This window comes from Salvelinus fontinalis, chromosome 20 (assembly GCF_029448725.1).
Source record: "Salvelinus fontinalis isolate EN_2023a chromosome 20, ASM2944872v1, whole genome shotgun sequence".
Classification (NCBI taxonomy): Eukaryota; Metazoa; Chordata; class Actinopteri; order Salmoniformes; family Salmonidae; genus Salvelinus; species Salvelinus fontinalis.
In genome coordinates, this window is record NC_074684.1 from 31986668 (window position 1) to 32188686 (window position 202019).

Below are 202019 nucleotides of genomic sequence, written 5' to 3' on the forward strand. Positions count from 1 at the left end.
ATGTTTACATATTTTGCATTACTCATCTCATCATATGTATATACTGTATTCTATACTATCTACTGTATTCTATACTATGCCACTCTGACATTACTCGCCCAAATATTTATATATTCTTAATTCCATTCCTTTACTTAACATTTGTGTGTATTGTTGTGAAATTGTTAGATGTTACTTATTAGGTATTGCTGCACTGTTGGAACTAGAAACACAAGCATTTTGCTACACTTGCCATACACGTGTATTTGTGACAAATACAATTTGATTTGATTTTGATTTGAGGTGGACCCGAAGATCCCAGGGACCGGTGAAAGTAAAACCATAATTTATTGGTCAGCGCAAAGCAAATGAAAGGGCTACTTGTCTGTCCAAAATCCATAGGTTATTCATTTAAAGGCCCAGTGTAGTCAGAAATGTGATTTTCCTGAGTTTTGTCTATATTTTTTGGACTAATACTGTTAAATGTGAAAATTATGATAGTGCCCTTTAAGTGTAAGAGCTGTGTGAAAATGCCTGAAATGTCAGCCTGTTGTAGTAGGATGGAGTTTTGGCCTTCAATGGTGACATCACAATGCAGAAAATTCATTAATAGACCAATAAGAAAGAGAGTTCCAAACCTCTCTGCCAATAACAGCTACTTTCAGTTTCCCCTCCCCACTCAGACCACTCCCAGACAGTCCTAGCAACATTCTTGCTTGATAAATTGCTCTTTGCTAAGAAGCTATTTTTGTTTATTTTTGACCATGAAAACAATAACATTAAGGTATTTAATTGTTACCCAGAAATAATTCGAAATTGAGATAAAAGCAGCTGCATTGTACCTTTAACCATTGTTACAATTAAAAATATGTTTCAGATTTGAATTAAAATGATGCAGATTTGATTGACAAAGGCAGTGGCTTCCAGGTCCAGGTTGTAAAGAGAATGAATTTGTTTGGCTAACAAGTCAAACGCTGTAGCCACATTGCTATTGTACCATATGGTCTGGTGCACCAGGCTAAGACTAAATAACTCCTATTTAAAACTGGAACACCAGGCAAAGAAAAGGCTAAATACATCTGTAATCTCAATGAGACTAACCTGGTCATTTTTTAAATAAATATATAAATTAATAACTGCTTATGGATGGCTAGAAATAACCTCAAAAGCAAACTTACTTGCAATGTATTTCTGACATAATAGCTTAGTCACTTGTAACCTCCTCTCATGTCCAGGCCAGTACATGAGCACCTTCACTGAATTTGGCTGCCTACCCCTCACCATGATGGTCCACAAAGTGGAAGGATGTACTGTAGTCAGGTCAGTGAAAACAATTCACACCTACATGTATTTAATATTTAGCAGATTGAATTTGGTCTTATAAGCACTGATCTAGTATCAGCTTACCCTCCCCATATCCTTACCTAACCATTTGAGGGGAAAACCCCAAAACTGATCTTAGATCAGTCTCTAGGTCAACTTCATCCCACTTCTCTTGGCCGTGAAGATACTTTCTCTATCAATGTGTGTAACCCTATACAGTATGTGGTGACTTTCATATAATGCACACAGTACATTGTTGTACTGTTTGATTGTGTAATGGATTATTGTGAATTTGTCTATACGTGCCACATGGCAAATAAACTCAGCCTGTATAAAATCCTCCTGGGCATCCAGTACCCTATGGACTTTGTCCCTCCTTCTGTAAAGGAGTCCTGCAGGAGGAGACTGGAGAGGCAGGTGACTTCTTCAGTGCACTAGTCACCGGCCAAGGATCTTCCATAACAAACACCAAGAGAGTGCCTCAAATCACTGATCACATCAATGTCCGCCTTGTCTACAATCTGGCAGTGACACTTAAGTTTTCTCTAAATTAACCTAAATAAAATAGGGCATAGAGATGATTTGAAACTAAAGCGTTAGTGGAGCAATGTGGGTTGTCGTGAGTTAACGCTTCTATCCTAGCCTGGGCCCCGTTTACACAAAGCGTTTCAGAGTAGGAGTGCTAGGATCAGTTTTGCCTGTTAAATCATAATGAATAAGAGGGGGGAAACTTGATCGTAGATCAGCACTCCTACCCAGGGACGCTTTGTGAACAAGGGCCCTCGTGTGCGTGTCCTTCGGTTGTTGTGGTCATCACATGCAGATCTGGAATAAGCTAATATACCGAACAAAAATATAAAACACAACAGGCAACAATTTAGAAGATTTTACTGAGTTACAGTTCATATAAGGAAATCAGTCAATTGAAATCAATTCATTAGGGCCTAATCTATGGATTTCAGATGGCAGGGCCTAGCCATGGTTGGGCCTGGGAGGGCATAGGCCCACCCACTGGGGAGCCAGGCCCACCCACTGGGGAGCCCACCTACTGGGGAGCCAGACCCACCCACTGGGGAGCCCACCTACTGGGGAGCCAGGCCCACCCACTGGGGAGCCCACCCACTGGGGAGCCAGGCCCACCCACTGGGGAGCCAGGCCCACCCACTGAGGAGCCAGTCCCAGCCAATCAGATATAATGTATCCCCACAAAGGGGCTTTATTACAGACAGAAATACTCCTCAGTTTCATCAGCTGTCCGGGTGGCTGGTCTCAGACAATCCCGCAGATAAAGACGCCGGATGTGGCGGTCTTGGGTGTGGTTACACGTGGTCTGAGGTTGTGAGGCCGGTTGGACATACTGCCAAATTCTCTAAAATTACGTTGTAGGCGGTATATGGTAGAGAATTGAACATAACATTTCCTGGCAGCAGCTCTGGTGGACATTCCGGCAGTCAGCATACCAATTGCACACTCCCTCAAAACATGAGACATCTGTGGCATTTTGTTGTGTGCCCAAACTGCACATTTTAAAGTGGCCTTTTATTGCCCCCTGCACAAGGTGCACCTGTGTAATGATCATGCTGTTTAATCAGCTTCTTGATATGCCACACCTGCCAGGTGGATGGATTAGCTTGACAAAGGATAAAATGCTACTAACAGGGATGTAAACAAATTTGTGCACAACATTTGAGAGAAATACACTTTTTTGTGCTTATGGAACATTTCTGGGTTCTTTTATTTCAGCTGATGAAACATGGGACCAACGATTTACATGTTGTGTTTATATTTTTGTTCAGTATAGTATTCATGTATGATTGGAAATGGAGAGACAGAGGAGCGTAAAGGAGCATTCAAAGAGAATCTTATAACAAATAATATTACATTAGAATTAATTCTCTCACTATTTACTGTCACCCTTGTTTCCATGCTCTTACACTGCCAATAAAATAAAACTAGAAAGGATGAAATATAACTTGTCTTTTCACTTATTTCTTGCTCTTATAGAGCGTTCACATACTGTCGGAGATATCGGACGTTTTGGGGAAACTGATCATTTCATTACGAGTTTCACCACTGACCTTTCACCTTTTCAACCAAATGATAACATATTCATTTTTTTACAATCACAAATGTATCAATTTATGTTGATAACGTAGATAGTTTGACCATAATGTCAATGTTAAACAAGCTAGCTAACTTTATTATTAGCAACGTAAGCCATCTTATCAAGCTAGCTAAAACCTTATTGGTTGAAGAATTGGTCTGCCTTCAAAAGCACTTGAACACAATAATGTCAGACTTACCACATATGCCCCATTACTCACAATATCATTTTTCTCCCAGTCACCAAAGGGCTATTATAAACCCCGTTGGGTTCCCATTCGAACTATGATTTTGCCCGCGAGAAATGTTTAACCACTTCTGTCGCGCTTTCAAAACTTTACTAATCCTTGCTTGCGATACAGTTTTGCAAACTTTTGGAATTTTACATATACTAAAAGATACACTTCTTTTAAACAGTTTCAACACAGATTTCCCTGCAGGCAAAGTCATAGTTGAAATATGCTGTTCCTGGTATGTTCACAAACTCAACACGCCATTGGGCTTCAACAAATATGCAAATGATTTTTGAGAAGAAAACAAATCCATATAAAACAGTCGATTCATTGATGGGCACCAAATGGTAAACAGTAACAGCATGCAGTCACAGCAGGTCAACACTTTCTATTTGGACGTTTGCCAGCGACCCTTTATATTTGTTAGGCCTATTTACTTAGGGCGACATTTTCGTAGTTCAAAATAATTGTGGAAAGTGCAGAATTTACCATAAACCTCATTATAATCCGGCAGTGTGATTTAATTTGAAACTTTTCTCTGATAATGTGGTTTCATTTTGTAAACACAATTGTATTTAACTGGTGCAGGAGACAGTAGGGTTCCTATGATTAAGCGCAGTGGGCTTCTCTTGAACCTCATAGGCTGCGTCTTAACCACATACTCACACCTCGCAAGGGTTCCGTTTACACAGGCAGCCCAATTCTGATATTTTTCCCACTAATTGAGCTTTTGACCAATCACATCAGCTCTTTTAGCATCAGATCTTATCTGATTGGTCAAAAGACAAATTAGTAAAAAAAAATTATAATCTGAATTGAGCTGCTTGTGTAAACGCAGCCTTAATCTTTCTACTACCACTCAGGTTACACCAATCATGTGTATAAACCCAAACCCTAGATGACTGACGGGATGCCGTTTTGAAGCCACTGCAGACATTTTTGTACTCCTCCACCATTGTAAAAAGATTGGTCTACATTCATACATTTTCGCAAGTATATTCCATTACAGACACCTTAATGTATACTTTTAAATTATATAATGTGAGCTAAACATTAAAATACAAAATATATTAAAACATTTTCCTTAAAGTTGAATTTTTAGAGCACTAATGTTACAGTCCCCACTCTATAACAAATAAATAAATGTAACATTGTCCTTTTAATTGAAACACTAGAATTCCATTCATTCCTGTTGAGGGCTGCTCATTCTGAGGAGTACCAATATGGCAGCAGGTGGCTTCAAAGCCTCTCACTGGCCAATACATAGCATCAGCAATCCCGGGATTATATAGATCATTGGTTGGCACTCAGGTCGGCGAGATGCATCAAAGTTAATTATTATATTTCTCTGTGACAAAGGCTATTCATACACATCCTTTTTAAAACATGACAGATTTATTTACATATCATAATCATAAAGCACTACTTGTTTAGAAGTGAACGCAGTCTTGACACTAGCATCAGTTTCTCAGAAATGACATTGTTGTTTACTAATGCTACGAGGGAAAATCTTACACCTGAAAATCTCACATATAAACAGAATAGACAATGCAACATAACAAATGATAGAGGATCCACTTCTGCTGGATTTTCTGTTCTATAATAGCTAGAAATCCATTATAGAGAATAGCTAAGGCTTATGTGAAACGCATATACGACACTCGTAATGATCTTCCCACATTCACCGTCGAGTTAATTGGTGTTCAACAACCGCGAACAACTGCATTGGTCCCATTGTCACGGCACGCTCTCCCTCCTCCCTACCCATTCTGAAAGGGTTTCCAATCACGTTGCTGACAAGTAGGAGAGCCATTTAGCAGACTGTAGTGCATTTCAAATCTACCTTAAGTGGTCCTGTGTGGATCAGTTGGTAGAGCATGGCGCTTGCAGGGTTGTGGGTTCGATTCCCGGGGCCACCCATATGTCAAATGTATGCACGGATGACAATAAGTCAAATTGGCATATGCTAAATGGCATATATTATTATATAAAAAGCATGTCTGTTTAGAATCCATTGAACCATAACCACCTCATAGCAGTCTCTTGTTACCACAAACAGCAGCTTTCCTAATTCAGGTAATGTCAGTTGTCGTTATGACATGTAGTGGTCATATCCTTTTTATGGACTGAATCATTCTAAATGTCATTATTATTTTCTAAGGAGTACGGCGAGCCTGTCCTAATATGGACACCAACAGGCTGATTACCCCGCTTGCATCGCAAAATAAATTTAGAAATCTATATTATTAAATTATTGCACCCACACTGCTCGCATGCGTCAACGGGTATCTGCGTTGCCAAGGGCTAAAATAGAAGTCAGTTCTATTTGTGACACAGATCGCGCTGCAATTCCTGCCTCTCCCATCTCCTCATTGGTTTGTAGAAGCAGGTACCCACCACGTGTCACGTCCTCATTGGTTATACCCACGTGGGTGACTGAAAGACGAACGAGGTCAGTGTAATGCACCTAATTTATGAAAGTTGCCAATCGCAATATAAAGTCAAGAGAAGAAAAGGCCTAGGAGGAGAGATGACTAGAAACGATTCGCTTGACCGTTTGTGTGGATTAATTGTCGGAGGACCTTGTGCATTTCAGGTAAAATAACAACTCAATGTTTATATCCCAGGACATATTAGCTAGCAACAGCAATCTAGCTAAATAGGACAAATTAGCTAGCAAGTGCAAGCTAGCTAGCTAAATTGCCATAAATGTTTAATGCTTTTCGACCTGTCCCCAAATTAATGTAATTGGTTCAGAGTTTGTTTTGATATTTTAACCTGCGTGTCATGATCGCGTTTGGTGTGGGGGAACAAAATACATTTATGCACGATGGCGCACGCGTGCAGCCGGTTTGGGTTCCGTGTTAAGGAGATTCAACTAAACCTTATTTGTCCAGCCATGCAGCCCCAATTCTAATATGGACACCGTAAAGGAGATTCAACTAAACCTTATTTGTCCAGCCATGCAGCCCCAATTATTTAAAAGAGACAGAAAGACGTGATCTCCCTGACTCGAACGCACGCATGCGCACACAATAAACATTTTTTCTGGACATGTGAGCATTATGTGCTGTTTTAATATGGAATGTATGCCATCTCTAGGCAACACAAACATTTCTGTACAACCGTCAACATATAAGACAACATACACATACATATATACACATGTATATATATTTGTGAGTGTGTGTATGTATATATATACATACACTCAAAAATATATAAAGACAAGACAAGTAATGTTCATAAAATTGACGTTGGCTTAATAAATAAGAGGTAAATGTAGAAAGTGAAGAGAAGGAATGACCCTTGGAGTAGTGAGCAGTGACAGTAACACTTTTTAGCAGTAGAAGACCTAGACCCCTTTGACTAGGGTCCCCTGGATCTATACGTGTACACTAGTTCTCACTCTTTCAAGTTTTACGTCGACTCATTTCAATGACCTGTTGCTGTGAATGAAGTTCCTTTGGGCAGCCGAAGCAGAGAACACATACAAAGTGCACATCATTAGCCAATTAACTGAACAATAATATATATATAATCAAGGTAAGAAGTTGACTGACTAGAAAAGAGCAACACTTCATACAGGGTCTTTGATTCTCAATCCATTTGACAATTCAATGATTATATAAAATTACAAGACAATCCTTGAGCTAACACCACTTCAGGTGGGATTTACAAAGTGGTCACAGGGCAATCAATGAACCATTATATCCCAGTATGGCCATGACTCTCTCATGTGCATTTTAGTGGTCAGGCCATGTGCAGTGAAGGTTAAGTCTAGTGCAGGGTGAGAGTTCAAGGAAGGATCGTAAAGACAGCAAATTATGTAATGCTCTCAAGTTTCAGACTCAATCGCTTAATTTTCTAGTCAGCATTTCCCCCAAAAATTATTGTCATCAGACAATATCATATATTTCTGTGTTTTCCAGTAAACAGTAGTGCTGCTATGATGCTGAGGGGCTCTCATTTAATATCAGAGACACAGTAGCCACTGGGCCCAAACTGGTTGAATCAATGTTGTTTCCATGTCATTTCAACAAAACAATTCAATATAAAGACATTGAATCAACATGGTCATTGACATAAAGGAATTTAGGTAATTTGTCTTTTTTTCACCCAACTTTTAACCTAAACCCAATAATGGTCAAAACGTTTGTTGGTTTTACTATGAATTTACGTTAGTTGACAAGTCAATCAAATGTAAATCAAAACTAGACGTTGAAGTGACATCTGTGCCCAGTGGGTAGCCACCCTAGAAAGAAAAGTACATTTCGCTCCCTCCAAAGAATTGATTTCTTCAATTATGCAATACAATTGCCTTATGATGGAACAACACAAGCTATACAAAAGGTGCTTTAGACAGACATAATTTCAGGATCAAGAGAGGGTTCTCTTGAGTATTGTACATAGATATTTAAACATTTCTATGCAACATTTGAGACAAAACAACTACATTTTCCCTGGGCTGTCACTATAACCGCTTCTATGTACACAGAAAGTTTGACAGCAAAGCTTAAGTCATTACATTGCAGTACAGGACTGACCAACATGCACACCGAATCCTAACTTGAGATCAGCATACCAGGCTCTTAAACCCTTTAGTTGATGAAAAATATGAACAGAATAAAAAGTTACTTAAAGTTTACTGGTGCTATTCACCTCAAGTTAAGGAATTTTTGTCTCAAGTTTTTCACCACGTTCTGTTGACTAGCATCTGTCTTTTTGACCAAGTTCATGGCAGTTTTCTGGGCATCGTCAAGCATTTCATTTGAGGGTGGACCCTTGTCAAGTTCCTTGCCCCTCCCACTCAAGGGCACTGACTCTGCCTTAGCCCCGCCCTCCTCCCGTTGCCTATACTCATCTGACTCCTGATAGGCCCGGCAGCGGTCGATCACAGCCATGATGGAGATTTTCTCTCTAGTGGTCGGTGAACGGATCTGGACATAGCTATCTATGTCCTCTACCACCTCTCCTCTCCTTGCCCTGAGTACCATCTCCAGTGGTTCTGCAGAGCTGGATTCTGTCTCAGGCTCCGGAACCTTCTCCACAACAACGACCCTGTGGTCATTGGGCATGGTGGCCTGTGCTGAGATGTAGTAACTGTCATTAGGGACTTCATCCTGGAGGTTCTGCAGCTCACTCAGATGCAGCCCACTCAGCCTCTGGTCCAGTGACCCGGCCCTGTGGAGCCTAGCCAACCCCTCTCCAGGCCCAGGGTCCCTGCTGAGGTGGGGTCTGTATGCCGGAGCCTCGACCGTACCAGAAGCAGTGACTAAGCTGGAGCAGAAGCTTGAGCGCCTTTTGGGGCCGCTGTCCATTCTCTCAGGAACTGAACGGCTTCGGTTAACTGGTGGCAGCTGGGACTGATCTTTGTCCGAGCTGGCATACTTGCAGCGAAGTGTCCGCACGTCGGGCCAGTTAAAAGCCTCGGTAGGCGTAGGATTGAGTGGGCTCTTGGCGGACATGCGGCCGGGTGAAAGGACCCGGGGACTGCCCAAAGAGCTAGGCATGTGAGCAGGGTTGGGAGATATGGCTATAGGACTCAACTCCTGGAGAGTGCTCATACGATCAAACGAGAGCAGGGGCAGCGTCAAGTTGGGTTTACCTGTAAAACACAAAGCACACCACATAAACAAGACTTAACAGGAAGTATCTGAGCGTCAGAGAATCAGAATAAGTTGAAAGTTCTGTTTTTATTTTGGGCATTCTCGTGTGGTATACTGTAATTCTCCGAAGGGACACTGTGGTCTATATTGCTTAGTAGTAGTTTTGGTATCTACAGGTATGTTTACATGCACACAATATTCACGATTATTGTGAATACTCTGAGTAAAACAATATTCTGAGTAATGACAAATCTACAATGCACTACAAAACATCACATTCGCGTTCTGTCAGCATAGTTTTTTGACTGCTACTCAGGCAGCATATTACGAAGGCAGCGCAAGACATTTCTTCCAGTTTCCAGAAGCTTCAGTGACTTGTGTCGGGTTCAGGAAAATAGAGTCAAAATGCGTGCTTTAAGTGCTGCTGTACTGCTCATGCTGCCAATGTAGTAGGCTGCATTGACAACAGTGGGAGCTTATCGTGAGCTCCGTCTCATGTCCGTCACGACCGCTAATATACCCACGACAACGACATACCAATGACACAATTTAGCAAACAAGCTAAATTGGCTGGAGAATACTAATTAGCATTGCTAAAACCAGCTACTCATCATCCTACCTTGACTCACCCAATGCCTTCTCTTCTGGAGTAAGTTGCTTTCCTGTGCGCTTGTTTGCCGAAAAGTATTCAGAGAAAGAGCAATACTCCGATTAAGGCTTTTACTTGTCCTAATAATCCTATAATAAATGTGGAAAATAGCTCGATATTCAACCTATTTAACACGGAGTATGCTTACTCTAATTAAGACCTTACTCTGCCTTACTCAGAGTATTGCCATAGTCGAAGTAATACTGGTTTAGTGTGCATGTAAACTACATAGGCCGCATAAATAAAAACTGTATGATTTGCTAAGCAATCTATTAGTAAACTTTTCCATCAAATCTTCCCCCCAATGTGGGCAGCCCTATCAGTCACTGGAAACCGATATTTGCCAGGCTAATAGGAGAGCACCTCCTAGCGAGGCTAAGACTAGTTCAAACCCTACTTGGTAAAAAGAATTACACAGCACTTCTTGAGGCACAACACTTAGGGACAAACAAAGCTCTTTCCTACCTGAGTGCACATCATTTAGAAAAACACAACACTCTTCCATATCTTCCGTACCTGAGCTCTCTGGCTTCTCTTCGATCACACAGGGCAGATTCTTCTTTCCAAACAGGACATCTCGCTGCCTAGGAGCTGGTGTGGTGCACTTGATACGCTGGCTGTACTGCCGGGCCAACTGGAAAACTTTGTTCTTAGCCATCTCCGCATCGTCCAGTGACTGAGGCTCCTTGCTGGCCTCCTCCCCTTCCTCAGCCCTCAACTGGATGACCCTGGGCAAAGGAGCTCTGGAAAGCCTACCCTCGTCAACCCTGGATCTGCGGGGATCCCTCACACTCGCTGTACGGCCAAGCCCAAACACCTTGCTCTTGATGGGCGAAGGGCTCATGGACTCTTCAGTGATGGTGCTCAGGTCAGCTTCCTCCAGTATCATAAAGGAATCGTCAGGCTCCAATTCAGAGTTCTTCTTTGGAGTCTGGCTCCTTCTGCACAGGATTGGACCAGCGACTCTAGAGGTCTTCTGTTGAGCCTTGCTGTCTTTCACAGGGCCTCTGGCCTCTCCCTGGGATCTGCTCCCTTTTTTCTCCATGTCCTGCCAAACCTTGATCATCTCAGACGAAGGTCGGAACTCCTCGTCCTGGATGTGCCTCTCCTGTAAACCCTGAGACCGGTCCTTTCTCTCTGCCTCTGAACCCACCACCTCAGGCTTCTTACTTCTCTCCAGCTCCAGTGAGTCAAATGATGCACTGGAGGTCATGCAGTCCCAGACATTTGGAGCCTTGGATGAATCAGGTTCAGAAGTGGAAGGGTGAGGTGCAGAGGAAGTGGCCAAGGCTGATGTATCACTTTTCTCTGCGCCAGGGCTCTCGTCCGAACTGTTGAACCAGCTGACAGAGTTCTTGACAAGGCCAGTAGGGATGTAGGTCAGGCTCTCCCTGCGCCTGAGGCTGAAGTTGGCATCCTGGTGCTCGGCAGTCTCGTAGTAGCTTTTGATTTTGTCAATGAGCAACTGGTCCTGCTTGGATAGGGTAGAGTCTCTCCTCCTGTGGATCTCAAAGAGGCTGTCATCCCTCGGAGAAAGCATAGTCAGATCCGTTCCGCCAAAGTTGTCCTGGGTTGGTTCGAAGCAGGCGCTGTTCAGCCAGTGGGGGCGTTCATTGGCTTCGCCGCCAAGGCTGAGGGTGCTGCCAGTCCGGCTGGGAAGGCGTGGCGAGGGGCAGCCAAGGGAGCGGGCATCATCCGTGCTGCCTCGCCTGGCGGTATTGGTGAAGTGCTCCGCGATGGCACTGGCTTGATTCAGTACGGAGGGAGGTAGAATGCTGCTGGGCCCGCTCTCCTGTGCTGCTGCTACTTCCTCTTCCTCCTCTTCTTCTGAAGATTCTGCACTGCTCAATGTTTTTATGTCATCTGACTGAGATGCTGATGACGCCCCGGTCTGTTCCTCCATCACATCCTCCTTGTCACTCTGGGTCTCTGGTACCTCCATCCTGGGGGGAGTGGTGCAGACCTTGGTGGGAGTGGTGCAGACCTTGGGGGGAGTGGTGCAGACCTTGGGGGGAGTGGTGCAGACCTTGGGGGGAGTGGTGCAGACCTTGGGGGGAGTGGTGCAGACCTTGGGGGGAGTGGCAGAAGCATTCTCTGGGTCCGAGGGAGCTGGCTTAAGCCTTTCAGTGGACTCAGGGGCAGAGGTCTTGGTCTGGAGCAGCGGCTTGTCCTGAGGAGCCTTGGAGAAAAAGTGTAATTCTGAGTAAGAGCACAAAAGCAACCTCCATCCTTAAATCTGCAATTTATAACTTTTTGGGGTGACCCAAATTCACATAGAAATCGGAGTTATAGATCTGTAATTTCCATTGAAAGCAAGAGTAAGAAGGGGTAGAAGTGTTCTATGTGCGCTGTTTCTATACTTTCCTTTCTTACGTTTCGCTTTTGCGTCTTTTACTTTAGGTTTTGTACAACAGATTCAAACAGATGAAAGTACTATATTTTTGGTTACTGAAAAAATATTTCACAGCGGTTTAGATGGTACAATGATTCTCTACACTATGCATTGCTTAGTTAGTCACAAACTGAAATTAGGCAAACTATTCACATTTTTGCCACCAGGAACTGGCAGAGGGATTTCTGCATATTGCACATTTAACATTCATCAATTCTCTAAACAAGTGAAGTCTTTTTCAAAATACACTGAAAACAAACAATGCAAAATGTGCATCTTTAAAAATGTGTCAGTACCTGGGTAGTTCCATGAAATTAGTGCTTGTGCAACTTTGATGGGGGTAGGGCTGGGTGACATGGCCTAAAAATTATATCTAGATTTTTTCAGATTTATGAGCGATTCACGATAAACAGCCGTGGCCAAAAATTGAGAATGACACAAATATTAATTTCCACAAAGTCTGCTGCTTCAGTGTCTTTAGATATTTTTGTCAGATGTTACTATGGAATAGTGAAGTATAATTACAAGCATTTCATAAGTGTCAAGGGCTTTTATTGACAATTACATGAAGTTGATGCAAAGAATCAATATTTGCAGTGTTGACCCTTCTTTTTCAAGACCTCTGCAATCCGCACTGGCATGCTGTCAATTAACTTCTGGGCCACATCCTGACTGATGGCAACCCATTCTTGCAAAATCAATGCTTGGAGTTTGTCAAAATTTGTGGGTTTTTGTTTGTCCACGCGCCTCTTGAGGATTGACCACAAGTTCTCAATGGGATTAAGGTCTGGGGAGTTTCCTGGCCATGGACCCAAAATATCGATCTTTTGTTCCCCGAGCCACTTAGTTATCACTTTTGCCTTATGGCAAGGTGCTCCATCATGCTGGAAAAGGCATTGTTTGTCACCAAACTATTCCTGGATGGTTGGGAGAAGTAGCTTTCGGAGGATGTGTTGGTACCATTCTTTATTCATGGCTGTGTTCTTAGGCAAAATTGTGAGTGAGCCCACTCCCTTGGCTGAGAAGAAACCCCACACATGAATGGTCTCAGGATGCTTTACTGTTGGCATGACACAGGACTGATGGTAGCGCTCACCTTGTCTTCTCCGAACAAGTTTTTTTTCCGGATGCCCCAAACAATCGGAAAGGGGATTCATCAGAGAAAATTACTTTACCCCAGTCCTCAGCAGTCCAATCCCTGTACCTTTTGCAGAATATCAGTCTGTTCCTGATGTTTTTTCTGGAGAGAAGTGGCTTCTTTGCTGCCCTTCTTGACACCAGGCCATCCTCCAAAAGCCTTTGCCTCACTGTGCATGCAGATGCACTCACACCTGCCTGCTGCCATTCCTGAGCAAGCTCTGTACTGGTGGTGCCCCGATCCCACAGCTGAATCAACTTTAGGAGATGGTCCTGGCACTTGGACTTTCTTGGGCGCCCTGAATGCAAATTGCCATCATGCAGATGGCGAAAATTAATATGTGTCATTCAAAACTTTTGGCCACTGCATTACGAACAGTCAGCAATAATCTAATGAATTCAGGGCTTGTGTAATTATACCTAGGCTAAATATAAGCCTTCCACAACCATAAGACCCATTCATTATTTTATTATTTTATCAAAATAGTTTAACCTGCTTTTTTTGCAATAAATCACTGATCTGGCTTTCAAGTCTGTCTATGAAAATGCCCTTTTTGTTACAAATTTTACTAGAACCATGCATAATTCGCTCTGGATAAGAGCGTCTGCTAAATGACTTAAATGTAAATGTAAATAATGCACATTCACTAATAACATTTTGTAGCAGGCATTAGGCTGTAGAAAACTAACAGAGGTTTCATCAACAATCTCTCAAACCCACGTGCTAGTGAATAGCCAGATCATATTTAAAGTTTAACCAACTTAAATCTATTTGTCAGCTAACAAGGTGGAACAGTTGAATTGTTATGAACACACCCTTATGCTTGAGAACAAGCGGACGTAAACTCTCCTAAAAAATGCGATACAGGCATTTGGAATATAGCGCTAAAACATTTATTTCTGAGCATTTTTTCATGGGAGTAGAGAAAATGTTTGCTGCAATTCTACACATTTTGATATTCATCACATTCCCAGTGGGTCAGAATTTTACATACACTCAATTAGTATTTGGTAGCATTGCCTTTAAATTGTTTAACTTGGGTCAAACGTTTCAGGTAGCCTTCCACAATAAGTTGGGTGAAATTTGGCCCACTCCTCGTGACAGAGCTGGTGGAACTGAGTCAGGTTTGTAGGTCTCCTTGCTCTCGCACACCCTTTTTCAGTTCTGCCCACAAATGTTCTATAGGATTGAGGTCAGGGCTTTGTGATGGCCACTCCAATACTTCGACTTTGTTGTTCTTAAGCCATTTTGCCATAACTTTGGAAGTATGCTTGGGCTCATTGTCCATTTGGAAGACCCATTTGTGACCAAGCTTTAACTTCCTGACTAATGTCTTGAGATGTTGCTTCAATATATCCACATAATTTTCCTCCCTCATGATTTCATCTATTTTGTGTGGTGCACCAGTCCCTTCTGCAGCAAAGCACCCCCACAGCATGATGCTGCCACCCCTGTGCTTCACGGTTGGAATGGTGTTCTTCGCCTTGCAAGTCTCCCCCTTCTCCCTCCAAACATAACAGGTCATTATGGCCAAACAGTTCTATTTTTGTTTCATCAGACCAGAGGACATTTCTCCAAAAAGTACGATCTTTGTCCCCATGTGCAGTTGCAAACCGTAGTCTGGCTTTTTTATGGCAGTTTTGGAGCAGTGGCTTCTTCCTTGCTGAGAGGCCTTTCAGGTTATGTCGATATAGGACTCGTTTTTATTGTGGATATAGATACTTTTGTGCCTGTTTCCTCCAGCATCTTCACAAGGTCCTTTGCTGTTGTTCTGGGATTGATTTGCACTTTTCACACAAGTACGTTCATCTCTAGGAGACAGAACGCGTCTCCTTCCTGAGCGGTATGACATCTGCGTCGTCCAATGGTGTTCATGCTTGCGTACTATTGCTTGTACAGATGAACGTGGTACCTTCAGGCATTTTGAAATTGCTCCCAAGGACGAACAAGACTTGTGGAGGTCTACATTTTTTTTTCTGAGGTCTTGGCTGATTTCTTTGGATTTTCCCATGATGTCAAGCAAAGAGGCACTGAGTTTGAAGGTAGGCCTTGAAATACATCCACAGGTACACCTACTATTTGCTCAAATGATGTCAATTAGCCTATCAGAAGCTTCTAAAGCCATTACATACTTTTCTGGAATTTTCCAAGCTGTTTAAAGGCACAGTCAACTTAGTGTATGTAAACATCTGACCCACTGGAATTGTGTTACAGTGAATTTTAAGTGAAATAATCTGTCTGTAAACAATTGTTGGAAAAATTACTTGTGTCATGCACGAAGTAGATGTCCTAACCTACAGTTTGTTAACAAGAAATGTGGAGTGGTTGAAAAACTAGTTTTAATGACTCCAACATAAATGTATGCAAACTTCCAACTTCAACTGTATACAGGGTATTTGGGAAGTTTTCAGACCCATTGACTTTTCCCAGATTTTGTTACGTTACAGCCAATTTTCTAAAATGAATAAAATATTTTTCTCCTCAATCTACACACAATACCCCATAATGACAAAGCAAAACTGAAAAGAAAAAAAAAGTAATATCACATTTTCTTTAGTATTCAGACACTTTACTCAGTACTTTGTTGAAGCACCTTGGCAGCGATTACAGCCTCGAGTCTTCTTGGGTATGACGCTACAAGCTTGGCACAGCTGTATTTGGGGAGTTTCTCCCATTCTTCTCTGCAGATCCTCTCAACCTTTGTCAGGTTGGTCGGGGAGCGTCGCTGCACAGCTATTTTCAGGTTTCTCCAGAGATGTTCGATCGGGTTCAAGTCCGGGCTCTGCATGGGCCACTCAAGGACATTGAGACTTTTCCAAAGTCACTCCTGTGTTGTCTTGGCTGTGTGCTTAGGGTCATTGTCCTGTTGGAAGGTGAACCTTCGCCCCAGTCTGAGGTCCTGAGAGCTCTGGAGCAGGTTTATCAAGTATCTCTGTACTTCGCTCTGTTCATATTTCCCTCGATCCTGACTAGTTGCTCAGTCCCTGCCGCTGAAAAACATCTCCACAGCATGTTGCCACCATCATGCTTCACCGTAGGGATGTTGCCAGGTTTCCTCCAGACATGCATGGTTTCATCAGACCAGAGAATCTTGCTTTAAGGTGCCTTTTGGCATACTCCAAGCGGACTGTCATGTGCCTTTTACTGAGGAGTGGCTTTCGTCTGGCCACTCTACCATAAAGGCTTAATTGATGGAGTGCTGCAGAGATGGTTGTCCTTCTTGAAGGTTCTCCCATCTCCACAGAGGAACTCTAGAGCTCTGTCAGAGTGACCATCGGGTTCCTGGTCACCTCCCTGACCAAGGCCCTTCTCCCCCGATTACTCTTTTTTTGCGGGGCGGCCAGCTCTAGGAAGAGTCTTGGTGGTTCCAAACTTTTTCCATTTAAGAATGATGGAGGCCACTGTGTTCTTGGGGACCTTTTAAAGCTACAGAAATATTTTGGTACCCTTCCCCAGATCTGTGCCTCGACACAATCCAGTCTCGGAGCTCTACGGACAATTCCTTCGACCTCATGGCTTGGTTTTTGATCTTACATGCACGGTCAACAGTGGGACCTTACAAAGACAGGTGTGTGTCTTTCCAAATCATGTCCAATCAATTGAATTTACCGCAGGTGGACTCCAATCAAGTTGTAGAAACATCTCAAGGATGATCAATGGAAACAGGATGCACCTGAGCTTAATTTCAAGTCTCATAACAAAGGGTCTGAATACTTATGTAAATAAGGTATTTCTGTTTTAAATGTGTCATTATGGGGTTACGTGTGTACACTGATGAAGAAAAACATTAATTTAATCAATTTTAGAATAAGCCTGTGATGTAATAAAATGTGGAATTAGTCAAGGGGTCTGAATGCTTTCCGAATACACTGTATGTGTGTGTGTATATATATATTTAGTGGAGCTTGCATTCAATTGCCCCTACCCGTTGCACACAAAAAGCTTCCATTCCCTGTCACAAAGAGATTGAAAGCTGATTTAAGATGACGTTGTCAACCATGTTACTTTATTCGGCATAGAGTATTTTTTATACATAACCTCAAGATGGGAGGGAATATATGTTTTTTTTTAGGTTGAAAATGTGCTCTTTATGACAGAATGTTAAAATGAAGTGAATCCCCCCCCTAGCCAAGTTAGGCTACTCAAAAGGCACCTATTTGTTGGAGAGACCCACCTATAAACCTCACATGATCTACAGTACCATTTTATCTTCCAGATTCTGACACGTTATGTTGCTGTGACAGAATGAATCTGAAGCAGAACGTTAGGTTGGACAGAGCTTCTAATCTGAGAGGCAAGGTGAAGTATTTTGGAAGAGACACATTGACCCAGACAGGCCACTTCTACTGCCATCATTCGATGGAAGACATCAGTCAAGACAGATGGGCACAACGTGTCACTGAATAATGTCAGCGGCACTGGCTGAAGCAGGGAAAGTGGTGAAGACAAAAGCCAGAAATTTGAGACCGATGAAAGTGGAGTGGACAGCAGATGAGTAATGTTTTCCCTCCATCCCCAAGATGATGTTTGATTTTTCACAGTTTCAGACAGTACAGTGAGGAGGCACAAACACCAACCAGCTCCGTCACTCCTTTACCTTTTCCACGATGCAGGTGCTTTGCTCTGTCCCTGACTGTACCACAGGACCAGATGAAATCCCATTCTCTTTGTAAGACCCATTCTCCTCAATTACATCGTCTCCCTCTTCATCCTTCAGGAAGAAAAATATATTTTTAGAACCAGGTTTAAAATATTTAGAATTAGCTTCCTAACCTCAGCCAAGACAGGGCTAATGCATCTTGATAAGCAATAATACAATATTTGTCTTCAAGATTGTTTTCATACAATTGTATAAATTGCCAATAAATCTGTTATTTTTGACCCTATAGTCTTATAGTCTCAAATTACTTTAATTACAAGAGTGAAAAATGATACCGGTCTGTTTGAGATGTACATAGTAAGAATGGGACTCATTATTTGAGTCTGAAAATACAGACGGCAACACATTTGGAAGGGGATTAAAGCCAGGTAAAGCCTGTGTTGTGAATCAGCAAACTTCATTATCAACAGCCCACTCTATGCGCACAAGATTAGTTGATCAATCCCAGCAGACATGCAAATCAGTGTTGTGTTAACAGACGACGCTAATGTCAGACTTACACTCAAGTAGAAGCAAACGCTTATTTTAGTTCAGCATAAATAAACAGACAAATAAGAAAATACCGGGGGGATGTTTTTAGAGACATAGCTGGTTTAAACAGGACACTATGCATGCAGAACTTCTTCAGGACTGGTCAGTAGTTTAGAGCACAAACAGAAAGGGTGACACCTATTTTCTTAGTATGCACCTGTCCTGGGAGCAGTGTCAGAGTGAGACGTTGGAGCCAAGGTTTGTGCTAAACTGAGAGATGAGGGCAGTTACCTACTCTTTTTAATTCCCTTTTTAATTCCTTTTAATTGAGAGATTCACAAGAGGCAATGACAACGACATTGTAAATGGCAGCAAAACAACAAAGGTCCTTTTGTCAGTTAAATAGAAATTAATAAGGTTCCATTCGTCCCCTTGCTTTTGCAGCACCGGCAGTCACTCAAACATGCACAAAGCACAGTCAATCAACATAAGCAGCGTTAGAGGTGCTCCGGGAGTATGACGATCATGCATCTATTAGTCTAACGCAGTCGAATGTAGAAAGCATTGAGACAAAGAGCATCCATGCTTAGACGGAGCATCATTCATAAAAGTCAGTCGCCGTTTGCAGGATATGAATAGCATTGACATGGGGTTATCCAAGACATTAGTAGGTTATGACTGACAAGACTCTGGGCTAGACTAGGGTGGACCAACGTGGCCAAGCTGGGGACTGGAGGGGGGTAGCTACAAAGCTTAAAAGAAGAAGGAAACCCGATGGTGGCAGCTAGAGCCTCACCGTTGTGACCCCCATGGAAAGCAAAGCCCTGGCTCTATAGTGCCAGCAGGAGATGGCGGCCAGCATGGAACTGGCAAAGTCCTCTACCTGGTCTTCCTCCATCAGAATATCATCCGAGTCACATTCCTCCCCCAGAGTCGCCCTGCCCTTGTGGGATGCTGACCCTGTCCTCGGCTCCTCAATGTCACTGGGGCTTAGCCTCTCAAGAGAGTTCTTCCTAAGGCCCATATCCTCCTCCTCTTCTTCCTCCTCCACACTAGGCCTCTCAGCCTCGGACTCACCTAGGCTCGAGCCCAGGGTGCTGACACTAGCGGCTGCCTGAATGGAGCGCGGGTCGTCTGGTAGGGCCCCTTCGCTGTCTGCGTGCTGTAGCGTGAAGTCACACAGATCACACAATGCATTTTGTCTGACGAACCACCTCAAGACCTATTCAGTAAAGCCTGTTGGGTATCTCCACACACTCAGCAAATACCATGGATTGTGTGAAAACATGAGTCCTATTACAAAAATCGTCTCATACCCACGTGGTGACATTATAGAGCTACAATAAATCCCAGACAGAGCAACAGGATGGTTCCTATTAAGACCCCTAGGGTGCCTGGGAATAAGACACTGATTGCCAATTGACAAGACACATGCATTCCACATTGAGTCCAGAGTTCCCCCCACCTTTGGATAAGACACTGCATGGAGTGAAAATTTAATAGAATTCTGTTAATTTGTTCTGAAATAATCATGAGAAAGCAACCATTGAGGGCAGTTCCAAAATATAACATTTAATTTCCTGAATTGAAGCCCACTAAATGAAATATGTCAATCTCCAGATGTACGTTTCCTCTCACTTAAGAAAAAGCCTTCCTTTCTATGTTAGCCATCGTTGAACGGCATGTTAACCGACATTATTAACCGTAAATTCCCCTCGGCTTTGAGAGCAGAGATAAGTGCAGCATAATAGGGCACGTGTTTGTTATCAAGGACAATTTAAAATGGATCACTCTGGGCTTACCTTGAGGACGGCTGTAGGATCCCCACCGATAACAGGACAGGTGAACAAGGGAAGATAAATATTTAAAAATGTTTAAGAAAAAGGGACAAAGAGCAAAGTATTCAGTCAATTGTAATTAAACAAGTCTATGATAAGCCAAATCAAAATGCACGCAATGACTATGATACCTCCCTGATAATGAAATTGAGTTCTCTTCTCCAATGAATTAGTCTAATCTTCTTAGACGAAATCTTGCCAAATATTCATATGACTGACAGTTCCATATTGAGTTCGGAAAATTAATTAGTCAGTCTGCAATCTGACATCATTGTTTGCTTGGACTAAACCTAGCTCACTGTCACACCACACAAGGTGCATGAGAAAATAACATGGATAATGCTAATGTCACATTTTTCACTAAAAAGTCTGAATCAATCGAATGGGCAAGAGACACTGATCGGCTCTCCAAACCACATTTGACTACTAGAAAAGAGCTGGAGACACTCGATGGAGCAACCAAGCGGCTTTTATGCTCTCATTTCAGAGGGAGAAGTAAAAGACCTTAGCTTTTGTTCTCCCCAAAACGAGGACAAAAGGGCTTTCCTTTTACTGCTACCCACAGTTCCTTTGAAGCACCTGCTGTGTGATGGTCCCTCATCACAGACTGGTGGAGCAGCGTCAATTTGTATAGTGCACAATGTCTTTGTGACGTATTGTTTTATTAATGATGTAGACTATTGTTTTTTTGTGATGTTTTGTTTCAGTTTGGACCCCAGGAAGAGTAGTGGCTGCCTTGGCAGGAGGTAATGGGGATCCTAATAAAATACAAAATACTAGACATAGAATCCACCATTTGCACCAGCATCATAGGAGATGCACATTTTCTCAAGCCAACCCTTTTATATTTGGTTACCAACTGTGACTATTACACAGAGGAAGTAGGTTCTGAACAGTCACAAAAAGGTTCTCAGAGGTGTTTGTCATAATGGCTGATGATGACATATGAAATTGGCTGGGATGAAAGCCTTGTGTCCTTACCTTTGGTGTTCTTCAGGATCTGTTTGGTCGGTTCTGAGAGAAATAGACAATGAGCAAATCTCAAAAGCGAGCCACTTCAGACAGTCCCCGCCTCATCACGATTCAAAACTGCATGGATGGTCATTGTCAAATCCTTTTCAGTGAGATACAATATTTAAGTTATGTAAATGTGACACGTAAAGCCAAATCTGAATCCAGGCTAACAAAGCATGTAGAGTAACCGTTAGCTACGTGACTGACACACAATTTGAGCATTGGCCAAATCGGATCTAAATTTGAAAACACTAGAGTCATAATATGTCTCCCCATATAATTTCCCTGTACTTTCACATACACAATAGTGAATGGGTTTGCACATCAAATAATAGATATTTGAGTTTCAGGACTAAAGTTGGGTGCTTACCTGACTGCCGTCGCCCCTGACGACCTTCTCTGGGAAACTCGTCTGATATGCAGGACATGGCCTTTTTCATTCTCTCTGGACTGTACCGGAACTTTGATGGGTCTTTTAGGCACAGATACAAACAACATGGGTTAACAGACTTACAAATCATGAATCACACCTGATGAACTTATAGTATAATGAATGACATCATGATCCAAGAAAAATAAATACAAAAATCTTTTTTTTTTTTTCAACTGACGCATGATGCTCAATCCACTCACTTTCCAATATTATTACAGTATGTGGCTTTTGTATATAATTAATACATATATTCATGTCCATTTATTCTGGTCAAGTACTAATGAAGAGGCCTTTTTAGAGGAAGCAGTCTGAAATAATAAATACACAGCGACTGCCATTCCATTATTTCTATAACATTTATTAATAAATAACTTATCTATACTGAAAAAAAAACATAAAACGCAACATGTGAAGTGTTGGTCCCATGTTTCATGAGCTGAAATAAAAGATCCCAGAAATGTTCCATATGTACAAAAAATGTATTTCTCTCAAATTGTTTACATCCCTGTTAGAGAGCATTTCTCCTTTGCCAAGATAATCCATCCACCTGACAGGTGTGGCATATGAAAAATCGGATTATTACCTTATACCTTGTGCTGGGGACAATAAAGACAGCTCTAAAATATGCAGTTTTGTCACACAACACAATGCCACAGACTGCAGCAATGCAATGTCCACCAGAACTGTTGCCAGATAGTTTTATGTTCATGTCTTTACCATAAAACTGCCTCCAACATTGTTTTAGAGAATTTGCCAGTCTATGAGCTCCATATCCGGCTTCTTCACCAGCGGGATCGTCTGAGACCAGCCACCCGGAGCGTTGATGAAACTGAGGAGTATTTCTGTTTGTAATAAAGCCCTTTTTTGGAGAAAAACTAATTCTGATTGGCTGGGCCTGGCCAACCCACTTGGGAGCCAGAACCACCCATGGCTGCGCCCCTGCCCAGTCATGTGAAATCCATAGATCAGGGCCTAATGAATTGATTTCAATTGACTGATTTCTTTATATGAATTGTAACTCATAAAAAACGTTGAAGTTGTTGCATGTTGCGTTAATATTTTTGGTCAATATATTAAAAGCATCCCTCTCCGCCACTCCTAAAAATAAATCAACTTCATTCCGATGTTGCTTGGATGTAAAAATATGCTGGATAGGATGGGGTGGCTGGGCAGTAAAGTGCATTAATAATCACTGCGAATACTCACAAATCGAGTCCATTTCTAAGATGGCCTCCTTTGCCTGATAAAAAGAAACACAAAAACAACCGTCAGCTATCCTCCCTTAGATTACCCCCTTCCCTCTTTAATCTTAGCAATAGCACCTCATGTGTACCTTCTGAGGGATGATGGCTTGATGGTTTTCTAGAATGATTCTTTTGATGTGATGGGCCCATAGTTTTCTCTCTTCCACAGTCTTGGCCTGAGGGTAAGAGAGTTGGAGAGGAGGGGTGAGAGAGGGGGCAGGTAAATTCCTATGCATTCCCACAGAGAATTCACTGCAGTAAGAAAAACACCAAAAACAAAGACAGTATTATGGCTATGATAATGATGGCGATTATTTGTTTTGGCAAAAACCAGGCCAGTACAGCAGTACACCTAAATTCTACAGGTGCAGGTTCTTAAGAACAGCAGGGCTGTATTTCAATCTAGTCTACATTATCACACAACAGGAACATCGCCTGCAAGGTGGGAGTTGACCTACTTTAAATATTCATACAGTTGTATTATCAGAATCAGCCATGAACACACACACACACACACACACACATTACTATCCTTGTGGGGACGAAACAAATTTTTCCCATTCAAATTCCTATTTTCCCTAACCTAACCCAAAAGCTAACTCATAACCCTGACCCTTAAGTCTAAAATGGCCTTTGTCCTTGTGGGGACCAGAGAAATGTCCCCACTTGTTAGTTTTCCCCCTTATTTTACTATCTTTGTGAGGACGTCTGGTCCCTTCAAGGATATAAAAACCAACCCCCCCCCCCCCCCCCCCCCACACACAATACTGTAATCTGATTCACATGCTACACAGGGTTATCTATGGCATCCATGATTCAAAAAGTCCACTACTAATGTGTCTTAATGTTCTCCTGCCATGTCTGAATTCCCATTAATTAGCCACTGTGGTACTGTGCGGTTGGTTGAGAGGTCTCCCTCACTCACCTGCACTGTGTGGGGCTGCTTGGGGTGCTTGTAGTGAGTGACGCTGAAGCTTAGAGAGTCCTTGGCACTCTCGATTAGCATGAGGGTGGAACACTGTAGCCAAATGAAAAACGAGTGAAATATAGTTAAGAGAAAAGATTGGTCTGCACTCAAATAGGGAAAATTAGATGTAATACTAAAGTATATTAATGAATTCAGTGTGTAGGGGACACTGATGAACACTTTGGCGTATCAAACCCAGTGTCACCAGAAAGATAGGAAAAACAAACGTGACATATCAGGAAGTTGGAAGAAAGTTAGAACGAGAGGATTTTTTTTTTTTTCATAGAGCACAGAAAGGAAAGGAGTAGATCAGCTCCAGTCCTACTACCTAATCTGTCATTCATCATCAGGAAAGAAAGGAAACGACGACAGGAAGCTAGTTTAGACCAATGGGACAAACCACAGATAAGACAAAACACACTCAGCTCTGTTTTTCAATTGAATTAAAATTAAATTCATCTTCATTAATCCCCTTATCCCCATTGATAAGACATTATCAGAGCACAAGTGCTAATTTACATAAATCTCCAAATAATGAATACAATAAATGCAACACAGAATACAATACATTACTTTTTCCCATTCAAACTGTAAGTGAAAGGAATATAATGGAGACCTTTTAACAAGGAAAAAAATTGGATTTGAAAGAGAAGAAAAACACAGGACAACAGGGTTGACAAACCCTGACCCCTAACCCTTGACCCTTGACCCCAGCAAGCAGCGCTCACCGAGATGAGGGTCTTGAAGACGTAGTGCTCTCCTCGACGCCTGGTGATGAGGAGCATGCGGTCGAAGAGGAAGAGTGTGCGCTCGTTCTTGGCCCGGTGGACCTTGAAGGTGCCCTCCAGGACCAGTTCCCCGTACGTGGTCAGGTCCGGTCCTTTCCAGTTGATCAGCAACGACTGGACCTCCTGGACAAGCCAACAGAGATGAGGTGATATTTATTAAACACCCAACAGCAATAGACATCATAGGGTGAAAAAGGTATCATTGTGGCACAAGCCATGTTAAGCAATTCATTTCCCCAAAATGCTCAAGTGTGTTTCTTGAAGGTGTGCAATTAAAGGGGTATTGAGTTTAGCCAGGTTGATGGGGGGTATTTTGGGGTTGTTGGGGGGTGTTTTTGTATTGTTGGGGGTATTTTGGGGTTCGTTGGGGGGTATTTGAGCAGTGAAGGCTCGTCAGAGGTGGAAGGGAATGACCATCACAGGAAGGCCAAAAAGATCATCAAGGACAACAACCACATGAGCCACTGCTTGTTCACACTACTATCATCCAGAGGTCAGTACAGGTGCATCAAAGCTGGGACAGAGACTAAAAAACAGGCCATCAGACTTAAATAGCCATCACTAGCTGGCTTCCGCCTGGTTACGCAACCCTGCACATTAGAGCTTCTAAGGTGAAAAAAAACTGCTTCTATGTCAAGACCATCAGACTGTTAAACAGTCATCACTAACATAGAGCGGCTGCTGCCAACATACAGACTCAAATCTCTGGCCACTTTAATAAACTGACTTAATAAAGGTATCACTAGTCACTTTAAATAACGCCACTTTAATAATGTTTACATATCTTACATTACTCAACTCATATGTTTATACTGTATTCTATACCATCTACTGCATCTTGCTTATGCCGCACGGCCATCGCTCATCCATATATTTATATGTACAAATTCTTATTCATCCCTTTACATGTGTGTGTATCAGGTAGTTGTTGTGAATTTGTTAGATTACTTGTTAGATATTACTGCATGGTCGGAACTAGAAGCACAAGCATTTCGCTACACTCGCATTAACATCTGCTAACGATGTGTATGTGACCAATAACATTTGATTTGATAGAGGCTTCCCCCCTATATACATAGAATTGGGATCGTTGGCCACTTTAATAATGTTTACATAATGCTTTACTCATCTCATACGTATATACTGTATTCCATTCTACTGCATTGGGGCGGCAGGTAGCCTAGTGGTTAGAGCGTTGAGTCAGTAACCGAATGGTTGCTGGATCAAATCCCCAAGCTAAAAATCTGTCGTTCTGCCCCTGAACACTGTTCCCCGGTAGGCCGTCATTGTAAATGAGAATTTGTTCTTAAACTGACTTGCCTTGTTAAATAAAGGTTAAAAAAACTACCAAAAAATATATTTTTTATCAATGCCACTCCGACATTGCTCAATCTAATATTTATATATTTCTTAATTCCATTCTTTTACTTTTAGATGTGTGTATTGTTGTGAATTACTACAGCACTGTAGGAGCTAGGAACTCAAGCATTTCACTGTACCCGCAATAACATCTGCTAAATATGTGTATGTGACCAATAACATTTGATTTTAAGCCACTCCTGCGTTGTCTTGGCTGTGTGCTTAGGTCATTGTCCTGTTGGAAAGTGAACTTTCATCCTAGTCTGAGGTCCTGTGTGATCTGGAGGAGGTTTTCATCAAGGATCTCTTTGTATTTTGCTCTGTTCATCTTTTGCTTGATCCTGACTTGTCTCCCAGTCCCTGTCACGGAAAAACATCCCCACAGCATGATTTTGCCACCACCATGCTTCACCATAGGGATGGTGTCAGGTTTCCTCAAAACGTGACGCTTGGCATTCAGGCCAAAGAGTTCAATCTTGGTTTCATCAGACCAGAGAATCTTGTTTCTCATGGTCTGAGAGTCCTTTAGGTGCCTTTGGCAATCTCCAAGCGGGCTATCATGTGCTTTTTATTAACGTCTGGCCACTCTACCATAAAGGCCTGATTGGTGGAGTGCTGCAGAGATGGGTTAGGGTTAGCCTTCCAAAAGGACAACCATCTGCACAGAGGAACTCTAGAGCTCTGGCAGAGTGACCATTGAGTTTTTGGTCACCTCCCAGTCCAAGGCCCTTCTCCCCCAATTGCTCAGTTTGGCAGCTCTAGGAAGAGTCTTGGTGGTTCCAAACTACTTCCATTTAATAATGATGGAGGCCACTGTGTTCTTGGGGTCCTTCAATGCTGCAGAATTGTTTTGGTACCCTTCCACAGATCTGTGCTTTGACATAATCCTGTCTCGGAGCTCTACGGACAATTCCTTCGACCTCATTGCATGGTTTTTGCTCTGACATGCACTGTCAACTGTGGGACCTTATATAGACAGGTGTGTGCCTTTCCAAATCATGTCCAATCAATTGAATTTACCACAGGTGGACTCCAATCAAGTTGTAGATACAGCTCAAGGATGATCAATGGAAACAGGATGCACTGAGCTAAAAGTCGAGTCTCATAGCAAAGGGTCTGAATACTTATGTAAATAAGGTATGTTTTTTACATTTTTAATACATTTGCAAAAATGTCTAAACCTGTTTTTGCTTTGTCATTATGGGTTATTGTGTGTAGATTGTTGAAGACCTTTATTTATGGAATCCATTTTAGAATAAGGCTGTGACGTAACAAAATGTGGAAAAAGTCCAGGTGTCTGAATAGTTTATGAAGGCACTGTAGTTTGGGGGTAATAGATCCTCCAAACAGAGTTTAATACATAATCAAGCCTAACTGCACATGATAAACCAATATATTCCAACAAGCTCTGACCAGTAAATAGCTGGCCCCATGAGAAATTAGCCTAAGAACCCATTGTAGTCGCTGTTTATTTTTACACGGCCTTTGACGACAAGCTCCCATGTATTGCCCTGCGAGGGCTACTCTGTGAGGGTCTCCCGGGGTTGGCTGTGCCATGTTGTCTCTGGTCAGAAATGTTGTACACTCAATCTAATTTAACAAGAGAGGAGAACCATGGAGGGTTTGTAATTGATGTTCAGAACATTGGGATGTGTTCCAAATGGCACCCTATTCCCTTTATAGTGCACTACACCACCCCTAGGGGCCTCTGGTGAAAAAGTAATGCACTATAGGATATGAAGTGCCATTTGGGACAGAGCCTCTTTACATGCACAGAGCTGACCTGTCTAAATGAAATGTAATAACAGCACAACATGACACAGGATAGCGGCAGGTAGCCTAGTGGTTAGAGGGTTGGACTAGTAACCGAAAGGTTGCAAGATCGAATCCCCGAGCTGACAAGGTAAAAATCTGTCATTCTGCCCCTGAACAAGGCAGTTAACCCACTGTTCCTAGGCCGTCATTGTAAATAAGAATTTGTTCTTAACTGACTTGCTTAGTTAAATAAAGATAAAATAAAAAAATGTAAATAAGGATCAGACGGCCAGTGGGTTTAAATGTTTATTAATGTGGGAGGGGCTTATTCACATTGATTACACAGGGTGTGAAAGATGGTGTGTGTGTTCCGCTCTGTGTGGCAATCGTTTCGTAATTGTCTCAGAATATGTTTATATGGTTGTTTGCGTGTGTGTACACGTTTGCATGAAGGAGGCGTCTGCTAACCTGCAGTCGAACGGCATGCTCGTGTTTCCTCTTCATGTCGTTGATGTACCAGGCCACGCCTGTCATGGTGTAGATGGCTTCCTCCACTACCTCATAGCCCTCCTCTTCTGGGTCAAAGTGCTTGGCTATCTCCTGCAGAAGGAACACAATAGTTATTTAAACTAGTGCACTTCCCACAGACATGGCTCTTAAGTGAGTTGTTCTGTTTGTTCTAGTAAGAAGTTGAACCTACGGTGTCAATATATCTGAATCATTTCAAGCTGCTTTGAAGAACACGAGTTGGTTCCTTCAAAAATGCATCCTTTCTTCCTCCCATTCTCAAGAGTAATTACTGATCTGACATGGCTGGATAGGGGAAATCTATGGAGTGGAAACCCATCCTTACACCTATCAATTTGTGTCAGATCAGTGATAACTTCAAGGGAGGGTAGGAAGGAAAGATGCATTTATGCATTTTAAAAGTATTTGAACCAGGATGCTATGGCAGGGCATTCCTTGGGTGGTTAGTTGGATCAACTGCCTGGAGCAACTGCCTGGAGCAACTACCTGGAGCAACTGCCTGGAGCAACTGCCTGGAGCAACTGCCTGGAGCAACTGCCTGGAGCAACTGCCTGGAGCAACTGCCTGGAGCAACTGCCTGGAGCAACTGCCTGGAGCAACTACCTGGAGCAACTGTGGTACTTGATGATCCTCTCAACAGACTGTATTCCAATGGTATTAGTGCTGATCAAGGACCTGTCCAAATAATTGTATTATTTGTGATCTAAAAAAGGCAAAACTGATCCTAGATCAACACTTCTCTGAGACGCTTTGTGGATATTGGCCCTGATCTAGGATCAGGTCGCCCCCCTGTCCATATACATCTTATTCATTATGATCTAAAAAGACAAAACTTATCCCATCTCTGTACCTGAAGCAGTAGGTGGTACTTGAGGATCCTCTGTACAGGCTTGAGCAGGTAGGAGCCCAGGGGAAGGGAGCGTTTCAGAGAGGCCTGCCGCTCCCGGAACAACTTGGCCAAGGATTTGTTCCTCATGCAGTCTGTCAGAGCAGCCACAGAACTAGGTGGAAAGAGGACCGGGTCAGTACTACAGAACTAGGTGGAGAGAGGACCGGGTCAGTACTACAGAAACAGAACTAGATGGAAAGAGGACCGGGTCAGTACTACAGAACTAGGTGGAGAGAGGACCGGGTCAGTACTACAGAACTAGGTGGAGAGAGGACCGGGTCAGTACTACAGAAACAGAACTAGATGGAGAGAGGACCGGGTCAGTAATACAGAAACAGAACTATGTGGAGAGAGGACCGGGTCAGTAATACAGAAACAGAACTATGTGGAGAGAGGACCGGGTCAGTACTACAGAAACAGAACTAGGTGGAGAGAGGACCGGGTCAGTACTACAGAAACAGAACTATGTGGAGAGAGGACCGGGTCAGTACTACAGAAACAGAACTAGATGGAGAGAGGACCGGGTCAGTACTACAGAAACAGAACTAGATGGAGAGAGGACCGGGTCAGTACTACAGAAACAGAACTAGGTGGAGAGAGGACCGGGTCAGTACTACAGAAACAGAACTAGATGGAGAGAGGACCGGGTCAGTACTACAGAAACAGAACTAGATGGAGAGAGGACCGGGTCAGTACTACAGAAACAGAACTAGATGGAGAGAGGACCGGGTCAGTACTACAGAAACAGAACTAGATGGAGAGAGGACCGGGTCAGTACTACAGAAACAGAACTAGATGGAGAGAGGACCGGGTCAGTACTACAGAAACAGAACTAGATGGAGAGAGGACCGGGTCAGTAATACAGAAACAGAACTAGATGGAGAGAGGACCGGGTCAGTACTACAGAAACAGAACTAGATGGAGAGAGGACCGGGTCAGTACTACAGAAACAGAACTAGATGGAGAGAGGACCGGGTCAGTAATACAGAAACAGAACTAGATGGAGAGAGGACCGGGTCAGTACTACAGAAACAGAACTAGATGGAGAGAGGACCGGGTCAGTAATACAGAAACAGAACTAGATGGAGAGAGGACCGGGTCAGTACTACAGAAACAGAACTAGGTGGAGAGAGGACCGGGTCAGTACTACAGAAACAGAACTAGATGGAGAGAGGACCGGGTCAGTACTACAGAAACAGAACTAGATGGAGAGAGGACCGGGTCAGTAATACAGAAACAGAACTAGATGGAGAGAGGACCGGGTCAGTACTAAAGAAACAGAACTAGATGGAGAGAGGACCGGGTCAGTACTACAGAAACAGAACTAGATGGAGAGAGGACCGGGTCAGTAATACAGAAACAGAACTAGATGGAGAGAGGACCGGGTCAGTACTACAGAAACAGAACTAGGTGGAGAGAGGACCGGGTCAGTACTACAGAAACAGAACTATGTGCAGAGGACCGGGTCAGTAATACAGAAACAGAACTAGATGGAGAGAGGACCGGGTCAGTACTACAGAAACAGAACTAGATGGAGAGAGGACCGGGTCAGTACTACAGAAACAGAACTAGATGGAGAGAGGACCGGGTCAGTACTACAGAAACAGAACTAGATGGAGAGAGGACCGGGTCAGTACTACAGAAACAGAACTAGGTGGAGAGAGGACCGGGTCAGTACTACAGAAACAGAACTATGTGCAGAGGACCGGGTCAGTAATACAGAATGAGAGTCTAGAGGAAAGTATTGGACAATGGTTGAATAATTACACACAACACTTAGTTATGTGAATGGATAAAGCTGGTGCACATCTCCACACTTCTCTCTAGTACAATTCAATGTTTGTGTCATATTCCCCCAATTACCCATTTCAGTATGATCCTTTTCATCGGTTTTGTTTCTCACCCATTGAATTTGAGAAAATTGACTACAATTTGTACATATCTCTGGAGTGGGTTGAAAACACAACTTGTAGGTGTATAGGATGCACAGGAGGTTGGTGGCACCTTAATTGAGGAGGACAGGCTCGTGGGAATGACTGGAGCGGAATGGTATCAAACACATGGTTTCCAGGTGTTTGATGTCATTCCATTTGCTCTGTTCTTGTAGTTTTGAGCCGGTCAACCCAATTTTTCCATATAACTCCTTTTTTGTGTAACAGCACAGCAAACAGAGTATACTTTCCACCACTAGGTGTCAGTAGTAGAACAGTTGAGCCAGTAAAAGCTGCACATGCCAGGTACACTGGCCAGCTAAGAGAGTTCACTTACTTTGGATAGTTGGTACAGTACTGTGTATAGATCTCAAAATACTCTCTCTGAAAGAAAAAAATAATACGTTACATAGTCTCAATATTGTTCAAAAGGGAGTGTTAATTACACCAAAATTGATGACGAGTTATTGGTTTCGAGCACTGGACGAAACTCTTCAGCAGGGCAGAGAATCATGCACAGCATAATAGGACTGGAATTGCACTAACCTTCATGACGAAGCACCTAGCGATGGCAACAGGGTCGTTGTCACACATATCTAAGGACTGCAACAGTTCACTGCAACACAGAGGTCAGAGTTCAAAGGTGAGGCCTGGTTAGATCAAATGGCAAATTATACAGGTATGACTTTTGCAAATATATCGCAGATATCGTAGTGCTGTACATTTCAAATCACACTTGTAACATACAAACCAAAGCAGCATTTACTTCAGGCTTTGGTCGACAATTCCCTGAAATGCTACATTTCATAATCAATACTAGAAAAAGAGATGTGGTTAAATATTGTTCTGTGTCCATCTTGTCTTCAGGCCCAAAGTTGTTTGCTTTGGAGCGTCGGGAGCCATGATCACAGGGAAATGGGCAGAAAGACAATCTTCCAGCGTTGGGAGTCGGAATCACACTGGATGTCCTACCACACGAGAAACACAGCAAACCCAGACCGCAAGCCACATCACGCCACGCCCTACCACACGAGAGACACAGCAAACCCAGACCGCACGCCACATCACGCCACGCCCTACCACACAAGAGCCACAGCAAACCCAGACCGCACGCCACATCACGGCACGCCCTACCACACGAGAAACACAGCAAACCCAAACCGCACGCCACATCACGCCACGCCCTACCACACGAGAGACACAGCAAACCCAGACCGCACGCCACATCACACCACACCACACGAGAGACACAGCAAACCCAGACCGCACGCCACATCATGACACGCCCTACCACACGAGAGACACAGCAAACCCAGATCGCACGCCACATCACGCCCTACCACACGAGAGACACAGCAAACCCAGACCGCAAGCCACATCACGCCCTACCACACGAGAGACACAGCAAACCCAGACCGCACGCCACATCACGCCACGCCCTACCACACGAGAAACACAGCAAACCCAGACCGTACGCCACATCACGCCACGGCCTACCACACGAGAGACACAGCAAACCCAGGCCGCACGCCACATCACGCCACGCCCTACCACACGAGAGACACAGCAAACCCAGACCGCACGCCACAGCACGCCACACCACACGAGAGACACAGCAAACCCAGACCGCACGCCACATCATGATACGCCCTACCACACGAGAGACACAGCAAACCCAGACCGCACGCCACATCACGCCACGCCCTACCACACGAGAGACACAGCAAACCCAGACCGCACGCCACATCACGCCCTACCACATGAGAGACACAGCAAACCCAGACCGCACGCCACATCACGCCCTACCACACGAGAGACACAGCAAACCCAGACCGCACGCCACATCACGCCACGCCCTACCACACGAGAGACACAGCAAACCCAGACCGCACGCCACATCACACCACGCCCTACCACACGAGAGACACAGCAAACCCAGACCGCACGCCACAGCACGCCACGCCCTACCACACGAAAGACACAGCAAACCCAGATCGCACGCCACATCACGCCATGCCCTACTACACAAGAGACACAACAAACCCAGACCGCACGCCACATCACGCCACGCCCTAGCACACGACACAGCAAACCCAGATCGCACGCCACATCACGCCATGCCCTACCACACAAGAGACACAACAAACCCAGACCGCACGCCATGCCTTACCACAGAGAGACACAGCAAACCCAGACCGCACACCACACCACAGCATGCCATGCCCTCAGTGCTAGCGTGCACTTTGTCAGCCACTTCAAATGGGCAAACCAAAACTTACCATCCACAACCACTGGAGTAGCAAAAACAGTCCCCCGGTAAGACTAAACAATCAAGGGACGACAACAGACAGACGTGTCAGTTTGGTAAACAGCTTCCGAGGCCTCTGTCTTCAATGTCTTTGGTCTCACGGAGTTTTGCCATATAGCAGCCGGGAACACATGAGTTATTTAGGACAGGGTTTTAATTACAGGGCAGACTGGTAGAGGCAGTATAAGGAAATGGAAAGACTGATAAAAGGACAAGAGTTGGGGAGAAAATGGAAGGAGACGAGGTGAAGAGAGGGAGAGCGAGAGAGAAGTGTGGATGAAGAGAGGGGGAGAGAAGTGTGGCTGAAGAGAGGGAGAGAGAGAAGTGTGGCTGAAGAGAGAAGTGTGGATGAAGAGAGGGAGGAGGAAGAGGAATGAAGATCATGGCTACCTAGGAAGCATGATCTCCCTTTAACATGAGAAGCATGATCTCCCTTTAACATGAGAAGCATGATCTCCCTTTAACATGAGAAGCATGATCTCCCTTTAACATGAGAAGCATGATCTCCCTTTAAAATGAGAAGCATGATCTCCCTTTAAAATGAGAAGCATGATCTCCCTTTAAAATGAGAAGCATGATCTCCCTTTAAAATGAGAAGCATGATCTCCCTTTAAAATGAGAAGCATGATCTCCCTTTAAAATGAGAAGCATGATCTCCCTTTAAAATGAGAAGCATGATCTCCCTTTAAAATGAGAAGCATGATCTCCCTTTAAAATGAGAAGCATGATCTCCCTTTAAAATGAGAAGCATGATCTCCCTTTAAAATGAGAAGCATGATCTCCCTTTAAAATGAGAAGCATGATCTCCCTTTAAAATGAGAAGCATGATCTCCCTTTAAAATGAGAAGCATGATCTCCCTTTAAAATGAGAAGCATGATCTCCCTTTAAAATGAGAAGCATGATCTCCCTTTAAAATGAGAAGCATGATCTCCCTTTAAAATGAGAAGCATGATCTCCCTTTAAAATGAGAAGCATGATCTCCCTTTAAAATGAGAAGCATGATCTCCCTTTAAAATGAGAAGCATGATCTCCCTTTAAAATGAGAAGCATGATCTCCCTTTAAAATGAGAAGCATGATCTCCCTTTAAAATGAGAAGCATGATCTCCCTTTAAAATGAGAAGCATGATCTCCCTTTAAAATGAGAAGCATGATCTCCCTTTAAAATGGGAAGCATGATCTCCCTTTAAAATGGGAAGCATGATCTCCCTTTAAAATGGGAAGCATGATCTCCCTTTAAAATGGGAAGCATGATCTCCCTTTAAAATGGGAAGCATGATCTCCCTTTAAAATGGGAAGCATGATCTCCCTTTAAAATGGGAAGCATGAACCTTAAATGTTACAGGGACAATTTGGGTAAAAGATTCCTCATGAACACCAGCTGCACTCTGAAGTACAGCTATTGGGCATCGATGGTGAAGAAACAGGTAAAGAGCTTCAGGGCAATCACAGGTTAGGTTGACAACACCTCAGAACAGTTTGCTCATATCTCTTTTCTCCCTGAGGTGGAAAACACACCATCAGCACATAACTGAACAAACCAACCGTTGTGGTTGAAGCTTTTCACCCAGTAACCACACCAACAGGAATAATGGCTTTTCTATCTCTAACCAGGAGTTAGAAACACACAGGAATCAAATGAGTTAGAAACACACAGGAATCAAATGAGTTAGAAACACACAGGAATCAAATGAGTTAGAAACACACAGGAATCAATTGAGTTAGAAATACACAGGAATCAATTGAGTTAGAAATACACAGGAATCAATTGAGTTAGAAACACACAGGAATCAAATGAGTTAGAAACACACAGGAATCAAATGAGTTAGAAAAACACAGGAATCAAATGAGTTAGAAACACACAGGAATCAAATGAGTTAGAAACACACAGGAATCAAATGAGTTAGAAACACACAGGAATCAAATGAGTTAGAAACACACAGGAATCAAATGAGTTAGAAATACACAGGAATCAATTGAGTTAGAAATACACAGGAATCAATTGAGTTAGAAATACACAGGAATCAATTGAGTTAGAAATACACAGGAATCAAATGAGTTAGAAATACACAGGAATCAAGTGAGTTACTTTATTCCAGACCGGATGCCCTTTGGTTGTAGGGCGAGATCCTCAAAATAACATGACACTTCATGCCAAGTCATCAACCATCCCTTGATTGTCAGTTTGGAGAAGATATGTCGGGTCTACTTATATAACATAACTGTAGGGCCGGGACGATACCAGTATCGGGATTCTCATCAGCAATAAGGCAAGGAAACAAAACACAAAGCGGATTGAACTTGTTCAGGAAAACAGCCCTAATGTTGGAAACAAACATGATTATGTCGTCATCCAGAGTCACATGGATTTATTTCCCAAACTACAGCTCAACATGTTACATACAGCAGGTTTTTAAAGGACCAAAGAGTTCTGTCTGCTTCGTGTTCTCATTTTTGCCCTGGAAAAATTATTGCGATACTGGTATCGTCACAGCCCTACATACCTCTAGCAGGCACAACTTTACACATTCAAACAGTATATTGCACATCCACAGGCGTCTACAATCAAGCACCACTGCGGAGTTTACTGCCTCTTTGAAGATATCACGGAAAACAATAACCAGATGATATTACAGTTTAAATCAATTCATCTTAAATGGCACTTGCTTTTTTATTGACTGAATATATATGGGGCACTTTAGCAATGAGGATTTGTTATCTGTAATGGTGATGATAAATTAGGCATTGTTGCGATCTGTTGGCATATAGATAAATGCACATATATTTTTTTTCATTGCAGGCCTTATGTTCTAAACAAAAAGTACAAATAAATAATGTGAGTAGTCGAAGAGTCAAAACATGACAAATACTGATCACTAATACAGCACACCACATGTACTAGATTCTTGTGAAAGGAAGACATGCAGGGTAATAGTATCACATAAACACCACGGATAAAGGGGAGGTTGATATATAGGTACATCCTGAAAACCAGTACTGGGCAAAAACTATTACACTGAGAGGAAGGATTGAGAGGCCTGTAACACAGAACCCTTTTCCTAATCGACCCCCCCGACCGCTGCGTTCTTGTTTAGTTTCACATATCCGTGGAGAGAAACAGAACGTAAGCTCGCCAGATCAGGATGGTGGTACGAGGCTAGTGAGCAGCAATATTCCGTGTGCGAGCCTCTCAATCCCTTGTCACACAAATTCCAGACACACTTTATTTCAGGTGCTTTCTTATGAGCCAGCCGCCACACACACACACAAAATAATTACTAGGTAGGAAGTGCCACTGTGCAATGATATTCATAGAGTTAATCATCTATACCAGTCTGCCTAAAACGGAACAAATATTCATTCATCTTGATTTGCTGGCTCGTTGCAATACTTCTATACACTACCAGAGTTGTTAGAGGATGTACTCTGCTGTGTACCAAGGCCTCTGGACAGTGACCCTGACTAAAGTGCCACCGAATGATCCTACTTCTTCTCAATAGGCAGGGCTAGAAAATGCTTATTTTGGTGCTACACCTCATTCAAATACTCCAGTGTGGGTTTTGTATTTTATTCCAGTGACCCTGGGGAAAGCAATGATGCCTTTCGTTAGAGGACATTGGGGAAAAAACCATGCCGTTTGGCCAATGAATATAAAGCACAAGGCCATTTTCATTGTGCTTACTTAATGACAGACGTCTTACGTGCTACTGCAGTAGTAGGGGGAAAGGGGAGGCTATCGGTGTACCATCTCTGACTTCAGGGAGTATTGCATGTCATCGTAAATCAAAGTTAAAAGGGACAGGAGCCACCACTAACAAACATTGTTGTGGATGCTGGAGCATAGATGGGACTCTCTAATCTCAGGCACTGTAGGATAGCATTGGGTAGTGAGGTGGGTGGCCTGGACACGACCCACCACTAACAAACAGTAGGAGTGTGGTGACGTTACTGGTCATGAGGCCAGCTATCTTTAGCACACCGCTTTTGGTGTTCAGATGCTTCAGTGAATAAGAGGACGAGAGAGTAGCTATTTGTATGTGTACGTGCCCACAGACATTGTTCTGGGAGGCAGTGTGGCTAAATTATTTATTTTTCCTAAACACAGGACTTGGCGCCTGTTCACTTGCGACCCAAATCTCTCTCTCTCTGATAGGCCTCTGTGGGTCTCTGGCTCTAGATCTGACGCACTAATACAATTGGGCCTTTCACAGCACAAAGGACCACTGTCAACACAGGCGGGCCTTCTGTAAACTGCTCCCCGGCACCATGAACCAACTGTGGTGTACAAACCATGGATGACAAATGATGAGAGTGGTAGCCTGTCACAAAAGTGTAACCGAGTAAATATGCTGTTTCATTGTATACTGGAGCAAGACGTGCAATGAACGTGTGTCTGTGTGTGTCTGTTGTGCGCACATGTAGGCATGCCTGTTAACGTGTGTCTGTGTGTGTCTGTTACGTGCACATGTAGGCATGCCTGTTAACGTGTGTCTGTCTGTTGCGTGCACATGTAGGCATGCCTGTTAACGTGTGTCTGTTGCGAGCACATGTAGGCATGCCTGTTAACGTGTGTCTGTCTGTTGCGTGCACATGTAGGCATGCCTGTTAACGTGTGTCTGTCTGTTGCGTGCACATGTAGGCATGCCTGTTAACGTGTGTCTGTTGCGAGCACATGTAGGCATGCCTGTTAACGTGTGTCTGTCTGTTACGTGCACATGTAGGCATGCCTGTTAACGTGTGTGTGTTGCGCGCACATGTAGGCATGCCTGTTAACGTGTGTCTGTCTGTTACGTGCACATGTAGGCATGCCTGTTAACGTGTGTCTGTCTGTTGCGAGCACATGTAGGCATGCCTGTTAACGTGTGTCTGTCTGTTGCGTGCACATGTAGGCATGCCTGTTAACGTGTGTCTGTCTGTTACGTGCACATGTAGGCATGCCTGTTAACGTGTGTCTGTCTGTTGCGCGCACATGTAGGCATGCCTGTTAACGTGTGTGTGTTGCGCGCACATGTAGGCATGCCTGTTAACGTGTGTCTGTCTGTTACGTGCACATGTAGGCATGCCTGTTAACGTGTGTGTGTTGCGCGCACATGTAGGCATGCCTGTTAACGTGTGTCTGTCTGTTACGTGCACATGTAGGCATGCCTGTTAACGTGTGTCTGTCTGTTGCGTGCACATGTAGGCATGCCTGTTAACGTGTGTCTGTCTGTTGCGCGCACATGTAGGCATGCCTGTTAACGTGTGTGTGTTGCGCGCACATGTAGGCATGCCTGTTAACGTGTGTCTGTCTGTTACGTGCACATGTAGGCATGCCTGTTAACGTGTGTCTGTCTGTTGCGCGCACATGTAGGCATGCCTGTTAACGTGTGTGTGTTGCGCGCACATGTAGGCATGCCTGTTAACGTGTGTGTGTTGCGCGCACATGTAGGCATGCCTGTTAACGTGTGTGTGTTGCGCGCACATGTAGGCATGCCTGTTAACGTGTGTGTGTTGCGCGCACATGTAGGCATGCCTGTTAACGTGTGTGTGTTGAGCGCACATGTAGGCATGCCTGTTAACGTGTGTCTGTCTGTTGCGAGCACATGTAGGCATGCCTGTTAACGTGTGTCTGTCTGTTGCGCGCACATGTAGGCATGCCTGTTAACGTGTGTGTGTTGCGCGCACATGTAGGCATGCCTGTTAACGTGTGTGTTGCGCGCACATGTAGGCATGCCTGTTAACGTGTGTGTGTTGCGCGCACATGTAGGCATGCCTGTTAACGTGTGTGTTGCGCGCACATGTAGGCATGCCTGTTAACGTGTGTCTGTTGCGCGCACATGTAGGCATGCCTGTTAACGTGTGTCTGTGTGTGTCTGTTGTGCGCACATGTAGGCATGCCTGTTAACGTGTCGCCAACATCAAATCCATAATCGTTAAGGTGGTCTTCCAAGCTCAGCAATCAACATTTCCATAAGAGCAATTTCACCCATCAAATCAGGCACCTCAATTCTGAAATTCTCCTCTTGTAAATATGTAATGAACGTGACTTTGACCCTGAGAATCCTTACTTGTGTTGTGTTAAGGACACAATAGTTTCATCAATAGAATTGCCTTGACAATGGAAATAGTGTTAATCCTTGTGTAACTTGGGTACTGGGAAAAACAGTGTCACTCACTCTTTCATTCAGTCGTTCACTCCTTCGTACAGTAATTGACTACATCCTTACAAGGATAAGAGAAATGAGTAAGTCAGCGGCTCACCTGTTGAACTCGTAGATGTCCTCGATGTTTCCAAACAGAGCACACACCTGTTCTGGTCTAATGGGTAGGTCTGCCTGGTCGATGATGTGGGCCAGGTAGTCCTGCAAGGCAGATATAGTTACACCTCAGTCACAATTCACCTGACTACATCATGATGCAAAAGTCCCAAACCCCCAAAAAAGAGTGGATTCATTGACTTTTATTCATACATTTTAGTACGGATTTTCCACTTTTCATCACTGAGCATTTTAGGTCCACACACTATCTACTAAATAAAGTCTAACTAACTTGCGCCTTGTTCATGAAACATGCTCACACCTAGTCTTGAAAACACACATATGCTACTTTTCCCCCTTTTTTCAAAGAGCTATGGACACCTATCAAATCATAACGCTGTGTTTTAAAGTCCTATTACCACAGGGATTTAATTGGTATAAATGACTTGGTAAGAACGGGTACTTTCTGGACATTTTGGGGAAAATCGGAGCCACATATAGATAGTACCGCAAGCATATGGGGTGGCAGGGTAGCCTAGTGTTTAGAGCGTTCGGCTAGTAACCGAAAGGTTGCAAGTTCGAATCCCCGAGCTGACACGGTACAAATCTGTCGTTCTGCCTCTGAACAAAGGCAGTTAACCCACTGTTCCTAGGCCGTCACTGTAAATAAGAATTTGTTCTTAACTAACTTGCCTAGTTAAATAAAATACATGATTTTGGATTTTGTTTTGTACTTTTCTTCACGTATCTCTGTGGTGTTTGCATTCTGTTTCTATGAGAAACAAAGGATGGGAATGTATCAGGGACATCTAACTGTCTTTGACATGTATGTGCAGTCTGATATAACTAACACAAGTAGGGAGGACAGAAATACAGGAAAACTATTGTTGCAAAAATCGAGACATTTGTGTAGGAGTATGGCTAACTCTGGAATGTGCGTGTCACTGTAAGCATGACATCATAGACATAGGCATGACATCACAATGCAGGAAAGGGTATAAAAGCCCAAATCCACCAGTACTGATTCAGTTGAGTGACAGAGGGCTGTTGGTACATAGAATTAGGAATTCGAATACTTAAGAGTAATACAATATGATCTCTATGCGTTGGTAAGTACCTTCACCTGACTTCAGTAATACCTTAACGTTGTGTCTCAAATGGCACCCTCTCTCCTAAATAGTGCACTACCTTTTATCGGGACGGCCCACAGGGCTCTGGTCAAAGGTAAAGCACTATATAATCTGGTAGTGCACAACTGAAGTCTGTTTTTGATGAGTATTTTTATTAGGTCTTTATTGGAAATGTTCAGATAACTGCGTATCATTTTCACCCGTGACTAAAATAAGAAAAGGGTAGCTAGTGATTTAAAAACTACAAATTTAAAAAAACATAATATTCTACACTGGTCATTGGGAAATACCAGGATAAAGTAAACTAGCATTCATGCAACCCATGAAAGCCCATTTCAAATATAACCAAAACTAAAAGTGGTGCACTTGCCTCAGCTGTATATGTGTATACAGTACAGCAGGCAAATATTTGTCTCTGATTAGGCCTAACTGTTAAGGTGGCAGTGCATACAAATCCTATTCAATTGTTTTCTATGTAATTCAATGGGGCAGTTTACAGGACTCTATTGTGATGCTCAGCGTAGGCATGGTCAGCGTTGGCATGGTCAGCGTAGGCATGGTCAGCGTAGGCATGACATTAGAATGACATCACAATGCGGTGTCATGAGGTCAAACACACAAAATCCCAAATCCATTACTGATTCAGTCAGACAGTTAGTTGGAGTGACTGGATGATGGTGAGTAGAAATGTATTCAATGTCTTATTAAAACTCGGCTACTGGATAAATAGGAAACGGATAGCATTGTCGTTACATTACGTGTTTTAATAATTCAACTACTTGTAAAGAAAGATAGTTGGTTTAGAGAACAATGGCTATTGTAAAGAAACTGTCTCTCCAAGCAAATGATTCATATGAGGAAAGAACCAATCAGAATATGTGGGTGTGGTCACAGAGGTCAAAGTTTAGGCTAGTGGTGGGGCTCATTATTCATTCATGTATACTGTAGTACTGCTCATAGGCTCTTGGTGGTGATTGTTCCACCAGTCTAATGTCCATTGCTTGTGTTTCTTGGCCCAAGCAAGTCTCTTATTATTGGTGTCCTTTAGTAGTGGTTTCTTTGCAGCAATTCGACCATGAAGGCCTGATTTATGCAGTCTCCTCTGAACAATTGCTGTTGAGATGTGTGTTACTTGAACTCTGTGAAGAATTTATTTGGGCTGCAATCTGAGGCTGGTAACTCTAATGAACTTATCCTCTGCAGCAGAGGTTACTCTGGGTCTTACTTTCCTGTGATGTTCCTCATGAGAGCCAGTTCCATCATAGCGCTTGATGGTTTTTGCGACTGCACTTTCAAAATGATTTAAATTCCAGATTGACTGACCATGTCTTTTGGGCCAGCAGCATACCACCCTGCATCCCACTGCTGGCTTGCTTCTGAAGCTAAGCAGGGTTGGTCCTGGTTGGTCCCTGGATGGGAGATAAGATGCTGCTGGAAGTGGTGTTGAAGGGTCAGTAGGAGGCACCCTTTCCTCTGGTCTAAATTAATATATTCTAATGCCCTAGGGCAGTGATTGGGGACATTGCCCTGTGTAGGGTGTCGTCTTTTGGATGGAATGTTAAACGGGTGTCACTAACAATCCCATGGCAGTAAGGGTATGGGTGTTAACCCTGGTGTCCTGGCTAAATTCCCAATCTGGCCCTCATACCATCACGGTCACCTAATCATCCCTAGTTTACAATTAGCTGATTCATCCTCCTCCTCTCCCCTGTATCTATTACCCAGGTTGTTGCTGTAAATGAGAATGTGTTCTCAGTCAACTTACCTGGTAAAATAAGGGATAAATAAATCAAATTTTAGTAATGAAGGACTGTTTTTCTTTGCTTATTTTAGCTGTTCTTGCCATAATATGGACTTGGTATTTTACCAAATAGGGCTATCTTCTGTATACCACCCCTACCTTGTCACAACACAACTGATTGGCTCAAACGCACTAAGAAGGAAATAAATTCCACAAATTACTTTTAACAAGGCACACCTATTAATTGAAATGCATTCCAGGTGACTACCTCATGAAGCTGGTTGAGAGAATGCCAAGAGTGTGCAAAGCTGTCATCAAGGCAAAGGGTGGCTACTTTGAAGAATCTCAAATCTAAAATATATTTTGATTTGTTTAACACTTTTTTGGGTACTACCTGATTCCATGTGTTATATTTCATAGTTTGTGTCTTCACCATTACTCTACAATGTAGAAAATAACAAAAATAAAGAAAAACCCTTGAATGAGTAGGTGTGTCCAAACTTTTGACTGGTACTGTATATGTTCTGTTACTCCTGTTAGAAGAATGGCAAATGAATCGAGCAGTCATGACCTAAGGATCAAAGGTCAGAGAGTACTCACAGATAAAAGAGAGGATGAGTCAAAGAGAGCAGAGAGCACCAAGGAGAGGTGCAATATTGTACTCCATAAAGAAATGGAGAGGAGGTGGGAGGAGAGAGAGACCGAGAATCAGCTTCTAAAAGATAAGCTCCGCCGGATGGAGGAGGAAGAAGCAGAGCAGGCTCAGGAGGCCACGCAAAGCCTTCTGGAGAGGTGCAAAAATAAGGTCAAGAAAGAGAGAGAGAAAAGGACTCAGCTGGTTGAGAGGGCCAGGACCATGATCCAGGAGGAGACCAACAGAAGAACAGAGTTGGAGGAAGAGCTAGGGAAGATGAAAGAAGGACAGCTGGAGAAACTCCAACAAATCAAAAGGAAGATAGAGATGTGCCTTAGAAAGAATATGGAAGAGGAGTTTGAAGGACGACTACAGGAAGCTATTCAAGAGATTGAGAGGAAGAAAAATGCTGAAATTGAGTGGTTCAAGGCCATATGCAGGGAGGAGCAAAACCTGAAAGACTGTGATCTCCAGCTGAGACAGACGGGGATCATGAAAGCTGGTAGAGAGCATCGACAACAGTTTGAGATGCTAAAATGGCAGGCAAGGCAGACATGACCAAGATTATGATGATGATATATGACATTATATGATGACAATAATAATAATGATAATGACATTACATGAGTATTATGATGATTATTATTGAATAGCAGAATAGTGTTCGTAATTGCAATTGTTGTTAATTTAGTATTAACATTTTGAATTACAGAAAGCAAACGAGAGAATGAGAACCCAGAGCCTGACAGAGCTACAGGTGCAGGGTGATCAGGCTACACCGGAGCCCTGGGGACTCATCGTGTGCAAGCCCAGGCCCCAGGCCGACCTCACACCACAGTCCTGGCTCCAGACCCAGACTGACCAAGCTCCGGAGCCCAACCAGGATTCAGAGCCTGAGATGGCTGCCAAGGCTCAATGTATAGTGATGGACATCGAGTTTGATGACAACGAATGGATCGATGTTGATGTTGTCTACAAGGGGAGGATCGTCCCTTCATTGGAGATTGAAGCGGCCAAGCAGAGGCTCCTCAAGGAGGCAGAGGAAGCCGAGCAGAAGGCTCAAGCCGAGGAAGCTGAGCAGAAGGCTCAGGCCGAGGAAGCTGAGCAGAAGGCTCAGGCCGAGGCCTTTGAGATTGAACGTCAGAAGATCATTGCGGAACTGAAGAAGAACCACAAACAGTTCCTGGTGGATGAAGATGAAGCGAGAAAGGAAGAAGAGGAAGAAGAGGAGGAGCAAGAGGGCTCAGATTGCTCCAGCCTCCAGACCGAGACGAGTGACGAAGAGGAGAAGGACTTCCAAGATGAGGCAGAAAAAAAAGCGTTCATCAAAAACAGCAAGTGCAGAAGGGCGGTGTACTGGCTGAACAAAATAATAAGACAAAACCACGAGACAAAGATCAAGAAGACCTTCGTAAACGAGGAAAAGAAAGGGGACCAGTTGGTCATCAAAGGCAATTTAGACACAGGCATGACCTGTGCTATGTTTGAGCAGATAAAAAGGTCCAAGCTGCTGAGGGCAATGGAGGAACGAAAGAAGGTAGAGGAGGAATGGTTGAGGAGCCAAAGGGAAAAGTCCCAGAAGAAGCAGGCCAAGAGGCAACAGAAGAAGGAGAAGTCCAACGCCCAACCCTATCCAAAACAGGTACAATTCTCAGGGTTTGACCTCCTGTTGAATAAGTGTGCGTCATTTGAGCATTTCACATATTATTACAAAGTAGATTCTCTTGAAGGGTGCAAATTAACTGCCAGAATCAGACAACATGAAGGTAAATGTAGCGCTGAAACTTCTGAGGTACTGAAATTGGTTAAGGTTTATTTGAAACCAATGTAAAATAGTTTTTTTGTGCATTAGGGAACCTCAAAACAGTTATGGGTTTTCTAGCTCAGAATTAGTCCGTGAAGTTAGCACTAATGACATTAATATCCTGAAAGAGCTAATCATACAGACAGCAAAGTTCCATCCTGATTAAACTAATGTCCATTTTCTCTTCTCCTGTTGTCCTCTATTGGGGGTGAAAGTCTGCCAGACAGAAACTTTTCCCCTAACTGCAGATGCCAGATCACTTCTCCCCTCCTGCCGCTCCTTCAAGCCGTCCTTTTTTCCACCTCTCCTCCTTTCTCACGTCACTAAACATTTAAACAACCCGAGTGAGCGCCACACACACACACACACACACACACACACACACACACACACACACACACACACACACACACACACAACCCCTAATTTCTTAACTTTTTCTACTTTGACGAATAAAGTCTATTTACCTAAATACTTTCTTTGATTCAATGCCTCTATTATTATTTATTTTTACATCTGCCCTGATTGTCTCTATATTATTTTGGGTTGTATCTAACCAATACATGTAAAAGTTCAAACATAACTAACACAAATGATTCTGAGATACTCCGTGTTACACTGATAACATGCCATTTAAGTATGTTTTGAAAATTCATACTTTAGTTACTGTACCATTCTCTGGATGATGATTGACAGGACTGCTATGTTATGGTCAGGACTGCTATGTTATGGTCAGGACTGCTATGTTATGGTCAGGACTGCTATGTTATGGTCAGGACTGCTATGTTATGGTCAGGACTGCTATGTTATGGTCAGGACTGCTATGTTATGGTCAGGACTGCTATGTTATGGTCAGGCTTTTACATACGTCCGTAGACTGAAATCTGTATATAAAAAAAAAGAGGGAGCAATCCGACCCTTTTGCAAACTGCTTGACAAGTCAGCATTATTGTAGGGTCTGGGCTGATCTCATAACTGTAAACCCTCAACGATTATTTTGGCATCTAAACTTGGTCATGAGACAATATAACATATGCAAGTGACAGCATGAGTGTGTGTGTTTGTGTGTTGAATATTGATATGCCACTTTGTGCTAAAATAAATACTGAGACCCTCCAGCTTTCAGTTCCAGTCATTCAGGTTGGGTGGAGTCGTGTGTGTGTGTGTAACAGTTAGTCATCCATCCACTAGAGGGCGTAGGTGAACAGCATGTTGAAATCTTACATTTCTCATTTTTGTCTAGCAGTTCAAAATGCACTGAACAAAAGACAGTAATCATCGTGCTGGTTGACCAAAATAACACTGTTAGCGCCCACGTAACAGTCAGCTTCCAATTTGGCGCAAGCGAACGCAAAGCGGTATCCGCTTTACTCAGTGTAAGCAAGCGTCGGAGAGGGGCTTTGTACTAGATCTGTGATGTTAGGCTTAACATGCTGCATTTTGTTAATCCTCCTGGGAATGGGATGCAGTCCAACATCTGCAGACATTATAGCACATTCAACGTGGATAAATAACAGATAGGAACTATGTGTGGGCTATGTGCTTTAACCGAAGTGGTCAACTCAGGTCAAGGGATCATACGAGGTGAACAGAGAACACCAGCGAGAACAGAGATGCCACAACGACTGCGTACATCATGGCGGTTGTCTAAACATTGGAGTTTCGTTGTACCATAACCAAGGCCCAACAGAGGTTTTTGAAGGACACAACATTGTGCAGTCTGGTGAATTGAGGTTAGATAAAACTAAACAAAAGCTTATTCTTTACAAGTACACACACAGGTGGGCGGGTGCACGTACATCAGTCTCTGTGTTCATCTTCCAATGCAAATCTTTCTTTGGAATAGTTCATTACACAATGACGTGTGCAAATTTCCCCTTATCCAACAACACATTTACCTATTCCTTCTTAAATACACAAAACGTGTTATTTAACAGATGCACATCATCTCAAGGCTTATCGTAGAGTATGTACTGTACCAATTTACTTACACAAACACACACACATACGGGCACAAACACACTCCCCAAAAGGGCACACACACACACATTCTGGAACGTACGCACAACAAGTGTAAACTAGGCTGTGGTGGAGGCATGTTAGATTACAGTTGATCTGAAAAGCAGTCAAGGTATAATCAGCAAAGCAGATCAGACCTCAGATGTAGGATTAGCTCAGAATGTTCAGCCGTCTATTTACACTTTCATTACTAAATCCAACACACACCACTCCACACTGTTAGTATCTAAACAGTTACTTCCCCCCACGAAATAAAGCAAGATACTAATATCAATATGTTTTAGTTGGATTTCCTTCTCGGTTGGGATGTGGAATTGGAGACAAGTGGGAGGGGAGTTGCTGTGTGGGAGATAGAATGATGGTCAAAGATAAAAGTTTACTTTTTTTTGTTTAATAAAGTCTAAATAAAACATAGTGTCATTCAAATGTATGTCACTAAGTGGCAGTGTTTTTACAACTAATGCCAGTTTGCCTGAGGCTGATGCCGTGCAGGTGTTTGTACACATGCATATACACACACTCTCATTCAAATAAACACATACAAGAACACACACATACATGTAATAGCGCCAGACATGCACACAAACATATAAAGTTGGCATTGCTGTTACAGTTTTAGTTCTTCTTGATGTCTTTTGTTTGAAATGTATTTTAATTTTATATTTATTTTTTGCATTGTTGTTTACTGTTTTCTTCTGTCTTTTCTTTATGTCTCTTTAGTTCATTCTCTTGGTTGTTGGTGCATTGGGTGGGTTCTTGGGGGTGGGGAATGGAATTCATTTAATATTTTTTTCCTTGGGGGGGTGCGCTATGGGAGGGGTCTCGAATGGTTGAGGGACAGCTATTGAGGAACTGTGGGGGGGGGGGGATCTTGGAGGGTTCTGGTTCACGTTTTTTGGCCTGGTGGTAGATTGGTCAACATGCCCTTGAGCAGGGCATTGACCCTGGATGCTTCTGTGTGACGCTCTGAATGGGAATCTGTTGGATGACTGGTATGATGTAGTTGTTGAGCGGCTTCACTGCAAGTATATAGTTTGTTTTGAATATTCAATAAATAAAATTTAAAAAACACATTTACCTATTCCCTCTTAAATACACAAAACGTGTTATTCAACAGATGCACATTATCTCAAGGTTTATCTTATAGTATGTACTGCACCAATTTACTTACTAACACATAGGCACCTACACACATGGGAACACACACAGGTACCTACACACATAGGTCTGACACACACACATACGGGCACAAACACACTCCCCAAAAGGGCACACATACATACACACACACACACACATTCTGGAACGTACGCACAACAAGTGTAAACTAGGCTGTGGTGGAGGCATGTTAGATTACAGTTGATCTGAAAAGCAGTCAAGGTATAATCAGAAAAGCAGATCAGACCTCAGATGTAGGATTAGCTCAGAATGTTCAGCCGTCTATTTACACTTTCATTACTAAATCCAACACACACCACTCCACACTGTTAGTATCTAAACAGTTACTTCCCCCCACGAAATAAAGCAAGATACTAATATCAACATGTTTTAGTTGGATTTCCTGCTTGATCACGGGTTATCGTTTAGCGCCCCCCCTTCTGTTCAATGTCTGCAACTCTTCCCTGGTGGCTCACTGAGGGAGGTCTCCTTTTCCCTTACTCCCTGTAAATCAAGGCTTTCCTCAGTCTGAAATCAGACAACCTGCTCCTTGGGGACTACTTTCTCTCATCTATTCAACACATGCTGGTGATGTAGACAGACACACACACACACACATATATAAGAAAGAAAGGAGAGCGAGAGAGAGAGCAAGCGAGCAAGAGCAAGAGAGCGAGAGAAAGAGAAAAATAGAGAAAGAGAGCGAGAGAAAGTGAAGAGAGAAAGTGAGAGAAAGAGCGCGAGAGCGAGAGAGAGCAAGAGTGAAAGAGAGAGAGAGAGCGAGAGAGTGAAAGAGAGAGAGCGAGAGAGTGAAAGAGAGAGAGAGAGAAAGAAAGAGAAAGAAAGAGAAAGCGAGAGAGTGAAAGAGAGAGAGAAAAATAGAGAAAGAAAGAAAGAAAGAAAGGACTTGTTTTCCTCCTCATAGGAGGAAGCAAACTTATGTTAGTGTTTCCTTCTCTGTCATATTAATGCTCATGGGACAAGAGCATGCAGGCCAACAATGGAAAGGATACATATTGGGCTAAGTTAGCGTCGCTCACTGATGCCACCTTCCCAGAGACCTAAAATACTGGACGACCCCAGGCTAGCGCTAATGTCGGTGGCTTCATGGGTATGCTGTATGGTTGGGAACACTGGTTTGAATCTCGAGTCGACCGTGGCAGAGAAGGATCCTGTTACATATGGTTGAATGGATAATGAGGTAGGGTGGGGTAGTGGTTGGAGTCGTGCCTGAATACACTGACCTATTTGGTGCAAACGTATACGAGTCAGCATACTTCAACAAAAACGTACATCACGAATTTTAACGAATGAATACACAGGCAATCCACACCCCAATGGGGTTATGGTATCCGCTCATCAAATACAGTGGAGAAATGGTGTCAGTGGAGATGTCATTTACAGCACACATCAAAACTATTATGTGGACTAAAGCCCACGGTGAAATCAGTTCTTTCTGCTTCGACGGAAAAGTCAACATTCTCCCGAATGTGGAACACCGCTTCGGATTTTGTGTTACACCGCTCATTTTCCAATCTTACGGATTTACCTCACCGAGGCATACTTTTGCTAAAACATTTCCAAGTTCACAGGGAAATTCCAGCTCATGCGAAACCCGCGCACGTACAATGTATCGTTTTACATCTCTGAGCCGGTTAAAGAGGCTCGAATGAAAATCAAACCAGGCACCATGGCCAGCACCCAAAACCCACAAACGTCAAAGAGGGAATTGTGAGAGAAAATACTGAGTAGTAAGTATGGGTTTTCTCTATGGTTGAATGAATGGTCAGGTAAGATCCTGGACGATTGTGAAGTCATATTTTGGGGGGGGAGGGGTGGCTAGTATAGGAGTGCCCAGGGTTGGCGCTGTGTGGTTAGTTAAATAGATTTAGCGACCATGCCTCTGTTTGATATCTATAGAGAGGCCCTCCCTTGCATCCTCCAACAACTCAAGCTTGAAGATAATTTTTTTTGTCATTTCAGTGAGAAAGTAAAAAAGGTGTCTTGTGCCTTTCACACATAAATCAACCCATGCACGTTACCACTGATAGCAGGTTCTTCAATTAAGTCAAACAAATGTTAAGTCAGAGATACTATAACAGTCTGCAGCACCCGGCCTCACCCTACTAGAATCTGAAGTCAAATGTCTACTGATGATCTGGTGCTTCTGTCACCAACCAAGGAGGGCCTACAGCAGCACCTAGATCTTCTGCACAGATTCTGTCAGACCTAAATCTCAGTAAGACAAAAATAATTGTGTTCCAAAAAAGGTCCAGTTGCCAGGACCACAAATACAAATACCATCAAGACACCATTGCCCTAGAGCAAACAAAAAACTAAACATACCTCGGCCTAAACATCAGCGCCACAGGTAACTTCCACAAAGCTGTGAACGAGCTGAGAGACAAGGCAAGAAGGGACTTCTATGCCATCAAAAGGAACATACAATTCGACATACCAATTAGAATCTGGCTAAAAATACTTCAAATCGGTTATAGAACCCATTGCCCTTTATGGTTGTGAGGTCTGGGGTCCGCTCACCAACCAAAAATGCACAAAATGGGACAAACACCAAATTAAAGACTCTGCAAGAATATCCTCTGTGTACAAGGGTAAAACACCAAATAACGCATGCAGAGCAGAATTAGGCCGATACCCGCTAATTATCAAAATCCAGAAAAGAGCCGCTAAATTCCCTATAGAGCGATGAACTTGGAGAAGAGTCCCCTAAGCAAGCTGGCCTTGGGGCCCTGTTCACAAACAGACTCCACAGAGCCCCAGGACAGCAACACAATTAGACTCAACCAACTCATGAGAAAACAAAAAGAAACATAATTACGTCACACACGAAAGAATTTACAAAAACAACAGAGAGTACACTATGGCAGAATACCTGACCACTGTAACTTACCCAAACTTAAGGAAAGCTTTTACTATGTACAGACTCAGTAAGCACAGCCTAGCTATTGAGAAAGGCTGCCGTAGGCAGACCTGGCTCTCAAAATGAGGTGTAAACTGAGCTGCACTTCCTAACCTCCTGCCAAATGTATGACCATATTAGAGACACATATTTCCCTCAGATTACACAGATCCAAAGTATTTGAAAACACAATTTTTATGAAGTCCCCTACCTACTGGGTAAAATACCACAGTGTGCCATCACAGCAGCAAGATTTGTGACCTGTTGCCACAAGAAAAGAGCAACCAGTGACCAATGCCATTGTAAATACAACACATATTTGTGTTTATTTATTTTCCCTTTTGTACTTTAACTATTTGCACATCGTTACAACACTGTATATTGACATAATGACATTTGAAATGTCTTTATTCTTTTGGAACTTCTGTGAGTGTAATGTTTACTGTTCATTTGTATTGAACTGCTTTGGCAATGTTCACATATGTTTCCCATGCCAATAAAGCTGTTCAATTGAATTGATACACTACAGTGATATAATGACAAGTCTGAGCAGATGCTTCTGATCCTCTACTTGTGAGGTAGTCAAGTACCAACTCCAGCCTAACATGCTAACAAAGACTTTCAGCCAGACGGGCAAATACTGAGCTAGAGCATTGATGTATAGTGTGGGGTCAAGGTCATGAAGTAGGAGGAACTTTCCCCCAGAGACACTAATAAAAGGTCAGTTTAGCATTTTCCCACATAATGGATTGAGGGATGGTGCTCACCCTAGACTTGTGCCTACAGGCAACTTTTACCCAGCGCAGGAACGACAGTATGGGACTACTTCTGAGGCAGACTTGGGTCATTGATACTTTGCATCAATGAGAATGTGTTCAGTGAATTTACGTGGTAAATATACATTTTTTAAGAATAAAAAACAACCATATGACCTCTGTTGAGACAGAGAGGGATATTTCTGTGCCCCGATTGGCTAATCTGAGGTTCTGAGCTTAATTTCATAGGTTTACTATGTTGATGGATCAGTTAACACGCAAATGACATGTGAGATTGTATACAGAGTTCCTGAAGGTCGCTAATACTATGTCAAGTTAGCCGAGAGCTCTTCTACAGACAGAAATCAGTTACTTGAGTGGGATCTTGCTCTTTTTTTAAATGTCTAATTCTGGATAGCCGCCTTTTGGGCACTCATGACTTTGTCAAGCATCAAGTACCCCAACCCTAACCCTAGCCCAATCAAGTACTCCAACCCTAGCCCAATCAAGTACTCCAACCCTAACCCAATCAAGTACTCCAACCCTAGCCCAATCAAGTACTCCAACCCTAGCCCAATCAAGTACTCCAACCCTAGCCCAATCAAGTACTCCAACCCTAGCCCAATCAAGTACTCCAACCCTAGCCCAATCAAGTACTCCAACCCTAACCCAATCAAGTACTCCAACCCTAGCCCAATCAAGTACTCCAACCCTAGCCCAATCAAGTACTCCAACCCTAGCCCAATCAAGTACTCCAACCCTAACCCAATCAAGTACTCCAACCCTAACCCAATCAAGTACTCCAACCCTAACCCAATCAAGTACTCCAACCCTAACCCAATCAAGTACTCCAACCCTAACCCAATCAAGTACTCCAACCCTAACCCAATCAAGTACTCCAACCCTAACCCAATCAAGTACTTCAACCCTAACCCTAGCCCAATTAAGTACTTCAACCCTAACCCTAACCCAATCAAGTAACCAATGGATTTCAGGACAAAAAAGGCGAAGAAATGCAAAGCACTGACTCTACTACTTCAAATAAATGTGATGGTAACAATGGTATGTTGTAGAGCTGGGCCATATGGACAAAAACCCATATCAAGATAAGTGTAATATTTAAAAAAAAAAAAAAAAAAATCTATTGTAAGACAACTACCACTATTTTAAATGTTGTGGTTATCATTGTCCCCTTATTTTATTTGAAACATCACTTTCCTCTAGTAAAGGATACTATTTGTTATTATGCATATCGGTAAAATGTCCTTGATAATGGTTGGTCCGGTCAGTATCGATCATTTTCGGTCAGCTACATAAGTCATTCCAGAGTATCATCTTGGTCCTTTAAAATGAAACAGTGCTACAGTTAAGATGTCATTGATCATAGGATGATGAGAAAACATTCACTCATTTAGGTATTCATGGAATACATTTTCATATGATTGCAATTTCTAAGAGTACGGTGGCTAGCTAAAAAAAATATATATACAATTATCGAGAGGATGAAATGCATGAGAGAATGAGTGTGTGAGCGGCCATTGTACAATCGTTTTCTCAGCAGGATTTGCTTGACTGAGCTCTCGACTGATGGGTGTGTGAGTGTGTGTTAAAAGCATAGTATGTGTGTACAGTATGTAAGTGTTCTGCTTGAGCGTGGTGTGTGTGTCTAAACCACAGCTGGTCTGGAATAACAGAGCACACTCCTTTGTAACACTATACCAGCATGGTGTGTGTACGCGTACATGAAATCTAATTTTATTGGCCACATACTCATATGTATATACTGTATTTTATACCATCTATTGCATCTTGTCTATGCTACTCGGTCAACGCTCATCCATATATTTATATGTATATATTCTTATTCCATCCCTTTACTTAGATTTGTTAGATATTAGGTTGTTGTGGAATTTGTTAGATATTACCTGTTAGATACTGCTGCAATGTAGGATCTAGAAACATAAGCATTTCACTACACTCACAATAACATCTGCTAACCGTGTGCATGTGACCAATAACATCTGCTAACCGTGTGCATGTGACCAATAACATCTGCTAACCGTGTGCATGTGACCAATAACATCTGCTAACCGTGTGCATGTGACCAATAACATCTGCTAACCGTGTGCATGTGACCAATAACATCTGCTAACCGTGTGCATGTGACCAATAACATCTGCTAACCGTGTGCATGTGACCAATAACATCTGCTAACCGTGTGTGTGACCAATAACATCTGCTAACCGTGTGCATGTGACCAATACAATTTGATACGGCAGATGTTATTGTGGGTGTAGCAAAATGCTTGTGTTCCTAGCTCCAACAGTGCAGTGGTATCTAACTAAATGCTTGTGTTCCTAGCTCCAACAGTGCAGTAGTATCTAACTAAATGCTTGTGTTCCTAGCTCCAACAGTGCAGCAGTATCTAACTAAATGCTTGTGTTCCTAGCTCCAACAGTGCAGCAGTATCTAACTAAATGCTTGTGTTCCTAGCTCCAACAGTGCAGTAGTATCTAACTAAATGCTTGTGTTCCTAGCTCCAACAGTGCAGCAGTATCTAACTAAATGCTTGTGTTCCTAGCTCCAACAGTGCAGCAGTATCTAACTAAATGCTTGTGTTCCTAGCTCCAACAGTGCAGTAGTATCTAACTAAATGCTTGTGTTCCTAGCTCCAACAGTGCAGTAGTATCTAACTAAATGCTTGTGTTCCTAGCTCCAACAGTGCAGTAGTATCTAACTAAATGCTTGTGTTCCTAGCGGCAACAGTGCAGTAGTATCTAACTAAATGCTTGTGTTCCTAGCTCCAACAGTGCAGTAGTATCTAACTAAATGCTTGTGTTCCTAGCTGCAACAGTGCAGTAGTATCTAAGTAAATGCTTGTGTTCCTAGCTGCAACAATGCAGTAGTATCTAACTAAATGCTTGTGTTCCTAGCTGCAACAGTCCAGTAGTATCTAACTAAATGCTTGTGTTCCTAGCTCCAACAGTGCAGCAGTATCTAACTAAATGCTTGTGTTCCTAGCTCCAACAGTGCAGTAGTATCTAACTAAATGCTTGTGTTCCTAGCTCCAACAGTGCAGTAGTATCTAACTAAATGCTTGTGTTCCTAGCTCCAACAGTGCAGTAGTATCTAACTAAATGCTTGTGTTCCTAGCTCCAACAGTGCAGTAGTATCTAACTAAATGCTTGTGTTCCTAGCTCCAACAGTGCAGCAGTATCTAACTAAATGCTTGTGTTCCTAGCTCCAACAGTGCAGCAGTATCTAACTAAATGCTTGTGTTCCTAGCTCCAACAGTGCAGCAGTATCTAACTAAATGCTTGTGTTCCTAGCTCCAACAGTGCAGTAGTATCTAACTAAATGCTTGTGTTCCTAGCTCCAACAGTGCAGCAGTATCTAACTAAATGCTTGTGTTCCTAGCTCCAACAGTGCAGCAGTATCTAACTAAATGCTTGTGTTCCTAGCTCCAACAGTGCAGCAGTATCTAACTAAATGCTTGTGTTCCTAGCTCCAACAGTGCAGTAGTATCTAACTAAATGCTTGTGTTCCTAGCTGCAACAGTGCAGTAGTATCTAACTAAATGCTTGTGTTCCTAGCTCCAACAAGCATTTAGTTAGATACTACTGCACTGTGTTCCTAGCTGCAACAGTGCAGTAGTATCTAACTAAATGCTTGTGTTCCTAGCTCCAACAAGCATTTAGTTAGATACTACTGCACTGTGTTCCTAGCTGCAACAGTCCAGTAGTATCTAACTAAATGCTTGTGTTCCTAGCTCCAACAGTGCAGCAGTATCTAACTAAATGCTTGTGTTCCTAGCTCCAACAGTGCAGTAGTAGCTAACTAAATGCTTGTGTTCCTAGCTCCAACAGTGCAGTAGTATCTAACTAAATGCTTGTGTTCCTAGCTCCAACAGTGCAGCAGTATCTAACTAAATGCTTGTGTTCCTAGCTCCAACAGTGCAGCAGTATCTAACTAAATGCTTGTGTTCCTAGCTCCAACAGTGCAGTAGTATCTAACTAAATGCTTGTGTTCCTAGCTCCAACAGTGCAGCAGTATCTAACTAAATGCTTGTGTTCCTAGCTCCAACAGTGCAGCAGTATCTAACTAAATGCTTGTGTTCCTAGCTCCAACAGTGCAGTAGTATCTAACTAAATGCTTGTGTTCCTAGCTCCAACAGTGCAGTAGTATCTAACTAAATGCTTGTGTTCCTAGCTCCAACAGTGCAGTAGTATCTAACTAAATGCTTGTGTTCCTAGCTCCAACAGTGCAGTAGTATCTAACTAAATGCTTGTGTTCCTAGCTGCAACAGTGCAGTAGTATCTAAGTAAATGCTTGTGTTCCTAGCTGCAAAAATGCAGTAGTATCTAACTAAATGCTTGTGTTCCTAGCTGCAACAGTCCAGTAGTATCTAACTAAATGCTTGTGTTCCTAGCTCCAACAGTGCAGTAGTATCTAACTAAATGCTTGTGTTCCTAGCGGCAACAGTGCAGTAGTATCTAACTAAATGCTTGTGTTCCTAGCTCCAACAGTGCAGTAGTATCTAACTAAATGCTTGTGTTCCTAGCTCCAACAGTGCAGCAGTATCTAACTAAATGCTTGTGTTCCTAGCTCCAACAGTGCAGTAGTATCTAACTAAATGCTTGTGTTCCTAGCTGCAACAGTGCAGTAGTATCTAACTAAATGCTTGTGTTCCTAGCTCCAACAGTGCAGCAGTATCTAACTAAATGCTTGTGTTCCTAGCTCCAACAGTGCAGCAGTATCTAACTAAATGCTTGTGTTCCTAGCTCCAACAGTGCAGTAGTATCTAACTAAATGCTTGTGTTCCTAGCTCCAACAGTGCAGTAGTATCTAACTAAATGCTTGTGTTCCTAGCGGCAACAGTGCAGTAGTATCTAACTAAATGCTTGTGTTCCTAGCTCCAACAGTGCAGTAGTATCTAACTAAATGCTTGTGTTCCTAGCTCCAACAGTGCAGTAGTATCTAACTAAATGCTTGTGTTCCTAGCTGCAACAGTGCAGTAGTATCTAAGTAAATGCTTGTGTTCCTAGCTGCAACAATGCAGTAGTATCTAACTAAATGCTTGTGTTCCTAGCTGCAACAGTCCAGTAGTATCTAACTAAATGCTTGTGTTCCTAGCTCCAACAGTGCAGCAGTTTCTAACTAAATGCTTGTGTTCCTAGCTCCAACAGTGCAGTAGTATCTAACTAAATGCTTGTGTTCCTAGCTCCAACAGTGCAGTAGTATCTAACTAAATGCTTGTGTTCCTAGCTCCAACAGTGCAGCAGTATCTAACTAAATGCTTGTGTTCCTAGCTCCAACAGTGCAGTAGTATCTAACTAAATGCTTGTGTTCCTAGCTCCAACAGTGCAGCAGTATCTAACTAAATGCTTGTGTTCCTAGCTCCAACAGTGCAGCAGTATCTAACTAAATGCTTGTGTTCCTAGCTCCAACAGTGCAGCAGTATCTAACTAAATGCTTGTGTTCCTAGCTCCAACAGTGCAGTAGTATCTAACTAAATGCTTGTGTTCCTAGCTCCAACAGTGCAGCAGTATCTAACTAAATGCTTGTGTTCCTAGCTCCAACAGTGCAGCAGTATCTAACTAAATGCTTGTGTTCCTAGCTCCAACAGTGCAGCAGTATCTAACTAAATGCTTGTGTTCCTAGCTCCAACAGTGCAGTAGTATCTAACTAAATGCTTGTGTTCCTAGCTGCAACAGTGCAGTAGTATCTAACTAAATGCTTGTGTTCCTAGCTGCAACAGTGCAGTAGTATCTAACTAAATGCTTGTGTTCCTAGCTCCAACAAGCATTTAGTTAGATACTACTGCACTGTGTTCCTAGCTGCAACAGTGCAGTAGTATCTAACTAAATGCTTGTGTTCCTAGCTCCAACAAGCATTTAGTTAGATACTACTGCACTGTGTTCCTAGCTGCAACAGTGCAGTAGTATCTAACTAAATGCTTGTGTTCCTAGCTCCAACAGTGCAGTAGTATCTAACTAAATGCTTGTGTTCCTAGCTGCAACAGTGCAGTAGTATCTAAGTAAATGCTTGTGTTCCTAGCTGCAACAATGCAGTAGTATCTAACTAAATGCTTGTGTTCCTAGCTCCAACAGTGCAGTAGTATCTAACTAAATGCTTGTGTTCCTAGCTGCAACAGTGCAGTAGTATCTAACTAAATGCTTGTGTTCCTAGCTTCAACAGTGCAGTATCATCTATCAATTCACAACAATACACACAAATCTAAAAGTAAAAGAATGGAATTAAGAAATCTATAACTTTTAGGTTGAGCAATGTCGGAGTGGCATTGACTAAAACACAGTAGAACAGAAAACAGTATTTACATATGAGATGAGTAAAGCAGTATGTAAACACTATTGCGTCTGTGTGTGTTCACCCACTAGTTAATGGCGTTTGCAAAGTTGTCATATTTGGATTATGTTTGATGAATCATTCTGTGCAGTGCATAATGTACACATAATCTCCACATAATCTCCACATGCAGCATCCTGTATGGAAGAAGAAAGACATTGACTTGTCTGCTTAAGGACCGGCATGATCCTCCAGTCAAGACCCATTGTTATGTAAGGAGATGATCCCGCAGCATTAGTCTTAAAGGGTTAATAATAGTAAACCCAGTGACGTCACACCTGGTATCCATGGATTCCTATCCCCACCCACTGATAATAAGTCATTGATAAAAGTCAAAATGTTCAAGTCAGTTCCATACAGTCGAGAGAACTGGCTGAAATGGAGTGGCATGTGGCTAAATGTGGTCACAAGCCTTGACACGCGAAGAAGAAACACATGCTCGCGCTGCAGTCTCTTTCGCACACAAACAAACCTGCTAAGCCCCCTATGCTGCACTGATCTGACCACGCTAACTGGATTTGCCATTTAAGTGAATGACAGCTCTCCAGCGACGCTCTTTTGGAGTTACTCAAATTGCTTGAGATTGAAGGATTCAACTCAGCATGAGGCCTTCCTACTGCCGACAACCAAATCCTCATAGCTATCTATGAATAGCCCAGCCAATCACCCGACTTGAGACCAGATGAAAGACCCTTGTTTACATTGTCAATCTCTTTGGTCCACACAATGCAATGGTTTACAAACATGCCTTAAAATGTGATTTTATGAGCATTGTCATACCAGACACAACACAGTAAATCTGAGACTGTCCTTCAGACTGACCTCTCTTTGTTTGTGCCTAGCCTTAAGTTTAGGCCAATCATGGGACTGGCTTGACAGATGGGGCGTGCTAATGGGACTTGGACCCTCGTGTGACACGTCTAAGCGGTTGTGAAGAGAAAGCCCACCTGTCACAGGCAAACATCCCAGGCCTGCGACACAGTCTGCCCGCCAGTGTCCCTCACGCTAGGGGTGCCTTTTCTACACCCGCAAGTGCATTACCGTAATTTCCGGACTATAAGCCGCTACTTTTCCCCCACGCTATGAACCTCACGGTTTATACAATGACGTGGCTAATTTATGAATTTTTTTTTCTTCCCACAAGATTCACGCCGCCCAAAAAATGAGCACCGTCACATAATGTGACGTAAATCGAGCGCGCTCAAACTTCCCATCGATTACGGTAGTCATTTTGTCACCCTCATCATGGCAAAGACACGAAGAAATGCATATGATGCAGCTTTCAAGTTGAAGGCGATCAATCTGGCTGTTGGAAAAGGAAATAGAGCTGCTGCACGGGAGCTTGGCCTTAATGAGTCGATGATAAGACGTTGGAAACAGCAGCGTGAGGAACTGACTCAGTGCAAAAAGACAACAACAGCTTTCAGAGAAGAAAAGCAGATGGCCCGAACTAGAAAATGATCTTGAAGACTGGGTCAAGACACAGAGAGCAGACAGCCGAGGTGTTTCAACTGATCCGACTGAAAGCCAAAACAATCGCCACCGCAATGAAGTTTGACTTTCTTGGTAGGCTACTGTTTACTGCTATTTTTTAAATTTTTGTTACAAGCCGTGTTTCGTTAAAGCCTATTTATTTTTGTTACAAGCCGTGTTTCGTTTAAAGGCTGTGTAAAGTTCATTTGTTTCAATGTACCGGTAGGCACTTGCGGCTTATAGACATGTGCGGTTTATGTACAAAATACATTTTTTTTTTTTTATTCAGTGGATACGGCTTATATTCAGGTGCGCTTAATAGTCCAGCAATTACGGTAATCAGTTTTCATTGCGATATTTCACATAAACAGCCTACTCACTATACACAGAACTGTTATGATTTGACCACCAAAGTGTATAGAGGGATAATGGAACATTCTGTATAGGAAAAACTTTGACTGAGCTCTTTTGCAATAAAGACATTTCACTGCAACTGTACAGGCAAACCAACAAATACCAAGGTCAATTTGACTGTGTAATGTATGGAAGCGCTTTAAAAGCAAAGAGGATACTTTGTCACGTACCTCCACGATGCTGCGCAGATCCCTCACGTACATGCGCTCTGTCTCGATGATCTCCATGACCACCCGGTCCAAGTAGGTGATCTTGGGGTTGGGCGCCATAGTTATGGCTGCGAAGGGCGATAACGGGGGCGTGTGGCGGGTGCTGGCAGCCCGCGAGGGCGTGGCAGTGTTGTTGTTGTTAAGCTGGTCGAACTTCCCGCCACGAGAGACCAGTCCTTCCCCAGAAGGGTCCGCCGTATCGGGGTGCTGGCGGTCCTGATCGCCGACGTCAACCGGAGGATTCAGCTCCAAGTCGATGTCGTCTCCGGTAGGGGGCACGGTGCTGCCAGGTGGAGGCTGAGCGGGGCTGTCGTCCCGGGACGAACCGGACCCCGAGGACAAGGTGGAGACCAGGCTCACGGGGCGCTGGCCAGCGGAGGGGAAGTCGGAGCAGTCGGAGGGCGTGGCGGAGGGTGCCCGCTCATTACTACTGATGGAGGCGGTGGACAAACGGGGGGATTCTGGAAGGAGAAGAGGACAGGGAGTTAGGGAAAACGTATGTACATTCTGACTGACATTGGTGGAATTCATTGTGATTGGTCATCCAACGGTGGGAAACGCTCATCCACAAAATCACATATTCAACTCGCCTGAGTTTTCTGAAGCAAAATCAAAGATGACTAAAGAGCAAGGCATCACTTGACCAATCAACTGGACAAGCCCCTCACTGAGAAATAGCAGAGCAAAGATGCCTTGTGATTGCTGCACCAGAAATGTACCATTAATGGACCCCTATTGACAACGTACAGCAACTGAAGTTTCCTATCAAGAAGAGAGATTTGGAGAGGTGTAAATCAGTGCAGTATCCCACTATTTATAAGATGGCTACTTGTCCAGGCATATTCTGCTAAATAAAATGTATCCACCTGATTAAATACCACGTGTAAACAAGTTGGCTTCACTCCATTTGTTTTGAGAGCTGCAGTTATGATTCACTGGTCAGGAGAAGAACATCTTCTGCTTCAATGCAGTGCAGAATCCATTGATATAGTGCTTATCATAACTATTTAAAGTGGGATTAAAATGGATTTGTCATTTTTTGTCAACAATCTACACAAAAAAGTGGAAGAAACATCACTTTATTTTTTAAAGATGAAAAAATAACACATTAATTTACCCTGACTAAAAAAGTATTCACCCCCTGAGTCAATACATGTTAGAAACCCTTTTAGCAGCGATGACAGCTGACTCTTATTAGGTAAATCTCCAAGAGTTTTGCACACCTGGATTGTGCAATATTTGCCAATTTTTCTTTTTAACATTTTTCAAGCTCTGTTAAGGTGTTGGGGATCATGGCTAGACAGCAATTATCAATTATCAAGTCTTGCCATAGATTTAAGCAGATTTAAGTCAAAACTGTTCACTCTCTTCTTGGTAAGACACACCACTGTAGATTTGGCCTTGTGTTGTAGGTTTTTGTCCTGCTGAAAGGTTCCTCTCAGTGCCTGGTGTAAAGCAGACTGAAGCAGGTTCTCCTCTAGGATTTTGTCAGTGCTTAGCTCCATACCGTTTCTTTTTATCCTGAAAAACTCCCGTTTTGCCGATGAAAAGCATACCCCTACCATGATGCAGCCACCCCAATGTTTGAAAACAAGGACACTTCGTGATATGTGGTGTTGGATTTGACCCAATCATAAGGCTTTGCATTTAGGCAAAAAAAGTGTATTCCTTTGGTGAATGTTTTTTTTGCAAGATTACTTTAATGCCTTACAGGATTAATGTTTTGGAAAAGTTTTACTCTGTGTATTTGTATTCTTCTTTTCACTGTAATTTAGGTCATTATTGTTGAGTCACCACGATGTTGTTGATCCATCCTCAGTTTTCGACCATCACAGCCCTTGAAGTCTGTAGCTGTTTTAGAATCACCAATGCCTGATGGTAACATCCCTAAGCAGTTTCTATCCGGTCCTGCAGCTCAGATCAGAAGCAAGACCATCTTTGATGTGCCTGGGTGGTTTAATACATAATCCAAAGAGCATCATTATTAACTTGACCATGCTTAAAGAGATATTCAATTTCTGATTTGTTACCCATCCCTGCCCTTCTTTGAGGCTTTCAAAAAGCTCTCTGGTTTTTGTAGTTTAATCTGTGCTTGAAATTCAATACTTTACTGAGGAACCTTACATATGTTGTATGTATGGGGCACAGAGGAAGGGCAAGTCATTAAAAAAATAATGTCAACGCCTATTATTTACAGTCCATGTAACTTATTTGACATTTTTCTCCTGAACTGATTTAGGCAGGGCCTATACAAAAAGGGGGTGAATAGTTATGCAGACAATATTTTAGTAATATAATTTGTAAAAATGTATTTTTTTAAGTGTTAGATCAATGAAAAAAAAAAAAACACTATTGAATCTATTTTAATCCCACTTTGTAACGCAACAAAATGTGAATACTTATGGATGGGGGATGAATACGGATATCTACTGTGTATATGTATATACACACACACATATATATGTCTGAATACTTTCAGAATGCACATTATTTAGTGTAGTGTGTGTGTGTGTATATATATATATATACACACACACACACTAAATAATGTGCATTCTGAAAGTATTCAGACCCCTTGACCTTTTCCATATTTTGTTACCTTACAGCCTTATTATAAAATTGATTAAATCGTTTTCCCCCCCTCAATCTACACACAATACCCCATAATAACAAAGCAAAAACTATTTAGAACATTTTCTAAAATGTACTACAAATAAAAAACTGAAATATGGCATTTACATAAGTATTCAGACCCTTTACTCAGTACTTTGTACTGAGAGCTTGAGGATCTACAGAGAAGAATGAGAGAAACTCTCCAAATACAGGTGTGCCAAGCTTGTAGTGTAATACCCAAGAAGACTCGAGGCTGTAATCGCTGCCAAAGGTGCTTCAACAAAGTACTGAGTAAAGGGTCTGAATACTTACGTAAATATGATTTCAGTTTTTATAGATTTGCAAAAATGTCTAAAAAACTGTTTTTGCTTTGTTATTATGGGGTATTGTGTGTAGATTGATGAGGAAAAAAAACTTTAATCCATTTAGAATAAGGCTGTAACGTAACAAAACGTGGAAAAAGTCAAGGGGTCTGAATACACTGTACATTACATTATATATACCACACTAAATAAACTATGAGTATTAATACTTATGATAAACTGTATATACTACATACAATACAAGTACTGAGATACAGCAGAATACCAAAACTGTTCACAAAATGAAGACAGCGGAATGTGACACCATGTTCTGGTTTTGATGTACTGTTGCTCATGAGGAAATGACTGACTAGGCAATTTACGATAGATTAACTTTACAATAGCGGTTTCCTTTTTCTGGCTTCTCCCTGAAGCCTGACCCATTCAACATAAATTCAGATGATCTTATTCATGTTGATTTTTCTCATTTCCAAAACGTAACCAATGGATTAGCTAAACATGCTTTTGGAATAACGGATAGATTTTCTTTCAGCATTAAAGCCTGTCTATTCCATCAGAGAATTTTTTTTAAAGGGAGAAGGGACATGGGAACTCCTGGGAACTGGAGAAGGGACATGTTTTAGGTGTGTACCAGAACAAAGGAGCGACCCCACATTTGAATAGCCTGGTCATGCTGAGGATGGCCTTAAAAAGGTAAGCTGAACCTAAAACTGTGGTGAAGGGCATCTCAGCTTCAAGTATTACAAAGGACCTCTGTTAGGTCATCCTAAAATGTGCCTGAATTAAAACACCACATCCTCTGGAAAATCCAGAAATCCAGTAATTTCCTTCTGGATCAGTGGGAGCTTTTCCATTCTAAACTAAGGAATTTTGTGTTAACATTGGGACAGAAACGGTTGGTGGAAAAGTCATGGTGGACTTGGGAGACCTCCGAGCTGCCCACTTCACTTGATGAGCTGAGAGTTTGAGCAGTGGTCATTTTACAGAATGGCCACGCTCTGAGGTCGATCTTAAGGCATCGGGGTCCTCAGCACCCCATAAAGTCTTCAGATACTAACAAGGCCATAGTGGTAAAGACAGCGCTGCTATGATAATACAGTATACAACTTCAGCTTCCATTAAAGGTTGAAGGAAACATTTAACAGATGATCTCTCAACAACCATATTGGGCCTATTCATGTATGCACTGTATATCATATTTTGATTATATCGTATAGTTCCAGTAGACAAGCACATAAATATACATATGCCAAAGCAAATAACGAAACATACAGGTAAGGACTGCTTTGTTATTTTACAAAGCAAATGACATTGCATGAGTTCCTCTCTTTGAACGCCGCATCAGCTGGAAAGCACCCTCGGGCTTTGTTTGTGTGACTAGTTGCTTGGTAACTATCATTTCATAACTGAACGGAGGGAAATGTATGCCACAGTTTTATAATATAAGCAAATCACTTACCATGACATGACCCATTTTGTTCACTCCACAGGATTTGAGCCCATGTCATCAAATAGTTACATAATTGATGTATGATTATGTCATTGCAAAAACAAGAGTGCTTCCCGAGAAAAAGATTAAGAGAAATTACAGAATTAATACACACCCTGTGAGGTGTCATACATTCCCAAACAACATAAGCAACCTAAAATATCAACATTTGCAATCACATGCCAGAACCTCACACCATGAAAGCATTAGTGACCTCTACTTAATTGCATCATCTTTCCAAATCCCATTCAAAGTGCTGCCATTCCAAAGAGCCCAAAACATCTGCCACAAACTAAAACATTAGAACAACATACTGTAAATCGTGTCAGTTTGAACCGCTGGAAAATTCATTGAAGACAGCAGACCAAAAACAAAGACACTGTAGCTTCCTCAAAACACCAGCAGGCAAACACACAAGACATTCCACAGCTGTTAACAAGGGTCAGACATAAATTGGTTTCTGGTGGAAGACTGTTCTTGAACCATAACATGTTTCTGCATGTTGACTCCCTGATGAGCGAAGAGGAAACAGGATATGACTAAGGGGAAGATCATTTATTGACATAGTAAGCTTATCAATAAAGCTATGAGAGTAATACGATCCTTTAGTCACAAAACACAAACAATATATTTATTTTATTTAGCCTTTATTTAACTAGGCATGTCAGATAAGAACAAATTCTTATTTATAAGAATTAATAGCAATGCATTGTGGGTATGTATTCCAAGTTGTGTGTCAATATGGACATTGGAACAGAGAATCATAAAATCAGCCTATAAGGAACATGACTGAGCCAATTATACTTCGTATTTGATCTGAAATGACCTACCTACTTGGAGAACTGGCTATGAACAAATCAATCGCGGTCAGGAACATGGTCAAACAGTCACATATGATACCAAGTAGGGATGCGCGATATATCGGTGAACATGTTAATGTTCCGATGTTAAAAACCGATGTCAATGCTACCGTGCATACCTATATAACGTAGGTACATGACGTAATTTATTTATTTTTTATTTTATTTTACCGTTATTTTACCAGGTAAGTTGACTGAGAACACGTTCTCATTTGCAGCAACGACCTGGGGAATAGTTACAGGGGAGAGGAGGGGGATGAATGAGCCAATTGTAAACTGGGGATTATTAGGTGACCATGATGGTTTGAGGGCCAGATTGGGAATTTAGCCAGGACACCGGGGTTAACACCCCTACTCTTACGATAAGTGCCATGGGATCTTTAATGACCTCAGAGAGTCAGGACACCCGTTTAACGTCCCATCCGAAAGACGGCACCCTACACACAGGGCAGCGTCCCCAATCACTGCCCTGGGGCATTGGGATATTTTATTAGACCAGAGGAAAGAGTGCCTCCTACTGGCCCTCCAACACCACTTCCAGCAGCATCTGGTCTCCCATCCCATCCAGGGACTGACCAGGACCAACCCTGCTTAGTAATGACGTCAAGTAAATTGTCGCGCTACACGTGCAACACAGCATTCCTAACCTAGCCCAAGATGGCCACCGTTTTATGGTCTCCTAACCAATTGTGCTATTGTTGTTTTTTTCGCGATATTTGTAAATTATTTTGTACGTGTTTCTGCAACCGTATCTTATGGCAGAAAATAGCTTCTGGATATCAGGACAGCGATCACTCACCTCGGATTAGACAAAGATTTTTTCAACAACAAGCAGGACTCACACAATATTCTCCAAACACCCCACAGGGCAGACATCCCAATTATTCGCAAAAGGAAGCGATGCAGAGGACGAAGAGCCGGATGCCTCGTCCGGACCCGCAAAAGACGAGTAGGAAAGCTGCCATTACCGTCAATACTACTCGCCAACGTGCAATCATTGGACAATAAACTAGACGAGATACGATCACAAATATCCTACCAACGCAACATCAAAAACTGTAATATCCTATGTTTCACGGAATCGTGGCTGAATGACGACATGGATATTCAGCTAGCAGTATATACGCTGCACCGGCAGGATAGAACTGCACACTCCGGTAAGACGAGGGGGGGCGGTCTGTGCATATTTGTAAACAACAGCTGGTGCACGAAATCTAAGGAAGTCTCTAGATTTTGCTCGCCTGAAGTAGAGTATATTGTGATAAACTGCAGGCCACACTACTTGCCTAGAGAGTTCTCAGCTATACTTTTCGTGCCTGTTAATTTACCACCACAATCAGATGCACTAAGACCGCACTCAGTCAGCTGTATAAGGAAACAAGCAAACAGGAAACCACTCACCCAGAGGCGGCGCTCCTAGTGGCCGGAGACTTTAATGCAGGGAAACTTAAATCAGTTCTACCAAATCTCTATCAACATGTCACATGTGCAACCAGAGGGAAAATTATTCTAGATCACCTGTACTCCACACAGAGATGCATACAAAGCTCTTCCTCGCGCTCCACTTGGTAAATCCAACCACAACTCTATCCTCCTGATTCCTGCTTACAAGCAAAAATTAAGGGAGGAAGCACCAGTGACACGGTCTATAAAAAAGTGGTCAGATGAAGCAGATGCTAAACTACAGGACTGTTTTGCTATCACAGAGTGGAACATGTTCCGGGATTCTTCCGATGACATTGAGGAATACACCACATCAGTCACATCAGGCTTAATCAATAAGTGCATTGAGGACGTCATCCCCACAGTGACTGTAGGTACATACCCCAACCAGAAGCCATGGATTACAGGCAACATTCGCACTGAGCTAAAGGGTAGGGCTGCCACTTTCAAGGTGCGGGACTCTAACCCGGAAGCTTACAAGAAATCCCGCTATGCCCTGCGACGAACCATCAAACAGGCAAAGCATCAATACAGGGCTAAGATTGAATCATACTGCACCGGCTCCGACACACGTCGGATGTGGCAGGGCTTGCAAACTATTACAGACTACAAAGGGAAGCACAGCCGCGAGCTGCCCAGTGACACAAGCCTACCAGACAAGCTAAATCACTTCTATTTTCGCTTTGAGGCAAGCAACACTGAGGCATGCATGTGAGCATCAGCTGTTCCGGATGACTGTGTGATCACGCTCTCCGTAGGCGACGTGAGTAAGACTTTTTAACAGGTCAACATACGCGGGGCCAGACAGATTACCAGGACGTGTGCTCCGGGCATGTGCTCACCAACTGGCAAGTGTCTTCACTGACATTTTCAACATGCCCCTGATTGAGTCTGTAATACCAACATGTTTCAAGCAGACCACCATAGTCCCTGTGCCCAAGAACACAAAGGCAACCTGTTTAAATGACTACAGACCTGTAGCAATCACATCTGTAGCCATGACGTGCTTTGAAAAGGCTGGTAATGGCTCACATCAACACCATTATCCGAGAAACCCTAGACCGACTCCAATGGGTCCTGAGATCCTCAAAAGGTTCTACAGCTGCAACATCGAGAGCATCCTGACCGGTACGGCAATTGCTCGGCCTCTGACCGCAAGGCACTTCAGAGGGTAGTGCGTACGGCCCAGTACATCACTGGGGCAAAGCTGCCTGCCATCCAGGACCTCTACACCAGGCGGTGTCAGAGGAAGGCCCTAAAAATTGTGAAAGACCCCAGTCACCCCAGTCATAGACTGTTCTCTCTACTACCGCATGGCAAGCGGTACCGGAGTGCCAAGTCTAGGACAAAAAGGCTTCCCAATAGTTTTTACCCCCAAGCCATAAGACTCCTGAACAGGTAACCAAAAGGTTACCCGGACTATTTGCATTGTGTGCCCCCCCAACCCGCCTTTTTTACGCTGCCGCTACTCTCTGTTCATCATATATGCAGTCACTTTAACCATACCTACATGTACATATTACCTCAATTGGCCCGACCAACCAGTGCTCCCGCACATTGGCTAACCGGGCTATCTGCATTGTGTCCCACCACCCGCCAGCCCCTCTTTTTACACTACTGCTACTCTCTGTTCATCATATATGCATAGGCACTTTAACCATACCTACATGTACATACTACCTCAATAAGCCTGACTAACCGGTGTCTGTATATAGCCTTGCTACTGTTATTTTCAAATGTCTTTTTACTGTTGTTTAATTTCTTTACTTACCTACACACACACACACCTTTTTTTCACACTATTGGTTAGAGCCTGTAAGTAAGCATTTCACTGTAAGGTCTACCTGTTGTATTCGGCGCACGTGACAAATAAACTTTGATTTGATTGTCTGCTGTGTCGATCGAACAGTCATTTGAAAGAGTAAGAACTTTTCAGAGAGACAACTCAAAGGTGAAGTCCATTAAAGCCAACAGAAAGGAATTCATTGCCCTTGACAACCAACCGTTCTCTGTCGTGGGTGATGTTGGCTTTCGTCGACCGGTTGAGCACCGGTACACACTATCAAGTGCGCTATTTTGCAGATGTTGCCCTACCGGAGTTACACAGGAATAGCGTCACTGCTATTAGCTTCACAACATACATACTATGGAACGCCGTTCGGGTCTTTGCGTGTCAAAAAAGACAAAGTAGCACTGTCAAAGCTGTACAAAAAAGAAGTCTGCAAACAAGCAAACACTGGCCACGAACAACATATTTACAATACCGCGTTGGTAATAAAGCATAATTTGTTCGACCGCAACTTCTGGGGTAGCTAGCTTTAGCTTGGTACCTAGCTAGCACCAAAACAACCAGCCTGAAAACAATGACTAGTAGAAACTGCAGTCATTTTCATTATTCTTAGCAATGATTTTGGAATCCTTGTGAGTAAGTATTAGCTAGGTTGCCAGTTGTTGTGCGCCTCTTGAAATTGAACTTCAGTTCATGAAAATAAATAGCTAGCCAGCTACTTAACCCTGTTGCCCAAAGCTAACATCTTAAGCAGCCAGCTAGCTTCATCAGGTTAGTGATGCTCGACCGGACCGGGTTGTGAAGCTAGCCACAATAAGGATTAGGCACAAGTGGAATTTACGGTTTGCCTTGAAAGTAAAAGTATGTCATTGACAGTGATGCAAAGGAAAACAAATAGTAGAATTATGCCATACTTATTTTTGAAAAGTCCACTATTGTGGCTAATCCTTATTGTGGCTAGCTTAACAAAGATGGGTCCGACCACCATTAATCAAATAAGAACTGTCTTATGAATGAGGGTTATTTTAGATGACACCGAGCTATATAGTTAACTAGCTAACTATAGCTAGCTATGTTTTTGGGGAAGAACATTGTTTGCATCCATGAGCAAGCTAGCTTTTTTTATGACCAGCACTGTAGGTGCGCAAGACAACTTTACCAGCATCATAGCATACGTATCGATGAATCGTTGTGATGGTGTAATCAATGTGTAATAACTACATAAATTCATAAACACATTAAATTATTATTTGACGTGCAGTCATATTCAAGTCCTGATTGGTCAACAAGCTTATTTGACGTGTATCTTTTTTGACACCCAAACGGCGTTCCATAGAAATCCTGGTTGACAATGAAACTGAACGAAACAGCACAGCAAGTAAGTGAAAGAAATAGGTTTTCATTATGTTTTACTGGTAATGGGGACATACGTAAATGACAACCAAATAACTTTTGGTCAGTGTGGTGTGTGTGTATGTAACCTTTATTTAACTAGGCAAGTCAGTTAAGAACAAATTCTTATTTACAGTGACGGCCCGGACGATGCTGGGCAAATTGTGCGCCACCCTATGGAACTCCCAATCACGTCTGGATTCAAACCAGGGACTGTAGTGACGCCTCATGCACTGAGATGCAGTGCCTTAGAACGCTGCGTCCATGTGTGTGTTAACTATTTAACTGTACTAGAACGCTTAAAAATGTTAAATATCGGTATCGTTTTGTTTTGGCAAGGAAAATAAGATATCGGTATCGGCCAAAAATGTCATGTCAGTGCATCACTAATACCAAGACTTACTAAAAACATCTAGGGCCAGTTACCCAGACTCTGCCCAACTCCACCTAGTCCTGAACTAAAAAGCATGAAAGTGCTTCTTAATCCAAGACTAGTCTAAGTTTTCTTCCACTCGAACACAGAGCAAGAAATTGAGTAACGGGAAATCATATCTGTGATGAAGATGAGCCGACAGGGAGATCACAGGACAAACTCGAAAGAGACTGACTTTTCTGTTTTTATGAAGGACAACTTTCCCACGGGAGTGTCAAGCATCAGGATCCGTTCTCCTCATGGGTGTCAACCATTAACGCTCAATTAAATCATTGTTAAATCATCCATTCGTGACAAGAGTGCATGATTAGCATGTTTTCCCCTATTAGACTGCTCTGCAATGCAGTAGATCAGCCTTTGTAGCTTTTACATCAAGTTTCCACAATAGAATATTACGATATGATCCATTCCTGTCTTGGGAGTCAATGTTAGCGTCATCGCACGATAACCTCATTGTCAGATCATCATTGCACAATAATCATCCATCTACATTATAAGCGGGTATGTTATGACATTAGCACATCTTCTGCATGCCAAATCATTGAGTCAGATGAATTGATTGTAATACATGGAGACGGATCATACAGAAAACCAAATATTGATTTGTTGGTATTTTTTTTTTAAATTAAGTTTGATTGAGCTTTGCTTTCTAGCACGCAAAAAATATATATACATGGACATACCCACTAACCAGTCCGGAGACAGTTCTGTAATACATTTGTACAGGACTGAGCCTGAGTTCCTACCTGGGGGGGAGAGAATAGACAGAGACATTCAAACATGGAGTCATGCCAAAATATATAACTGTAGAGTTAATCAGCACTTAGCAAATCAGTAAGCCTAATGTACAAAAAGGGATATAGCATTACATTGGTACACATACCCCTATCAAACATGGAGCAACTTGTGACTATCGGTTAGCAGTGCAACACTTAATAAACTCTGACAGCAGCAGCAATAGCAGAGTGAAGAGATGGGTGTATAGAGAGGAAACAGTGGGCCTCCCTCTCCCCCTACGCTTAACCCTCCCATTGACTCGTTAAACCCCCTGGTCAAGGTCAGGCCTTGTTGTAGGAGCGAAGTCCAGCACCGATACAATTCCCTTTTTCCGGTGCATTCTCCTAGTCCCAGGGCGCACACTTTGAAAGAAAACATTTTCAAACCGGTAACGTCCGTCTCCAGCCAGCCAGTCAGCCTTAAGAGGCAGTGGCTGGACTTTCACCTACACACAAACAGCCGTTGGTTTAAGTACTACCAGTACGGAGCCACGGGCATTCACACACATTTAGGACTTGTCCCCACTACGAGAGGAAGGAGAGTGTGAGGAGCGGATTGGCAAAAGAGATTTCATATTACATCCTTACCTTACGTTTTGGCTGGCAAAGCCTTATTTTTGTGGTCCGCAGCTCAAATTGACCGTAAATATCACAGTAGTCACTAGCCAATCAGCACAAACTATTCAACAACAACATTTATTCTTAAACATATCACTCTATTAAATAATGCAACAAAACAATATTACACGATTGAATAATGCAACAATCCACAAGCATGTGCAGACAATTAAAGGGTTTCTTTCATCGTCCATACACATTCAATTAGCAAGCAAACTAACAACATGCTTCGCGATCAAGTAACGTTAGCATATGAATTAATGTTTCCACCTCCCATACGAATATAAAAGTACAAAAAAGTTATCATACAGCATCATTCAATACAGTATTATAATATAGGCTACACAGCTAGGTAACGTTAGCTAGCTAAACAAAATCATTTCTGCATCCTCACAAACATGCTTGCTATAGCTGAATGCTGACGTTTAGCCCGAACCATAGCTATATAGGAGCTCCTATAGGCTTACACTAGCTACCATATTAAAAGTGAGCCTGGAACAAACCAAGCATCATTTGATCAATATCATGGATGTCATTATATGAGGTAAAATCAAATTGGGAGGGGTTGCTTCTTGCCCAGACCTCAGTGGCTTAGTGCTATGGACGCTCATTCCCGCCACCGCAAACAACTAAAATGTTGATAATATCAACAAAACAAAAAACAAAAAAAGAGATAGTTACTCAAAATTTAGATAGAACATACATAGGATATGCTTCTTAATTTGTAACATTATGTGGAGATTTTGATCTATTTATCCACGTTGCAAAGATTAGCACATTAGGGCCGCCAGCAAACGTGTGGCGAGCTCGCATTTGCCCCCAAAAATATTGACACAAAAGCGAGGGATAAAGTACTGTTGATTAGACTGATTTACCTCATGACTCGTTAACTCGTGCACAATGAATCTGTCCTTCAGTCTGATCAACGGTAGCCTTCTGATAACCACAGCTGCAGGCAGCCTAGAGAAGCCTATGCCCTACTGTATATTCCCCTCTGGCCAGAGGAAACGAAGCGGTAACGTCATGTATTTATGTCTAAGCTATGTATATATATATATATATATATATATATATATATATATAGCCTAAAATACATCTATTTATTTGTGTTAAGAGAAAATGTGAATATGATCAAATTTGGTTTATATTCAAACTTTGGGTCGCTAGGCTACCTAGACCTTAAATCAATCAAAAATGACCCAATCGTGATGACATAGTGTGTAACGTTTTAACTACAGATGCAAAGACCTACACAACGCAACCCTGCATAAAGCAAGCTCAACCCGGTTAGTTCTATTGATTCATCGCAGTAGTTGTTTTAGTGTATTCTTTTTTAAACCACATGATCTGATTACAAAGAAAAACGGGTCAAATCATAGCCCATATAAAACTGTTTTACAGCTGATTTTTTACTATGTCATACCCTACAACTAGGGTCCAGAGTTTTACCTGGTTAGGTTAGCCTATCTAGGTAACACTGTGCCCCAGAAAAACACTCCTGTGGAGACACCTTTGAAAATCACCACACAATGCTACAAATGAAGAAACACATCCAATAAGTACTACAATTTCAGAATGTAACAGTCTGTTACTACAATTTCAGAATGGAACAGTCTGTTACTACAATTTCAGAATGGAACAGTCTGTTACTACAATTTCAGAATGGAACAGTCTGTTACTACAATTTCAGAATGGAACAGTCTGTTACTACAATTTCAGAATGGAACAGTCTGTTACTACAATTTCAGAATGGAACAGTCTGTTACTACAATTTCAGAATGGAACAGTCTGTTACTACAATTTCAGAATGGAACAGTCTGTTACTACAATTTCAGAATGGAACAGTCTGTTACTACAATTTCAGAATGTAACAGTCTGTTACTACAATTTCAGAATGGAACAGTCTGTTACTACAATTTCAGAATGGAACAGTCTGTTACTACAATTTCAGAATGGAACAGTCTGTTACTACAATTTCAGAATGGAACAGTCTGTTACTACAATTTCAGAATGGAACAGTCTGTTACTACAATTTCAGAATGGAACAGTCTGTTACTACAATTTCAGAATGGAACAGTCTGTTACTACAATTTCAGAATGGAACAGTCTGTTACTACAATTTCAGAATGGAACAGTCTGTTACTACAATTTCAGAATGGAACAGTCTGTTACTACAATTTCAGAATGGAACAGTCTGTTACTACAATTTCAGAATGGAACAGTCTTACTACAATTTCAGAATGGAACAGTCTGTTACTACAATTTCAGAATGGAACAGTCTTACTACAATTTCAGAATGGAACAGTCTGTTACTACAATTTCAGAATGGAACAGTCTTACTACAATTTCAGAATGGAACAGTCTGTTACTACAATTTCAGAATGGAACAGTCTGTTACTACAATTTCAGAATGTAACAGTCTTACTACAAATCAGGTAAAAACTCAAGATAGTAGAGTTTTAAGAGGAAAATATCTACATTTCAGCTGCTTCAAAAACATCGCTATGCAATTACAATTTTTACTGTAAGAGTGTTGTCTCAATGAGAACTTTCTGTTTACACTGACCTGCTTACAGGGGGGCAACTATCGTGCTCCACCTCCGGAGGTAGCGATCGAGACAAGTTTACACTGACCTGCTTACAGGGGGGCAACTATCGTGCTCCACCTCCGGAGGTAGCGATCGAGACAAGTTTACACTGACCTGCTTACAGGGGGGCAACTATCGTGCTCCACCTCCGGAGGTAGCGATCGAGACAAGTTTACACTGACCTGCTTACAGGGGGGCAACTGTCTTGCTCCACCTCCGGAGGTAGCGATCGAGACAAGTTTACACTGACCTGCTTACAGGGGGGCAACTGTCATGCTCCACCTCCGGAGGTAGCGATCGAGACAAGTTTACACTGACCTGCTTACAGGGGGGCAACTGTCATGCTCCACCTCCGGAGGTAGCGATCGAGACAAGTTTACACTGCAGTATACAGTATGAGTAGCCGACGGTATTTTTGCAAAAAGTCTAGTAAGTGTGAAGACCCTCTTAAACAAAATACTGTATTAAGGTGAACATCCAAACAGTGACTTTCAATGATTAATAAGGAGTCAATGTGTGCATACACGCAAAGGAGACATACTGTACGTATAGTGTAGAATGAAACCGTAGAATGAAATACGAACGTGTACGCAAGCAGTCAAACCTATCCAAACACTATAAATCAAAATTAAGTCATTTCTCCATGCACACAGACATAAATCTCCACGCAGACACAGTCTCAGGCATGTGGTGACATCTTTGAACTAGCGTTTACATATATAAATCACAGGCTAGTGTAAATACAAATCTTACTCCTGTAAACCCCATTCATGTAGACGGGCACCAACCCATGTTCAGCATTTTCACAGTGAATAATTATTTCACCTGGAGGGGGGGTCCAGGCTTTCTAAGAGATCCAGCTACGACTCCCCCAATACCAGTTTGGTTACGACTGTAAACAATCATTAGGATTCATATAAATTCTAAAATCAAATAACCTCTGCACCCTTTAAAATATAATTGCCTTCTTTGCGAAGTGGAGCACATCTGGAAAAGGTTCCCCGACCACCGCTGTGCCGTGAACACACAAATCAACCAGCAGGCGCTTATAAAGCCGCGGGACTTAACCACCACTCCGGAGACTGAGACTGCCATGGATACCGGCTTTGGTCCTATGGATACCGGCTTCGGTCCCATAGATACAGACGTTGGTCTCTGAAAACAGCCCACTGGCTTTCGCCAAAGCATCCCAGAGGTCCTGTCTCTTGGGCTTCCTATAAGTAGGGCGAAGCTGCAATATCATGCTGACAAGAAATAATGCAGACTCCATTGATTGCAGCAATCTTAGTGTTGGTGCTGATTCTTTAAAAAAAATCCCATTATAGTGGAAGTGAATGGCGATCAGAACCAGTGGTATGTGAAGAAAGATGAAGGAAGAACAAAGGTTCACAGATTTTACAATATGTCAACAAGCAGTATCAGGTTTTAAAATCTTGACCTCATTGCTCCTCCCCTAAAACAAAGTAATCCTTGGGAGCGTTGTAAGGGAACTAAGACAGAATGTGAACATCGTAAATATGAACAGAGAATACTACCATCCAACAATTTCCAGAGGTCGAGGACTCACCGAACCAACGGGTTAACTTGCGGTTGAATCCGTTCAGGAGCCTTCTCTCCTCCCAGGCGCTCCGGAGGGTGGTCACCTCCATGCCCGGTCTGAGGGCGACCCCCCAGGTTTTGTCCTTGGACCGACCCAGAGTGCTCATGGCTCTCTTTCGCTTCCCACACACCGAGTGCACTGACCTGCTGGACTGACCCACTCCAGGCCACTTCATGGGGTACTAAACTTGAGTGCCAGGTTGTCTCGAAAACACTTCTTAACAAGGTGCAGTCTTACACAAACCCATGGAGGTAAAAGTACTGAGCAGTGTTCCCGGTGGGAGCTTCAGACATACTCCTCTACAGCTCCACAAGTGGAAGGCAACTGAGGAAGCCACCTGGACTTGCCGCTCCCACAACACTCACACACGCCCATTTGAACCAGGGAGGGTGTAAGGTGTCAAACGCAAAGTATGACCGTAAGAGAAAGAGAGGAAGGGAGGTTGGAGGAAAGGGAGGGAGGTTGAAGAAAAGGAGGTTAGATTGTGATTGCAAGAATGCACAGCATGTAACGTTATCTCCCTTCCCAGCCTTGGCTTCCACAAGAGACTTGTCCCTCGCCCCCTCCTCCCTCTCTCGTTCCACCTCTCCGCGGAGAGGAGTGGTTGCCTAGGGAGGCAATGCCTCGGCTCTCAGAACAATAACACCCAGTGTCTGAGGAATATTGGTGCACACAGAGAAACAGCATCGAATGAGAAATATATTTATTTATAAATAATAATAATAATAAAAATTTAAAAAAGGTGTAGAAGTAGCTACATAGAATGAAATGAATTATATTTCTATCCTAATCAACCAAACGGTGAGAAGAATTTGGCATCATAATACTATTCTCAAACCAGGAGTAGACAAGACCAGTGGTTGGTCTGAGCTCAGTGGAAAAGAGCCAAGGGCAGTACCAGGTGAAATGATAGTGAACCATGCCATATCTAAACATAGTGCATAACAACAATAAGACGAATGGAATGTAGGACATGAGAACAGTCCTTTTACATTCTATACAGTGACAACTGCAACTTTCATACAGGCCCATTGATAGGCCACTGAAGGTGGTATTATGATGCCTAATGGCTGCCGTGGTATCACCTAGGTCGGTGTGTTAGCGGAGTTTTCACCATACAGTGTAACGTAAAGCTCTGGAAAAGCGCTGGGTATCCTAGTCCAGTGCCTAGTCAGTTGTACAACTGAACGCATTCAACCGGAATTTGTCTTCCGCTTTTAAATATCGTTCTGCCCTTGAGCAAGGCAGTTACACCGGAGAGTTGCTGTTGTTGTGGGTTGGTACTGTGCTGACTCATAACCTCACCTACACCGTGGCATGTCATGTCACGGCAGAGATGTGGGCGCTGCGGTGGTGCCCACCTCTGTTACTCATAACACATCCTTTCCAACCCCTGGTCTTTTTCAACACTAAGTTTTAGAAGACCATTCCCTTTTCTGTGTGTAGGGTCAGAGGAAGCCGTGGACCGAGTGCTCTTTCCCTGCTGAACCTGTCGGTTTGAAGTCCGTCCTTATTTCTCTCTGACCTATGAGCGGCTTTGAAGTGGCAGGGAATCCTTGGGAATGTGAAATGGCACAGGCTGAGCGTGGGCATAGGGGGGGTCACTGCTTGATGTGTGTGAGTTGTGTGTGTTTGACTCATTTGGTAAACACCCACCCTCCTACACACACACACACACACACCTCAAATACTGTCCTTCACTATCCACTCAGGCAGTGAATACCCAGTGTTTCCCCTATACGACTAAAACTAGCCACCTAACACGCTCCCTGGTTCAAATGGTGTGTATATGACTGTTGTGGGAGTCCATGTGGCTTGTGCCGCTGCTAAATTTATAATTTTCGGGACGGTAAAATGTTTTCAGTGTAAACTTAAACGACTAAAACTAGACTTAAAGTATGTAGAAAACATTATGGACCTATACTCCGCATTCAACAACCCGGTCGCATTCCGCTTCGCTCCACAGGTAGTATCACATTTCATTTCATTTCATTACAGTACAACGGTTTGATTTGTTTGATCTTAGCTAGCTACATAGCCGTCTTTGTATCAAAGATAATTGTGTAGTTTAGAGCGATTTTCTAGGTTAGCTAGCCAGCTATTTTCATCCTTTTAACGTAACGTAATCAACACTGCTAGCTAGCCAGCTAGCCACCGAATAGCAGCACTGTAGAATCTATTACATTCAACGGAACAACGGAACGACTTGATTAGTGTAGTGTTAGCTAGCTACATAGTTGTCTTTGCTGTCCTTGTATCTAAGATAACTGTGGAGTCTAGAGTAATTTTTGGTTAGCTAGCCAGCTATTTTCGTCCGCCGCGCTGCCGTTCTCCTACCTAGTCAATACTGCAAGTCAACACTGCTAACACTGCTAACATTGCTAGCTAGCCAACTTCTACCGAATAGCAGCACTGTAGAAACTATTACATTACAACGGAACGATTTGATTAGTGTAGTGTTAGCTAGCTAGTGTTAGCTAGCTACATAGTTGTCTTTGCTGTCCTTGTATCTAAGACAATTGTGTAGTTTAGACTAATTATCTGGCCAGTTATCGAGGTTACCTAGCCAGCTATCGAGGTTACCTAGCCAGCTACACTTTCAAACAAAGTCAACAACGCAGCCACTGCTAGCCAGCCTACTTCAGCAGTACTGTATCATTTTAATCATTTTAGTCAATAAGATTTTTGCAACGTAAGCTTAACTTTCTGAACATTCGAGACGTGTAGTCCACTTGTCATTCCAATCGCTTTTGCATTAGCGTAGCCTCTTCTGTAGCCTGTCAACTATGAGTCTGTCTATCCCTGTTCTCTCCTCTCTGCACAGACCATACAATCGCTTCACACCGCGTGGCCGCGGCCACCCTAACCTGGTGGTCCCAGCGCGCACGACCCACGTGAAGTTCCAGGTCTCCGGTAGCCTCTGGAACTGCCGATCTGCGGCCAACAAGGCAGAGTTCATCTCAGCCTATGCTTCCCTCCAGTCCCTCGACTTCTTGGCACTGACGGAAACATGGATCACCACAGATAACACTGCTACTCCTACTGCTCTCTCTTCGTCTGCCCACGTGTTCTCGCACACCCCGAGAGCTTCTGGTCAGCGGGGTGGTGGCCCCGGGATCCTCATCTCTCCCAAGTGGTCATTCTCTCTTTCTCCCCTTACCCATCTGTCTATCGCCTCCTTTGAATTCCATGCTCTCACAGTTACCAGCGCTTTCAAGCTTAACATCCTTATCATTTATCGCCCTCCAGGTTCCCTCGGAGAGTTCATCAATGAGCTTGATGCCTTGATAAGCTCCTTTCCTGAGGACGGCTCACCTCTCACAGTTCTGGGTGACTTTAACCTCCCCATGTCTACCTTTGACTCATTCCTCTCTGCCTCCTTCTTTCCACTCCTCTCCTCTTTTGACCTCACCCTCTCACCTTCCCCCCCTACTCACAAGGCAGGCAATACGCTTGACCTCATCTTTACTAGATGCTGTTCTTCCACTAACCTCATTGCAACTCCCCTCCAAGTCTCCGACCACTACCTTGTATCCTTTTCCCTCTCGCTCTCATCCAACACTTCCCACACTGCCCCTACTCGGATGGTATCGCGCCGTCCCAACCTTCGCTCTCTCTCCACCGCTACTCTCTCCTCTTCCATCCTATCATCTCTTCCCTCTGCTCAAACCTTCTCCAACCTATCTCCTGATTCTGCCTCCTCAAACCTCCTCTCCTCCCTTTCTGCATCCTTTGACTCTCTATGTCCCCTATCCTCCAGGCCGGCTCGGTCCTCCCCTCCCGCTCCGTGGCTCGACGACTCATTGCGAGCTCACAGAACAGGGCTCCGGGCAGCCGAGTGGAAAAGGAGGAAAACTCGCCTCCCTGCGGACCTGGCATCCTTTCACTCCCTCCTCTCTACATTTTCCTCTTCTGTCTATGCTGCTAAAGCCACTTTCTACCACTCTAAATTCCAAGCATCTGCCTCTAACCCTAGGAAGCTCTTTGCCACCTTCTCCTCTCTCCTGAATCCTCCCCCCCCCCCCCTCCTCCCTCTCTGCAGATGACTTCGTCAACCATTTTGAAAAGAAGGTCGACGACATCCGATCCTCGTTTGCTAAGTCAAACGACACCGCTGGTTCTGCTCACACTGCCCTACCCTGTGCTCTGACCTCTTTCTCCCCTCTCTCTCCAGATGAAATCTCGCGTCTTGTGATGGCCGGCCGCCCAACAACCTGCCCGCTTGACCCTATCCCCTCCTCTCTTCTCCAGACCATTTCCGGAGACCTTCTCCCTTACCTCACCTCGCTCATCAACTCATCCTTGACCGCTGGCTACGTCCCTTCCGTCTTCAAGAGAGCGAAAGTTGCACCCCTTCTGAAAAAACCTACACTCGATCCCTCCGATGTCAACAACTACAGACCAGTATCCCTTCTTTCTTTTCTCTCCAAAACTCTTGAACGTGCCGTCCTTGGCCAGCTCTCCTGCCATCTCTCTCAGAATGACCTTCTTGATCCAAATCAGTCAGGTTTCAAGACTAGTCATTCAACTGAGACTGCTCTTCTCTGTATCACGGAGGCGCTCCGCACTGCTAAAGCTAACTCTCTCTCCTCTGCTCTCATCCTTCTAGACCTATCGGCTGCCTTCGATACTGTGAACCATCAGATCCTCCTCTCCACCCTCTCCGAGTTGGGCATCTCCGGCGCGGCCCACGCTTGGATTGCGTCCTACCTGACAGGTCGCTCCTACCAGGTGGCGTGGCGAGAATCTGTCTCCTCACCACGTGCTCTCACCACTGGTGTCCCCCAGGGCTCTGTTCTAGGCCCTCTCCTATTCTCGCTATACACCAAGTCACTTGGCTCTGTCATAACCTCACATGGTCTCTCCTATCATTGCTATGCAGACACACAATTAATCTTCTCCTTTCCCCCTTCTGATGACCAGGTGGCGAATCGCATCTCTGCATGTCTGGCAGACATCAGTGTGGATGACGGATCACCACCTCAAGCTGAACCTCGGCAAGACGGAGCTGCTCTTCCTCCCGGGGAAGGACTGCCCGTTCCATGATCTCGCCATCACGGTTGACAACTCCATTGTGTCCTCCTCCCAGAGCGCTAAGAACCTTGGCGTGATCCTGGACAACACCCTGTCGTTCTCAACTAACATCAAGGCGGTGGCCCGTTCCTGTAGGTTCATGCTCTACAACATCCGCAGAGTACGACCCTGCCTCACACAGGAAGCGGCGCAGGTCCTTATCCAGGCACTTGTCATCTCCCGTCTGGATTACTGCAACTCGCTGTTGGCTGGGCTCCCTGCCTGTGCCATTAAACCCCTACAACTCATCCAGAACGCCGCAGCCCGTCTGGTGTTCAACCTTCCCAAGTTCTCTCACGTCACCCCGCTCCTCCGCTCTCTCCACTGGCTTCCAGTTGAAGCTCGCATCCGCTACAAGACCATGGTGCTTGCCTACGGAGCTGTGAGGGGAACGGCACCTCAGTACCTTCAGGCTCTGATCAGGCCCTACACCCAAACAAGGGCACTGCGTTCATCCACCTCTGGCCTGCTCGCCTCCCTACCACTGAGGAAGTACAGTTCCCGCTCAGCCCAGTCAAAACTGTTCACTGCTCTGGCACCCCAATGGTGGAACAAACTCCCTCACGACGCCAGGACAGCGGAGTCAATCATCACCTTCCGGAGACACCCGAAACCCCACCTCTTTAAGGAATACCTAGGATAGGATAAAGCAATCCTTCTGACCCCCCCCCCCCTTAAAAGATGTAGATGCACTATTGTAAAGTGGCTGTTCCACTGGATGTCATAAGGTGAATGCACCAATTTGTAAGTCGCTCTGGATAAGAGCGTCTGCTAAATGACTTAAATGTAATGTAATGTCTATATGTTTTTAAATAAGATCATCTTTGAGAACTAACAAGCTCCTAAATAAAAACGTGCCTGTCAGGGAGAATTTAAAACACCAAAATGACATGGCATGGTCCCCCATTGATTTTGGTATAACGTTTGAGTCACTCCGATAGCATAAGAACGCCGCAAAAGCCATGGCAAAAAGTGTATTACTGCAGGAAATAAGCTTTAAAACTGTCAAATTGTTCTCTCCACCCCATGGCAAAATATGTCAAATTTGCAGGAAATGTGCTTTACCCCTTTACACTCGTTGAAAATGGGCACTGATAAACGGCTAAATTGGAATGGCGTGGCTGTTCAGTAACATGCTATACATGTCAGAGCTCGGGCTCTGCGATTCACAGCGCTGTGTGGGTTTTGACTGACAGCCGTTCTGAACTTGAGCTCCTCCCACAACAAAAAGTTCCCCCATCCCTCCAACTAAATTGGGCAACTTTTGGAAATGTTTTGTTGTCCGAGCGAGGGGAAATGTTGTTAATTAAGAGGACTATGTATTTTGAAAGATGAGACGTTGAGGGTTATAACAAATACCACTTTGATGTCATACAAGCAAGCCAAACAGTCCAAATGTGCACGTCACTTTTCCATATCATAAAACTCATATACAATGTGTCAACATTTATGATCACTATGTTGATGTACAGTTAGTTACCTGATGACAAGGTGTCATAACCCTGGACAGAAGTTTGCCTCACTCAAACCCTCGTCATTTTTTGTTTGTCTAAGGTTGCACCTACCCCACATTTCCAATGAATATTCTTATCATGCTCCTGAATGTATCCAAAGTATGTTCTGATTTTGGTATCAACAAATGGAGAGAAAAGTTCAGTAAATCTAAAAAGGCATATAAAATCAACAGCGTAATGTTTGGATTCAGTCTTGTCAACTGTCCTTACCTTTGGTTTAATCATTTTGCCATGGTTATGCATTTCATATTTATTCTGTAAGAAACATTCAAAATGTAGCTCTATCCATATAAGCCAATTCCCACAAGTATAAAGGGTTAACACAGTCAAATGTCTCTGGGCATGCCTTGCCAGTAATACTTAACGAGTGGGGGCATTTAGGATTATTCTTAGATGGCATTGCTGAGAAGGGTAGATGACGTAAGTGCCCGTTGAAAGCCTAATTCATTTAAAGTGAGCTTTGTAAATCAGATAAGTGACTCTAAAGAGAGCCCAAATGGTTCATCTTTAAAGGGCAATTCCGCCAATTTTCAACATTATATTCATTATCTCCCGCACCATACCAGTGTCCACACAGGTGAAAACTAGGCGATTCTATGATCTGTGGTTAAAAAGAGAAGAAGAAAAGGCCCAAAAAATGCTTCTCTGTGACATGACAGGGTAGGATTAAAAGTAAGAAAAACAATGATTTTCAAAACCTGCAACTAGTTTCTAGCTCGAGGGAGGGCATTTTCTTGCTCCCCACGTCCTCGCGACTCTCGTAGTGTTTGAAAATCACTTTTTTAAATGTTTAAATTTGATGTCATCGGGTAGAACATTTTTTACTTCATTTATTTTTCTACAAGATGTAGAACTGCACCGTTTTCACATATGTAGAAACTGGTATTGTGCTGGAGATGGCTGCTATTTAGCAAGCTCCAACCCAAGTTTGCTATTATGTGATTATTTTGTTGTTTATTTTTACTCTATTTTCACGAAATGTATCCGTTATTATTTCTTACAACTGACAAGAACTCTTGAACATCAGATAGGCAGTAATATACCCCAATTCCAGCTTCTACTTCGACTCCTCTGCCCTGGGCTCTCTCTGTAATTCCAAAACAATTTTGGGCTACCCAAGAAGAAAAACGCAGGCGTTAGAGGCAAGAGAGGGGGGATCCTGTTGAGATTTAGGCGAAGGGAAAACCAGCCACTTCTTCCTTATATTCTACTGGCTAATAAACATCACTTGAAAAGATGGATGACCTCTGATCGTGGATTTGCTACCAACGGGACTCTCGGAACTTCAATATTCTTTGCTTTTCAGAAACATGGTTCTCGGACAAGATACCTCCCATGACCTAGATAGTTTGTGTGTATGCATTGATATGTAGGCAATGTGTGCCTTTAAAAAAAAACTTATGTAGTTCTGTCCTTGAGCTGTTCTTATCTATTAATGTTCTGTATTATGTCATGTTAGATGTTTTGTGTGGACCCAATAAAGAGCTAATGGGGATCCTAATAAAATACCTAAACCAAAAAAATACCAATGGCTATCCAAATCGCTGGACTTTCCATTCACCAGACGGACAGGACAGTGGAGTCGGGGAAATGAGTGGGGGGGTTGCCTCTTCATCAACGCCAACAGGTGTGCTAATGCCCGTGTGGCGGAAGTGATGATCCCCCGTCTTGGAATACCTGATGGTCAACTGTCGACCCTTCTACCTCCCAAGGGAGTTTTCAGTTGTTATCGTGACTGCTGTATACATTCCACATTAGGCCAAGAAACAATAACAAGCTGGTGCTTAACGAATTGTATAAGGCTATAAACAAAGCAGGAAAACCTACACCCAGAGGCTGCCTTTCTGGTTGCCGGTTATTTTAATTCGCCGTCATTAAGACACGTGACACCCAACTTCCATCAACACAGCACTAGGGGCGATAAAGTCCTAGACCACTGTTATTCTACCCACAAGCATTCATACAAGACCCTCCCTCGTCCGCCATTTGGCAAATCAGATCATGACTCCGTATTCTTGCGTCCTGTTCACAAGCAGAAGCTGAAACAGAAAGTACCACAATTTGCTCTGTTGAGAAATGGTCACCAGAAATCAGAGGTTATGCTACAGGACTGCTTTGCTAGCTCTGATTGGAATATGTTTAGAGACTCCACCAATAACATTGACGAGCTAACCACTTCCATCACCGGCTTCATTAGAAACAGTGAGGGTTCGCTGCTTCCACAATCAAAAGCCCTGGATCAACACAGAAGTTGGCGCTAAAGAGCAGGTCTACGGCACACAGAGCTATCGTAGACAACCCTGATGCTGCAGTCCATTACAGATTACAAAGGAAGACCCAACCGTCATCTGCCCAACGAAGTGTCTCTACCAGACGAACTCAATGCATTTTATGCACGCTTTGACAACATCGAGCCGGATGTGAGGGCCGTCACCGACCCTGAGGATTGGCTGAACTCGCTCTCCGAGGCCGACGTGAGAAGGGTCTTTAAAATCAGGTCAACACCCGCAAGGCCATGGGGCCCGACTGTATTCCAGGGTGGGTTCTCAGAGCATGCTCAAAACAGCTGGCACTGTTCATCTTATATCCTGTTGCCTAGTCCCCACAGTGGCCCTGTACATGTAAATATGCTATTGGATCCGACTTAAATATTTCCTGTATGCTTATTTACTTAATTGTGTATATTTCACATATTTCATATTCTTATTTCTCGTGTGTGTTTTTTTCTAGTAATACATTGTTATTAATTATTGTATTGATGGGGTTAGCAAGAAAGGCATTTCACTGTACTTGTGCATGTGATATTAAAACTTGATGATGAAAATGAAGTTGAAAAGTAATGGAACTGGACTGTGGAGGTAGCAGCGTTCGTCAGTATGTTTTTGGAACACGAGCAATGAATAGACCTACAAAATAGATGCACTCGCAAATGAAAATAGACAAAAATGGTAACAGCAATGCTCGTGTTGCAAAAAGAGGGTCTTGTATGACCCACAAAATAGATGCACTCGCAAATGAAAATAGACAAAAATAGACAAACAGCATAAGCTTGTGCGCATACACATCAGGAATTTCTCATCATAGTGACTGACACATAGGTATTCTGAGTAGAGGAGGAATCGGCTTTAAAAAACCGCACCTGTATTTCTTCTCTCAACACCTATAGCTATAATTAAAACCTGTATTTCCTGTCAACACCTATAGCTATAATTAAAACCAATATTTCCTGTCAACACATATAGATATAATTAAAATCTGTATTTCCTGTCAACACATATAGCTATAAATAAAACCTGACATGAAAAACATGAAAGGAAGCTAGGGTCACAACATTCCTGGAAACTCTGACCAACTTCCCAGCTTCACTACCAATCCCATTTGGAGAACTCCCGGAATCAGGAGGGAATAAGCAGGGAGGGAATCCTCCAACTGGGGGATTTGGTGAAAGTCTCCAGAATTTGGCAACCCTAAAAAAGGTAGCCATTATAAGCCTGGAATAAAATGTTCTGGGAATGGAGTGTTCGCTACAGGTGTTGTGACAGACAAGACCAGAGGGGTGATGGGAGCTGGTTGATACACAGCTGCTTTGGAAGCAGGGAAAACATGGATTCTGACAACTGTATGCGTCTATTGAGAAACAGTACAACAGTGCTGGTCCATACTGTACAGCAGTGGTTCCCAACCACTTTCAGTTACTGTACCACCAACTGAATTTTACCCAGAGCTCCCCTGGGCTCCTGAGTGGCGCAGCGATCAGTGGGAACCACTGCTGTACAGTATGGGTTAAGGCCACACAATGGCATAATCACAATATATACAAGCTCTTGGACAATAACAATATACATTGTGGTATTTTTGCTGTTTAGTGAAGAGTACATAGACAAAGATGGTAACAGTTATGTCATCACATTTTTTATATTGTCGTACCGCCTGCCCCCATACTAAAGAATAAGCAGTGCTGCCCTTTTGTGAGGGCGCTTGTTTATCCCATGGCTGGGTTTTCTGTCTTGGGCAGAAGCATAATGCCGGTCTGTTTGTAAAACACAAGGGTTCTCTTGAGAGGGTTTGCCTGGTGCGCCACAACCAGAACAAAAGATCACCAAATCAGAGAATAGAACAACACAGTCTGTTCCACACAGTCCTTCATCCACCGCTTCCTCCCTAGCCTGGTCCCTGGTTATTCTGTAGAGCCAACTCTTATGACAATAATCACTGGCGTTGGTCAGACTGGGTAAACAGATCTTGGACCAGGCTACTTCTTATTCCGCCCACCCTCTAATATGGCTTTTGTTAACAAGCAAATTATATGCAAAGTGGATTTGGATTAACGTGCAGGGGATCAGACTCACGTGGTGTGTGGTTGGTTTTGTATCACCGTCAACACCTTTAATTGTGTTCTTTCCTTTCTGAGAAAGGAGTCATTCAGTTTGAGCTTAATATCAGAAGCTGTATCTTAAATTGGCATGTTTCACCCATTCCTCTCAGCTGATGTGTAGTGAAGTTTCTGGTGCAGACTAGCTGCCATGACATCACCAAGGTGGGTGCTAGCTAAACATCGGTGGGGGATGAGGTGAGTTACAGCGTAAAGCACTGTATAAATTAAATCCGGTCTTGTTATTATCACCATACAAAAGAACACCTGCAAGACAGTTTTCACATTTCGGTATTCTAACATGCTGAGAGGGATTATGCAAGATTAACTCCTCGTGTCCTCCTCGTGTCCAAATATTTGATTAATTTGTGGGCTGCGGACATGGCAGAATAACTGAGATTCCAGTCAGGAGTCATTCCAAACACCTTATTGTAATTCTGCAAATTCCTGGTGAGTGTCTGTCTCTAGGGCTGTTAAGTAAAGTGGATGTCTGATGTGAAATAAGCAGTGGTGTAAAGTACTTAAGTAAAAATATTTTAAAGTACTATAAGTAGTTTCTTTGGTATGTGTACTTTACTATTTATTTTTTGACAACTTTTACTTCACTACATTCCTAAATAAAATTTACTTTCTACATTTTCCCTGACACCCAAAAGTACTCTTTACATTGTGACTGCTTAGCAGGACAGGAAAATGGTCCAAATCGCACACTTATCAACAGAACATCCCTGGTCATCCCTACTGCCTCTGATCTGGAGGACTAACTAAACAGAGAACATCCCTGGTCATCCCTACTGCCTCTGATCTGAGGACTCACTAAACAGAGAACATCCCTGGTCATCCCTACTGCCTCTGATCTAGATGACTCACTAAACACAAATGCTTTGTTTGTAAATTATGTCTCTGTGTGCCCCTGGCTATATGTAAATTTAAACAAAAAAATAACAAAAAAAGATTTATGCGGTTTGCGTAATATAAGCAAAGCGACATGTATTTTTTAATACTTAAGTATATTTAAAACCAAATAGTACTTTACTGGGTGACTTTCACTTGAGTCATTTTCTAAGGTATCTCTACTTTTACTCAAGACAATTGGGTACTTTTTCCACCACTGGAAAAAAGCCAGTTAGCTGGCCCCGCCCTCTGCCTCTCTTCGCGACTCCCTCCAGAAAACATGCCCTCACCAGGGAGGTAAGGCACAGCAACTGGGGCGAAGCTTTACCCCAGCCTCTCTGGGGCTTGTGATGGCAACTAGAGATGTGCGTCGCTGGATTGTTGTGTTACACACTTAAAACAATAAATGATTTGTGCAGTGTTTCATGGCAGAATGGTGTGTGTGTGTATAAACCAAGTTCAGTGATAAAGTTGATGAGGTATGTGCCTCAGTCCAACATCTCTTATAAAAGAACCATCACGAGGACGTTAAATCCTCACAATTTGCATTTATAGTTTGTTTTGGAGGCAACCAAACATGGGAAGTAAATTACCCAAATGAGGATGAACACTGGGAATTAGGAATGCCATTGCCATCTCGGAATTTACCAGGTTCTTACCCCCAGGTACAAATTACGGCAAAAGGCGCAGTGCAGTACTCAGCCGATGCAACAAGTTCTTGATCATTGCCAGTAAAAAGAGGGCAGTCTTTCTTTTCACTCAGTGGTAAGGAACACTGCCTGCACTGCCCTGTGAGTGGACTTTATTTCATGTGTAAAAAACCCAAGAATCTCCACCTCTAAATCCATAATTATGACAATGACGTGTTTGGGAGTATTGTAGTCCAGATGCACTAAAATGGCCTGCTGGGTAATTTGACTACTTGGGGATTATAACTGAGTCATCCTTCTTTGCGTTCTTAATACCAATCCGCCCTCCCGCTACAACAGATAAAACACTTGAGTGGCCTTTCATTTGTTAAAGGTCACATGCAGCCGTTTTTATCTCAACTTCAAATCATTTCTGGGTAACAATTAAGTACCTTAATGTGATACTTTTCAATGGAAATGGTCAAAAAGTAACAAAAATAGCTTCTTAGCCAAGAGCAATTTCTAAAGCTAGAATTTAGCTAGGACTGTCTGGTAGTGGTCTAATTGGAGAGGTGAAACCTGAAAACTAGCTATTATTGGCAGAGAGTTTAACTATTTCTTATTGGTCTATTAACCAATTTACTGCTTGGTGATGTCACTAGGCAGACCAAAACGCCATCCCACCAAAACAGCCTGAAATATCTGGTAGTCTTTTTAAACTGCTCTTACACTAAAAGGACATTACCATAATTTTCACAATTTCACAGAATTATTCTAACCTCATAGTATGGAAGTATATATAAAAGACAGGAAAATCACATTTTTGACTGCACTGGGCCTTTAAGGGGAATCTCCTGACCATCTGTGGTAATGGGCTTACAACTCTACCGTTCACACAACAAGAGTGCAGCATCAACGCAGGTTTGTCCTCACAGCCCAGCTAGATTATAAAGATATACTGTAGAACGAGGTTAATGCAACGTAGTAGACAAGAGTCTACTACGTTGTTAAGACCTTAACTGTTACCTCATTGAAAAATAATGGTTCTGATAAAGTCATTAACAGTCTTCGGAACAGACCTTCCAAATTAATAGTAAACCAGGGAGTCCTTTTTACCACACAAATATAGAAAACCAAAAGAGAATGTTTCCATTTTTCCTGCATCAGATGGATACAGGATTAGACAACCTATTATATAATGTACGGTTTTCAACTTTGAATGTATGTGTGTCAGACCACCGTGTGACCCAAAACAACTACTGATGACACACACAAAATACGTAGCCTGCTCCCAGATCTGTTTGTGCCATCATGCCAACTTCGCATCACTTATTGTCATGCCAAACCGGTTTGTCTCGACAATGAGCATGAGTTGTCAAGAGCACAAACAGACCTGGGATCAGGCTACAAAATAGGTGTTTTAAGTATGACCTCAGCACTAATGTTGCTCTACCTGCATCCAGGATGGACGTAATGGGATGAACTATGTTGAAATAGTTTTTGGCACTTGCAGAACAGTGTGGGTCAGTGACGGTAGGGTGAGGACAACTGACCCTCGTAGGACTGTCTCTCAGAAAGGGACATGTTCATCTCTTGGAGTCATTCCCAGTCTACTGGCCCTATTCTTGCTCAGACCAATGGGGCCAGATTAACCTAATCCTTGCTGCTAGGTGAGGTCAAGAGACCGGCTCTTGATCCTGATGCAGTGGTGTCCCCTGGGCAAGGGCCCACTAGTAGCTACTGAAAAAGCCATAAGCTTTCAAATAAACTGTAACCTTGGCACACTCCTAGGATCACAGCATTCCCTCACTTGGTTCACTTCACCGTGAGTGGTAGCATATGAGACACAGTAAGTATAGGACAGACAGAACTATAAAACGTCAATGAATGCAGACATCAAAGCCAAAGTATAGCATTTCAAAGAGAGAAGGAATGTGTAGGAGCTCTTTTTTGGGGTCCCCACAAACCAAGACACATTTCTCGAGGAAGAGACAGATGATTGTGACTCGTAACTCTTGGCAAAAGGAAGGATCTCCAACTAGGGCTTCCTAATAGAGTCAAAAGTGGCCCTGAAACGCATACCGTGGCCCTGAAACGCATACCGTGGCCCTGAAACGCATACCGTGGCCCTGAAACGCATACCGTGGCCCTGAAACGCATACCGTGGCCCTGAAACGCATACCGTGGCCCTGAAACGCCTACCGTGGCCCTGAAACGCCTACCGTGGCCCTGAAACGCCTACCGTGGCCCTGAAACGCCTACCGTGGCTCTGAAAAGCCTACCGTGGCTCTGAAACGCCTACCGTGGCTCTGAAACGCCTACCGTGGCTCTGAAACGCCTACCGTGGCTCTGAAACGCCTACCGTGGCTCTGAAACGCCTACCGTGGCTCTGAAACGCCTACCGTGGCTCTGAAACGCCTACCGTGGCTCTGAAACGCATACCGTGGCCCTGAAACGCATACCGTGGCCCTGAAACGCCTACCGTGGATCTAAATTTCAGCTGGGAAGACCATTACTGCTCAGATGCTTGTGGATCCCTGTGGCAAACACGCATTGGTTATATTACTTAATAGTTATGAAGTGTGTGATTATTTATTTTCTTCACCCGGCCTGCACCTCGCTAACTCAGGTGTGGGTTTTCCTATTCCTGGAAAACCCCTCAAAGGAACAGCCCTATTATGAGCGACCTCTGCCCTGAGGGCTGGCCTAGGAGCTGTAGAACATAGGTGAACTCTCACACTGCACTGTGTGTCCTGCGACTGCTACCAGCTGACAGGAAAACAAAAACAGATTACCACTAAATCTTATTTCCTCTCACAATGATCTAATGCGAGTAAAAAATCCTGGCTTGGTCCTATAAATAAAAAAAAGCCTCCCTAAAAATGGAACTGGGCTCATACATGAGTTATTCATGAACATTTCTGATCATCTGTTGATACGGTTCATACATTGCAAATGATAAGCGCATCAATGTTCCAGGGCCAGTGCATACGGACACTAAAAAACAGACACTAAAAAACCTTATAGTCTTTACAGCCTAGAACCAATGCTGCTTTCATCACAGTGTGCTACAGAGGCTGACCTTAGTGGTAACCATCGACTTGCTTTTTTGCGCTCTCTAATTCAATTCTCAAACTGCGGTCCCATTTTGTTCCAAATTCCACAAATATTATTTTTGGGCAGTTAGGCAGTGACTCCATTTTCACATTCACCTTTACATTTGAACTAATAACTGATCATGCATTAGAATGATAGGATGATCTATAGATGGATCGGTCAAGGTAATACCGAATGAGGTGTGGCACTGTTACTTAACACTGTTACTAAGAGGGTCTCGGACCCTGAACATGTGACCCGAGATTAGCGACTTCGAGTAAATTTACAACTGGAATCCACAGACAAAAGGCTGGTGTGTGACAGACTCCAGACAGCAGATACTCCATGACCTTGACTATCTTGTTATAAATTGCTCCTTGTCCTCTACACAGGTAGTTTAGAAGTACAATATGCTGCTGGATGGTGGGATAATTTATCACCATCTGCATTATTTACCAGACAGTAGGCTGGCCCTCTGAAGTCACATAGATGGCCTCATCGCTCTCTTTTTTACATGATTTTATATTAAGCGCTCTTACAAAAACTCACGCCGTACCAAACGTCCGTTAACGACCTTCAGACATACACTGCAGGTCAAAAGTTTGATAACACCTACAGTACTCATTCAAGGGTTTTTCTTCATTTTTACTCTGTTCTACATTGTAGAATAACAAATAAATAAATAACACATATGGAATCATGTAGTAAGCAAAAAAAGTGTTAAAACAAATCTAAATATATTTTTATTTGAGATTCTTCTTTTGCCTTGAGAGATTTACACACTATTGGCATTCTCTCAACTAGCTTCATGAGGTCATCACCTCTCTCAACTAGCTTCATGAGGTCATCACCTCTCTCAACCATCAAGCGCTATGACGAAACTGGCTCTCATGAGGACCACCATAGGAATGGAAGACCCAGAGTTACCTCTGCTGCAGAGGATACGTTCATTAGAGTTACCAGCTTCAGAAATTGCAGCCCAAATAAATGCTTCAGAGTTCAAGTAACAGACACATTTCAACATCAACTGCTCAGAGGAGACTGTGTGATCCAGGTCTTCATTGTCAAACTGCTGCAAAGAAACCACTACTAAAGGACACCAATAAGAAAATTGAGACTTGCTTGGGCCAAGAAACACGAGCAATGGACATTGTCCTTTAGTCTGGATTCCAAATTGGAGATTTTTGGTTCGAACCACTGTGTCTTTGTGAGACGCGGTGTGGGTGAACGGCGGCTCTCCGCATGTGTATTTCCACTGTAAATCATGGAGGGGGTGTTATGGTGTGGGGGTGCTGTGCTGGTGACACGGTCTGTGATTTATTTAGAATTCAAGGCACACTTAACCAGCATGGCTACCACAGCATTCTGCAGCGATACACCATCCCATCTGGGTTGGGCTTAGTGGGACTATCATTTGTGTTTCAACAGGACAAATGACCCAACACACCTCCAGGCTGTGTAAGGGATATTTTAACCAAGAAGGAGAGTGATGGAGTGGTGAATCAGATTACCTGGCCTCCACAATCCCGACTTCAACCAAATTGAGCTGGTTTTGGATGAGTCGGACCGCAGAGTGAAGGAAAAGCAGCCAATGAGTGCTCAGCATATGTGTGAACTCCTTCAAGACTTTTGGAAAAGCATTCCAGGTGAAGCTGTTTGAGAGAATGCCAAGAGTGTGCAAAACTGTCATCAAGGCAAAGGGTGGCTAGTTGAAGAATCTCAAATATATTTTGATTTGTTTAACACTTTTTTGGTTACTACATGATTCCATGTGTTATTTCATAGTTTTGTTGTTTTTACTATTAGTATACAATGTAAAAAAAACAAATTGTAAAAATAAAGAATAACCCTTGAATGAGCAGGTGTTCTAAAAAATGTTGACTGGTAGTGTACGAGATACCATAGCCGGTCTCAGGGATGGCCAACTCTGGAAATCCCTCTGGTCTCCTCAGAGTTAGGTAAAACTGCTTTTAAATTTATTTGCACCCCATGTATAGAACAGAGTTCCTTACAACAGGATCTTATGGTGCCTCTTAGACAGTCCTACATGTTGATTGGGGACCTCCTTGCTTATGAATGTGATTGTTTTTCTTTAATGTATTTGTATTCTATTGTATTTTGTAAATCGTGTGTATGCAGGGCTCCCTTGAGAAAGAGACCCTGGCCTCAATGGGACTCCCTGTTAAACAAAGCAAAACAATTATAATACAAAGATAAATCCTCTGTAAGGGACACGTAACTGTCTGACAGGGTTTTCTTTTTGCAAATATATTTTTTTGTGAGACAAGGGCATCAATGAACTAAACATGTGATATTTTCACATACAAATTGACACTTTTTAGGGGTTTTCTTGCAGTATTAGTTGTAGTCTTGTAAACCAAATAGGTAGCATAATCACAATTCATTAAAGCATGCTGAATACGACTAATGAATAATGGAAAGTTGATAAAACCCCACATGAATTTAGTAATTTGCTCACTATGAGGCTTACCATAACAAACAAATACATTTTTAAAAGGATAACAAGTTGCATATACATAACAGAAGCTTCCCATTAGTGGAATCAAATATTTAAAAAGGGTACATTCAATGTCCTTAAAAATGACAACAAACCTTAATATCCTTCCTCTGGAAAAACTCCAAGAAAAATCCTTCAGAAATCCTGATTGATGTCTTTAAAACATAATCAAATCCCTCTTATCAAAAATGTTCAACCCTCACAGCATTCCCATTCATCAAATCAGATTGTCTGTATCCTCAGCCAAAACACACCTGCCTCCCTTCGCTGGTGGAAAAACTTCTATCCAATTAGTGTTAGTTCAGAGGGAAGTGACAGCACAAAGCCTGCGGTCTGCACTGATCTGCAGGCAGGCTAGAGGTTCCACTCACACTGACTGCAGTCGTAGACAGCTCAGTACAGCGGCAGCCAGCCTATCCCTACTCTGCTGAAAATGTCTGGAGGTTAGGGCTTGTAAAAAAAACAACAGTGCATTATGTATCTTAAAGTGTGATGTGGAGGATATATGTCTAAGTGTTTACAAGGTCACAAACTAGAAGGAATGGTGGTGGGGGGAAAAAATCGAATTTGACTCAATTATTTAGTCAAATTCTTAGTCTAACAATATACTGTAGTGTAGTTTGGCATTAAGAGACAGGGTTGTTAGCAGAGGCACTTACAGTAGCCTGCTGTAATCAGATAAGCAGGACACCAGTGAAGTGCAGCCAGCAAACTCCCCCTGGCGCATTCCTTTAACAGTACAGTGGAGCTTCTAAGTAACTTGGTATTCGTCCATAACACACATCAGACACAATATTACATTATTTATGTACAATTACCTAAATAGTACATCTGAGTGAGGTATCACATGAGTGTACTGCAGAAGAAATATCCTATTTCATGGCCAAATATTATCCACTTGACTCACCCAATCAGAGAATGCAATATTAATATATTAATGCAATATATTCTATATAAAATCACATCAGAACAATTCATCCATGTTAGAGTGTAGAAGAATGAGGAAAACATTTGCCATGAACAAAATGTATGTCCCTGTACATCCTACCTAACTTTCCATTGGGTCTGTTAATGGCTCCTGTTTACACTAACAACATACTAGAAGTACTAGAAGGCTTGTATAGTACAGCCTGCCCACCAAAGCCACTTAAACCATTTACCTACTTTAAGTCTCTCGCTCTCTCTCTCTCTCAGCAACATAAGTTCACTGCCACAGACACCATTGATTGGTCAAAACATTGAGTCTCCAAACGGTTCAAGCACCCAGAGGGGGGCAAAAACTCCCTTCACCTTGTGTACCAACAGTACACAATTCACAGCGCTGTATGTTGCAAGTTGCTGTCAACTGCAGCTTCTCCCAAAAACCACAGCAATCCTTGCTGACTTGATAAGTAGCAGTGTAAGCAACATAAACAGTGTGAACATGATATACTATAACATACCATGCTAACAGTTCTCTGGGCATTCAAATCCAACAGTTCTCTCAGACATTCAAATGTGTGAGCTGAACAGTTTGGGGTTGAAAAACTGCTTTCCAACCATGTATCATGTCATGTATGCTTTGCAACCTAATAGTCTGGGCAGCAGTACACACTTTATTTCTGACTGGAACTGAATATACAGAATATCTGCAAAAGGGGCTTTAAATATGAGGTGCCATGAACTTTGGATTCTCAGAGCTGGTGAGCCTGTTTGGACAAGAAGCCTGGTTTCATTTATACGTCTGATTTATTAAAAACGATATCAGAGTTAATTCTCCCTGAAAGCACGTGTTCCACCGCAGTTGAGACTAAGACTTACAATAGATATGAACCTATGAATATTTGAGCTAGTGGGCTCTCAGACCTACTCCGCAGCCAAACCGAATTTGGTCTATGTTCTTTCCATGTCTGGATGTAAGTGTGGAGCATTCTCCTGCCAGGGAGAACACTGGATGGGCTCTAGAGACTGTAAAAACAAGTCATGGTACATACTGTACAGTATAGTGGTCAGATGTGTATCGAATTTCATGTCAGTCTTTGCCGCCGTGAGGACGTAGGAACATCGTCAGGGCGTCTAATTTTACTTTTTTTTCTTGATCTCTTACATTCTTCCTCGATACTATCCTGACCACCCACCCACTCTTTGGAAACCTTGGCGATGAGTTGATGATTGCTTGGAAGACGCTTGCTGGGTTTGTGTAATGAAACAAAGCAGTCTGACAGGCATCGTGCTGGACTACCGCTCAAACAAATCATCCCTCGGCCTGAGGAGGTATCTGCGGAATGCCCTCCTCCCTGCGTCTCATGGGCCAGGTGATGCTATGAGAGGAGGTATCTGCGGAATGCCCTCCTCCCTGCGTCTCATGGGCCAGGTGATGCTATGAGAGGAGGTATCTGCGGAATGCCCTCCTCCCTGCGTCTCATGGGCCAGGTGATGCTATGAGAGGAGGTATCTGCGGAATGCCCTCCTCCCTGCGTCTCATGGGCCAGGTGATGCTATGAGATGGATGGAGAACCAGAATTCAGTCTTCACTCCATGTTATCAGAGGCAACCCACTGCAACACACTGGGACTATCATACAAAGCAGGTTAACACAGTAACCAAGACTGCCAAATTGATCAAAAGAGTGAAACACAGTGTAGGGAAATTGGTCTAGTTTTAAGGGTATTTTGTCATAATTCAGGCCAACATTCAGTGTCAGTGAGGGGAAGACTTATCTCCGTCTCTTCTGTGGCATTTTCACACATTCTGCTTTACCCTGCATTGGTTAAGCTGTCTGAATTCTGTAGAGTGGTTATAGTGGGCTAGCTAATCAGCTCCATTTCAGATGAAAATGCAACGTCTGGCATAATGTCACCAAAACACTCTAGGTAAAAGGAGCTGATCTTTAAGCTCCTTTCAAATGTGCTGAGAAAACATTCCCGGAGCAGGCATTTAACCAGCCAACAAAATGTTCTCAAACATACTGTGCATTAATAATTCTGTTAATGCCATTTATCTAACCAAATTCCAATGTCAAGAGGAGACCTTGGACTGAGCTTATGTCATTTTCGCACCTTCACTGCTGACAGACAATTCGACAGTTGGAGCCTTAAGTCTTAACTGAGGGAAACTCAACCTGGGGGCCTAGTCATCAACCTGGGGGCCTAGTCATGAACCTGGGTGCCTAGTCATGAACCTGGGTGCCTAGTCATGAACCTGGGTGCCTAGTCATGAACCTGGGTGCCTAGTCATCAACCTAGGCCTACTTTCAGGGTATTGAAAATGTCTACTGGCAACAATTCATGCACCTCTTTAATGAAGTGAAGCAAATTTAAAATAAGCAAATCAGTATTTTTAACTTCCCATCAATGCTGTTCTATGTTCCTGCAAGGCATTTTATTCAGACATTTATTTACTGAAGAAGCCCATTGAAACCAAATCAAAGCTTATTGGTCGTGTACACAGATTTGTCGGTGTTATCGCAGGTGCAGTGAAAAGCTTGTGTTTCTAGCTCCAACAGTGCAGCAATAATACCTAGCAATACGCCTATAATCCAAAAAGTAAAAAAATAAAGAAATTAAGAAATATCAGAATGAGCAAAGTCATAGTCCGGAATATAAATACATACACTGAGTGTACAAAACATTAAGAACACCTTCCTAATATTGAGTCGCACAACAACCTCTTGCCTTCAGAACAGCCTCAATTCGTCAGGGAATGGACTCTACAAGGTGTTGAAAGCGTTCCACAGGGATGCTGGCCCAAGTTGACTCTAATTCTATCCCACAGTTGTGTCAAGTTGGCAGGACGTCCTTTGGGCGATGGACCATTCTTGATACACACGGGAAACTGTGGGGAAACCCAGCAGCGTTGCAGTTCTTGACACAAACCAGTGCGCCTGGCACCTACTACCATACCCCGTTCAAAGGCAATTAAATATTTGTCTTGCCCATTTACCCTCAATGGCAAACATACACAATCCATGTCTCAAGGCTTAAAAATCCTTGAACCTGTCCCCTCCCCTTAATCTACACTGATTGAAGTGGATCTAACAAGTGACATCAATAAGGGATCATAGCTTTCACCTGGTTTCACCTGGTCAGTCCGTATTGGAAAGGGCAGGTGTTCTTAATGTTTTGTATACTCCGTGTGCATGAGTGCACGCACGCACCGCACACATACCCGAAAGTATGTGGACATCTTCTCGTCGAACATTAATATGGAGTTGATCCCCCCACTTTGCGGCCATAACAGCCTCCACTCCTCTGGGAAAGCTTTCCACTAGATTTTGGATCATTGCTTCTGGGACTTGCTTACATTCAGCCATAAGAGTATTAGTGAGGTAGGGCACTGATGTTGAGCGATTAGGTCTGGCTCGCAGTCGGCGGTCCAATACATCCCAAAGGTTTTCGATGGGGTTGAGGTCAGGGCTCTGTGCAGGCCAGTCAAGTACTTCCACACCGAGCTCGACAAACCATTTCTGTATGGATCTTGCTTTGTACACACGGGCAATGTCATACTGAACAGGAAAGGGCCTTCCCCAAACTGTTGCCGCAAAGTTGGAAGCACAGAATTGTCTAGAATATCATTTTATGCTGTAGCATTAAGATGTCCCTTCACTGGAACTAAGGAGCCTAGCCAGAACCATGAAAAACAGCCCCAGACCATTATTCCTTCTCCACCAAACTTTACAGTTGAAAATATGCATTCGGGCATGTAGTGTTCTTCTGGCATCAGCTAAACCCAGATTCGACCATTGAACTTCCAGATGGTTAAGCATGATACATCACTCCAGAGAACGTGTTTCCACTGCTCCAGAGTCCAAGGGCGGCGAGCTTTACACCACTCCAGCCGATGCTTGGCATTGAGCATTATGATCTTAGGCTTGTGTGCGACTGCTCGGCCATGGAAACCCATTTCATGAAGCTTCCGACGAACAGTTCTTGTGCTGACATTACTTCCAGAGAGAGTTTGGAACTCGGTAGTGAGTTTTGCAGAGGACAGCCGTTTTTTTATGCGCTACGCATTTCATCACTCAGCGGTCCCATTCCGCGAGCTTGTGTGGCCTACCACTTCGCAGCTGAGACATTGTTGCTCCTAGATGTTTACACTTCACATTAGCGCTTACAGTTGACCTGGGCAGCTCTAGCAGGGCAGACATTTTATGAACTGACTTGTTGGAAAGATGGCATCCTGACGGTGCCACGTTGAAAGTCACTGAGCTCTTCGGTAAGGCCATTCTACTGCCAATTGTCACGACGTTGGCTTGATGGGGAAGTTATGACCCCCAAAAATACCTTTCCCCTTTTTCCTCTCTCTACTCTACCGATGTGACTATTGAAAATCCCTTTGTTAACATGGAGAGTCTGGTGACATCAAAAGATGGGGAATCGGAACCATATTTCGGTAATCCAACAAGTTGAAAATATGCGTTGGTACTTAATGAGTATGATCTCAGATCAGTTGTTGTCTGAGACATTATTACTAATGACAGGAGGACAAACTCTAATCTTGGAAAGTCGACACATTCTAGTTATCAGATTCACATGGAATTGTTGTGCAATTTAAAATGTTTAAATATAAAACTATTTGTGAAAATATTAAATGTAATTTTAGCTTCTTAATGAGAACGGTTTGTCAGAAGAACACCACTCTGCTCACTCAGAGGCCCCGCCCATGTGAACAGACACTGGGTGTAAACTATGAAACACAGCCCTCTCTCCCAATCCAATATAAGCCCCTTGACGAAAATGTAACTTTCTGTTCCGAGGACTTTAGGGCGACAGTCCTACGTTAAAAGGGCTCAGATAATAACCTGTTCCAAGGACGTGCGGACTGGCAGTCCCCACGTTGAAAGGACAAAGACCACCTACAGTACTAAAACAACGTCAGCAAGAACCTAATGCAATTGGCATCGAATTTCAATGTGGAGGTGACAACCTACAAGCCGGAAGGATGAATTTCAACTACACCAGCCAGAATATAGCATGAGCTTAAAGTATGGCAACTTGGTATGAACATTGAACTCTTATTCACTAAAGAAGTGCTACCCCCTCCGCCCGCTAAACGTGGGCTAGGAGAGGACGGACAGAGTATCAATTCTACCACGCTCCAGTTCACCACTAGACAGTCTTCAGAGGACCAGAGATCCATGCTGGACAACCCAGCCTATGATCTACGATAATTTACCGAAGCGCAGCTCAGAGTAAATATTTATTGCATTTTCCTTTTTCAAATGGGCGGTAATTTAGAATAAGCATAAGATACTGTATTTATGATAGCATAGCTTCTCCCTTTGTTCCTCAGTCTTCCCGCTCTTTCACTCAAACCCAACCCCCTTTCCTTTGTGTAACCAGCCATCATGTCGGCTCCGTCCACCAGGGACGTTTTCTTTATGACATAATTTGTAATCAATGTATGATCCATTCTGTGTGATTTTTTAGGTATTTAGTAAATAAATAATTGAACCAACTTTTTGTATTGCTGATTCAACTTGTTAGCCAGGGTTCGTGAAGATAACCAAGAATTTACAACTTTCAGATGAGACTAAATAAAATGACGATTAAATATTGACTGCTACTGATGTAAAAGATTACTAGGTCTTTAAGAGTTTATTCGGAAGATAACAGCTCTATAAACATTATTTCGTGGTGCCCCGACTTTCTAGTTAATTACATTTACCTGATTAGCTTAAATCAGGTAATATTAATTACAGAGAAATTATTTTATAGAATAGCCTGTCATATCACTTAATCCGGCATAGCTGAAGCACAACACAATGTTTGTCTATGGAGATTGCATGGCTGCATGCCCAATTTTATACGCCTGTCAGCAATGGGTGTGGCTGAAATAGCCGAATCCACTAATTTGAAGGTATCCACATACACTATATATACAAATGTAAGGCAGCAAGTCACACAAAGAGAGGGGAACAGCATGCACTCAGGATGTACAGACTCCTGGGGGATTCACAGGCTGCAGAGTCACTACCAGTGGCAAATGTCTTTATAGTGTACAACATTATGCAGCCAAAGAGTTAACCTAGTTATTAAACACACTGAGTGCTGAGCAGACAATCACAGACTTATAATAAAACAGATTTTACAGGAGAAATACTAGAATACAAATGACATTCATACTGGCCCTCTGCATTAGGTCTCTCTCTGCAATTACCAACACTAAGAGGTAGAGATTAAGAGTGTAAACCAGCCTCAAGGCACCAACTATCATTCATGCAGACGTTCCACCGACATGAATAATAACACACAACCTTAAATGGATGTCATAAATTCACTTCCAGACAATAATCTCATCAGAACATGCTCTTCAGGCCTGGAGGTGAGCCAATGAGAATATTCTGTAGTTGGAGCACTGTTCTGTACAATCTCCCTACAAAGATGTTATTGTATTTCACTTTTTTTTTTAATCTAAAAGTATGAGCTCACCTCTCTTCACCTTTCAGCTAAGTGTATGTGGTGACAGAACTAGAAGCATTCCAGTGTTCCAGACTCCCTGTCCGTCTGTCTTCAGCTAGGAACCATTACAATGCCCATACCTCTGCATTAAAAACAGGACAGGTCACTAGGCTCTCTGTAAAGCAGACAATAGGACAGATCACTAGGCTCTCTCTGTAAAGCAGACAACAGCACAGGTCACTAGGCTCTCTCTGTAAAGCAGACAACAGGACAGATCACTAGGCTCTCTCTGTAAAGCAGACAACAGGACAGATCACTAGGCTCTCTCTGTAAAGCAGACAACAGGACAGATCACTAGGCTCTCTCTGTAAAGCAGACAACAGGACAGATCACTAGGCTCTCTCTGTAAAGCAGACAACAGGACAGATCACTAGGCTCTCTCTGTAAAGCAGACAACAGGACAGATCACTAGGCTCTCTCTGTAAAGCAGACAACAGGACAGATCACTAGGCTCTCTCTGTAAAGCAGACAACAGGACAGGTCACTAGGCTCTCTCTGTAAAGCAGACAATAGGACAGATCACTAGGCTCTCTCTGTAAAGCAGACAACAGGACAGGTCACTAGGCTCTCTCTGTAAAGCAGACAACAGGACAGGTCACTAGGCTCTCTCTGTAAAGCAGACAACAGGACAGGTCACTAGGCTCTCTCTGTAAAGCAGACAACAGGACAGGTCACTAGGCTCTCTCTGTAAAGCAGACAACAGGACAGGTCACTAGGCTCTCTCTGTAAAGCAGACAACAGGACAGGTCACTAGGCTCTCTCTGTAAAGCAGACAACAGGACAGGTCACTAGGCTCTCTCTGTAAAGCAGACAACAGGACAGATCACTAGGCTCTCTGTAAAGCAGACAACAGGACAGGTCACTAGGCTCTCTGTAAAGCAGACAACAGGACAGGTCACTAGGCTCTCTCTGTAAAGCAGACAACCGGTCACTAGGCTGTGTTAGGAAAGGAAAAGTGAAAGGGGGATACCTAGTCAGTTGTACAACTGAATGCATTCAACTGAAATGTGTCTTCTACATTTAACCCAACCCCTCTGAATCAGAGAGATGCGGAGGATTCCCTTCAAATCGACATCCACGTCTTCAGCGCCCGGGGAACAGTGGGTTAACTGCCTTGCTCAGGGGCAAAAATGACAGATTTTTACCTTGTCAGCTCAGGGATTCGATCCAGCAACCTTTCGGGTTACTGGCCCAGCAACAGTTCAGAGTGCTGCACTTTTCACAAATATTCTAAGCTACAAAAAACAGAAGTACGGAAGACAAGCTTCACTGATGGCAATCATTTTAGAACTTGTAAAGATCAGCAAACTACATGTAGTCCCACCGGTCGGGAAAAATAACATTAGGCCTCATGCTGACAAATAACATGTTCTCAATGAAGGAGGAGAAAGACACCAGCTGGTGTCTAAAAATTAGGCTTGGGAGGTATACCGAATATTCAGTATACTGGGTATTTGGAAAATAGCCACAGGATGCTCTTCCAATACTGTTGAAACTATTTCTTTGAAGTTTTTCAATACATTTTACTATTTGTAGCTACTTTTTAAACAAATCCCTGCAGCCAACTTGTGAAATGAGTTAGGAGATAAAGCAGATTGCGTTCTTAATTTCACCTGTCACATTATAAAGCTCACCGTAGTTCCCAGGAACAGTTGAGCTAGTCACGTGTTTGTTTGTAAATAATAGCAGGAGAAAACAGGAGAAATCGGGAGCAGGTGAGTCCAGCTGTGTATTGACAGAGGTTGTGTTTTATTTTGAAAGTCAGTGTTTTTTTGCCTCAATAGAGTGATCAGGGACGTGCAACTATAGTTTTCCTTCACAGAAAATACATTAGTGCAACACATTTGTCAGAAAATAGCTACATTTTCATCAGATCACAACAGAAGTGCAACGCTATTTGCGAGCCGTTTCAGGAAGCTAGGCGTATGTCACACGTCACCACCACAGATAGAACAATGACCGATATTTCAGCGGATGTATAAAATGTCAAGCCACCGCTTGGCGTTTCCACTCACTACCAAATATGGTAATGAGAGGAAGCCCAGTGTCCGGAGAAGACGGAATGAGATGGATTTTGGCCGACATCCCTAACAGAAATACGCAAATGTATGCTTGAACGCTCCAATAGAATCTCACTAGCTCGTGCTTGGCTCTGCCCACCTTGCTTGTTCTGCCCACTAGGACTAATTTGGTCCCATTGAAAATGACAGCCTGAGGTCTATCTTGGGTTAGTTATAAAACATTGTCCTCTGGTATTGTGCCTGGCAGACCATGCACAAGCTCCATCAGTCTGGACCGTCCCTTCATGATCACAGGCCACACCAAGTTTGCCCCCGACTGGTGCTACGGCCTCATCAAGCAGCGCTTCAGACAGACCAGAGTGAACACTGTCAGAGATTCCAGGTGTGGTGAAGGACAACACTGACAGGGGTCAACATCCCGCAGCTGGTTGGATTGGAGGATGGCACGGTGCTGGTGGAAAGATATGGCTGGCAACAACACCTGACTCCGTATTTCAGGCCGCTGCCACATATCAAGCAGTACCAGCACTTCAGGTGAATATCATTTTAATTGTATAAAGTTATCATTATCTAACCTTGGGAGGTGAATTGATGTTATGCAAGGTTGTAAATGTCTTACATTTTTTGGGGACTATTTTCGTGTTTTACAGCGTCGATGCTCTGGAGCCTGGTGTTGTTGTCGCCAAGAAGCGTTGGGACTCAATCAAGACCAGGTTTCAGCTGCTGCACACTGCTGACATCCTTCCTCCCATAGATGGTCAGCCTGTACAAGCACCACCTGGACTGGACACAGCTAGACAAACGTATCATCTTTGAGAAGATCAGGGAGTTTTGCGACAGAGTCCATGGACATCACATGCCCCTCACCAAAGTCAAGGGCAGGACCGAGACAGGCTCTCTGCATATAGATTCCGTTGTTCAAGGGTGGGGCAAACGGACCAGTTCATTACATCATCCGATCTATCTGCAGTGACTCTGTGCACATTCACATGACTTTTTCCTAACACACACACACACAGGTTGATGCTACTATTTTCCCCGTGCTGTTCAGCCACTTTATCCCTGATTGTACGCGTATAACTACCTCATCTATCACCAGGATCTCTGATATGGTTATTGATATGGTTCTTGTATATTATTTTGTTCTTTCTCTACTGACACTGTTTTTTGATCTGGACACTTTCTAGTTTTGATATCGGAATTATAGGACTATTTCTCTCTAAACTATTTGTATTTCATATACCTTTGACTATTGGATGTTCTTTTGGCACTTTAGTATTTCCAGTGAAACAGTATAGCTTTCCGTCCCTCTCCTCACTCCTACCTGGGCTCGAACCAGGTACACATCGACAACAGCCACCCTTGAAGCAACGTTACCCATCGCTCCACAAAAGCCGCGGCCTTTGCAGAGCAAGGGGAACAACTACGCCAAGTCTCAGAGCGTGTCACGCCCTGGCCTTAGTTACCTTTGTTCTCTTTATTATTTTGGTTAGGTCAGGGTGTGACGAGGGTGGTTTGTGTGTTTTTGTCTCGTCTAGGGTGTTTGTACTGTCTAGGTTTTTTTTGTAGATTTATGGGGTTGTGTTTATTCTAGGTGTTTATGTAAGTCTATGGTTGCCTAGATTGATTCTCAATTAGAGGCAGGTGTTTATCGTTGTCTCTGATTGGGAACCATATTTAGGCAGCCATGTTCTTTGGGTATTTTGTGGGTGATTGTTTCCTGTGTCAGTGTTTGTGCCACACGGGACTGTTTCGGTTTGTTCACGTTAATTGTTTTTGTATTTGTGTTCATGTTCAGTTTTCCCTGTTAAAACATGGACACCTACCACGCTGCGTATTGGTCCGATCCTTGCTACACCTCTTCAGATGAAGAAGAGGAAGACAGCCATGACAGAGCGAGTGACGTTTGAAACGCTATTAGCGCGCACCCCGCTAACTAGCTAGCCATTTCACATCGGTTACACCAGCCTAATCTCGGGAGTTGATAGGCTTGAACTCATAAACAGCGCAGTGCTGTTTGAATGAATGCTTAAAAGCATGCGGGTGCCTACCATCGCTCAGTCAGACTGCTCTATCAAATCAAAGAGTTAATTATAACATAATAACACACAGAAATGCGAGCCATAGGTCATTAATATGGTCGAATCCGGAAACTATCATCTCGAAAACAAAACGCTTATTCTTTCAGTGAAAAACCGTTCCGTATTTTATCTAACGGGTGGCATCCACAAGTCTAAATATTCCTGTTACATTGCACAACCTTCAATGTTATGTCATAATTACGTAAAATTCTGGCAAATTAGTTCGCAACGAGTCAGGCGGCCCAAACTGTTTAATATACCCTGACTCTACGTGCAATGAACGCAAGAGAAGTGACACAATTTCACCTGGTTAATATTGCCTGCTAACCTGGATTTCTTTTAGCTAAATATGCAGGTTTAAAAATATATACTTCTGTGTATTGATTTTAAGAAAGGCATTGATGTTTATGGTTAGGTACATTCGTGCAAAGCTTGTGCTTTTTTCTCAAATGCGCTTTTGTTAAATCGTCCCCCGTTTGGCGAAGTTGACTGTCTTTGTTAAGAAATACTCTTCACACAGTTCGCAATGAGCCAGGCGGCCCAAACTGCTGCATATACCCTGACTCTGTTGCAAGCGAAGTGACACAATTTCCCTAGTTAAAAGAAATTCATGTTAGCAGGCAATATTAACTAAATATGCAGGTTAAAAATATATACTTCTGTATTGATTTTAAGAAAGGCATTGATGTTTATGGTTAGGTACACGTTGGAGCAACGAGTCCTTTTCCGCGAATGCGCACCGCATCGATTATATGCAACGCAGGACACGCTAGATAAACTAGTAATATCATCAACCATGTGTAGTTAACTAGTGATTATGATTGATTGTTTTTTATAAGATAAGTTTAAATGCTAGCTAGCAACTTACCTTGGCTTCTTACTGCATTTGGGTAACAGGCAGGCTCCTCGTGGAGTGCAATGAGAGGCAGGTGGTTAGAGCGTTGGACAAGTTAACCGTAAGAGTGCAAGCTTGAATCCCCGAGCTAACAAGGTAAAAATCTGTCGTTCTGCCCCTGAACAAGGCAGTTAACCCACCGTTCCTAGGCCGACATTGAAAATAAGAATGTGTTCTTAACTGACTTGCCTAGTTAAATAAAGGTGTAAAAATAAATAGAAATTAATTTTTAAAAACGGCCAAATCGGTGTCCAAAAATACCGATTTCCGATTGTTATGAAAACTTGAAATCAGCCCTAATTAATCGGCCATTCTGATTAATCGGTCGACCTCTAGTCTGGAAGAAACCTGGCACTATCCCTACAGTGAAGCATGGTGGTGGCAGCACGGGGCGACTAGTCAGGATCGAGGTAAAGATGAACAGATCAAAGTACAGAGAGATCCTTGATAAAAACCTGCTCCAGAGCGCTCAGGACCTCAGACTGGGATGAATGTTAACCTTCCAAACAGGACTACGACCCTAAGCACACAGCCAAGACAACACAGGAGTGACTTCGGGACAAGTCTCTGAATGTCCTTGAGTGGCCCAGCCAGAGCCCGGACTTGAACCCGATCGAACATCTCTGGAGAGACCTGAAAATAGCTGTGCAGCAACGCTCCCCATCCAACCTGACAGAGCTTGAGAGGATCTGCAGAGAATAATGGGATTAACTCACGAAATACGGGTGTGCCAAGCTTGTAACGTCATGCCCAAGAAGACTCAATGCTGTAATCGCTGCCAAAGGTGTTTCAACAAAGTACTGAGTAAAGGGTCTGAATACTTGTGTAAATGTGATAGTTTTTTTTTTTAAATAAATAAGCAAATATTTAAAAAACTGTTTTTGCTTCATCATTATAGGTATTGTTTGTAGATTGATGAGGGGGGAAAACTATTTAATCAATTTTAGAATAAGGCTGTAACGTAACAAAATGTGGTTAAAGTTATTGGGGTCTGAATACATTCCCAAAACACTGTATATGTTTAACTTTATGAGCTGGATTGCCTGTCTTTGCAATTAGCTTATTTTGGTTTTGGTTTAGTTAGCAGCCTCCATTGAAATTCACTATTACTCTGGTAATACATGCCCAATGGGCTTTTTTGCATTTGTTGGCAGCCCCTTGTGTACTAAACTGGTAATACCGTATATCCCGGTATGAGAGAAGGACGGTATGACGATATGTAAATCTGGATACAACCCAACTATGATAAATTATCTCTGGGAATGTACCATGTGTGTGTGTGTGTGGGGGGGGGGGGGGGGGGGGGGGGGGGTAGAATACAGGTGTGACTGTATAGTGGTTTGTCCGACTGAGTTAAGATGAACTCCACTAAGACTTACAACTTTGAGGAGTGCCGTAGTAAAGTCAGATGATAAACAGACACGAGACCCTAACGCCAATCCTTCACATCTGTTAAAACAGGCAACCCCCCCCCCCCTTTTTTTTTTACCGAACATGTAAAAATACAAGAACTGCAGCCACAAAAGTTCCCCACTTTGTTCATGGCCTCATCCAATCCAGGGAACACAAAATCTGTGTTGTCTAAAGCCAATGATGTTGTAATAACAGTTGTAATAACAAAAATATATAATATTCTGTGCTTTAAAATGTTTAAATCTAACCAGATTCCTTTATAGTGCATGGGACCAGGGCACAGAAAGAACACCATTGTGAGAAACTCAGACCCTGGAAAAGGATTTATGTGACTAATGATTGAGCCGGTTCCCTCCACTGCCACACAGCACCAGAGAGAGAGAGAGAAGAATGGAAGTAGACAGTGCAGACACCACACAATCACCACTGTTGTACTGGACACTTCATAAGGATTCAGATTCCCTACCCTTCTCCTTGAAGTTTCCTATTCAACCTGCCACAACTCTGGTTGTATCCCAAAGGGCACCCTATTCCCTATGGGTCCTGGTCAAAGGTAGTGCACAATATTCAAAATAGGGTGCCATTTAATTACTTAGATAGATGGGAAAAGTGCTTATTGTTGCAGGTGCGTGGGAATAATGCAATAGCGTCATAGAAAAGACAAAAGCAGCACACTGGTCTAGCTTGTTTCATTTTGAATTAAAACAAGTGGTATGAGCAAGAGCAGAGTGCGGGTTTCTCTATTCTTTGAAGGACACGGCCTGCATGAACAGAACAGATTAACTTCAAAAAGAACATTCAAGAAGAAAGTGTGGGAGAGAAAATAGTCTCCCTAGCTTCCTGGTAAATGGCCGGCATCTATTTGGAGGCCAGGAACCAAAATGTCAGGAGGCAGACGAAGAAGAAGACACTCAGAATGCACAGTTCAGCGGAAGATTCTAAGCTCTTCAATATTCCATCATTGCTTTAAACCGGACAGTAAACTTGGGCTTTCACATTTGCAAGCAAATGTGCTTGGTTGAACAAGAGTATTGTAATAGTATAATTCATACACTAACCTCTCTGGGAGATTTGTGATTCAATGAAGGTCCCCTCAATAAACGGCCTATATTTTTAGCAGGACGAGACAAGTAGACGCAGTATGAAAAAGAAACTGCTGGCTAGGGCCTCTACAGCAAATATATTTCCCTGTCGACAACTCATTTTAGAAATTCTCACTTGATGCGTCTCCCAGAAAATGTGGTAACCAGTTTTGAGGAATCACAAACATCCCAGTATAGTCTTCGTATATCTGTAAAATTATTATATCTTTAAGAAGCAGAACAGTGAGCTGTCTTACCTTCACCCATTGGGACTTCATAGGTGGCGTTGAGAGATCCCTCTGGCATGGCACTGCGGCCTCGGGAACTGCAAGAACACATGATGATGCAGGATTAGGACAGAGAATGGAAGCCCTCGTCAGATCCCCCTGTCAAGAGACTAGAGGACCACAGTTAAAAATCACCCATCTTGTGACATACTACTGCTGTGCACAGCTGCTGACCACAGTCTTGACAGCTCATCAATCCCACAACGCACCATTACAGGAAATGCCATAATCCTCCTTTCCTCCAAAAGAGGAAGTACAGCTCTGCTCACTAAGGTAATTATGTGTGGGAAAGTCGTCAGTTGTCATTTGAAACAAAATGTGCTTTTTTGCGGTGTAGGTGTTATCTTAGCTGCTGTGGCCTGGAAAAGCACTAGAAACTGAGATATCATGTTTTTCCAGCTGGACATTTTTAACAGACAAAGAAAAATCGTACCTAGACTGATTTATGGAGAACTCTAGACAGAACTTGGATATATCATCGCCACTCAACATTGCAAATCATGCAGGTGTTTCAGTGAGCCGGTTTAACAGCTCCCCTAACTCCTAACCCTGCTGAACACAGCAGGACAAATTCAACTTAACCTCAGCATGTATTAGAAAGAAAATAAGTTCAAACTCCTGTTAATAATTGCCTCAAGCTGCCGCAAAGTTATTTTTATTGCACAAACTTTTAAAAGTTTATAAAATAGCTCTAATGATTTGTAACTTGGCAAAGAATGCCCGCTCAGCAATATAATATATAAATTGACTCCCATTTAAAACAAATCCTAAAATAAACCAAAAATGTGGATCCCACGGGCCACGGCAGGCCAAACTTTCCTTGGACACAAAAGGTGTTTGCCAACCTAATTAGTACATATTAAATAGTCAGTATATAATTACTGTGGTCCAATGTGCCTCTTCAAGTGGTCTGAGAAAACAGATTCCACCAATGTCTTTATGGTTCTTCCTACGTCTTGACTGTCCACCAGACTACTTACAACTTTAGGGAGCATTCAATAGAATCCAAGAAGTGAATCCATCTCACATCTTCAAGGGTCTTTAAGCTGTTACTTCATGCCACTAATAACCAGGCTTTCCAACCACAAACTAAAGTTTATTTTTCTAACAGTCCCATCTTCCGTGGTGTGACAGACCACACAGTAGAAAGAAGCTTCTTGTAAGGTATTGTCCATGACTTCTGGCTTTGTCTGTCTGGGTGGTTGTCTCAGTCCACAGCTCTATTCACACTGTGCAAGTTTGGCAAACCACTACATTTTCCACACACAGGACTAACTTAGGACTAACTCCACAGGGCAAGAAAGCAATAAATTAGGGGCACTGACACAGCTACTTCTCTAATCCAAATGTCCTCACTCCTCCCTTCACAGTCATTTAAAAGGTTGAGGGCACAGTGGATTGACGCAGTCAGGCCCTCAGTGAGCTCAAAGCACCGTTGCCCTTGTGTAAGGTGGGTCTGCAGGCAGCCTATTCATCTGTTATGCTTGCGGTGCAGCCAAGGCAATTATAGTGGGCAGATATATTTACTTATCACACCTTTAAAACACGTTCTGCTTGCTCTCGCCTCAGACAACTCTGAACAGCACTAAACCATTAAAGTAAATTGTTACAGAAAGCAGTGCTTGACTTGGACTGAAATAGGTGCCAGTACTCATGTTGGGTGCCAGGGCTGTTTATATTTAGGTTCAGGAGCTCCACTAAACTGGAGCTAATATTCCATAAGAGGAACAGGAGCTGAAGCAGAACATTTGAGGTGCCGGTACTCCGCGCCGGTGAGCTCCTGCACAAGTCAAGCATTGACAAAAAGTATATTGCTCAGGAAGTCTGAACAATATTTCAACATTGAAAAAGGACAGGGAAATTGTATTTTGTTTATAAGAATTGTGGACTAACAATTTCAGACAATATGAGTATTTACAACAACAAAAAAGTATTGTGCTAAAAATCTGTTTGAATTCATGAAGTAAAAAACAAAAGAAAAGTCATATGTGAAACAAAATGGAACTCAAATGCCTATTCATTCAAACATAACATAACATTTTCAATGCACATCCTGGGATCTTGGTTAGTGGTTTTGGTTGAATGAGGGCTTGTAAAGCTCTATTGGTTTTGGTTGAATGAGGTCTTGTAAAGCTCTATTGGTTTTGGTTGAATGAGGTCTTGTAAAGCTCTATTGGTTTTGGTTGAATGAGGGCTTGTAAAGCTCTATTGGTTTTGGTTGAATGAGGGCTTGTAAAGCTCTATTGGTTTTGGTTGAATGAGGGCTTGTAAAGCTCTATTGGTTTTGGTTGAATGAGGGCTTGTAAAGCTCTATTGGTTTTGGTTGAATAAGGGCTTCTGTGAAGCTGTAATGTTGTGGTTGAATAAAGGCATTTAAATAGTCAGAAAACATGAACGCAACATAATTGAGCAACTAAATAATTGGGTATGATATTGTAAATGTGTGTGAATACAAATGAGTAAAAAACTAATTAGAAACTGGGTGGTTCGAGCCCTGGATGCTGATTGGCTGACAGCTGTGGTATATCAGACCGTACACCACAGGTATGACAAAAAATATATATATATTCTGCTCTAATTACATTGGTAACCAGTTTATATAATCGCAATAAGGCACCTCGGGATTTGTGGTATATGGCTAATATACCACGGCTAAGGGCTGTGTCCACGCACTCCGCATTGCGTCGTGGATATGAACAGCCCTTAGCTGTGGTATATTGGACATATACACCACACCCCCCCAGGCCTTATTACTTAATTATACCATAGCTGCAACAGTCAAATGTCTCAAAAACATTGCTTTTGTCATTATGGGTTAGTGTGTGTAGATTAATGGGGGGGATGAATTAAGCCATTTAAAAACCTGTACGAGTGTGAGGTGTGAAATGGAAATGTGTTTTTTGCACATCCTCAAAGAGTGGTGTCACAGCCAGGGATCAGCCATTATTGACGGCGACCATGGAGCAATTACCTTTAAGGCGACAGATGTTTCACCTTGTAACCTCTTAGTTACTAGCGCAGCGTTCTAACCGCTAGGCTTCCTGCCGTCGACATACTTAGGGCTTCAAATGATCCGAAATATTTGTATGTGTTAGATGGTTATTTAAAAAATATTAATAAATACGCTAAAACGTCAATTATATATTTTTTTACTATCCTTTAAACACATGGTTATGTGGATGGTGCCTGAGAAAACATGATGAAGCAGCTCTGTAACAGCAGTGTGCCCACTCCGAACAAACAGCTGAAGGAATACAACAACTAGACGTACAATTATCCCATAATCCTCAGGGTTCTCAACCATCCCCACTCAAGTAAGGCATATCATGCCATTCCACAATCATGAGTTCTGCTGGCACGAGAAACACATTGGCTGAGCTCAACCCCGGAGGGGAAACCTGGCTGTTCTTCTGCTTAGAATGATTCCTGATAAAAAAAACTGTTTGTTGCTTGTTTCAACATTTGGACAATTTGAGAGTCAATGTGATGTCATTGATGCGTAATGAAAACAAACTGAGAAGATGGCATGATGGTGGCAAGAAAGATTCCACACCTTACGTGAGCCCAACTGACTCAGCAGCGTTTGCTAGAAGAATGTGAAGTTTGAAATGAAACAATAGTAGCCGCAATATTCAAAGTAGTAGTTTTAAGTGTAATATAAAAAGTAACTGGTGCACATTAATGTTATAAACGTATCGTTCATTTTATCGTTATGATAATTCAGTCAATTTATAGTGATATGGATTTGTTCATGTCGCCCAGTTCTAGTAAATTATTCCAAAAAGTACATTACTCCTGAACAGTCTCAACGTTGATTTTTTTTTTTTTTAAACGGACTGAAAACTAAATGACCTGTATTTTGTTTATAAGAATTTATTTATTTATTGTGGATTGGAATTATTTCTGACAATATGAGTAGTTAAAAAGTAACTTTTTCTTGTGTTGAAAAAAAATCAATGTTTGGATTCATTCACTCAAAAACAAAAACGGAACTCAATTGCCTAGTAATGAAAAGTACTAGAACATTTTCAATACACGGAAGTGTATTGGGATCTTGGTTAGTGGGTTTGGTTGAATAAGGGTTGTGTGAAACTGTAATTTCAGTTACAGCCGGTAGATGTCCTTACTCAGTCACTGCCCTCAATAATGAATTGCAGTAGTGAGTGATTGTCTCCACAGAAAGTATTTAAATAATCAGAAAACATGAACAACACATCAACATAATTGAGCAACTAAATAATTGAGTATGATATTGTAAACGTGTGTGATTACAAATGAGTCAGACTAAAAAAGACCCTGGCTGCAACAGTCAAATGTCTCAAAAACATTACGATGGATGAACGATGGAATATGTCTAGTCAGATTAACTCATTATTTTCTTCCCATTTATAGCAACAGTGTTTTGCTAGAAGTAATCAGAAATCACGAGGTCAAACCTGAGCATCTACCGCTAACTTTAGACACACTTATGACTAGTATAGTCAGGTGACTAGATTCTGTATCCCAGTAGAACAAATGCCCTCTAACGTTCTTGAACTGGGTCAAGTCTCAAGCTCAAGCCATGCCTCTTTCACACACAGGAGGCTACAGAGGGGAGAAAGGCTCATAATAGATGGGATTCCGCTCCAGTCATTACCACAAGCCCGTTCTCCCCAATTAAGATGCCACCAACCTCCTGTGCTTTCACACCATGTCTGGAGGCCAATGTTATTCGTGTATATTTTGACTGGGAAAATATACCAAAAACCCATCTCCCCTATAGCGATACCACATTGGTTTATGCACCTGTTGATTTCCTGAGGGGCCTCACTGACCAAAAGCAACATCCAGCCAGAAAAGAGATCTCACAACTTTGGTAAACAGAATTATTTATTTGGAGCTTGGTATTGAAGCCTATTAAAATCAACCATTTCAAATAGGGGGTGCTTATATGTGTCCTGTTTTACTGCATGTACAAGTTGGTAACCTTTACGGGAGTGAAATGGAAATGTGTTTTCTGCATAACCCAATTCCCCCTGGGATCACGGCCAGGGATCAGCCATTATTGACAGTGACCTTGGAGCAATCGACAGATGTTTCACCTTGTCAGCTCATGAATTCAAACAAGCAACCTTTCGGTTACTGGCCCAACGCTCTAACCGCTAGGCTACCTGTCATCGACAAACCTAATGTTCATCCCAATTTTTTAAGACTTTTTTTTGTTACTATACCTTTAACACATGGTTATGTGGAGTGTGCCTGAGAAAACACAATGAAGCAGCTCTGTAACAGCAGTGTGTTCCACTCAGAACAAACAGCTGAAGGAATACAACTAGACGTGCAATTTTCCCATAAGCCTCAGGGCTTTCAACCATCACTCTGTAAATTCAATACTCTGTAAATTCAATTTCACTGTGAGTGAGTATCGAAGCTCAAGCACACAGGTAACTGCCAAAATAAAGCAAACTTGTGAGTAAATGAGGGAAACAAAGAATATTGAAAGCAGGTGCTTCCACACAGGTGTGGTTCCTGAGTTAAACTATTAACATCCCATCATGCTTAGGGTCATGTATACAAATGCTGGGAATGTCATTATTCTGGCCATTGTTTTGTCTACCATGGCTAAAAGTAGAGATCAGTGACTTTGAAAGAGGAGATACAAAAAAGCATAGGGGGTTTAAAGTGTGTGTGTGTGTGTGTGTGTCAGTCACCAGATCTCAACCCAAATTAACACTTCTGGGAGATTCTGGAGCAGCGCATGAGTGTTTTCCACCACGATCAACAAAAACATTTGTGGAAGAATGGTGTCGCATCCCTCCAATAAATTTCCAGTGACTTGTAGAATCTATGCCAAGGTGCATTGCAGCTGTTCTGGCGGCTCGTGGTGGCCCAACGCACTATTAAAAATACACTATGCTGGTGTTTCCTTTATTTTGGTAGTTACCTGTAGAACACAAGGTTCAAAAGTTGAGGAACATCCTGGGATAGTAGCCTGGGTTCCCGGCAACGCATCGTTAGATGTCCACTGGGGACTGATTTGTGGGGTGCAATAAAAGGGCCGGGGTGTGATAGCTTCACCCAATCAAGTCCACTAACCTGTTGACATATCTACAACCGTCCATCCCTAATCAAAACTATGGGCCAGGCTTTAGGTCAAGTCCTGCATTAATCCCCTGACAATCTCTCATTTCTTCTCTGGCGAGAACAACAAAGTGGGGGCACTTGGGGGGGGGAGAATCAAGATCTGCTTTGTTCCGAGTGCACATCCTTGGCCTGCGCCTCAGGGCCTGAGCCTGTTATAGAAGCTAGTATGACCAGTGAGGGAGAAGGCTTAACAAATGGTATTCAAAAAAGGGGGTTTGCATGGATTCCTAGATACATGTTAGAGGAGTCAAACTCCTTCTATTAACACCTCAATGTCAGCAGTAGATATACAGGTAACTGCCCAAATAAAGGAAACACTTGAGTAAATAAGGGATACAACGTATATTGAAAGCAGGTGCTTCCACACAGGTGAGGTTCCTCAGTTAATTAAACATTTAAAATCCAATCATGCTTAGGATCATGTATAAAAATGTTGGGCATGTCATTATCCTGGCCATTATTTTGGCTGCTATGGCTATGCCCCAATAGCATGACAATGCCCCCATCCACAGGGCATGAGTGGCCACTGAATGGTTTGATGAGCATGAAAAACTATGTAAACCATATACCATGGCTCAACACAATTGAATACTTAAGGGAGATTCTGGAGCGGCGGCCGACAAGGGGTTTCCACTACCATCAACAAAACAGCAAATTATGGAATTTCTCATGGAAATAGAGTTTCAGACACCAGAAGAATCTATGCCAATTAATGTTGGTGTTTCCTTTATTTTGGCAGTTACGTGTATGTACGACCAAGAGGTTGGAATTAAGGCTGGGCGATATATCGAATGAATTTGATTAATTAAATGAATGTTTTAGCGCGATATTCCAAATTCCATATTTTGTCATTTTTAGTAGCGTTTATGTCCGCTCGTTTTCATGTTGTCTTTTTGGTCTAGTCTCCTTCTGAGACGTGTGCACCTTCCCATTCACACACACACACACACACACACACACACACACACACAAGCCCCTGCTACTCACAACAAAGATGAGAGATCACTTCTTCCCCTCTGTCAAGCGGCTTCAACTCGCTATTTGCAGTTTGGTCCAACAGAATCGGTCATATGGACACCAAAACACGTGGAGACATTATTTTACTGTAATAGAGAAGTTAACTTTTATAATGATACCCTGTTTTATGGCTCAGCTTCTCAAATTGCATGCAGATCCGACACTACTAAAACAGTAGTATCAATGAACATTCATTCTGGCACTAGCAGCATTTCAGCCAGCTGTCTAGTCTGTGTTTTATAAATGTGCAATAAGCACAAAACAATTATACTGAACAAATATATAAATGCAACAATTTCAACGATTTTTCTGAGTTACAGTTCAAACAAGACAATAAATTAATTAAGCCCAAAGCTATGGATTTCACTTGCCCACCCACTGGGGAGCCAGGCCCTGCCAATCAGAATGAGTTTTTCCCCCCACAAAAAGGGCTTTATTACAGACAGAAATACTCCTCAGTTTCATCAGCTGTCCAGGTGGCTGGTTCCAGAATATCCCGCTGGTGAAGAAGCTGGATGTGGAGGTCCTGGGCTGGCGTAGTTAAAAGTGGTCTGCGGTTTTAAGGCCGGTTGCAGTACTGCCAAATTCTCTAAAACGACGTGAGGCGGTTTATGGTAGAGAAATTAACATGAAATTATCTGGCAACAGCTCTAGTGGACATTCCTGCAGTCAGCATGCCAATTGCACGCTCCCTCAAAACTTGAGACATTTTTGGCATTGTGTTGTATGACAACTGCACATTTTAGTGTGGCCTTTTATTGTCCCCAGCGCAAGGTGCACCTGTGTAATGATCATGTTTCATAAGCTTCTTGATATGCCACACCTGTCAGATGGATGGGTTACCTTGGCAAAGGGGAAATGCTCACTAACAGGGATGTAAACAGATTTGTGAACAAAATTTGAGAGAAATAAGCTTTTTGTGCATATGAAACATTTCTGGGATACTTTATTTCCGCTCATGAAATATGGGACCAACACTACATGTTGGGTTTATATTTTTCAGTTTACAGTACATTCGGAAAGTATTCAGACCGCTTGACTTTACACATTTTGTTACGTTACAGCCTTACTCTAAAATGGATTCAATTGTTTCTTTTCCTCATCAACCTAGACACAATACCCCATAACGACATCACTATACCCCATAATGACAACGCAAAAACAGGTATAGAAATGTTTGCAAATTAAATTTACGTAAGTATTCAAACCCTTTAACTTCTTTGGGCTAGGGGGCGGTATTTTCACATTCGGATGAAAAGTAAATTGCCGGCTACTCAGGCCCAGAAGCTAGGATATGCATATTATTAGTAGATTTGGATAGAAAACACTCTGAAGTTTCTAAAACTGTTTGAATAATGTCTGAGTATAACAGAACTGATTTGGCAGGCGAAACCCCGAGCCCAATCCATCCAGGGATTTTTTTTTTTTTTTTTTAGGGCAATCTGTTTTCTATGGCAAGCCCGTTTTAATAGAAATATGCTTGCAGTTTCTATCGCTTCCACTTGGTGGCAACAGTCTTTAGAAATTGGTTGATGTTTTTCCTTTGAGAAATAAAGTAGCCATTTCCTATCTGAGTGGATAGCCAAGTGTACTGTTGTGGTTGAGGCGTGCGACCTGAAGCTCGCTCCACTTTCATTTTGTCCGCTATTGAACGCAGTTTATCCCGTCTTAAATTGTATCGATTATTTACGTAAAAAAATACCTCAAGTTGGATGAGGAAAGTTGTTTGAAATGTTTGAACAAAGTTTACAGGTAACTCATTAGATGATGTGTAGTCATGTCGGGCGAGTTGGAACCAGTGTTTTTCTGAATCAAACGCGCCAAATAAATGGACATTTGAGATATAACGACAGAACTTATCGAACAAAAGGACCATTTGTGATGTTTATGGGACATATTGGAGTGCCAACAGAAGAAGCTCTTCAAAAGGTAAGGCATGAATTATATCGTTATTTGTGAGTGTCACGTCTGGCGGGTTGAAACATGATTGTCATGTGTTTGTTTGATGGGGTGCTGTCCTCAGATAATAGCATGGTTTGCTTTCGCCGTAAAGCCTTTTTGAAATCTGACACGGTGTCTGGATTAACAAGAAGTTAAGCTTTAATTTGGTGTATTGCAATTGTGATTGTATTGAATTTTTCTAATAATTTAATTTGATTTTGGCACTCTGCCATTTCACCGGATGTTGTCAAATCGATCCCGTTAACGGGGTTTGATCCCTAAGAAGTTTTAATCAGTACTTTGAAGCAGCTTTGGCAGCGATTACAGCCTCGAGTCTTCTTGGGTATGACACTACAAGCTTGTCACACCTGATTTGGAGAGTTTCTCCCATTTTTCTATGTAGATCCTCTCAAGCTCTGTCAGGTTGGATTGGGAGCGATGCTGTACGGCTATTTTCAGGTCTCTCCAGAGATGTTCGATTGGGTTCAAGTCCGGCGTCTGGTTGGGCCACTCAAGGACATTCAGAGACTTGTCCCGAAGCCACTCCTGCGTTGTCTTGGCTGTGTGCTTAGGGTCATTGTCCTGTTGGAAGGTAAACATTATCCCCAGGTCCTGAGCATGTTTTCTTCAAGGAGTTTTGTACTTTGCTCCGTTCATCGTTCCCTCAATCCTTGACGCTGAAAAACATCCCCACATAGCATGATGCTGCCACCACCATAGGGATGATGCCATGTTTCCTCCAAATGTATATTGGCCATATACCACACACCCTCGGGCCTTATTGCTTAAGTATATCAGCATTGGTCTTTACGCTAGCCTGAAGAGGAAACCTCATGGTTCAACTTAGGCAGGATCAACTGATGACATTTGGGGGGACTGACAGAGTTGACCCCTCAGACACATCTGGCTGTGATTGGGAGTCCCATAGGGCGGCGCACAATTGGCCAGCGTCGTCCGGACTTGGCCGGTGTAGGCCTTCATTGTAAATAACAATTTGTTCTTAACTGACTTGCCTAGTTAAATAAAAGGTTAAATAAAATGTTTACAATTCTCATACACCCTAAACATTCTTATAGGAACGTCTCAACTCCAACTGAGGCAAAGGCAAAATGTTGACGGTTTAGTCCAATCAAAACAAGCCAGAGGGGACAGGGATGGGAAGAGAAGGAGGACACAGCAAGAAAAGAAGGTAGCAGTGGCAGAGCCGAAGAGCTTCAACAAAACATGCTGACTGGCTCACTTCCTGAATCCTGACAACATAACTGGTTGTAGGGTCTACAACCCATTCAATGAGTCTTTGAAATGGGTACTAATAATGAGGACCACTCTGGCAATGACCCTCATGGATGCAAGTTAGACTCTAAGGGCGTTTTCACACAGTTCTGAGCTATAGTTCAAATAACCTTGATTATTCGCTACATTGTATATATTTTGGCTGGTCCGGTTGCTTTCTTGTTGCCAAATGAACTCAAATGCCAAGACAACCATGTGTTCAAGTCAGTTGTTTTATTGGAGGAAAATGTCTCATGCTAAATCCATTCTATGATTATCAAGAAGAATAACTTGTGTCCCAAACATCATTAGTTTTGGTCTTCCAACATGCGGGAGAAAACCATAGCTGTTGTAACCGCTAGTGAACAGGCTAGATTCAGTAACCTATTTCCCTGGTTGGTTATAGCGCCCTCTCCCCTAATCTGCATCAGATGCCTCAAATGTGCTGCTACTGACCAAATGTTTCAGAGATATTAAGTTAAGGAAGGCTACTGTGTGCATTTCATCAAACGCTCGCAGTCAAACAATCAATAATATTTCTCACCTGCTTTGAACCGCACCATGGTGCAAATGGAATCAGACCACACTTTGAGCGAACCACAGTACATTGTTAAGTCCAAACTAACCAACTAAGTGGAAAACAACTAAAAAAGACAAATATTTGGTGTGAAAGCCCCATAAGAAAGAGCGAGGATAGCAATCATTAGCTGTAATGACACATGCAAGAGCTACAGCTAATACATTTAGCATGTCCATGTGCCTCAATACTCAAAAACCTAAACTTGTTTCAAACAGCTGAAGTTTTGGGTAAATGTGGTGTACTCTATGCATTACATATGTTTTAGAGCAGGGTTTCCCAAACCCTGGGTGGACATTTTGGTTTTTGCCCTAGCACTAAACAACTGACTCAAATAATCAAAGCTTGATGAAGAGTTGGTTATTTGAATCAGCTGTGTAAAGCTAGGGCAACAACATAAAAATGTACACCCAGGGAGGGCCCCAGGACAGAGTTTGGGAGACCCTGTTTTAGAGAACTGTGATGTCAGAAAGCAGCATTATTATGAGTTGTACCACCCATTGCGTTGCAGATTTCTTGAGACACACTTTCAAACGCATTGCCTTACACGCTACGCTCGGTGGCATCTCTAGTTCACAAAATGTGTATGATGTCACTACACTAGAAACGCTGTAGACTATAAGAACCCTTACTGTAGGGCTTCCAGTCATCCCTTCAGATAAGGGCCAGCAGACAAAATGGGAAGACTCACTTTTTTCACTCAAACTGTCATACACGCTCGTCAAATTCCAGAAGCTTATCTAAAGGTCTCCCAAGTGGCACAGCGGTCTAAGGAACTGCATCTAAGTGCTAGAGGTGTCACTACAGACCCTGGTTCGACTCCAGGCTGTATCACAACCGGCCGTGATTGGAAGTCCCATGGTTAGGCCGGGGTAAGCAGTCATTGTAAAATAAGAATGTGTTCTTAACTGACTTGCCTAGTTAAATAAAGGTTAAATAAAATAATGAGTGGGACCATTTTTCTGGGTAGGAGGTAATCCCCACAAGTGTTAGAAATGTACTAAAAATAGGCCCATGTGGTGAATCCGCCCCCTCAGTTTCAGAGACTTCCTGTGAGAGGAAATGTGAGGATTCATCCCTAAAACTCCACTCCAATGAGGCCCTAGAGGACTCTGGGAGTGACACATTCCCCTACTGGGAAAGATGTCAGTTGATAGGCTATATATGGAATATGGACCATCACACATTAAGCTGGAATAGATTTGCCAGTTTGCCCAGGGAGAATAATATATATATTTTTAATGGAATGGTCTTTCGTTATTATTTCAAACGTGTTTACATTTTCACACACTAACCAGGTTTCCAACCTTTTTATGCAAGTAAAGTATATGTCCGATAATTTTTTTTTTTTAAGTCACAACAAGGCCTGATGGAAACCTCAAATTTGTTTGTAAACTTTCCAAATGTAGGCAAAACGAAATACGTTAGACAAGGTGGGATATCATTTTGTTTCTCAAATGATGGCGGTGGAAACACCATTTGCAAATATTGATATAATAACCATCATATCAAAATAAACTTGGGAGTCACACGGTGACATGTGGGGTCCTCCCATTACGACTCAGGAAACCATGCAGTTTATTAGGCTACAGATGAAATAAGTTATGAACTTCACAGGGTGGTGAAAGTGCACGGTGATGAGCTTGATTCTCCTTTCCAATAAATATCCAGGGTCTTATTCTGGTGACATGATGATCGATGCTTGGCTGCTGTTTGACAAATAAAAATGACCTTGCTATTTTGTCCATAATCATTTCATCATGTAGGTACTGTAGCCTACCCACACTGTATCTGCGAGCTGTTGGCTACAGCCCATGTACCAAAACCAGAGTGGGCACATTTGCCATGTTGGGTAAAAAAAAAAAAATGGTGAACAAAATGATCAGAAGAGGTAAAAATTTGATGGAAAGACATTTAACTTGTATTTGTAAACCACAAAACTAATGTTTATGAGAACTACGTCATCAGGCAAAACCTTCTATCTACAACAAGTCAACAAGAAAATGCAGATTTTAGAATATTTGCATGACAATCTGTTGGATGGAAACTTAGCTACTGATAGACATGAAAATGGAGTATACAAATCGATTCTGTATTATCATTAGTATGTCATTGATTTTATTATTGGTGTCAAATTGGTCGTTACAGTCTTGTCTCATTGCTGCAACTCCCGTATGGACTCGGGAGAGGCGAAAGTCGAGAGCAGTGAGTCCTCCGAAACACAACCCAACCACTGCTTCTTGACACAATACCCACTTAACCCTTAAGCCAGCCGCACCAATGTTTCGGAGGAAACACCATACACCTGGCAACCGTGTCAGCGTGCACTGCGCCCAGCCTGCCACAGGAGTCGCTTGTGCTCGATGGGACAAGAACATCCCCTGCCGCCCAAACCCTCCCCTAACCTGTACGACGCTGGGCCAAATTGTGCACCGCCCCATGGGTCTCCCGGTCGCGGCCGGCTGCGACAGAGGCTGGACTTGAACCAGGATCTCTAGTGGCACAGCTGGAACTGATGCAGTGCCTTAGACCACTGTGCCACTCGGGAGGCCCTGTCATTGATTTTTTTTTTTTTATATATCCAACCACCTGTTGGCTAAAGTCTAATCTAAATTTTGAGAGCTTGTGTTTTGCCTCAAGATGGAGGCCATTCTATTTGTTGGTGTGTTTTTGGTTCATGTGTTGCTACATCTAAGACTGCTTCAGGTCTGAACATGAGAAATGGAACTGGCCAACAAACGCCTTACACGTATAATCATGATATGAGGCAGTTCATGGAATGGAACCATTTCATAATCATGAGTTCTGCTGGGAGGAGATACACATTGGCTGAGCTCATCCCTGGTGGGAAATCGTTTCGAGATTGTGAAACCTGTATTTTCTTCTGCTTAGAATGATTCTTGATAAGAACAGTTTGTCGTTTGTTTCAACATTTGGACAATTTGAGAGTCACTGACGTCATTGATGAGCAATGAAAACAGAAGACGACATGATGGAAGCAGCAAAAATTCCACACCTCAAATGAGCACAACAGACTCATTGAAGGCAGGTCTTGTTGCTTGTTATTGTCCTTTGACAAGACAAGACATGTACTAAGAAGCCTTCAACAGTTGACAAGATGTGGGTGTCTTTTTCACAAGTGCTGTGATCATTTTTAAAGGAGTGCCACGTCATTCAAACAGCACTTCACCCGACACTTAAATATTTTCCCAAAAACTGTGAACAAAACTACCTTATGCTTACGATGTAGTCTGCTTGCTTTGCATCCCACTTTCTTAAAATAAAAAGTCACTATACACATGCACCACCATTCATTCAATTACCAATAACATACCTAGCTCAGAGTAAACCTGATACACAACTGCAGTCATTTAGAAGATAAATCTAATTACCAAAGATTCACTTTGGAAAGTGCACTGATGGCTCCAGCAATTATCTTGTGGGGTCCACTTAGGGCCCGTTTCCTGGACATAGTTTATGACTGGACCTGGACTAAAAAGCACTTTGGGAGTCTCCATTCAACAAGTCCAGGACTACACTGAATCTGTTCTGGAATTTTAAAGGCCCTTAAAAAGGCACTCCTATTTTCTGAAGGAAGACACCCTGACGGGGATTGGCTCACTCTCCTTTCCAAACAGGAAAGGCCTCATCCTGTAAGGGTTGAAGGGGGGTCCCTTACTACAGCTTCCTGAACCAAGCTCTCCAGAGAGAGTAGGTCATTTGAAAACCACCCAAGGCAGCATTGTTGTGCAACTGCCATCAGGCACACCTATTCTGCTATGCCTTTTGTCTTCTTACTCAATGACCCGTTCAGACTTCCAGAATGGTACTACTGTGAAGCTTGTGCTAGGATATTATTTACAAATCCTGTGAGTGATTAAGGCAAGACCTAAGTGTGTGATAAATATATAAAAATCACACAGTACCAGTCAAGTTTGGACACAGCTACTCATCCAGGGGTTTTTCTTTATTTTTACATTGTAGAGTAATAGTGAAGACATCAAAACTATGAACTAACACATATGGAATCATGTAGTATCCAAAGAAAGTGTTAAACAAAATAAAATATATATTTTAGATATCGCAAAAACCATCAAGCGCCATGATGAAATTGGCTGTCATGAGGAATGCAACAGGAAGTTCTTTATTTAACTAGGCAAGTCAGTTAAGAACAAATACTTACTTACAATGACGACCTACCCCGGCCAAACCCTAACGACGCTTGACCAATTGTGCACGGCCCTATGAGACTCCCAAACACGGCCGTTTGTGATATAGCCTGGAATCGATCCCAGGGTCTGTAGTGACGCCTCTAGTACTGAGATGCAGTGCATTAGACCTCTGCTGCAGAGGATACGTTCATTAGAGTTAACTGCACCTCAGATAGCAGCCCAAATAAATGTTTCAAGTAACAGACATCTCAACATCAACTGTTCAGAGGAGAGTGCGTGAATCAGACCTTTATGGTTGAATTGTTGCAAAGAAACCACTACTAAATGACACCAATAAGAAAAAGAGACTTGTTTGGGCCAAGAAACACGAGCAATGGACATTAGACCGGTGGAAATCTGTCCTTTGGTCTGATGAGTCCAAATTTGAGATATGTGGGAACTCCTTCAAGACTGTTGGAAAAGCATTCCAGGTGAAGATGGTTGAGAGAATGCTGTCATCAAGGCAAAAGGTGGCTACTTTGAAGAATCTAAAATATAGTTTGATTTAACACTTTTTTGGTTACTACATGATTCTATGTTTTATTTCATAGTGTTGATGTCTTCTCTATTATTATACAATGTAGAAAATAGTAAAAATAAAGAAAAACCCTTGAGTAGGCGTGTCTAAACTTTTGACTGGTACTGTACACATACATTTATATTAGGGGGAGTACAGTGTACACCATACTGTTGACTACAGATAGAAAATACTCATTAGATTAGAGCATCAGGAGTAACTGTCTACATAAAGCAGACTCTTCCTTGTGAGTGTATTCATACAGCATTCCATCCCCAGTCCATTGTGTGAAATCTGAGTTGGACCGCAGGCAGACTGTAGTAAAATGGAGAATTCATGGCATGTGGACTGGGCCCAGCGGAGCATTTCAAAGCCCTCCTTCCACAAACGCAGTAGGCTTCCTGCACCACCACCATTGACTGTCCTTGTTAGAGCAGGGTTTCCTTCATTTGTGTATGTGCCGTTCGTGGTTGTAGGGTTAGCAACACACACTTGGCTATAAAGAACCTAAGCAGAAAGCTTGATAATGTCCATGTCGTCATGGCAACAGTTTAGATTATTGTAAGCATGCCATGGTATAATGTCAGAGAGCAAAATACAGCCGTAGCTGTTGGACCATTACGGAGGACATTGTACTGCATTTACTAGTCAGCCATCTGTTCAAGGTAGTAGTAGTCAAACAATTGTATGTACAGACCGAAGGTCCCAGATACATGAATAGCGATGGCATGTTGACTGAGCATTATGTTCCAAACAAAGACCGTAAAAACTATACCACATGCCTCAGTTGTCCAATGAACGACAGACTGTTGACACACTGTACCGCATTGTTTTCATATTTCCATCACAGACCTTTGCCACATGTCGATGGGGGCAGAAATTCATCGGGAGACAATCGCAGCTAATGTCAAACATGCTTTCTTTCTCCAGGGCCAGTTGCACCTGATTCACGAAGCTGCCGCTGATCAACCAGATCTCAGCAACAGGCAATATAGGACACAAAATGTCTTGGTGCCTTTGTAGGCCTACATGGCTCATATTTCCTCTTTTTTTTTGTGCTAACGGTTTCTTTTCCCACAGGGTGGCCTTTATCTGTCTGGGATCAGAAAAATGGCGAGAGTGGATTGGCACCCCAGCGTTGCGAGCCACAGGCCAGACTCCGTCATCCCAGAGAGGAACTGGGTGTGCCTACCACTGCCCCTGCCTTGACACTGCTTAGCCCGTACACATGGGACCTATTGTTGCATACTTTCCACATTCCACCACTCAGAAATGGCTTCACAATGCTAGTCCCAGCATGAGGGCGTGATTGATGATTGAGGATGGCGAGAGGACAACCTTAAAGTATATTATATATACACACACAGTGCATTCGGAAAGTATTCCGATCCCTTGACTTATTCCACATTTTGTTACATTACAGCCTTACTATAAAATATATACAATTGTTTTCCCTCAATCTACACACAATACCCCATAATGACACAGCAAAAACAAGTTCAGACATTGTTGCAAATGTATAAAAAAAACAGATCACATTTACATAAGTATTCAGACTCTTTACTCAGTACTTCGTTGAAGCACCTTTGGCAGCGATTACAGCATCGAGTCTTCTTGGGTATGACGCTACAAGCTTGGCACACATGTATTTGGGGAGTTTCTCCCATTCTTCTCTGCAGATCCTCTCAAGCTCTGTCAGGTTGGAGGGGAGCGTCGCTGCACAACTATTTTCAGGTTTCTCCAGAGATGTTCGATCGGGTTCAAGTCCGGGCTCTGCATGGGCCACTCAAGGACATTGAGACTTTTCCAAAGCCACTCCTGTGTTGTCTTGGCTGTGTGCTTAGGGTCGTTATCCTGTTGGAAGGGGACCCTTCACCCCAGTCTGAGGTCCTGAGCACTCTGGAGCAGGTTTAGTCAAAGAGCTCTCTGTACTTTGCTCTGTTCATCTTTCCCTTTATCCTGACTAGTCGCCCAGTCCCTACCGCTGACGAGTGGCTTCCATCTTGCCACTCTACCAGAAAAGCCTGATTGGTGGAGTGCTGTAGAGATGGTTGTCCTTCTTGAAGGTTCTCCCATCTCCACAGAGGAACTCTGAAGCTCTGTCAGTGACCATTGGGTTCTTGGTCACCTCCCTGACCAAGGCCCTTCTCCCCCGAATGTTCAGTTTGGCCAGGCAGCCAGCTCTAGGGAGAATCTTGGTGGTTCCAAAATTCTTCCATTTAAGAATGATGGAGGCCACTGTGTTCTTGGGGACCTTCAATGTTGCAGAAATGTTTGCTTTCCTTCTCCAGATCTGTGCCTCAACACATTCTGTCTCGGCGCTCTACGAACAATTCCTTCAACATTATGGCTTGGTTTTTGCCCTGACATGCCCTGTCAACTGTGGGACCTTATATAGACAGGTGTGTGCCTTTCCAAATCATGTCCAATCAATTGAATTTACCACATGTGGGCTCCAATCAAGTTGTAGAAACATCTCAAGGATGATCAATGGAAAGAGGATGCACCGGAGCTCAATTTCAAATCTCATAGCAAAGGCTCTGAATACTTATGTCTTTGATTTTTTATACATTTGCAAACATTTCTAGAAACCGTTTTTCGCTTTGTGATATTGTGTGTAGATTAATGAGGATTTTTTTATTTAACTAATTTTAGAATAAGGCTGTAACGTAACAAAATGTGGAAAAAGTCAAGGGCTCTGACCGAATGCACTGTATTATAACATGACGAGACTGAATTCAATCAATCGCCGATAAAAGGGAAAACTGCATTGAGGTTTGACTTTGAACGTTTCGTGTCGTCTCACATCCATATCCAATAAGAATGTCTGCAAGAAGAACAGCTTATGGGAGGAAGGGTTTACACCGCTGATAAAGAGCTAACATTCTGCGGTGCGGTTTTCCTTAATCTGTAACTGATTCCTTCAGCATTTCCGTGTATCGTTCCACACATTTAAATGTTGATGGAAGACTTTCCATCTGAATAAAGAAAGATACCGTGACCTCAATTATTCTCTGTCATATGCATGTTTCCCAGTGTGGCAGTGGAAAGAGTGACTAGCCTGCTGGCAACCACATTTGTGTTGGCAAGGGCTGTATTATTTCCATGTGAACATTGCTTATAACTTAGGCCATTGATTCAACATATCTTACAATGACTCGTTGACATAAAAAACAAACAAATTATCCCCCTAACATTTTACATGTTCTCAATGCCCAACAGCAAATATCTATTTGCTCAGCGGTGACAGTGTACAAAGCCCAAATAACAACCACAAGGTTGTTTCTGTTGACCAAGACACCGATAACGAGGTTTGTGATGAGATCGGTTGCTATGTTTCATTGGTCCACAAAGATATTCACAGGTCGGCTCAGGCGATATATTGTTTATACCGTATTTACAGGTGTATTTCGAAATACCGACTGTATGATTTTCCGTACCCGGGGGGGGGGGGGGGGGGGGGGGGGGGCATCTCCACCTCACGGGAGGCTGCATGCTACACCACTGCTTATGATTAACTATAAGTATAACTATAAGAAAACTAAGATGTTTCAAATAAATGTCATCCAGCTCAGGGTTCCAGCTATACATTTGCTTACTTGCTAGCTAAGTGGCTAGACATCAAGATTAATTTGGTGGTTGCAGCAGAGACATACAATCCTCTCCTGGATCAAGATCCCTGTTGCATAAATTGTTTTGTGTGTAAATATTATATATATATATATATATAGATTTTGAATAGTGCCCCTTGTGCGCACTTCTGGTATTACCATATATCTCATTATGGTACAGAAACTGTATGAAAATCTGGATACCGCCCAGCTCTATTCCCAGGCACTACATAGCTATGCAAGAAAGATATGAACATGGATGGTAATGCAGAAGGTGACTGAGGCTTGACACTGGAGGTGGCAGGAAGATGATTCTTGGTTATTAACTGTAGAATCCTTCTCAGTGTGAAAGGAACAGACATTCACAACAAATGCAGAGATTAATCGAATATGTCTGCAGGCTGTGCTGTCTGAAAGGGCATTAACCTAAGGAATGCAAGGCCTTTGGCCCATCAAAACTCATTCAGAAAGAGATACCAGACATTGAACTATCGACAACACATTACTGATTCCAAGAAAGATGTCAAAATCAGTGCCTTGCGGCCAGTGTGATTTCACAAGTGGGCACTGGGCAGCACGTGATGGTCATTTTTTTCAGGTGGCCATGCTCAGGTGCAGTAGCAGGCTTAGTGGTGTTTAGAAAAGGGCCTATCTCTAGGCCAACAGAGCAATTATCCCACAGGTTGTTGTAATACAATCAGCTGATGTAAGTGGACAAATTGCCGGGTTGACTCTACAATGACGCACATACTCAAGGTGCAGGCAATGATGTATTAAATAACTTACCTTGGAGTAATCGGAGGCTATAAATGTAGGCTAGTGAAATACTATATGGACGTATGGTAGAAAATCGCTGAAAAATATATATTTTTTTGCAAAGAAATGAACTATTCCTATTGAGAGATTTGGCCATTAAACAGGATTGATAGCACGTAGATGCATACATGAGTCAGGCTCACAGTTTGTGATGTAGCGCTGTCTGCAACCTCAAGATCGGTGTCACCATCGGTCCAAGAGGGGATTCCCTCAAGGACAGGGGTCAAACACATTAAACATACTGCCTGCGAGCCGGAGGGTGGGTTTAGTAAAAAAGTTTAATATACTTTAAAATGACTACAACCAAATCAAAACTGGGTAGAAAACGATAATGGACTTTATACGGTTTCTTGACCGTGTCCAGTTCTCTAATAATCACTGAAACTAAAGCTTGACGGTCAGGGAGTATCAAAAATAGAGGACTATTGTTTGCAAATTTTGCCAGCAAGGAAACAGCAACTTTTCCTCTGTTGAACACTGAATGCGGCCCCCGGGGCAAAATGTATGCTCATGGACACGTTGCATCCTATGATAAATAAATGTATATATTTGTCCTGTTCCACATATGTACAAGTGTGTAAGCTGTACATATATTTGTCCTGTTCCACATATGTACAAGTGTGTAACCTGTACAAGTGAGGTGAAATGGAAATGTGATTTTTTTTCTTCTTTCATATCTCACTCCCCCTCTTGCTAGTGGGGTCACGGCATGGGATCAGCCATTATTGATGGTGACTAGGGTTTAGTGCCCTGCTCATGGACAGATCGACAGATTTGTTTTAACCTAGTTTACTCAGGGATTTGAACAAGCAACCAACGCTCTAACCGTTAGACTACCTGCCATCCACTTGTAGTCTCTCTCTTTTGCATTGACAGAATGACAAGTTGTCAGTTATTAAGCTTTATGTAAGCGGTCCAACATCGGATCATTGATATACTCTTCACAACCATACACAATCAACAATAGAACAACTTTACCAACATGTTTCAGAACTATGAGAGCTGCTTGCTCAGGCCTCTGAACGTGTTACTTTTAAAATGGGTCACAATGTTACCATAAAGCCTTTGTTCAACAATGGTCTTTCAGTGTTGTCAGCTGATGATGACCACAGAATTGCATATTATTTGCGTTAAGCTGCCGGTTTGCTCATATACAACAACTAACACGACATTAGGCTGTTTGTCCTCCATGTCGTCAGACAGACAGATAAATAACTTTTTAATGGAATAAGATTTTTTTTTTTTTACAACCGACGAACGAATTCGACGAAAGGCACATTTCCGACACATCATCATACTGTATCAGCTGTAACCTTTCACATCTCATCAATTGACAGGGCTTAAAATGAACTTTTGCAACTTACCGCAGTGCTGAAAGTTTCTAAAACTTTACTGAGAACTCCTTGTGGCACGACAATGTTGCGGTTACATTCGCAGTATTATTTGACAATTTTTCAATGACCCGAAAAGTTCAAAACGTTCTTCTAATTCCGAGGAGTTTGACTGCGCCTGGACAAGACGATGTAGGCCAACTGTAGTGTTTGATTCTGTCCGTACAGTGGTTTTCATGAATTTCACTGACTGGTGAACGCCGCCCCCTTTCCCCTGCGTCCCTCGTTGAACTTGTTTAAATATATATATATATATTTGCATCTTCTTTCTGTCAGCATCAAAAATACGCTGCAAATAAAGAAAACACAGTTATCGAGAGAGATTATTTTTTTTATGTTTAACAGCTAGCGTTGGATTAAAATTCACCACGATTCTTCGGCATAATGAAATGTAAAACATGCGTCAGCAGGAAGTCATCCTTTGCTTGACATGCACGAGGCATTTTTTAAAAAGTGGGCTGGCGTGACGAGCAATACTGTAGGCTAGTGTTCGTATTGTCTCAGTCCCAAAATATGCGAAAATGGTCATGTTTATTGAAGGTGTAGGCTACGTAGGTTTGACAACACGTGTCATGTTCCCCTCAGTCAACGAGATGGTGAATGCACCCAAAAAATATCTAAATAAATGCACAGCCTGACCCCATGTTTTTTGCTTGTTTCTCTAGTTATCTAGTTTTTTTTAAACTCACATAATCTCTAAAAGCAAGATGGTGTCATGCCACATTACATTTTATAACATATCACTATCAAATGTGTGAGAATAAAATTGAACACTGTGTTGGAATTGTTACACCTGCAAGGACTACTACTGTCCATATTGGGCATCTATCCCCGCTCCACCAGTATAAAAACCATAGATAATCTATGATAACAGCATCTCAATGTCAGACAAATAGCTGTGAGAAATAGCCTACATTAAAGCATGTCTGACTTGCATGCATACTTAACAGTTTAACTTTAGTCCGTCCCCTCGCCCCGACCCGGGCGCCAACCAGGGACCCTCTGCACACAACAAGTCACCCACGAAGCATCATTACCCATCGCTCCACAAAAGCCTCGGCCCTTGCAGAGCAAGGGGAACCACTACTTCAAGGTCTCAGAGCAAGTGACGTCACCGATGGAAAGGCTATTAGCATGCACCACCGCTAACTAGCTAGCCATTTCACATCCGTTACACATACAAATGCAACCTGCCGGCTGAGTGTGTGAGAGTGATGGATCTTGCAGTCATTCCCTCTCCCTGAGGGATTAAAAAGTATTCAACTGGTGTGAGAATGGGTGTTGAGCCAGTTTCCATTCATCCACACCCACCGCTTGTTTAGTTGTCGCATCTAGTCGTTTTCAACTGCGGCCCTCGTCTGTCTTTTCCAGGAAGGTGAAAGATATTATCTGAACTATCTATGGTATCTCTCAATCACCTCAAACAGTTTCTGTTGGAAGGTTGGTTGATTGGCAGCTGCTGTGGGAGAATTGTGATGCATCAAATCTGTAAACATGACCTTGCGTTGACACCTGACAGAACATCACATGACAACACAATATTTTGAACACATCATAAGAGTGTGTTTTGTGGAAAAGGGGGACACGAAAAAAGAACATTCTATAAAGTGTTGTCCTATCCCAAAGTCTGTGTTTACTTCACATCACAGATATGAAAGGACTGGAAAGATTAAGCAATATGGCAGAAACGTAACCTAGTTAAATTGTTTATACCCACACAATCATTTAATATCTGAAATGGGGGAGTCAATAGATTATCTGCATGTGACCCTTGTGGATGGGAAATTGATATGGACACTACACACTCCCCCTCCTGAATAAAGCATATACTGTTTAGCATATCATGCATACTGCGGCTATTATTCTCAGGCAAGAAGGCCTACAGTCCGTCATGTCACTGGAAGCAAGTTAAAAGCTGCCCCTTACCACAGATCTATAGTAATGATGTATATAAACCCTGGATTGCATATGCTATGTACTGGCCAATGAGAGGCTTAATGGACACCGGCCGCCATATTGGGACTCCCCAGAAGGAGCAGTATTTCAATAAAATGTTTCAAGGACAAAATCACATGTACAGTACCAGATAAAAAGTTGACACATCCACTCATTCAAGGGTTTTTCTTAATTTTTTGTATATTTCCTACATTGTAGAATAATAGTGAAGATATCAAAATAATGAAATATAACACATATGTAATCATGAAGTAACCAAAAAAGTGTCCAACAAATCCAAATGTATTTCATATTTTAGATTCTTCAAAGTAGCCACCCTTTTCCCCCGATGACAGCTTAGCACACGCTTGCCATTCTCTCAACCAGCTTCATGAGGTAGTCACCTGGAATGCATTTCAATTAACAGGTGTGCATTGTTAAAAGTTCATTTGTGGAATTTCTTTCCTTAATGTGTTTATTCCAATCAGTTGTGTTGTGACAAGGTAGGGGTGGTATACAGGAGATAGCCGTATTTAGTAAAAGACCAAGTCCATATTATGGCAAGAACAGCTTAAATAAGCAAAGAAAAACAACAGTCCATCATTACTTTAAGACATGAAGGTCAGTCAAATTTCAAGAACTTTGAACGTTTCTTCAAGTTCAGTCACAAAAACCATCAAGCGCTATGATGAAACTGGCTCTCATGAGGACCGCCACAGGAAAGGAAGACCCAGAGTTACCTCTGCTGAAGAGGATAAGTTTATTTAGAGTTACCAGCCTCAGAAATTGCAGCCCAAATAAATGCTTCACAGAGTTCAAGTAACAGACACATCTCAACATCAACTGTTCAGAGGAGACTGCGTGAATCAGGCCTTCATGGTCAAATTGCTGCAAAGAAACCACTACTAAAAGACACCAATAATAAGAAGAGACTTGCTTGGGCCAAAAACACGAGCAGTGGATATTAAGCTGGTGGAAATCTGGCCTTTGGTCTGATGAGTCCAAATTTGAGATTTTTAGTTCCAACCGCCATGTCTTTGTGAGACGCAGAGTAGGTAAAGGGAGGATTTCTGCATGTGTGGTTCCCACCGTCAAGCATAGAGGAGGGGTGTGATGGTGCTTTGCTGGTGACACTGTCTGGGATTTATTTAGAATTCAAGGCACACTTAACCAGCATGGCTACCACAGCATTCTGCAGCGATACGCCATCCCATCTGGTTTGCGTTTAGTGGGATTATTGTTTGTTTTTCAACAGGACAATGACCCTACGCACCTCCAGGCTATGTAAGGGCTATTTGACCAAGGAGAGTGATTGAGTGCTGCATCAGATGACCTGGTCTCCACAATCACCCGAACTCAGCCCAATTGAGATGGTTTGGGGTGATTTGGACCGCAGAGTGAAGGAAAAGCAGCCAACTAGTGCTCAGCATATGTGGGAACTCCTTCAAGACTGTTGGAAAAGCATTCCAGGTGAAGCTGGTTGAGAGAATGCCAAGAGTGTGCAAAGCTACCAAGGCAAAGAGTGGCTACTTTGAATAAATCTAAAATATAGTTTGATTTAACATTTTTAGTTACTACATGAGTCCATGTATTATTTCATAGTTTTGATGTCTTCACTACTATTCTACAATGTAGAAAATAGTAAAAATAAAGAAAAACCCTTGAATGAGTAGGTGTGTCAACTTTTGACTGGTACTGTAAGTATTTCTTTATTTTAATAGGGAGAGTACAACATTTTTTTAAATAGAAAATATTTTTCAAAAAATAATTTAGACATTAATAAAGGCATTTCTATAGCTTCCAGAATCGTATTTTAAAAAAAAATTGAGTTCCAAAACGGCTGCGCGGATTCAAAACAGCGTCCCTGTTCGTCATCTACGGTTAAAACATATCATTGATCTACAGTACAATCAGATTACCTTTGCCCCTTACTCTAACCTTAGAGTGAGTGCCTTTAAAAAGCAGCAAGAGCCTTCGAAAATGGCCTATGTGGCATCAATGTGAGACGGAGTCATTCTAGTGTTAAAATGTACTAGAAATTGTTAATAGGATAATGTTGTTCATAAAGTCACTCTCGTCTAAACGGAGTTTGGAACATCCATGCTTCACCACGGTAAATGAAGGCTGGGTTTTAATTTGAATATGTACATTTGCCCACTAACATGGGGTGAACAGCTGTGGTGATTCCTCTCTATTCAATAGGATAGACAGGTACACAGACCTGCCCAGCAGTCTGACTTTGTTAACCAAAGACATGTCGCACATTTTTTTACTTGAGAAATACTGCACCAAACACCTTAGTTAATATAAAATTGCGCAACTAAAATATCCTCGGCAATGTTTTGTAAATTACAGATTTCTTGAGTTCTTATATTCATTCTGGGGATTTGGAGGAAGTGAAAAGGGCTAAATAGGCTACAGTGTCTGAAGTGGGACAAACAATAACCCAACAGGGAATCAGTCAAGAAACACACCAAGACTGAACAAGCTCAGATTGCATTACCAAGCAGGAAGTCTAACATCTACAGGTGACCCTATTCTGGAGGTAAACAAACTAAGGGCAGGTCCACGCAAGTTAGGACCTGTCAGGAATCTTCAAATTGCTTGGGGAAAGTATTCACTTGGAAGGAGAAAGCATACACAAGCTTAAGCCAAAAGCAATCATGAAGGCAAAATATAATTTGGGCTTGTTATGCATTTGATTATGACATTTGGGGAGGATGCCAAACTGTGTTTGTATATTCAGAACAAGTAGGTGATTGTGTTACATACAAGTCAATTTAAATTCTATTTTGAATTGCTTTCACTCTAATAAATCGGCACCCAGAACTAAATATGACTCTAAGGAGAGAATACTTTCAGGATATATCCTCGGAGGATATTGACCAACCATGCTCTATATACCGTAATTATAACACAGCATGTGACTGGACCAAGCAATGTAGCTACGTAGGCTACTCATATTCCACAGGCATGCAATTCCTAATTTCCAAATCAAACTCAAAGAATTTGACATACTAATGGATAGTGGTTTGGGTCTATTGATTTGGAGATGACAAATGATGCACAAGGCATATTGTGCATACATTGGTGAAATATCGCCATCTAGTGACTAAACTGAAACATGTAATGCCCTGTATATATTATATATTAACACCACAACGTTCTATTATGGAATTACGATTTTATTACAGTTAAAAAGAAAACATGAAACACAAAACATAGAACATTAAAAAACAGACACCTACCTTACGATCTAGGTCATGGTTGTTACTTAAAGTAAGAAACGATTACAGTATGATAACAATTGAATACACAGACACGCTGGTGCATAAAAATAATAGTAACAGAATCATTTCAGTGAGTAAAAATGTACATAGATCACTTATTGGTACCTACATTTAAATCTGGTATTCCTTGTGAATTTTCATGACAAAACAAATGCCTAATGCAAACCTCAACCCCAGCACCAATCACATTTTATAAATAAAATTTAAAAAGTTAAAGAAAAAAATAAATCTTAAGAAAAACCTAGTACAGAATTCTTCCCCCCCTGAGAATGTGTTCCATACAAAACACAATTATAAAAGCCCACACAGTTATAGTATTTGGATTTGTGCCCATGTCTCATACTTTTCGTTCACTCAAGCTCCGCAGAATGGTTGTGACAGAGCATGCTAATGTATCAACTCCTTACTGCAAAAATTCTGTGAAAGCAAAAACCGGTTGTCCAAGGAGGAGCACAAGCAAGAGCCAAAGCTCTATTCAAATGAAATGTTGCTTAAATTCCTCACTTACTGACTGCCTCTGCAGCTTTTAGACCTGTGTGGGAGATTTGTGTATTTATTGGTCTGGTCCTGCTCTGGTTAGGACAGTGTGTGTATTTATTGGTCTGGTCCTGCTCTGGTTAGGACAGTGTATACGCATGAACAGAATAAAACGAGGTCCTGAAAGCCAGGCAGGTGCTAATTGGTTCAGACAGGCTTGGTGGTGGTGTTGTAAACCAGGGTGTCTCGTTCTTCGAAAGCAACATGGGGGACGTTGGTGGCCACGGGCTGGTGCTGCGAACGGTCCTTCCTATGCTTCAGGAAGCAGTAACCCAGGGCAGCCAGCACCGCCATGATGGCTACCGCTAACACTATAGCCATAGCGATGGAGCCTGGAGGAACAGAAGCATTCAGACTAAAGGATGGTTTAGACCAGCGTTTAGTTGTCTAAACCAGTGGTTCTCACAGGATTTTTGTTGCAGACCTGCAATAACACACCCGATTCAACTTTTCAAGCCAATAATTGAATGAGATGTATTGGTGCTAGGTGAGAAGAATCATGTGAGAACCACTGGTTTCGACAACTAAACAGATCAGGGGAAGATTCTGGGCTTTCCTCTTGAAAAGTGATGTAGGCCAAATGTCCCCACTGTATATGGAATACAATCTGGCTATGTACACTAGAGAATGCTGAGAAAGCACAACAAGGCAGACCAACTGACAAACTTTTAGCATGTTTTTTCACTAACAAGAGATGACAGTGGTGGAGACATACAGTGCTCGACATGGACTGAAAAAGGTTCCAGTACTGTTTATGTTTAGGTGTAGAAGCTCCACACTACCTTTGAGCCAATATTCTATAAGAGGAACCGGAGCTCAATCAGTAGAACATTTGAGGTGCTGGTACTCAGCTCCAGTGACCTCCCACTCAAGTCAAGCACTGTGTATAGACAGACAGGTTCTAACTCGCGGAGGAGGGCGGTATAGACAGACGGGTTCTAACTCCCGGAGGAGGGAGGTATAGACAGACGGGTTCTAACTCCCGGAGGAGGGAGGTATAGACAGACGGGTTCTAACTCCCGGAGGAGGGAGGTATAGACAGACGGGTTCTAACTCCCGGAGGAGGGAGGTATAGACAGCCGGGTTCTAACTCCCAGAGGAGGGAGGTATAGACAGACGGGTTCTAACTCCCGGAGGAGGGAGGTATAGACAGACGGGTTCTAACTCCCGGAGGAGGGAGGTATAGACAGACGGGTTCTAACTCCCGGAGGAGGGAGGTATAGACAGACGGGTTCTAACTCCCGGAGGAGGGAGGTAAAGACGGACGGGTTCTAACTCCCGAAGGAGGGAGGTAAAGACAGACGGGTTCTAACTCCCGGAGGAGGGAGGTATAGACAGACGGGTTCTAACTCCCGGAGGAGGGAGGTATAGACAGACGGGTTCTAACTCCCGGAGGAGGGAGGTATAGACAGACGGGTTCTAACTCCCGGAGGAGGGAGGTATAGACAGACGGGTTCTAACTCCCGGAGGAGGGAGGTATAGACAGACGGGTTCTAACTCCCGGAGGAGGGAGGTATAGACAGACGGGTTCTAACTCCCAGAGGAGGGAGGTATAGACAGACGGGTTCTAACTCCCAGAGGAGGGAGGTATAGACAGACGGGTTCTAACTCCCGGAGGAGGGAGGTATAGACAGACGGGTTCTAACTCCCGGAGGAGGGAGGTATAGACAGACGGGTTCTAACTCCCGGAGGAGGGAGGTATAGACAGACGGGTTCTAACTCCCGGAGGAGGGAGGTATAGACGGACGGGTTCTAACTCCCGGAGGAGGGAGGTAAAGACGGACGGGTTCTAACTCCCGAAGGAGGGAGGTAAAGACAGACGGGTTCTAACTCCCGGAGGAGGGAGGTATAGACAGCCGGGTTCTAACTCCCGGAGGAGGGAGGTATAGACAGCCGGGTTCTAACTCCCGGAGGAGGGAGGTATAGACAGACGGGTTCTAACTCCCGGAGGAGGGAGGTATAGACAGACGGGTTCTAACTCCCGGAGGAGGGAGGTATAGACAGACGGGTTCTAACTCCCGGAGGAGGGAGGTATAGACAGACGGGTTCTAACTCCCGGAGGAGGGAGGTAAAGACGGACGGGTTCTAACTCCCGAAGGAGGGAGGTAAAGACAGACGGGTTCTAACTCCCGGAGGAGGGAGGTATAGACAGACGGGTTCTAACTCCCGGAGGAGGGAGGTATAGACAGACAGGTTCTAACTCCCGGAGGAGGGAGGTATAGACAGACAGGTTCTAACTCCCGGAGGAGGGAGGTATAGACAGACAGGTTCTAACTCCCGGAGGAGGGAGGTATAGACAGACAGGTTCTAACTCCCGGAGGAGGGAGATATAGACAGACAGGTTCTTACCGGACTCACTTTCCTCTTCCTCGTAGCGTTCAAACATTCCCCTTGCAAACACATCATGTTCTATAGAGAAAAAGACACCCAGCCATTAAGAATAAATGGTCCATGTTGCTTGACCTCAAAGCCTTTGAAAAAATTTGCTTGACCACACAGAGACAGACCTGAAAAATACAGTAGATCAAAATAGCACTAAGTTGAACAATACAGCTGCAAAGTACTAACTGTTGCAGATAGAACTACCATAAATAGAACTGACATGATTCTTTCCTCTACATCTCGATCAGTTGAAAATAATATATTTTTGTCTTTTAACATCTGAACATTCCATAACATTTTGCTGAACGCAGCCCTAAACTGTAGCTCAGTTGTTCAAAGAGTGTCTCAAAGTAGGAGTGCTGATTTTATTTAACCTTTATTTAACTAGGCAAGTCAGTTAAGAAAATTATTATTTTCAATGACGGCCTAGTGGGTTAGTGGCCTAGTGGGCCTAGTTCAGGGGCAGACTGCCTTGTTCAGGGGCAACTGCCTTGTTCAGGGGCAACTGCCTTGTTCAGGGGCAACTGCCTTGTTCAGGGGCAACTGCCTTGTTCAGGGGCAACTGCCTTGTTCAGGGGCAACTGCCTTGTTCAGGGGCAGAACGACAGATTTTTTACCTTGTCAACTCGGGGATTCGATCTTGCAACCTTTTGGTTACGAGACCAACGCTCTAACCCCTAGGCTACCTGCCGCCCAGGATCTAGGATCAGGTCCTCCTAATCTTAATCATTATGATCTAAAAGGCTAAACTGATCCTAGTCCAGCACTCCTACTCGGAGACTGAATACAGGCCTAGAGTTCTGTACCAGTCACGCCCTTGCAGGTCTCTTTGCAGCTCTCCTCCACGTCAAAGTTGTTGTCGTTGCCGTCACAGCCACCGTATGTGAAGCGATGGCACTTCCTGTTGAGCGGGTCATAGTACCAGTGGGAGTGGCTGGCGCGGCACGGCCCCGTCCTGGGGGTCTCGGTGCAGCGTGCTGAGAGAGAGAGCGACAGACAGACAGAGATGTGATAAAGGTATTGTCCACTACAGGACTGTGTGGACTGGATACTTGGGTTGTGACTGTAGTAGGGGAACTAGGATTGGGCAGGTCATCTAGGGCTGGGACTATAGTAAGCACACTAGAGTTGTGACTGGTAAATAGGGTCGAGGTATGGGTGCTAGGGCTGTAGTAGGATAAATGGTATTGCTTTGGTAAGGGTTTATAAGGGGCTATAGTAAGCTTGGGTGTGAAAATCAAAATCAACTCACCCCTACTTTTGTCCACATCAATGTTCAGCAGACGAGTGAAGGTCTGGTTCACTGCCAAAACAAGCATCGTGTTATGTATGCTCATGTACAAACACAGCATGGGAACATTTGAAAGTTTGTTGTATTCATGAAGAGTACCTCAGCAATCTTTTAAGAGTCACTCTTTATGGATGGTCTAAAACTAAGATGTTTTTGATCATGTGTGAGGTAAAGTGACTTGAGACTTAGCAGACTTCCTTGTTTTCATTGCAGTTGATACGTTTCAAGTTAATGTCACGTGCACAAGTACAGAGAAATGGCTTTCTTGCAAACTCTAAACCCAACAACACTGCAGTAAACAATATTAATGTAGCACTACAAATAACATAAGGTAGAACAAAAACACACAACAAGTAAGTAAGAAGCTATAGAGTATACAGGGTAAGTCAGCTCCAATACCATATTTACAATGTGCAGGGATACTGGACTGATATAGGTAGATATGTATAGATATTGGCATCAGGATATGATAAACAGAGTAGCAGCACCGTATATGATTGTGTGTGTGTGTGTGTGTGTGTGTGTGTGTGTGTGTGTGTGTGTGTGTGTGTGTATAGAGTCAGTATAAATGTGTGTGCATGTTGTGTGTGAGAGAGAGGTCAGTGTGCGTGAGTGTGTAGAGTCCTGTGAGTGTGCATAGACAGTGCAAGAAAATAATTAAAATACAAAAAGGTAAACTCAGTCCGTGTAGCCATTTAAGTAAAAACTGCTCTGTGTATGTTTGTGTGTGGACTCACGTTTGTCGCAGGATGCCTCGTCAGAGCCGTCGCTGCACTGAGCCACCGTGTCACACTCCAGGACTTCATCCAGACAGCAGCCGTTGTCACACGTAAACTGACCGGAGTTACAGGGGGAGCCACAAACCTCCCCTAAACCACACACACACTTACTTAACGGAGATGTGGTGGATAGTATGTACGCATGCAAGTAAACACAGTTCATTCACCTTTTTATATGGTGAATAGGGTTTTCGTTGTGTATAGTGTTTATATGGTGAAGTGTTTATGCACCCATACATTTGCATGTTAGCATTACTCACCTTCAGTAGGCACGCCAATACTTCTTCCTGACACAGCTGTAGGATGAAAACGAGAGACAATAGATTCAACTTGCAAGAGAGAATATGAAAAGACAGCTGGCAGGCATGCAGACAGTCGGCTGCAGACAGCCGGCTACAGACAGTCGGCTCCATCTCATTGTACCTGACACGCCGTGGCAGGCGTCGGAGCACTCCTGCTGGGAGAGGTAGTTGTTGCGGTTCCCCTTGCAGCCCCCGAAGGTGAACTCCTCGCACTTCTCTGACGCACCGTTGTAGTGCCACCTAGGGAAGGCTCCTCGACAGTGACCCACCTTTTTGGGGACCAGACAGTGACCTGGGCAAGCAGACAGACAAGTCAGAGATGATTATGGAGGGTTAATATTGGTTTGATTAAATTTCTTCTTTTTTTTTTTACAACTTTACATGAGATACATAGGTAAATGATCTATGCTTTACATAGCATGGCTGTAATGTGAATGTATTGCACCTGCAATTTATATAAGCTATTCGTGATAATGGATCCCTCAGTTTTACCATAATGCAAAACTGTCTAGGCCCTCCGTCAGTCGACAACAGCCAAGGTAAGTATAAATTCACGCCAATGTGTATTTTGAGTGTACTATTCCTTTAACACACATGTCAACAAAGTCGTTTTTATCCAAAATCCAGCAACCTGAGCAGCGAAACAGTTTAACTTTATACTGTAGCTCTACAGTACAGTGTTGGTGCTTCCCTTTAAATCTACAACCATAAAATGCTTATTGCAACCAACAGGACACCAATGCCACCATTAGAGGAGGTCTGTGACCGTATGCTTACATTTACCCATGCACACCGTTTAGGCTCATGGTGGAATGTCAACAAGGGTGTGTTCAGGAGAGTCATCGTTAGAGAACGTTGAGATAGAAATGTATAGAACATACAGTGGGGGTCCAAAATGTTTGAGATCAGTATTTGAATAATGTATTTTTTACAGGTCATTATTGCATCTTTAATCAAGGGTTTCAATCATTTCAGACCAGGTGTGCCAGCTGTGCCCCTCCAGGTGTGCCCCTCCCACTCAATAAAGACATACACCATTGTCTGGCCCTCATGAGTGGGAGGGATGTATTAGACAACAAAGGACTCAAGGGGAGTGTGACAACCAACAAGGCACTAGCTACAGGCCTGGGAAACTCCAGTCCTCGGGGGACTGATTGAAAAGAAATATATATATTTTTTAATGTATTTAGCTAGGCTTTTTACAATGACGGCCTAGGAACAGTAGGTTAACTGCCTTGTTCAGGGGTAGAACGACAGACGTTTACCTTGTCAGCTCGGGCATTCGATCGAACAACGTTTCGGTTACTGGCCCAATGTTCTAACCACTAGGCTACCTGCCGCAGGCCTGGGCAATTCCAGTCCTCGAGGGCCTGATTGGTGTCACACTTTTGCCCCGGCCCCAGCTAACACACCTGACTCCAATAATCAACTAATCATGATCTTCAGTTCAAAATACAATGAGTTTAAATCAGGTGTGTTTGCTAGGGATGGGGGAAAGTGTAACACCAATCAGGCCCCTGAGGACTGGAATTGCCCAGGCCTGTGACTAGCACGTGACAGAAGCCAGGCATAATAGCTTTACGAATTCCAAATCCGGCCCTAGTGGCCTAGCCCATATTCCTAGGCACTCTGGGGAAATACGAAGGAATCGGATAGGTTTAAAAGATAGTCACGTGCTTCTACACCTGCATTGCTTGCTGTTTGGGGTTTTAGGCTGGGTTTCTGTACAGCACTTCGAGATATTAGCTGATGTACGAAGGGCTATATAAAATAAACTTGATTGATTGGTCATTGCTTTACCCTTCCTTTTGATAGGCTTGGTGGAATTTTTATTTATATATCTTATACCCATTTAATCATTTCAGATTTATAGGTGGAAGGGAACTGTTCGGATTTCCAAAGGCGTTCAACAAAACTGACTTGAATAGGGGCTAACACTGAACATGAATTAATCAGGCATTTCCACTTGTTACCATATTGGACCGGTCACTCAGCACAGCTATGATGGAGTGATGTGAACGCAACAATGAATTCATCTATTCTATCCAACCTCATAATAGCAACCAACCAAGTGTTGGCCCAACCCATCACATGACATAGGTTGCATTCATTCGGCATCATACGGAAGAAAAAAAGGACTGAAAGAGGGAGGGACTACCTGGACTTGTCCAATAAGAAGCCTTAAATTTTCATAAGACTTTGCAAAACATTTCTGTGCGTGCCCTTACTGACTCAACCCAGATGACAATGTGTGGAAGAACAGTTTGTCAACATTTGAAAGAGGCTATGGACCCTCATCAAGTCAGTGATTCAGCAGTGAGAGATAAAGAGGAGCTTCCTACCCAGTAAGCCTGCGGACAGTTACTGTTTACCTCAGATAAACCGCTAAGTGATAGAACACATACAAATGACTTTTAGCTGATATAGCAGGAGTACACATAAGGTGATAGGGGCCATAGATCTGAGGACAAAGCGATACACTTGGGATATTGCAGTGTGTGTATGTATATATAGTGGGTTACTATATTCAATAGAATTCCTTACATTTATGAGCTCGAGAGCTTAGGACTACAAGGTTCTATTGACAGTCTTGTTCCGTTCAATGTTCTAACTATAATAGTACTCTAAATACCACCATTCACGTTAAGTTCAAAAGAACACATGACCAAAATTGCTGACACTAAAAAAAACAATGAGGGTTCATAACTTGAAAGATAATTATTTCAGAATCATCTTTTTGCAGATAGAAACGTAGTCCCAAGCTCTGGAGAAAGTCTTTCCACTACAGGGAAATGTCATTCAAAAGGGCCAGATAGGTTGTAGTAGTTGCTAAGACTCTGCGCAACGGTTTTGTATTTGTAACACTTATTTCACTGGAACCCATGCATGGCCATCTTCCTGCAGTGGCATCTACTGTGTAGTTCTGCTATCTATTGGCACTGGTCTACTGTCTGATGGCACTCTGTTTTGGGGGCTTCCCGCTTTTCCTTTGCTGTACTCAGTAAAGTTTCCAGCTTTTTTTCTACCAAGATACAAACATGACCTATTTGTAAACAATTTCCCCATTTAATGTTCCAAAACTCACAGAAATCTCTCTCTCGGTCTGTGACATAACTTTTTCATTGGAATCAGCAACAACATTCTGTGGAACACTCAAGGTGGGCTGGGCCAATAAACTTTTCCACTCCTATCCTATTGGTAGTAAAGTAGAGGGTTGTGTAAGGGCACCCTAGTCAACCTTTGTCTCTGTCTGTCCGTGTACCTGTCTGTGTGAATGCCATTCTGTCTGTCTGTCGTCTCACCTGGGAAACTGTCTGATATGACTCAACTGTGAATCACGCCAGACCTGTTCTCATCCTAGCTTAGCAGGGGAGTGGTCACACGGTTATCTCCTTGTGTTGGGTGTCAAGTACACATGTTTTTAAAGCTACGAGCTTCACTTAAAAATGGTCAAAAATAATCTATTTTATTCACAAACCATTGAGAGCACCTAATGATGTTGATTGCAATTGAAGTACTGTATCGAAGTTGTTTGGCTCAAGCGTGAATAAAATTTTAAAAAATGTCTTTAACTAAAACCCATGCCCATGTTAACCAGAAACAAAAAAAGGCCCTGCCTTCATGTAAACTTTTGCTTACACATGATCCACATTAAAATGGTGTGTGTGTGTGGCACCAATCCTAACCTCCTGCAGGGTAGAGGACTATACTTAGTAAACTGGTAATCAGGAAACCAAAGACCAGGTTTGTCTAGGAGTAGTTCAAAGGATGACATTCATTTATACTGAACAACAATATTAACACAACATGCAACAATTTTACTGAGTTACAGTTCATAAGAAAACCAGACAAATCAAATAAATGATTTATGCCCTAATCCATGGATTTCACATGACTGGGCAGGGACGCAGCCAATCAGAATGATTTTAACCCCCAAAAATAGACTTTATTACAGACAGAAATACTCCTCAGTTTCATCAGCTGTCCAGGTGTCTGGTTTCAGACAACCCCACAGGTGAAGAAGCCAGATGTGGAGGTCATGGGTTGGCGTGGTTACACGTGGTCTGCGTCTAAGGCCAGTTGGACATACTGCCAAATTCTCTAAAACAACGTTGGAGGCAGCTTATGGTTGAGAAATTAACATTAAATTATTTGGCAACAACTCTGGTGGACATTCCTGCAGTCAGCATGCCAATTGCATGCTACCTCAAAACTTGAGACATCTGTGTCATTGTGTGACAAATCTGCATATTTTAGAGCGTCCTTTTGTCCCCAGTACAAGGTGCACCTGTGTAATGAGCATGCTGTTTAATCAGCTTCTTGATATGCCACACCTGTCAGGTGGATGGATTATCTTGGCAAAGGAGAAATGCTCTAACAGGAATATAAAGACATTTGTTTAATTATTTTTAGATAAATAAGCTTTTGGAAAATTTGTAAACTTTCTGGGATATTTTATTTCAGCTTATGAAACACTTTACATGTTGAGTTGATATTTTTGTTCAGTAAAGATATCATTGGTGCATCAATCCACAAAGCTAGTGTGCTGGAATAGTGTTTCTCAACCTTTTTTGTACAGACCGGCAAGCTATATGGTCGTTCTTGTAGAATATATAATATATGCAATTTAGCAGACGCCTTTTATCCAAAGCTACTTACTGTCATGCGTGCATAGATTTTACAGGTGGTCCCAGGAATCAAACCCACTATCCTGGCATTGCAAGCACCATGCTACATACCAACTGAGCTATAGTGTGTCAGTGACAGGCAAGCTATAGTCCATCCTCCTTGGGGGACCGCTTACATTTAAAAACTAGCTAAAACCATTACATTTTGGGGTCTACAGCTAGGATTCTATCTAAATTGGCAAAAGATTTACATTTGAATATTCTAAAATAAAAATGTGCATTTTCCCTACCAGAGATGAGTTTCCATCCAATTGACTTGTGGCAAATAAAAGGCTGTGCATGATGACATAGCGCACATAAAAATGACTTTGTAAGTTAAATTCCCACGTACCTACTAAAAAATACAAGTTAAATGGGTTTCCATCACATTTTCAACTCTACTGATGGTTCTCATACAAAAAGGAAATTGCGTTATATAGCGAGTGTTCCCACTCTGGTATTAGCAGGTGCGCTCCAGCCAACAGATTGCAGCTACAGTGTGGGTATAGCCTACATGAGATTATTATGGACAAAAGATTATTTTAAATTTGTCAAATGGCAGCCAAGCATCGCTCATCATGTCACCAGAATCAGAACCTCAATATTTATTAGAAAGGACCATCAAGCTCATCACCTTGCACTTTCACACCCCTGTGAAGTTCATAACTTATTTCATCTGTAGCCTAATTTATTTATTTTTATTTAACTAGGCAAATCAGTTAAGAACAAACTCTTATTTACAATGACGGCCTACCCCGAACTGCAGTGACACCTATTGCACTGCGATGCAGTGTCTTAGACCGCTGCGCCACTCGGGAGCCTAATAAACTGCATGCTTTCCCGAGTCGTAGTGGGAGGACCGGACCACACAACATATCGTGTGACTACAAGTTTACTTCCATATGATGCTTATTATATCAATATTTGCGCATAGAAGTATTTCCGACATTTCTCACAAAATACATTTTAACGACGCACCTTGTCTAATGTTTTGTCGACATTTGGAAAGTTTACCGACAAATATTCTGTTTCCATCAGGCCTGTTTTTTATCTGACATAAAAATGGTTGGCTGGAAACCTAGTTATCAACAGCTTTGAAACACATACACAAAGTGTTTAACATGGACATTACACATGACCACAATTCAGTACTCACCCTCAGACTGTTCTGGAGTGAGGACGAGGACGGAGATCTGATCCATGGCTGACTGGTTGCTGGAGTCGGTGACCTTTAGCTGGAAGATGTACATCCCAGGTTTCAGGTTGCTCAGCATCACCTGATCCTTCAGGTCCGTTTTCTGGAAGAAAAAGGATAAGAGAAAAATACAACTGTGCCCGCACCTGACTTTCACATTTCTATCTATCCATCCATCCATCCATCCATCCATATATATATATATATATATATATATATATATATATATATATATATATATGAAAACAAGCATTTAAGCTGGACCAATGCTTGATCAGTGTGTTTATTCAGATTATTAAACTCAAAAGACTTTGAAGGCAAATGTGCACATTAATTCTGTATTTTTACCATGCAGCAAGACCACACCATTAAAACCTGAAGCACTGTTCTGAACAACACATAGGCTAATGAAGAAAAGGAGGGTATGATGATGATGAGTATGTGTTGAGCGTGTAATGTATAGTACTCATTTTTTTATCCAGCAATACTACATTCCCAAGACTATTTCCCCTCTGGGACAATAAAGTGTAACATTATTATGAGGGTGATGACGGTTGATGCCCTCACCGTAACTTCCACCGTGTTGTCCCCCTTCACAAGGCTCCACTTGTAGCTAGTTATCACTTTGTCATCCCAGCTCTCAATGCCATTCAATGTCACCGTGTCGTTGGGTTGGACCACAATGTCCCGGCCCGCTTTGGCAGTGGGGAACTTATCCTCATCATCTGAGAGCAGCCATACCAATCAGCAAAATAATTACCATCAAAACAATCATAATAATAATAATAATAATAAGTCAATTTGCACTGAGATATCAAATTTTTTCCTGTCCCAGCACCAAACACACACTAAAGAAATCACAGTAGGACACAAGCAGGAGATGGGGTGGATAACATTGGGGTTAGTATTAGTAATTATCAGTAAGAATGGGCTTTGATGGGCTGGTTTCTAGATTTAGCCTATAGTACTGGACGAAAAATATCTTTAAAAATGGGCAATCGGCAATAGATATATCTATTTTTGGACATAAATTAATAATATGAATTGACTCTTGAAGAACACAACTTAAAAATACCTCATGAACTTAGGTCAACTGTTGTAACCGATCAGAACCCAAAATATAAGCATGTTTTACTACAATGTTTGTATACAAAGTAAATGCAAACCAACCCTGTATAGCCTCAAAACATGATACAATCTATAAACGTTGATATCATGGCTGGTCACCTTGTATCCATAGCTCTGTCTATGAATTTGAGAGTGGCTCCATTTCTCCTGCTTGTTAGTGGAACAGAGGCGGGGACTATACTCTATTGTTTCAACTCCTGATTGCCGATTTAAATCGACATTAAACATGCTTGGTCCAGGACTATGCTTATTAATGTGTATCTGGGAAACTGGTCCGTAGGCCTACAAGACTATAAATCAATGACTACCTGTAACTGGAGTGAGTCGAGTCTTGATCTTACCACGGGTGCTTTCAGGTCCTCCCAGGTAATCTTCATAGACTGAGTCCAAAATGTAATTTGTGAATCCCCCTTTGTTTACAAACCTGCAGACATACTCTCTCTTGTACAGGCAGTTAAACAGAAAACATGTTTTAACCGAGCCTTTCTCTGCACCATTCTCAATCAGAGCCAAGTTGCAATTAGGGTCTTGGCAACAATGGGCAACACAGTCTTGAGTTTGGGTTACAGTTGGGGACGAGATGAAACTGGCTCCTACTTTGACAGAGTCTTCAGTGTCTAGCACAAAGTTTTCATTGCCCACATTGAAATTCCCGGCGCAGTCTTCTCCATTTGTAACCTGTGCGTTGTATTGGCAGACTATTGACAGGAGCAACAGCGCGGATCCTAATATTGACCAAATACTCAGAGCCGTCATTATTGCCGTTACTTGAAAGACGTAGCCTACCGAACAATAGCCTACGACACAACGAAGGTAAATACAGTCAAGTGTTGTTTTATGTTTCCTCTCGGTTTCCGTGTGAATTACTCCTATAAACAATATTTGGACAAAGGTTCAACGCCCATTCCGTCTCCAAAATGTCTTACTTAATTTCAAACAAACCGATATTCTACGAATTTCCCCAACACAGAACGTGCGACATGAAATTAGTTAAAAAGTCGACCGACAACACGGGTTATAGCAATACGTATGTATTTTGCTTAAAAACAAACAAGATAGGCTATAATCTTATTTCTGCGCTCCTTGTTTAAAATCCAAGTAAACAGCGTGCCTCACGCGATTAAATCACTCAGCTATGTTGGGTGTTTTCATTCGCAAGAAATGCCAACAATTTAACTTAAACAAAATTCTCAGGTGTGTCCATAGAGATCGATAGAGGACTCATCTATATCTGTGCTATTGTATCGTCGGTGAACGCATGAGCAGCGCCATTGAGGCTACAACCCATAGGAATCCCCACCCAGTTTACTAGGTTACTTTGACTACTTTAAAATGGCGTAAGCATGGTGGAATCCCTCAGTGGTAATGTCCATGATGACTACTCTATCTATCTCTATGGGTGTGTCATACCTGTGAAATCCAGGAAGTGAAATGTTGTACTGACGTTAATGTGGGCGGTAAAGTTTCGGTGGACTGTTGCTTCTGTCACATCAGGCTGGGTGCCCTTTGTAGTTCATGACTTCAACATCCCTCCTCTATTGTCAATATATAATGTGTCATTTTTCAATAAACCATTTGTCATTTTCTTGTCAATAAATAATGTGTCATGTGTATTTATTTCGTGCCCAATTATTTCCTACAAAACTTGGAATAACACTTAGAGATTAAATGATTTTTACTTCATTAATAGACCCCAGCCTCTACTCCTTTCACATCCCTTATTCCAATAAATATTCACATGAAAATGTATATCATCTAGCATACATTCTTAGAAAAAAAATGGCATGTTTGTTTCCAGGTAGAACCCTTTTGGGTTCCATGTAGAATAGTCATTTTCACAGAGGGTTCTACATGGAACCCAAAAGGGTTCTCCTATGGGGACAGCTGAAGAACCCTTTTGGACCCCTTTTTTCTAAGATGGTATTTCATTTTTTTATTCTTTATCTAACCTTTATTTAACTAGGCATGACGACACAGCCTGTATGAAAACTCTTGTTCATTGTTACCTTTTCTTATGGAAGTGGTTAGTGGTTTAAGATGCCTTAGAATGATTGACATCCTAAAACAGTTGGTCTTTGATTCCACAGGCAGACATGTCTAGTAACACTGCACATTGTATTGTCAAGAGACAAAGAGACATTGTGTGGTCTTTTTTTCATCTTCTTTAGTATGCGTGACACTGAGTGTACAAAACATTAAGGACACCTGATCTTTCCATGATGTAGACTGACCAGGTGAATCCAGGTGAACGCTATGATATCTTATTGATGTCACATCAGTCAGTGTAGATGAGGTATTCCCAAACTGGGGTACGCGCAATGCCGTCGGGGGTACGCCAAATAAAACGTGATTCACATTTTAATAGATTTTTGTTTTTCACATTTTCAAACGGTCCATTTATATTTTCAAACGGAGCTGTACATTTGGGTGAGTTTTTTTTCCTCACCTGAGTAGCCTTGTTTCACTGCCAAAAATAGCAAATTAACAACACAATGTCAAATAGAGGTAGCCTAGTCAAATAATTAACATCCAATCACATTAACCGTTACTCTCTCAGGGGAATTCCACTAACGGTCCATTTGTAGCCAAACCTAGCTGCTGCTCATGTTGGTATCTGTGCTGATGGCGAAAAAGCCATGACAGGGAGACATGGTAGAGTGGTAACGCACGTGCAAGCAGTTGCTCCCGACGCCACTTGGGTACACTGCAGCATCCACAAAGAGGCTCTTTCTGCCAAGGGAATGCCTGACAGTTTGAAAGACGTTTTGGACACTACAGTGAAAATGGTTAACTTTGTTAAAGCAAGGCCCCTGAACTCTTGTGTATTTTCTGCCAATGATATAGGCAGCGAGAGTTATTCACAATCTTCGATGAACAAATAAGGTTTTATATGTGAGATGGTTAAATAAAGAGCAAAATTATTGATTATATTATTTGTGGCAGACCAGGGGGTTTGGTCAAGACGTTAACACAGATCAGACACGGACAGAGTAGGATTGGCTCGGTTTCAAGGGTGTTTATTTAAATAATAAATCAAAAGAAAAGGATAGGTCTCCCCCATGACACCGTCTTCTGGGCTCCGGGTCTTGTTGTATCCTGTCCGGCACAAAAACTGAACTCCCTCCTTTTCGCTCGGGTACCGTCTCCAATTATAACGAAGTCACCTTTCTTCCCCCACTCTCTCCCTTGTGCACTGCCCTTCTGGCAGCTTTATGGGACTCGTACAGCTGGTGAGCAATCATCCCTTGATTGCTCACCAACCACAATCAGCCCCAATTAGTCCTGGCCGGAGATCACGTCGAGACCTGGCACATCCAGCACAGGGAGCCATCGCCTTGTGATGTAGACTCCGTCTGCCACCAGGCCTCGACGAGTCTCCCCCTGGTGGCTGACCTGCTGTACGCCACATATGATTTGTGCCCTGGTCCTATAAGAGCTCTTTGTCACTTCCCACGAGCCGGGTTGTGAAAGAAACTCACACTCATTCTTTCTTATGTTTAATAAATGTATTGTATATTGTGTGTGTGGCGGGCTTACAATGATGGCAACAACAAAAAATATATTTGAGAGTGCGCTGACCCTGGTGCTAGAGGGGGTATGCAGCTGGAGGTTGAATGTTTGAAGGGTTACGGGACTATAAAAAGTTTGGGAACCACTGGTGTAGATGAAGGGGAGGAGACAGGTTAAAGACGGATTTTTAAGCCTTGAAATAATTGAGACATGGATTGTGTATGTGTGCCATTCAGAGGGTGAATGGGCAAGACAAAATATTTAATTGCTTTTGAACAGGGTATGGTAGTAGGTGCCAGGCGCACTGGTTTGAGTATGTCAACAACTGCACCGCTGCTAGGTTTTTCACACTCAACAGTTTCCCCTGTGTATTAACAATGGTCCACCACCGAAACGACATCCAGCCAACTTGACACAAGTGTGGGAAGCACTGTAGTCAACATGGGCCAGAATTTAGGCTGTTCTGGGGGAAAAAGGAGGCGCATTGCAATATTAGGAAGGTGTTCCTAATGCTTTGTACACTCAGTGTATTTAGTGTTCTTTCACTTCTCGTTTGAATTTGTCAATTTAATGTTGGAATTTCAAATGATCAGGAAAATAATGACCATTGAAACTTTTGGATGGATCCCAACAATTACAGTAAGGAACTAGGAATGGTTGAGCCGAGTGTATGAAGTACTGTGTTTGGCACACAAACCAAATTAACTGAAGAGACATTCATTATTCTACTGTACATTAGAGAGTAATGAAATGTATGAAAATAACTCTTACCGTACTAGCTTCCTTGGACTGGTTTACACAGAAATTATCATATCTCTCAAGAAAGCTCAAGCATTTTCTGGTGATTTCCACAGACAGACACTAATGTCATAGGCTAAGGTACATCGAAGAAGTCAGACTCATTTGACAAGTTAGTGAAATAAAAATGCATATCATATTATCTTCAAGGCCTAAACCAGCACTGTTGAGGGACATTAATGTTCAAAAACCAAAGTTCCATTGTGTCACATTAAATAATAAAGGCTGAGTTTGATGTAAACCTATAGATTGATTTTGAATTGTGTGTAGTATTTTGATTGCTGGAAACAGTGGCTGCATTTGCACACTTTGGATGAAAACAGTTGATGATATCGCCATGAGGCCACATGTGTTCGGGAGAGTTACCGTTGTGCCAGACTCCGGCACATGTGAGTTTGGGTTTGTGAATGTGTCGATTTGTATGGTTCCGTTTACGCAGGCAGCTAAATTCTGATCTTTCGCTTATTGGTCTTTTGAAAAAGAGCTGATGTGAAAAGATCTGATGGGATTGGTCAAGAGACCAATTAGTGGAACAAATATCAGAATTGGGCTGCCTGTGTAAACGCAGTGTGAGGTGTAGCACATGTGGATGTGTCCCCAGTTGCACCACTGACTAGCTAGCTTTTTGCGTGGCGCGACTGGTAAGACGCTCGGGAGGGTGGTCACGTGTCCTAGCAAGGCAGAGGTCCTGGGTGTGAGTCGAAATCAGGAGGAAGGGGTACTCGCTAAGCAAGAAGCGATGTGCTTAGCGATGTGGCAGCCAGCTGCTCCAACCTCTGCTGATATTTTTGTTGGACATTGGATCCGATGGACAATAAAGGAATCTTAATTTTAAATGGATGCGTGTGTGTGTGTGTGTGTGTGTGTGTGTGTGTGTGTGTGTGTGTGTGTGCGTGCGTGCGTGCGTGCGTGTGGGTGTGTGTGTGTGTATGTGTGAAGGGGTTTATTGCTTTTCTAGGGCCCGGGCTTTTGGTCCGGAAATGGAGCCATTGTGCTTTTACCAGTATTTCTAGCAATATTTTGTATTGATGCTGGTAGAAAATCCTAGGAAATGTTCTGTAAATGATACAAGCTGTCTCCAATCAATCTATCAATGTCTGATTGTGCAGGTGGGTTTGGCAGGAGTATCGCCCGAGAAGGGAGGCGTAGCACAAGCATTTCGCTACACTTGCATTAGCATCTGCTAACCACGTGTATTTGGCCAATAAAATTTGATTTCATTTGATTTAGCTCTGCAAGTCTTGATTGCACAAAACCTACTATATGGGAGGGAATACTATTATTTTGTAGATCAGTGATTCTACACCTCAATTTGCTCAAGCTGATCTTCTCCAATGAAGTTGTAGATAAAAACGGTCAATTAGGGGCAGTTAAAAAAGCTGTATGCAGAAATCGCTCTGCCATTTCCTGGTTGCTAAAATTCTAATAGTTCTCCTAATTTCAGTTAGTGACAAAACAAGCAAGAATAGAGTATAGAATTGTTTTACCATCTAACCCACTGTGAAATATAATTTCCATAACCAAAAATATATATGTTTCATGTTTGAAGTTGGTGTACAAAATTGAAAGTAAAAGATGCAGAAACTAAACTTAAGACGGGAAGCGTAAAAATAGCGCACATAGAACAGATCTACCGCGTCTTAGACTTGCGTTCAATGAGAATGACAAATCTTTAACACACATTTCTATGTGTATTTGGTCGGGTCGCCCAAAAAGTTACATACTGCAGCTTTAAAGGGAGAGTCAATGAAACCAACCATGGAGGAATACAGAAAATATATATTAGGAATTAATTTGAAGTGAATCCACATGGTTCAGAACATATTTAGGACTAATTGGATAATTGCTTTACGATTAGCTCACGCAGAGTGTGAGAAGGTGCTTTTTCGGCCTCTTGAGGTAGTATGATGATCAAAACGCGGGGTAGAAAAGAACTGGATCGAAAGAAGGAACCTACTATTGCATAGGGTCTCTTTGCCAGCCAGTCCGGAATCAGTGGAGGCCGGTGGGAGGAGCTAAAGGAGGACAGGCTCATTCTAATGGCTGGAATGGAATTAATGGAATGGAGTCATACATGTAGTTTCCATATATTTAATGTGTTTGATACCGTCTAGCCATTACAATGAGCCTGTCATCCTATAGCTCCTCCCACCAGCCTCCACTGTCCTGAATGGCTCTGGAATGGGGTCGAGGCTGTTGGCTTATTGTATCGCCTAAATTTAATCTCTCAGGACCCTCAGAAACTGGCCACTCGTTCATTCATGCATGTGTGAGTAAATGAGCATGTTCACCAGGAAAGGCGAGCCGTTAACAAGCTGAATTATTGATTGTGTTTAACAGACAACACATCACAGGCAAGAATATGCGCTGATACTCTGGCTGCCAAAAATGTTGTTTTGAAAAGTGTTGTCCTTTCAGAACATGGAGCCTGGAAACTACAATTCCTCACAATGCCTCATTCTTCTATTACTGGCCAAGCACTGTCCACCACCATGTTTTCCTTTCCTTTATCTTGACTCTTATTGACTTTCCCAGATATTTCTGGAGAAACAAACACTATCACACACTGAAGATGGCCTAATAGCTAAATTGTTACATTTATTTGCTCTTGTTGCATGACAGAACATTGAAAATCTTTCCATAGGTCAGAAACATAATTTGGTTTCATGACTTTCAGCTTAAAGTAGTTAGTGTCCCACTGCCCAGCCCTGGATTCCACCCCAGCGCTCTTCTCACCCCTTTAATAAAAATATACTGTATACCGAACGAAAATATAAAAGCAACATGCAACAATTTCAATGTTTTTTCTGAGTTACAGTTCATATAAGGAAATCAGTCAATTGAAATAAATGCATTAGTACCTAACCTATGGATTACACATGACTGGGCAGGGGCACAGCCATGGATGGAACTGGGAGGTCATAGGCCCACCCACTTGGGAGCCTGGCCCAGCCAATCAGAATTAGTTTTTCCCCACAGAAGGGCTTCATTAGACAGAAATACTCCTCAGTTTCATCAGCTGTCCAGGTGGCTAATCTCAGACGATCCCACAGGTGAAGAAGCCGGATGTGGAGGTCCTAGACTGGCGTGGTTGCACGTGGTCTGCAGCTGTGAGGCCGGTTGGACTGCCAAAATCTCTAAAACAATGTTGGTGGCGGCTTATGGTAGAGAAATTAACATTCAATTCCCCAGCACAAGGTAAACCTGTTTAATGACCGTGCTGTTTAATCAGATTCCTGATATGCCACACCTGTCAGGTGGATGGATTATCTTGGCAAAGGAGAAATCCTCACTAACAGGGAGGTAAACAAATTTGTGCACAACATTTTAGAGAAATAAGCTTTTTGTGCATATGGAACATTTCCGGGATCTTTTATTTCAGCTCATGAAACATGGGACCAACACTTTACATGTTGCATTTATATTTTTATTCAGTATATACACTTTATTTTTCTTTAGTTCATTGCATCTAGACTATGTGGAAATGTGACTGTTTTCCACAAACAACATTCAAAAAGGTTATTTGTGTCACGTTGTATAAATGATTGGAAACAGGCGCAAATACACGTAACAGGGGTTTTTAATAGTCCATCCAAAAAGACAACATGCCATGAAAGGCACAGGGACAAAGCCCAAAACAAACATGTACACTAAAACACAGGGATGAAACCCAAACAAAAGAGCGAGGTTAAAACTCTAATAAATACACGGGATGAGACCCGAAACAATAATGCACGGGACCCGTAATAAACACTTCACGGGACGAGACCCGTAGTAACAAGACACAGGACGAGACCCATAATAAAGTCGAAACAACAAAGCACAGGCATTCACAAGACCAACGGACATGGGGACAATAACTGACCAAGACAATGGTGAACAAAGGGCACAATTATACAATTACTAATCAGGGGAATTGGAATCAGTTGTGCATAATGACAGTTCAGTGACGCCTAGAGGCCGGTGACATAGAACTCCGGTACTGGTGCACGGAATGAGCTGCAGTACCGGGGATCTGTGACAATTTGCCACCCCTGTATCCAACTGCAATCCATCTTTCACTGAAGTGTAACTCCCTATTACTCCTCCATGGTTAGATAAGAGCCGATGAAATGTATCTGACAACGATAGACAGTCATGTACAGTAACTACAGTAAGGAGAAAGATTTAGTATGATAAGGAGAAAAATACACTAAGAAGAAAGATATTATACTCTTATCCAGTTAGGGAAAGTCTATATAGGCTATATCATTTTGGGACCGTTTTGCAAAGGTATGCTCTTTACTGTAATATGATACAATATATAAAACGGTATATACTGTATGTTATATTATAAAACTTAACACAAAAAAACAAGCTCATTTGTATCAGTTGGTGGTTGTTGAGGTGGTCGTTGGCTAACTTGTCTCTACCTGTAATCCCTGGACCTTTGTTGTCTGTCAACTGCTGTACGGTGTCAAATTATGAGCCGGACGATAAACCCTATTGTCTTACGTTATGCTATACGTATGCACGGGGATCACCTTACATCTGTGACAAAGGTCTCAAAAAAAGACAAACAAAGCAAGCATGAGTAATGTTATTGGCTGTTTGCTGCAGGTGTAGGTTCATGTAAGAAAATGGGACACTTACGCTGTGTGCCAAATGGCACCTATTACCTACTAATGTAGTGCACAATATAGGGAATAGGGTGCCATGTGGGATGCACACTGGTACTACGTAACACCAGATGGTTGTGGAGAAGGGTAGATGCCCACAAAGAAAATAGGGAAACAGTAGTCGTGTCTGGACTATCATTAAATGGGAAGACTGTATATTATCAAATAAAATATCTTAGTTTAATTATTCTGTGATTAAACTAATCATGTAAACATGAATTAACTAGGAAGTCAGGGCACCACGGAAAAATGTTTAGAGTTAGAATTATAATTTCTTTAATATAACTCTTCAGATATTTTAATATCTGATCAAACCAGTTGCTTATTAATTAATTATTATTATTACCTCATCAGTTCTCATTACTGAACGTCGCAAACCCTTGGATATCTGCACAAACCATAGTTTCTATAATGAATCAGCAATATACAAATTGGCTTAATTATTTATTTACTAACTAACTAAATAATCACACAGAATTACATAACAAACTAACAGTAGATATTTCCGTTACTGCATGATACAAAGAAAAAGTCCCTAGCCGATATGATGATTTGGTAGACAAAGGAAAGGGTTGGGGACTGAGAAAGAGCGGGAAAGACAAAATGGATTCACTACACACAGTGGATAATTATAATTACTGCTATCGTAAACCTTTGCACATGAACGGTCGCTCATTTGAGAATAATTGCAATGTATATATATACGCCGTATGTCGTTGTTGTCTTCTCTGTTGGAATCCAGTTCCTGGTTCACTTTCCCAGAAGTCACAATGTCTTTCGTAGGTGGTTAGTATGTATACTTCAGAGTACCATTCGAAAATGTTCTCATAGATAGATGCTTTGGCGGTTGTCAGTATTCTCGTTCTAGACTTACGTAATTTGTAGCTGCAGACTAGTAATTATACGTCTAAGATTTGCTCTTATTCTGTAGTGATCGATAGTCTCAGAGTTGAGCCATTTCCAGCCCTGTAGCCAAAGCTACAGCTGTATGGTCTAACGGTCTATAGAATTGTAGTGATTCCAATGTGGGGACTCTGTCCCGGCGTTCTCTGACTTAATGTATATTTTGTAGGAAGTGGGTTTCATACTCTGTGGAAGAAGGGGTGGTTCTTTGACGCCTAATGTAATGTCTGGGCTCACGGGGGTGTAGCCACTGACTAGTTCATCTTTATATGAAAATCCATACTCTCATTGAGAAGATTAACATCACATTACATCTTTTCACAAATAGTTGAATGTTTAATCACATACGTTTCACAATATTTAGATGTAAACCTGACAGCTGGGAAAAGTACACTTTAAGAGATACAGTTATGTGTGTTTCCTGTCCTTCATGAGATCACCAAATGAAACACACTCGGCGTGACTGTCTCTTAAGTGTCCACGGACCATTCCCACATTCTCAAAAATATAAATATTTTTTCGTTCTCCCATTTTGCGAGTTTTGAACGAAGAGAAGCTCTTTGTTCTGGTAGACTCTCTCCCTCAATACTGCATGGCAGTTTCTACCAGGTATTTATGACCGTTGTAAAACCTGATATGGGAGAGAGAGAGAGAGAGAGAAGGGGGGGAGCCATGTTATACACCCAAAAGGTCACGTCGTGACACAGTATACAAGGACACAGGTCAAAGGTCAGTCCAGCACCTGCATTGTAATGGGTGCAAAACTGGTGGCAGGGAAGTCAGACACAGGAGAGCAGAACTTGGTAAAAACCCGGAGCAGTTTAATAGTAAAACCAATGGCATAAGAAATACAAAATATGGGCACAATAACCCGACGCGCACCAGTCAAACAAATGTGCACAAGCACTTACAACAAACAATACCACACAAAGACATGGGGGGAACATAGGGTTAAATACACAACACGTAATGAGGGAAATGAAAACCAGGTGTGTGGGAAAAGAAGACAAAACAAATGGAAAATGAAAAGTGGATCGGCGATGGCTAGAAGACCGTCGACATCGACCGCCGAACACCGCCCGAACAAGGAGAGGCATCAACTTCGGCAGAAATCGTGACATGCATAGTTACACTTAGTTCATGTCAACCATGTTTTTTGTCAGAGCGTAAATGTTCAGGTTGAAAGTGTAGTTCCTATTCATAACAATGATATAACATGTTATAACAACATCAAACACTGCGGGTGACTAGCCTAGTCCCTAATCTGTTCGTGCTATCATGTCCGCTCTTTGGCATGACAATGAGTGACAAACTGAGTTGACATGATAGCACAAATAGATCTGGGACCAGGCCCAACAGGCTGAACAATCAACAATAATACAATTCTAATCTGAATCTGCCACGACTACGATTGTCTCCTCCTACTGTAGTCATGCTTCAAGGGAGGGCATAATTGTAAAGATCCAATGGTTGTGGAATTTTGTTGTTGTTGATGATGTCCGTAAGCAGGAAGTTGGCCAACTCTATTGATTACATTATATCACTAAGTCTACTTTTAAACTGTGTAAATTAAACAGTTGTTTAATGTCTTTGGCAGCAAATGGAGCTTTTGCATTTGTGTCTATTATAGATCCACATTAGCTGCTGCCAAGGCAGAAGCTATTGTTCCTGGGTTCCAGCAAAATGAAGGTAATTATAACATTTGAACACTTTTCACAACACATTAAGTGTGTGCCCTCAGGCTACTACTCTACTACCACATACAGCTGAAGTCGGATGTTTACATACACTTAGCTTGGAGTCATTTAAACACGTTTTTCAACCACTCCACAAATTTCTTGTTAACAAACTATAGTTTTGGCAAATCGGTTAGGACATGTACTTTGTGCATGACACAAGTAATTTTTCCAACAATTGTTTACAGACAGATTATTCCACTTATATTTCACTGTATCATAATTCCAGTGGGTCAGAAGTTTACATACACTAAGTTGACTGTGCCTTTAAACAGCTTGGAAGATTCCAGAAAATTATGTCATTAGCCTTCTGATAGGGTCATTTGGAGGTGTACCTGTGGATGTATTTCAAGGCCTACCTTCAAACTCAGAGCCTCTTTGCTTGCCATCATGGGAAAATCAAAAGAAATCAGCCAAGACCTCAGAAAAAAAATTAAAGACGTCTACAAGTCTGGTTCATCCTTGGGAGCAATTTCCAAATGCCTGAAGGTACCACGTTCATCTGTACAAGCAATAGTACGCAAGTATAAACACCATGGGACCACACAGCCGTCATACCGCTCAGGAAGGAGACGCATTCTGTCTCCTAGAGATTAACATACTTTGGTGCGAAAAGTGCAAATCAATCCCAGAACAACAGCAAACGACCTTGTGAAGATGCTGGAGGAAACAGGTACAAAAGTATGTATATCCACAGTAAAACGAGTCCTATATCGACATAACCTGAAAGGCCGCTCAGCAAGTTAGAAGCCACTGTTCCAAAACCATCATAAAAAAGACAGACTACGATTTGCAACTGCACATGGGGACAAAGATTGTATTTTTTGGAGAAATGTCCTCTGGTCTGATGAAACAAAAATAGAACTGTTTGGCCATAATGACCTGTTATGTTTTGAGGAAAAAGGGGAGGCTTGCAAGCCAAAGAATGTCATGCGAGCAAGGAGGCCTACAAACCTGACTCAGTTACACCAGCTCTGTCAGGAGGAATGGGCCAAAATCCAGCCAACTTACTGTGGGAAGCTTGTGGAAGGCTACCCGAAACGTTTGACCCAAGTTAAACAATATAAAGGCAATGCTACCAAATACTAATTGAGTGTGTAAACTTCTGACCCACTGGGAATGTGATGAAAGAAATAAAAGATGAAATAAATCATTCTCTCTACTATTATTCTGACATTTCACATTCGTTAAAATAAAGTGGTGATCCTAACTGACCTAAGACAGGGGATTTGTCAGGAATTGTGTAAATGTCAGGAATTAATGTCAATAAATGTCAGGAATTGTGAAAAACTGCATTTAAATGTATTTGGCTAAGGTGTATGTAAACTTCAGACTTCAACTGTATCTACAATACAAAATCCATGTGTACATGTGTGTATAGAGCATATGTTATTGTGTGTGTGTATGTATGTGTCTTAGCCTGTGTGTGTGTCTCTTCACAGTCCCCGCTATTCCATAAAGTGTATTTTCATCAGCTTTTTAAATCTGATTCTACTGCTTGCATCAGACACTTGATGTGGAATAGAGTTCCATGTAGTCATGTCTCTATGTAGTACTGTGCGCCTCCCATAGTCTGTTCTGGACTTGGGGACTGTGAAGAGACCTCTTGTGGCATGTCTTGTGGGTGTGCATGGGTGTCTGAGCTGTGTGCTAGTAGTTTAAACAGACAGCTCGGTGCATTCAACATGGCAATACCTCTCACAAATACAAGAACGGATTAAGTCAATCTCTCCTTTTCTTTGAGCCAGGAGAGATTGACATGCATATTGTTCATGTCAGCTCTCCATGTACATTTAAGGGCCAGCCATACTGCCCTAATCTGTGTCAATTTACATTTTCATAAGTCCCTTTGTGACACCTGACCAATCAACTGGGCAGTAGTTCAGGTGCAACAAAGAAGGCAGAGCATCTTTTGTTATGGACAGACCTTTCCCCATCTTAGCTGGTGTTGCATTAATATGTTTTGACCATGACAGTTTACAATCCAGGGTTACTACCAGCAGTTAATTCTCCTCACCTTTCTCAATTTCCATATTATTCATTACAAGATTTAGATGAGGTTTAGGGTTTATTGTCCCAAATACAGTGCATTTAGTTTTTGAAATATTTGGGACTAACCTATTTCTTACCACCCATTCTGAAACTGACTGCAGCTCTTTGTTAAATGTTGCAGTGATTTCACTTGCTGTGATAGCTGACGTGTATAGTGTTGAGTCATCAGCATACATAGACACATAGCCTTTACTCAGAGCCAGTGTCAGGTCATTAGTGAAGGTTGAAAAAAGTAAGGGGCCTAGACAGCTGCCCTGGGGAATTCCTAACTACACCTGGATTATGTTGGAGAGGCTTCCATTAACGAACACCCTCTGTGTTCTGTGTTCACAATATAGCAGGGCAGGGATTGTAAAGCTGTAACACATACATTTTTCCAGCAGCAGATAGATGATCGATAATGTTAAAAGCTGCACGAACAAAACAGCTCCCACAATCATTTTATTATACATTTCTCTCAGCCAATGATCAGTCATTTGTTTACGTGCCGTCCGTAGATGTTGAATCCCCTTCCATATTAGCATGCTGAAAATCTGTTTTTAATTGGTTTACTGTGAAATGGCATTGGATCTGGCTAAACACAATTTTTTCCAAAAGTTTACTAAGGGTTGGTAACAGGCTGATTGGTCGATTGTTTGAGCCAGTAAAGGGTTATTTGCTATTCTTGGGTAGCGGAATGACTTTATCTTCCCTCCACTTTCCTGGAAGCTTAGATTGAAGAGATGGCAAATAGGAGTGGAAATATCATTGTTGACAGACAACAATATTTTTTTCACCTCTTCCACACTCACTACGGAATTCAAAATGTTAATGCTTGTCTTTCAGTATTTGGTCAGTTATGCATTGATGTGTAGGTTCAGAATTTGTTGTTGGCTTTCATTGCTGTTGTTCTCCTTCTCCTTCCCCTTCAATTAATTTCACTGTAGGGGAAAGAGTCGTGGATTCCAGTCACAGTGGGGATATGGAAAAAGGAAGGTAAATTGTAATTTACAATGCAAATGTTTTCTTTCTCAAGCAGCAGCCTATAGATGACTCTGCAATACTGTATATTTTTAAATGTATTTTCGAAGTAAGGGCAGCAAGCCATCTGTGGGTTTGATAGCAATAATTGCCTTTGCGATTTGAAGGCAATGATTATCCACCGGCACCTCCAAGTAACAAGCTATCACTCTTCTAACAAACTTTTAATTGCTCTCTCTCTCTCTCTCTCTCTCTCTCTCTCTCTCTCTCTCTCTCTCTCTCTCTCTCTCTATCTCTCTCTCTCCCTCTCTTGTTCTCCCTCTACTGTAATATATATTTATATATATATATATCAATCACACAGACACACACACAAAAAGGAAAGCATTTGCACTCTTACCATGTACAGAGAAAAGGCGAGAGACAGTCAGACAGAGGCAGAAAATAAAAAAGTAAATCGACAGGGATAAAAAGAGGAGAGAGGAAGAGGAGAGGAAATTAAAGAAGAAGAGGGCACGCAAGGAAAAGGGGGAGGAGACTGAGAGGGGAGGGTGGAGAGTGAGAAAGAGAGAGAGAGAGGAGGGTGGAGTCAAAGAGGGAGCCCAGGAGAAAGCAGGGCAGAGGGAGAAAGAGAGGAGGCCATAGAATAGAGAGAGATACAGAGGGGGATTGGAAGTAGGAATACACAGATGAGAGAGCACAAGAGGAAGCCAGACAGACAGCAGTGTAGACAGACGGACAGCAGTGCAGACAGACAGACATCATTGCAGACAGACAGACAGACAGACAGACAGCAGTGCAGACAGATAAAGCTTGAAATTGAAAGGAACTCAAGCTCACTGCTCTTCTCCTTGGTGACCAGGGCAGGCAGGCAGACAGGCAGACAGACAGACAGGCAGGCAGGCAGACAGACAGACAGACAGACAGACAGACAGACAGACAGACAGACAGACAGACAGACAGACAGACAGAGGCATGTCCACCCAACCGGGTCCCCAGCACAGGGTCTTGTTCCAAACCCCAGGTGAGGAGAAGGCAGAAGAGGAGCCTCCTCAACGCAGACTGGGAAAACTCACGGTTAAGTACAACCGCAAGGACCTGCAAAAGAGGCTGGACATCGAGGAGTGGATCGATGGGCAGCTGCATCTCCTGTTTGACTGCGAGGTGAGTTCCAGCTATCTTCTGATTTAAGGTCAGCTCCTTTTACACCAGTGATGATCTTCACCATTGTGGTGTAATATATCAAAACTAGTCCTGGACCAGTATCTTATTAGGGCATGATGTAAATATAATGGTAAAGGAAGCAAGCTTTAGTTTAGACAAGGGAGCTCCCATAGCGACAGTCGCCTGCTAGAGAAGGGGAGAAACCGAGTTTAGGAGAGGTGAGGGAAGAGGGGAGAGTGCTCCCTTGTTTCTACTGTGAATAATTCACACTGAAAGGATAGAGGGTAGGAGATGGAGTTCAGTACTTTGATTATTTCATGCTGTGACAGGATCTAGCTATCTTGGGATATTTCTCTGTGGGTTTCCAGAGCAGACAAACTGAATTGGGAACCTGAATGAGGCTGGGTGAGGCTAAGTATGAAGGCTTGATTGACTCAAATAATTAGTCCCGGAACCAGAGGGAGCTCGATCCAATTATAACCTCAGCTGTGGCAATTTGATTACCGGGCCCCTAGGAAATGCAATGGAAACTAAAATTTGGGCTCCAGTTTTGGCTCCTTGTCAGTGAATCGTAAAACTTTTGTTTTGGGAGATAGAAGATAGTCGATAGATAGACGATAGATAGATGATAGATAGACCATAGATAGAAGATATATAGATGATACAAGATACTGTAGATACCTGTGGAAACATATCCAGGATCAGTTTATCCTCAATCAATCCTAACATTAGGATCATTTTGATTTGATTTGATTAACACATATCAGTACACACATATTCATATTATGTGACCCATTAAGCCAACTTCCGTTATAAAAAGTCTAAAATCACATGTACTGTAAGTGAAGTACTGTAGCTAAAGTTTTCTAGAATTCTATTATTTCTACTTTACCCTCCTGGAGGTCATTGTCAGGAACGCTGTCTTTTTTCACATGACCTTGGGACACAGTTGTCCCTTAGCCAGTGAAGTCCTATATGGAAGTAAATAACTGGTGGCTAAAGAACCCAGTGTTTGAGAGAGAAAAGGGCCTAGTCAGGGTTCAACTAAGGCGTCATATGGCCAGCAGCGTGGGTGACAATAGAGTCAGTGTGTTGGCCCCCATCCAATGTCCCCTTTGCCCCCATTGTAAGAAAGTCCATAATTAAAGTTGGCCTGAAACAATTAATTTATTTTACCATTATTTAACCAGGTAAGTTGACTGAAAACACGTTCTCATTTACAGCAACGACCTGGGGAATAGTTACAGGGGAGAGGAGGGGGATGAATGAGCCAATTGTAAGCTGGGGATGATTAGGTGACTATGATGGTTTGAGGGCCAGATTGGGAATTTGGCCAGGACACCGGGGTTAACACCCCTACTCTTACGATAAGTGCCATGGGATCTTTAATGACCTCAGAGAGTCAGGACACCCGTTTAACGTCCCATCCGAAAGACGGCACCCTACACAGGGCAGCGTCCCCAATCACTGCCCTGGGGCATTGAGATATTTTTTAGACCTGAGGAAAGAGTGCCTCCTACTGGCCCTCCAACACCACTTCCAGCAGCATCTGGTGTCCCATTCAGGGACTGACAAGGACAAACCCGGCTTAGCTTCAGAAGCAAGCCAGCAGTGGCATGCAGGGTGGTATGCTGCTATACAATGCACTGTATAGTACAGTGGTGGTCAAAAATAATTGACATAATCAATAATAGAATCAATGAAATACAATGGATTTGCATCTTTAGTACTAACACCATGTCCAGTAGCTCTGATTGAAAGATAAAAGTTGATTATTAAAACGGAAGCTGCTTTCACAGTGTAAGGCCTCACATTTGTATGGGTGGATAAGTACGGTGAACTGGCCTGAGAAACCCCCACCAGCTTATTATCATATTCCTTCAAAAGAATATTGTTAATTTTCTAGAAAGTTTCCTTGATATTTTGGCTCTTGTAGGCACTCATTGTTGTCTCTGAATAGTTGTTTCTTTGTTCCTGTATTAATGGAAATACCAGAGTAGTGTACAACAGACTGTGGTGTGGGTTCAAATGAAGACAAAGCCATTTCATCTTGACATTCTCCAGGATGACCTAGCCAGATCTCAGGGATTGGACCCTCACTGCATTCATGATAAATGATCAGATAGCATTATTATTTTCCAAGACACCGAGGTTAGAAATATTTCATACATGATTGAGAAAGGATGGAAAGATCAAGACAATAACATTCTACTTTTTACTCATAGAGTAAATACTGTAGCATTTTCCCAAGTAGCAGTCAGTACGTGTGTTCTATTTGATTTATGCCAGGGGAAAGAAAGTAGGAATTGAGTAAAGGAGCTTGCCAAGTGATACAAGGAAGGTTTGCTATGGGGGGGGGGGGGAAGGAAAGTAATCTGGACTTTATTAATATTCACTAAACTAAAAGGAAAACATTGTAGAAGCAGAAACATATCCATTACCCTCCAGTATGCCACAAAGGTGGTTTAAGCTTCCAATAACACACAGGTCAGAGGTCACATTCTTTTTTGCGTGTGGGTTTCATTCCAAAAAACAAAATGGCTGACTTATTGACTTCCCCCTGCAGAGAAAATCCTTTCTGCATGATACGACAGGTAAGCGATTACCTCCATCAGTTAGCCTACCAAGATTTGACATGTTTGCCCACAGCGTAGATAAAGGCACTGAACATTTCTTGCTCAAAGATTCTTGACTTGATTAATAATCTGTGGATCAGCTTAATTTCTCAGCTATTTGTGCTTAAACCTCCTCTTAGCTTCACACGGTGAATGACATTGGCTTCCCAATACCTAAACTAATTTCCCCCCTAAATTATAGAACCTGAGCTTTAATGGTTTAGTAATAGTTGGTTTCAGATTATATTGCACCGATGATGAGAGTATGGTGTTGAATGCAGGCAGGGATGGTACATACAGGCCGCATAAACACAATCTATGAAACTAGTCCAAGCTGTTGTTAAATTCCACAGGGTTTGTAGTACAATGTGTGTTTTAAAGAGAAAATTTTCAAAAAATATATCAAGCTACCGATAGTCTACCCCTGAAACCACACGTGAATTAAGGAATAACCTTCAATAATTCAACACATGACCCTAGGCGTCTGTGTCGAAATACCCCACAGCGTAACCTTAAGCATCAGCTGCCAAATTACCTTAATTGGAACCCCTGTACTATACCTATAAAGAGGTGTCATTGTGTGGATTTGAATAGAGTTTAATGGACAACTACAGATATAGGATCTTAATTTGATCACTATTTTGTTGCTGAGAATTTTCCTTCAAATCAGAACATGCAAACTTGTAGTGTATTTGAGTTTTAAAAAGGTTTCTAACATTTGTCATTTTCACTTAGACATTTGACTTGACCCTAATGAAAAATGTATCAACCCCTACAAAAATGTCCAGAAATTATAATCCACATAATAATTCACATTTCCTGTTGCTGATACATTAGCTAATGTATTGCATTTAAGGGATAATGGCCCATTTAGCTTGCAGGGTTAGCCTTATCTAGCTTTATAGCCTAATGATTTTCTTTGTCCTCGTTTTATGATCATTACTTCTAAGAGTCTGACTGTTGCTGACAAGCTTGTTCTGGCTTTCCAGAGTTGTGAAGCTGAAGGCTGCCGTGTCAGCGGAATAAGGCTGTCTTGTAGATTTAGACGAGCCAGAGGGACTACATTTAGTTCCAGCTCCAAAGGGGACATAAAGTACACCCATTCATCAAATCAAACATTATTTGTCACATGCGGTGTAGACCTTACTGTGAAATGCTTCCTTACAATCCCTTAACCAACAATGCAGAGTTTTTTTTTTTTTTTGATAAAGTAAGAAAATATTTGCTAAAAAGAAGAAATAATAATAAAATAAAGTAAAAAAAAAAAAAAGGTACACAATAAAATAACAACGAGTCTATATACAGAGGGTACCGAGTCAATGTGCGGGGATAGAGGTTAGTCGAGGTATTTGAGGTAATATGTACAGTGCATTTGGAAATTATTCAGACCCCTTCACTTTTTTCACATTTTGTTAAATCCTCATCAATCTACACACAATACCCAATGACAAAGCAAAAAAATGTTTTTTATACATTTTTGCAAATGTATTAAAATTGAAAAACAGATACATTATTTGCATAAGTATTCAGACCCTTTGCTATGAGACTCGAAATTGAGCTCATGTGTATCCTGTTTCCATTGATCATCCTTGAGATGTTTCTACAACTTGATTGGAGTCCACCTGTGGTAAATTCAATTGATTGGAAATGATTTGGAAAGGCACACACCTTTCTATATAAGGTCCCACAGTTGACAGTGCATGTCAGAGCAAAAACCAAGCTATGAGTTCGAAGGAATTTGAGGCACAGATCTGGGGAAGGGTGCCAAAAAAAATTCTGCAGCATTGAAGGTCCCCAAGAACACAGTGGCCTCCATCATTCATAAATGGAACAAGTAGACAGGTCCTGGATAGCAGGAAGCACTACCCTCTCATTGATTGAAGCACTATCCTCTGTAGTGTACTACCCTCATTGGTCTATAACTATATTTTCTATTGGGAAGAATATGTATTTGCTTCTTTGATGCCTTCTCAGTTAGTGGAACTAACTAAGAGAAAAAATAAAGGAAGTCAAAGTTGATAAAAAATGTCACTACAATAAGTTAGAATGTATTTTGGAAAGCATCCCTGTTTTATCTCAACCTAACACAAAACAAACAGGGCAAGGCCTAACTTCCTTCTTTCCCACAATTTCCTGTTCTGCAATGGTACAACAACAAAAAAGTACCCTAATGCAGGAGATGACAACTGTAAATTAGGAGCTTTATAATTAGCCCGTTTGTCAGTTGAAATGCAGCTGTAAATTGAGGTTTGAAAAATGTATGCACTGTACTCTTGATTGCGGTTCTTGAAAACCATTTCAGTGCCCAACCCAATTTCTCCATTATCCTCCCTAATGCTGTTGTACAGCAACATCTCAACACAAATGATCTTCATGCATTAATTAGACAAAAAAAATCTGCTGCGTCGAATAAGAACCTTTTTGTCTTTCTGTAAGTGTGCAGGGAACATTAGGTGCACTTGCGTTTTGTTTTCCTGGCTGTTTCTTCACTCATTAATGATGTCAACATTCATTTCCCATCTTCTACTGTCAGGATCGGCAGCCATTTTGTCTCATTAGGAAAATTGTAGGTACAATAGGGAACAGATTTACTAGTATAGGCCAACATACTCATGAAATGATCATTGAAACCTAAGGGTCATTTCGATTGAAGCTAATTTGCAAGGGAAAGTGTTCTTAATCTTAGATCTTATGATCTATTAGCCCTCTCTATGCCTTAACCTCTTCCTGGAGATCTACCATCCACATTATGTCAGAAGTTTGCGATAGTTCATTGATGTTAAAATGGAAGTACAGTGTGAATGGGAATTGTAGAGTTATAGGTGCACAATATATTCTTTCTCTCCATTTTTTTTGTGGTTGTTTACTTTTAAAGTGTCATTGGCTCTTTGGTAGCTGTGGCTGCATGATTAGTGGGACAACTGTGGTCCACCAAAGCCCAGTGTATGCCAGGGAATGTTGGCCGTCAACACAAAAGACTAAGTGTCTAAACTATTATCTGTGCGTGACTGTGTGGGTCACAAAAATGCTATCACTTCCTATCAACATGGCAATCTGCTGGCAACCAAAATCAAAGGAGAAAAAAAGGGAATGTTTTTTATTTGCTTTGTTCATTTCACAGTGATCATTGTGTGTGTTCATCCATCAACAATCAGGTTAATGAAAATTGTTGAGTGAGAAAGCAAAGGATGCCCTTTCTCAGAATGTATATTCTGGATGAAGAAATACAGTAATGTACAGTTGCCAGAGAGGACATTCAGACTCAAAGTAGCCTTTTTTCATTGGTTAAATGTATTATTAGAATAAATGGAGAATTTATCTTGTTGACATTTGGGTTCTTGTTTTATTCCAGTTCTCTTTTTGTTTGTGTTTTGCCCTTTTTTCAGGAGGAGGATATTCCAGAGTTGGAAATTGACATGGATGAGTTACTGGATCTATCAGACGCAGAACAGAGAGCAAAGCTACATGTGAGTGCAAAATCCTTGGTCTACTCAGCCCTGGGTACAAATACTATTCATCTTCCTGCAAATGCTGTAGCTGTGCTTCATTGAATTTGGCTGGCATCCGAACAGTCCCCAAAGTGCAAAACTCAGCCCATCTGGCATTGACAGGCTCAACCAAACGCTCAAACTATTTGAACGAGTACTGAAGCTATTTCAACCCTGTTCTAAATCTGTCAAAAACACCTTATGTTTTTTTGAATATGGTTTCCCATCTCTATTTCTACAGGACCTTCTTCAAGACTGTGGCAAGCCCAAAGAGGTAAGGAAGCACCAAACAAATTGCGTTGAGAGGCAAGGCCCTTTGGATTTGATAATGTAGTTAGCAGTGGAGGCTGCTGATGGTAGGACGGCTCATAATAATGTCCGGAACGGAATAATATCAAACACGTGTTTGATACCATTCCATTCACTCCATTCACTCCATTCATAGCCATTACACTCCATTCCAGTCATTTTATGAGCCGTCCTCCCCTAAGCAGCTTCCCTCTGAGCTCCATGCACATTCACCTGAGAGAAAGGAAAAGCCTGATATAGTAACTACCACAGTATTGGCTGTTTCAAAGTTAGCTACATGATTCATGAAGGATGTGGGAACTGTTATTGACACGCTAATGATGGGTGAGGCACCGTTTAATGAATAATCCAATGATACAGGGAATCTTTGTAACGGGAGGCAGAAAGCCTCGAGGTTAGAGCGTTGGACCAGTAACCTAAAGGTTGGTGGTTTGAATTCCAGAGCCGACAAGGTGAAAACCCAACTGCTCCAGGAGCGCTGGTCAATGGTGACCCTGGCCCTGACCTCACTCCCTGTGGGTGTCTCAGGGGGAGTTGGGATATGCAAGAAACACATTTCCATGACACACTGATACTTGTACAAGTGTGTAACAGAACAAATATAAGCAGCCCCTAAATGATTGATTATTATCTAGTGAGGTGCGGTAAAAAACGGTGCATCTTCCGTTGACCCATGAATGACTGCTACTTGTTTACCTGGGCCCTCATACACACGACCCCAGGACCTGACCCCACCACACTAGATAATGACCCCACCCTTACCCCAGTGAGACTGCTCTCTAGTGGTGAGAAGTGACCGCCATAAACAAACCCAAACATACACCCTATCAAAATGGCTCTTACAACCACAACATGTGAGATATACTTCTGCTAAGTTTCCATAAACACACCTAGAACTGTGTTGCGCATGCACGTATTGACTGTTTAACCTGCACACAGTATAACCACCTCTCACTCACATCTCCTCTATTGTTTCCTGACAGGACTTCATCGACGGCTTGCTGTATCGGATGAAGGGACTTCGCAAGATGTCCCTGAAAAAATGAACAGAAGTTGGAGAGGAGACCATGTGAAATGAGACACCATCCTCTTCTCACCTGTAGCTGTGGATGTGTGTACAGTGACAGTCCTCATGTATCTAGATATATCCTTATGTATCCACAATCTGCACGATCAGTGTCTATATTAGTGGTTGGCAGCCCTTATCAAAGAGGCTCCCCATGGCCAGTCCGTCCTGGCCTTATATTATTAGGACTATTTGAAACCATATATGTATTACTCACATAAGCCTGGTGGGTCTTCCAATGGGGCATCTGTGAGTAAAAAAAAGAAGGAAAAAAAAGAGTTTTAAATATGATGTAATATAGCATAGAGATGTCCTACTAGATACAAACACCTCTTGGTTTCTGTTGCCTCTGAAGTAGAATGAGAGATCATCCAGTCTAGTATTGATGGTTTATGTCAATGTTTTTCACTGTTATGTTACAGAATGGTTCACCAATTCACCATGGCCTGGTTTGTTTAGTTCTTCACTGTTAATGGACACTTCTGGCATTTTGAATAATCAGATCACAGCTTATGGTTATGTTGACATTCTTTTTTATTTATTTTTTATTTTTAATTAAATGTTTTCTCTGATGAATCCCCTGCTATGACTAGCCCAAGAATGTACTGTAAATATGGTTACTAATATTTTTGTTTAGCTTAAGGTATTGTTTTAAAAGAAGCAGTGCTGTCATTCACTTTCCCCAACTGTTACATCAGAATTTCAAATGGGATCTCTAATAGAAAATGTGTACTGTGATGTTACCTATGATATTCTGGAAAATATCACCTGAAACAAATTCACTTCAATCCATAAAAGGGCAGTTAGGCATCACAAAATGTCAATGAGCTGTGGAACCGCTGAAGATCCCAATGGGGGATCTAAACATTTGCTGTTTGTGCATTTCAATAAATCAGTGGAAGCATATCAGAGTTGTGACATTCTTCAGGGCAGAAGGTGGCAGAGCGTTAAGCCAGTAACCAAAAGGTGGCTGGTTCGAATATCTGAGGCGACAAGGTGAAAAATGTGTCGATGTGTACTTGAGCAAGGCACTTAACCTTAAATTGATCCAGGGGCGCTGTACTACTATGGCTGACCCTGTATAACAACACATTTCACTGCACCTATCCATAAATATTTAATTAAACGTAATTTATTTCATTTTAGGCAGGTTCAAACTACTCCCAAATGTTCTTACCATTGAATTAGTTTATGTATTATATTGCATTTTCTGACTTTTCTGTCTTGCTCCATGTTTGCTTGCTAGTCTATATTCTACTCTAGGCATAGCTACTGCCATTTTTTATCTATTTATACTGAATAAAAATATAACGTAAGGGAATATGGTTTATCGTCCAGCTCATAATTTGACACCGTACAGCAGTTGACAGACAACAAAGGTCCAGGGATTACAGGTAGAGACAAGTTAGCCAACGACCACCTCAACAACCACCAACTGATACAAATGAGCTTGTTTTTTTTGCGTTAAGTTTTATAATATAACATACAGTATATACCGTTTTATATATTGTATCATATTACAGTAAAGAGCATACCTTTGCAAAACGGTCACAAAATGATATAGCCTATATAGACTTTCCCTAACTGGATAAGAGTATAATATCTTTCTTCTTAGTGTATTTTTCTCCTTATCATACTAAATCTTTCTCCTTACTGTAGTTACTGTACATGACTGTCTATCTTTGTCAGATACATTTCATCGGCTCTTATCTAACCATGGAGGAGTAATAGGGAGTTACACTTCCATGAAAGATGGATGCAGTTGGATACAGGGGTGGCAAATACCCTTTTTGAATGTTGTTGGGTGGAAAACAGTCAAATTAAAGAAAAATTACGTTTTTTCCTGGCAGGTAGCCTAGTGGTTAGAGCATTGGGCTAGTAACCAAAAGGTTGCTGGATCAAATCCCGAGCTGACAAAGTAAAAATATGTTGTTCTGAACAAGGCAGTTAATCCACTGTTCCCCGGTAGGCTGTCAGTGTAAAAATAATTTGTTCTTAACGCCTCTAAAGGATCCACCCTTTTTTTCAATTTTCGCCTAAAATGACATACCCAAATCTGACTGCCTGTAGCTCAGGAGACTAAACTGCTTGGTGTAACCCTGGATTGTAAACTGTCATGGTCAAAATATATTGAACAGTAGCGAGGATGGGGAGAAGTCTGTCCATAATAAAGCGTTGCTCTACCTTCTTAACTTTAGGACCGGACCCTTTTAAAAAAAATGTTTTGCCTAAAATGACATACCCAAATCTAACTGCCTGTAGCTTAGGTCCTGAAGCAAAGATATGCGTTTTCTTGGTACCATTTGAAAGGGAACACTTTGAAGTTTGTGGAAATGTGAAAGGAATGTAGGAGAATCTAACCCATTAGATCTGGTAAAAGATAATACAAAGAAAAAATATATATATTTTGTACCATCATCTTTGAAATTATAGGCCATAATGTAGAAAGCCCATAGTATATTATTCCAGCCAATTTGTAATTTAGATTTTGGCCACTAGATGGCAGCAGTGTATGTGTAAAGTTTTAGATTGATCCAATGAACCATCGCATTTCTGTTCAAAATTTTGTATCAGACTGCCCAAATGTGCCTAATTTGTTTATTAATCATTTTTCATGTTCAAAACTGTGCTCTCTCTTCAAACAAGGGCATGGTATTATTTCACTGTAATAGCTACTGTAAATTGGACAGTGCAGTTAGGTTAACAAGAATTTCAGCTTTCTGGCAATATCAGATATGTGTATGTCCTGGGAAATGTTCTTGTCCCACAGGGGACCCACCGATCCTGAATAAGTTTTTTTAACTGACTTTACTAAAGGTAAAAAAATATATATATATATACACTGCTCAAAAAAATAAAGGGAACACTAAAATAACACATCCTAGATCTGAACGAATTAAATATTCTTATTAAATACTTTTTTCTTTACATAGTTGAATGTGCTGACAACAAAATCACACAAAAATTATCAATGGAAATCAAATGTATCAACCCATGGAGGTCTGGGTTTGGAGTCACACTCAAAATTAAAGTGGAAAACCACACTACAGGCTGATCCAACTTTGATGTAATGTCCTTAAAACAAGTCAAAATGAGGCTCAGTAGTGTGTGTGGCCTCCACGTGCCTGTATGACCTCCCTACACCGCCTGGGCATGCTCCTGATGAGGTGGCGGATGGTCTCCTGAGGGATCTCCTCCCAGACCTGGACTAAAGCATCCGCCAACTCCTGGACAGTCTGTGGTGCAACGTGGCGTTGGTGGATGGAGCGAGACATGATGTCCCAGATGTGCTCAATTGGATTCAGGTCTGGGGAACGGGCGGGCCAGTCCATAGCATCATTGCCTTCCTCTTGCAGGAACTGCTGACACACTCCAGCCACATGAGGTCTAGCATTGTCTTGCATTAGGAGGAACCCAGGGCCAACCGCACCAGCATATGGTCTCACAAGGGGTCTGAAGATCTCATCTCAGTACCTAATGGCAGTCAGGCTACCTCTGGCGAGCACATGGAGGGCTGTGCGGCCCCCCCAAAGAAATGCCACCCCACACCATGACTGACCCACCGCCAAACCACTCATGCTGGAGGATGTTGCAGGCAGCAGAACGTTCTCCACTGCGTCTCCAGACTCTGTCACGTCTGTCAGATGTGCGTGTGAACCTGCTTTCATCTGTGAAGAGCACAGGACGCCAGTGGCGAATTTTCCAATCTTGGTGTTCTCTGGCAAATGCCAAACGTCCTGCACGGTGTTGGGCTGTAAGCACAACCCCCACCTGTGGACGTCGGGCCCTCATACCACCCTCATCGAGTCTGTATCTGATCGTTTGAGTAGACACATGCACATCTGTGGCCTGCTGGAGGTCATTTTGCAGGGCTCTGGCAATGCTCCTCCTGCTCCTCCTTGCACAAAGGCGGAGGTAGCAGTCCTGCTGCTGGGTTGTTGCCCTCCTACGGCCTCCTCCACGTCTCCTGATGTACTGGCCTGTCTCCTGGTAGCGCCTCCATGCTCTGGACACTACGCTGACAGACACAGCAAACCTTCTTGCCACAGCTCGCATTGATGTGCCATCCTGGATGAGCTGCACTACCTGAGCCACTTGTGTGGGTTGTAGACTCCGTCTCATGCTACCACTAGAGTGAAAGCACCGCCAGCATTCAAAAGTGACCAAAACATCAGCCAGGAAGCATAGGAACTGAGAAGTGGTCTGTGGTCACCACCTGCAGAACCACTCCTTTATTGGGGGTGTCTTGCTAATAGCCTATAATTTCCACCTTTTGTCTATTCCATTTGCACAACAGCATGTGAAATTTATTGTCAATCAGTGTTGCTTCCTAAGTGGACAGTTTGATTTCACAGAAGTGTGATTGACTTGGAGTTACATTGTGTTGTTTAAGTGTTCCCTTTATTTTTTTGAGCAGTGTATATATATATTTGTCTCAGGCACCCGGGTAATTGTGTTTTGCATAGAGCGAAAGTTAATTGCATTCGTTTTGGAACCGTAAGGCCAGATGCCTCGTTTAAAGCCCACGGGAAGTCGCCTTAAAACAAAGTAACGTAATTAAGCACGAGGTACGTTTCTATGTTTTCACATGCAAAAGAGATTGCTTTTGGTAAAAATCTGCCTTCCCAATGACAACCATTTTGAAAATCCAAACATATATTTTATGGAAAAGAGATGCTTCTGGACGATGCACCATGCTGCCTTGTTGACAACATGACAGAGCTGCTCAGATTACTGTTCCATTTGAAAAGTGTGCTTCTCCAATACCCCTTTTGCCTAGTCATGTCACAGGCCATTGGCCGGTGCCCCGCGGCTCAGAATAATCGAATCTGCCCATTTCTACGGAAGTGCAGTGACATTATCCACTCAGAGAGGATAAAGAGATGGAGGAAGGGGAATGATGAAGTGGATTCTGAATCTCAAGGAAGTAAAATCAAGGAGAATTGGAATATTGTCCAAAAGAATGGAAAACGGAGCAAACTAGACTACAGTGATGAGAATGTCACTTCGTATCTTGTAGGAGTATGGTTTATAAATGCGGAGCAGATGATAGAATTATCAATCTTGAGGAATCCATTTGAGATATCCAGACTGGCAGAGAGAGTGCTGAGTAAAGTGAAGGCTGTGAGGATCACGAGACGCAGGCTGGTTTAGATTTTTTGTGCTTCTGAGGATCAGAAGAAACGTGTGTTGCGTCTCACCCGATTTGATAAGTTTGAAGTGTTGTGTGTGTGTCTCTTAGGAACAGAGCACCCCTCAAGGGGGTTATATCTGGAGTCTCGTGGGAAGTAGATGTTGAAGAGATGAAAAATATTCCTGGAGTGATTGATGCACTTTGGATTAATTGTGTGGTGAATGAAGAAAAAGTGAAGAGTATATCTGTTCTTTTGTTTTTTGATGTGGAGTCTCTCCCTACTCAAGTGAAGTTAGGGTATATACACTACAGAGTTAGAGCCTTTATCCCAAGACCAATGCAGTGGAATCATTGTAAAGCTTTGGGTCATGTTTCGAGTGTTTGCAGAAGGGAGAAACTGAGATGTTCAAGTTGTGGAAAATATCATATTGTATGTTATAAAAGTGATGAAAATGTGACATGTTGCAATTGTGGTGGGAACCATGAAGCCACGTCTTTCAAATGCCCCACAAGGGTGAAAGAAAATGAGGTGGCCAAAGTCAGGGCTATCCAGAGCATATCACATGCAGCAGCTGTTAAAAGGGTTGAGGGTGTGAATGGAGTCCATGGTGGTGGATAGGCCTTCACTCCAGGCGGCAGGGGGTCCCTTTCACTTGCAGGATCCTGACATTTGTAATGTTAAGGTGAACTTTGTGGCCTTTATAGCTATGGTGATAAATGGCACTGCCAAGGTGGAGAGAAGGTCCAGGAAGATATAAATCATTGTGGAAGCGGCAGCGCGGTTCCTGGGGCTGAAAGATTTCCGGCGAAGGAGTTACATGGAATATTTTCACAAGCCGTACCACCCTCTCAGGCCCTAGAGCCTGAGAAGGGAGATATGGAGAATTGAAAGAAGGAAGAAATGGGAGTTTTGTTTTGCTTTTTCAATGTAACATTTTGATTTGGGTGGATTAAGTTAGTTTCCCTATAACATATGGCTTTTCTTTTGACCTTGTTTTGGCTTCAACCCGTCCAGTTGGTGGCGGCAACACACCTTTTAGGGTTGTAGTCCGACATAAAACTCACAGACGAAGAAGACGAATAGGCGGATCAAAAAATATATAATCCAATCGCTTTCGTCCTTTGCTGGCGGTTCATTTTAAATGTGTGAAAAGCACAGACGTAACCAGCTATAGCCAACTTTTGCATTTCAAGATTTGAGAAGAGAAGCGGTAAATATATTTTGTATAATTACAGAAACTGTAAATTGTCTTTAGCTAGCTAAGTTTGAGTTGTACATTGCATAATGTATGTAAATTTAGCTACCACTAACGTTACAAGCTCACAACCACAAACTCGACCGGTCCCTTTCATTAAGCTAGCTAACGTTAGTTATAAAATAACTGTGTTGCTGCCAAACTAACGTTAGCTTGAAGCTGGTAACGTTAGTATTTTAATGAGTGGCGTTTCAGCATTACTAAAATAACAAAAATGCAAACCAATAAAGTTAGCTCGCTAGTGTGTCATGAACAGCAGATTGCTGGCTAATGTTAGTTAAATCATCAAATTAGTCGTTAATACAAATCTAAGTTGGCCTAAAGTCTGTCGATGTGCCCTTGAGCAAGGCACTCAAACCTAATTTCTCCTGTCCAGCTATGGATATGAGCGTCTGCTAAATGACTAAACTGTAAATGTTACTTCAGCCACGTACTGTTAGTTAGCTTGCTTTACTATTACCAAGTGTAAGCGTTTAAGTGTTTTTGTTTTGTATTCTAGTCGTAAATGAATATACGTTAGTTAGCGTTAGTAATGTAGAAGGAACACTGACAAATTCAGTACAATACGTCCAATATAACTTTAGTGATGTGCGTATGTATGGTGTCATGTACACTGGTGTCATGTTGTAATCTAGATTGTAGGCTACTTTTTATATTAGCAATTTAAAGTAACTAGCTAGTGAACATCCCCTTTTTTTCAAAGTTGTGGTTATGGCCCAGGTGGAGGCAGAACGGGAGCTGTTTAAAGAGAACATCCAGCCATTGAGAGAGGGATTGGCTGTGACTGGTCTGCACCTCAGCCACCAAGAGGGATCCAGCCATGCAGCTATCCAGCAACAGAGACAGTATGTCGACAACGCTGTCTTCACGATGTTACTAGCTAGCTATATTCAACCATTTTAGGTTTGGTGATAAGAATCACGTTCCGGGCTATTCTGTTTTGGTTTTGTGTAGAGATATATTTTAATATCTGTTCTAGAATTTGGTTTTGTGTCGATTTGTTGATTTTCTACATGGGGCGTATCTTTAAAAGTTCACACAGGCTCAGTCTATAACATTGAAAGCTCCGTGTTTGTGCCCCACAGAGCGTTTGAATTGGAACTCCGTATGTACACTGGAGATGATCCACTTGATATCTGGGATAGGTGAGATGTGCAGCAGCATATGCAATTCACCTCACTCAGTAACACCACACACACACACAGAGGTTTAGACATACACTTCCCCATGCTCCCTAACTTCACCTGCCATGATGGTTTTTGTGTGATCTGTTTTTAGTTTTTGTATAGGTCCATTTTTTAAATCCTGTTAAACCTGCGTCCAATCCAAAATGTCCCTCGGGACTATAGTTTGACCACACAGACACACACACACTCTGGGACCATACACAACTTTGTCTTCTGTGTTGTGCAGGTACCTAAAATGGACACTCAAGACCTACCCCCAGGGTAGTAAAGAGAGCAGTCTTACGGCCATGCTGGAGAGGGCTGTGCAGCTCTTTGCTCATGACAAGAAATACTACGATGACCCCCGTTACATCAACCTCTGGATCAATTTGGTGAGTGGCTAGTCCAGGTTGTTAGTGCGTGATCCTCCACTACCGCCCTGTATTAAACGACGTTGAACTCCATAGACAAACTCCGCTAACGCCCTGGACCAGAGCTAGTGAGCGGCAACATGACATGGATTGCTAAAAGATGAAGGAATACCGATAGCCTCGTGTGCCTCGCTTCTATGATCACACTCTGATGGTCAATGAGAATATCTACATTTTTATGTGTGATCTTGTTCATATCCAATTTGTTTATTGAGCTAAGCAAGAGCTAAGGTAGTTTATTGCCCACTCATACAACATCACACTTGCAAACGCATGCTTTACTAAGTATAGCCTGGAATATTGTAATCCAAATGAAATATTGCTCAGTTTCATTGTTTCCCTTCATTGACAATAGTGGAATGGAGTGATATTCGCTGTATTCCCCAAGCTAATACTAGGTGTAATAATGCATGTTTACAGCCATGTTTAGATGCTCGCATCAATTTGTATGAAAATGTGAACGGGTTGGAACAAACATTTTCCAATCATTCTGAAAATAATCTTAATTTATTTTGTTCTGTTCCGACCGGAAGAATAAAGTTCTGAACCGGTTAGAACCCCAAAAAGTATCAGTTTATATTTTTTGTTGAAAAAAAAATGTACCTAGTGAAATCAATTGTTTTGACATTTGGCTATTTAATTTACTCCACCAATTAGCATGGATAGAGCAGCTGGCTATGGAATGGGTAAGCTAGTTTTATGGACAGATACTGTAAGTGCTAGAGGCAACGGACAGTTCACGGGTGAGGAGAGAGGGTGGACATGGAGGGAGCTTGGCTTAAAATGCAGACAATCATGATGTGGCTTGGAATGTGTTTAGGCTATTACTAGCATCATTTCACTGAATTATATACTAGACATTAGAAGTGTTTATGGAACAAAAAATAACAACCAGTTCTCAAGATTTGAAAATGTTTGTTACAGTTCCTCTATTTTTTGGGGATTCTGTTCATCGAACCTTTTCCAACCCCTGCCGTTCAATATACTGTACATTACTACTGGGTAAAGCACAGACATTGGCTTGCATGCTATCACTACCCACCTGTGTGCATCGATACAGAACTCTGAACATTTGACACAGCTTGGGTTGTGTTTATTAGGGTACGCAACGGAAAAGTTCTAAGTTATTTTGCAACATTAAACGAAAATGAGATTTTCTTATTGGACAAGTCCAGGGAGTTCCTCCTTATTTGAGTTTGTTTTGGTGCCTAATGGACACTGCTGTTTTGTAGGCCCAGAACAGCATGGAGCCCCTGGAAATGTTCAGCTACATGCAGGACAACGGCATCGGACTCACTCGGGCTGACCTTTACATTACCTGGGCGGAGGAGTTCGAGAAGCACGGCAACTTCCAGAAGGCAGACGCCATCTTCCAAGAGGGACTTAAGTGCGGAGCCCAGCCCATGGATAAACTTCAGCAATATCATAAGTGTGTGCTCCTTGTCTCTGTCCATTCCTTGTTAGCTGTCTTATGTCTGCCTCTGTCTACGTCGTATACGGAAGGAAGTAGGCTGTAAACAATGTCTCATTATGTCACAAATAAGTCATAGTATTTAGATTTTCATTTGTACTGAACAGAATGTACTATTAGTTCATAGTAATTACTTTAGCGTGATTTAATGAGTATTTAGGCACAGCCCTTGTCCTTGCTTTTCTTGTGGTTTGGTGATTATTATTTTTTCCTTTTAGTGGTTTCCAGGCCAGGGTGGCCCATCAGGCTATGTCTGCAACTGAGGAACCAGAACCAGCAAGAACCAGTATGGTAGATCTGAGACCACGGGGGAGGAAGAAGGATGTCGCACCAGTCAATCGAACAGAGGCTGCAGGTTAGCCCTTTGTGGTCATTACTAGGGGTTTTGCTGCAAAGTTGCTGCTCTACGAATGGGTGTGTAGATGGGGCTTTCTCAGCCAATCGGCGCTGTTCTGAATTCAATGCCGTCTTTGAGGAAAGTGGATCCAGAGTCGGATCTTGGTTGATGTTTAGAAAATGTTCTAAAATGCAGTATTTTCAGATGAAATGCTGTACTTTGACGCAAGAAAAACCCATTGAGCCTTTGGTTAAAAGTAAAGTAGGGATGTAGCGGTTGAGAACTGTTTTGCTATCTTTGGTAGGACACTCTCGAAGGCTGAACTTGCAGTTGCCCAGACGGTCCGCTCGCCACATTCAGAAAAACCCGATCCTGGGGTTTAACGAGAACCAGGCGGATTCCCTTCAAGCTTCAGAACTGAAGCTGGAACCCTGGATGGCACCACCCAGCAGCCGGGCCAAAGAGAATGAAGTCATGCCTGAGCAATTGGCCGACAAGGTTTGACCGCCGATCTCCATAGATAACTTGACCTGTCATTTTCATTGCATCAATGTGCACTGTTTCTAATCTGAGACTTTGTCGAGATGGCTTGCCAGTAGTGAATAGAATTGAGTTGGTAGACTTGGCTTTGTGTTTTAATATGGAACTAATACCATTGTCCGTGGAACCTTTTTCTATTTGACTGTTTATAACTTATTATTAAGCCATTTTAAGGAGGTGTTCTTTCATGGCAGATTCCCCAGAAGTCGTGGTGTTCTGCCTCCAGTGTAACGGTCCCTGCCAGCAGGCTCAACTTCCAGCCTTTTGTGGAGGAAGGTGACCAGACCCCTTCTGTGTGAGTAGTGGAGGAGGGTGACCAGACCCCTTCTGTGTGAGTAGTGGAGGAGGGTGACCAGACCCCTTCTGTGTGAGTAGTGGAGGAGGGTGACCAGACCCCTTCTGTGTGAGTAGTGGAGGAGGGTGACCAGACCCCTTCTGTGTGAGTAGTGGAGGAGGGTGACCAGACCCCTTCTGTGTGAGTAGTGGAGGAGGGTGACCAGACCCCTTCTGTGTGAGTAGTGGAGGAGGACTAAAGTTGACTCAAGCAGCTGATCAAGGGCCAGGTTAGAGGAACTCCCCTTATGGTTAAAGATGGACTCTGCAAACTAATTTTGTTGTTACAAATGTCTCAAGTGTAAAGAGTAAGGTTCATAAATGCATATAAAGAACACTCGCATGAATTTTCTACCTGTTCAGAATTAATGTTGGTGCATATTTTGGTCAAAAATGTGTTTTAGTAAAAGGAGTAAATTACAAGAAGTTAATGCATAAACTCTCAATGGTCTGGTTATGCTCTTAGAAACCATGGAAACTCTTGTTCGCAGTAGCTAACTAACCAAGTAGGGTTGCTAATGTCTTATCTCTTGACTAAACACAGCAAAAATAATCTCCCCTTTCTCCACGGCTACAGGTCTGAGTGTAAGATTGACCCGGCAGTGAACACTGTCTTCTCTGATCACCCGCCCCCCTCCAAAGAGGAGTCTGCGTTGGAGGAGGGAGGAGGCGGGGTGAAGGAACAGAGCATGTATCTCAAAGAGCTCCTGCTGAATGGCGCTGTGGAGCTGAGCATCGAAGAGCTGCGTGCCGAACACTACTTCGCACGCAAGCGGCAAGAAATCGAAGGTTACCATTGGACAGTAACTGTCACATTATACTTGGGATGTTCCATGACATTTGACATATTTCCTGTTTTCACATGCATCTTTTAAAGTATATACATACAACCGATATTGATTTGGTCAAAATACTTGGGTAAAGCTGTGTGTATCCATGTTCATGTAAATTGTCGGGGAATAAAATGGGCTACTGTGCTTTCGACTGCTGTTTCACACGGTCACTCGGGGCCTACCATTTTGTCTTCTGACTATTTTTTTTTTTCACTGATCTTCTCTCCTCATATTGGCATATTCCCTCAAGGTCAACCACCCATGACTCTTTATTAATTGTTTATTCCCTCCCTTTCCTTTGGATAGAGACAATTCAACAGCAGAACCAAGCCAAAGAGAGGCTGAGGCAACAGATAGATGAGAAGCAACGACTGCTTCAGTTGCAGCAATCCCAGCAACGATCACAACAGGCAAGTGGTTTTAAGACTCTTAATCTACTGTTGTGTTCATTAGAGCACATCGTAGCAACACGTTTTGTAACAAAGTGTCTCTTATTGGATACATTCAGCTATTATCTACCCCTTTCGTTGCCTTTCATGCCTACTGAACACTACCCTGGTTTGAGATCTGAGCTTGCATTGCAAATGTCCAATTTGTTTTGCAATTGTGATTTGCCTTCCCTTTTTCTTTTCAGTTGGAAGTCTGTTTAGGAAACCCAGCTAGAAAGTGTTTAGACAAACTGCAGAGGTCATTGATGTCGACTGTGAAAGCAACTTGTTTGGGATAACCATATTATCTGGGTCGTGTTCAGTAGAGCGCACCGTAGCCAGTATTTCCCCAGTTTAATATTTTTTTTGTATAGATGTATGCCCCAGGAAGACCCAACTTTACTCTGCCACTGCTTCTGAAAAATATCCTAGGGGTTGCAACAGGAAAATGTGTTTCTTATTGGACAAGTTAGTTTCTAAACATTTTCTCATTACTGAACACAACCCTGCTGTCTAAAAGCGATTTCATGCAAAATAAACCATTTTGCTCCTAGATCGTCACTGGGACCGAGTCCATGCAAATAACAGAGCGTAGGTCTGGAACTGTCCTACCTACCAGCCAACAGAATGGAATGGCCTTCCAGATCTTTGATGAAGGATCCCAGTCTGGCTCTGCACATGGGTCTGGGTAAGCCATTGAGAATCCTGTCATATATCACGGCATTAATAAACATTATTAACTGGGTGGTTCAAGCCCTGAATTCTGATTGGCAGACAGCCGTTGTATATCAGACCGTATGCCAAGTGTATGACAAAACATTTATTTTTAGTGCTCTAATTACATTGGTAACCAGTTTATAATAGCAATAAGGCTCCTCTAGGGTTAGTGATAGATCGATGTGTGTGTGTATATATATATATGTATACACACACATCGATCTATCACTAACCCTAGAGGAGCCTTATTGCTATTATAAACTGGTATATATATATATGGCCAATATACCATGGCTAAGGGCTGCGTCCAGGCACTCCGCGTTGCATCGTGCATAAGAACAGGGCCTGATAGCTTAAGTCTAGTTTACATTGTCATAGACAGTCAAACAAATCATATTTTCACATACATGAATTAGGCTATATGACAATGAAATGTCTCCCCCATTTTACTTTACAGAAACCCTATTCCCCGTGAAAAGGACATGTTTCCAGGTTTGTGTTCATTACAGTATGCATCTACGCTATACATGCTATAACGCTATACATGCAACATACAAAAAAATGTGAGGTAAAAAAAATATTAGGTATTTGATAGTCAATTATCAACTTTGACCTGTACTTGAGGTCTTTCTCTGACTTGATTGCTATTTTAGATGATGTTTTCCTACCTGCTGGAGACAGAGGTCTTTGCTTTAAGACTCCATACCCGTTTCCAGGTAATTCTGAATGAACACAAGTCCTCTAAATGCCAACCTGCTTCAAAACTATATTAAGGAAGTTTTGTAACATGGGTTTAAACATGTTGTTTTAACACAGTACTATTATTTGGATAACAAATAATTATGCGGGAACAATGACACTAATCAAAGTATTTCAGGCTTTTCCATGCACTTCAAAGGTGATTATTATAAAAATAAAAAAAGCTTCTTTTTTTTTTGACAGGTGGCAGTATCCCCCGCTCTGCACGAACTCAATTATATAAGGTTTGGACAGTTTTTTTTAACTGAAATTTACATTTTGTGCTACAAAGTGACCTCTCTAATCTAGTACAGTTCAGGCACGACCTGAATGTATAGCCTGTTCCCAGATCTGTTTGTGCGGTCTTTCTAACTCAGACCTGAGCTCAGTCTAGTGTACGTATGTTATCTGTTGGAAGTTCCTAGTTGCAGAAAAAAATCATATCAATAGGTAGATTGATTGACTTGTACCATCCAGAACTTCCCAGAGAGAACAGAGTCCCTGAACGAGGAGGTGGTCAGCGGCCACAAGAACAAGACTCTGTGCTCCAGCCCAGAGGACACGCAGGACTTTGTGAAGGCCGCCAAGATGGCCTCCTCTCCTTATCACGCCATGGGACAGAGGGCGGTCTTGCCCAACGCTGGCATTCTGACCAAGGAGCCCGGCATTAACCCTCAACTTGACTCGGACGGAAGGAAGAAGCTCAGGTATAGTTTGACCACCCAATGACTTGACCCGACTGACAAGTCCACTAGCCTTATTGAGAGTTTGATGGCAGCGAGCTCTGTAGCTTGTCCCCTTTCCCTCCCGGAGTCATTCCCGGAGTCATTCTAAACCAACTCTGCCAGTGCAAGTCATGATGATAAACCGGGGCTGTGTTCATTGATGCGGGCACACCGTTGTAAAATGTTTTGAAGGTATCTTAAAATGACCCGTTTCTTATTGGACATGTTCAGGTAGTACCTCCCCTCTTTACAACTCGTTTTCTTCAGTTTCATGCCAAATGAACACAACCCCGCTCAAATGGAAAATAAAGGGAAAAGTCATAACGTGCAGCTCTGAAGTTACCAACATTCTAAAACCCATTGTATTCTGCTTTCACCAATTATGTCAAAACAGTAATTACTTCAAGAAAATATCTATTTGAACAGGGAACTTGTGACCATCTCCTTGATGTTTGCTCTGCAGCCCCATCCAAGAAGCCAGTCTGGAGGCTTGGGGCTCCATGGCTTCAGGCCCCACCTCCGCCTCCTCCATGTGCACGAACTCTGGAGGAAAGGCCGTCCACCAACTCGGCAGGCTGGAGGAGAGCCACGCCGAACCCCACCTCGACGCCATAGACCAGAATTCACCATGCAGTGAGTATCTCGATGGTAGAGCATGGTGGTTTCAACTCCAGGGTTGTGGGTTTGATTCCCACGGGGGACCAGGACAGAGAAGGGGGGAAGTGTGAAATGTATGCACTACTGTAATTTGCTCTGCATAAGAGCCTGCTAAATGACGTAATTTAAATAAAAATTATGGGGGGAAAATACTTTACACACAACCCTATTTCCAGTATAAATTATTGCCTGCCTTTTCTTTGGCTGCCCAAGAAAGCCATATTTCACCTCAATCAATGTAAAAGTGTTGCACATGGCAGTTTAGTGGACCCCAAAAAATAAGCATTCTATTAATTTTATTAAAATACCTTTTTTCATTTTGATTGTTTGTAATCTTATGTTTCAGTAGAAGCATTGGTCCATAGTAGGTAACTGTTAACTCCATGTGGTCCATAAGAAACTATTAGTTATGAATTCGTGTGTTCGATTGCACACTGACATTTAATTTCACCTATTTAACACTGCCGAATCTGACTATTTGGGGGTTCAACCCAGTGCCCATTCACTTTGGATTCAATTCATTTTGTATGACTAGTATATTTAAGACTCTTGGCTTCACTAGGAGCTGTAAGGAATAAGTAAAGTCTATTTGATGTTGGAATGCCTTGTTCTTTCATCCTGTTATTGCAGTACAACCTGTGATTGAGGACCCTTGCAGTGTGAGGGTGAGACAACAGTTGCTGGATCAAGTGGACCTGAGCTCCTTTCCTAACTTCTACTCAGAGGATGGTCCCCTTCCCATGGCTGAGGAAGATGATGTGCTGATTCTAGGTAGTTCAACTAATAATGAATGCTGGACGGTTGGTTTTAATGATGGCTGGACGGTTGGTTTTAATGATGGCTGGACGGTTGGTTTTAATGATGGCTGGACGGTTGGTTTTAATGATGGCTGGACGGTTGGTTTTAATGATGGCTGGACGGTTGGTTTTAATGATGGCTGGACGGTTGGTTTTAATGATGGCTGGACGGTTGGTTTTAATGATGGCTGGACGGTTGGTTTAATTTTTAATTTTTTTATTTTTTATTTAACCTTTATTTAACCAGGTAGGCAAATTGAGAACACGTTCTCATTTACAATTGCGACCTGGCCAAGATAAAGCAAAGCAGTTCGACACATACAACAACACATAGTTACACATGGAGTAAAAACAAACATATAGTCAATAATACAGTGAAAAAAATAAGTCTATATACAATGTGAGCAAGTGAGGTGAGATAAGGGAGGTGAAGGCAAACAGATATATGTATAAATAAATAAAATATAAAAAGGCCATGGAGGCGAAGTGAGTACAACAGAGCAAGTAAAATAAAAACTAAAAAAAACACTGGAATGGTTGGTTTGCATTGGAAGAAAGTGCAAAGTAGAGACGGAAATAATGGGGTGCAAAGGAGCAAAATAAATTAATAAATAAATACAGTAGGTAAAGAGGTAGTTGTTTGGGCTAAATTGTAGATGGGTTATGTACAGGTGCAGTAATCTATGAGCTGCTCTGACAGCTGGTGCTTAAAGCTAGTGAGGGAGATAGGTGTTTCCAGTTTCAGAGATTTTTGTAGTTCGTTCCAGTCATTGGCAGCAGAGAACTGGAAGGAGAGGCGTCCAAAGGAAGAATTGGTTTTGGGGGTGACTAGAGAGATATACCTGCTGGAGCGCGTGCTACAGGTAGGTGCTGCTATGGTGACCAGCGAGCTGAGATAAGGGGGGACTTTACCTAGCAGGGTCTTGTAGATGACCTGGAACCAGTGGGTTTGGCGACGAGTATGAAGCGAGGGCCAGCCAACGAGAGTGTACAGGTCGCAGTGGTGGGTAGTATATGGGGCTTTGGTGACAAAACGGATGGCACTGTGATGGACTGCATCCAATTTATTGAGTAGGGTTTTGGAGGCTATTTTGTAAATGACATCACCGAAGTCGAGGATTGGTAGGATGGTCAGTTTTACAAGGGTATGTTTGGCAGCATGAGTAAAGGATGCTTTGTTGCGGAATAGGAAGCCAATTCTAGATTTGACTTTGGATTGGAGATGTTTGATGTGGGTCTGGAAGGAGAGTTTACAGTCTAACCAGACACCTAGGTATTTGTAGTTGTCCACATATTCTAAGTCAGAGCCGTCCAAAGTAGTGATGTTGGACAGGCGGGCAGGAGCAGGCATCGATCGGTTGAAGAGCATGCATTTGGTTTTACTTGTATTTAAGAGCAGTTGGAGGCCACGGAAGGAGAGTTGTATGGCATTGAAGCTCGCCTGGAGGGTTGTTAACACAGTGTCAAAAGAAGGGCCAGAAGTATACAGAATAGTGTCGTCTGCGTAGAGGTGGATCAGAGAATCACCAGCAGCAAGAGCGACATCATTGATGTAAACAGAGAAGAGAGTCGGTCCAAGAATTGAACCCTGTGGCACCCCCATAGAGACTGCCAGAGGCCCGGACAACAGACCCTCCGATTTGACACACTGAACTCTATCAGAGAAGTAGTTGGTGAACCAGGCGAGGCAATCATTAGAGAAACCAAGGCTGTCGAGTCTGCCAATGAGGATGTGGTGATTGACAGAGTCAAAAGCCTTGGCCAGGTCAATGAATACGGCTGCACAGTATTGTTTCCTATCGATGGCGGTTACGATATCGTTTATGACCTTGAGCGTGGCTGAGGTGCACCCATGACCAGCTCTGAAACCAGATTGCATAGCGGAGAAGGTGTGGTGTGATTCGAAATGGTCGGTAATCTGTTTGTTGACTTGGCTTTCGAAGACCTTAGAAAGGCAGGGTAGGATAGATATAGGTCTGTAGCAGTTAGGGTCAAGGGTGTCCCCCCCTTTGAAGAGGGGGATAACCGCAGCTGCTTTCCAATCTTTGGGGATCTCAGACGACACGAAAGAGAGGTTGAAGAGGCTAGTAATAGGGGTGGCAACAATTTCAGCAGATAGTTTTAGAAAGAAAGGGTCCAGATTATCTAGCCCGGCTGATTTGTAAGGGTCCAGATTTTGCAGCTCATTAAGAACATCAGCTGACTGAATTTGGGAGAAAGAGAAATGGGGAAGGCTTGGGCGAGTAGCAGAGGGGAGGGCAGTGCTGTTGTCCGGGGTAGGGGTAGCCAGGTGGAAAACATGGCCAGCCGTAGAAAAATGCTTATTGAAATTCTCAATTATAGTGGATTTGTCGGTGGTGACAGTGTTTCCTATCTTCAGAGCGGTTGGAAGCTGGGAGGAGGTGTTCTTATTCTCCATGGACTTTACGGTGTCCCAGAACTTTTTTGAATTTGTGTTGCAGGAAGCAAATTTCTGCTTGAAAAAGCTAGCCTTGGCTGTTCTAACTGCCTGTGTATATTGGTTTCTGGCTTCCCTGAAAAGTTGCATATCACGGGGGCTGTTCGATGCTAATGCAGAACGCCATAGGATGTTTTTCTGATGGTTAAGGGCAGTCAGGTCAGGAGAGAACCAAGGGCTATATCTGTTCCTGGTTCTAAATTTCTTGAATGGGGCATGCTTATTCAAGATGGTGAGGAAGGCATTTTTAAAAAATGACCAGGCATCCTCTACTGACGGGATGAGATCAATATCCTTCCAGGATATCCCGGCCAGGTCGATTAGGAAGGCCTGCTCGCTGAAGTGTTTCAGGGAGCGTTTGACAGTGATGAGTGGAGGTCGTTTGACCGCTGACCCATTACGGATGCAGGCAATGAGGCAGTGATCGCTGAGATCTTGGTTGAAAACAGCAGAGGTGTATTTGGAGGGCAAGTTTGTTAGGATGACATCTATGAGGGTACCCGTGTTTACGGAATTGGGGTGGTACCTGGTAGGTTCATTGATAATTTGTGTGAGATTGAGGGCATCAAGCTTAGATTGTAGGGTGGCTGGGGTGTTGAGCATGTTCAAATTTAGGTCGCCTAGCAGCACGAGCTCTGAAGATAGATGGGGGGCAATCAGTTCACATATAGTGTCCAGAGCACAGCTGGGGGCAGAGGGTGGTCTATAGCAGGCGGCAACGGTGAGAGACTTGTTTTTAGAGAGGTGGATCTTTAAAAGTAGAAGTTCAAATTGTTTGGGAACAGACCTGGATAGTATAACAGAACTCTGCAGGCAGTCTTTGCAGTAGATTGCAACACCGCCCCCTTTGGCCGTTCTATCTTGTCTGAAAATATTGTAATTGGGGATAAAAATGTCTGAATTTTTGGTGGTCTTTCTAAGCCAGGATTCAGACACGGCTAAAACATCCGGGTTGGTAGAGTGTGCTAAAGCAGTGAACAAAACAAACTTAGGGAGGAGGCTTCTAATGTTAACATGCATGAAGCCAAGGCTATTACGGTTACAGAAGTCATCAAAAGAGAGCGCCTGGGGAATAGGAGTGGAGCCAGGTACTGCAGGGCCTGGATTCACCTCTACATCACCAGAGGAACAGAGGAGAAGTAGGATAATGGTACGGCTAAAAGCTATGAGAATTGGTCGCCTAGAGCTACTAGAGCAGAGAGTAAAAGGAAGTTTCTGGGGGCGATAAAATAGTTTAAAGGAATAATGTACAGACAAAGGTATGGTAGAATGTGAATACAGTGGAGGTAAACCTAGGTATTGAGTGATGATGAGAGAGATCTTGTCTCTAGAAACATCATTGAAACCAGGTGATGTCATCGCATATGTGGGTGGTGGAACTGATAGGTTGGATATGGTATAGAGAGCAGGGCTAGAATCTCTACAGTGAAATAAGCCAATAAACACTAACCAGAACAGCAATGGACAAGGCATATTTACATTAAGGAGAGGCATGCTTAATCGAGTGATCAGTAAGGGTCCAGTGAGTAGAGGTTGGTTGGGGTCGTGGCGATCCAGACAGCTGGCCGGGTATATGGCTATCGGTAGCAGCATAGGATGGAGGTCTGTTTGTAGATACCTCGTGCGTTTCCGTCGGTAGGTTCCGTGTAGTGGGGTTTTGTTCAGATAGCAGCCGATAGGACAGCTAACGATTAGCGGGCCTCAGGTGAGCGTTCAGGTAACGTCGGGACGGATTTGCCGGTTGGATAAATCCCTCGGGCAGATAACGTCGGCAGTCAGTCGTGAAGGCCCGGTGGGGTTCCGTATCTGCAGCAGCAACAAAAGAAACGGGTCCGGATGGTGATGGAACTCCTCAGCTGGCTAGCTCCAGCATGATTTGAGTTTGCTCCGGGGTCGACGTAAGCCAATAGTCACACGGTATGCAGCTAGCTAGCTGCGAAATCAAGGTGCAAGTGTCCAGAGCCTGCGGTTGGAATCCGGGGAAACTGAGAGAGAAAAAGTCCCGGAATGCTCCGGTCCGAGTCGCGTTGCACAAAAGTGCCGGTAGATTATCGAGCTAAAGGAATAGCTGATGACCGCAAAACGTGGGCAGCTGAAACACCAACGCTAGCTAGCAAACCGGCTAATTTCGGGGCAGCTACAGATTAGCTTCTGGCTAGCTATCGGAGTAGCTTCTGGTTAGCTATCAGGCTAGCTTCTGAATTAGCCCCTGGCTATCTTCCACGATGGATTTTCAGATTGAGATAAATAATACTTATTGTAATTGGTGAAGCGGGTTGTAGGAAAGCTTTTGCAGGAAAGCTTTTGTAGTTGAGTTCTTGGATAATAAAATAAATAAAAGATATGTGAAGAAAAGGTGTAAATATATATATATATATATATAGGACACGACAAGACAATACGGAAAAGACGTCTGAACTGCTAAGCCACCTTGGAGCCATTTTGATGGCTGGACGGTTGGTTTAATGATGGCTGGACGGTTGGTTTAATGATGGCTGAACGGTTGGTTTAAATGACGGATTATAACTCTACACCGCTTGTTCATCTTTTTTTTTTTACCCTTTTGCTTAAAGGGAACGACACCTTTGCTACCTATTCCAAGATGGACTATGAGAACTTTTCCATCTATGCAGGCCAAGGTGGGGGTGACGTTGCCATTAAGGTAAGGCAGTGAATGACTGAACTCAAAGTAGATTTAAATAACTGTCCTTCATGTGAGTTGAATGATTTCCTACATGCACACTCCACCTCAAACAGTTTGTGTATGCAGACTCCACCTCAATCGATCTAGAATTGCAGATTAAGCAAAATTGCACTGCTGGTTCGTTCGGGAACGTTGGCTTTATTTTAAAGGCAAAGTTTTGAGTTTTTCCCCGCCACTTGTTTTGCTATAAAGCTGAGGGATGGAGCTGGAGAAATCAAGTCCATATATGGTGCTATGGATGCAATGACTGACAGTCCATGAGATCAACATGATGGTTTTGACATTCCAGTGAGTTGAGATCTAACACGTCACTCTTGCCTTGTGCAGCTGGATCGCACTGCGGTGCCGTGGGACTTCTACATCGGCTCAAAACTGAGGGAGCGACTAGCCCGGGACTCCCAGGCACCCGTCCACGACGCGGGGCGCTGCTTCCTGTTCCAGGATGGCTGCGTCACGGTCCACAAGGCCCCCCAGCAGAGCACACTGCGCGTGGGTAGTTCCACCCCTGTCCTCCATGCATTATTGTACCCTTATAGAATCTGCTTTTTTTTAAATACATTTTTTTACCTTTAATTTAACTAGGCAAGTCTGTTAAGAACAAATTCTTATTTTCAAAGACGGCCTAGGAACAGTGGGTTAACTTCCTTGTTCAGGGGCAGAACGACTGATTTTTACCTTGTCAGCTCGGGGATTCGATCTTGCAACCTTTCCCCACCAATAAAATAACAATAGCTCGGCGTATAAACCATTTGCAAGATGTTATTTTATAGTCTACCTTGGGTCGTGTTCAGTAGGCATCAAACAGAAGAAAATGATCTGAAACCGAGGAGGTTGTATTTGAACTTGTCCATTAAGAACCGCTAGTTGAGTTCTTTTTGCAAAAAAACAATAGTTATGATGTAAAGAACAGGATTCTGATTACGGTCTGCGGTTCCCCTCCTTCTGTCATACACAGGAGGTGGCTGAGGAGTCCTTTGAGGAAATCGTGGCCTCCCTGGCCATGCAGACAGTGGAGCTGGTGAGACTCATGCACTCCTGCCACCTGATCCACGGAGCTCTCAGTCCAGACACACTGGTCATGAATCGGTATGCACACACACGGTCCAGCCACGCATGCATATGAGTTGCCAAATGCAGACTTGCATGTGTTGTTCAGACTCCTGACATACAGGCATATTACTTACTCACTGTAGTCCTTGCATGCTTGCATACACTCGCTGTGGGAGATGAACAGTAGGGCTGTTTCCCTACATGTGGATTTTCTTTAAATCCAGTCATATAATCTACTAGTCAAGTCTTATTCTTCATTTTCTCTGCTCCCCCCTCAGTCCTTATGATGAACCAATGGGTGAGATTGGTGCTGCCGTTGCGCTGGACTTCTCCTGCTCCGTGGACCTGGAGCTTCAGCCAGAGGTGACAGCAGCACACAGCCTCCCAGCAGCCCAGAACTTCATCACACAGGGCCTACTAGCCCCCTCTGCCAGCCCCTATCAGGTACGGTACACGCCTGTCTACAGCCTCTTGTTGCCATCGTCACATTGCTACATGCTTTCCAGAGTCTAAAGACTTCAAGAATAAAGTCAATGTTTCACTATTTCTAATTGATATGCACACCCCAAAAACCCCTGGCCTGCCCCCATCAGCATCTTTATACTTTATTTACATTATGTAGGATGTATTTTATTTATTGCATGGCCCCAATGCTCTTCTGTACCTCACCCATATGTTTCTCTTTTTAATCATGTTCTTCCCTTATGTAAGCTGCACTGCAATTAGCTTTTTTCTTTAATGTATATTTAATTAAAACCCATCCTAAAAATCGATCCTAAAAATCTACCTGATACCTCCATTTATGTTTTGAGAGTTGCTCTGCTCTAGTTCAGTAGCTGTTGCTCTCCCCTGATTACAGGTGGATCTCCTGGGCATTGCAGAGACTGTCCACACTCTGCTGAAGAAGAGAACCATGCGCCTGGTTAAGGAATACTCTGTGTGGACACTGGAGGAATATCAGGAAGCACATCCCAGGTATAGTATGGTTTCCTCTTGTCATGTCCTGCCGCTGGGTCGTCACCAGTTGCCACTGTCAGAAGGCCTGTCCTACTCGACCAATCGGATGAGGGGGTGTGATGACGTGTACCCCGGCTTACGGTTTGTGGGGAACGACCAATCCGATGAGGGAGTATGTGTATGCAGACGAGAGACTTGCGTTGCTTGAATCTAATCATCAATGATTAGCTTATTTATTATCTAATAAACCAACCGTTTTAAATGCAGAGTCCTAATTGGATGTCTTATTCAAACTCTCCTAGCGAGCTTGTTTGCCCTTACTACTTGTGTTAAACCAAAATAGGTTTAATATATGCATTGTTTTAAAAATGGCATGTTGACAAATTGACACCTTGATTTTTGATTTTAAATAATCCACAAGTAAAATGTAGTTTCACAGATATTTCATAATTTTTTTAATATGACACCTTCAACCTTATTTGCTTTGTGAGGTGTTAAAGTTCACAGTTAGCCATTGTTATGTTAATGAAATCTGAAAGTACCAGTGGCCTGGCTTTGGCCCCAAGTGAGAGATGGGTGCCGGGCCACAGAGATGGAAACTAAGTCTGAGCCTTTTGGTTGAAAACACTGGGATTGAAACCTGTCTGGAAATGTTCTATTAGCCCATCTTCTTAGGAGGACAAATGTAACTTTGTTTTAAATGTTTTAGTTTTTTTACTGATATTTTGTTAAATTTATTCCTGCACTTTACATACAGTACTTTTAATACACAGTATTATGTTTTGATATACACATTTTATATCAAACTTGAACTCAAGAGATGCTATTTCGAAAATGAGGCATTTCCCACCAACCGGAATATGCCTCATCACACACCCTCATCTGATTGGTCCAGTAGGCGGGCCTTCTGACTTCGTGCCTGTTGTAACTAGTGATGACCCTGCGGCTGTCTGATAAGTGGTCATGGAGAGAATTATGAGGTTAGGAAGCCATTTAGGTATGTTGGAACACAACTGACCTCTGTCTTCCAATCCTCTTGTTTTTCACCATATTATCAAACACATTTATGTCACATGCGCCGACTCACAGTGAAGTCTACACCGGTTGTAAAGGCCTACTTACGAGCCCTTACCCAACAATGCAGAGTTCACATTTATTTAATTTGTTATTTATTTTTTAGATTTGCCAAAAAATAAATGGTAACAATAAAATGAGAGGCTATATACAAGGAGTATGTGCAGGGATACGAGGTAGAGGTAATATCTACATTTAGGTAGGAGTAAAGGTGAAGAGGCAATCGGGATAGATAATACACAGGGTATGTAAATAGTCAGCGTGGCCACTTGATTAACTGTTCAGCAGTCTTATGGCTCGGGGGTAGAAGCTGTTCAGGAGCCTTTTGGTTCCAGACTTGGTGCTCCTGTACTAGAGGTGGACCGATTTTATGATTTTTCAACGCCGATACCGATTAATCGGCTGAGTTTTGTATTTATTTATATTTTATAATGACAATTACAGCAATACTGGACAAGCACTTATTTTAACTTAATATAATACAAAAATATATTATATTTTGTCTCAAATAAATAATGAAACATGCTCAATTTGGTTTAAATAATGCAAAAACAGTGTTGAAGAAAGTAAAAGTGCAAGATGTGCCATGTAAAAAAATTAAATAAAAAGCTAACGTTTAAGTTTGTTGCTCAGAACATATGAAAGCTGGTGGTTCAATATTCCCAGTTAGGTTTTAGGTTGTAGTTATTATAGGAATTATGACGGGTCGACTTTCTCGCTACCATTTGTATTTCATATACCTTTGTCTATTGTATGTTCTAATAGTCACTTTAGTATTGCCATTAAAACCTAATTGCAGTGCAGCTTACATAAGGGAAGAACATGATTAAAAAGAGTAACACATATGGGTGAGGTACAGAGGAGCATTGGGGCCATGCAATAATATTGCCTGCTAACATTAATTTATTTTAACACAATATGCAGGTTTAAAAAAAAATATATATATATATATATATATATGATCTGTGTAATTTTAAGAAAGGCATTGATGTTCATGGTTAGGTACACTCGTGCAAAGGTTGTGCTTTTTTTTGCAATTGTGCTTTTGATAATTAAATTATCCCCCGTGTGGCGAAGTAGGCTGTGATTCGATGATAAATTAACAGGCACCACATTGATTATATGCAACGCAGGACAAGCTAGGTAACCTAGTAATATCATCAACCATGTGTAGTTAACTAGTGATTATGTTAAGGTTGATTGTTTTTTGTTAGTTTAATGCTAGCTAGCAACTTATCTTGGCTCCTTGCTGCACTCGTGTAACAGGTGGTCAGCCTGCCACGCAGTTTCCTCGTGGAATGCAATGTAATCGGCGTCCAACAATGCTAATTACAGATTTTGTAAACTTGAAATCGGCCCCAATTAATCGGCTATCCTGTACCGCTTGCCGTGCGGGAGCAGAGAACAGTCTATGACCTGGGTGGCTGGAGGCTTTGACCATTTTTAGGGCTTTCCTCTGACAGCAGTTTCCATACCAAGTCAAGATGCATTCAATGGTGCAGCTGTAGAACTTTGAGGAACTTGAAGCTCTCGACCAGCTCCACGAAAGCCCGTCGATGTGAATGGGGGGTGTGCTCGGCCCTCTGTTTACTGTAGTCGGTGATGAGACCTAATACCATTGCGTCGTCAGCAAACTTAATGATGGCGTCTGAGTCGTGCACGGCCACGCAGTTGTGGGTGAATGGAGTACAGGAGGGACCAAGCACGCGCCCCTGGGGGGCTCCCGTGTTGATGGTCAGCGTGGTGGATGTGTTGTTGCCTACCCTCCACCTGTAGACGGCCCGTCAGGAAGTCCAGGATCCACTTGCAGAGGGAGCAGTTCAGTCCCTGGGTCATTAACTTGGTTGATGAGCTTGGAGGGCACTGGTGTTGAACGCTGCTGAGCTGTAGTCAATGAACAGTATTATCACGTAGGTGTTTCTTTTGTCCAGATTAGAGAGGGCAGTGTGGAGTACAATAGCGATTGCGACATCTGTTGGGGTGAATTGGAGTGGATCCAGAGTTTCTGTGATAATTGTGGTGAGCCATGACCAGCCTTTCAAAGCATTTCATGGCTACAGATTTGAGTGCTATGGGTCTGTAGTCATTCAGGCAGGTTACCTTAGTGTTCTTGGGCACAGGGACTATGGTAGTCTGCTTGAAACGTGTTGGTATTAGACTCGGACAGGTTGAAAATGTCAGTGAAGACGCTGGTCAGGGCAAGCTCTGAGTATGCGTCCTAGTAATCAGTCTGGTCCTGCGGCCTTGTACCAAATCCGTGAAGAAGTGAACGAGTGCACAATTCGGGAGAAAGGACACATTATTAGATTATTGGGATGCAGATATTGTCTTTCATCCCCTGTCCCTCAAGCATTTTCTTTTTATTTCAGTGACCGGAGCGATGCGTTTTGGAGCCAGTTCTTCCGGACCGTTCTGAATCCTGGGGACAGGCCTTCTGTATCAGTTCTCACAGAGCTACTTGAAGACATGAAGAAGTCTACATTTGCTTGCTACGGCGCGTAGTTTTTTTCCTAGCACTGCCTTCCTAGTGATATATCTACTTAGATTTTATGTGTCTCCTAGATGTTGCTGTTATTTTTTTGCTAGTCCTTTTGTTTTTTCCTAATTTCAATGTAATTGTTTTTCTGTTAAATGCGATTGATTGTTCATAATAAAGTATAGGTCTTATTCATTGACTGTTTTGCTTTTCAATGGTAGTATTCACTTTTAGGATGTACTGCCTATATATGGCCTGTAGAGGGTATTGTCCTGGTGGCATCGATCATAGACCAGTCACCTCTGAACAGTTTTATGGTACATAAACAGAGAATTCTGTACTGACATAAATCTGAGTTATGTCTTAAGTTAGAGCACGGCATACACTTGCAGTTAACCAGCCAGACTTGTGTTGTGTGTTTTTTTTGGGGGGGGGGGGCTGAAGTAACATAGTAAATGTAAATCTAGAACACTCCAATTAGTGTATGTTACATTTGGTCTGACATGCAGTGCCTTCAGAAGGTATTCACAGCTCTTGACTTCTTGCACATTTTGTTACAGCCTGAATTGAAAATGGAATACATTTAGATTTTTTTTGTTACCTAAACACTACCCCAAAGTGATATTGTTTTGGGAAATTTGTACAAATGAAAGGCTGAAATGTCAAGCCTAAATAAATTCAGAAGTATACATTTGCTTAAGTCACTAGTTTCATGGATTTGACTTATTACTACCTCTCTGTACCCCACGCACACAATTTATCTGTAAGGTCCCTCAGTCAAGCACTGAATTTCAAACACCCGGGGGGGGGGGGGGGGGGGGGGGTGTTTAATATCTCTTTGCGCATGGTGAAGTTATTAATTACGCTTTGGATGGTGTATCAATACATCCAGTTACTGAAAACATACAGGCGTCTTTCCTAACTCTGTTGCCGAAGAGGAAGGAAACCACTCAGGGATTTCACAATGAGGGCAAAAGTGATTTAAAAAAATAAATAAAAAATACATAGCTTAATGGCTGTGATAACTGAGGATGGTTCATCAACATTGTAGTTACTGCACAATACTAACCTAATTGACAGAGTGGAAAGAAGCCTGTAAAGAATACAAATATTCCAAAATATGCATCCTGTTTGCAGCCAAGGCACTAAAGTAATACTGCAAAAAAATGTGGCGAAGCAATTCAAATGTCCTGAATACAAAGTGTTCTGTTTTGTGGCAAATACAACACATCACTGAGTACCACTCCATATTTTTAACCATAGTGGTGGCTGCATTATGTTATGGCTATGCGTGTAATCGTTAAAGCAGTTTCCCAAACTCAGTCCTCTGGACCCATGGGGTGCACATTTTGTTTTTTTGTCCTAATACTACACAGCTGATTTCATATCAAAGCTTGATTAGTTTTATTTGAATAGGCTGTGTAGTGCTAGGACAAAAAACAAAAATGGAATGCAGCTAAGCACAAGCAAATTCCTAGAGGAAAACCGGGTTGTCTACTATCCGCCAGACACTGGGAGATGACTTCGCCTTTCAGCAGAACAATAACCTAAAACACAAGGCCAAGTCGACAAGTTAATTACCAAGAACACTGAATGTTCCTGAGTGGCTGAATTATTATTATTTTTTAACTTAAATCTACTTAAATCTATGGCAAGACCTGAAAATGGTTGTCTAGTAATGATCAACAACCAATTTGACAGAACTTGAAGAATTTTGGAAGAGTAATTGGCAAATGTTGCACAATCCAGGTGTGGAAAGCTCTTAGAGACTTACCCAGAAATACTCACCGCTGTAATCACTGCCAAAGGTGACTAACGCATTGACTCAGGGGGTTGAATACCTCTCAAGATATTAGTGTTTTACTTTACATACATTTTTAACAAATGTTTGAATGTTTCTTTCACTTTGACAGAGTATTTTGTGTAGATCACTGACAAATGACAAATACAATTTTAATCCCACTTTGTAACAACAAAATGTGGAAAAAGTCAAGGGGTGTGAATACTTTCTGAAGGCACTGTATCTATTAATTTGTGGATGTCCATCCATTTCTTTATATGTTATGAATTACAATTTGTGTGTGCAAAACATATAAACTCAGCAAAAAAAGAAACATCCTCACTGTCAACTGCATTTATTTTCAGCAAATTTAACATGTGTAAATATTTGTATGAACATCAGATTCAACAACTGAGACATAAACTGAACAAGTTCCACAGACATGTGACTAACAGAAATGGAATAATGTGTCCCTGAACAAAGGGGGGGTCAAAATCAAAAGTAACAGTCAGTATCCATTGTGGCCACCAGCTGCTTTAAGTACTGCAGTGCATCTCCTCATGGACTGCACCAGATTTGCCATTTCTTGCTGTGAGATGTTACCCCACTCTTCCACCAAGGCACCTGTAAGTTCCCGGGACATTTCTGGGTGGAATGGCCCTAGCCCTCACCCTCCGATCCAACAGGTCCCAGACGTGCTCAATGGGATTGAGATCCGGGCTCTTCGCTGGCCATGGCAGAACACTGGCATTCCTGTCTTGCAGGAAATCACGCACAGAACGAGCAGTATGGCTGGTGGCATTGTCATGCTGGAGGGTCATGTCAGGATGAGCCTGCAGGAAGGGTACCACATGAGGGAAGAGGATGTCTTCCCTGTAACGCACAGCGTTGAGTTTGCCTGCAATGACAAGCTCAGTCCGATAATGCTGTGACACACCGCCCCAGACCATGACGGACCCTCCACCTCCAAATCGATCCCGCTCCAGAGTACAGGCCTCGGTGTAACGCTCATTCCTTCGACGATAAACGTGAATCTGACCATCACCCCTGGTGAGACAAAACCGCGACTCGTCAGTGAAGAGCACTTTTTGCCAGTCCTGTCTGGTCCAGCGACGGCGGGTTTGTGCCCATAGGCGATGTTGTTGCAGGTGATGTCTGGTGAGGACCTGCCTTACAACAGGCCTACAAGCCCTCAGTCCAGCCTCTCTCAGCCTATTGCGGACAGTCTGAGCACTGATGGAGGGATTGTGCCTTCCTGGAGTAACTCGGGCAGTTGTTGTTGCCATCCTGTACCTGTCCCGCAGGTGTGATGTTCGGATGTACCGATCCTGTGCAGGTGTTGTTATACGGGGTCTGCCACTGCGAGGACAATCAGCTGTTTGTCCTGTCTCCCTGTAGCGCTGTCTTAGGAGTCTCACAGTATGGATATTGCAGTTTATTGCCCTGGCCACATCTGCAGTCCTCGTGCCTCCTTGCAGCATGCCTAAGGCACATTCACGTAGATGAGCAGGGACACTGGGCATCTTTCTTTTCGTGTTTTTCAGAGTCAGTAGAAAGGCCTCTTTAGTGTCCTAAGTTTTCATAACTGACCTTAATTGCCTACCGTCTTTAAGCTGTTTGTGTCTTTACAACCGTTAATTGTTTATGGTTCATTGAACAAGCATGGGTAACAGTGTTTAAACCCTTTACATTAAAGATCTGTGAAGTTATTTAGATTTTTACGAATTATCTTTCAAAGACAGGGTCCTGAAAAAGGGACGTTTCTTTTTTTGCTGAGTTTATGTTAGCTAGGTGGCGAATGTTACCTATGCTAGGGGTGAAGGTTAGGGGAAAGGTTAGCTAACATGCAAAGTAGTGGCGAAGTAGCTAAGAAGTAGTTGCTAATTATCTAAAATGCTAAAGTTGTCTGAGATTCAAACACGTAACCTTTGGGTTGCTAGACATTTGCATAATATGCCCACCCATCCACCCTGACCAACAACCCTATGTTTAGGTTCTGTCTTATGTAA

General features: G+C 42.5%; 4 protein-coding genes across 7 annotated transcripts; 2 read left to right on the top strand and 2 right to left on the bottom strand.

Moving 5' to 3' along the window:
* Positions 1-5014: 5014 nt before the first annotated feature.
* On the bottom strand, positions 5015-131425 carry LOC129817724 (pleckstrin homology domain-containing family G member 3). Of its 2 annotated transcripts, none has more exons than XM_055873231.1 (19): positions 131157-131425; positions 109678-109745; positions 60431-60930; positions 39851-39951; positions 31850-31919; positions 31641-31687; positions 29334-29484; positions 28424-28555; positions 24782-24964; positions 24012-24104; positions 23176-23262; positions 23049-23082; positions 21780-21881; positions 21377-21409; positions 20360-20370; positions 19441-19719; positions 18024-18137; positions 10413-12075; positions 5015-9246 (listed from the first exon to the last, which is right to left on the bottom strand). In XM_055873231.1, exons 2-19 carry the CDS (start codon positions 109724-109726, stop codon positions 8297-8299), a joined length of 4599 nt encoding a protein of 1532 aa, XP_055729206.1. In that variant the 5' UTR covers positions 109727-109745; positions 131157-131425; the 3' UTR covers positions 5015-8296. The 2 variants fall into 2 exon arrangements, with proteins under 2 accessions (XP_055729206.1, XP_055729205.1); XM_055873230.1 differs by having other exon boundaries at positions 19354-19719; positions 131157-131424.
* A 4863-nt stretch (positions 131426-136288) lies between these two features.
* On the bottom strand, positions 136289-149959 carry spint1b (serine peptidase inhibitor, Kunitz type 1 b). Of its 2 annotated transcripts, none has more exons than XM_055873232.1 (10): positions 148998-149959; positions 148129-148286; positions 147523-147664; positions 141821-141991; positions 141658-141693; positions 141356-141487; positions 140580-140630; positions 140134-140304; positions 139295-139354; positions 136289-137277 (listed from the first exon to the last, which is right to left on the bottom strand). In XM_055873232.1, the coding sequence occupies exons 1-10, from the start codon at positions 149443-149445 to the stop codon at positions 137093-137095; spliced, it is 1554 nt and encodes a 517-aa protein (XP_055729207.1). In that variant the 5' UTR covers positions 149446-149959; the 3' UTR covers positions 136289-137092. The 2 variants fall into 2 exon arrangements, with proteins under 2 accessions (XP_055729207.1, XP_055729208.1); XM_055873233.1 differs by having other exon boundaries at positions 149031-149955.
* A 13915-nt stretch (positions 149960-163874) lies between these two features.
* LOC129817727 (protein phosphatase 1 regulatory subunit 14B-like) lies at positions 163875-172854 on the top strand. The gene is made up of 4 exons (XM_055873237.1): positions 163875-164470; positions 170472-170552; positions 170815-170847; positions 171866-172854. The coding sequence occupies exons 1-4, from the start codon at positions 164282-164284 to the stop codon at positions 171926-171928; spliced, it is 366 nt and encodes a 121-aa protein (XP_055729212.1). The 5' UTR covers positions 163875-164281; the 3' UTR covers positions 171929-172854.
* A 5329-nt stretch (positions 172855-178183) lies between these two features.
* LOC129817728 (mitotic checkpoint serine/threonine-protein kinase BUB1 beta-like) lies at positions 178184-198425 on the top strand. 2 transcript variants are annotated; one of them, XM_055873238.1, is made up of 23 exons: positions 178184-178293; positions 179042-179183; positions 179424-179483; positions 179752-179896; positions 181168-181364; positions 181625-181761; positions 182048-182241; positions 182478-182578; positions 183194-183405; positions 183756-183859; positions 184432-184565; positions 185052-185086; positions 185248-185310; positions 185537-185577; positions 185810-186039; positions 186521-186690; positions 187345-187485; positions 192543-192631; positions 193001-193162; positions 193629-193759; positions 194002-194167; positions 194583-194698; positions 198124-198425. In XM_055873238.1, the coding sequence occupies exons 2-23, from the start codon at positions 179050-179052 to the stop codon at positions 198254-198256; spliced, it is 2895 nt and encodes a 964-aa protein (XP_055729213.1). In that variant the 5' UTR covers positions 178184-178293; positions 179042-179049; the 3' UTR covers positions 198257-198425. The 2 variants fall into 2 exon arrangements, with proteins under 2 accessions (XP_055729213.1, XP_055729214.1); XM_055873239.1 differs by having other exon boundaries at positions 178206-178293; positions 179059-179183.
* Positions 198426-202019: the final 3594 nt, after the last annotated feature.

Excerpts from the sequence above, each read along its gene's own strand:
- LOC129817728 (XM_055873238.1), top strand. The coding sequence starts at position 179,050 with ATGGCCCAGGTGGAGGCAGAACGGGAGCTGTTTAAAGAGAACATCCAG. Across the intron at positions 181,762-182,047 it reads CAATCGAACAGAGGCTGCAG|GACACTCTCGAAGGCTGAAC; the intron begins GTTAGCCCTTTG and ends TATCTTTGGTAG. Across the intron at positions 183,860-184,431 it reads CCCAGCAACGATCACAACAG|ATCGTCACTGGGACCGAGTC; the intron begins GCAAGTGGTTTT and ends TTTTGCTCCTAG.
- LOC129817727 (XM_055873237.1), top strand. The coding sequence starts at position 164,282 with ATGTCCACCCAACCGGGTCCCCAGCACAGGGTCTTGTTCCAAACCCCA. Across the intron at positions 164,471-170,471 it reads ATCTCCTGTTTGACTGCGAG|GAGGAGGATATTCCAGAGTT; the intron begins GTGAGTTCCAGC and ends CCCTTTTTTCAG. Across the intron at positions 170,553-170,814 it reads AACAGAGAGCAAAGCTACAT|GACCTTCTTCAAGACTGTGG; the intron begins GTGAGTGCAAAA and ends CTATTTCTACAG.
- spint1b (XM_055873232.1), bottom strand. The coding sequence starts at position 149,445 with ATGACGGCTCTGAGTATTTGGTCAATATTAGGATCCGCGCTGTTGCTC. Across the intron at positions 141,694-141,820 it reads CGCCTGCCACGGCGTGTCAG|CTGTGTCAGGAAGAAGTATT; the intron begins GTACAATGAGAT and ends TTCATCCTACAG. Across the intron at positions 139,355-140,133 it reads GACCTGCAAGGGCGTGACTG|AACATGATGTGTTTGCAAGG; the intron begins GTACAGAACTCT and ends TTTTCTCTATAG.
- LOC129817724 (XM_055873230.1), bottom strand. The coding sequence starts at position 109,726 with ATGCCAGAGGGATCTCTCAACGCCACCTATGAAGTCCCAATGGGTGAA. Across the intron at positions 39,952-60,430 it reads ATCTGCGCAGCATCGTGGAG|GACTACCTGGCCCACATCAT; the intron begins GTACGTGACAAA and ends TCTGCCTTGCAG. Across the intron at positions 21,882-23,048 it reads CTTAGAAATGGACTCGATTT|ACCCATCAAAGTTCCGGTAC; the intron begins GTGAGTATTCGC and ends TGTGCCTAAAAG.